This window comes from Chelonus insularis, unplaced genomic scaffold (genome assembly GCF_013357705.1).
Source record: "Chelonus insularis isolate UGA/USDA-ARS -01 unplaced genomic scaffold, ASM1335770v1 contig_75_pilon, whole genome shotgun sequence".
NCBI classification, from domain to species: Eukaryota; Metazoa; Arthropoda; class Insecta; order Hymenoptera; family Braconidae; genus Chelonus; species Chelonus insularis.
In genome coordinates this window covers 811,340-1,095,897 of record NW_023276737.1, presented here as the reverse complement: position 1 = coordinate 1,095,897, position 284,558 = coordinate 811,340, and the positions used below count along the sequence as shown (strand labels likewise).

General features: G+C 31.6%; 30 protein-coding genes and 2 long non-coding RNA genes across 67 annotated transcripts in view; 18 read left to right on the top strand and 14 right to left on the bottom strand.

Moving 5' to 3' along the window:
- The window catches only part of LOC118071130 (uncharacterized), a 5,444-nt gene extending 3,097 nt beyond the window's left edge, over positions 1-2,347 (bottom strand). Inside the window, exon 1 of the long non-coding RNA XR_004690854.1 lies at positions 2,208-2,347. This is a non-coding gene — a long non-coding RNA (uncharacterized lncRNA). The remainder of the gene's footprint in view (positions 1-2,207) is intronic.
- Positions 1,097-5,498, top strand: LOC118071129 (uncharacterized). Its single transcript, XM_035090105.1, has 2 exons — positions 1,097-2,127; positions 2,230-5,498. The coding sequence occupies exon 2, from the start codon at positions 2,236-2,238 to the stop codon at positions 3,916-3,918; it is 1,683 nt and encodes a 560-aa protein (XP_034945996.1). The 5' UTR covers positions 1,097-2,127; positions 2,230-2,235; the 3' UTR covers positions 3,919-5,498.
- Positions 5,499-10,569: 5,071 nt separating this feature from the next.
- LOC118071195 (uncharacterized) lies at positions 10,570-15,460 on the top strand. Its single transcript, XM_035090212.1, has 5 exons — positions 10,570-10,866; positions 12,008-13,865; positions 13,956-14,342; positions 14,427-14,806; positions 14,892-15,460. Exons 1-5 carry the CDS (start codon positions 10,570-10,572, stop codon positions 15,240-15,242), a joined length of 3,273 nt encoding a protein of 1,090 aa, XP_034946103.1. The 3' UTR covers positions 15,243-15,460.
- A 101-nt stretch (positions 15,461-15,561) lies between these two features.
- LOC118071196 (protein HGH1 homolog) lies at positions 15,562-17,620 on the bottom strand. The gene is made up of 6 exons (XM_035090214.1): positions 17,048-17,620; positions 16,719-16,959; positions 16,389-16,625; positions 16,036-16,320; positions 15,808-15,969; positions 15,562-15,721 (listed from the first exon to the last, which is right to left on the bottom strand). Exons 1-6 carry the CDS (start codon positions 17,130-17,132, stop codon positions 15,619-15,621), a joined length of 1,113 nt encoding a protein of 370 aa, XP_034946105.1. The 5' UTR covers positions 17,133-17,620; the 3' UTR covers positions 15,562-15,618.
- Positions 17,621-17,681: 61 nt separating this feature from the next.
- On the top strand, positions 17,682-33,624 carry Sin3A (SIN3 transcription regulator family member A). Of its 5 annotated transcripts, none has more exons than XM_035090209.1 (16): positions 17,682-17,861; positions 22,157-22,194; positions 22,262-22,572; positions 22,850-23,005; positions 23,100-23,669; positions 23,745-24,002; positions 24,143-24,996; positions 25,076-25,550; positions 25,632-25,878; positions 25,955-26,320; positions 26,459-26,628; positions 26,815-27,009; positions 27,194-27,469; positions 31,852-31,994; positions 32,082-32,301; positions 32,374-33,624. In XM_035090209.1, the coding sequence occupies exons 3-16, from the start codon at positions 22,282-22,284 to the stop codon at positions 32,623-32,625; spliced, it is 4,473 nt and encodes a 1,490-aa protein (XP_034946100.1). In that variant the 5' UTR covers positions 17,682-17,861; positions 22,157-22,194; positions 22,262-22,281; the 3' UTR covers positions 32,626-33,624. The 5 variants fall into 5 exon arrangements, with proteins under 5 accessions (XP_034946100.1, XP_034946102.1, XP_034946101.1 ...); XM_035090211.1 differs by having other exon boundaries at positions 27,194-27,400; positions 32,374-33,623; XM_035090210.1 differs by having other exon boundaries at positions 24,128-24,996; positions 27,194-27,400; positions 32,374-33,623.
- Positions 33,625-34,959: 1,335 nt separating this feature from the next.
- On the top strand, positions 34,960-38,356 carry Tpr2 (Tetratricopeptide repeat protein 2). Its single transcript, XM_035090149.1, has 10 exons — positions 34,960-35,065; positions 35,146-35,268; positions 35,590-35,678; positions 35,755-35,879; positions 36,015-36,206; positions 36,269-36,387; positions 36,464-36,617; positions 36,698-37,175; positions 37,250-37,402; positions 37,483-38,356. Exons 2-10 carry the CDS (start codon positions 35,150-35,152, stop codon positions 37,575-37,577), a joined length of 1,524 nt encoding a protein of 507 aa, XP_034946040.1. The 5' UTR covers positions 34,960-35,065; positions 35,146-35,149; the 3' UTR covers positions 37,578-38,356.
- Positions 38,357-38,991: 635 nt separating this feature from the next.
- LOC118071207 (uncharacterized) lies at positions 38,992-49,321 on the bottom strand. 4 transcript variants are annotated; one of them, XM_035090236.1, is made up of 6 exons: positions 49,215-49,321; positions 45,608-48,620; positions 42,001-42,642; positions 41,781-41,916; positions 41,562-41,702; positions 38,994-41,478 (listed from the first exon to the last, which is right to left on the bottom strand). In XM_035090236.1, the coding sequence occupies exons 2-6, from the start codon at positions 48,581-48,583 to the stop codon at positions 40,886-40,888; spliced, it is 4,488 nt and encodes a 1,495-aa protein (XP_034946127.1). In that variant the 5' UTR covers positions 48,584-48,620; positions 49,215-49,321; the 3' UTR covers positions 38,994-40,885. The 4 variants fall into 4 exon arrangements, with proteins under 4 accessions (XP_034946126.1, XP_034946125.1, XP_034946124.1 ...); XM_035090235.1 differs by having other exon boundaries at positions 38,992-41,478; positions 41,562-41,916; positions 49,178-49,321; XM_035090234.1 differs by lacking the exon at positions 49,215-49,321 and adding an exon at positions 48,687-49,167 and having other exon boundaries at positions 38,992-41,478; positions 41,562-41,916.
- Positions 49,322-49,554: 233 nt separating this feature from the next.
- Positions 49,555-52,400, top strand: Exo84 (exocyst 84). The gene is made up of 5 exons (XM_035090237.1): positions 49,555-49,943; positions 50,023-50,390; positions 50,456-50,758; positions 50,828-52,030; positions 52,110-52,400. Exons 1-5 carry the CDS (start codon positions 49,889-49,891, stop codon positions 52,314-52,316), a joined length of 2,136 nt encoding a protein of 711 aa, XP_034946128.1. The 5' UTR covers positions 49,555-49,888; the 3' UTR covers positions 52,317-52,400.
- On the bottom strand, positions 52,064-53,661 carry LOC118071209 (sperm-associated antigen 7 homolog). Of its 2 annotated transcripts, none has more exons than XR_004690860.1 (6): positions 53,457-53,661; positions 53,274-53,341; positions 53,118-53,206; positions 52,701-53,038; positions 52,437-52,630; positions 52,064-52,356 (listed from the first exon to the last, which is right to left on the bottom strand). XR_004690860.1 is itself a non-coding variant. In XM_035090238.1 (6 exons), the coding sequence occupies exons 1-5, from the start codon at positions 53,533-53,535 to the stop codon at positions 52,494-52,496; spliced, it is 711 nt and encodes a 236-aa protein (XP_034946129.1). In that variant the 5' UTR covers positions 53,536-53,661; the 3' UTR covers positions 52,064-52,356; positions 52,457-52,493. The 2 variants fall into 2 exon arrangements, 1 of the variants encoding a protein (XP_034946129.1); XM_035090238.1 differs by having other exon boundaries at positions 52,457-52,630.
- A 259-nt stretch (positions 53,662-53,920) lies between these two features.
- On the top strand, positions 53,921-61,908 carry Elys (AT hook containing transcription factor 1 homolog). 2 transcript variants are annotated; one of them, XM_035090097.1, is made up of 4 exons: positions 53,921-54,281; positions 54,456-61,413; positions 61,510-61,576; positions 61,644-61,908. In XM_035090097.1, the coding sequence occupies exons 1-4, from the start codon at positions 54,252-54,254 to the stop codon at positions 61,801-61,803; spliced, it is 7,215 nt and encodes a 2,404-aa protein (XP_034945988.1). In that variant the 5' UTR covers positions 53,921-54,251; the 3' UTR covers positions 61,804-61,908. The 2 variants fall into 2 exon arrangements, with proteins under 2 accessions (XP_034945988.1, XP_034945990.1); XM_035090099.1 differs by having other exon boundaries at positions 61,510-61,572; positions 61,644-61,717.
- A 1,291-nt stretch (positions 61,909-63,199) lies between these two features.
- On the bottom strand, positions 63,200-66,153 carry LOC118071146 (coiled-coil domain-containing protein 50). The gene is made up of 5 exons (XM_035090132.1): positions 65,510-66,153; positions 65,320-65,382; positions 64,996-65,113; positions 64,617-64,788; positions 63,200-64,293 (listed from the first exon to the last, which is right to left on the bottom strand). The coding sequence occupies exons 1-5, from the start codon at positions 65,565-65,567 to the stop codon at positions 63,637-63,639; spliced, it is 1,068 nt and encodes a 355-aa protein (XP_034946023.1). The 5' UTR covers positions 65,568-66,153; the 3' UTR covers positions 63,200-63,636.
- A 491-nt stretch (positions 66,154-66,644) lies between these two features.
- Positions 66,645-67,331, bottom strand: LOC118071149 (tubulin polymerization-promoting protein homolog). Its single transcript, XM_035090135.1, has 3 exons — positions 67,066-67,331; positions 66,873-67,002; positions 66,645-66,781 (listed from the first exon to the last, which is right to left on the bottom strand). Exons 1-3 carry the CDS (start codon positions 67,227-67,229, stop codon positions 66,671-66,673), a joined length of 405 nt encoding a protein of 134 aa, XP_034946026.1. The 5' UTR covers positions 67,230-67,331; the 3' UTR covers positions 66,645-66,670.
- Positions 67,332-67,407: 76 nt separating this feature from the next.
- On the bottom strand, positions 67,408-69,076 carry LOC118071147 (cyclin N-terminal domain-containing protein 1-like). Of its 2 annotated transcripts, none has more exons than XM_035090133.1 (5): positions 68,916-69,076; positions 68,731-68,829; positions 68,369-68,646; positions 67,885-68,112; positions 67,408-67,808 (listed from the first exon to the last, which is right to left on the bottom strand). In XM_035090133.1, exons 1-5 carry the CDS (start codon positions 68,929-68,931, stop codon positions 67,545-67,547), a joined length of 885 nt encoding a protein of 294 aa, XP_034946024.1. In that variant the 5' UTR covers positions 68,932-69,076; the 3' UTR covers positions 67,408-67,544. The 2 variants fall into 2 exon arrangements, with proteins under 2 accessions (XP_034946024.1, XP_034946025.1); XM_035090134.1 differs by having other exon boundaries at positions 68,905-69,004.
- Positions 69,077-69,225: 149 nt separating this feature from the next.
- Positions 69,226-70,978, top strand: LOC118071145 (N(4)-(Beta-N-acetylglucosaminyl)-L-asparaginase-like). Its single transcript, XM_035090131.1, has 5 exons — positions 69,226-69,639; positions 69,729-69,885; positions 69,968-70,193; positions 70,258-70,553; positions 70,640-70,978. Exons 1-5 carry the CDS (start codon positions 69,504-69,506, stop codon positions 70,893-70,895), a joined length of 1,071 nt encoding a protein of 356 aa, XP_034946022.1. The 5' UTR covers positions 69,226-69,503; the 3' UTR covers positions 70,896-70,978.
- A 206-nt stretch (positions 70,979-71,184) lies between these two features.
- aux (cyclin-G-associated kinase) lies at positions 71,185-76,072 on the top strand. Its single transcript, XM_035090139.1, has 6 exons — positions 71,185-71,403; positions 71,867-71,928; positions 72,041-72,626; positions 72,687-73,486; positions 73,567-75,384; positions 75,568-76,072. Exons 1-6 carry the CDS (start codon positions 71,280-71,282, stop codon positions 75,673-75,675), a joined length of 3,498 nt encoding a protein of 1,165 aa, XP_034946030.1. The 5' UTR covers positions 71,185-71,279; the 3' UTR covers positions 75,676-76,072.
- A 563-nt stretch (positions 76,073-76,635) lies between these two features.
- On the top strand, positions 76,636-87,574 carry LOC118071184 (uncharacterized). Of its 5 annotated transcripts, none has more exons than XM_035090183.1 (8): positions 76,636-76,871; positions 77,325-77,853; positions 77,937-78,973; positions 79,395-80,262; positions 80,504-80,853; positions 81,423-81,798; positions 81,868-81,935; positions 82,631-87,574. In XM_035090183.1, the coding sequence occupies exons 2-8, from the start codon at positions 77,395-77,397 to the stop codon at positions 83,556-83,558; spliced, it is 4,086 nt and encodes a 1,361-aa protein (XP_034946074.1). In that variant the 5' UTR covers positions 76,636-76,871; positions 77,325-77,394; the 3' UTR covers positions 83,559-87,574. The 5 variants fall into 5 exon arrangements, with proteins under 5 accessions (XP_034946074.1, XP_034946073.1, XP_034946072.1 ...); XM_035090182.1 differs by having other exon boundaries at positions 81,865-81,935; XM_035090181.1 differs by having other exon boundaries at positions 81,865-81,935; positions 82,622-87,574.
- A 692-nt stretch (positions 87,575-88,266) lies between these two features.
- Keap1 (kelch like ECH associated protein 1) lies at positions 88,267-92,734 on the top strand. 3 transcript variants are annotated; one of them, XM_035090185.1, is made up of 7 exons: positions 88,267-89,267; positions 90,331-90,670; positions 90,753-90,917; positions 91,000-91,667; positions 91,765-92,013; positions 92,093-92,391; positions 92,466-92,734. In XM_035090185.1, exons 2-7 carry the CDS (start codon positions 90,365-90,367, stop codon positions 92,654-92,656), a joined length of 1,878 nt encoding a protein of 625 aa, XP_034946076.1. In that variant the 5' UTR covers positions 88,267-89,267; positions 90,331-90,364; the 3' UTR covers positions 92,657-92,734. The 3 variants fall into 3 exon arrangements, with proteins under 3 accessions (XP_034946076.1, XP_034946078.1, XP_034946077.1); XM_035090187.1 differs by lacking the exon at positions 88,267-89,267 and adding an exon at positions 89,345-89,592; XM_035090186.1 differs by lacking the exon at positions 88,267-89,267 and adding an exon at positions 89,345-89,596.
- A 96-nt stretch (positions 92,735-92,830) lies between these two features.
- LOC118071187 (serine hydrolase-like protein) lies at positions 92,831-94,999 on the top strand. Its single transcript, XM_035090188.1, has 2 exons — positions 92,831-93,771; positions 93,879-94,999. Exon 2 carries the CDS (start codon positions 93,913-93,915, stop codon positions 94,816-94,818), a length of 906 nt encoding a protein of 301 aa, XP_034946079.1. The 5' UTR covers positions 92,831-93,771; positions 93,879-93,912; the 3' UTR covers positions 94,819-94,999.
- Positions 95,000-95,002: 3 nt separating this feature from the next.
- On the top strand, positions 95,003-98,578 carry Atg7 (Autophagy-related 7). The gene is made up of 9 exons (XM_035090184.1): positions 95,003-95,167; positions 95,377-95,598; positions 95,726-96,203; positions 96,285-96,601; positions 96,665-96,965; positions 97,075-97,422; positions 97,519-97,634; positions 97,712-98,009; positions 98,180-98,578. The coding sequence occupies exons 2-9, from the start codon at positions 95,399-95,401 to the stop codon at positions 98,240-98,242; spliced, it is 2,121 nt and encodes a 706-aa protein (XP_034946075.1). The 5' UTR covers positions 95,003-95,167; positions 95,377-95,398; the 3' UTR covers positions 98,243-98,578.
- A 324-nt stretch (positions 98,579-98,902) lies between these two features.
- Tgi (Tondu-domain-containing Growth Inhibitor) lies at positions 98,903-106,453 on the top strand. 3 transcript variants are annotated; one of them, XM_035090190.1, is made up of 5 exons: positions 98,903-99,041; positions 100,575-100,737; positions 105,042-105,200; positions 105,363-105,572; positions 105,719-106,448. In XM_035090190.1, the coding sequence occupies exons 2-5, from the start codon at positions 100,680-100,682 to the stop codon at positions 105,802-105,804; spliced, it is 513 nt and encodes a 170-aa protein (XP_034946081.1). In that variant the 5' UTR covers positions 98,903-99,041; positions 100,575-100,679; the 3' UTR covers positions 105,805-106,448. The 3 variants fall into 3 exon arrangements, with proteins under 3 accessions (XP_034946081.1, XP_034946082.1, XP_034946080.1); XM_035090191.1 differs by lacking the exon at positions 98,903-99,041 and adding an exon at positions 99,882-100,399 and having other exon boundaries at positions 105,719-106,449; XM_035090189.1 differs by lacking the exons at positions 98,903-99,041; positions 100,575-100,737 and adding an exon at positions 103,018-103,931 and having other exon boundaries at positions 105,719-106,453.
- Positions 106,454-110,112: 3,659 nt separating this feature from the next.
- LOC118071159 (sorting nexin-13-like) lies at positions 110,113-115,809 on the bottom strand. The gene is made up of 9 exons (XM_035090148.1): positions 115,663-115,809; positions 114,949-115,061; positions 114,768-114,867; positions 114,596-114,682; positions 114,264-114,388; positions 112,058-114,179; positions 111,563-111,751; positions 111,267-111,481; positions 110,113-111,110 (listed from the first exon to the last, which is right to left on the bottom strand). The coding sequence occupies exons 2-9, from the start codon at positions 115,059-115,061 to the stop codon at positions 110,786-110,788; spliced, it is 3,276 nt and encodes a 1,091-aa protein (XP_034946039.1). The 5' UTR covers positions 115,663-115,809; the 3' UTR covers positions 110,113-110,785.
- A 147-nt stretch (positions 115,810-115,956) lies between these two features.
- Positions 115,957-118,557, top strand: Ns1 (Nucleostemin 1). The gene is made up of 7 exons (XM_035090150.1): positions 115,957-115,993; positions 116,117-116,258; positions 116,439-116,543; positions 116,624-117,740; positions 117,825-118,044; positions 118,118-118,298; positions 118,384-118,557. Exons 2-7 carry the CDS (start codon positions 116,240-116,242, stop codon positions 118,491-118,493), a joined length of 1,752 nt encoding a protein of 583 aa, XP_034946041.1. The 5' UTR covers positions 115,957-115,993; positions 116,117-116,239; the 3' UTR covers positions 118,494-118,557.
- A 269-nt stretch (positions 118,558-118,826) lies between these two features.
- LOC118071176 (uncharacterized) lies at positions 118,827-120,646 on the top strand. 2 transcript variants are annotated; one of them, XM_035090169.1, is made up of 5 exons: positions 118,827-118,919; positions 119,057-119,321; positions 119,790-119,968; positions 120,041-120,207; positions 120,279-120,646. In XM_035090169.1, the coding sequence occupies exons 2-5, from the start codon at positions 119,144-119,146 to the stop codon at positions 120,478-120,480; spliced, it is 726 nt and encodes a 241-aa protein (XP_034946060.1). In that variant the 5' UTR covers positions 118,827-118,919; positions 119,057-119,143; the 3' UTR covers positions 120,481-120,646. The 2 variants fall into 2 exon arrangements, with proteins under 2 accessions (XP_034946060.1, XP_034946059.1); XM_035090168.1 differs by having other exon boundaries at positions 118,829-118,919; positions 119,140-119,321; positions 120,279-120,645.
- A 1,218-nt stretch (positions 120,647-121,864) lies between these two features.
- Positions 121,865-139,011, top strand: RhoGAP100F (Rho GTPase activating protein at 100F). Of its 3 annotated transcripts, none has more exons than XM_035090107.1 (16): positions 121,865-122,148; positions 122,879-122,973; positions 123,795-124,017; positions 129,097-129,210; positions 129,336-129,518; positions 129,598-129,756; positions 130,253-130,482; positions 130,555-130,816; positions 132,545-132,791; positions 133,197-133,622; positions 133,967-134,130; positions 134,227-134,578; positions 135,235-136,259; positions 136,336-136,525; positions 136,598-136,884; positions 138,341-139,011. In XM_035090107.1, the coding sequence occupies exons 3-16, from the start codon at positions 123,820-123,822 to the stop codon at positions 138,650-138,652; spliced, it is 4,149 nt and encodes a 1,382-aa protein (XP_034945998.1). In that variant the 5' UTR covers positions 121,865-122,148; positions 122,879-122,973; positions 123,795-123,819; the 3' UTR covers positions 138,653-139,011. The 3 variants fall into 3 exon arrangements, with proteins under 3 accessions (XP_034945998.1, XP_034945997.1, XP_034945999.1); XM_035090106.1 differs by having other exon boundaries at positions 129,324-129,518; XM_035090108.1 differs by lacking the exons at positions 121,865-122,148; positions 122,879-122,973; positions 123,795-124,017 and having other exon boundaries at positions 129,101-129,210; positions 129,321-129,518.
- A 7,523-nt stretch (positions 139,012-146,534) lies between these two features.
- On the bottom strand, positions 146,535-147,341 carry LOC118071205 (uncharacterized). The gene is made up of 3 exons (XM_035090229.1): positions 147,209-147,341; positions 146,935-147,137; positions 146,535-146,859 (listed from the first exon to the last, which is right to left on the bottom strand). Exons 1-3 carry the CDS (start codon positions 147,339-147,341, stop codon positions 146,659-146,661), a joined length of 537 nt encoding a protein of 178 aa, XP_034946120.1. The 3' UTR covers positions 146,535-146,658.
- Positions 147,342-147,396: 55 nt separating this feature from the next.
- LOC118071172 (uncharacterized) lies at positions 147,397-147,778 on the bottom strand. Its single transcript, XR_004690857.1, has 3 exons — positions 147,718-147,778; positions 147,567-147,630; positions 147,397-147,480 (listed from the first exon to the last, which is right to left on the bottom strand). It is a non-coding gene; the product is annotated as an uncharacterized lncRNA (long non-coding RNA).
- An 841-nt stretch (positions 147,779-148,619) lies between these two features.
- On the top strand, positions 148,620-151,689 carry LOC118071170 (pancreatic triacylglycerol lipase-like). 4 transcript variants are annotated; one of them, XM_035090162.1, is made up of 9 exons: positions 148,620-148,631; positions 149,365-149,551; positions 149,598-149,684; positions 149,750-150,024; positions 150,101-150,575; positions 150,663-150,914; positions 151,003-151,117; positions 151,234-151,440; positions 151,535-151,689. In XM_035090162.1, the coding sequence occupies exons 2-9, from the start codon at positions 149,482-149,484 to the stop codon at positions 151,611-151,613; spliced, it is 1,560 nt and encodes a 519-aa protein (XP_034946053.1). In that variant the 5' UTR covers positions 148,620-148,631; positions 149,365-149,481; the 3' UTR covers positions 151,614-151,689. The 4 variants fall into 4 exon arrangements, with proteins under 4 accessions (XP_034946053.1, XP_034946054.1, XP_034946052.1 ...); XM_035090163.1 differs by lacking the exon at positions 148,620-148,631 and adding an exon at positions 148,999-149,214 and having other exon boundaries at positions 149,611-149,684; XM_035090161.1 differs by lacking the exon at positions 148,620-148,631 and adding an exon at positions 148,999-149,214.
- A 425-nt stretch (positions 151,690-152,114) lies between these two features.
- cdi (center divider) lies at positions 152,115-168,386 on the top strand. The gene is made up of 5 exons (XM_035090111.1): positions 152,115-154,137; positions 161,525-161,646; positions 164,887-165,433; positions 165,568-166,104; positions 166,722-168,386. The coding sequence occupies exons 1-5, from the start codon at positions 152,953-152,955 to the stop codon at positions 167,232-167,234; spliced, it is 2,904 nt and encodes a 967-aa protein (XP_034946002.1). The 5' UTR covers positions 152,115-152,952; the 3' UTR covers positions 167,235-168,386.
- Positions 168,387-170,312: 1,926 nt separating this feature from the next.
- Positions 170,313-182,492, bottom strand: LOC118071211 (uncharacterized). Of its 2 annotated transcripts, none has more exons than XM_035090240.1 (7): positions 182,357-182,492; positions 175,899-176,145; positions 175,055-175,254; positions 174,762-174,965; positions 173,754-173,981; positions 172,784-173,241; positions 170,313-172,657 (listed from the first exon to the last, which is right to left on the bottom strand). In XM_035090240.1, the coding sequence occupies exons 2-7, from the start codon at positions 176,048-176,050 to the stop codon at positions 170,849-170,851; spliced, it is 3,051 nt and encodes a 1,016-aa protein (XP_034946131.1). In that variant the 5' UTR covers positions 176,051-176,145; positions 182,357-182,492; the 3' UTR covers positions 170,313-170,848. The 2 variants fall into 2 exon arrangements, with proteins under 2 accessions (XP_034946131.1, XP_034946130.1); XM_035090239.1 differs by lacking the exon at positions 182,357-182,492 and adding an exon at positions 180,197-182,113.
- Positions 182,243-183,320, bottom strand: mRpL55 (mitochondrial ribosomal protein L55). The gene is made up of 2 exons (XM_035090254.1): positions 183,278-183,320; positions 182,243-182,702 (listed from the first exon to the last, which is right to left on the bottom strand). The coding sequence occupies exon 2, from the start codon at positions 182,699-182,701 to the stop codon at positions 182,357-182,359; it is 345 nt and encodes a 114-aa protein (XP_034946145.1). The 5' UTR covers position 182,702; positions 183,278-183,320; the 3' UTR covers positions 182,243-182,356.
- Positions 183,321-183,345: 25 nt separating this feature from the next.
- Ctns (Cystinosin) lies at positions 183,346-197,927 on the bottom strand. Of its 11 annotated transcripts, XM_035090243.1 has the most exons (10): positions 190,162-190,512; positions 190,007-190,083; positions 187,656-187,713; positions 187,471-187,561; positions 187,201-187,386; positions 186,103-186,343; positions 185,788-185,907; positions 185,423-185,711; positions 185,214-185,316; positions 183,904-184,075 (listed from the first exon to the last, which is right to left on the bottom strand). In XM_035090243.1, the coding sequence occupies exons 3-10, from the start codon at positions 187,711-187,713 to the stop codon at positions 183,973-183,975; spliced, it is 1,191 nt and encodes a 396-aa protein (XP_034946134.1). In that variant the 5' UTR covers positions 190,007-190,083; positions 190,162-190,512; the 3' UTR covers positions 183,904-183,972. The 11 variants fall into 11 exon arrangements, with proteins under 11 accessions (XP_034946143.1, XP_034946134.1, XP_034946136.1 ...); XM_035090252.1 differs by lacking the exon at positions 183,904-184,075 and adding an exon at positions 183,346-183,548 and having other exon boundaries at positions 190,007-190,519; XM_035090245.1 differs by lacking the exons at positions 190,007-190,083; positions 190,162-190,512 and adding an exon at positions 197,909-197,927.
- A 3,711-nt stretch (positions 197,928-201,638) lies between these two features.
- On the bottom strand, positions 201,639-284,019 carry LOC118071177 (uncharacterized). The gene is made up of 11 exons (XM_035090170.1): positions 283,175-284,019; positions 241,692-241,851; positions 222,020-222,158; positions 221,017-221,081; positions 219,268-219,519; positions 217,211-217,528; positions 216,416-216,710; positions 215,664-215,809; positions 203,952-204,695; positions 203,071-203,316; positions 201,639-202,984 (listed from the first exon to the last, which is right to left on the bottom strand). Exons 2-11 carry the CDS (start codon positions 241,777-241,779, stop codon positions 202,887-202,889), a joined length of 2,391 nt encoding a protein of 796 aa, XP_034946061.1. The 5' UTR covers positions 241,780-241,851; positions 283,175-284,019; the 3' UTR covers positions 201,639-202,886.
- Positions 284,020-284,558: the final 539 nt, after the last annotated feature.

The following is a 284,558-nucleotide window of genomic DNA, read 5'->3' as shown; positions in this document are numbered from 1 at the left end:
GCATAAGATAAATCTTTGTAGGTATGGTTCCACTTCATTACATTAGTGCTGACCTGTAAGCTTTGATTTTTTGTTAATTTAATTTGCATCGAGTTACATAAATGCATATGTAAAAAATCACCTAGATGGAATTTAAGCCTATGCAATAAGAGAATGGCTGTTTTGAGTATCAAGTATCAACATTCTCCTTAGTCTAGGTTGTAATTGTACTTTAGCCTTTACCCACCATTAGTATGATTTTAAAATGTACCCTTAAACGGGTTATCATATTTTCCATCAAGTTTGCTCCATATTCATTTGTTATTTTCTACAATTCTTCAGCGTCTTTCCCAAGTTTTTCATCTTTGAATTCTTTTTCCCCTCAAGTAACCTCTGACTCATTAAATGTCTGGTACCTTTGTGTCTCACAAAGAGGATATCCGACCGCGGATTCATTGTGTGTGTTTGTTATGAAGCCTACGTATTATTATTAAACAAATCACGTAGATGGTTGGGAGGCTTTTCAAGGTCCTTTTCTATTCAATTTTATGAGACTGATACAAATTAAGTAGTAGGCAGGAGGTAGATAATACAAATGTTTTGGTAAAAAATTTAATTTCTGTTTGTACCACATATAATACGCCTTTCTTTACTTTTCACCAGTTAATTTTTTGCTTTTAAAATAATGGGGCCTTTCATTCCAAAATTTCATCATCTCACTGATTTTTTACTTGATCCATTTTTTCTAATGAAGTGGCCTTCGTCATGCTTGAATTATTCAAACTAAAACGTTTCATTTCTATTGTGTTCAGCTACAGGTTTTTGACTAGGGCAATATAAAATCCTAGGAAAAATATATTCTACCTGTGACTGTGAACTGGTCATCGGTCGAAGAGACTTCTTGGGGAATGTTGGCAAGTCGCATATAGTCGTAGAGCATACGTCGTATAGTACGCGGGCACAGGTATACATAGAATCTATAAGTCCGTGGGTGGGAATGAGAGGTAAGAGTAGATTGTACTAAGTAAGTTAGAAAGAGATAAAGAAAAAAAGAAGAGAGAAGGGGAGACACCGAAGCATGTTAGCCGGTTCCACCTATACTGTAGCTGAGCTGTTTTCCTCATCGGTTCCCGTCAAGTTCTCCAAAGTCTCCGCAGTCTGGCACCAACCGTCAACATAGCAAGACCTTGTGCGTGTGTTACTTGATTTTTATCGTGTGTGCAAATTTAAAGGTGCCAAAGTTTGTTATTGAAGCGTTGGCATTTAAATAACTCACATAAAGAAATCCGTGTTCTGGGGTTTTTAAATTATTTTTACGTAATTTAAAAATTGTTTGACGGCTCGTGGGAACAACCAAGAATTACCGGGTAGATTAAGAGTGCACGAGACTTGACTCTACGGGCAACCTTTCAAAACTGAATGGTCGCATTTTAATTGATGAGTTTAGTGAAGGGAATAGATAGAGATCATAGGAAAATTATTATGGAAAAGCATGTGTGAATTGTCGAGACCTAAGAAGAGGAAGAATATATAAGAAAATAATATCAGGAGCCGCACCTTTAGATTCCTTGGTCGACTTGGAGCCAAGTGAGAGGTGTGCTTTCGTGAGCTGTAACAAGGAAGAGAGTAGAAAAGAAAAGAAAGGAGATACCTCCTGAGAGAGTAGGAGGAGAAGGAGGACGAATTCCAAGGGGGCACGTATGTACAGCTCCGACGCCACTGGTTAGCCGCATACCAAGCGAGCGAGAGGTCTTGTGGGAAAAGGGGAGAAAAAGGAATGAGGAGAGAAGGACGTGTAGTGTGGGGAGTCACGCTGTAAGCTACACAGAATAAGTGGAGGGATCACCGCCGCGAGTGGGACAGTAACTCGTCACGAGGAAGTGAGTGAGACAGAAACTCTCTCAGGTAAGAGAGGCTTGGTGGCGAAGAAGGCAGCCATAATGGCCTAACGCGATCTCCGTGAGGCAGCTACAGCTGCTGCAAAATCGTGATCGGTACGAGAATATCCTGTAGAGTGATTTTGCAACAAGATTGAGTCACATCTAGTGCTATTAATCTGCCAGAAGGTCCTTTCTTACGCAGCTGTGCAGGTTTTCGACATCTGAAGTATTTTTTTCTTCTGTCAGACCATTTAAATCTTAAGCTCAGGTGCGTGTGACAACATGATTTTATGTAAAACTATAGTCAAGTATTATTAATAACTGTGTCAAATTTGAATTTATTCTTACCTATAATCCTTTTATAATCCAGGAAACAATGAGGGGTTCAAATCAAGACACTGCGACTCCTTATTGTCGTTGTCGAGTCCTTTATCTTGGCAGTTCAGTTCCTCATGCAAGCAAAGAAGGGCTTCTTGGAGTGCAAGAGCCCTTACGTGAGCTATATCCGGAACAAGGTGCACTTGGAGCACGTGGTATTGATTCCTGGTTAAGTGTGTGGAGCAATGGTTTACTTTTGGAGAATGTTGATGAACATCGGAAGAAAGTTACAAGGTTTTTTCCTATCGAATCATTACATTATTGTGCAGCAGTGCGACATGTGAAGGGAGGTAGTGGTGATTCTTCAACTACTAGATTTTTACCGCTTGATTCGCCGTTTGCTAGGAATCCTAGCGCTAATCATCCACCTCTCTTTGCGGCTGTATTACGTCGTACAACCGGGATTAAAGTTCTGGAGTGCCACGCCTTCATCTGTAAGCGTGACATGGCAGCCAACGCCCTGGTAAGATGCTGCTTTCATGCGTATGCAGATAGTAGTTATGCCAAAGGTCTTGACCCCTCAATGGCAACCATCACAAACAGTGAACCACCAGCAAGTTCACATCACGCCAATGGAACGAACGGTAATGGCAGTCTATATCACACACTTGGTGGTTCAAGTACTACCTTAGACAATAATAGTCCTCTGGGAACTAGATTGGACACTGCATCTAATGATGATATCAGTCTTTATAATGGTGATGAAAATCATAAAGTATGGGCAAAGGGCAGAGATGAAGTTGATGCCGTATATCAAGAGCAAGGAACTATGAGAAGCACTCGAGGATCACGACCGAGACAATTAATAGCTCCTCCACCTCCGCCTCCACCTCCACCACCGCCATCTCAACCTCTTCTTACAGAAGAATCCACATCTTCAACTAGAAGAAAAGCAAATAAAAAATTAAAAAAATTAAAAAATCGTACCGCACATGAAGAACCTATGCAGATTACTCATCATCCTCATCAAATACATCCTCAAGCTATTTATACAAATGGTCATGGCCATCATACTCTTGGACATCCAATCAGACAACAGCATTATCACTCGCATCAAATGCCACCAACTAGTAGGTCTGTCGCAGGTACTCTTGCTAGACCAGCTCCAGTGCTTTTAGTACCAGCAGCAACTCTTCCGCGGAAAGCTCATCATCATCCCAGAGGTATACGACCGATACCAGCAGCAGCACCAATAGTTCCGGTTTATGCTCCTTTACCAGTAGTGCCACCGCCACCAGCTGCACTTTATCAGCCTACTTATGGCACTTCAGGTAATCGAGGAAGACGACATCAGGAGGTTGATTCTTCTACTTTGGGTGTAAACAGAAGACTTGCAGCTTCACATGCAGATTTAACAGCATCTCCTGAAAATACGAATACTGACAATCAAGATAATGATTCACGTTACGGAACTGGAATATATAGACGCAAAGGTCATTTAAATGAACGAGCTTTTTCCTACAGTATCAGAGCAGAGCACCGTAGTAGAAGTCATGGAAGTCTTGCATCACTAGGGTTCACGTCTCAGAACGGATCAGCTCTGCCTAAAGAAGAAAAGAAAGACCGGGAGATTGCACAAATGGTTGCTGGCTTGAATCTTGATGATGGCCATGATAAAACATCCTATAATCGAGCTAATCATCATCCACCTCAGCCCCTACCGAGACCACGACCTCGTTAAACTGTTGCGGTTCATTGAGTTATTGGAAACGGGAAGATGTGGTAAAATCAATCAATACATACGTACAGTGACAATGATTGATTTATTACAGATGGAAATTGATATTCAAGGTTTTTAATCATCATCGATATTATCTGGATATTAAATAGATATTGATTATCTATTGCCACTGATCGACGAAATTGATACAGGGCATAAAAAATCAATGAGATACATTGCTCATTGCTCATTAGTCGTACATTGACTTCTTCATTTTATGACGATAGATACTCATTTCAACAAGAAAATTAAAGAATAATCTTCTGTATGTTGTTTTCAAGCTAATTGAGCGGATGGGAACAATATAATTGTAGTCACGCTGTCATGTTATACACCTAATGCTCGAGGATGTTGACTTTACGAAGCGCAACAGAGTTGCACAGAAAATTAAACAAAATGTATAGGATCTTATAAAAATTTTTAATATAAATCTTACTTCGAACTATTACGTTTTATATATAACATGTGAAACTATTGAATAAATTATATCGGGCCAAATGGCCTGAGTGTACATACACGTGATTACAAGTGGTGTAAAGATGTATGGTATGCAAAAGGTAAGAGTCAGTTACAATTATACTGTTTAACGCTAATCAGTTATCCAGTCTATTTATAGAAATGAGCTCTGAGTAAATAAAATTATTTTTTAACCACACTGATAATACGTATGGCTGGTGGTTGGAGCCAATCTTTTGTGCAGGAGTCAATAAAGCATGACGTAATAATGAAGGCTTTGGTGAACATCAGCAAGAAGAAAATTTAATATCAAGTTTTTATGTCACATATCATAAAATAAAACGAAAAGGATGCGATTACATCATCTTCACAGATAATAGAAATGATGACAACCAGATGCAATTTTGTTATTCATGGTTATATTGTCGATGAGTTTCGAGGTCAATGTGTAGCTTCTTCACTCTCTGAATCCTTATCATTATCATGCAAAATAATAAAACGTTTCCCAGTGCCCGCATAAACTAAATTTTATAACGGGAAAAATTTTTGTACGCTGAGAATTTTCATTGCTCGCATATTGAGCTCGTCGACTGAAAAATAATCTACAATTTTCATAATAAACAACTGTTAAATCTATACTTATACTATAGATTACATACTTGAATTTTTTTCAATATATTTACCAAATGAATGAGTCAGTGCAAAAAAGATTATATTGTTACTATAAATAAAATGGCGCCATTTATTTTTAATTTCTCTTGGAATCATGATAATTGATATTACTTAATTATTAACTCTTTAATAATGTATTTATAAATTTTTATCTTTCAAATTATCTATTTTAATTGGATACACGTAATTAACTTGACATTCAGGGACAATGTTTGAAATCGTGTTTACATAAAAATATTAAAAGTGATAAAAAATATTTAGTGTACAATGTCATAGTTTGTCGCTTAGTCAATGGAAATCTAATATGAATACTCATCAGTGTTAGAAAATTAAAAACATTTTTTAAGTATTTAAAAAAAATTGTCCCAGAATTCTTATCAGCAACCATAGGATTTTAGTGAGTTAACAGTAAGTCAAGAGCATAATCAATAATATTGAAAGTGACTGGTAACACTTTGGCTTGATTCTGATGTTGGATGGATGACACTTGATGTCTTACTTTCTAAGTCTTTAATATAATATGCGTATATTACGTAATAATACTCGACCATATGTATATGTATTTAATCAGAAGTGTAGTTTATCAAATTGCATATCAATGTAACATAATAATCATTAAATTAAAATTAGTTAACTCACCTAGGATCCTCCAATATGCATAATGCACAGTCATGAGCATAAACAAAAATAATAGCAGACGGAAAGTGCCGTATGTTAAATATAATCTGTAACATTTAAAAAGAACTATTTTAGCATAATTATACGTACATAAGTATTATTGTAAAATGTCCAATATGGTTACGAAAAGTAAACTCATTAAAAAAGAGTGTGCGCACCAATATGAATGTGCCATCGAAGTTATGTGAAGTAAGTTCGCGTAAATATGTGCGTTGGACCGTCACATGTGTGTGAATGATCTAATAAATACATGTAGTTTCTTAATTAAATCATTGATCTGTAAAATATGCAAGAATTGAGAGGGAAAAATGAGGTCAATGACCAATGACATTTATATTCATTCGCAACTTGTGCTACGTTTCTGTACGCCATCATCTTATATTTATATAAAAAAATAAATTTATAATATAAAATAATTGACGTGTGTAAGATTTTTCTTGTACACGATAATAATTGCAAATAATAAATAAATGAAACTAATTAATATAACTTATAGTGTTCCATTTATTTTTTTTATTATCATTATATTTTTTTATTATTCTGAATTTAAATATGAATAAAACCATTTTTTTTTCTACCACAAACTAAACACTAAAAGCTTGAATTACAGTTACAGGCTAACGTCATAAAAATTTTTTTCATATACAGTTATCAGTTAGGCTACTAACAATTAGGTCAGCCGGTTGAAACACTTTTAATGAAAAGCTCCTTTACTTCTACTTACCATCTTGACTGCTTTGAATGATCAATTATCACGATGAAATTAAACGTTGGTGAAAATTAAAATTGCTAACGGTGCTTTAATGCCTCAACGCTAAAAAAATGGTAAAGTTGTTGCTAATATAATCACATAAAACTGGTAATTTTGCAATAATATTTATCTTATATAAATAATAGTCATAAACCGTATTATAGTAATCTTCAAGAAAATGATCTAGTGATGAAATACATGACGCAAATGTTGTGTAGTATTAATTATAGAGATCTGAAGAGGTGTTAATCGAATCTATCTTATTTCCTGCACATAATTTGTCCACATATTTTTTCCATTAGCAATCTAATTACACTTGCGTTTTATCGTACTTAGATGTTTTTATTTTTAAATCATTCTGGATTGACGCGCTGCTGACTTTCACAATTGTTCCAGCTATTTTTGTGCCATCTTCTTTACTATCTCAAGTGACAATCGCACTTGATAGTAAGTTCCTTTTCGAACGAAGCAGACTGTGTAATTATACAGTACTAATCTTCCAATAGATAAATCCTGGAGTCTTGAAAAAAAATTATAAAAAATATAATAACTACACAAATTATTAAGGTTTTTTGGATCATTACAGAAGCTGTAATAGTCATAATAATAATCTTTATTCATCGAAACTTACAAGTTTTTTTGGGCATCGAAACTTACAAGTTCCATACAGCCGTGTACAGAAGTAATTTAATAAAAACTACAAACATAAATGAGTAAGTTACAAATTAAATGTTAATATTTGAATCTTTTAGATGTCATAATTATATCACTCACAATACAGTCGGATAAATCGAAAGGTACTAAATTAGAAAAAAGTAAATTTATTTATCATTCGTTGTTAATTTCAGATGAAAATAAAAAACTGACTCATTATCTTTTTGGACCAGTTTTTATAAGTTGATAATTACAATTGTGTATGATTTATGTGACTTATTAATTACTATTTAATTAAAAAAGTAGTTGGTGTTTAGAATATATTATTATCTTGGAAATTAATCATCAATCAAAATTAATCATTAATGATAAAAGATAAAAGTTATCTAGAGAATACATTAAGATATGTTTCAAGCGATCAAGAACCCTTTTAACATTTGAATAAAAATGTTAAGGACATCAATTGAATCATTTACAATTATTTTCCGTGACGGCACGGATTACGACCGTAACGGACTTTCGTAATTTACGAGGCATCGATATTACGTTTCGCATATTTCATGGTCGTTTAAACATACGTGCTATTATGCGTTGATAACTGAATTTTGCACCTTCTTTCATTTCTACCATCTACCAGTTTTATTCTTCTCAATAATCCTTTGACCAACTACGTAAAGTCATTTAGATAAACAAATATTAGCCAAAAAAATTTTGTTTTGTCTAAATTCAACAGAGAACCGTTGAAGATCTTCTGAATAGAAAAGAACAGTTCCTTCAAAGGTGACGCATAACAGATGCTATATGACTATGGACTATCCAGAGTCCAATGCACTACACTTTACCAGAGGACTCATAGGTGGAATTAAAATTTTTCTTCTTTTCAACGGTCCAAAGCTATTGAACTGTGTAGTTTGTACTGATACCGTTGGATTCATGATACTCTACAAGTGCTTATTACAAACACTTAAAAACTTTTATTACATCTCATTGAGAAAAAATTTTAATGGATATAGCAGATGATGATGTGAATAATTTGAAATAAATCAAAGATTATAAAGGAATTCGCAAGAATTTTCATAAAATTTGAATAAATATTCAATGCTCTAATTACCTTTCTTTGTAGTGATTTAATAAAAAGGTAGCATCCTTGAGTATATCTTTTTTTCACTCTTATTAGCTTAATCAGCCTTTGTGACTAATATTTACTTATATTTACTTATTTATTTATGTCGAGGTATGGAGTTTGCAATATTTAAATAAACTGAGGTAATTGAATGAATTTTATTGGTTGATTTTTATCAATGCAAATATTATAAACTGTGACTGAAAAACACTATCGCCTATTGGAAATAAAGTTAAAGAGCAAAATGAAATCATAATGCTGACATAAATAAATAATTTATCAAAATGACGAGAACAAAAAATAACTTCTTTCGATAATTCAAGCGTTACGTCTGCTCAACCATTTCTTCCGCATTCTCCGGAATTTCACCCTTTCTGTTTTTCAACATGTTAAAAAAAAACAATTCTAAAAACACTCAAAATGATTATTGGTCTGTCATGAACCAAATATAAAAGGAGAAAACGAAGAAAACATCAGATATAAGTCGTGAACATCACGCATGGTTAGAATAACAGGACTCTCATGTAGGCACGAGTGTGGCTCGGTGAGTCTTGAAGACGATCTGGGTGTACCGTTACAGAAGTTGAGCTCTCTTGAACACCAACAGAAGTAGTTGCATCTCCTCCATGAACCCACAACGTTCTACCTCGACGTTTCCCGTCATCTTAAGCTAGGGGAGTCGCCTCTTTACGTTTAATACTTCGATGTTGTTTCACTGTTCTGTTACAATCTAGTGTACGCAATGACGTCTTTGCGATTCAAACATACTTGCGGGCAACTGTAGTAGTGTTGACAATATATTATTTGTGATACTTTCGATCTAATTTTTATATTTATATCACTAAATCATTGATTGACTCTTTTTTTACCATATTAAGTGCTAATTTTAGTTCTTGTGACTTTTAGTCGCTCCAATTCCGATTGCGAGCAAAATGCGTACCAGTTGGTCTGATTAAGGTGAATTTAATACTGAAATAATCTTCTTTATGACTATTAAAATATCTGTAAAATATAAAAACATATATTGATGAGAATGGCAAGTGATTCTGTACCGATCAACGAATGGAGTAAGGATTAACATGATCCAAAAATTTAATGAATACTTTGGTGAGTTAAGATAAAATAAATGTTGATATTATCGTTACTAAAGATAACTAAATGAAATAATTACAATATGATCTTTATGTATTCGACACAAGTGACCTTCGTAAATATCTTTAGTCAAAAAGTTCTCTGAAAGTAGGACGACAACTTTCTTTATATTTGGTTTTTAATCTACATATTCGATTCCAAAACTACTGATGCGTTTGAGAAGTCTGCAAAACTCATAAGATTGCATTAATTTTGGAAAACGACCTTCAAAACATGTTTTTAAAAGAACGAATCAAAATTATAGACGACCTCATTTTTTTCATTTTTGCTTTTTCTAAAGCAACGCAATCGTTTAACGAAATAATTATCTGATTAAATACATGCTCGAGATTTAACAATTGTTATACATGTAAAAAGTAATCATTGAAATACTTGAATCAATTTTTTCTGTCAATTAAATTTCAATCTTCTTGACTTCAATTAACGATGTACTTGATGAGTTTTTAAAATGATTTTTTTCAAATAGAAACTTTAAAATCTGCTTCACTTGCGTTATACAATATTCATGTCTTTCTATAAAATCGAGAAAGCTTAACTATTTTTATGATGATAAATTGAGAAAAAAAACATTAACGCATGTACGTTTGCCAACAAGTGAAATAGAGAAATTTGTACCAATTTTTATGCTTCGTCTTCCAACAGCGATTCCAAGATACATACGATGATTTATAAAAATGATAAGACATTCTTACATCTAAAGTTATTTTATCATATATAAGCTAATACAAGATACAGACTACGGAATTTTCTATTTATTTACAAAACGAAATTGATCAAAAAATATCTTGACAAACGTTTCCACTTACAGTAGTTGTAAATGAATTTCTCTGATGCATATGATAAACATAACAGCAATAGAGAATGTGATATAAAGAATAGAAGCATTCACGCATAATTTTTACATGCAACATTACCAAGTTATTGAAAAACACAAAATTAACAATAATTATATTTCATGTTTCTTTCAGAATCCAGGCTAATCATAAGCTCGACAATGTCTCAGGGCGAATCGAAATATTTTCAAGGCTTGTTTTATAATTTTCTACACTATCTAATTTAGCAAAGCTACAATTGACACCAGGAAGCAACTAACACTGGCAATTGATATACTAAGAATTATCAGGTAATGGTAGCAAAAATGTCCTGTTACGAAGGAGGTTTTCGTCTAAATGACGCAGCATCTGAGTGTTCAATGAAGAGTAAAGCAAGGATTGACTCATTATTTGAGGATACCAAATCAGTCTGCAGCTCTACTTATGGAGATTATTATAGTACTGTATGTAGGCAATCAACTACGGGTGATGTTACTTTAGATGAACAAAACAGAGCTAATAATGCAGTTCAAGCAAGAATCGAAGCTATGTTTGCATCTGTGGAAGCAGAAGCTGGTAGTAAGGGTGAATGCGCAGCTGCTATATTACCTGTAAGTTCCTTAATTAATGCTTGTATCAAGTGTTTTTATCACATAAATAATTATATAAAGTTTACCCTTAACTAGAGAATAATTGATCGTTTTAGGCTTATTAACTTTCTAATTGTATAGTTTAAAAATGGCATTATTTTATGGGAAGTAAGTTTTTTGATTAGAGGATTATATAAATGAAGATTCTAATTCTAATTATGATACCAAAAAAACTTGATTAATTATTATTAGATAGAAACAGTAGTCTTAATTTAGCTTTCGTTATGCTAAAACATTATTTTTTAATGCAAATTTTTTAATCAATTGATTAAACGCATTCGAGTACTGATAAGAATATTATAAATGCTCCATTAAAATCACTTAAGCTTTTATTTCCTTCTTTCTCTTAAAGTTGATGAGAACAATTCTTTTCATTATAATTTCACTCACTGTACATCGATTTTCACTTATGGTAATAGCTATCAGACCTTTCCCCTTTGTACGAAATTTAGACCCAGTGACAATGCTATTTTTATGATAAATATTTTCTAAAATAAAAGTAATTCTTCGAATCATTGTCGATCATTTTTTTTATTACTTGGATGAATAACTTCATGTAATATAAGCTTTTCTCTTCAAGTATATTCATTAGAATATGATAATTATTGTGAATCATTTCAGATTTTCTTTACGCTTTTACAATTATCTTTAATATTGAAACAGTGAAACGATCTAAAAACAATTTCTCGAAAAATTATTTGCAAAAAACACATTTTATTTTGCAAGACAAATAAAGAAAGTGAATACTTTCTTTAAATTTACTTCTACATTGTTCACTCCTTTTAAATATTCTTTTTCAATCCCGTCGCATCACTTTCATTCGTTACCTACGAGCTGCGAAGTATAACAATCATCAGATAATTCGTGATACCTAATAAGAAAAATCAACATGGAAATGAGTAAACTTGAATCTCATGAATATTTTTTTTTACAAATATCAAACTATTTTCATAAATATTTAGTTTATCCATAATTTACGATTATTAAAATTCGTTAAATATTCACCCAATACTTGAAAATCATTTTTCACTGGACTTCTAAAATAATTATTATCTCAGAATAATTTATTTACAATTAAATATACATAAATATTTTTTTTTAGGTGAAATACATGGGAGCTGCACCAGTTGGTGGTCGGATAGCAAGTGTACGTGGTCTTCAAGAACCTCTACGTCAATTACTTGAATGTATGAACAGTCCTGTGTCAGCTGAGTTAGAGATTTCTCGTCGTGGTTTGACGTTTCGAACATCAGAATTAATAGAGAAAACCAATCCTTTTCGACGAATAGCAGTATGGAGTGCATTAAAATTACGTTGTAGAGTTTCAACGTCAGAAAATGCTTCTGATGAATTTCACCATGCTTTCATACCTTTAATTGGTGAAGAGCAGACGCCTAGGAGTGATGAAAAACATGCGGACTTGTATAGGACAATGCGAGGTCTTTCTACAGATGTTAGTTGTTATCCACCAGTTTTTGCAGTGGTTATGAGACGGCCTGGAGCAGCGAGAGTTCTTGAGTGTCATGCGTTTGCGTGTAAAACTGAAGAGGATGCTATAGCAGCTGCAGCTACACTCTATCGAGCTCTATTAGCTGATTTAGAATCCAACCGCAGACGTCCAAGGCAAAGTAATGGTTTGGGATGTGTCAGTCTTGCTTCTGTTGCTTCGAGTGTTGTTGATTATACTTCCGTCATCAGTAAGAATACTTACAACAATCTTCCACCAAAGTCAGTTTTACCTCATCCAATTAGACCACCTCGAGTTAAGAAAAACTCTACGTCTGGCTCTACAACTGATGGTGGATCGTCTAGATCAGTAAATGTTAAAGTACCGAGGAAAAAAAGAATATCTGAAATCATGCCTGAAGACGTCGTTGAAGCGAGGAAAAGGCAAAATCAATTAAAAGAATCAAAAACAATTCTAAAGGAAATTACCGATAATTCAACAATTCCAGTTACTCAAGAAAGAAATAAAGAAAGTAAAGAAAAAAATTCTATTAACAAAAATGAAGATATCAATAATTATCGAAACAAACTACATTCTGTTAATGAAACAAAAGATGGAGAAAAGATTAATGATGAAAATAAATTATCAAAAAAAAATAACTTGTATGAATTAGAAAAAAATTATTCTTTTATTGAAAAGAATGGAATTATTATTGGTGAAGTAGTTAATGCTCCGGAGGTTCAGTTATATGAAGAGAATCAAGACTTTCATAGTATTAATGAAAATTGTCGAAGAAATGGAAATTATGCCAGTCAACTTGGAGCACTTTATAGATCAAATCAAGATATATCTTTACTTCATAAAGTTGAAGATAATTCAAAGTATTGTAAAATTCCTGCTCGTGATAGGAGGCCTAGAAATAATCGAAATAAAAATAAATCATATGAAGATCATTTTAGAGATGCAAATAAAATTTATAGTCTTGATCAAGATGATACTGAAAATTATGAAAAAACAAGAAATTTTCTAGCTGATAATGTATCGTCAAATCGTGGTAATAGTTCCTGTACAGCTAATAGAAGAAATAGTATAAATAGAAATATGAGACATCGTGAAAATTGTTGTGCATCCCAAAGAGTTTCTAGAATAGATGAATTTTCAAGAAGACAACAAAATTCTTCTGGTATTAATATTACAGCAGATCATGGTTGTCAAAAGATTAGAAAAAGGGATCGTGCTGGAAGTGAACCTCCATTGAGTAGAACGGAAAACGCAACAAGAACGAGTCAGGATATTAAACTGAAACGTTCTTTAAGTGATCTAGAAGTAGAACGCGGTGATTTGATGACAAGAGTGGAGTTACCTAGACGAGGAAGCTTTCTCAAACCAGGCAGTACTAGATTGCCTAATAATATTCATGGTGGAACACCGTTAGGATTTACAGAGTTATTTGATGAATTTAGAAACCAAGAAGGCCTAACTAGTGTTGACGATATTCTTGATGTTATTATCGGTAGGTCAAGAGATTACTGGAAAAATGTTTTTCTTTGAAAGTTAAAAAAAAAAAAGTAAAAACGGATTCTAGATTATTTTTTTCTTTTAGATCCCGAAGGCATGTCATTCAATGAATTAAAACCTCTATATAAGGAATTTTTACTGAAACTTGCTTCAACATTAACACAAGATGAATTGTATCAACGTTCAGCAAATATTATGAAAAGAAGGAGATGTCCTCAGCGAATGAGATCAACGAGAAAAGCTAATCTACTTGGACGGGCTATTAAAAGATCAGTGTCAAAATTAAAATCTGGACCAACTGAATTTACGTCGGTAATTTTTCCAGCTAAAAAATTTAATGAAAGCTTAGATAGCAGTTCATCGTGTGATATGCGAAATAGTCGCAACAGAGTTTTAGCTAGCAGGTTAAGCAGAAGAAAATCATCTTGGAAAAGACCTAAAGGATTAGCTACATCTGAAGATAGCGATACATGTAAATTTTTATTATATTACCAACTGATTTGAAACAATGATTCCAATAATAAATATATAATTTTGTATTTTCATTTTCTTTAAGGCAAACGGTTAACTAGAAATGCTGGAGCAAACAGAAGTAGTAGTGGTTACGTGAGTTGCAGTGAATGTAGTTATGATTCTGAATCTTGTACTTGTACTTCTGCCGATAAATGTTACTGTTCTTTACCACGGAAAACATTGGAACAGCTGACTAGTAACAATATTATTGTATGTAACTGCGATACAGATAGTTGTTCTGAAAGCAATAAATGCTATTGTTCACGACGTCCCACGTCCCAACCAACAATTTTAGAGCAATTGCGTCAAAGAGGAATTATTCCATCTGAAGGCAGTCTTAGTACAGAAGGTAGTCCTGATAGAATACGAGGATCAAGAAATAGCAAAAGTCATTCATCTTCACAGAGCTTAGAATTTTATAAGGTAATGCTACTAAATTAATGAAATTTGCTCTTAATTATACTAATATTTAATTTGTATATCCATTCTTTTTTTGTTACAATTATAGATGCGCCCATCTCCAGCAAGAAGTAGTTCAGATAATTTAGCATTGGATTATGATTTATTTAATCCAGGAAAAAAATCACAACATTCGAAAAATGAAAAAATATTAGTAGTAAGTGCAAGAGATCCTCATGGTCGTTTAGTTTACGTTGGTGGAGCCGAAAGGAATAAAAAATCTAATTATATTGGAGCAGCTAGACCTACAGCTCATCATGAAGCTCTCTCAATTAAGAAAAGTGCTGAAATTGCAGCTGTATTTGGATCAGAGTCAGCAAGAAGCTGCAAAAGGACCAGTAGTATTTCAAGCATGAGAAGTTCAGTCAGTTTAGAAGCTGGCTTAGGATATTTACCATAGAGAATAACTTGCTTTATTAGATTAGAAATAATCAGTTATATAATGTTCATAATATTTAAGACTGTTATAGAATCTTTTACATGGTTAAAGTGTTGCCATGTCAATCATGCCTTTTTTCAGCATTATACGATAGGCTGTTAGTACTTTAGGTAAGAATTAACTTTAGAGAACGTAAACTACTTTTCAGTATATCTACTTTCTTTCAATCAAATTTTTCATACGGGTCAGTGCAATTACTTACAGATATTCTGAGAAATTGTACCAAATGTTCTTTTTTTTGTATTTGAGTAATAACATTTTTATTGTACAATTCATTGCATTTTTTTAAATTTATAAAAAATATTGTATAATATCACAGTTTTATGGAATATTTTTTTCAACTTTTAAAATATTCTTCATCTATTTCATTGAACTTTTCAGAATAATCCGTAGGAACCTCCAAGAGTTTTAAATTATCTACACCTATTTCTTCCTCAGTTCTAAAAATAATTAAATCAATTTATTAATAGTCTAAATGCTCAATTACCCAAAAGAGGTTAACCAAACTAGATACATAATCAAATACCTAATTAAAATGTTTATAACATTTTCAAGTGCTAAAAGCGCAGCTTTATCTTCTTCCCGTTTATGATATTCTCGAAGTATCACGTAAGCATTTTTATTTCTCAAAATGTTACGTGCCTCCTTCGTAGCACATAATTGACAGAGAGCTTCTAAAAGCATAATTCTGGAAAATTCATTATTTTAATTCAAAATTTCATAAATATTTAATACTACTAATGCATTTTCATACCGAATATCTGGGTCAGGTTCTCGTTGTTTAGTTTCTGGTAAATATTGCAAATCAAGAGGCAATTTTTCATTATCTTCATCATCAAATTCTTCTGGACCAGCCAGTGGTAGTAATAAATACGGTAGTATGTCAACTTCAGAGCTCAAAAGCCAATTATGATTATCAATATCAAAGCAGCAATTTTTGAGAGTTCCTATAACACCACCCCTCCTGACAAGACTTTCTTTGTACTCTACGAAAGGAAGGAGCTTGTGAATAATAGGTTGATTTCGATCTGTTAGACGTCTAAAAAAATTTCATTCTACTTTATAAGATATTATCAAAATGCATGTCATATATTGTACTCCACTCACTTTCGTACAATTGCTGATTGACTAAGATTGCTTAACACGGGACCAAGATAATCAAGCTTTGCACCTTTAGTATTGTATTTATCTGCATAAGCAAAAGCATAAACAATTTGATCCCATTTACAATTGACTTTTTCTGTTAGAGCTACTATTCTGTCCACCAAAATAGATGGTCGAGTCATGTTTGATAGAACCATACAACATGGATCTGCGAGTGAGCAGTCTTTATCCAAAATGAAGCTAAAAATACGAAGTAAATATATAAATATATGTAAGCAACATTTATAGAATAAAAAAAGATCATCTTTCTACAAATTAGTAGCAATTACTCACCGAAAACAAACATAAATAAGATTGTCAGTAGGTTGATCGGTACCGACTACTTTAGAAGTTTCTGATATAAGTAATAAAGCGTTCGCACCAGCTTCATCACTAGAGATATTTATTAAAGCCAATACAGCATCTTTAGCAACTGCTAATCTCTTGGAATCAACTTGGCAAAGTAAAATAAGTTGTTTTAAAATTTCTGGACAGCTCAATAGCAATTCCCTACTTTTCTCATCATCAGTAAGACCTAAGCATGAATATATTTATAACATAATTTTAACGAAAACTGTAAGGAACTGTATTTTTTGGAGTCACCATTAACCAAGTCACATTACCAAGAATACTTTGAACAGCAATAGATTGGAGATCCAATCGGCTGTCGAAGTTCAAATATTTATTTATTTCTTCCAGTGACTCCATGATAAAAAATTAATTAATGGTAAATGATAGAAATTATTATTAATTTCTCTGTAACACTTGGAACCACATAACAAGCATGTGCTTGTTAGAAATCCAGGTGCCTTGAAACGCTTTATTACTGATGATTCCGCGTGTAACGACTTTCCACCAATCACAGCGAGTTTTTCCCGTTATAACATCCGGAATATGACGCTAGCGATAGGTTAGGTTAAGAATCAGGAACGTGACTATACACAAAGGCCCCCAACGGTCGAGTCCATTTTTCCCAATAGGGACGGCACGCACTCTCACTTTGATTTATCCATAAAGACTATAATTTCTCAATAATTCTAAATTATTTTGTTGAATTAATAATTTTATGTTGAACAAAGTGACACACAAGACTTGTAAACTAATTTATGATGAAAATAAAACAATTTGAAGAAAGATGTTTTGTGTATAAATTGTGAGTGACGTTGATTGTAGTGAACTGGACGACCACATGATGATGCTTACCTCCCCAAAACTGAATTTGGCCTCGCCCCCGTTCGCGGTCGACCCAACAGTTCACAATCGGTCACCTGCATGAACGGGTCTAACTTTTCGTGTGTAAGATGTGTCAAGATTTATTGTTGAACAAAAGCTATAAATTTATTATTGTGAGTATATTTGAACTGTGTACGTTAGATTCTTGTGAATTTCCAGTTTGTCAAGACGAAATTAAAGTGAGGTTCAAAAGGTTATCATCAGGTAAGTGTCTCAAAAAGTATGTTGTAAGTGTAAAGAAAGCACATTTTTCGTTTTACTTCATTACAAATCCGATATTTTCCTTTTCTTCATTAAAATATTTTAGTTAAATATGTTTTTTCGTTGTGGATCGCGATAATTTTTGTTTGTGGAGAAAATAAGAACAAATAGTGAACCTGGTGAAATAATACAAGCAAGAGAAAAAGTTGTTTTCATGAGACAAGCGTAGACCGAACGTTTACTAAAATCGCGTCGTGAAACCGATGCAATACTTGTATTCACTCGGGCAACCAAAAATAGTTAACAGACTGTCAAAAGGGATCGTGGTATGCTCGAAAAACCGGTCGAGAGGCTTCCCCGCGTCGTTTGGCTCTCCTTGGCGACGACGCTTCTCGCCTCCTTACGCGTGACGCATTTCATTTTATTCGTAACTTCTTCCTTTTCATTATTTCCTTTTGTGCATTCATTATTATCAGGTGTTACTGAGGGAGCTGGGCTTCAGCTGATTTTTTTTAATAACAATCTGTAAAATTATTAGTGCCAGTAAACAGTTCATGTAGTGAAGATTTATTTTATTATTATACATTCAGTTTTGACATAGATCCTTCATTGTCTTGATGATTCATCTCTTCAGTTAGGATCAACACAATTTCGAGTATTCGATTTTCTATCACTTTAAATAGAAATAAAAATTTTTAAATATTTTAATTTAAAGTACTACATAACGAAAAACTTGACAGATAAGAGTTAATTTTTTAGACAATGCTAGTGATAACGTATTCATAATTTTATTACTCTAAATTTATAGCTATGATTATATTAAAGATTTTATAAATATCTTATTTTGAATTATGCATATTTAGTTAAAAATAATAATAAAATTATTTCAACTGCAGTCATATGATTAAAGTCATCAAAAATATTTTCTAGTTGTGTTTAATTTAAATTTAACATAATAAAAATTTGAAGAAATTAAGTAAGTAACACAGAACACATATTTTTTATATCATTTTATAAATATCTTTTTAAATATTAAAATACAAAATTTCTAAAATTCATTTATCACAAACCAGATTAATACTCAAATAAAGTTTCTTTTAATTTACTTAAAGTTTCATTCCACTTTGTAGTCAATTTTGTCATTAAAAGTCACATTAACTCATAAAATAGATGGGAAAATATATGAATAAGCACGTAAGCATACTGGACATAACAATTTACTGAAAAGTGACGAAAACTGAGTTTACAAATATTAAAGTTCCTTTCACCTGCTAAATAGTCACAGGTGATTGTAGTTAGAGGCGATCAAATAAGTATATTTCTTGAGGATAGTTTGAACTTGCAAAATATACAAGTCTATCAACATCAGTTCCGCTTTCACCCGCACTTAGAAGCGCAAACGATAAGCGGATAAAGCCTCATCGATGAGTCCCACCCAATCGAGCCACTTGTATTCCACCTCTGTATAACATTTCATACACAGAACTATTCACTTCCCATCGTTCCTCATGCAGCTCGATCGACCGATTCCGTTCCCTTTGAACCTTTCCCAGGAACCACACTGTTCCAAGTGTTTCTTCTCCCCTTCCGTTTATAAACACCAAACAATACATTTCAATAATGACGAATTTCAGTCGAAAGAGAACGACAATGGAAAAAGATGTACAGAGAAAGTCTTTTTTAGGTAGAAGACATGGTTGATTGAATGTAACAAAAATATTCTAGTGAAAAAGATTTTACTGAAATCTTGAACTTTTTTTGTCATTACTGAACGATCCTTTCCCCTGATAGACACTTAGTCGATTGGACTATTTTAAAAAAGAAATGTACACGACATTATACTGATATACACGACAGTGATAAGCAACACACTTGAACGTACAGTATAGTTAGTTCTTACGGATTTTAATGAAAAATAAAGAGGGGCGAAACCTCTTGTATACACAATATTATATGTTTCGTCGTCCGTCGTCGTCGTTGTCGTTTCGGTGAAGTTCGCGCAGAAGAGAAGGAGAAAATGAAGAGAAGGGAAATGAAGGTAGATGCAGTAACAGCGCGGTATCCACGAAAGAACCTGAGCTGAGCCAATCAGCGTACTCTTCTCTTACTATTCATTGACGAATGTAATAATCACTAATAATTGCCACGTTCAATCAGTTATTTAACATTCACGAATTTTTCGCTCACGATTGTGTCTCACATTAACCAGTTTTTCGCGATTTTCACACGTCTGTGTTACGAAAATGCGGTTTTGCGCAGTTTCCATGACCCAGATTGCCAATGGGGAGTTTGCTCGGCGCACGGAACAGCTGTTAGCCGCGCGAACATGTCGGCTGCAAGGAAACGGCTTGGATATTTCGTTGGTTGCGCGCGACTCTTGGCGGCTTCGTCGCCACAATTTTCAGGAATGTATCTATCTGAGGATGTTGAAGGACCATCATCACTGGGCCACCAATAGATGAACGAGCTTGTTTTTTTTCTTGAAAAGGTTCATAATACCGCGCTAAATTTTAGCTTGATCAATTATCGAGTTTCTAACTTTACCATGATAAGTAGTGCACACTTCATAACCTGAAAAAAATTATGATAATAAACATAATTATGTATTGATAGAAAAAATCTACGTACCTTGATTTTATTTAGGAATCTCTTCAAAGATTTTAAGTTTACTGACCTCTGGCAGGTGTTTTTTGAAAATATAAAATGAATGACTTAGAAATATTGCCACAGCAGTTTCAGTTAATCCTATTGAGATATAAAATCACTTGGTAGGATATATATGATGAAATGATCATGAGAATTTTTAAGAAAATAAAGATTCCATTACATCATAAAAATGACAAAGAATTTAAAAGTTACACCAATTCTAGTGCTGGGAGTCCACGACATGAGCGTCTCTTGATACACTCCTGTGTTCTCCCCTCCATGAAAACCATCTTGCTATACGACCAGTCAGTTCCTTGTTTGCCATACAAAATCCAATAGTTTGCCTTTGGTACTCCGAACGTGTCAGTATGCTTCGCAATAGAAATTAACATCCGTAATTTGTCCACTGTAAAATAATTCTAATATTATCAAAATATTATAAAAATAAGTGTACAAAAATGGAGAAAACATTGTTAGAGTATTGGTATTTATGTGGAGTTAAGGTTTATGTGTATGCTACACGAGAAAAGTGCAAGGGAGCATAGTTGTTTCCTGTTGTGAGGCTGGACCGGCCTGTCGTATGATTACGTTAATTTTTTTGCAAAGACACGAATAACTCGTCGGAAACGTAGAGGCACGAGGACGAGTAAAGAGGCATCATCAGCAGTTGCGCGCTACTTTTTCCCAATAACATTGTCTCGAAAAACATAAAAAAGGAAGGATAGAAATTGTGGGCCAGTGGTGAAGACGAAGAGAGAATTGGAGGAACAGCGTGTAGTGTGTGAGGGTGGAAAATGTGGTAGTGTGAAGAGTAAGGTGAACGACTAAAAGGCTTATCCTTAAGAGTGAGGAGTTTCTGGTCGTTAAGAGGTCCACACCTCAGCTTCGCTTACTAGGCAAGTGTCCTCCTCTGTGTTTCCCTGGAGCACAAGAATACAATCGTTGCACGTTAAATGTGTTATGTATTTACGAAGAATACATTGCGTAACGTCGACGGCCGGAAAACATTCGACGTGTGTGGCATCGCAGTTGAAGAGTATAATTTGTGAGGAAATTTTGTCGCAAAAGTCTTAATTTCTTTGCATCTTACTTCATCTCGTGTTTGTGCGTGGACGAAATTTTTCACGCGTCCCTCAGCGCGCAGAAAGCTACCACTACATCATCAGTACACTACTACTAACCAGGGCGGCCCCCCTCGATCGTGTGTCTGCCTTGCCTTGCCCCTCAACTTTGTATTGTGTGTGTATCTTGTACATGTAGTTGTCTCCTCGTGTGGGACCGCTGGTTTTGCCGGCAAATTCACTCCTACGTTAAAAGTACGCGTTTATTCTTATACGCCATCAATAGTATTAACTTTATGACAATTGTCTGAGTTTTCTGGTAGTCGTAGTGTCATCTTTCAGATGTTTAAGACATAGTAAACCAATAATATAATACGTTAAAGAAAGAATAAGATCATTTCATCATCAGTTGTGGTTTCTTCAACCGAGTTTCAATCAAAAACCAGATGGAAATCGGTAAATTACTTTTTCTTTCATGCTAAAAAAACCAAATAGATGATTAGTTTTTTGTAATAATTGATCAAAAATTTATTAAGATCTATTACAACTTTTCTTTTTAACTAATGCAGTTTATATAATCTTTCGTTCTAGGGCTCATTGATTCACCTGATTCCACCTTTATCTGATAGGTAAGTTACAAATAATTTATTCTAAATTAATATATCTAATTTTGAACATTTGTTCTTTTAATTTCAGATTTTCCAATGTAATTTGAAATGAAACGAGTTCGTGGGGTGGACGAAGTAGCATCGCCAGCAGGAGCAACACTGAAGCATTCTTCAATAGGTGGAGGTCTTGGAGTTGGTGGATTAGGAAGTGGAGGCGGTAGTGCGAATTTAGAGTATCATTCTGCTAGTGGAATAGGAGGTGGAGTTACTTCTGGTCAAAGTGTTAGACCTTTATCATCCAAAGAGATGCCTGGTAGCATACAGTTTGGAACTACTCAAACACAACAGCAATATGCGGGGGCTATTGTTGTTCCAACAGCAGCCCCATCTCCAGTAAAGGTAAATTACAATGTTTATTATCTACTCAACCACTATTTGTCAATAAAAACGTTGCATATCTCTTCATTTACATTTTACACGTAACCTTCTGACACTATTTCAATTCATATATTTCAATTAGAGTATAATTCTTGATGGTAAAAATATTTTAATGAACTTAATAAAATTCTAGTCAATTATTTATATTTTTTAAAAGCAATATATGATGATAATACAATAATCAAGTATGTGAAAAATAACTGAATATATTGATTTTCAAATTAATTTTAACTTTTAGGTGCACTCTAGTAGTGCAGCCCCATTACCGCCTACACCACCAGGAGGTAGTGTTAGTACAGGTGGAGGATCTCAACAACAATTCCAAAGGTTGAAGGTCGAAGACGCCCTATCATATTTGGATCAAGTGAAATATAAATTCAGTGATCAACCACAGGTAATTTCATTTAACTATTCTATATAATTGCATCATTAAAAATAAAGTAGCTCATTCTTTATACAATGAATAAAAATTCTGTTATTTATTCTAGGTGTATAATGATTTCTTGGATATTATGAAAGAATTCAAGTCTCAAAGCATAGATACTCCTGGTGTAATAACAAGGGTTAGCAATTTATTTAAGGGCCATCCCGAATTGATAGTAGGATTTAATACATTTTTACCGCCTGGTTATAAGATTGAAGTACATTCAAATGATCAAGGCCAACTCTTCTCAGTATCTGTAAGCATGCCGAGTCCAACACCAACGCATATAACAACTATTTCTCAGCATCATTGTACGGCAAATGTTGGTTCACCACCGGTTGCGAGTCCTCCGAGTCAACCTGCAAAAGCTCCGTCTGTTTTACAAATAATGCAAGGATCCACTAACATACATCATACAATTGGAAATAATATTTCAAATAATAGTTTGACTGTTCACGCGCCGTCCCCTCCGCCAATACAATCGTACAACAATTCTCACATCAGTGCAGCGCAAGCGCAAGCCGTAAGTCAAGCCCTGAGCCAGGCGCAGGACGGTGTTCAGAATAGTGGACAGACGCAGCAGAGTCAACCGGTCGAATTTAATCATGCCATCAACTACGTCAATAAGATTAAAGTGAGTATCATTGCCATACACTCTGTTTTTGACGTCAAAGACATACAAATATATATCTGTCATATTTCTTTACAGAATCGATTCCAAGGTCAACCGGATAAATACAAACGTTTCCTGGAGATTCTTCACACATATCAAAAGGAACAGCGTAGCCTGAAAGAAGGAGGAGGCCTCATGGGTGCTGGTAGCGGTGGTGGTGTTGCTTCAGGAGGGAAGCATCTTACTGAAGCAGAAGTTTACAGTCAAGTAGCTAAATTATTTGAAAATCAAGAGGATCTTTTGGCGGAGTTTGGTCAATTTTTACCCGATGCATCGAATCAACAAGGAGCATTAGTAAGTATTTTATTAATGAAATTACTCAAGCTATCAAAGTTTGTGAAATCATTTTCCATAATTGGCTTGAGATCATTAACTTAGACTCTTGAGCCTTTAAAGATATTGAACCTAATTGGTACTAGGCTAAAATGTTTCAGGGCAACAAAGGCTCCGCAGTTAACGATCATACTACAATCGTTAAGAAGCCACTTGGACCAAAAGCACCTTACAATAATGCTGGTAACATACCACGAGATCACAGAGATCCTATTGGTACTGTAAATCTTGATCGTGACGGAAGAGATCATCGGGAACGAGATCGTGATCGAGACAGGACTGGAATTAGAGATTTGAATAATAGTCAAAAATTCGGTCATAATGTTAGTCAATTAAAGCGAAGCCCGTCCTTTTCAACATCTGTATCTACTGGTAACTCTCATCATGTGCCTCATGGACCTCCTCCACCTAAAAAACACAAAGTTACAGCGTCTTCACGTGATGTTACTATTGCTGAAGCTGGAAAGTATGGTACCTTAAACGATTACGCTTTCTTTGACAAAGTGCGGAAGGCTTTGAGATCTCCAGAAGTCTATGAAAATTTCCTAAGATGTTTAGTTTTATTCAATCAAGAAATAGTGTCAAAATCCGAGTTAGTGCAACTTATTACACCGTTCCTTGGTAGATTCCCAGAACTTTTACGTTGGTTTAAAGATTTTCTTGGGCATTTACCAGAATCAACAAATTTAACCTCGACCAATCCAGCGGGTAACATGAACATTGAAGCACTTCCTAATAATGTAGTGAGAAGTCATCAGGAACGGCCACAGGGTGATCTTGCTATGGAAATAGACTATACGACGTGTAAAAGACTTGGTGCTTCTTATTGTGCATTACCTAAGTCGTATATGCAACCTAAATGTACAGGAAGAACACAACTATGTAAAGAAGTTCTGAATGATACTTGGGTATCATTCCCTACGTGGTCAGAAGATAGCACATTTGTTACTTCTAGGTATTTCAAATATTTTTTTATCTTTTTTTTTTTTAATTTTTATCATTGATGTTTATTATTTTTTATATTGTTGTTATAGGAAAACACAATATGAGGAATTTATATACCGCTGTGAAGATGAAAGATTTGAGTTAGATGGTGTTATAGAGACAAACGCAGCTACGATAAGAGTGCTTGAAGGTGTTCACAAGAAGATGAGTAGAATGAGTCAAGAAGAATTGCAAAAATTCAAACTTGATGACTGCCTTGGTGGATGTTCGCCTACGATACACCAACGTGCACTCAAACGGATATATGGTGATAAAGCTGCCGATATAATCGATGGAGTAAAGAAGAATCCCGCGGTAGCAGTACCTTTGGTGCTCAAGAGATTGAAGAGTAAAGAAGAAGAATGGCGAGAAGCACAAAAGGGTTTTAATAAAATATGGAGAGAACAGAATGAAAAATACTACTTGAAGTCGTTAGATCATCAAGGCATCAACTTTAAACAGAATGACGTTAAAGCACTCAGATCTAAGAGCCTTTTCAATGAAATCGAAACTTTATATGATGAAGTGAGTATTTTTTTTTCTCTTAATGAGAGATTTTAATTATATTCTATAAATATTCATTACTAATTTTATTTTATTTAATAGCGTCACGAACAAGCTGACGATGCAGCAAGTACAGGACATAGTAATATTGGACCCCATTTAGTGTTGTCCTACAAAGACAAGTCTGTCTTTGACGATGCAGCTAACTTGTTAATACACCATGTCAAAAGACAAACTGCTATCCATAAGGAGGATAAACAACGAATAAAAATTCTCCTTAAACACTTTATACCCGATCTCTTTTTCCATCCACGGCAAGAATTAAGTGATGATGAGCGTGATGACGATGGTAAGCAAGATATCTTTTATTGTCTATCTATTTTCTCTACGATGCAATTTAAAATTATTTACTTATTTGATTACAGAAGAGAAAGAAGATACGGGTATTACACCATGTGGTAGTAATTCACAAACGTTAACAGCATCTACAGCTACTGTTAGTAATCTTCAAAATGCTAGAAACAAAACACCTCAATCACCACCGAATGCATCGATAAAAATAGAACAAGATATTAAAGTTCCTGTTCATGCAATGTCTGCAGATCCGGAAGAAGCGTATACACTATTTATGGGCAGCAATAGTTGGTATCTCTTTTTGAGGTTACACCAAATACTTTATGAAAGGTTGACGAAAATGTATGAAAGAGCACAAGCATTAGCAGAAGAAGAATCAAGATATAAACAGCAAAGAAAAGAAAGTACAGCTGTAGCATTAAGGTTAAAACCAAAAAGTAAGACATTTTTTCTATTATTATCTATTGATTTTTAAACATATATTGTGTAGAAGAAAAGTTATCAATAATTTATAAGACGTCTTTAAATGAGAACTTTCACAATAATTGGTTACATTTGATTTGTCTGTTTAATAGGTGAGCTTGAAATAGAAGACTATTATCCTGCCTTTCTCGACATGGTAAAGAATGTACTTGACGGCAATATGGAGAGTACAGTCTATGAGGATACCTTACGAGAGATGTTTGGCATTCACGCCTACATAGCTTTTACACTCGACAAGGTTGTAACATATGCAGTGCGACAGGTAATAATTGATGAAAAACTTTAAATGAAATGAAACTTATTACTTAGTGTCTATTATAATCGTTAACGTTACTCGAGAGCATAAAGTATTATCGTATGACGTACAATGACATCGGACGGTTAGATTAGAAATTCCATTTAACCGCATTATTGGATTCTCATTACATTATATCTTTTGTATGCGCAGTTGCAGCATTTGGTTGGTGATTCAATATGCCAGCAGTGCATGGAACTCTTTCAACGTGAACAACGTCAGCCAAAAGAAAATTGTGGAGCGGGTGGACTATGCGCAACTGCCCATTTACGAGCTGGTGCTGAAATGGCTTATCAAAGAAGAGCTGAAAAAACGATGGCTGAAGAAAACTGTTTTAAAATCTACATAGTAAGTATAATTAATTTATCGATTACCCATCATTTCCCATCAAACTTGAAGCAATAAACATGTCACTGCTTGAAGCGCGAGCAAATATCCATATTGATATTTGCTATTCCTTGATAACTTATATTGATAAGTTTATCATAATTATAAATAGACGGTTATGAAAAATAATTCATTGACTTTTCAGTACAAGAAAGCGTGTAAAATGACAATAGAACTGTTGGATACGGAAGGCGAGGAAACAGCAGAGGGTTGCAACGAGAGAGAAAGAGAGGTGAATGCTTCAGAAAAATGGTCGACATACGTCGAAAGGTTCTCGACACCGGTTGCTCAAACCAGTCCGAAGGAAACACCATCGACATCACCGAACAATGAGCCAACCACTAATCATCCTGTGAGTAGCGACCAGGCAGCAAGGGGGGGAAGGGGCAGAAAGCGCAAGAACACTGACATTAATAAGAAGGTATAGGATCCACGACCCCTTATCATCAAATCATTGCCGCCATTGTAACTTGCATTCGTTCGTTTATCCCATAATTGTGAATTGCAACCGAGAAATAATCACCAAGAGTTCATGCGTCATGCGAATGGACGCCATCATCACCATCTCCGACGATACTCATAATTTTTATCTATCTTATTCCTTCTATTTTTCATACCACGGCATTTATTATTCAAATCAACTCTAAAGCTGCTATACCTTCAGTGCTCTTTGTATCATGAATTTCTTTTTTTACTATCTACTTTTATTTTCATGTAAATCGTCGAATGAGAATTAATTGACTTGAAAAAAGTTGAAAAATTTACTCATTATCAGTTTCAAAGAGTTTCTATAATTATCAGATGCCTCAAGTAACCAACAATTGCAATTTACTAACTGTAATTGTTATTCTTTTAACTATTACCTATCATGATTATATACATGTCATTCCATCGCCCCTTCATTGACAATCCAGCCTGTGCTTTCTTGCCCCTCCTTTTTAAGAATTTATTTTTCTATATACAGTTATATATTTTTATTCTATAAGACTTTTTTTATTGTTTATTTATGACAAAATACCAATTACTATTGGTTATATTTCTTTTTGTTCTCTACTAATAAGCTGGTTTAATAGGTACCCAAAGCTGCTCAAATATTCTATTTCCCGCGAAATATGATAAATACATTTTAAATATATCATTTCTGTAAAAAGTATTATCTAAAATAATTTCATAATAGACAATTACAGTTATCTTTGCAACATTGGTTAATAAAAGTAAATATTAAATAGTAAAAGAGACAACATATCTGAACATTCTTATCAATAAAACTGTAGTCTCATTGTCTATATCAGCTTAAACAGTAGAAAAATATTTTTTTGTGTTGTCTTTAAACGAATTAATATTTTTTAAATGATAAAATTGTTGATTTTTAATGATTTTATAATCGCGAAAACGTGAAGTCTATGATGAAGAAAAAAATTCTACTAAAAAAACTCTTAACTGAGCATGTACTAAGATGCCCGTTTTTTGGTGATGGTAATAATAGGAGGAACACGGGGTATTTATTTCCATGCATGAGATCTGGAAGTCTATAATTCTGCACTAGTGTCAATTTAGAAGGATTCAACACTTGTGTGAATGTCTTTTAACACGTTTACTACCACAACGATGTCTTCCTTAGGGTGTCTTGCCTTTATTATATAAATTAGTACATCGTTTCAAGTGGATGGTGGTCAACGTGTTAAATAAATTTAGTGACGTGTCTTTCGCACGTGCAGAAAGCTACAATTGTAAGCCCCTGAGGCTTAAAAAGAAGAGGTCAATGCAACGAATCGGAAACAATTCACTATTGATAAGTAGTCATGCAAGCGACAATCGCGCATACGATTGACTGTGACTCTCGTACTATTATAAATACTTATTGATAAAAATTATATAAAATAGAAACGATGAAATCTTTGTATATATGATTGAGTTAAAGAAGAAATTACGTATGTAAATAGATTTTTTATACGTATCGCGCTAATTTCTCTAGATTTGAATTAATTTTTTAAGAAGCGGGTTATCAAAACAAAAAAAAAATAACAAGAAAAAGAATTCATCGGGTGTAATTTTCATTACAAATTGTTAAAATATCGTACTATTAATAACGTAGTGTACTAATACATCGTACTACATCGTTAAACTGTATGAAAATATTTTTTTTACGCGAATGTTTGACTAGGTGAAAAAAAATGAAAAATTCAGTTATGAAAAGATGACTTATATGGCAATATATAGGGATCTAAAAAAACTAACTCGAGCAATGTTTTTTTTAACTTTTCTACAGTGAATATAAATTTTAAAAAAATAATTAAAGAAGAGATAAAAAAGTTCAAAGTAAATTTATATAAGTTAAATTTTTTATGTAAGTAGAGAATAACTTGTACAAAGTTAAGACACGGAAAATATAATAATGTACGTGTCAAGTGATAATTGATTAATATCTTAAATTTTTTTTAATTCTGTTAAAATAGTCTCTGATTAACGTGGCATTAATAGCATAGAAATTTAAAAAAAATCATCTGATTATCATCAAATTAAACGTACAATTTAATTGATAAAAATAATTCTGCACAATTTGGTATATAATTAAAAATAATTGAAAGTGAATAAAATAAAAGATAGATTTATGCTTAACGAAATTCGTGTGACAGATGAAAATAAGATAAATAGTCATAATGAGAGTAGCACAACTGCCACCAATTTCTCAACATACATTTTCCATTGCAGTTTATTTTGTCAAGTCGAGCTATTTAAACTTGAAGTAATGTTATAGTGCACTGACGAACATTCCATCCGTCTGGGCATAATATAAATAATGGGCAAAATAGTGTAGAAATAAATTAGGAAAAAAAAAACACAAAACTGAATATAAGAGAATGATCTGCCTGTTTAAAAATGAATGAAATAAAATATATATGTATCTTGCATACCTGCCGCAGGTCGTGCGGGATAATTGGCAGGTGAGATCATTATCTTGATCTACCTGGTACTCGAGACAAAACAAATCTTATCAATAAGGCAATTTTTTCCCGTGTGTATAAAATAATCAAACTGAGTAAAAACAAAAAAAAACAGATTGAAAGCAACAAAAAATTTGTATAAATTGCCGCGTAGATTCGGTTTCGACTTTCTTTATCTTTGTTAATAAAATTTGTAACATATTTTCATCGAGACTAGTCCGTCGTCCGTACTATCGAGTTTAAATGTGAATGTTATGAAGACGCCATTGATCCCTTGCCCCTTTCACGATGTCTATTTAAACAAATTTTAACCTCTATAATATATATATAAGATTATATATATTATACATACATATATATATATATATATATATTTTGTAATTGTAACTGTATATGAGTAAATGATATAATGATATAAATGACAACAATATTGTATAGAAGAGAGATATTGAAATACATGAACGATGCTTTTAAAAAAAAATATCGTCTAACATCATTTTTATACCACTAAATTAATATGTTGCTTTTAATCGTTACAATTTATCAGTTTTGTTTATTGCAATAATTTTGTTTTAATCATTTTCCTTGTATTCATTTATCATTTTTGCCACTGATAAACCTTTTGCTATAATGCTTTTATATGTAGAAGTTATTCAAATGAAATCCTTGCTTTGAACAAATCTTCACACACCTATAACAAGAATTCATTATTATTATTATCAAGTTCATTTTCAAGTGATTGAATTTTTCTTTATCTCTACCATCAGTGTTTTTATATAATCATTTAATTATCGAAAATATATATCTCTTTTCTAACATTATGATTAAAAGATTATCTCGGCAGAATTACCCTTTTCGAATTTTTTTTCTTCTATAAAAAATAACTCAAGTGAAATCGATCGTTGAGGAAGCAATGGAATTGAGTGAACTTCAAAAATCATTTGTACAAAATGTACGTGTCTACATAGAAAAATATATAAATTATGAGGAAAAGTGCGCATGGGCTCGTAAAATAACAAGTAGGTGTATTTATAACACGCACCGATATAAAATTATTTGTTAGGTGCACTGCGATTTATTCATTTTTTATTTCATTTTGTTCATTTTATATTTCATTCACTTTTCGTGGTAGTTTTTTTATTAATGCATCAGCGTTTGATAGTCGCTCTTTGATTTTTCTATCGGCCGGGTCTATACACGAAGTCGTCGGCTTTCCTTCAAGAAGTCTCGATGAAAATATGCTTCTTTTATTTTTTCTTAAATTATTATTAAACAGGTATTACCAGATAAATTATTCAACATAGGATCTAAACTTTCATTGTTACTGTATATCTTCGTTTTAGACCCTTCCGATTGATGAAAGAAGCACGCTTTTTATCATTTTAATAATTGCTTTATATAGATTATTGTATAATATACAAAGATATTTTTATTATTTTTTTTTTCACTTGTATTTATTCGTCTGCTTTGCTTCGTATTGGATGGTTATTCTATTCAGATAGTTTGCTTCTTTGTCACAGTCATGTATTAGAATTTCATCTATTCATATTTCCAACTATCGAGCATGGATTTGGTATACTATCTTTACTTTGGCCTGTTTTACCCCACAATAATTTTTTTCTGTGGAAAACTGCCTGACAGTTGTCAATTTTTAAGTAATAATAAATTTCCTACAACTAGCCAATAGAGAACAATATTATTAATATTTATATTATAAATTATGCATCAATTTTTGGTTTTTAATATTTAAGTTGTTATTAGTTTTCAATAATTTATTTAGTAGTATATTATTATTTTATTATTAGATATGATGAGTCAAGTATAATTATAACATAATAAATTACCATAATTGTTGTAGATCGAAGGAAATGGTTGGAGTTCCTTAAGCAGAATTATGGCTGGACGAAAGCCTGTGTTTTTATATAGGAATGTGAGACAGTGGAGAAAACGAGCAGCTAGGACGATGAAGCCTTTGAGGAGTCAATCTGAAAAAAATACAGAGTATGAATTTTATTTAAAAAATTTTGTTTTTTTCTCCAATTTCAAGTGGAACTAAATATTCATTAACACGATTTTTACATTTCAAAGTTCTGCCGAAGTTGATAAAACTGAACAAGAAATGGACTCAGTTGGGCTGTTATTGAAGAGACCAGTTACCTTGAGAATGACAAACACCAATGACAGTGGAGATATTATCACATCAGATGATACTCTATGTACATTTAATCCCAATAGTTATCATATGCTCTATGTTGCAAGTAAAGAAGCTTTTCTTTATAAGCAGAATTCATTCACACGAGCAAAGGAGGTAAGTAGCTTTAGATATACATAAAATAGGCCACAGAAATTATCTTATCTTTACACATGATTGATTTTTCAGTGTCACGCAACTATTACAAAGAATTTGAATAGCAAGTTTCATCGATGGCTAACAAATTGGACGTCAAAGAACGTAGCAGATTTACAACATCGATTGTGTCAAGACTGGTTAATGGGACGCTCTGAAAATTTAATTCCGCATAGGACCCGAGTGATTACTGACAACAATCAGAATCGGACTCCGTATAGACCATACAATCGATATAAAGTTGAAAGATTAAACTCCGAATCTGGAATAGAACAGTCAACATAGCTGTTCTAATAATCATTTTCTTATAGTTAAACAGACAGATACTCTGAATGTGAATGACAGAGGTTTTCTTCGTTCAAGTGCGCGTGTGTGTACATAAACTTCAAGACATTGATCATTAATTATTCATCAATGAAGATATGTAAAGAAATGTACAGTTTATAGTTTGACTTTCAACGACTTTCGCTAATACTTGGGAGATAATTTTTTTCGAATATCATTGCCATGACCATTGTTTTTTATGATTATTGGTTACTTTTATGCCGAAATCTCACGCTCTGTTGATTCGAATATTTCACCAATTATTACATATATATTTATATATTATCTTATATATAATTGATTATTTTTATCATTTATTTGCATTCCATAACCAATTTTTTATAATGTGTATTACAATCTTTTTGAAAAAATTTATTTTATACAATATTTTGTATTCATTTGATAAGAAAATTAGGTTCATTCGACTCAATGAGTATGACGATTTCGAAGAGAATAATGATGTGGTTTGATAGTAAATTAACTCGGTGTAAATTGAATATTCATTGCTTCAATTTGAATTGATGGACCATCATTCAATGAGGACAATTACCTCTTTCGATATACAATCGTATAGTACAAGATGTCATGGCCTTATTAATCAAAATATGTACAAAATATGCAACTACATATTTATATGAATAATTCTTTTCATTTTCTAGTTAATAAAAAATTGATTTGTTATTAAGTATAACATAAAGAATATGAAGATTAAAAATGAAGCATTTTGATTCTGACTTCAAAACATAAATATAATAAATTATACTAATTATTATTTGATAATGTATAATATAGTAACTAATGAAATTATGAAAAAAATAGATGACTGAATTTTAGAGGATAAATGTTCATAAATTGTTGATATAGATTTTTTATAAAAAAAAATAAAGTTATTTCAGAGTGCTTCTATATTCACATAAATTCTTTTTAGTATTGTTTATTTTAATTTTTATTCCGAATGTTTATTGCGTTTTTTTGACTCCCTGTATTATTAATATATATTATTGAAAAAAAGATACATAAATGACAAAATTTTTCACTAACTTTTTTACCTAAATCTTAATAAAAAATATTTTCATTGAGGCTAAAATTTACTTCAATCGAATTGAAAAAATAATTTTCTATATTCTGTATAAAAAAGAAGCTGAATTGTATTGAAAGCTGACAAGCGTGAAAGTATGCACACGCGCACTACTTAAATGATATTCATACGGTTAATTATCATTAAAAATGCATAATTGATTGTAATGATTCCATGATATTGTACAAATAAGATAATTATAGTTACTAAATAAGTAAATGTAAAATACTTACAGTTATTGGTATTAAAAAATTGTTGGACTACTTTTCCAGAATCATCACTCAAATTGAAACAATGAATCTACATAGGATGATCTCTGTTGAGAAGTTACATGTGCTATTAACATAATTATCTATCATTATTATAATTATAATATTTAAAATGATTATAAACATATTTTATCCCAAGGTACAAGTACCATTTCGATAAATGATTTTTTAAAAATCACTTTTATCAATGTTATTGATATGATTGGCAATGCAAAGCCTCAAGAATAAAATGATTTATTCTTTAAAGTTCTGCGATATTTATAAATTCTTAAAAGAATTAGAAACTCATAGTCTTAAAGAAATGATTTATTTGGAAGCTATACAGATGTATAAATTTTGTTTTTATGTTATATAAGTTTATTAATTACTATTAATTATAGTAATAATAATTATAATTAATGTAAACATGTAAAAAAACGAATCGCAAAAGATCTCTTGTATTTTGTACAGATTTGGATGTATGGTTGATGAGATTTTAAATGAACATGGAAAGTCAATTCAGTTTCAAAAAAATATTTATATTTGAAACTGATATGGTCTTCCAAATGACCGATAATTTATAGTGATTGAGAATATATATTTTACTATAACAAATGAAAATTAATATCATATTTTAAATAATTATTAAAATGTCTAAAAAATGTGAATGCATTGTACAGTTAATTTTATTATACTTCTGAAAAATAATTTAATCTCAGTATATTTTGCACAATTATTATCAATAAAAAATTAATATAAATAATTTTACTACATTCTACAATTATTTCATCAATTTTTTTTGTTGAAAATCGATATTTTGAAATTGGTTTTTGGGGTAATTTTTAATTTTCAAGATATTTTTTAAACCAATAGATGATAATGAATGGTACACTTCTTTATCATTCAATGGTTATCGTTTCCGCTAAACACACGCCTCTCTTCCTTACATCATACTTTCAGCCATTGTGCTCAATAGAAATCAAACAGAAGGCTTGACTTCTTGTGGACAGTTTGCTTCTGATTCTGTAGAATTTCAGTTTCTTTTAGCATCTAAATGTTCCATTGAATTAATTTTGTATGTATTACGTAAAACTCTATTAGCCTTTATTTTCCTTTAAATAGTTTTACATTAGTAAAACCGTTGTATTTTACAAGATTCATGAATAAAGGAATTGATCGAGACAATATTTTGTTCGAAAAAACAATGGCCGATGTGATAGAAATGGAAGTAAATGACGACGATGTTTTATTGGATCATGTTGAACATACCGAAGAAACGTAAGTAACTTATTTCGATGTCATGCTTTTTGTTATCTTCATTGCTATAATTTATTCAAACACGAAAAAAATCTATAAATGAAACTTTTCCCTTTTATGACAACTCACCAATACTTCACCATTACAATTTTTGAAGTATTGTTATGGAAAGTAAAAAAATAAAGCATAACTATCGATATATTTTACACTCATAAAGTACACTATGATAATTGAACACTGTCCTCGAAATTTCATACTTTATTATCAATGACAACACGCCTTCAAGGCTGTGTATTGCAATTAGTTATTATAAAGAAATAACATTATCATTTTAAATCACAGATTGGCTGAAATGGAAATAGAAAATGCTAAAAAGTATTATGAAAACCAACATTATAAACATGCTTTAGAATCTTATACTAAAGCTATTCGTGAGTACTTTTTTAAATCCTACACAGCAGTTTACCTTGTTAAGCTGAACTTAAAAAAAGTTTTAAAATGTTTCAGAGCTTTGTCCTAATGTAGCAAAATACTATGGCAACCGTGCTGCATGTTATATGATGCTTGATCAGTATCGTGATGCTTTAGCAGACGCTAGAAAAAGTGTTGAAGTTGATCCCAACTTTACAAAGGTAGGCGGTCATGTACTATACATTGTAATCTATGTTATGTGATGTTGACATCAATTGTGTTTATTCTTGAATCGCCTTATAACGGTTTCACTTTTTTTCATTACTAACTATTCATAAAACTTAAAAAAATGTCAGGGATACACCAGAGCTGCTCGATGTTGCTTAAAAATTGGTGAAATAGTGGAAGCTGAAACTTTTTTAAATAAATTCACTCAAATGAATGCAGCCAATGCTAAAACTATCACAACAGAATGGCAAGAATTGAATCATGTCCAACGTTACATTAGAGAAGCAGAGGCAGCCCTGGAAATAAAAGACTATCGAAAGGTACAATAAAAGAAAAAAATAATAATTACGGTATTTTATAATTATTCCTACATTTACTTTAGGTCGTATATTGTATGGATCGTTGTTGTGATGTCAGTAAGTACTGTCCACGATTTAAATTAATGAAAGCTGAATGCCTTACTTATTTGGAACGATACCAAGAGGCACAAGAGATAGCACAGTAAGTAGTCGTAAAATCGCTCAATATAAATATGGAACATTGATTATTGAAAATTATAACGATCAATGTTTTACAGTGATATGCTTCATTTAGACCGATCGAATGTTGATGCCACTTATGTTCGAGGAGTTTGTCTCTATTACCAAGATAATATTGATAAAGCTTTCACGCACTTTCAAGAAGTGCTTCGGCTTGCACCTGATCATAAAAAATCATTAGAAATGTACAAAGTATGTAAAATTTTAAATAATTTAAATTGATTTTATTGACAAGTATTATTTAAATTCTGATTGTATTTTTTATAATATAGAAAACCAAATCGCTAAAACAAAAAAAAGAAGATGGAAATAATGCATTTAATTCAGGAAAATATGTAGAAGCTTATAATCTTTATACTGAAGCGTTGTCTGTTGATCCTCAAAATAAAATGACCAATACTAAACTTCATTACAATAGAGCTTTGAGTGCATCCAAGTTGGGACGATTAAACGAATCAATAGCTGAATGTACTGAAGCCCTTAAACTTGATAAAAATTATTTAAAAGCTATTCTTAAAAGAGGTACCTGTTACATGGAACTTCAAGAATATGAAGAAGCCGTGCGAGATTTTGATAAGGCATGTAAGATAAATAAATCTCGTGAAAATAGACGTTTACTTATGGAAGCTAAGGAAGCTCTAAAAAGATCAAAAAAAAAGGATTATTATAAAATTTTGGGCGTTGATAAATCTGCTTCTATTGAAGATATCAAAAAAGCTTATAGAAAAAGAGCATTAGTTCATCATCCAGGTTAGAAAAAATTTATTTAAAATTCTTTAATTTTAAAAGCTGACAATTTACATTTTTATGCATATTCATAACAGATCGGCACTCGAATGCCTCAGAATTGGAGAAGAAAGAACAAGAGAAAAAATTCAAAGAAATCGGTGAAGCGTATAGTGTTCTTTCCGATCCTAAAAAACGGTCAAGATATGATCGAGGAGGAGATTTAGATGGATTTGATTATGATTTCGATTGTAAGTATTTTCAATTAGTTTTTTATAATAAAAAATTATAATCATAAACAATTTTGATGAAAATTATGTTAATATTTTAGTTTCAGGTGATTGTAGTGATTCTACATTCGCAGCTTTCTTTGGACGACCTGGTTCAGGTTGTGAATTTCAATTTACCCGTAGTTTTCCGTGTTGATATACTAGCCAACAAATTTGAAAGCTCTGAATTGAAATACTCCTTAGTTGCCGGTGCAATAAAAACATACGGATTTTTGCTCCTCACAGTTGTGTGAAGTGTATTAGACCATTTGCCAATAATCATAAGACATTCAGCTAATGATTTAAGATTCTAAAAAGCATCGGTAAAATTACAATGTCTAATTTACAAAAATTTGTGTTCTTTTAGAATACATGTAGAATGTTATCAATTAACAAAAACGATGATAGAGTATTCTCAACATCTTGACTTGAATTCATGTACCTAAAATAATCATGATTAATCCAGAAAATAATATAATTCTTAATACAAGTATATCAATTTTGTAAGTCCCTACGTATAGTACATCAGTTGATTTAAAAGTTAAAACATTTTTATTATCTTATTTGATGTTGCAGTTACATCTTATCGTAAACAAGGGTAGTTTTTTATTACGAAAATATGTCTGAATAATAACAAATAATATAATAGGATCTTATTTATTAGAAAAAATTATTATGTATATTTAACGATTTCCGTATTAAGATTTTTTATACGGTAAATTGTTATTCTTTCAGTTCTATGAATTCTAAATTGAATACTAGTAATAAATTTTTCTTTATTTGTATTCATCAAATTGACTGAGAGTTGAAATTACAATAAAATTGCGTTCACCTGTTCATTCTCCTGTATATTTTAAATGAACATGACAATTAAGGAGATTCCTTAGTAAGCAGTAATTACTATTTACCTTGTATTTATAAGATCGTTAGGAAAATTGTCAAAATGTTTTTAAAGTATTCATAAATACATATATTTCAAAATATTTATGAAGAATCTATTCTCTTGTCATGTTCTTAAAATGAATTTAAAAAAAAGCTCTTTTCGCAACACAAAAAAAATTGGGTTTACTCCAAAAATTCAAATGAACATGAGTAACTATATTTAGTTCAGTTAAAATCATAATAATAATAATATTAAGCGGCTAACTTCATTCCAGCCCCCTAGCTCCTAGCGGCAGAAAAAGGTACTATTAACGTCTTAAATTCTGTAACCAGAATCTGATATCAGAGAAAAGAGATAATATATTATTTCTTTTCTCTGCTGGTATAGATATTTATTGTGGAAAACGTTGAGGAAATATGACATTAAGATGTCTCTACTTGTGTAGATTTTAAAAATTTTGGCTCCAAAAACGAGTTTTTTTACGAGGTTTTAATTTAATTGCCAGTATTGATTAATTAGTTATGTATTAAAATTATTATATCTTCTGTTCAGATAATAGAATAAAAAACAACTAATCCTATTTTAATGAACCAAATAATCCATTTAATTAATAACAATAAATATAATGTTTATTTCAAATACATAACTGTAAATTTTGGTATATAATAAAAATACTATATTACAACAGAGTGTAGATTTAACGTAATCATATAGACTTAAAACGTATACTATAAACTAGTATAAAGCAGAAGTTCCATACAAATATTTAATAAAGAATAAATTACGTACTTTACAAATTATGTGAAAAAAGTGCTTAAAAATCAGACAATAAAACTCTTTTTATACAAATTGGATCTTTTACAACTATTTATCTTGTAATGATAGATTTTTTCTTTTTGATTGCATATTTAAAATTGTTTGAAGCAGAAATTCAATTAATTTCTTATTATTTTTAATTTTCTTTTGAAAACTACTGGAAGCTAAATGGTGGTTTGTAAGAATTTTTGACCTAATAGTCGCAATAATTTTTAGTTATATTCACTTTTTAATCACACAACAATCTTAATTCTAAAACGTTGGTATGTTATATGACGTAATAATTTACCTATTAACACAACCATTTAGTAATAATGAAAGGAAAAAATGTTTAAAATATGGTTGATAGTTATTTGAATAATCAGAATAATGATGAATTCGCTACACACTCGACTATTAAACTCTTAGCAAATATGAACGATGAATGATATGATTGTGCAATTGAACAAAAAATTGAATTACTAAACTTGCAATAAATATCAATTATAATCGCATTTAGCTATTAAAATCATATAATTTTCTGATTATTATTAAATGTGAATCCTTTTTCCCTTCATTACAATTTTCGTTTCAATATAACCCATACTATGATTTATAAAAATAAATATAGTCTATGATCTATTAAACATTCATATAATGAAGTCTCTCTCTCGTTTTACATATTTCGAGATAAATATATCTTTGAAAGACCAACACCGTATTTTTTCATTCCTATCAATAGACTGTATATCATTTCATAATTTAACAATAAACATTAATCGAGTGCAGTTGTAGTTTTACATAAATTTACAATTTTGTTTGCATATTTAAAGATTAAAGCTGCCACTAAAAAGCAGCGAGAAAACATTTGTAATATTAAGAATTCTTAAGAACAATAATTCTTCTTTTCTCTAAAATATACAACAGCAAAAATTTATGAACATTATTAATCGATTCTATCCACAATGATACATTTAAACACTGTAATATTCTCTTATATTTTACCAACTTTGAATGAATTCCAAAAAAAATTTCAAAGCATATCTATATGCATCTAAAATGTTTTAACGTGCAAAAAAATATATTATTAAGTTAAATAAAATAATATAAAAAAATAATATAGATATAGTGAAATAGTAATGACATATAATGGACGTCTTACAAATGGAAATTACTTAACTTTTCACAGTCGATTTATAGGGAATGTAAGGGTTAGGCACACATAAATAATACGCCAACCATGATAAATATTTACGATGTGAATAACAATCCAAACTTAAAATAGTAAATTAGTCCTAGCATTTTGATGTTTGGCTATCATTGGCTATTATTAACTTGAATTTTTTTCTGCTGCCCGAAATTGACTGTATTAATAAATTTATTTTTAGGATATTTACATAAATACAATCACATAATAATTAAAATCCGTAATTTATTACTCCGAGCACATGCTTGCACCAGAAATATATTATTTAAGATAAAAAATTATTTTTCTGTTATTATTTGTGCACAGTATCAAGTTGTAGCAATGAAAAAGAGAAATACTTTTCGCAATCAGAATGGCATTGACTTTACAATCAAGTCTTATCATAACTTTTATTGATACTACTCAAGAAACAGTACGTACGCAATATAATAATATCTCCCTTCTTTTAATGGAATATCTCCAAAAAATATATATCACGCTAAATACTTTGAACATATTATACTTGTCGGAATGATTGAATAGCCAAAGATGGCGATACTTTCACGTTTAACAACGCATCTTTTCTAAAATAAATTATTTTTTATTTGAAAATCTGATTGTATTCGGATAAAAGACATTCGATAACTAAATTTTGTTGCATAAGATCTAAAGCCATGTTTGCACTCTCTTCTGCCGGCCACATTAACGTCGGTCCAAAGACGATCGCAAGATTTGGTATATGCATACGATTGTAATCTTGATATGACGTTACTTTCAGCAGATGTTTTAATAAAAATTGTAAAGTATCATAATTGGGAGGTGGTAAAGCTTTAACAATTTCACGAAAACATTGAACTTTAGCAGAGGTTTTTTTTAACATACTTGCATTTAACGCTTCTTTAAAAAAACTTGATGGTATTAAAGGTTCTTTTAATTCACGAAAGAATAATTTTAACGCACCAGTTAACACATGAACATCCTCTTCTTGATGTAACACATTCAACTTATATTGATCAACCTGGAGACGTATTTTTTGAATTTGACTCAAGTTGCCACTTGCTCGGTACAAACCGTCAGTCTTCATATTTTCTTCATTACTTTCCAATACTTCAATGCATATTTTTACGAATATAGGTACTCTTGGAGGTTCCGTAGGACATACATCTTTTAAATATGAACCGAATGCTGGTTCATCTGATAATAAAAAATTTTTTCCATATTATTATTTTTTAATTTCAGGAAAAATTTCATTCTAAATGATAGGAAAAAATGCATACCTTTATAAATACCATTTTTTACTAAAGATTCAACAGTAGGACGTCTTAAGAAAAATCGACGAAGTTTGGCTTTAATTTTGGTTTGTCGTTCCGCTGGTGTAACACTAAGATCTTCTAATGAATCATCTAGCTTTTTAACAGCTAAAAAATTTAATATAATATTTGTCAAGTTATTGTGATAATAAATCAATTTTACATGCTTAAATAAAGAATAATTACTTTTCATTGATCGAGATCTGATGACCTTAGATGATTTTTTGGAATCTTCTGATTGATTCGATTCTGAAGGTGACTTGCAATTACTGACCTTCCGAGTTTCAGACGGACCAGAAGCGATTTTAGTTAAGCTAAATGGCTACATGATAAAAATTTGATTAAATTGTATTTTCTTTTTTTAAAATTATTGCTCATAAATCGCTATAAATAATATATTTTTTACCAATTTCTGTATGACTCCATGAATTTCTTGAAACCATTCAGCAGCAACAGAAGTATTATCACTTTGTATGAGTACTTGAAGTCCAAGTACTGTACCAATCATATATACATTTTTCCTACTGCTTACTCGTTCTCCAGGCTCGATTGATGCACCATTCAAGTCAACAGATATATCAGGTTTTGCCATTGGAGATTGACCACTCTTCATCATTGTATTGAATGTTTTTGAGTCTTTGAAGAAGAGTAAAAATAATTCTGTTAAAACAGCATATGAAGTATTCCAATTTTTTCGAAGCTTCTTTCCATTTTCTGTAATTTTCGTACGACTTAGAGGACCTTCTTTCAATATTCTCATGTTACCATCAAATGAAAGTTGCGGCCAGTCATTCAGTAGACTCCCTGCTTTTTTAGTTATAAGATCTCGATTAATAATACTTTGATTTCCATGTTGAACACCACTAAGCACGTTTTCGCATTGGCTAAACTCGTTTGAAATGCTACTTTCTTCTAGTGATGGATATTCTTTCTGGGCAGTTCTAGTTTGCATTTTTTCTGCTGTTATTGTTGGAAGGACCCAAGAAGACTCATTGCTATTTTCTTCAAAGAAGTATATTTTTCCTTCATCGTCATTTGAAGAAAACCACTGAAACAAAAAAAAACAAGAAAGAGAATCAGTATTTATAATCTGACAAAGATAAGAATAAATTTTTTTTATAAATTTAATATAAATATCGATCTTAAATTTGATTCATTATTTTATTCATCTTTTGTACCTGATGCATATCATCTTCATCATCCATTGCGACATACAATAAATTCCGTTTCCACATTTTAATGTCACTTGTTACGGAGCCTTTCCGTTGGCGATACTCATTAATGCTATCATTACATCTATCATCTCCATTCTTATTTTCACAAGTTTCATCAATGATACCTCCAGTGACATCAAGTAGAGAATAAAATTCTAAAGATTTTGAATCAGGAGACAGAGACGAACTATCACTTTTCATATGTACGCTCCAATTTTCATAGATAGGTGGATAAAGAAGTTTGTCGCATGAAATATTTTCCTCTTCAGTGTCTTGAAGAGATTCTATAACATTTGAACTTTCAGATCCAATAGATTTATAATTAGAATCACCAACTTTGATAGCTGAACAATTGTCAATGTTAACATTACTGTCGATGTTATCGCAAGAACTGAACAATTCATTAGAAATGACCAATCCACAATTCTCATTTTCCTGTTCGTCCGTATCTAAGTTGTTATAAGTGTCTAGCCAACGAGAAGCTGTTTTCGAACGACTCGGAAATGTCACGTTCATTTCCCGCCGCGGATGAGTTAACGACAAGTTATTTTCGCTGTCTATAAAAATTGATCCACGAGCATTGACATCGATATTATCCACTGGAGAATTAGAATTAGTTGTATGACCTTCAAAAGCATTCATTGAATCTGAATTGGTTTCATTAGACCATGCTGATAAATCTTCTAATCTACTACTTGATATATCATCACAATGACTAATGGAATTACCATTTTTCATTTCTGATTCTTCCAAGAATTTTTGACATATCATCAATGCATTATTGTCATCATTATTACCAGTAACTAACGATAGGTTTGATAAAGTTTCGTACGAACTAGTTCGGCAAGAAGTAAAATAACCACTTTTATCTCTAATTAAATTAACACAACACACGACTCTATTGGGATACATAGTGATTTGAGAGAAGGTTGTACTATGACTGGTATTCTGAAACTGCTCGAGCATTGGTTCACTATTATGATTGGAAATATCAATGTATTCACTATCAGAGTCTAATACGTCATTCGTACATGAAGACTTAACTTCCTCTTCATTTTCCTGCAGTTTTCTATCACATATGATCTCGCAAGAATCAAAATTATGATTTCTACCCCTCACAGAGTTGGCAAATTCTAAATTTAAAAATTTCTTAACGTCTTCAATACAAGAAAAATTTTGGTCAGTGCAAGTTATATTTTGCAAGCTGTCAAACATAATTCCCGACTCACAGAAATCACAATTACTTCGTATCAACTTTAACCAATGAACCACAGGATATCCCTGTCTCGTTCGAAAGTCTTCACAACTCTGAGCAATTTTTTTTCTTAAATCAACGGGTAACCAGGTGTAGGCGGGAACCTCAGCCTTGGAAAAACTTGATAAACCGTCATTACGATTAATACAATTACGTCCAGTAACACGTGCACACGTGAGGAGACTCTTCTCCTCCATAAAGCACTGCTCGTCATTCATCTTGAAATATACAACTTGAATAAGCTCGAGCCTGCCTTTTTTTATCGAAAAAACTTGAAGACTCTCGATATAATTCACTATGTTAATACGGAAGAAAACCACATCCTCATTCTCAAAGTGATTGTGGTTAAAATATTGCTCATTAAATGTTCAAAATCATATTTCCTTTTTTATTTATGTTTATCATCATTGCATGAGTAATTTAGAAATTTACAAAAAACTCTTTTAATAAATAATTGTATAAATACGTTAGTGAAGTAATTATTTTTAGCATTTATTAGCAGATAATTATGCCAATAGATCTTGGAAATGAATTGAATTATTGAACTGAATATTTCAACAAAAAGAGACAATTAAAAATGAATGATTTATAAGTTATAATATTAATTCTGTTTGTTATTTTATAATCGCACCCGTGACTCTAAACTGCTTGGAAGTATTCGCGTCACTCGTACAGACTACATCGGACTGAAAGCTCAATGTCTTCACTAAAAATGACTACACATGTTATTCACAAGTCAAAGCTAAGGCAGTTAGTAGCCGTCGTATATATCATATAGTAGAATTGATGTATTTCAGTCTAGCATACACACACACCAATTGATGTGAGATTGGGTCGTCGTATCAAACTGAAAAGCGACCAGGCGGCCCGTACGTGAGATATTTCTTACATGATCGCGAAGGCGTGCGGGTGGGACTAGAGTACAGAGGGTTCTCTTGTGTGAGGGATACGGGAAGATATCAGGAATTCCGGAGTTCGTGGCGAGTCTTCGAAATCAGTCGATCTAACATTAAACACAAGTCAATAAACTATTTTGCTAGATTAATGCTTCTGAAAAATATAAAATGTATTTTTCATGAATGAATCTTGAAAAAATAATGCGTAAATTTTAAATAATCGGACGAAGAAATACTTAATCAAGTGGTCATGAACCATTCAACCAATCGTTCCCGTCAAGAATGACCAATTCAATTTGTTGAGGTCAAGCTTGATTCCACGACCCGAAGCTTCAAGTTCTTTTAACGCATCCTACTGTGCATATACATGTTGATTCATTTCATCCAATTATCCAACATGATGTCATCAGCCTGAGCTACTAATTGCACCCATGGAATTACTACAAAATAAATTGGCTACTGAATGACATTCAGCGCCCAAGAAAACGACATGTGTGGTGCTACTGTTTACTTTTCTGCTTGTCACAATTCTCTAATGTATTTTCGTTTTAACCTTCAACTGTCACAATAAACATTTTTAGCGATACTTATGAACATCTGATGACAAGTAATAAAATAAATAATTTCTATCAAAAAAATTATACCAACCTTATTTCCTTGTTCGTTAACGAAGCAAATTTGATCTGTATGTGGATCATACTTTTGCGTCCACCCAGGCGGTAAATTAATCGTACATTCATAACCATCTTGAGCGACTCGAGCATTGACAGGACTTGGTTGAGAAGAAGCGTCAAAAGCTGCTGTAACTTCGGATTCTGATTGACTTTGTAATGCTTCAGAACTTGCATTTGAGCTGAGTATATGATCGTCTGAAGGACTATCACGTGACAATTTTTCTTTATTTTTATTTAAATTCATATTTGAACTAGATTTGTCTTGAATTTGATTTTTTATATTATCATCATTGTCATCATTGTTTGAGAGCAATTCTTTCGATTGAAGACAATTATCAGAACCGCTATCAGATGTACACAAAAGTGTTTTGAAACCGACGGCAGTGCTTGATTCGATATTTATTTCATCAGTTACAGTCATTCCATGCGAATTAAATCTATCCCAAAGATTTTCAGTAGAATTATTCATTCTTTTGCTTATTTTTCTTGGAGCTGGAATTTTCACTTGTTCTGCATTATTAACTATCTTATCATTGACTTTTGAAGGAATTAAATCTTCAGGATTAAGTGGTACTTTTGTTCGTGGTAAGGGTATAGGTTTTGATTTAGGAGATTCTTGAGGATAATTTTTATATTCTATAATAATTTCCTCTTCCAAACATCGAAAATCACTTAGACTTCTACTCTTTCTCTTTAATGCATTAATTGAAGTAGATGCAAAATCATTTTTATTTCGAAAGCGTTGATAATTATCAGGTATCGTAGTAAAATGTAATGTGGAACTTTTTTTCAAGCTACACTTTTTGGCATTTGCCATCATCTCTTCTTCTTCATCAGAAAATTCTCGTTGATTAAAATACCTTCCTTCTCGTTTACTTTTAAAGCTGTTTGAGTATTTTAAATGCCTGCGACCATTCCATGAATCTTCAGACCTGTAAGTATCTTCATGAATCCCACTGTCATCGTACGCGTCACCATCACTCATACTTTCACTTAATATAGTAGTATTTTTTGTCTTATCTATACTGGTTCTTCTTGCAGGGAGAAACTGTATTTCACTTGCAAGTTTTTCTAATGATGGAGTTAATTTAAATTCGCTAGATGAATTATTCGATTTTATTTTTGAACGCATTTTAACTTTACTCGAATGTATTTTAATATTAGAGTAACCCGACTCATGATCATTGTCTGTAGTTGAGTAACTTGGTTCATTCGTTGTACACTTGCGATAACGTAGCCGTTTATCTAATGATAATGATCGATTATCACTGAATGAATCGTCAGGTGAACAATCATTTAATATATTTGCCTCATTGTACTCATCTAATATCTTTGGCGACTTCGGTGATCTCAGTGGTTTACTTTGTGGAATTATTTCAGTGCGAATTGTAAATTTTAATTGATTTTCTTGTTTAGGAAAACGAAAAGCTGTGGAACTATCTGATATATCAGATGTTTCAGAAATATTTAAATGTTCTGTGATATCTTCATATTCATCATCTTCTTTTAAAGATTTTTGAGCAGTAGAAGAATCAATTTCAATAAAAGGTTTATTTTCTGAATTAATAGAGATTTTACAAATATTACTTGGCGGTGCATCAACTAATTTAATATCATTTGATCGATGCTCTATTTGTGGAGTATTTGTTTCAGACCTTTGTAAATTTATTTCATGCAATTCTTTTGTTAATTCATCAACTGGATTAAAATTATCTTTAATTTCAGTGCTTTTCAATTGAAAATTTGGCTTTTTAGAGATATTTTTTCTTTCTTTGCACATTTGAGTAAGCTCTGACATAAGTTCTTCCACAGCCCAAGTTCTCCGTTTATCATTAAGAATTTTATAATCTCCACTATTATTTCCATTAGCCTCTTCATCAGTTGCTTGTCCAACAAGTGTCAGCTGGCGCCCGTATGGTAGTTTTGGACTTAAACTTCTCTCAGTTCGCATGCAAAATTGTTTTGATTCTAGATCTAAACTCCGACTATTTCTAGTTGATATACTAGGATTTTGATGATCACTACTGAGTTCATCATGTAAAGATACACTAAGTTTTGACTCTGGTTTGTCTAATCTTCTAGATTTCTTATTGTTGCGTAAGAGAAATTTATCATCAATATCACTATCTAATTGAGAATCATCGGAGTGCGAAGATTTTGTTCTAATTCGTGTTTTTCGAGGTACTTCCAGATCACGACTCTCTCGTGAAAACTTTTCGTAATTTGGATTATCGGATTTCTTACGTCTTCTATCTAAGCTGCTTTCTAGTTCTTGTCGGAAAGGATCTGGTAGAGTCATTTCCATTCTTGACTGTAAATCAAAGGATTTAGGGCTAGTTGAAAAAGACCTAGAAATTTTAACATTATTTTGGTCAGCATCTGATACATTCATTGCAGTTAATGTTTTTTTCTTCTCTTCCTTTAATACTTTTTTGTCTTTTGAACTTTCTTTATGATCAGATATCTCTTTCACATTATCTCTTTCTAGTGACTTGGTTTTAATAGCTGCTAGTCCAACTTTTAACTCGGCTCGCGTGGCGTAATCCATTGCATTATGTTTATGAGATTCATCTGTCACGTATATAGACTTTGAAGCCTCTTGCTTGCCATCTGCTGATCCAGCCAGCCATTTTTTGACATTTTTCATGGCACTAGATGTTTCCTTAGGCATATTTTTATATTTAGATGCATCCAATGGTATAAATGCTTTATCCTCTCGAGAGGTTTTTCTAGATGTTTTTGATGAAACTTCTCTAACATATGTAGCTGGTACATAGAAGGATCGTTGCTGTTTGTTTCTAATAACCTGCCACCAATCAGCATTGGTTTTTTGCAGTAAATATAATTTTTCATGCTTTTTTATAACTATATCTCGACCCTCTGCTGTTTTATATTGAAAGTCGTAGAGCACTTTCACGTAAGAGTGCTCTTCCAGGTCTAATCCACTCATGACAATGCCAGATTACATTTTTATTGGATTATTGGCACTGAAATATAAAAGAATAAAGTGTTAATTGTAAAATGGATTTAGATTTGATGAATAATTAAAGTACCTGATTTGAATAACAATTATATTTATAAAGCTATACTGTTAAATTGACACACTCCATCCGTGTACTAGTTTATTTAAAATTTAATTAACATTCATTTTTCTAAGATGAAGAAAAATTTTCTACATAATAAAATTGATTCAAATAAAATGTTAATAATTTATCTATATTATAATCATTCATTCTAATTAATAACATGGATTAATGAAGTAAAAAATTCACAAAATAGATCAACATTCGTTAAGGTTATGCGTTTGTATCTTAGACAGAATATCAAAGCACTTTTATTCGTACACTGTTAATTATAAACTTCGAAAGGTAAAAGGAACTTTAGAGTAAAATTGGGTATCACTACTACTATTTACAAACATCAATGGAACTCCAATAATGATAGGTTATAGAGAATCAGAGAATTGTCATTGTTACAATGACGTAATTCACTTAGAGAAAGTTTTTTTTCTTTGAAAGAAATAATCTACGTGCTCAAATAATACCTTTGATTAAGTTAATTATTATGAAAAAAATAATTACATTGTCCTTGAAGCGTCCACAAACTCATCCCAAAAATTCTTGCTATCGTCCATACGCTAATAAGACTGACAGCACCATCATGTCAATAATACAGGTGTAGTGCTTTAAACAGGATGCACATATGTATGTATGCAAGAGGATAGAAGTCTATAGTCTTGAACAAGACAAAACTTCGAGAGTATGTCGAAACGAGCGCTTAATCATTATTCAACGCGCGTAATTTCAAATGTATAAAATATTAGTATTTATTGCCAGTCTAAATGGAAAATTCAATTTTTCCATCTTTAAGAAAAAATATCTCATAGAATTTTTAAATTTCCTTAAGCAAAAAATATCTATACTATTTTCAATGGGTTTTATAATTATTTAGTCATGATATTTTTGAATGAATTCAATAATTCTGTTTAATAAACGAGGTCATTGTTTAAAGTGCCATTAAATACATGCATACAGACAGACCATGACGTTCATCCTTGCCATATTTGGAGGATGTAGATAGAAATGGGCGTATTTTGTTTCTATTTATTTATAAAATGAGTAATTATATTGTATTGAAGTATAGTATCAATTTAGAAAATTCTATACAAATATAAATAAAATATCAAGAGAAAATTAATATAAAAAATTACGTAGTTTATTTCACATAACCTTAATCATATTAAATATTCACAAAAATGACTGAAGCTTTGACTAAAAATTTTGCCGCTGAGGATTTTAATCCTGACAAATGTAAGTCCAATTAAATTTATTATTACTAAAATAAATATTTTTTTGATACCTCTTTAATCACAATAAAATAACTTTACAGTTGTTAAAGAATTGAGTTCTCAATGTATTGGAGCAGATGAACTCCATAAACAACGAGCAAAGATTCAAGAATTAGCTGATAATACATCTGCACAGCTTAAACGCAATGTATACCAAAATTACATGCAATTTATTGAAACAGCTAAAGAAATATCTCATTTAGAAAGTGAAATGTATCAATTATCACAATTGCTCAGTGAACAAAGATCACTTCTCAGTACGTTAGGCTCAAGTAGAACAACTGGAGCAATATTTGATGATCCATCTAAAGCTCAACAAGAAGAAGAAGAAGATTCAAATGTTATGACAAAAGAAGAAGAGCAAAAGCAAAAATTAATTCAATTGTTAGAAAATGTCGAAGGAGCGATGGTATATATTTTAAGTGGTAAAACCAAAACTGACAACATATTAATTGATTTATTATTGTTTTGTAGAATTTAGTGGAAACACCAGGTCGGATTTGTTTACATGAAGGATCATTGTTAGAATTAGATCCTTTAGAAGGTACTCCATTAAAGAGAGTGCATGCTTATCTTTTCAACGATATCCTTATGATTGCCTCCTGGCTTCATACTGGTGGACGAAGAGGCCCGCCACGTTATAAAATGCAAGCAGTATATAATTTACAGAGTTTAGCAATAGTAAACGTGAGAGATTTAGGAACAGTTAAACTTGCCTTTAAATTATTAGCTTTCCCAGATACCAGGGTCTTCCAGTGTGCTTCTGCTACAAGCAAGGTAAAACTTCTATTGCTTTTTTTTTCTTTTAATTTTAACTTAACTTTAATTATTATTTATTTAATGTAGAAAGAGTGGCTAGATAAATGTGAACAAGCTAAAAGAGCACGTCTTATCCAAGATAATCAATTAGAGCCGGATTATCAAGAGATTTCGAAAGAGAATGCACTTGCACCTTCTCGTTCAATATCTCTAGATTCGAATCTATTAGGAGCGGAAGATGGTGATGAGTCCGAAGGAGGAGTCCAATTTCCAGAGTGGTTATTAGAAGTAACAGAAGATCTGGACTCATGTATGGCACAGAGACACTTTGAAGAAGCCCATAATTTATTAGAGAGAGCAAAAAATTATTTAAAAGAAGCACATACCACTCCACAGTTGAATGAAATTAAAGTTAAAGTTGAAGAAAGAGGTAAAACTCTTGTTGATGTGTTAACTCGTGAATTAGAATTGAGTGCAGAAGCTAAATCTTTACAAGGAGGAGGGTTACGAAGTGCTCGAAGAGCTGTAAGACTTTTAATACAATTAAATAGAAGTGCACAAGCTTGTCAATTATATCTTCAGCTATGTAGTGCTGCTCTGAAAGCACGGTTAAAACGTGTCAAGCGAGAAGGAACAACCATTCCGTATGTTAAACAAGTCAGCGCAATTGCTTTCAGTAATACTTCCGATATGGCCAAAGAGTTTTTGAAACTTTTTCCGCCATCAACTAATTGTACGTCGAGTCTGGTTGTTTGGTGCAGTCAAGAAATTAAACATCTTACATCGCATTTAATTAAGCAGTTGTTTATTCCCCAAGTCACTTTAGGAACACTAGTAGAATGCATCTCTACAGTTCGCAGTCATTGTGATCAACTTACTCAATTAGGTATTGATTTGCGTTATCAATTAGATGGTCAATTAAGATCACCATTAGCAAAAGCACTTCAAGAAGCTGGGGAGAAATATGTTGACGCAGTGAAAGTTCGTGCTGCTGAAGACAACTGGCATCCATCGAATATGCAAACAAGTCAAAATTTGCAAAAATTACTAGCAGAGTTGGATGACCTCGGTATTCCTGTACCAACTGCCTTCGTAACTAGTGATTGCTGGATCTCATTGACTAGTAACACACTGGCCTTTTCTCGACTTTATGTAGGACTTCTTGAAGACTGTCTCAGTGTATCTACGCCTGAACTCATACGCACTATTGACAATGTACTCATTTCTGTAATGCGTACTCAAGTTGAACATCTCATAGCATCCATAGAAAATCCTAAATTTAAACAACAGGTATGGGAAATTTTATTAAATTTACAATTTTCGTTTTTAATACATCAAATTAATTTATTTTATAAATTTTCTTTTTTAGAGAAAATTAGTGCAAGATAATGCAACATATGTTCGTGACATAATTATTGAACGTGGTTTAGAACTCTACAAAAGTACAATAGGGCAAGAGTTTACGAAGCTGGTTGGATTGAAAAGACAAATAATTATTCAACCAACAGCTATCAATAAACCAAAGCCCGCGCCTAGAACTTCAGTTCCTAAATACTCGAACAGTGAATATATATGAGTTGCTATTGCATCTTTGCTTTTTTGTATGTTAACAACATCTGTAACATAATGTAAATAGACAAAAAATTACTTTTCAATGTAACGTTTAGAGCTTAATTTTTTTAGCTCAGTAGTGTACCTCAATTGTTAGATATTTACAAATAATCTAATGATAATAATACTGATGAATTATTTATTAAGTTGTTGATTGATCGGAAAGCTCATTTTTTTGAAGACTTGCTTGTTCGTGAATTGCTTTCAACTTCTTCCTTGCTCTTATATCTGCTAGAGTTTGTTCTATACTTCTTTGGTCTTTTTTATTTTCGCTAGGTACTGAAAAATGTAATTTGATTATTAAAATCACTCTTAATCAAAGTGAATTTCTTTAAATCCAAGAACTTACCGAATCCGTAAATACTACTAGCTTCAGTCTTTCTGGCAGCTTCCAGAGCTGATTCTTTTCCAATTAAATGTTCGTATTTTTCTTTGTAATCAAAATTTGGAACAAATTCTTTCTTACGTTTTCGAGATTTGAGATCTTCTTCCAGTTCTTTAGCTTGTTGTTCCCTTTCTTCTTTTATCCTCTTAGCAACTTCATCATTCCATTCTTCTCCCCGACGTAAAACGCTTATTTGATCTTCTGAAGGGGGGTGCTCTTTCTTGAAAATCATTATGTGCCTATCCACCCCTTCTTCTCCGAATGAGTGAGCAAGAACACTCGCTACTTCTGCTACATCATGTCTACAAAATAAGGAAATTATTTTATAATTTTATCATTTTTTAAGAATAAATTATTCTCATAAATATCATTGTAATTTACACAATACTTCTGTGAACTTGATCCATAGGAGGAAATTTATATTCTTTAGCCAAATCATTCTTCAAAAATTTATTTACTCTTTCTTCCACCTAGAAAAAGAGTTACATGATTACAATGAGTTAAAATATTTAATAAAACAATTTTTCAAAACTTTACTTGTTCTCTGAACTTTTTCAGTCTTTCAGCTTCTGCCTTTTGTTGTTTTTGATGTTCTTCACGTTGCTCTAAACAAGAAAGTATTTAAATTATAAATATAACCCTGCATGCAGTTAGGATATACACACACTAAAATAAATAATTTCTATGCAAATACACAGACAAGAAAAGTTATAGACTAACTTTTTAATAATGCTTTTTGCTTATCGCTTATTGTAGGAGGTTTATCCATAGAGTTTAATATGGATCCTAACAAATCCATTTTTTATTGTAAGAATTATAAGAGTACACTTTATTTAAATAAAGAAGAAATTAATATTAATCAAATATTGTGAGAGCAAAAAAAATTCTTTACTGTCAAACAATGATATCCCGAACACATCTATAGTCAAACCGAACGGACAGAGAGGTCCGATGAAACTTGAACGTATCCCCGAATTGCAATTTCAGAGCTGTAGTGAGTTTTAATGTTTTGTTGGCAATCTTGTTTTTAAATGACGCTGTTTTTTTTTACAAAAATTTATCATTCATCTTTTTATTAATTTATAAATTATCAAAAGACATAAAAAAATAAATCATGACTTATTCTCTAATGTGATAAATTAATTAAGTATATAAAAGACTAGAAATAGATATCAATATCAAAGAGAAAACAGTCGAAACCAAATGCGAATATAATGTTCTTTGGTTGGTAATGATTTAACGTATACCTCATGCTTCGCGGTTTTAAAACGGTTACTCAAGTGATGGATTGAATAAAAATTAGATTTTTTGAAGTATTCCTTGTCAAAATAGAATTGACGAGTTGATAACAGAGAAAATAATATAATAGATGCACACTATTTGATTAGAAATAAAAATAAATTTATATCTCAATAATAAAATTATTGTGAGGATTATACACATAACCTCTAAAATTATATTATTGAATCAATGAATTATTCTTATTCAATGCAGATTAAATTTTTTATTTGAAATATGAAGGAGTTGAAAGATACTCATTGCGAGGTAATTTATAATCGATAACTATAAAATAATAAACACGAAGTTCAAATTAGGGAAAATAAAATTTATTACATGGCTAGGGTTAAATTTTCATACCGCCAAAAATCATTGAATTAGTAATTAAATGTACTTATAGATTGTATGAATTTATTTGATTAATTAATTTTTTTTTAATAGGTAAAGAAAATTGTAGATCTGCAATATCCTAATTGGAATTTTTCAAAAGCCCTCGATGATGAAAGCTCTGAAGCAGGATCTCCACGATCAAATGGATATTCAAATGTATTAGGTGGTTTTTTAGAAGATGCAAATTATGCTTGGTTAAGTTCAGGTCCTAAATTAATAGTTTTCAATACAAAAACTGGCACGAATATAAGTTCATGGACCTTTAAGGAACAAATATCATGCATATCTCTATTTCCTAACCAACCAGGACAACTTCCATTGCTTCTGGTTGGAACTAATAATAATGCATCGAGACTCAAGGATTCTTTTGGGATGGTATGCATATTTAATTGTACTACATCTCAAGTTGTTCGAGCCATTAAAGTGCCAACTGGTGTTGAACAATTGTGTGTGATAAATGGAGGTGCAGAGTGGGAAGAATTAAATGAGAAACGAGTGAATAATCCTTTACTTGAAAATAGCAGTGGGTTAGCATGCGTTACTTTAAAAAATCTTGATCATTTGATGATTGATTTAAGACGTAATTCATGGGACAATCCTTTGAGATTTCCCTGTATTGATGAATCCAATCCAGCTGAAATAGATTATTTGGATTCTGGAAATACTTCGAGACATAGAACGAATCGAGAAAAACATTCAGCATGCAATCTTATGAATGAACTGATTGAAAGGCACATTGGATTTAAACGTGATGAATTTGAATCGTCTATTTTATATCAAGAATCACTTACAACCGTACTAACATGCTCACGAAAAATTGGTTGCCTTATTTCTGGCTGTTTAGGCAGAGTAATAATTTGGCAAGGTGATGGAGTGGTCAGATGGATAAGTCCAGCTGTAGAAGATAATTTAATGATAAGTCATTTAGCTTTATTAGAACCAACTGATGATCCAAGACCTTTCTGTTATTTATGGATTGCGTATCAAGACGAATCAACGCTGTATTGTCCGATTTTGAAAATGTATGCAATGCTATTTGAAACAAAATGTTCTGACAAAGGAATTAATTTTTATTTTAATCTTGAAGGAGAACCAAGTCTTAAATTTGAGCTTGAATTAGAAGAAAAAAGTAAAGTCATCAGTTTAGATCCTATTGTTAGAGAAAGTAATCCAGAGCAGACTGAATCTGGTAATAAACGTGGAGAAGACAGTCTTTTATTAATAAATATTGAAGGAAAATCAATTCTATTCGATTTAAATCAATGGTACAAAGAACAAATGCCACGTTTTTTAGGTGAATGCCCAAATATTCAGGCAATTTTATCAAGCTACTCCACTAAATCTGAAATTCCTTCGTCAGAGAATACGATAGTAAATTGCTCTTATATTTTACCTACATTAAAAGAATTTTCTTGTTCAAATTCTACTCCACCAGAAGAATTTTTCTTTCCAAATTCATTAAGTTTTGAATGGATACAGTTAGGTACAAAACAATTAATTAGATGGATGACGAGAGGGGTTCAAGCTCAATTATTACGAGAACTTGTTATAGCAGGTCCAATTATTATAATTCAACCCACAGAATCTTATCATCGTTGTATTACCACAGGTTTAATATCGTTTAATTCAGACTTGCCTTATAATAATGACTTAGACAGTCAAAGAGATGCAATTTTAACTTTATGTTTGGAACAACGCTGGACTACATTTCTATTAAAATGTGCTAAAGAATGGTCCGATGGTAGTGCAGCTTATTTATATCCAGCATTTCTTCGTTGGAGTATTCAACGAGCATCAACAATAAAGCTCAGTACTCACGAGCTATGTATTCCATTGTTTGATCAATCAGGAAACAGTATTGGAGAAGCTGAAGTAAAAACATTAAGGTTTTTTTCTCAACAAATGGAATGCTTGTGTAATGTCATAAATAATCTCCCAATTGAAACTGAAGACGTGGAACAACAAAGACGCGCACTACGTCGTATTTCCATGTATCTCGAGATTCTATTGTGGTTCTACGACGTTGGTTTGCTACCTGAAACTCAAGATATGGACGAGGAGATGTTACCTATCTCTCTTATATTGAGAATTCCTTATCCAGTAGATAAATTAGTTTCAATATACAAAGAAAAACGTGAACAATTCGCCAAGAATGTGAGAGTTAAACACGAGAATGAAGAAGATTTATTTATAGATGAGTTGATAACAAGAGAATGTCCTGCATTGAGAAGGCAATGGGAACAAGAAAGTAATGAAGTTCATTGTGGAGGTCACTATCCTCCACCATCTCTTCAATCACTTCTGAGGAGCTGCTTAATCGATTGTTATAATCCAGACTCTAATGAAATAGAAAATAAGCATCAAATTATCATTTATCTTCTTATGGATCTTGTGATGCTGCTTCAAGGCTCGTGTCCAAATGTTGATCAATTAATTAAATATCCTTCAGCTTTTAAATTCAGTCCAGGTCTTATTAAACTTACCCAAGCACTCTTTCTTCTCGATCATGAAGATTACCAAGGCTTCCTTGATATAATGACTGGCCAATTAGTTTTTGATTCAGACATCAAAGACTGGCATCATAGGTTGGTGATGAGAACACTTTTAAGAAGTAATCAAAGTAAATTGGCACTTATATACCTCAGAGTAAGAAAACCTCCACTGTCTTCCATTGATGATCAAAGTATTGCAGTGATTCTTTCAGTTGAGCGTGGTTTAGTTCAGTCAGCTTTTCATCGACGACCTCCTACACACTATACAGAATTATTGATGAGATTCTTTCGAGCTTGTAAAGTATATGGAAAGCTGAATGATATTTTGCATTTAGCTTTAAATAATGAAGAAGAAGAAACTTTTATTCATTTTCTTGAACAAGAAAAATGTGATGAAACACGATTGCTGTATTATCTTCAACGTTGTAGATATACTGATGCTAACACTATTGTTCTAACAGATTCAAATATAAAAAATTTAGCCAAGACTCAGAAACCAGCTTCTATATCAATATTTCATGCTTACAATGCCACATTACCTGAAATTTCTCGTCGTTTAACTTCGAACTTCATTCAAAATAATATAGAAATGGATTCAAGTTCTAAGTGCCCACGTCCTATGTCTCATCAAAAAAGTCGAGTAAAAACTCGTGAAATTTATGAAACTGCCATCAGAAAGGCTAAAGAAACATACCTCCGTCGACCTGTGTCAGATAAGTCAAGGGTACCATTTTTAAGTGCTCCTTGTTTACTATCACAGCCGACACTAGAAAATACTGATTTAAATTGTGTGATGTTTGTCGAGCGGGCTCGAACATTCCATGGAAAACGATCATTCGATGATATGAGAGGTGAAGATATACATCGAGAAGAGCGCTTAAATATGAGAAAGCGTCAAAAAATTTCAGATTTATCTGAAAAAGTAAATGAAAGTGTAGCAGAACTTGGAACAATGTGTCAAACACCTTTGATAAAGAGAAAAAGTCAAGTTCCACTTATGAAAGAAATTTCAAATGAGACACCACAATCTATTTTAAAGATTCGTCAATTAATTTGTGATTCAACATCACCTTCAGGAAAAGTATCATCAAGTGAAGATGAAAGAGCTCCAGACAAGGAAAAGAAATTAAGACAAATTCGGTTTAGTATTAATCAACCAAAAACACATGATTCTACAATTGAAGATATGGAAATTTGCGATGGAGAAGTGACTCAAAAGACTAAAGATGAAAGTACAAAACAACGAGTAGCTTCTGAAGATCAACAAAAAGCTGAAAGGAGTCCGAGTTCACAACGTACAAATCTTAGTCCCAAGAATGTAAATCAACCATGTGATGTATCAATTGAAAGTGATGATTATTTCAGCCCTAATGCAAGTACTAAGTCTTTTCATGAAAGTGCTGTTTTAACTGATTCATCCACTTATTATTCCAAAAGTATTTCTGGTCCAAGATGTAGACCTAGGCTAAGAAGAAGTCAACTTTATAATTCTCAAAATGATATAACGAAAAAATCTTCAGGTCATAATACATCATCAGAGTCTATTACAGATTCAATTGAATCTACTGTTGATGCTTTTTTAAAATCCGATATTGTTTCAAGTACTTTCATAGATGGTTTTATACCTAAAACACCAAGATCTCGAGCACGTTTATCTGCTTTTTCACAATGTGCTTCCGCAGTTTTGACGCCTGATACCAGTGTTGAAATTCCATGTCCTCAACCAAATCGAGCTTTAAAATCACTTTCATTTTCTCCTAGTACAGCTAAAAAGGATGATACATATTCTACTGATTATTCAGATAAAGAGAAAAGTATTGTAAACAGTCAACAATATTCTAGTACAAAAATGACTGTAATGAAGAAGAAAAGTTTTGAAGAGGTTGATGATCAATCAGATGAAAGTGAAAGTGTCGAAATTGTTGATGAAATTCAAAAACAAACTGAAGTTAAATCTGAAGTAAAAAGAGAAACAAAATCCCTAGAAGTTCGGAAAATAATTAGAGAAAAACACAATGTAATTATCTCTTCTGATAATTCCACAGGCACACAATTTTCAAGCGAAGAGAAAAAAGATGTAGTTACCAATGACCAAAATGATGAAATAATATCAGAATCTCATGAAGATGAAGTTGTTATTATTGAAAATAGAACTATGGTTGCGGAAGATGATAAAGAAAGTTTCAAAGCAGTAGATGATTATGAAGATGAACTAGTAGCTTTGAAATATGAAGATGAAGAAGAGAATGATGTATACGAAAGTTTACATAATTCAATGGAAATAGAATATCAAGATGAATATCTCGCTAATAATGCCTCTCAAGCGCAAGTATCACCTAAAAAAACTCCTATCGGTAAGTTTTATGAAGAATTCAATATTACGGATGATGAATCTTCGAGAAGTGTTCACAGTGATATGATGGAAGGAATGGTTCTGACGAAAAGTGAATTAGTACAAAACTTATCTCAGGCCACAACTACTGTACTTTCAGATAGTGTCAATATTACAGATGATGAAACAACCAATAGCATTGATTCATCACATTTCAAGAAATCAGATAGTGATAAAAAAACAAATGATAATCTAAGGACTGAAACAGATACTTCTGTACTTGATTTGAAAGTTAAAGATCAAAAGTCTTGTGATAACATGAAAGAACTATCTCAGCCTCAAACAGTTGAAAGTCTTAAAGAAATAACATCATCAGAGAATGTTGAAGAAATAGTTATTCCTGAAGATACAACACCTATTAGAATGACGAGGTCAAGAAGAGCTTCATCAGTAGCACCAAGTCTTCAAGAATCTGTTTCTGAAACACCAGAAACTCGATCAATACGTACTCGACGTGCTAATTCTCTTGCTAAAGATGTTTTTTCACCATCTAAATTAACTCCAACAGTATCTTCTGGTTCAGATAGTCCAGTTGAATCACCTGTAAGAAGAGGAAGAGGTCGACGATCGGTATCGCTGATAAAAGAAGTGTTAACAACATCGATACTTCCTGAACGGATTTTAGGAGAAATTAATGAAACAACTCCAACTCGACAACGCTTGAGACGAGCAGTATCTTTACAAAAAGAAATTATGGAACCTACGAAAAAAATAAAGTCAGCAGAAGATGCTCCGTCAGCTGATGAAAAATCTGAGCAAGAGCCCGACATACCTAAGAAAACGAGAGGTAGAAGAGCAGCTTCTGTTAATAAAGATATTGATAAAAGTACTGTAGTACCTAGGAAAACAAGGGGAGCATCAGTTGCAAAGGAAGATGACGATGTAGAGAAGAATAATAAATCAAAACGAGTAAGAGCTGCATCAACATCAAGTGAAATTGCCCAAGAAACTATAGTGGAACATTCTCACCCTGCAAAGAGAACAAGGACTACTTCAGTTTCAAAAGAACCTGCAAATGGATCCGTAGTAAAAGAGACTAAATCTAAACGAATACGAGCTGCATCAGTAGCACAAGAAAATTCAAAAGAAACTACTGAAGTTGTTGAAGAAAATTTAAATGAAGTTTCTATTCCTCGCAGAACTAGAGCTGCTTCTGTGTCAAAAGATAGCGTTGAAGAAACATCAAAAAAAAACAGAGGAGGTTCAGTATCAAAGGATAGCATAGGAGATATTGTTAGAAAAACTCGTGGGGGATCAGTTGTTAGAGAAGATATTGGAGAAACATCAAGAAAAACTAGAGGAGGTTCAGTATCAAAAGATAATGTTGAAGAATCATTAAGGAAAACTCGTGGGGAGTCAGTTGCTAGAGAAGATGTTAAAGAAACAGCACCTCGTAAAAAGAGGGCTGCTTCAGTTTCAAAAGAATCCGCAGAAGAAAGTTCGATGACATCGCAAAAAATAAGAACTACTTCAATGATAAAAGATAGTACTGAAGATGTAGAATCTACTGGCAAACGAGTTACTCGGCGTAAAGGATCTACGAAAGATAAATTTGAAGAAAAAATAAAAACGAAAAAAAGTCATATTCTTAATGATGTTATTATTGAAGAAGATGATGATGATGATGATGATGATGATGAAAAGGAAACTATTTTTGATAAAAAAATCACCCGAAGGGGGTCTAAAAATATTGAAGAAAATGTAGATATTGCATCAACAACTAGAAAAATTCGTACTACTTCAATAACTGCAATTCCTGAAGAAAATGAGGAAGATCAAGAAACACAAAAGAAAGAAAAGACCTCAGGCAGAGGAAGATTGAGGAGAGCTGCAAGTGTTGATCTACCGACAACAGAAACCAAACGTCGTACTCGTGGTCTTGCTAGAAGTGCAATATCCGAGGAACATAATGAGGAGGAAGAGTCTCATCAAATGCAGACTGATACTGAAATGAAGAGTAAAAAAATTCCTACTAGGAGAAAACGAGCAGTGTCCGAAACGAAAGATGTAAACAATACCGTGATATCTGTTAAGCCGAAACGAAGTACGAAAGGATCACAAAAAAAAAGTGGGACTGATTCCCAACAATCTCCACCACAAGAAATAGATAATTCGTCTGAAACTGGTAAGAATAATAGATAGTTATAAATTGAAAAATTGTTTCTTCTGTTGAATGTATTCATTAGCAGTAGACCTGAACTAATTTATTTGCATTTTGTAGAAATGAATAATGATGTCTTTTCACCACCAACTGTTAGTTTAAACACCAGATCTACTCAACCTCGTAGGTAACATTTTATATACAATTATTATTTAAAGTTTTAATGATTTTAAACTATGTAATGGTTTTTTCAGGCCGATAACCACTTTTATTACTCCATTAACTAAAGAAGAAGAAGAGAAAGCAGAAATTGAAATAAATAAATCTACAAAACCAAGACAAACCCGTCGAACTTTGAGTTTACTTGGTATTCGCACAAAGTTCGTGATCCGGTCGCAAAATAATTGTGAATAAAAAAATAAATAAATGATGTTGATTAATAAGTATAAAAATTCACAAGTTTTAAATGATTAATATCATGGTTTACGAACGCATAAAATATAACAATTAGCTTTATTTTTCAATAATTGCTAACTTAAAAAAAATCAAAAATTTTTGCAACGACTATTTAATTTCACTTTCATATAATAAAATCAGAAGCATGAAAAATGAATATAAAATTTTATTAGAAAAAATGAAATACTAAATTTTTTTTCTAATTAACACTGTACAGTAACAAATCTTTTCAAATTTTGTATTGTATTGAAATGTAAGAAGATTTTAAAGTTTAATAATACTAAATTGCCGTTTAATTCGTTGTTGATCAAAAGCATAATCATTTTAATATTTTAAACTCCATCCAATGGTAATATTCTGTATTTAATATAATAAAGCGATAAATTATTTTTTCATCACTGTTTCAGTACTTTCATAAAAAAATGTATTGATAAGATTTAGGTTAATTGATAATTCATTACTCATATATATTTGTTTTTTGATTGAGGGAAAAGTTTCTCTTCTAAGTAGATGGTTGATATTAAAATTACATTGTAAAACACAAAAGCTTTCTTTTTTTCTTAATTTATGTTATTTTTGTTTGTTGAAAAAAAAATGTATCATACGGTTGTAAATAATTTATTGGATATGCTCATGTATAACTGTAATAATGCAATAAATGTATAAGAAAATTATACTTAAAAAAATCTCCAATCACCATCTTAACACTTATTATTTATTATTCATCATTTATAATTATTAATAAAAAATTAATGTTATTGATGATGATGATCATAATGATTCATATGTAAAATAAACTCTTTTTAAAAAAGTCTAATCAAGTCTACAAATTTAAATTATTTTTTGTATATAATAGTTTTTGTCTAATTTTTTGATTATTGAATAGATTTTTGATATATATTAAATATACTTCATTAAAAAATTATTTAGTGTTGTATATATATATGTATATATAATTTCATGATTTTGCAGACTTTGATTAAAAACTTTCTACATTCCATACTGTTGTATACAAAATATGTGTAAATAAAAACACACAAGTTTAAACTTAATAGCAAAGAATTAAATATTTAAATAATTCTAATACAAAGCCAAAATTAAAGTGTCACGTCTTTGGCAATGTTATAAAAAGTCATTACTTCTTAAGTAATAAAAGTAAATGTGATACTGATGTTGGAATACAAAATAAAATACTTATTTCATCATACATTATTATATAAACTAATTGATTTCTGATATTCATTACTTTTATTCTAATTAATATTTTAATTTTTGTAATAATTTGAAATAAATTTTCAATAAAAAATATTTCTCCAAGTCAATTAAAAAATTCATTCAATATAATCGGGTTGGAATGAAAGATCGAATGGTAACTCTAAGTATAAATAAAGCATTTAAATCTCCAATAGCTAATTAATTCAATTTGTTTGTAAAAAAAATAAAAAAATCATGTTCAAATTGTATGAACAATTATTTGAGCACTCGTACTGAGAACTTGCCTCATCCAAAGGCACAATGCTATCGTCGTTTCACTATCTAGCAAAATTCCATTAACAATATCTCTATGGCATCTATCTCTTTTTCATGTAAACATAAAAACTTGAACATACAAATTCAAGTTTTCTACTTATTATTTCTTTTCTAAGGCAGTTGTGAAGTTGAAAATGTTTTGTAAGATACGGTCACATCTCATCAAAGGGTCATTAAATATTTATGATCATTTAAGTGCGTTTTTTTATATTTTCTTGTGCTATTTGAACTCCATTTACTAACTATGGAGATCAGCCTGTCCTATTGGGTTTTACATCCATCCTTAACTCGACGCTTGTGCTTTTCTTCATGGGATAATGATGGTGACTGCATTTGCGTACGACGTTGGCCTTGTATAGGCATATAACAAGGCACATCATCACCCATAAGTTCTTGAGGAGGGGTGGGTAATACATAGGCAGGACTTACAGTGTTACTGGAGCTACTTGAACTGCTTCGTGGACCACTTCCAGTGTACGTTGGATCAATAATCGCCGCGACATTTGAGACTTCATGCGTTTCATTGTTTTCTTCTTCGTAATCGTCTAAAACTTGAATTTCTTCAGGATCTGGGTAATGTGGAGATTGATGAGAATGATTAACCGAGTGTGAATGATGGCGAGGTTTTTTATCATAAGCTACTTTCAAATCCAACTTGTCTGGTCGTTGTGGCCTGTCGACTTCATTTGGTTGACTTTCGAGCTGTTGTTGCATCTGCTGACGTTCCAATTTCCTTTGTCTAGCTCGCTCACGTGCTCGACGAGCTTTTGCTCTCTCCTTTTCTTGAAGCATTCGCGCCAATTCTGCATCTTGAGCCTCAATAGCCAACTTTTGGTCTCTTAAAAATTGCTCGTCAACTGGGCCATCATTAACATCGACTGCTCTCTCTTCTTCTTCTTGTAACTTTCTCGCTAATTCCTGCATTTATTAAAGTCCCAAAATTTTTATACAAGAATAAATATATCTAAAGAAAGTAAGTAGCCTATTAATTGAATATTTGAATCTTAATTTGTGAATTCATTAATTTTAATTGATTCACTGTTTACTAAACAAGATTGATACAACTTTTAAAAAGAATTAATAATAAATATCTCAATGAATTTTAAAAACCAATAATGAAATGTTTACAAAACGGAATCACGATTTTTTTTACATTAATTATCAAAAGATATTAATCAAATTTCGACAAAATTCTGGAATCAAACAAATTTATTCTTTATTTTTATAATAATATAATTTACCTGATCTTTTTCTTCTTGTAAACGTCTTTGCATTTCCATTTCTGCTTCTATTCGTGCTGCTTCATCATCAAGTCTGAGTTGGTGCCTCATTCTCTCTTGAAGTTCTCGTTCTCTCTCTTCTCGTTCCAAATTCAATGCTACTTGACGTGCAACAAGTGCATCTCTTTCCTCTCTAGTATAAAACAATAAAATTAGTTTCATTTTCTAAGAATAAAAATATAAAAGTCTATTTATTCTAAGGAAATTACAGAATTGACACAAAAGAAGCCATAAAAATATTTTCAAGCAATCAATTTTTTTAATAAATATTTTATGACTGGCTTTTACATAATACAATTTAATAAAATTATTAAAGTAGTTGCTAATAAAGAGAGCTTACTGCTGACGAATTAATGATTGATATCTCAATTCCTCAAGCTCCTGTTCTACTCGTGCACGAGGTAAATCTTCTCTTACTTGAGCGTTTCGTACTTTATTTCCAGTATAATGTTCTTTAACTAAAGAACAAATAATAATCCAATGAATTCATGGATAAATTAGATAACAAAAGTAATTGTACATGAAAATAAGTAAAATAAAATATTGGATAACATGTATCGAGTATACATATTTATATCACTTCACGAGAATCATGATTCATAAAACAATTATTATCGCAAATTGTAAGAGTCACGAAGAAATAACATAAGTTCTGAATACATACTCTCTTCATCCTGTAAGCGATAAGCTAATGCTCCATCCTCGTGAACAAGCCATTCTCTACAAACTATTAAAATATAAAATTATTAATTATTTCATTTAAAATAATCTACAATTGAAAATTGATAACAAAGAGAGATTTTAATGCGCGTGAGAAAGAACAAAAACATTGATAAGTAGCTGCATAAACTTACCTTCATTGACTCGACCAGCTTTGGGTAGAGTATCTGAACTTAGCACTGATTTAGCCATGACTTTAATATTTCTTCAACGTATATTAAATCAATAACTGATGACGTTAAAATAGAAAACACTGATTTGTTTACTAAAACCTTATGGAATGTCTCGTCTGTTCCACTCCATCTTGAACGGTGATCATTTCCTGACGACGCGTTGGTAAGACTGACAGGGAGAACGCGTAGCGCATGCCAAAGCCAGAGAAGTGAGTGTGTGTGGTTGTCAATGACAGGTACCTACGATCCCTATGGTTCACTAACAATGGGTGTTTGTAACAGTTGGGACTGGAGTGCACTACTTGAATAGGCTTCCATAGGTTTACTGAGAGGCTTCTTGAAGCTTCTCTACTTTGTTTGTGCGTGTGCGTAGGTGTTTTAGAGTATTTTGATGCGCAAAGCACCAGAGACTTTTCATGAAACAATGTATAAAAACTCGCGATAATAAATAAATGTGTAGCGAGAGAGCTATTATGTATAAGTACAATACACCGTTGAAAAGAGACACGGAAGCGAAAGAACTCATGCGGCAAGGTTGTGTAAGTCCGCGGTAAGCCAGAAAGTAAACCGGGAATGTAATGCAAGTCAAGTCATAGGGTATAAAGTAGATATATGTAATATACAATCTATACTAGTAGTGTTGGAGATGCGGTTTTTTTTCTTCTCATGTAGTTGTATATATGAAGTATATACAGAGTTTAGATAGTAGTAGAGTGGTTAGTAGGAATATTGATAATGTTGGTGAAACGGGTAGTATGTTCCACTTTCATAGTAGCACATTTTTTTCGCTTGAATGAGCATCAAGTGCGTGAGTATCAGGAGGGGAAAGTATCTTAATTTAAAGGACATTCTAGGGTCAATGCTATTATGCTGGGATGCTGACGAACAACATAAGAATGCTAGAACAAAAAAAATTCAGCTTTAAATTTTGTCTATGACTCAAACTAACTTCAATAAAGAGGCTTGATGTATTATTTATTATGATTTAAAATTATGTTAACCATAAATTGGTTCTTTTAAGAATTTCAATTTACAAAAATATTCCAAGAAAATGATAAATAGTTTCTAGATGAAATTAAAATTATTTCATTCAACCCTTTTTTAGACAATTAGAGAATACATTTAATTATCTTTATTAGCTCTTCTTATTGGAAGACAATATCTCTCTTTATGACAACCGGTGGCATTAGAAGGATCAGTTAATCTTCTAATTGTTTCATTTTCGATTGGCTGCTAGAAATCAAATTTTTTTAACAATGACAGTATAAAATATACAATATTTTTATTTTATACATAATTTAATTATGATAATTATAATAATTACTGTAGCATTTGATAAATTAGGTGTGCCACATGAAATTAATTTGTGAATAATAAATTGTGGATCAACGTCCTTACGCTTAGCCAAATTGTCAATAAAAATCTGATATTCTTTAAGATTTAAACTTTTTTTTCTACAATGTTATAATCATTTTTATGTTTTACATCGAAAACAAAGTTTATTATACCCCAGTTACTTGAATTTGTTGAAGCAAACAGCTGTATCTGCAGTTGTAATTTTCGAATTAATTATTCCAGCTTGTTTCATCCATTTATCACTTTGTGATAAAGTTATAGATATTCCTCCAGAACGTGTGTCACCTAATCTTGAAAATATGAAAAATTGTTCTTCAAAACTCATTTTATTAAATATGTATCCTTTAGCTTATATTAAACTTTAAATTTTATAGTGAAATTTTGATCATTTCAATATATTTTGCAAAAATATTAAATTATATTAATTAATCTTCTTTTGTTAACAGTACATATTAATATAATATACATCTATTCGAGAATAACGTTTCTATGCTAAATAACAATAATTTAATTAGTTAAGATCGGGCTATAATTTATTTTTAAGTTAATTAGAATACTGTATGTAATGATGACCGGATAATTAACATTATTGAATTAACAGAAATCAATGACACTGATGGAATACATATTTTAAAATCAATTAATTTGGTCTCGCAAGTTCAAAAATAGTAGTTGCCATCAAATAAATATCTTTATGTTTGATATCTATTAGCTCAGCTAATTTTTCAGTGATACTTATCTGTCTTTCTTTCTTTACATTAAAAAAAAATAAAGTGCACACAATTATTGATGCACTTAAAAATAACATGTCTATTTCCATAGTCATAAAAGTAATTTTTTCAATCTTAGTCCTGGCAATAGAACCTATAATCATGAGTTGTAATTGGCCATATAAATTTTGGTGCTAAAAAAATAATGTACCAAAGAATTAAAACAATAAATTAAATTATAAAAAACTATTTTTTGGTTCATTTACTTACCTGTAAAAATGTTAAATCCAGAATGCTAATTGTAGACTCATAAAATTTAGGTAAGTCTCGAAGACCTAATGCTACTAATAGGACTTCAAGACAGTCCAATGGAGTAATTGATGGTATTCGATAATTTAATGTTTTAAATACTTTTATTTCTGATTTGAATATTGTATTTGGTGAATATTCAACTTTTTCATTATTTTCAGGGCTCATTAATTGAAGACCTGCGATAATCTAAAATAATTTTAATTTAAAATAATAATCATATGAATAATAACAATGAACAATAATTTTAATTTAATATTTTTTGAGTAAAAGATGAAATATTACTATCAAAAAGTAAAATTAATTCAAAGCCTATATTTAGATCTCGATAATGTTTACTTTATCAAAACTTGTTCAAACATAATTATGGAAATGAAAAAAATGAAAACAATAACTTTTAGGAGTAAAAAAAATTTTTTTTTATTAATTATGAATTATTTGTTACCTGTGCTATACCAAGATGCTTGTAGTGAGAGTCTACTTTGCTTGCAAGTTGAATACAAGACATCAGTCTTAATTTAATTTCATTGGAAAATTTATCAGTAACCTGATTCCAATTATGAGTATTATTTTCAGCATCATTTTCATATTTTTTATAAATTTCCCAAAATTTATTACACATGTACTTATCGAATAAGTACAGTGAAAGATATTTTGTTCTTGGATGCAAATTAAAATATTCAGCAAGTGTGAATACTGTCTTAACTACCGTTATTGAAGTAGCTGAAAAAAAAATTAATAAGTGCATTTATTACTTTAAAAAATTTTTACGTGAATGAAATTGTAAATATTGAATTCATTGAATACCTATAAATGGCATGTAAAATTCCGTGCCATTTTTTAAAGAGAGTTCTTGTTCATGTTGAATTTCTGTAATGTATTGAATCCAATCTCGAATCATCATATCTGAATAATATTAAATAAAAATTATTACAGGTAATTCAATAAAACTTTACAAAATCATATAAATAAAATTTATACAATAAATAAACCTGAATAATTCTCCATGTTTAATTCGGAACTATTCAATTTATTATTTCCACAGAGATATTAATAAAATAAATAGTCGATTGCAATAGAGATATAACACTTAAATATTTGATGTTTACGATTAAAGATTAATTGATAAATAATCAAAACAATGTTTTCAGTATCATAATCAGTTCTGGATTGGACAATAGTGAATGAAGCTTTCCCCTCTGTTTACTGGGTATAAAGTATCTGTGGAATTTTTTGTGTTATCAGACAGAAATACTTTATTACCAAGTCAATATAATCTCATGAGGTTGTAATAATCATACTATTTAAAACAGTACAAGGTACACAGTAGTCTAAAAGCATATTGTATTTCAAGTGATTAGGCAAATGTTGATTGACTTTAAATTTAATGAAATCAGATAAATTATTATTCCCAATTTCTAAGTAAAAATAATTATTAAAATTTAAATTATCCATTTAATTACTCTATAGGAAAATATTTTTATTATTATTTATAACTCATAATAAAACTCGGACGACTTCATTGTTGTTTTTGTATTAGTGGTCAACTTCAGAGCTCAGAAGATTTAATAACAACAAACATGAAACGAATATTATTGATAGTATTTTTAAATGTTCTTTTAAATAATCATTTATTCACAAACGCTGCAGATAATACTCCAGCTAAGTTTCCACTTGTAGTAATTACGTGGGACTATTTATCCGCTACTCAAACTGGTAAGAGCAAATTTATTAAGTCCTCATTATGTTATGATTTGATTCATTTTAATTTAATGATCTTCATCAATTCATGATGATGTCGGCAGCCTGGAAAATATTAAATGAACAGAAGTTGAGTTCAATTGATGCGATTGAAGGTGCTTGTGCATTGTGTGAAGAGCAGCAATGTCGAACAACTGTAGGGTATGGTGGAAGTCCTGATGAAGCTGGCGAAACTACTCTCGATGCTATGATTATGGATGGGTAAAATTTATTTTTAAAATATTCAACACTATTTGCTTTACTTGAAGTTATTAGATTAAAAGATTCTTTCTTACAATTTTAGAGTTACAATGGATGTAGGAGCAGTAGGTGGACTAAGGAATATTAAAAGTGCAATATCAGTTGCTAGAAAAGTATTAGAAAATACCAAACACACATTATTAACTGGAAGTCTTGCTACAAAGTTTGCTATAGATATGGGGTTCAAATCTGAATCTTTGACAACCAATGTTTCATTGAATATGTGGCAATCTTGGAAGCAACAAAATTGTCAGCCTAATTTCTGGAAGGTAAGAGGTCAAATAATTATTACAAAATCTTTAAAAAATATCAATATTAACTTTTTGATTACAGAATGTATCTCCTGATCCATCAAGATCATGTGGACCCTATACTCCAAATAAAGTACTAACAACAGAACAAAATGAACAATCTTATTCAAATGAAGAAAATCATGACACAATTGGAGTAATAGCAATTGATAGTCAAGGAAAAATTGCAGCAGGAACATCGACAAATGGAGCTAAATTCAAAATTCCAGGACGTGTTGGTGATTCTCCTGTACCTGGAGCTGGATCATATGCTGATCAAGAAGTTGGAGCAGCTGCAGGAACCGGAGATGGAGATATTATGATGCGATTTTTACCCAGGTATTAGTTTAACTATTTCATCTGATAAATTGATATTCTAAAAGTTTTTATGTGCTAAGAAAATAATAATCACAAATTGTTTAAAGTTTTTTGGCAGTAGAAGAAATGCGAAGAGGTGCATCGCCAGCAGATGCAGCAGCTACGGCAATTAGAAGAATAGCAAAACATCATTCACAGTTTATTGCTGGTGTTATAGCGTTAAACAAAAATGGCGAGTATGGAGCAGCTTGTCATGGTATATATAGATTCCCATTTTATGTAAGCAATCCAGAGTTTGGGAGCCCTCAATTTTTACTTGCTGATTGCATTAAATCAGCATCACCTGAAGTGAAAAATATCTAAAAATATTTTTTATCAACATAAAAACCTTTTGAAGCTAAGTATTTTTTTTTAATTTATGATATTTATCAATAAAACTGTATCGATACTACATGAATTAAAAAAATATTTTGAAAATAAAAAGTTTTTAAACATATTGTTATAGAAGTATTTATTTTTTTAAAAAAAACGCGTTCATTTGTTGGTAAAGTAGGTTTTTTGATTATTAATTGAGTGAATTAAGTATGAGCTTCGTGAAATATTCACTAAGCGCTACTTTCAAGTCATTGTCACGTGACCTTGACACAAACGCCATAATTTCCAATATGGCCGATAAGCATCGGCTTTGTAATTTTCTATTTTAAAAAAGTCTATTATATTTAAATAATTTTAATTTAGCAAACAATTATGTCGGATTACTTAAGATCAGCGCTTGGGTATTTAAATGGTAATTCTAGCAGTAATGAATTCGTAGGGCAAGTGCTGGAAATTAATAATGTGAAATTACGAGTGAATAGATTGATTGCTGAGGGTGAGTAATGCTTTCCAATCCACCCACTTTTTGTATTATTATATTTTTAATTTTAATTAATACACGTGTTAAATTTAACAAAAATATATAGTATCATATTGATAATGTACAACTTACATATCTTGATCATTTTCCATATGTTATTATTGTTTGATTTTTTCTCCAATTATTTGTTTATATCTGTCAATTAAATAGTTTACAAATTTTAATAATTGATTATATTTGGATCATTTATACTAAAAATATTCCCGTATTTATTTTTCATCTTAAAGCTGTTGAAGTACATGCTTTCCATGAATTAATCTCTTTATTCAGAACTAATTTAATGCTCTAAATATCGCAGCAAAGTGAAAGGTACAATTATCGTGTATAATTTGTAAAAGTGAATGTTTTGTTTAAAATATTATTAGTATTATATGAAATAAACATTTTCTTTATAATTAATTTTATTCTATTTGAACAGGTGGATGGGCTTTAGTATTTGCTGTAGAAGATATTGCAACTGGTAAAGAGTATGCATTAAAGGTAGGCCTTTATTAAATTTATCAAAAGTTGTAAATAAAATTGCTATAATAGTAGAAAACAATTTTCTAGTATATAGAATGTTTCATAGATAATTAAAATATCGTTTTTGCAGAGACTGATAGCAGTAGATGAAAAAGCTAACAAAAGTATTATTCAAGAGATAGAAACATTAAAGAAATTATCAGGGCATCCTAATGTAATTCAATATTTATGTGCGCAACGAATAGAAAAAGAAGATAAAAGAGGATGTGAATATTTAGTAGTAACAGAATTATGTCCTGGCGGTAATTTGGCTGATGTACTTCGTGGAACAACTTCAAATTCATTATCTCTAGCTCAAATATGCCGAGTAGCTTATCAAGCAACAAAGGCAATCCATCATATGCACAGTCAACAACCTCAACCAATAGTACATTTTGACATAAAATTAGAAAATTTTTTATTTGGAGCTGACGGACTTATAAAACTGTGTGATTTTGGTAGTGCTTCCACGCAGCAAATCTTGCCAGATCCGTCATGGAACGCTCAAAAACGTTCTATGTTAGAAGATCAATTGGCGCAATTTACAACCCCGATGTATCGATCTCCAGAGATGTTAGATACTTGGAATAATGAGCCTATTGGCCCACCAGTTGATTGTTGGGCTTTAGGTTGTATATTATACTCTTTAGTTACTCTTCGGCACCCTTTTCCAGAAGGTAAATATTTATACAATTGATTTTCTTAACACTTTTCAAATGAAAATTTCACTTTTTTAGGAAATAAATTAGCAATTCTTAACGCAAAATACTCACCTCCAAATCCAAATCCACATCTTTCATGTGTTCATGAATTGATAAAAGGTTGTCTAGAGCCGTCACCAATTAATCGTATGACAACGTCAACTCTATTAGAAAGATTAGCTGCTATTGCTGAGTCAAATAATTTTGATCCACGAGAACCAGCTAAAATAGAGGTTAAGGCTGCGCCACCACCAAGACCTGCCCCACCGCCACCATCAAGTCCTGTACCGCCGCCAAGACCGAATCCTCCATCAGGACAACCATCATCTAATGCTCCACCACCTAGACCTACACCTATGTATCAACCTGCACCTCAAAAAGCATCAGGAAGCCACAGTTCTGGTTTATTTAGTTCTTTAAAAGGCGGAGCAGGGAGTATATTTCGTAATTTGAAAGATACTTCAACGAAAGTTATGCATACTGTGCAACAGAGTATGGCAAGGACTGAGTTAGATGCAAGTTATTTAACATCAAGGATTTTAATTATGCCATATCCAGCTGATGGTATAGAATCTGCTTATCGATCAAATCATGTGGAAGATGTGCGAGCATATCTTCAAACTAGGCACCCTCCTCCAGCGAAAATTCAACTCTACAATCTCTCTCGTGGACGACCTAATGTTATTAGATTACCTGGTAAACATATTGACTGCACTTTTGCCTATGCTTCGCCAGACTCTGCAGCTCCCCTTCTTTCTGCTCTCTATCAAATTTGTCAGGATATTTATAGATACCTTGATGCCGATTTTAATCACATTGTAGTACTTTATTGTACAGTAAGTTCATTTCGTTGTTTTTCTTTAAGCAATAAGAATATAAAAGTTCAACATTCATGTAATTTTTATTGTAATTTTAGGATGGATGTCGAGCCAGTGCCACTATAGCATGTGCTTTGCTACTTTATGCTGGAGTTTTATCAACTCCGGAAGAAACAATTACGCTTTTTACAACACGAAGATGTCAACCTCCTCAATTACAGCCTTCAGAACTTAGATCAATTAATTATATGAGTTTATTACATTTTGGAACACTTCCCCACACAAAACCTGTAGCTCTGAGATCTCTGCTTTTACAACCAGTTCCTTTATTTACCCGAGCAAAGGATGGTTGTAGGCCTTACGTTGATATTTACAGTAATGGGGCGTTAGTTTTTTCTACTAAAAAAGCAGAATATGAAGATATGAAATTATTCGACATGATGGAGGGAAAGGCATGTTTAATTTTAGGTGATGCCACTGTTCGTGGAGATGTTACAATAGTTGTTTTTCATGCAAGACAACAACTCGGTCGTGTAATAGGAATAAAAATAGCATCGTTTCATTTTCATACGGGTTATATTTCTCCTTCAGAAAATACTTTGACTTTTGAGAAACAAGATTTAGATGATACTCCAGATGTAGGAGGCAAATTTAAGATTATGCTGAATGTTATTATTGGTGAAGAAAATTCGAAGCCTTCAAGAATTCCAGCACCGTGGGAAGTAGAAGCTTCAAATGATCAAGATTTAAGACCAGATCCACTATTTGGATCTACTTTAGAGATGGAAGAAACTCTAGAAAACTTTAGAACCTCAAACAAAGGAGAAGTATCACCACCACGCCGGCCGTCTTTGCCAATGGAAAGAGAACCTCTCGTGGAAAAGACCTCCGAACCAGAATTGAAATTAGAAGAACCAGTAATCGAAGAATCTAAAGAGGAGAAATTTGAAGAGGCAGTTCTTTTAGACTTTGGCTTACCGTCATCTCAAGAATCTTCTGTTCCGAAGCCATCGTCTTCAGTACCTACTCCAAGTATGGATATATTTTCTAACTCATCACAGAATGAAAATGACCTATTTGGCGGATTTACTTCGTTTAATCCAGCTACATCAAACGAAAGTACTCAGCCGGAAACAAGTAAATCCTCAAATGATCTATTCTTTGGAAATATGCAAAACTCGATGAGCAATGAAAATACTAATGACTTATTGAAAGAAAATCAATCAAAGAAAACAAACAGTGACTTTTTATTTGATCCTCTGGGAGGAAATAGTTCAAATGATCTCTTAAACAATTGGACAAATAATACGAAAAGTATGGGTGGCTTAAAGACTCCTGGCGAAGAATTTCCCCGCAATGCCAGTGTACCAAACTTTGGAGCACAAAACAAAGATCCATTTGCAAATTTAGCTGGTTCAATGGGAGCTGGTCTCAACGTCAGCTGGAATGGTACACCACGTGAATCTAATACTCCTCAATCGACTAGTCCAGCAGCTGGAACACCAGTCCATTCTAGTCCACGCATGCATAATAAAATTAATCCATCAGCTGATATTAATTTTGATTCAGTGAATTCTAATAATAAACAAACTAAATCTGGTGATGCTTTTGAAGATCTTCTTGGTAGTCAAGGTTATAATTTCTTTAGTTCAAGAAAAACAGATAAAGATAGTCCGAAAACTATCAATCAAATGCGTAAATTGGAAGCAGCTAAAACAATGGATCCCGATAGATTAAAAGTTTCAGAATGGACAGAGGGTAAAAAGGGTAATTTGCGAGCACTTTTATGCTCATTACATACAGTTTTATGGCCTGAGGCAGACAGATGGCAAAGATATGAGATGCATCAACTTGTCACTGCTGCAGATGTTAAAAAAGCTTATCGAAAAGCTTGTCTTGCAGTTCATCCTGATAAGGTATTAACTTATTTTAACCGTGATTATTTTATTACTAGATTGATATCAAATTTCGTACATTCTACTCAAATAATTATTTAATTAGTATTTTATGTATTCATTTCAATAAGTATTTAAAGAATACTTGCATTAGTCGAGCGAATTAGTTACGTAAAATAATTCATCATTTTTATTTGATTTCAGCAAACTGGAACTGCAAATGAAAATATGGCAAAACTCATCTTCATGGAATTAAATAATGCTTGGAGTGCATTCGAAAATGATGCATCACAACAGAATTTATTTAGCTAATTTTATGATATTGAAAATAATTGTTAAAATGAATTCTACAGATATTTAAATATTTTTATCAAGTTATTTTATAACTTTTTTTTTCAAGTTAAAAAGACTTATTTAGCCAACTGTGCGCATTAGTAATATTTTGTTTAAACTGTAAGATAAATCTTATGACATTCCAACAATATTACTATTTATCGTAGTCGTGTTGTCTCTTATCAAACTGTTAGTCTTATAAATTACCTAATGGATATATCAATCAATGTCCATTTACGAAAAGTTATTGTAATTTAATTTTATTGCAAAGATAAATTACTGTGTTCGTTTTATCTTTAAATCTTCAAAATCATGTTTAGGAAAAATAATTATATGTATATAATGCAATGTAAATTTACCAGATCCCGAATATACAAAAATATTTTCTGGGTGATCATAAAGTGCATTAAATTCCTTCATTAATATTCAATCTACTTAAGAGTTTTTTTTATCACAGCTCTGGACTCAATGTCTGAATACCTAATTTTTTCATTTAAGTAACTAAAAAAGAAATGATGTTTTTCACGATTTTATTGATTAATTTACCGCGATAGAAGAATTATCGAGGTCAAAGCAAGGACAAAAGGACACAAGTGATGTTGTATTTGCGCTACCCCTCCCGTAAACTAATCTGATTGCGTTTTTTACGAGTAAAAAAAATACTAAAAAAATCTGAAGATTAAATTACGTAATATCAAGAAGAAAAAAAGATTATTACTGGAAAAGATACAATTTAGGGTGGTTGCTAAAGATCAAGAGTTTGGAGAAGAGTGAATTGTTATTTGCTTTCAGTATAAAACGAGATTCCCTGCTAGCCAAGTGGCATCTCTATGACGTTCGAAGTTTCACCTACAATCACGCACGCGTACATTCTTATCTAAGGGTTGGCCGGTTCATGTATCTGTGCTGTTTGATACGGGCAGGGGTTGAAGACTCCAAGGGAGGGGCTGGAGCAGCCAAAAATGGCTGTCACGCACGGGACAGAACGTCCGAAGGAGGGCGAGTGATGCTTTCAAACTCCTCGTCTTCCACCACACTGACCAATTGACATTGTTTTGCAACAATCGAACGGCATTTAGTCAATCGATAGTTATTATGTTGGAATTGAAGAGTTATTTACGTGGAGTTCTTAAACCACCCCCGGCTATCGCAGCTTTGTTCAACTATGTTAAGAGGTAATCTTTAAATTTTACAATTATATTAGTTGTGTTGAAATACAATTATTTCAATGTCAGTTGTAATTCAGTATGCTTAGTTTATTTTTAAATGACATTTGTTTATTGCAAAAATCTATTTTTTTTGAGGTCAACAATTTTTTTTTCTTTGCAACATAGTTGTCTACGTCACAAGAGTGAATTGGAAGGAGTTTCAAAACAGTCGTAAACTGCTGAATTATAAATTGAATTGCCGCGTTCCGGGGTTGTTTATTTTATCAGTGTATATTTGTGAAGCAACTCATAACTTTATTAAAATTTTTTCATCACCACAGGAAATGATTTTCAAAGATTCAAAACTGTTTAAATGACATGTTATGTAAATTAGTGTTTGATTAAAAAGTTTGCGATTAATTCTTTATTATTTGGTTATGTAAATTTACATTTTTTCAATTAAAAAAATTATTTTTTTAGATTAAAGCTCTACCAAAATGATGTAGTACAAGCGGATTAAAACTTGTGAGAAGTTTAGGAGACTGAGAAGATGCGTGGTATTTCGCTAAGGCTGGTCTTGCTTTTGTTGTGGATAATTAATAACAATTTATCACACTATTGTGCAGCAAATACAAATAAAACTGAGAGAGCAGCAAAGAATAGATTGCGACCGTCACAGTCTCCATGGCGCCTGGTGATATGTCTATCGCACTCTCAGTCTCCATCCAGAACGGATGTCCAGCAAGCATGGGAACAAGCAAGGCTGGAGTCTTCCCAAAACGAGTTGGAAGTGTCTTATATAGAAGGAAGGATGGTTCCGATGACAGACTCGCGGTCATATCCTCTAGCTCTTGTCAACAAATATTGCGGGGAAATTGAGCGTGGAAAAACTATATTAAGTTTAGTGATTGGTGGTGGTTCAGCAGCACGATTCTTAATGACAGCGTCTGCATCGTTCAACCTTCCATCTCTTTGGCTACCAATGACTCATCGAGATTTCCTCCGGCAGGTGAATAATAAATAAAAATAATTTAATTTTGAAGTTTTATTGATTTGTGTGATAATAACTTAACACAAAAACAATATTTACAGGGGAGACCGGGACGTTTTGAAACTCGCTTAGGTTCTGGGTCTGAACAAGCTGGTGCAGCAGCAGTTGCTTTGATGGATAAAGCTAACTGGCATGCGTTTACTCTTTTTATTGACATAACGTTACTTCCATTGCATCACTTGTTACCGAAAGATCATCACAAGTTACTGCCACGAGCAATAATATATCTACCAGCCAATGATAGAAGTCTTAAGTTAAGACTGAGAAGAATTTCAGAAGAGGGAGGGTCCGGAAGTGTTGTTGTGATGGCTTGTGACTTAAATAATGCTAGAAAAATACTTTTAGTAGCTAGCAAGTATCAGATGCTCAATGGCCGTTTTTTGTGGTTGTGGTTAGACCTCAGAGCTGAATTAAGACCCAATGAGCCAAGCTTAATAAGCTCTCATATTATATATAATGCTTTAACATCATCAGTAAGAGTTGAAAACAATCCACCAGTGATTGAGAGAACTGTGAGAAGTGCTGCCACTTTTATTCATAATGATGATATTACGTCCAGTCATAACATTCATTCTCATACAGTATCCAATTTAGCCAACGATATCCATCACCTTCAAGAGTACCGTTGGCATCAAGAAAAACCCATAAAAAAAAGAGAAGATAAAGCTTTTACTTTTGATGACGATGAAGAAACACGCATCACTGATAAAACCCTAAACTCTAAGACTTTTATGCCCGCTGGAATGCTTGCTCTTAGACCATCGAGCCTCAAGATATCCGGTGGCGATGCCATTCTCTCACGAATGTTGAGAGAAGCCTCGCAAGCGCTGGATAACACTTTCCTAGAATACAAATCATCATTAAATCGCTTGAGGGATAGTCAGATAAAAGACTATTTCATTCCCACATGTTTTTTCTCATCAGATAATTCCTCAATAGCTGAGATAAGGGAGAACGTTTCCCGAAGCTTAACTAAAAAATTGAGAGAATCAATGCGTCAGATATCTCACGATAAAGCGGAATTCCAATTGTTGAATTTACAGGCTGTGCAATTTCCTGGAAATAAAACTCAGTTAAGGTAACTTTTACTTTTCTATCAAACCATACAGCTTTTTCATTTGCATTCGAATTTTTTCGTATTTTGTATTTTTTCATTCGATTTTAATTTTATCGTTTTATTCGAATTCTATAAAAAGTTTTGCTATGAATATTTGATTCTTGTATTAAATATACTTTTTATTCGTTATTTTCATAACATTTTTATCGTCATCTGATAATTATTTTTAGTCTTAAGCTCATACTAAAACTTACTTTTTATTGTCAATGTAATTCTCGTTTTTTTCATATTGAAAAACTATAAAATAAAAAACCAATAAAAAAGGTAACATGTTTATTATTGGAAACAGAACATTGAATGAAGATAATTAATAAGCGAATGTTTGCCACAATAATGATTGATAATAATATTCATTTTTATAGTTATTTTTTGTCTTCATTAGATGGACTAAAGTGGGGACAGTTCGAGGAGGAAAGGACGTACGTTTAGATACTATAACATGGCCAGGTGGTGGAATAGTACCGGCTTATATGGCTCATGGAGGAGAAAAAATAGGAATGCCAGAATATCGAATAGTAACAGCACTTGCACCACCATTTATCATGGTTACGAGTCTTCAAGAGGGCTTGTGTCTGAGAGGTGCATCTTGTAGACAAGGGGAAACTATCAAGTGTTGCTATGGATTAACAATTGACCTCTTAATATTGGTTGCAAGGGAATTAAATTTTCGATATGACTTGTACGTAGCTCATGATGGTTTATTTGGTAGAAGAAATGGGCTAAACGGAACATGGAATGGAGTTGTTGGAGAATTACTTGCTGGTAATGCTCAATTAGCTTTTGCTCCGTTGAGTGTATCTGCTAGACGAGCTGAAGTAATTGACTTCACAACACCATACTTCTTCAGTGGCGTCAGTTTTTTAGCCGCTCCCAAAGTAAATTCTGATATTTCTCTATTAGCATTTCTTTTGCCATTTAGTCCAGGACTTTGGATAGCAATATTTACATCATTAAATATAACAGCAATGGCAGTAGCTGCTTATGAATGGTTTAGCCCATTTGGATTGAATCCATGGGGTCGACAAAGAAGTAAAAACTTTTCGATTGCTTCTGCACTTTGGGTGATGTGGGGATTACTTTGTGGACATCTTGTAGCTTTTAAAGCGCCAAAATCTTGGCCTAATAAAGTCTTAATAAATGTTTGGGGTGGCTTTTCCGTCATCTTTGTAGCATCGTATACCGCAAACATCGCTGCTCTCATTGCTGATCTTTTCTTTCATTCTGCAGTTAATAATTATCACGATCGAAGTGTAAGTATTTTGTTCGTTTATATCGCTCATCATTTCCAGTAGATTTACCTCGATCATAAATATTTTTTTACTACATTTCACTACCAAAATGACTTCCAATTTAACGATAAAAAATGTGTTTATTGATGATCATTTATGTAGTTTAGTGATAGTAAGAAAACATTTGAATACTTAAGTTAATAAAGTTTAGATAGTACATTATTCTATTAATGATGCGATAATGAAAAAATTTTTGTAACAGTTATTATCTCAAAAAGTGGGAGCACCTCGAGCATCAGCAGCAGAGTATTACGTCCAGCGTGCTAATCATCACTTATCGTCCCATATAGCTCGATTTTCCATCTCTAATGTTGCTGAGGGTGTTGAGAGACTGCGAAATGGTAGCCTGGACATTTTGATAGCCGACACCCCAATATTGGATTATTATCGAGCAACCGATGATGGCTGCAGATTAGAGAAGATTGGTGATACCATCAACGAAGATACTTACGCAGTTGCTCTGACCAAAGGTCACCCTCTTAAAGAAAGTATTTCAAGGGTCATTGCAAATTATACAAGTAACGGAATGCTGGATATTCTTCAAGAAAAATGGTGAGAAAAATATATTTCATATTGATAAATTATAGTATTGAAAGATGATATTAATCAAAAGTAGTTTTATAATATTTTATTTTTATCTAAAATTAATCTAAATTGATATTTTTCATAAGTTTTTTTCCACCAAGTTATTGATCGTCAAAAAAAGTTTCATATTCACTTTGAAGCTTAAGTCTTAATAGCAAGGGAACAATTATTAGTGAAAAAAACTTTTATGGTAACTTATATGATCGTCAGAGGAATAATTCTCGAGAAATTCTGTTTTTCTCATTTCTCTTTGATTCAATTTACATCACATTCTATTGAGTTCAATAAAAAAACTTATAATCATTATTTTCTCTTTTATATGTTACATTATTCAACTTAACAAGAAATTGATAGGAGTTTAAATAATTTTAAATGTCACGGATGTCATGTTTGTAAAATATTTACAAAGTTTCGAGATGATTTATCGATTTATTGTAACTATTTGCGTATAAGATTTTCTTGACAATTTTAATAATGTCCGTAGTACAAATGACTATCATTTCCTAATAAAATTTTTAATTTGTATCTTTTTGTAGGTATGGAGGCTTGCATCCTTGTATAAAAGGTAGAGAAGGAAGAAATACTGATTTTGGTTCAGACACTAGAGGACAACCAAGACCTCTTGGAGTTGCATCCGTTGCTGGTGTCTTTTGTCTTCTAGGCCTGGGCGTTGTTCTAGGTACAATCATTCTCGCTGGAGAGCATTTGTTTTACAAATACACATTACCTAGACTGCGACACAGGCCAAAGACTTCTATTTGGAGGAGTAGAAATGTCATGTTCTTTTCGCAAAAGCTTTATAGATTTATTAATTGTGTGGAGCTGGTCTCACCGCATCATGCTGCTAGGGAATTGGTACATACTGTTAAACAAGGACACATTACCTCATTATTTCAAAAAAGCGTTAAAAGGGTTTGTATGCTGTGTTTTTAGAACTATTCACAATATTGATTGAATTACAAGGATCCTTTGTTTCAGAAGGAACATGAACAACGTCGTCGGCGTAAAAGTAAAGCACAATTCTTTGAAATGATACAAGAAATTCGTAGGTGAGTAATTAACTTCATTTTTAAGAACGTGTTAGTAGCATTTTGAAAAGTTTAAATGGGTCATTTTTTAAAGTGATTTTTTATTCGTTAAAGTCGTCGAGAAAAACGATTGTTGACAGTATAATGGATTTGTAAATCTCTCTTTAAATTCTAACTGAAACTTTCATTATCTTCATTTTTCATAAAGTTATAGAGAACAGAATAAGAGTCATTCTCTAACATGCGAAGTTTTTTCAACTTTTTTCTGGAATTTTTTAAGTAAAGAAAAACCTAAGATGAGTGTTGTCGAAAGAATTTTCAAGAGCAATTTATTCCACGATTAATCTAATTTTGAAATTGTTCGAATTTTCGGTTACTTTACTTTAATTAGTTGCTGTCAATATAGTTATCGGTTTTTTTCTACAAAACACTAATTAAATGCTAACAGTTTCTTATTTTGTTTAGTTCTTAATTAATTCTTACTTCATTTGTTTTATAAATTGGCATTGTTAGAATTTTTAAATTTATAAACAGTATTTAAACTGATCATTTTGAATATGCTAATGAGTTAATTAATTTTACCTCGATATTTCTCTAGAAAATTGTTGATATTAAAAAAATCATTTTTTTTTCCTCAAAGAAATGACTCATTCAGAAGTGTATTTTTATTCAAATAGTTAGATTATCAGACAGTAATAACCATTAAGTACCCCTAGAGTACAACAAGAAGTGAAAGAGGATGCAAATGCGAAAGAACTTGAAGCAGCGAGGAAGGAAGAAAAAGCTAAAAAAGAAAGAGAGAAAAGTAGAAGCAAGAGTCCACTAATGTTACAGAGTCCGAAAAAAGCGGAAAAAAGTAAAAGTTCTAGTAATTTATCAAGTTCTCGTCTTGGATTGTCACCACTTAGTTTGGACACGCCAATGAAACCTAGAGAATTTACATTAAGTAGCACGAATCTTAGAGCTAGAAGCCCGCTCGAGACTGTGGGACGAAGATTGAGTCATGGAGATAGTGGTTCACCACCACCTCGTCTCAGTACTGCAAACTTTGGAGGAAGTGCAACTCTTAGACCATCAATGCCAATAAAATCAGATTCAGTGAGTGGCGGTGTACCGACTCCAAAGCATTCGCGTAGTCCTGCTAAACGAGGTCAGTCTTTTCCTGTGTTTGCAACACTCAGGCGTCCACCGCCTCCACCAACGACAGCTTATCCATCTGCTGCTATATCGAAAAGTCCGCTTTTATCACCAAATGAACTCACTGCTGCAATTGGTCGTAAATTGTCAAGAGAATGGGGATCGGGGACGATCGATTTAAGTCGTTCTTCAGAAGCAATTGGATCTTTTTCTACATACAGTCCCCGTCAAGAGAGCACATTTACATTTACAGTTGAACAACCAGCTCATAAAAAAAGCCAAGAGGATATTTTAGCTCCTGCAAAGAAGCCAGTGAGACGTGCAAGAAGCCATGAAAATCGTGATATTAGTGGTAAATCAATCGGAGAATCTCCATCACCTCGTTTGATGGCTCAACCATCAGTTGGCGGTAAATCAGTGAGCGAACGTACGAAAAAACAACTTGAGTCTGAACTCAAAGCAATTTTAACTGCTAGAGCACATCATCGAGATCTACATCCTCCTTGATAGATCACTAACAATTAGCAGTGGCTTTATTTTAAAGTGTTGACATCTTTATATCGCTGCCTCTGAGGGGCTTTCATTGATTTAAGCAATATGAGATTTATAGGTCAATTTGTAGACGATCTGGCAGTTTAATAAACAAATATACACTTGCATATGTATAATGTCATACACAACACATGTACACATCGATCTTACACCAATCTAGTGCAGATAACACATGGAGCGATCATTTATAATGATATAGACAGCCTTGATTGATGATAAAAAAATAAAGAAAGCTAATGATGTGTCGTGAGACCTTCTGATCCGTTAATATATTGTTATATAATTAATAATATAGAATATACATATATATATACATGAATGATAATTAAAACATAAGTGCTATATACTTTTTAGTAGAATGTGTCTTAAAAGCATGGCATAGAACGTATGTGAATATTTCAAATATTTTCTTGTTGGCATTTTAATTCTACGAAGACCTGAAATCCAAACAAGTCTCTTCATAGATTAATTTATCCAGTAATTAACGGAATTAATTGATTCTATTGTCAAACACTTTATTATATTGAACATGGTATATGTGCCAAATTTATTCACTTTTGGAATAATAAACCATTATCATCGCTGGTATTTAAATGAAAAACAAAGGTCTGTAGTAAAGTGATATAAAAATTATCTTTCTAATCAATGCACTATTGTATGTATTTTTTTTATTCTCACGATACAAAAAAAAACGAAACGATTTTATGAAAGTTTGACTCACGGAAGATATGAATAAGGGCCGCACACTGCCATCAAGTAATTGTAATTTTTTGGACATATATCTCAAAGAAGAGACTTGAATAGTTGGCTTTCAGCATAGAAAGACCACTCATAAACCAAAAAAAAAATACGTGTATTCTAATTAAATTCTGGCGCCTATTGCGGATAATATAATATTTATCATTATAGATATGACACTTTATCAAAGTCACATTTTCACAAATCGATATATTAATGAAGAAAACATAAAGAATGAAATAATTAGGGTACATTGAAAACTGGTTCATTATAAAATTAATAGGAAAAATTGACAACTATTGAAAGAGAAAAAATTAAATATGAATTGTTAATTATTGATGGGTGTATAAAGAGTTTAAAAGCTAGTTAGCTGAGACTGATGGAAGATTAGAAAGTTAATTTCTGCCAAATAAATCAGACTGATTAATTGGGCTTTGTTGGAAAGAGGAATTGTGGTTATGATTGATTGGAATTGAATGATGAATAGCTTTAATCCATGAATGTTGATTAATACCTTCTCTATCTGAACTCATTAAGAGATGTGGTTGTAGTGATTGATCTAATTTGATCCTATAATACCTATTTATCTTTACTATTAGATCATTAGAGAATGAATATCTGGGACTAATAAAATATTATCTAAAATATTCATTTTTAATAATTCATAAGCGAGGCCTTAGTAGTAGTCGTATCCGCCCAATTTTCATTAGAAAAATTACTGTTATTCAATATTTTAAGAGTGTAGACATTATATAGATCGTTATGAATTTTATTTCATAGTTTATTGTTAGAAATGATACTTAATATTAATATTAAATTCTTGAAAGTCATAGAGGGAAGATTTTCGTGTGCATGCTAGAACCTTTTAACTATTCATGTATTCTATTTGATTATTATTCTTTAGAAATAAATACTTACAAATATTATTATATTTTTTACACTATAAAGAGAAGTTTTTAATTAATTTTTCGTCAAATGTTGAATATGCATTTGATTAAATCATTTCGTTTTGTAAAATAATATCTACATTCAATCATTCGTAATGCAAAACTTATAAATATTCATGGAAATACACTGTTATCTGTGAATTTTCATAAATTGAAGAAAAACAAAAAACTAAAAAATGTAGAAGATTACAGTCAGAAAAATTATGAATCTATCTATAGCCAATGCCAAATTCATGTGGCAAATGATTTTAAATGAAAAAAACATAATTTTAAATTGATAAGAAATTTCATGAAAATGATTTTAACAGTCCATAACGTATTTAACGTCTAAAATGTATGGTAAATTACCACTTTTAGTAGATGAAGTAAATAAAAAAACTTGAAAAAAAAAGAAAAAGGTAAAATTATCTAACAAAGTTCATTACAAATGATCAAAACAAAAATTATAGGGGGCCATTTCAGAGTCACCCAAGCCTAAAGAATCAAATATAGACTAATGTAAGAGAAAAAAATACATTTTAAATTCTGTTCTTTAGATGGGGAAGATCAATCTGTGATTTGAACAGGTGGCTATTTCGCACTTTTCTTCGTGTGACAAATATTTATCATTATAAGGATTTATCCTTCTTAAAAGATTTAATTTTCCATTTAAATAGTATTTTTCTTCAACTTTCGTAGAACATCCTTCACTACTTGTATATAAATATAGCATTATTGTAAAAAAAAAACATGCACGCATATTCGTCAATTGTCACAGTTAAATCAAAGATGGATCAGGCCCAAAAATCTCTTTTGTGCGCCAACAAGATTTTGTATAGTTGGGTCATGACATAGAGAGATGAGAAAATTATATTTAAAGATTATAAATAAAAATGTGAAAGAATGTTCCGTTTCGATCCTCGTTCTGTCAGATACAGTTTTCCTAAGGAAAAGATAATTTGATTGTGACATAAATCAGTAAGATAAGAGATGAAAATGAATGAAATATAAATTTAAGAAAGTCACAAAAAAGCGTCATATATAAATTTAAATATTGTAATTGTAAGACGGCCTACTGACTTGATTTTCAATTTAAATTAAATGCAAGCATATGCTGACGTTTGTTGTATTTTCGTCAAGTAGAACAATATTCGGTTATTCAATAAGTTCATGAGAAAGTATTCTCATTATTTGTTTCATAACGTAATCTAGTATTCAGGAATCACGAATGTAATGTTCGATTGTATAGTAACTGAAAAAGTACTTGAGATATTCTAAATTTTAATGATGGACTGGTTTTCTCATAAAAATTGATTTTAATAATTTGTAAAATTCATTATTCATTATTATTTGTTAAATTTTATACTTTGTTACTATTTGTTAATTTATTATTTACTGCAACTTAAATATTTTGATAAATTAATTGAGCTCAGTTCGCTATTGAATATAGCAAATTTTATTTCATGAAATTGTATATCGAAGTCAAGGAATGCAAAAAAGTGTGAGTGTTTAAAAAATTAGTTCATCAATGGCAATAAAATATTAATTCTATTCTCTACAAAACACTGCCATAAATTGATCTGGTTATACATATTGCATTGGATGACCTGCCAAGTTAGTTAATCACAAATAATATTGTTGATCGAAAAATTTGAACTAAAAATATAGAACGAAAAACATATGAATTTTAAAAAAATATTTCCATTAAGATAAGTAGATTATCGATATGAGATAACTGTTATAATTTTATTTTGCATGTATATAAAATATTTTTAGTGTTGTAAAATACAATATAATTGTACTTAGAAACATTCTTAACTAACTTTAATGTCAACAAAAAAGTATTAAAAAAAAAATTTTATTGTTATTTAAATAGCTCAAACTACTTCACTATTATTTTGATATGTATGTTAATTAATTATTACCATTGATTGCTGGTTAATTATTCTTTATAAAAGTTCAATCCAAGTTTCATTGAAAGCTATATAGGAAGATATTGAGGGATTGGAACTTGAACGATGGATCAAATTAACTAAAGCAATGCGTACATTATGTATAAAAAAATATGTAAGAAATAAATATTATATTATTAATTATAATAATATTATTGATAATGATATGATGATAACAATGAAATGAAGATACAATGGAAATCCTGCTGCCATAGTAAACTTGTTGGCGTACAATATTAGGATAGGTTCCTTGCAACCTACCTCGTCTCTCTTGTTACGCCTACTATACTATACTTACACTGTTATTGTTGATCAAAACTCCATAATAATAAGAAATAAATATATTGTCTGAAAATTCTTCTTTCTAATTGATTTATTAATTAAATCTCACAATATTTTTTATATCGCTATAAAAAAAGATAGATTTATTTTTTCATTATTATTTTACGATTATGTGTTACGATCTTTATTTTTATGACGCAATTGAATAGAACAACTTGACAGAATATTGTCAAATAAAAGAAAATTGGATTTTTTGCAAGTAATTGTTCTATAGAATTGATAACAAGATTCTTATGAATTGTGATATGTTCTATCAATAAAACAATAAAACATTCATTATGAAGAATTTTTTTCAGGATGACTTAATAAGAAATACGCATTGAATTTTCTTGATCATAAAATGTTTTTATCAAAAAACTAACAAAGTAAAGTTACAATAATGTCAATTCGTGAATTAGCTTCATAAAAATCTTATGATTTAAAGAAAATGATAAAAATGAAATAATGAGATAATCAGCATGAGTAATCAAAACCGTAGTTAAGGTTTTTTTGCCCATAAATTAATGAATTAACAACTATTGAATATTATTGTATCGGAAATAATGATTTATTCATTTTTAATGAGATAAATTTCTGAGTATCTTGTTCTATTGTGACAATTGTAAGTTTGTTATCAAAAAAAGATCAATTTTCATATTATCACGTGCTACCTTGATTTTTCATCATCACATAGGTGAATCTTTAAATGCTGTGTCATTGTTTGCAAAAAACACAAATGCATCGTCAATTGAGTAAGATTAAAGAAAAAGTTTTACAAAGAAGTAATAGTAAATGAAAAAATATTTTTATAAATTTATACCAATCACATTTGCTAATACAACAGCGTCATCATGACAATATCATTGGTCGTATCATTCTGCATTAATGATAAGTATAGAGAAATTTAGTGTGATTTAAACTAGCTAGTAATTGAACGTGCTTAACTTATAAATGTTCAATTTTTTCTTTCAAAAAACTGTAAATCCAGTATTAAATATTAAATATTTTAATAGACATGTAAAAGATAATAAAAAGTGCTGTATCAGCATGACTTGTATAATATGTTGAACATGCTTAGTAGATTAAAATCAATTAATAATCAGTCAAAGAATATCTCTAGTTATTTCAGTGAAGGAATTTTTGAAAAATAAAGAAGAAAAACACACAAATGTTAAAAAAAAAACAATAAAATACGTTGTGTACATTTGGATGTCACGTCAAGAGGAACGTTTGAATTGGAGCGTAATTTGTAGTTGCGCAATAAGTCAATCGTATTGTTAACGTGGTTACATTACTTTTACCGGGTGTATGATACAAGATACTTGTTTTGATGTTGACTTCAATATTTATAACATGAGCGTTTAATATTTTATTGACACAAGTAATAAAAACAATTATTATAATTCAATGGAAAATATATTTGAACATGTGGAAAATAAATAGTAAGAGCACTTATCACGTTTTCCACGATTGTGACATGACAAAGTGAATCAGTCAGCTGGTCAACGTCATTACGATTTGCCCCACCTTTTTTACTCTTGTTTTATTGTTTTAATCATATCAATCACTGTTGGAATAATTTTCTACTATTTTGTGAGGCATGAAGTCTAATTGTTATAAAAAATTGACAATATTTACTGCGCATTATTTATTTCATAACTTTTATAACCTAGTGATCATACTGAACGAATCTTACAGTTTTTAATCAACATCTTCACACAATTTAGGTAATTCAATTCTAGTTTCCTATCGTTAACTAAATAGATGAATACAATCATAACGTGTTGTGATGAATAATATTTAGTGACATTCTTTATTAAAAAAACTAACAAAATTTAAACTTTTAAGTTCTTAACCTGATATTGGAGTTAATGAGAAGCATATTTATATTACTAGAGTTGCAATAATTTAATTATTGCCAAGATCAAAACAGTTAATTATATTCTGGAATATATTTACTATCATTGTGATAATTTTATAGAATGTAGTGAGAATGACAATGAAAAAATGCTAAATATGGTGACAAATATAAGTGTTAGCAAAGTTATAATAGTAGGTAATAAAGATTATATATATTGAGTATTACTAAGTGATAATTTTTTTTAATGCGCATAAATAAGTTTGTTCGTAAGTTGCGAATCATCACATAAAATACTTAACTAACATATTTTGTATTGTATATACTGAAAAAAAAGTTCATATTCATTCTCCTTATGACTACAATTTGTTTATTGTTGATAGTCTAAATAGATAATGCAATTAGTAATTATTAAAATATACAATTAATTCTAATTATTTAAATTAATATAATTATTGCAATTATTCAAAAACATACACATTCAGTACTTGATACTTTATTAATTTATTTTTTAAAGTTATTTATTGTTTTCGTTCAATGCTACTTTCATTGATAAATAATGAAAGATTGGTTTTGTTTTTTCAATTAACAATGTAGTATATGAGACGAGTATTAAATTATGTTCAATTGTAGTTTAATAATTTTAAATAAATAAATTTTGTACAAGTCGTATAATCAGTATTTATGCCAATAAATGTTCAATTTAAATTTTAATTATTGACACTGAAAGAATATTTATTCTGATTAGCATTAATTTCAGAAGTTGATGTTTATGTATTTCAATTTTGAGGGAAAATCAACAAATTACAAATAAATGTTTTACAATAGAAGAAGACATAAATATAATGTTTTTCTCATATTTTTAATACGTACTATAAAATATTTATAATTACAATAAATTAATATTAATAATTACAAATTAATTTTTTCAGATTTAAATAATTTATTCATTACTGAATAATTTTAATGGATGAAGCAGAAGATAATGCATCATCAAAAAATCTTGGTTCAGGCTCAGGAAATCCAATTCTTAATCAAGTTTCATGTTTTGACATGGATGATGAAGGGGATTGGGAAAATATCCTCAAGAATGAAAAATATGGCATTTATGGAGACATGACATTTTGTATGGCTGATCATATTAAAGACACAATGCAAATGATGTTTATGATGAGAAGCCATCATATGCTCACTGATGTGTGTTTAGAAGTTGGCACTGAGTTATTTTATGCTCATAAAATTATTTTAGCTGCTGCTAGCCCATATTTTAAGGTATTTAAATTATTCTACTATTTTTGTTGCTAATATTCATTTTTATAAGTTCTCATTAATAAATTAATAATCACTTTTTTAGGCAATGTTTACTGGAGGTTTGAAAGAGTCTGAAATGACAAGAATAAAATTACAAGGAGTTTGTCCAACAGCCATGGCACGACTAATTTTTTTTATGTATACTGGACGAATCCGAGTAACAGAACTGACAGTTTGTACTTTACTTCCAGCAGCCACAATGTTTCAAGTTTGTTCATCTTGTTAGAAATACGTTTGATATGCACATAAAGAATCTTCATATATTTAAATTCGTCCCTCGTGGATTTTAGGTGAATAATGTAATAGAAGCTTGCTGTATCTTTTTGGAACGACAGTTAGATCCAACAAATGCTATTGGTATTGCTAATTTTGCTGAACAACATGGATGTAAAAATTTGTATCAAAAAGCAAATCAATTTATTGTACAGCATTTTAGCCAAATATGTCAAGAAGAGGAATTCTTACAACTATCAGCTATGCAATTGATTGCTCTTGTCAAAAAAGATGAACTAAACGTACAGGAAGAACAAGAAGTTTACAATGCTGTTCTGAAATGGGTGATGTACAATGAAGAAGCAAGAGGTCCTAAGATGGCACATATTTTGCAAGCTGTTCGTTGTCAATATTTAACTCCAAGTTTTTTACGTGATCAAATGAAAAATTGTGAAATACTGAAAAAAGCGCCTGCTTGCAGAGAATATCTTGCAGAAATTTTTAAAGAACTTACATTGCATAAAAAACCAGTAGTGAAACAAAGAACTCCAAATACAAAAAGAGTCATTTACATAGCTGGTGGCTTTTTAAGACATTCATTAGATATTCTTGAAGGATTTAATGTAGATGATAAAATTTGGACTCAACATGCAAAATTACTTGTACCTCGGTCAGGATTAGGAGGAGCATTTTTAAAAGGAATGTTTTATGTGATTGGTGGAAGAAATAATTCTCCTGGCAGTAGGTATGTTCTATTTTTGAAAATATCAATAGCTAATCATCGAACGAAAAGTTTCGTTAACATGAAAACTATGACCGTATTAATAGAGAATTACTTCTAGGTATGATAGCGATTGGGTTGACAGATATAATCCAATTACTAATCAATGGAGACCCTGCAATCCTATGACTGTGCCTCGAAATCGAGTAGGAGTAGCAGTAATGGATGGTTTATTATATGCTGTAGGTGGGAGTGCTGGTGCAGAATTCCATAATAGTGTTGAATGTTATGATCCTGATCAAGATATCTGGAAACGAATAAAATCAATGCATGTAAAACGACTTGGAGTAGGAGTTGCTGTAGTCAATAGGTAAAATTGAATTAACAAAGAAATTCTGTTATTTATTACTTATTTTTCGAAGAATTAAGTATAAATTTTATTTAAACAGATTATTGTATGCAGCTGGTGGATATGATGGAACAGATCGTTTAAACAGTGTTGAATGTTATCATCCAGAAAATAATGAATGGACAATGGTATCTCCTATGAAACACAGTCGTTCTGGTGCTGGGATAGCAAGTTTAGGACAATATATTTATGTAGTCGGTGGATATGACGGAACTGATCAATTAAATTCTGTGGAACGTTATGATACTGAACGTGATTTATGGGAAGATGTTAGTAGTATGACAATAGCTCGAAGTGCTTTAAGTGTTACGGTACTCGACGGAAAGCTATATGCCATTGGTAATTAACTTTATTTTGGTTCTTAATTATTTTTTCTATTGATGAGTATGCCGATATATGAATGTAATTTGCAGGGGGTTATGATGGCTCGACATTTCTTAGTACCATAGAAATTTATGATCCAGCATTAGATAAATGGGAAACAGGTACTCCAATGACTTCAGCAAGATCTGGGCATGCGAGTGCCGTTTCTTACTATCAATGTCCTCTTCATTCGTCACGGTCAGATGGCCATACCTCAGAAACTGATCATGAGCCTACGTGACACACAGAAAAAACTTATTTTTTTCTAAAAAAATGTAGAAAACGACAACATGAATAAGAACCGGTTGTTTTTAATTAATTATTTAATACATCGAAAAAATTAATTTATTTTTTAAAAAGTACTATAAATATTTTTTTCGATGTATACATTTGGTTTTAATATTAATTACAGAAAACAACTCATAGTTATAATTTACTTTTTTATATTATTTTACAAGTTACTTACTTCTGTCATGTAACAAATTGTTGCGTCCATTAGAAACAAAGTGACATTTATATATTTATCTCTTTTATAATATAAAATTTAATTTAATTCTTGTATAAATTAAGAAAATGTAAATATTGTATTGTTTATTTAAATTTTCCATAATGAGAAAAAATATCTTCGCGCGCAAATATTTCAATGTAATGCGCTTCATTGAAAAGCTTACAGAGGTCACTTATGTACCTTAGAAATATGCGCGCGTTCATGTAAACAACATGCCAACATTAAAAAAGTAATAATTAATTTTTACGACAAATTAATTAACATATTAATTAATGATTTTTATGTGTTATCTTCAGGAGGATATAATATCTAATAATTATGATAAAATATTATTCATTGATTACTGAAATTCATAATTTTGTAATTCTCATTTCACCAAAAATTTTTTTTTATTTATTACCAACTTGTCTTGTAAAATGGCAAGGTTACTAAATAATATAGCTAAATCAAAACAAGGACACGTACTTTGGACATGTTTTTAAAACTATTTATTTACAAAAATATCTTAAATTTTATTAATAAATATAAATAATAATTATATATGCGTCATCACAAATTTTAACTTATTAATGTGAAAATTAAGATACAATCATTATTGATCAGAGAAAATAGAAAGGAAAATAGAAGAATATAATTTGGGTAAATCTTTACTATGGACAACGACAGCATTAATATACACATGGGATACATGGAAGATTTTTTGCTCTCTAGCTGTCATGAAATGACTTGCTAAAACTTGGACGATGACGCAAAATACTTTTGTAAGAGTAACTCAACTGCAACAATATTCGTATTTGTTCTCTTTATTTCTTAATAGGAAGTTGAAAGTTGATTATAAATTTTTTAAGGTATTTATTGTATACAAAATTATAGTCTTTATTAATAATATTAACAAATTATATTATATTAATCAAGATAAATTTTTGATTAATTATACTTACTTTTTCATCTTAAGTTGTTATAGATTGTTATCTGAGAAATCAGAACAAATGGATAGAGATTCAAGAGAGTTAAAATTTACTGTGCCTTGGGGTCATGTAGCAGCAAAAGCTTGGGGTTCTCCTGAGAAAAAACGTGTATTAGCTGTTCATGGTACCCTTGATAATGCTGGTTCCTTTACAAACCTTTGTAAATTATTACCCGATAAATATTTTATAGTGGCGATAGATTTACCAGGTCATGGATTTTCTACTCATTTTCCTCGTGGAATGAATTTGGACTTTTTCAACTATGTCTATGCTATAAAGTATGTTTTAGATGAATTAGAATGGAATAAATGTCTCTACATTGGTCATAGCTTTGGTGGGCAACTTGGAACAGTATTTAGTATTATCTATCCAGAAAGGTTAGAGAAAATGATCAGTTTAGATGCCATACTACCAAGAAGTATTTCGAATGATGAACTATTGATACGAATAAAAGAAGTATCAGAAATAACCTTTTCACATAATAATAGTAAAGAAGAAAAAGCATATTCAAAAGAAGCCATTTTAAATGCTTTGAAGACTCGAAGATACTTCAGTTTAAATGATTCTGCTATTGAAGCATTGTTTGAGAGAGCTGTAACAAAAGTAGGTGACGATTTATATAAGTACAATCGTGACATTAGAATGAGGATTTTTTTGGTTCCAAATTTAAATCGTGATCAATATGCAGAATTAATGAAATATGCTCAAACACCAACTTTGATAATATTAGCTACGAACTCTTGGTTTAATATGACAGAAAAACTAGAAAGTGATTTGAAATTTTGTAAAAAAATTATGCCACACCATTATGTGATTAGTGTTGTAAATGGCAATCATGATGTACATAATAATAATCCAGAAAGAATCGTATCTATGATCGTTGATTTTTTCGAAAATGATAGTACAAATATTAAGAGTAAATTATGATATAAATACATGACTATTTTTGTTAAATAATTCCACTTATAGTTGCATTCCAAAGGTTGACTTAAAAATTTTAAAAGCACTGAAAACTATACTGTACTATGTTGTTATTGTCTTTAAGGTATTACTCACAGATATTTTATTTATAATACTAATGATTATAATAAAATTATAGTAAAAATAATTTCAAATTCCAAATAAATTTTTCATACTTTCGATTTTCACATATATTCGATCTCTCGATATCACGTGATTTCGATTTCGAGATATCGTAAGTGATTGCTCCAAAATTGCTGTCATTGTTTTCGATGATAAATAATAAAATAAGAAGTATATTTTTTGTATAAATCAGGTAAAGTATTCATTAAGTACTATTACCATTACAATAAAAGTGAGATATTATTAACATATTATTAATTTCCTACCTAATTTAAAATTTAAATGACAATTAATTCATACGTTACTATAAAATAAAAGTCATTTAATACACCTGTATTGTTTTTTTCTATTATTTAAATTAATTCAATAACATACCTGTTTTTCTTTTTTAATTCTTATCAGAATTAAAAGGTTAGAAACAACTATGGCTTCAGAAATGGTGAAATTTACTCGACTACGCACAGCAATTGAACCCAGCTTTTGGGCTAAATTGTCTGAACTCAAACTAGATAAATATAAATTAGAAGATAAAACCAAAATATCTATTTGGGGTAGTTATAGCTTGGATAAAATTTATGAAAAAAGGACAAGTCCATTAATTCTTGACTGCACTTCATTTAACGAGTAAGGTTGTCACAGTTCTTTATTTTTCTTCTTAATTTTTAATTTTTTGATATGCTTAGTTTGATACAGAAATATTAGATTAGCTTTTGCTAGATACAAACTGTAATTATGTTTGACTCTTCTTTAGGAATATTGAAACAACATCTCATAATGGAGCAGTTGCTTGTTCAGGAATTTTAATAAACACTAATACGTTTGAAGCCTTTCGACAAATACAACCTGAAAAATTTATCAACGTACTTGGAAAATCTCTTGTGGATGCTATGACTGATGGAACTGCATTAAAACAACCTTGGAAACTTACATTATTTCTCTTATTATCGTATGCAGATTTAAAAAAGCATAAATTCCATTACTGGGCTGCTCACCCAACACCTTTTAATTTACCAGAAACTTTCTATGATTCGCCCTCACAACGTATTGTTGAAATTTTTTCTAAAGAGTATTTAGACCAGCTTCAAAAAGATTTCAAGAGTTTAGATTCGAGATTAAAATGTTTCTTTACGATATTTTTATCAGCCAATGGTAGTTTACAACTTGTTAGTTTATTGGAAGGAGTAAAATACGTGAATTCTTTAACTGGAAATAGTGAACATGAAAAATCCGTAAGTATTATTGATTCATTTAAAAAATTTGTTAAACATTTTATATGAAATATTTTCTGATTATTAACATCGTTACTGTAGGTTCCAAAAACAATTTATTTTGCATTTTATGATCCCTGCGATAGTTCAGAACCTGGATGGCCATCAAGAAATCTTCTATGCTTGTTATTTTGGTCTTGTCCTCAATTTGCTTTTACAAAAACAATGAAATTTATGTCCATTCGTGGTGCGGATTTACAGTCATCAATTATTTTTTCAATCAAAGCCAAACAAGTTTTAAATATACAAATGAAAAGAAAAGAAATTATTGAAGGACAGTTGATAGGATGGGAAACTAAAGTAAATGGTAAATTGGGACCTAATATCGCTGATTTATCAGAATCAATGGATCCAAATCGGTAAGTAAATGAGACAATTATTTTTCGAGTTTAAAAACTTTTAAAATAATTTTTTTTTTTTAGACTAGCTGATCGTGCAGTAAACTTGAATCTAAAGCTAATGAAGTGGAGACTGGTACCTGATTTAGATTTAGAAAAAATATCTAAACTTCGTTGCTTACTGTTAGGGGCAGGAACTCTAGGATGCTCAGTCGCAAGAGTATTAATCGGGTGGGGAATAAAAAATATTACTTTTGTCGATAGTTCAACTGTATCGCATAGCAATACAGTTCGACAAAGTCTTTATACTCATGAAGATGCAGTAAAAAGACGATTAAAAGCTGAAGCAGCGAAAGATGCTCTTTTACGAATATCACCAATATTTGTAAGTCTTCGTCCATTTTTAATAAATTCCAAGAACATCAGTTAAAATAAATAAGGTCAAATAATTCAATGTCCATTCATTATATATTTTTATTTCTTTGCATATTTAGAACGTAGGAGCTGAAGTTCTGCATATTCCGATGCCAGGTCACATTGTAGGACCAAGTCTAATTACCTCAACTCAAGAGGCTGCGAAGAAACTTGAAGAATTAGTTAAAAATCACGATGTAGTATTTTTATTGCTCGATTCGCGTGAAGCACGATGGTTACCTACACTTCTATGTGCAGTGTATGATAAGATAGCAGTCAATGCAGCACTTGGTTTCGATTCATACACGGTTCAACGTCATGGAACTCGCAATACAACAAATCCTTCATCGCCTGATTTAACTGAACATTATCCATCTGGAGAGGATCTTGGATGTTATTTTTGTAACGATGTAACACAGCCAGGAAATGTTAGTTTAATTAAATATATTTTTTAGTATACATTAAAAAATGCAAAATATAATTTTCTAAATTAATTCGTTCATTAACTGATTAATTTTTTACAGTCACAAGTCGATAGAACTCTAGATCAACAATGTACAGTTAGTAGACCTGGATTATCATCAATTGCTGCCGGTCTCGCGGTTGAATTAATGGTTGCCATTACTCAACATTCTAAAGGGTAAAAATCATGACCGTGATTAATTGTTATTAATCTTGTGGTTTTTATTATTTTAATTTAATCATTTATTATCGTAGGATTGGAGCGAATGCTTTCATGGATGATGGCAGAAGCCAATATCGAACAAGTGAACGAGAATTATGTGAAGGATTACTTGGTGCTGTTCCTCATACAATTCGTGGTTCTCTTTGGAATCACGAGATGCGTTTAACAATTACTCATAGATTTCCATCATGTACTGCTTGTTCTGTACCACTTATTAATGAATTTCGAAAACGAGGCTTTGACTTTATTTTAGATGCTTGCAATCAACCAAATTATCTTGAACGACTTGCTGGTTTAGAGGATTTGCTTAAAAGGCCTGATCTGGATCAAGTATGTTTTCACGTATATCTAAGTTAATTAAGTGAAATGAGTAATGAATCACTCACTTTTTTTTATTTAATATCTTAATTAAAATTGAAATATTATAATTTATTATGGATAGATAAAATTAATTGCTTGAATATTTTTAACGAAATAATAACGAAAACTTTTTTTTACAGTTGTGCTATTCTATTGAAAGCTCCGATGAAGAAAGTGATGAAGTTTGCTTGAAAAAGCTTTAATATATCAGATTATTAAAAATGTCATACACTCCTCGCTTTACATGTGAATTATTTTATATTTGGGAAGTTATAGTATGTATCAAATTAATTTCCAACACATTTATTAATTATTAGCAGTACAAAATATAATGATTATTTTTTACTAATTATAAAAAATACTCAGTTAATGTGAGTAACTTTAAAAAGAAAGTTGGAAAACTAAGGGAAGCAAAGTACAAATTATGATGAGTATTAGAGTTTTTACTGCACTTATCGATAGATTTCTAATATTCTTATGTGGAACTTTTTATATACTTTTCCATTGAGAAATAAATGATTAGTGATTTTATTACCAGATTTATTTAGTTTACTGCTATTTACAAATATATGGTGACTTTTCTTTTTATTATTATCTAAATCATTTTAAAATGCTGAATGAAAATGAATTAGTCTAAGTTAGCATAGATATTTTATTTTGGAGTTTTTTCCTTCACACTTTAAATAAACTCCCGGGCAATCCATCATATGAAAAATGACCAATCAGCATCAACCAAAGCTTGGGAGTTTTGTCAGAAGGTGGAGTTGACAAAGGAAAATACCAAACATTCCACTGTAACGTATAAGTGGCAAACTGGTGGGGAAACTGTGGATACCTCTCGTGTCAGACAGCTCGTGTTCTGTGTGTTCGCCCGCATACCATTAGATTTTCATCATTTTCAATGGGAATAATCGGAGTGCAACGTCTAATTTTAACTAGAAAATAAAACATTCAGTGGACATCATAAGCATTTATAAGTGTCATCATTTTATGTATAACAAGGTGAGTTTTGATATTTCTTCAGCGACATTATTTCGTTTTACTAATGGAATGCAAGGCCTTACCTTTTTAACGCTACACCGCATTCCTCTATTGATTTGTACCGACAAGAGACGTGCTTTCTCAGGATATCACTTTAACTTATCATTTATTTTATATTTGTTCAGCTACATTCTTCGTCTCTTCCTTTATTGTAACATCGATGATAAAGAAAGTAAATTTTACTTAACACTCAAGGCAATTATTACTTCAACCTTTCTGTTGAATTATTGAGTTTATATTTTTACCAAATTACTAAAAGTTGAAATTAGTACAGTAGAATTTTTGATATTGTTGTTGATGCATCCAGTTATTTTACAATATACGAGCAAGTCTACACGTGATCACATGTGCGCACTTCTGCAATCGTGCATGTCATCGTCCTACGTTCTGAGGAATTTTAGTTGACGCGTAGTTTATTCAAAAGAATAAGCTTGTTAAACTTATTGTAATCCTATTTAATTTTTATTTTTCATCTCAGAATATTTATTTACAATAAATTAGATTAAATAATTGTAGAATTTTTTTTGTTCAACTTGAATGACTGCTGCATAATCTATTCAATGAAGGAAAAAAAATATTCAAACAATTTTCTCTTTGAAAAAAATAAATCAGAAATCAAAAGAGGAATTCAAAATGAATAATTTTTTATAAAAACTTGTTGAATCATTTTTTTTTAAAGAAATAATTGGAATTATTCTGACAGTTTAATTTATTTTAAAATTTTTTCTGACATCAATGGAATTCAGATCTTCAATCAAGAAAATATAAAAAATTAGAAATTATCTTCAACTCTACTCTCAGCAATAATTATAAAACAGATTTAAGCAAAAGTATGATCTCAAATATAAATAATGTAATATAACCGATCTGCTGTTTACGTTTCTTATCTCATTAAAGTGTGTTTTGAACAACAATTATACTTAGATAAGTATAGATAATAACAATGGTAGAGTACAAAATGTAAAGAAAATGTAAAACTGGACCGCAACAAATGAAATGCGGAAGGATCATTTGAATATTGATATAAAGGAAGTAAAACTTGGGTTGTTTATATTATTGCGAATGAAATTGTGAAGTTTAAAAGCGTGTAACATCAGTAGTAGAAGGGATTCACTCACATGATGATGATGACGATGATGGTGGTGTTTGTGAATATGATGTTAAAGAGGGGCAACACGAGAGGCGAGGCAAGAACGCGTTGTCGGAGGAGGAAGAGGGACTCTTGGTGAGGGGTCCGCATTCCACAGACAATGTCACGTTTTTTAATCCCCATTTTACTTTATTTGTACTCTGTCGTTTACGGCATCAGATCCCGCACGGTATATAATATCTTTAACTACTTTATTGTCTATTAATTGTTATTAAACAGTTTTATTTACTCTTTTTATTTTGATTAACAGAAAATCATTTATTTTTTAATTCTTACACGTACTTTATACTGCTCTAAATTATTGAAAAGAAAGTGAGACATAATTTATTGTGAAATGTCAACAGGAACAATCGTATACAAGGACAATAAAATAGCTGATTCGAAGGTTGATTTTGAAGCAACTGAGCTGAATTTTTTATCATAAAGAAACGAAAAAATCTCATGAAACAATGTCTGCTGTTGAAAGTGCATTGGACGTCCTTTCCAGGGCTGCCACGATGATGCAAGGTCAGTATTTTGACACCACTGTTTTCTCTTGATATTTTGCTTGGTTTTTACTTCTTCTCTTTTTGGAGCTCTAAATTATACAGACGGTCGTCGACTTTCTATAGAACTATAGGCAGATGAGGTCAGTTGTACATACTATGAATCATTTTTAACTAGACTGCGTTCACATTCTTTAAATAATTTTGGAAATAATCTATAAGCGTTGTTGTTATTTTGTAATTTTGTAAATTAGTCATGTCTTTTTTTTTTAATTATATAAATGGAGTTTAAAGCCATTAAATATTTCGTTTCGAAATTAAAGATGATTATTTACTTCTTGTTTTGGAGTAAAAATACTTTTTCGGTGAGAGAAGTAATTCTTTTTCAGCAAATGATTATTTTTACCAACATGAATTTCAATGGAATGCTTGGTATTTGAGCACAAGAAAAATGTGTAATTACAAATTCCATGTTTATCTTTGAAATAGTTGCCTAAATATTTTCGAAATATTTGTTTTATATGATATTATTAATGATCTATCATGAAAATATTTGATTTCAAAATTGTTGATTAGTTATATTATACAACCTATATTTCAATTCGATTATGATAAACGTTTATGTTCATATTTTATTCATTTAAATTAATTATAGCGATGTATAGGAATATTTTATTTACATTGTAATTAATTCTTTTAAATTACAAATATAATTGTAAATTTGATTAAATTAATATCAATTGCTATTTTGAAATATTTTATAATAAATACTCATGTAAATGATCAGTTCGGTTATACAATCAATAGCTAATAGAGACTAAGAAGTAGAAAAAACATAAATAACACTCCAAATTACAGAGAAATTTTTCTAACAATTTAATGGTCTAAAATTGCACATTTTTTCCATTAAATACTTTGAGACACAACTTTCATAAATTTATATTGGAAAATTGAACAATTAATTCAAAAGAATTAGTAGGTATGTAATTGAAAAATTCCACAATAAATTGATTCACATTACAATCCATAGTGGGATTCTTAAGATAATTTCAAACCGCTTTCATTTCTCCCAATTATACAATCATATAATTATCATTTGTGTAGATTGTTAAGTACACGGAATGCTGTACTCTCACCTGATTTCAACTGCACTTTTTTCTTCAAACAATAGATACTACACAATTCAATAACCAGAAGTAGATTTCCTTCTTTGGTATTTACTAATAATATCTTGACTTCATTCTATTCTATTGTATTTTAGTTTCATTTATTTCCTCGATGTTGAACAATTAAATAAATAATTAATCATAAATTGATGAAGTAGAATTAACTATAAAAACGTTTATAAAAGTAGGTCATGAAGCTATTAGAGCGAATAGTCTTACAATTAATTTTACAAGAATTTATTAATAGCACTTTTTAATTATTAGAAATTGAAACAATTGAACTTATATGTTTATTAATACTTTATATTATTCATGGAAATAAATGAATGATAAGAAGTTCTAATAATGGAAATGTATACTTCTTCAATTTACTATTGAAATAAACGGCTCAACGTATTTCTGAGTATATCATTGACTACTTATTATGTACTTATATTAAAGTCAAAGATTCCAAGTATGCATGAAATAGCTGTTACTAACTACTCATTTGCATTTACATTTATATTTGTTCAAGTAGGGTCGATATCTTACCGAATAAATGTTCACGACATCTTTCGATGTCTTATCATTAATTGCTAAATAACTTTATTGACTTTCTCGTGTTCTCGAGTACCATTTTTTAATAATGGATATTATTGATAATAGAGTTATATCAAGTATGATACTGTATTTAAAGAGTATCATTTTTCAGATTGAAAAATAATCGTATTTAAATTGACCTTAATTAATGTAAATTACTAATGATAATTATTTTTGGTTTTATTGTCTTTTGAATATTTTATATTCTTTATTTATAATAGAGGAGTTAATTGAATAAAGTAATCCAGTATAATTAAGAATTTCATTTATTTGATTAGAAAATTGATGGAATTGTAACAATTAGTCGTAATAAAAACATGATAATGTGATTCAGTTATTTTTTTTTCATTTGCAGTTAATAATGCAAAAATTAATTGGAATATAAGATCTTTATTGAATCATCTTTAATTGCATAGAAAAAATTTTCCATGAGAAACCAATAAAAATGGAAATTGTTATGACGTTGATCATTTTTTTTAACAATATTTTTTCGTATTAGACAATTATTTAATATTTGCAAGTTTGTTAGAAATTATATTTAATAATTGAACATTAGATTTTAGATTTGTTATTAATCTGATTTTTAATATTGGTAATCTATTTAGCGATAAATAAATATGCAAATAATAATACATTCAATATTAGTCTAACAACTGATGAATTGTTCCTTCAAAGAAGTTTCTTTGATAGCTGTTTCATACTAGACCAAATAAAAACTGGTGTTAAAAAGGAAATGTGACACAATGGTGCATGTACGTGTACGTATGTATAAATAGTTAGTAAAAGTATCATCATCTTCACCTACCTGAGTATACCGTGGCACAGCAAGGACGCATAAAAGGGCCGCGTTCGAGTCAAGAAGAGGAAGGGGTGATCCGCGGGGTGGGGCAGTCGCTGAGGCAGATGAGACCGTGCTGGAGATGAATGAATGAACGTTTAAGACAGTCGTAAGAAGGCATTCACGAAACAACGCCACTATTTTCAAACTTTCGTCTTGACTTTTTTTTTCTACCCTTATATATTTTTTGTGATACAATTGTTCTCAACCCTTTACATCATTAACGGCCTCAAATTATTGCACCTGGGTGGACAAAAGGGCTGTTGTATAGCATATAATGCTTGCGGTTTTTTTATTCTATTAAATCTAAACCACTCACGATCTCACAAAGTGTAAAATAGCTTTTGATTCATGTTTTTTGTCTCAAAATTATTTCAATCGATTTTCTATTGTGTTTTAATCAATATTTGAATTATACTTTATTAGTGATTAAGTTGTTGTTGTTGTGGGATTGTTAACTTTTGTGATCAAACAAAAAATTGATAAAATCATTCAGAAATCTTAAGAGAGAAATGCAGTCTCTTGAGACATCACGACATGTACGCATGGGGATGACGTCTAGACGAACGTGCTTGTGGCAACCTTGGCTTGATGTTGATATAAAAAATTTCCGATTTCCATATAAAACTGTAGGTATGTAAATTGAGCTCCATTCCCACATTTTTGTCACAAGGGGGGGAGACATTTTTTTTTAATTTGATACAAAATCAACGTCTCTCTTAATCATCATTAATGGATTAGAAAATTAGGTAAAATAGTTGAATAATAAGTTTTTGAAGTAGAAGAAGCAAGATATGAGATAGTTACTCTACATACATTCCCGTAATCTTATAAATTTGAGAGAGTCAAAAAGTTAATTGAGACTCGAAGAACAACAAGCCCACCTTCTTCTGTTCCATTCATCTTTTCAGCTTCCATCGTCCTTTTCCAAACCTGTTTCCCGCCCCACTGCGCATCCTCTCACGGCTATTAGGCACTTCCTGTCTTATCCTGGGAACCGAACGCTGCTTCAAAGTTTTAACCCTCTCCTTCCTTTCCTCACCCTTGCTATATCACTTTCATTTTTTTGCTAATTTCAGTTTTTTCGTTTTCTTTCACGCAAAGCAAAATATTCAGAGATTTTAACCATCAATCTTCTACCATCCTCTTCTTAATCTTCTTAGAAGATTATTTCTATTTTTGCCTTTTTAGTGATTAAGATCCTTTAATCTTTAATTAATCAATAATATAATGAGCCAGAGTCTCTTTAAGAGACCGAAATATTTTTAACAAACTAAATGATAAAAATGTAGCCTATATTTTTTTTCTTTGATGTTATTTTTTTTAATATGTTTATAATTCCGATCAATGAAATTGTATGTAAATATGATGCGATCAATGTTAAAAAAAAGTATACAAAAACTATTTATTGTAAATTTTAATTTGAGATATCTATTAAAAAATATTTTTAATGAGATGATGAATTCACTTGAGATGAATGAGTTGAAAAAAATTTAATCAAATATTTTTATTATCAACTCTAAGAAAAAAAACTTATTTCTGAAAGAGGAGGAATTCATAATTCTTATTTTCAATTTAAATAAAATTGTCTCAAATAAAAAATTGTAATGCTTAAATTCAAATGACTTGAGATCTGAATAATAAAACAGAGCGAAGAATAATTTAATCAAAATAACACAGCAAGTGTGAATAAAAATTAGAGTCGTAGAAGAAATAATGAATTAGGCACGTCATTTTTTGCAGAAGAAAGACCAAAGGCTACAAATCTGCATAGAAAACCAAGCAGTGCATGGCGAAGGGAGCGTAGGAGGGACCCGATTCAAAGTGAGGCCCTCGACATGTCTGCTGCTAGGGTACATCACAACCGTCCCAGCGTTATCGTTCCGGCTGCTCCTCAACATGGTACATCATCTAAAATTTAAAAATTAATAATTGAGGCATGAGAAATATATCATCATCGCAGGAAATGATAAAAAAAATTCGATAAAAGTCCAGGAAATTTTCATTATCATAATTAAACCTGATTATAGCAAATATTTTATTTGAATTTCTTTTTTTAATTAGGAACTACTATTGAAGATACTGCTGTGACACCCACGCCAACAGCAACGCCTTCAGCAGCGATAGGCGGCCAACGAACTGGAATCAAAAGTTCTGGTATCGTGAGTGATCCAGCGATAGATGAACACTTTAAAAGATCTTTAGGATTAGAAGAATATGCGGCAGTATTTAATGGATCCTCTTCTACTGTAGATAAAGAACCTGGTCTAAGTGGTATGTTTACTATTATTTTTCCTCATTTATTTACTAAATATTCAAAAAAAAAAACTAAAAATAGAATCATTATATCCAAACGGATGTTTTTTTTAAAAATATTATTTATTATAAGATTTTTTTTCAACGCATTTTAATATTTTCAGTGGACGATCACTTTGCAAAGGCTCTCGGTGAAACATGGACAAAATTACAGGCAACGAATAGAAGTAAAGAATCAACGTCAACATAACATCAACAAATCTTGTTTAAAAAAGTCAATGAAATCAGTTCTATACTTCTTTACAAGTGTTGCAGTTTTATTAGTCGCTCATTAATTATAATAATTAATTATAAAACATTTTTGGTGATACTTACCAAGTGGCTGGGAAATTTTCTTGGTGCTTCCAAGTAAAAAGTCATTTTTCACTATCGTTATTTCACACGAAAACATCATTTAGATTTATTAAACAAATTACGTCATCATTAAATTAATTTCAACAACGAGCGGGAAGTGTATCTTATTAGTAAAGTATTGAAAAAAAAAATCTTTTCAAGTGAGATCAATGGAAAAAAGTGATAAAAAAGATGTAATATGTTAGATTTTAATGTATATATGGTGATCACTCAAGAAGAGTTGACACAACGCCACAGTCATTGCCGTAGATTATGTCGTATTTTAAAATTATAATGCAGTTATTTATTATTAAATTTTTACTTCCTCAAATTTGCAATTTTTACACATTACGTGTATTAATTGTGAGTATAAGTAAGTTTATAATAATATTAGTATGATAATAATTTTTTGTTATGCTGAAATAACAAAATACATTTTGTGAATATATTTGGATTGTATTCTATAATAATAGAATACTTATGTAAGAAGTTTTCGATTTAATCGATTAAATAATGCTAAGATTCTACATATTTATATGAATAAATTATAATTTTTAAATCTAATATATGTAACTTCAAATTAATCTTATAACTTTGTTTTATTTAATTCTCTGGAGGCTGCTAAGAGGAGCAGTACTGATTTCAAATGGTGCTAGGTCGTTTAATGATTAGCCCAGCACACATAGAAGTCAGTACCTCTACCTTTTTAAGCAGTTTTATTACTTAAAAAAAAAATTAAAAATTTCCTTTGCCCCTTTTTACAGCTTTAAAAGTACACTGAATACTATTCTCACTTCACTTTTGGTCTTCTAGCATCGACAATACACAGGCAAGCACATTTTCTCCATGTATTTCGTGAAGGTTTAAGGGAATAATATCTTTGTGGTCTGGCAGAAGGAGAACAGAAGTAATGACTGAACTATAGGCTGTTTATAAATGCACTAGAAGTCTAAAGAGACAAGACCACGACAAGAACAACATAGGTGGGCCCAGACGAGTGGACGAGACTGTTCCAGGAGCGCTCGGATGGCTTCCTATATGCTGGCAGCCTGTTCACTTGCCGTAAAGCAAAGTGGTAACTTAATATTAGACTTGAATATAAGTACGGTAATCCCACACCTCAGTTCAAAGTAAGTCTACACCTACCCTGTCGCCATACTCTCCTACCAGTTCCATCTTATTCTTTCTATCTTTTTCACCCGCACTGCAACTAGTTTTGCATTTCTTCCTTAGGAAGACTCTTCAAGACGTAATTACAACACTCAACATCGGATCTTCCAGAGAATCTAGCAGACAATTGTAAGCTTAATCTCATGCTTCCTTTTATGTTTTTATTGTAAGCTTTCATGGGCTTGCTCTTAAACAAAAGACACCACCAATGAGCAACTTACACCATTTAGTAACCGGATGTTGATATTATTTATTAATTTTTTGCTTTAAATTATCTCTTCTGTTAATGCAACTGATGTTGAAGTTTGTAGAAATACGTATGATCTTGAGTAATTGATTTTTATTGTCTACTTGTTGAAAAGCAACATAATATTATTTGTATGTTTTATTTATATCCCAGGCGTATCTTGTTTCGGTACCAGAGCTAGTTGACCACAGGCCGCGGCATCGTTTTCTCGTTTTATTTTTCCTCCTTGTTACAATGTTCACTCAAAAGGTTGTGAATGTAAATTAATATTTAAATAAAAACAAAAAACACTAAAAAAATATGTATAAAAGTAAATAATAAAAACAAATAATTCTGTGTAAATTTTAAATATAATCATTGCTTTTATTACTTTCCGTCTCAACGCCGTTTGCTCTTGCATCGAAATCTCTGACTCTTATTCACCCTCCTATACTATGACCAATGTTCGCACACACACTTATTGCCATCCCCCAATGTTTAGTTCATCTGCCGCCTACTCCTTTGCATTTTGCTTTCACAATCCACTTAAAAACTTGATAAAATTGTTTATGAATTTCAATCATGAATCAATCAATATTGGAAGTTAAAAATGAGACGAGAAAAATTATTTTTTGATTATTTTGATGATGACTTATTACTTATCGAATATTTTTTCTCGACTTGTCACGGAAAAACAAATATATTAATATGCTAGTCACGTCATCAAGGTCGTATAGAAATATTAGTAACTATGTACTTATATTTTTTATGTATGTATATCATTCAGAGCTAAGAGCTTTGAAAGTTTACGTTTAATCATTGACGTAAAAAAATTAAGAAACAATGACAAATTTCTTAATAAAAGAAAACATATTGATGAATAAAATGAATATTTTAACAACATAACTTCCAGTTCTGATAACCCACTTTCGTGTTTGGCGTCTTTTTGGAGCACTGAAAAGGCGCGTGCGTCGGTGCGATTTGAATTGAATGTGCAACCCGGAAATGAATAAACAAATGATGTATAAGAAAGGTAAAAAGTACTTAGGTAAAAGAATAAAACTAATTGGCGATTGATAGACGAATCAATAGCCGATTAGAAGATTAATCACAATGACGTCGAATGTATTGCGCTGAGGTTTACGACTGCATGGTACCCGGGACACGACTGATCGAGTGACCGAGGGGGTAACATCGCGGGAACATACCCCTCCTGCTGCTGTATAGAATTACGCGTGTGCTGCTGCTCTCTGAGGTCCCCCTTGGTCAGGAGCATATACAGAATGGAATGGTTTGAGCACGGAAGGCATCGCACCATGAAGGGGAGAAGTAGCGTGGTCCGCTTCCCCTCCCGTACCCCCTTCTTCCGCTCCCCATTGGACTCATGCTCGCGTGAATCATGCATATCGATTTTCTTTCGTTAGTACACGGCCCAGAACAGAGAATTCAACTCTATAGGACTTGTGTGAAGGTGTAGTGTGGTAGTGGTGGCTCGTATATTCCCCCTTGAACGTCAGAAAAGCCATGAGCCCCCGGGTTGCAAACCCCCTTCTTCAAAACTCCCATCCTGCCCAATTCTTTTTGCACAATGCTTCGCATCCCCCTTCTTCTCCTTTTCTATATCACCACGTCACTCTCTTATGTCCTCCAACATGCTCCAAGCAGAATGTCCTTTCGTACGCGTGCGAGAGGACAAGCTTATTGCTTATAGTCTCGCGCATACATCCTGCTGCACACGAGAGAACAAGAGCAAGAGGTCTACTACGAGCACCACTGCTAGTAGAGCCTTTTCTTTCTCTTTCATTTGCCCCTGTCTATATATAAGAGCTTCAATCTTGCCGTGGAGAAGCCACTCCGCTAATAAGCTCTTTTGTCTTCACCACTCCTTCGAACCGATCTGTTGGCTCTGATGCTTTACGTTTTTTTTAAAGGGTATGTTCTACAGTCTGTACAACTTAAATGAAAATAAAAAACACATATCTTTACAAGAAATGAATGGGAATATGATTATATACTTGAAAAAACTGTTAGACAATAACAAAAAACTTTTCAAATCGAAAGATTGGAAAATTTATTGGTTTATTTTGCTTGAGCATAAAATAGCTGAAATATCTACATATTATGTTTTATGAATAAACATGATAATAAATTTCAACTATTTAACATAACAGAAATAACATTTCATAAATATGACATTATTAATATATTACAATAGTTTATATATTACTTATAAGTAATTAATAACATAATTTTACATGTATTTAAACATCAAATTTGTTTTTTTTATTAATAATTAAAAATGATAACCAATGATTTGAATTTTGGATCAAAAAGTCTCGAAATAAACTTTACGTATTTTACAATGTAGCATGTTTTTTGTGATCCGTTGAAAAAACTTCCAAATTGATGTAAAAATGTTAATTTATCTATTATAAAAAATTAACATAATTATATCAGTATTAAATAATTGAATGTAACAGATTCAAATAGAAAACTAAAATAATAATTAAAAATAATTATTTATTAATATTATTATAAAGATAAAAACATAAGGAATAAAAAAATATTTTACATCAATTTAATCTGCTATTCACAATAGTGTATTTAATAATTCTTTTTTTGCACATTATGTACAGACAATTGCAAATTCTCAAATAGCTTGCCGAATAATAATTTAAAAAGTTTCTATTAATGATAAAATTTTACTTTGTAGTGGAATGACTTTAGAGTACTTCAGCTTAAAAAAATCGTATATAATATAATCACAAATATATTATTAGTAATTTATTCATAATGATTATAATAATACCATCATAATTAGCAGCCTGCAGAAGGCAATATCAAACGTATTTATTTATTCATTGCGTGAATTTTGGCCACTTGTTCATCATTTCAATTTTGATGATTATTTTAATTACTAAACATGTTATATGAGAACTTACTTCTTCGGTTCTCATTTATAAATATTCTATTTCGAATTATTAGTTTTTAAATTAATTATTAAATTATTGAATTGTAAAATTATTTGAGATTCACTTTGTGTAACAATTTTTTAAAATCACAATTGGTTTTCAAAGTAAAGTGTAAAACTCTTAATAAAATATAGATGCCTACTATTAGTGTTCCGAGTTTAAATTTTCATTACATAAAGTCAATAATAAATAAACAGATCTGTTAATAAATTGTGTAAAAGATGAAAAAAAATTTAACATTATATTTACATTGTAATCTAATGATTAAAAAATGAATAATTGACAATAATAGAATAAAAATTCTAGATTAACTTTAACAGCCGAAAGAGGACATTAAATTTATCAGAGTATTTATATATTTATAGAAATTATTAATTCATACTGATGTAAGTAACTATAAAATAATATTTTATATCAATTAATTATTTTAAGCATTAATATCACTTCAGGTGACTGGATTTTTACTTACATCAGGCATTTTTTTTGCTTTTAACTCGCGGCGATACTGAATACAATTTTCTAATGATCATTACTAAATCATTTTGAGGGAATAAGTTTTCAATTATACCTTCGAACAGTACATAAAGCAGTCTTCTATTGAGTACAGGTCGTTGAAAGAGTTCAAAGACTCGTAATAATCCCCGTCTTGTCGTTTCGCTACCAATGATATGTTTGAGTTCATCTGAGAGACAGGAAAGGAGAGCAACTTTTGCAGCTACGCGTGTTCTGTTCTTTGTTTCATTATCACGAGGTGGCTTTGCTTCAGCTCTAACTCCATTTGGCCAATGGCTTTGTCTTTAAAATTTAAAACGATCAATAGTATGGACAATTTATATTCATGAATATTCAAAGTAATAATTAGGAACTTTTTCACTTTAAAGTTATTGTTATAATTAAGATAAAAAAATTCACATAAAAAATTTAATAAAATAGAAAAAATTAATTACTTACTTAAAAAGTCGTAAATAGGTTGCAACATTTTTTGGACTCGTTAACAAAGAGACATATTCTACAATTCTGCGGTTAACAATATCACCAAACATCGTACGGATTATTTGTCGTAAGAGCGTGACAATTCGACGCCTCAACCATTGATTTCTCACTTTCAAATCGAATACTTCGTCCATCAATAATAGTATTATCCTTAAAGGGATGTTATCATCAGTCTGAAATAAAAAAATTGAAAAATATAAATCAATCGTTTGTTTCAATACTATCATAAAGTTTAATATGACCAAGTTATTAACCTCAGTATCTATACTTGCTCCAACTTTTACGCTTTCATAAAACATGCTATTTTTTCTTGGATTTCCAAAAAACTTGCTGATATTATCCATTACACCATCAACTGTGTTTAACATGTTATCAGGCATCGTTTTTACAACTTGTGTAACTGTTTTCATAGATGTTTTCAATGGGTTTACTAGTGTATCAATCTATAAATAATTATTAAAATAATTTAGTCTTTTCATTCATGAAAAATAATTTGGAAAAAAACAATTTTTAAGAAACAATGAAAAATTCCAGTTAGATAAGAGAAATTGATACTAAAAAAACTAATGAATTGAATCATTCAATTTTTAATCAAATCTTCTTTTCATTCCTATTCGAAATGGCAGAACTGAGTGATCAATAAAGTTCAATAAATGGGTTTTTGTTTTATTCTTTACTGAATCAACAGTTCAATACTTTTTTGAACGTAATCAACCAGAAAGATTGAAAATTAATTATCAATTTCCTACCGTCTTTGAAATGTGTCCACCAGTAACACCCTTGTCGTAATCTCCCTGTTCTAAAAAGGCGAGTAATAAATTTTGCAATCCCATATGGCCATCCATAGTACTCGGCTTCGTAAGTCTGTACAACCATGCATTGAGCATAGCCATTCTGCGTTCAAGAACTGCACGTTCCATATTATGAAAAGCTTTTTTTGCAGGGAATGGTAATTTAGCTAAGTCATAATATTTTTCTTTTATCTTTTGGTGCAGATCATGGAAGTCTGAATATCTTCTGTATATGTGCCACTTTTCTTTATACCCTGAATCGTAAATTTTATTAACGGCCACTGCATAAATTCCATAAGTCTTTCCCCTGTCATTAACGACACCAGTTTCAATTATTTCAGCAGTAAGTTCAAAACGTCCTTGCTGCAATTTACGTATCACATTCTGGTTGTAAGTATTTTCATCAAGTTTAATAACTTGATCTGTATTAGATTCGAGATAGAATGTAGCATTTTTTGCATCTGTTATTCGAGGATCTGAATCAATACACGACGCACTTCTTATTCTTTTTGGGTTTTTATTAGTACCTATATCAGCATCAAGTTCATCATAACTTCCTTCCTTTCCCGACATGCTCGTTAAACTTGCAGAAGAGTTTGAATTGGATTGAATATTCTCTTTTAATGATTTCATTTTATTCTGATCGTTTCCACGATTTTCTTCCTCCGATTGTTCTAATTCGTTATTCATACTTGAAACACTGATCCCATCCAAAGATTTTATATCATCTTCAGAAGTCGGATCTTTTAATAAATCTAATTCCGCTAAAAGTTTTACATAAGACATAGATCTTTTAAATGAAGGTAGGAACCGATCTTCATTTTGTAATTTTTCATAACAACAAGCTTGTAGCTCATCAAACCACGTTTCTTTAACCACTTCTGTTTTAAATTTTACCAATAAACTTTTGACAAGACTATCATCTAATTGTAATTTTACAGATGCTTTATCGCTTAAATATTGTTGATAAATTTTAATTGCTGCTTCTTTTAAATTTTCTAAATTAATATTTTTTTTTTTAGAACTACCTGAATGGGCTGATGATTGATTATTTTGTAATTTTTGTAGCTCGATGTCAGATATTTGTTGCTCGGCTGAAACTTTCCATCCATAAATATTTAAATAAAAATACAAGTAAGCTTCGTCGTTGATACTTGTCATGTAATCAATAAAATAACTTAAAGCAATGTTGTTTTTAAGTAGTTCATCGAGTGGCAGATTAACTAATTTATGTCCTGGCACTAGCAAACGATTCCAATCAGGATGTGTACCGATTCCATCAACTTCTGAATCTAAACCTTCTTGCATGCTAATTATTCGTGTGTCTAATATTTTTTGTACGTACAATAAACTATTCAATTGTTGTTTAACAATTAAATCATCATCACCACCAGAGTCTTTCGATCGTAAATGGGATATTTCATTACACACAATATTTTTTGTTGCTATCAGTTCTTCTAAACTGTCTGTAATACGAATCACTGTTAAAAACACATCGCTAGGGAGACTTGCATCCTTAGTGCACAGCCATATGCATGCTTGATTTATGTAATCAGGATCTGAGAATAAATTTAAAAGGGGTTTTATTATCATGTTAACTAAAAGTTCTCGTAATATAAATCTCACTGTTAAACAATCAAAATCGGCTTTTGGCAACAATAAGTATAACAAAATTTCAGATATTTCACCAAGAAATGCTAATTCTTGTTCCTCATTTGTACACACTAGATCTCGACATATTAAATTATTTTCCATTTGAACTTCAAGATCAAAAAATATTTTTTCAAGCTTTTCTTCATCATTTTCTGCTGCATTTGAGTCTATTGGTTCTGTTAATGATGTTAGATTCGGGATGTAGAATTTAGATTGCGAATACCACGATATATCAGTCTCACTTTTGTTTCTTCGATGGGTGGGCGATTTCTTTGGTGTACCACTCGAAGTGCTTGAACTACTACTTCCCTTGCTACTTTTTATTTGCTTCATTTTTGCACGTGCTTGCCGATAAAGTCTCATATGAGATGCTGCATCGTCCACAAGACGTGTCGTCAAGTAGGGAATCCAATCGACATCTTTCACTCTAAAATTTTCATAAAAGATCATGTTTTTTTTTACCAAGTTTCACTACAGTGGGTAGACAAAATCTATTGAAAATTATGTTTACCTATTTGCAATATTTATGGCTATTTTCTGAGCAGTATCTCGAACTGATTTAGTAAACTCTTCATCATCGGTTAATACGCCGTACCATGGTTCCACATAGTCTCTCATAATAAAATCTAGAATTTCCTAAAAGATAAATAATCATGAAAAATATTTATTTTTGTTAAAATATACATAATTTGTAAAATAATAATCATATGAAATGTCAAAGATAAAAGGAATTAATCAATAGATCAGATAATGGAATATGCCAACAATTTAGGAATGTTATTTTTCAATTATACATTCCATTATTGTATCAAGATAACAGTACAAAATTCTATTAATACTTACTTGTAACGATTCATCAATTATGTGACTACCTGTGACTCTTTTATCTAGAGTAAATGTCACCGTAGATTTTGAAAACTCTCTGAGATTCTGATAAAAAAAATAATGAAAATAAATAAATATATAATTGACATCGAGTAATAATTCATGATTAAATACACTAGTTGATTCTTACCCTCTGTATTTTTTCAGTCTTTTTGTACAAATTCTCTCTAATAAATTTGACTTCATTTTCAAGATTTGGTACATATTTTTTGTATATACAAGTTAATATTCTAAAAAAATTATTGTATAATGATTAATATTAATTTGAAATTCGAAAATTTAAGATAAATAAAATATAACAAATCTGATACCCTAAAATCAATGCAAGTAAACAGATAAACAGTTTAAAAACTGCTACTAGGCCAAATACTGCTATGAATAAAATAGCGCAGGTTCCAATACCTCCGAGAAATAGAAGATTCATCTGTAAAAAAAATTAAATTGTAAGATAATTGAAAATTTAATAAATAAGTAAAATAATTGATAAGCATAAGGAACATGATTATTTAGCGCGTAATGGTTGACTGCGAATTATCATCTGAAGCAATTTTATTTTTTATTTTAATTAAAATGTTACTTTTTATAATATAGAATAAAACATTATTGGAGTATTTAACTTTGAGGCACGACTACGGTTTCCGTGGCGCCACGAAATGATAATGAATTTCGATAGAACAGTCCAAAATAAGACGAAAATGAAGAATAAAATTTTTTCATATCTCACTTAGTTTTCGAGATATTGATACTTTAAATTTTGGGTTTATATGGGCTTATACATGGGCATAATTTTGGACTACAGAATTAGAGGGTTCTCTCCGGTGGCGGCCTTCGGCCGCACCGTTTAATGAAAAAAAATCACCCTGCAAGTACATTGTACCAAGTTACAACAATTTTGCGAGGCAAAAAAAAATCGCGGCGCCACGGAAACCGTAGTCTCCCCAACTTTGAAAAAAGTGACATATGTGTAACAAAAAAACCCGTAAGTAATTGAAAAGATTTATTATGTATAATAACATCGAACTTACCTTTGGATTCTCTTGTAATCAGAAATCTTTGTAAGCACACACATTATGCAATTAAAGAGCTGACATTCACAAGAATTAGTCAGCTAATCAACAGTTTATTTACTTTTTCTCGTAGTATCATTATCAAACTACACATGTTCGACGACATTTCTTATGACTCCAAATACAAACACAAGGAGCGCTTGAGTTCTCAAAAAAATCCCAAATCGGTGGAATCAGGATTTTTCTTCGGAATTGAACCACCAATAAAACAGAAGTTATTTGCCACCATACGGAATGTAGTTTACATTCTCACTGCTAGAGGCGCAAATAACTGAGTGTCTAGCGTGATGTACATTTGAAAAAAAGTTTTTTCTTTAAAATAAATAAATATATATGTTTTAATCACATTATTGATTTACATAGTAAACTTTAATATATTTTTATTAATTGGAAATTTATTTTCACATTGCAGTGTTGCATACCACGTGTATACAGAATTCATAGGTTTCATAACCTAAAACTTGTGAAACGTGTTGACACACGTGAACTTCTACTCCATTTCATCAGCGAATTTATTTAAAATAAATAAATAAATATGGCTAAATTTTGTCTAAGTAAGTGTTCTTATATATTTTATTAATTTCAAATGTTCAAAGTTATTATTTAAATTTATGAATTTCAATATTTCGGTAAAAGAATGTAATTGTTAAACATAGATTAGCATTTAGTAATTTTTTAATAAAATGTCTCATTTAAACATATAATTAATTTTAATCAACTTTCTGATATCATAGAAAAACCGAGTAAGCGGATCCAAGCTCGTAAAAGATATAAGATTGAAAAAAAGGTCCGTGATCATAATAGAAAACTTCGTAAAGAGGCGAAGAAAAATCCAAAAAGTAAGTTAACAGTCGCATATATTAATTTTAAAGCGCCATACAGTTTTCTAATATTATTAAAACTTATCATTTTTTATCAGAAAAACCTAAATTGATACAAGTTCCGAATCAATGTCCCTTCAAAGAAGACATCTTGAAAGAAGTAGAAGCATTAAAAAAGCAAAAAGAAGAAGAAAAACAGAAACGACGTGAAGAAGCAAAAGCAAGAAAGTTAGCAGAACGTGAAAAAATAGCGTCTGGCGATCTTCAATCATTAGTATCATCAACAGAAAATAAACAACAGAAATTTGAGTCCCGAACGATAGAGAGTATAATGAGCAATAATCCAGAACTTGTCAAAGAGGAAAATTCATTAAAAGCTTATTTCAAAGAATTTAAAAATGTAGTTGATGCTGCAGATGTAATTTTAGAAGTTGTAGATGCTAGAGATCCTTTGGGAACGCGATGTAAACAAGTGGAAGAAATAGTGAGATCAGCGAAGGGAAATAAAAAATTAGTTCTAGTATTAAATAAAGCAGATCTTGTTCCTAAAGATAATCTTGAACAATGGCTTAAGTATTTGAAAATGAGTTTACCGACTATTGCATTTAAAGCATCTACTCAAAATCAATCAAAAAAATTGGGTCAGAAACAATTAAATTTAAAAAAAGAAAATATAACACACAATAGTACGTGTTATGGAGCAGAATTATTACTTTATCTATTGGGAAATTATTGTAGAAACATAGGAGGGCTAAAAAAAAGTATAAGAGTAGGTGTTGTAGGTTTGCCGAATGTTGGAAAATCTAGTATCATAAATTCTTTAAAGCGGAGTAAAGCTTGCAATGTTGGGAGTACTCCAGGAATCACAAAAACCATGCAAGTAGTTCATTTAGATTCAAAAATAAAATTACTTGATTCACCGGGTATCGTGTTTGCGGACTCTCATCCAGATAATGCTAATGACTCATCAGTTGCGCTTAAAAATGCTGTGAAAATTCAATCACTGAAGGATCCATTTACTCCTGCTACTGCAGTTTTAAAGAGGATTCCTAAACAACAAATAATGGAACTGTATGACATGCACAATTTTTCTACGCCTGATGAATTTTTTGCAAAAAAAGCTTTGAGAATGGGAATGTTTAAGAAAGGAGGAGTGCCAGATCCCGTAGCAGCAGCCAGAAGTATTTTGAATGACTGGAATTCTGGAAAAATCAGGTAATAATTTGTTATTAAATAGAACACTAAATTTTCATAATGCGAAAAATATTGTAATTAAATAATATTTTCTTCTTATTGAAGGTATTATACAGTACCACCAGAATTGCCATCTAGTGAAGTGTCTGCGCAAATTGTCAGTCAAATAGGAGAGGAATTTGACATCGAAAAATTTATGGCAGAGGAAAAAATGGTACTTGATTCGATAGAGCAAGCATCATCGAAAACCAATCTAACTGTCGTTGATCCATTACAAATTGATAGTACTGGACCCGTAGATGCGGCTATTGAATTAGAAAAAAAGGTACATTATAAAACTCTATTGTTTACAAGCTATATAATCCAATTATAATAGTTGATAAACAATTTTTTTTCAGGAATATAAGTTGCAACAATTAAATGAAAAGCAAAAGAAAAAAAATGAAGTCGAGAAAAGAGTAAAAGTAACAAAGAAAACCCAGAAAATTGATCCAGTTTTCGAAATCGAGGGAAATCAAAAGTTGAATAAACACAATAAGTTACTTTTCAAAAAACAGAAAAAAGAAAAAATTAAACGAGGTAATTTTTGTTCGTGATTAACTTGGATGTAATAAATAATAGACATGTCGTTATCACTAATGATATATCATTAACTCATTTTCAGAAAAAGAAGCAACGAAGCTAGCCAACCAATTAGATGAATTCAGTATGGAAGATAAAGAAGATGAATATGATTTCGATACTGACTTTAATATGAGGCAGTCAAAAGAATGATTTAATTGAAAATTATTAAAATTCATAATGACTTTGTTATAAATAAATTATCTAAAAAAATTAATACTGTATTGTGTTAATTTTATTAATGGACTATTTTAAAATATCAGCACGTATCAGAATTTTTATATCATCATTCTATGATAAAAAAAGAAAAATAAGACGGGAGTGTTTTAATTTTAATGTACCTTACACAATCAAAGTAAATAAAAAATTTTAAAAAACATAATAGATTAATTATAAACGATTGGACTAAAAGCTACTTGATGTTAATTTCTGTTGTTGATAAGATATCATATGTTCAAAATTTGAAACAGTATGATTGGTTATTCTAACTAATATAGAAGGGATAATCGTCAGGGAAAAATCAGTTATGTGGTTGTCACCCTCAAATCAACTTGTCACAACTCGTAGTGGTTACCAATCGTAAGTTTCTTTAACACATTTTTCTTGGCAACAATTTTAATCAGTACTAATAATTTCGATTATTATTTTCAATTAAATTCAATGAATTACTGTAATTTTGATAAGTCCCCTCTCACAGTTTCTTCATAACTCTGTAGATTGCTACTTGCAGCATAGCATTCGTCAGCACAATAACCGAGTTACGTAGCTATTATTAGTCTCTGATAAGTTAGTATTGCAGAAAGATGGTTTGGTCACGTCCTAATGGTCCTCCCAAAGTGTGGAATACTGTGGAAATAGTTAAATCTGATGGAGAAACAATTCAATTCACTATTGAAGAAATTCCTGTAGATAGATACGATGAAGTTGTCGAACACATGTGTTCCATTTTCATTCAAGATGAAGCTATGTGTTCGAGTATGAGTAAGTTTGAAAGTTTTAACATAAAATTAACCATCTTTATATACTTCAGGTCAAATATAAGGGCTTACTTATTATCTCTGTCGAATGGAGCTTGAAATGGTCGATTATAGACCGGTGATATAAGTGTCATTCAAATGAAATTATCAACAAACAATTATCGGGAGTTCTTCCCACCTTGTCTTCAATCGACCTCTTAGAGCTCCTCTCTATAGCTATAATAATTAAGTCCTTATATTTGACCTGTAATATATAAACAATCGTATATACCTCGAAGCTTAAGTGAGATATTATTGCCTTGGACCGATGACGTCAGCATAAGACGTGCAGCAGCACAAGCCGAATAGAAGATGAGTTCGCACCGCATGTCTTGATTGATGCTGTCAGTCCGAGGCAATAATACTTCACTTAAATTCCTAAGTGCATAATATACTGTTAATAAAATAATATACTGTGAAACTCGTTTTAAAGATGTTATAGACGATCCAACGTCACTTGAGCTACTTCGTGCTTTTTGGAAAAAAATTGTAGCTGAAGGTATTACAATTGCTGCATTTGTTAAATCAGAAAATGAAAAACCTATTATTGCTGGCATTAATGTGCTATCAGTTAGCGATAAGGATAGTGATAAGGAAATAAAACCAATTCTCGTAAGTACAGTGAATTAATTACAATTATTACGTGATGTTTTTCTCAATGATTGAAGTATTTTTTTTTCATAGAGTTCAATGTCCAAGGCTGAAAAAATAATAACTTTTGCCATTAATAGCAGTACAGAAGCTAATCCTTGTGAAAGATATGGAGTTGATGCATATTTGGGTGCTGTTGGATTGAGTGTAGATCCTCGTTACCGCCGCTTAGGCTTAGGGCAACGACTGTTAGAAGCAAGGTACTCAAGTATTGATAATTTTCGCACAATCAAATTGTGAAATTAATTTAACAATAAATATTATATTGCAGACATAAAATAGGTGAGGCTTATGGTATTGCTGTTACTTCAACTTTATTTACTTCATCAGCGTCACAGGCAACCGCAGCTAAGGCTGGATATAAAGTTCATATGGAAAGACTTTACGATGAAATTATAGATGAAAAAGGTGATGTTGTTTTTCCTAATCTCAAAGGCAAAATATACAAAATGATGGAAAAGAAACTATTTTAATATATCTAGAAGAATTTCATATATAAAAATTGTCATTGAATAATGTGCTTCAAATTTCCGTCATAAAAATTAATGTTGATATTTTATTCTAGTTATAATTTCAATGAATATTAAATGTATGTAGAACATTCTAATAAAGTAAGAGTGAAACTCATTTTTTTCTCTTTAAAAACAAATCACAAAGTATCATGAATTTGGTTCATTTAAATTACATACAAAATTGATTATTCAATAAATTAAGCAAAAACTAATTATACAATCAAGAACGAAGAGGATTAAAAAACCAAACACGTGGTAAAATTTTCATTAGAATAGAAATTGAAACAAAAATTAAATTTATTTTAAATTTTAATTCTTGTAATATCTTAATAGGATATAAGAAATATAAATGAATAATAATAAATGAAAAAATTGCACCAGTGGCTACAACGTTCCTTTGCGTGTTTCCTATTCTTCAAGAGTATCAATTCACGTAGTAAAACGTAATTTTTTGTAGTGCACATCAATGAAGGTCGTAATCGCTGTCGCGCATTTAACTCAAAGACGTCATATTCGTATACTCAATACGTATATGATAGAATGTTTGTGTATGTGCATTAGAGTACGGTACAGGCGCAATTGGTAGTGGCTGCGTATACTATGTCTCTCAGGACTGGTTGGTATGGTTTACGGATGGGTGGTTGGGTGGTTTTGGCTTCATGCCTAGTTTTACTTTAAAAAAATGTGAATGCTCTACTGTATTCATTCAAATATTGTTCAATCTTTATGAATATTTAAGTTATCGTAGTATCCAAGTATTACAATAAGAGATCATTACTGTCACAATTGCTCTCTATTCTCTCTCCTAATGCTTTACAGTTTCAAGAGCTGATTGTTTCATTCGATGTAATGTGGGTCATTCTGGCGTCAATTATCCCTTACCATCACGTGTCATTCTAAGAATGGAATCGAGTTGAAAAATCTGTGTTATGAATTTAAAATAAATTTGGGATTAGTACTGGAGGTTTAAAGGTTTTAATGTGGACGATATTTTATTAATATCCTGATATATATTTTTTATCAGCATTTTTATTATGACATTACGCATTTTTCGCCTGCGGTGTAGGTGAAGTAAGCCACAAGTATGAGCACTCAAGTATCAGGGGAAGAAACGAGAACGCTTGCGGGTTATATGTCTGAGGACGTAACGAAAAGTTGGAGCACGCGCACGCATACTCGCGGGGCGAAAGCCACGGTGGTACGCACGAGCAGCCAGGAGAACTTTAGAGGATGGTTGAGCCTGCGCCTTTTGCGCAACAAACATGTCCGCCCTCGATGCTTGGAGTTAAGGGATGCGGCGCGCCATCACCGCGTTTCCCTGAAATACAGTTCTAGTGGACGGTGCGCGTTCGTGGGCGGCAGCAAGTAATTAATTCAGGTGATCAGTTTAACTCGCTACCTTCGGCGAACGCGAATCGTTGACAAGCTAAGAAGAAGAATTGTTTTGACTTCTTCCAACTGGCCAAAGTGAGTGCAGGTGCACACTCAGGGACGTAACCCGGAAGCTTTTGTGCAGTTTACTTGGCTTCCTGTGTTTTCTAGAAGTCTATTGATTATCATCGTGGTTATTAACACCTTGGTGCTTTATTTGTGGATGAAATATCGTCCACTAACTTGACATCGACACAGGTATGTACATGACAGTTCAACGTAAAGCTTTTTTACCCACACTCCAACCCTCTGTAAACCATTCACCTCAATCTCTTCTTTTTTTTCTTTTTTCTTAATATGAGCTCATAAACATGAATTTTTAGTTGAAAATTTTTATCTTACTCTTCTCTTCGCGGCTGTTCTCATTCTCTTTGGTGACTCTTGAAAAAAAGGGTATATCGATCCACGACTGGTCCGGGACATCGGCTGGCATGCCACCACGATATCGTGAAAGCTCCTTTGGAGCCTCGGGCGCGCGCGGTGTCCCTCTCTTCCCCGATCTCGTTTCTTTACAACTCATATATATTTCCTCTATTTTCTATCCTAGTATTTTTTCCTATCGGCATTTCATCTGTCTCTGGTCTGTTGTCAATTATTTTTTTTTGTATCGCAAACCTTCTTTCCTACGGTTCCGTACTCTAAAACTCTAGACTTACGTGGGGGAGAACTGTTCACATCTCACTCACACTCATTCTCTTTCTCGTTCTATATATAAGGATAACGGGCACGACCCTTCGAACGCCGGCGGTCGACCTTAATCTACGTCGTTTATCGATTTTGTGTACTACGCTCCTGTACACTAAAATTTCAATATACAAAACGTTATGACCACTTGCCGGTTAAATGTTGTATCATATAAAATTTTATAATGTTTAGCTACGATCACCGATTTCGTTAATCACCATTCTAATAGATGATATTTTTTCAGATAAATTCTTGAAAGTGGCTAACATGAGAGAAATCAGTGACGATTGGTCGATCAGGGACTGATTGGCCCGTCTCAAAAGAGATGATTTTTAGAAGGTAATCTCATCAATAATAACAGTTCATTGAACAAAGTTAATTGTTGAAAAAAATTTTCTACTGAATTAAATAGAAAATTGTTATTTGAGGTCACTATTTATAAAATTTATTAATTTAACTTGATCTCTATATTGATATCACTTTAATTAACAAAAAAGCTTTTATTATTTTTCCATTACATTTGATGTCACGTTCGATAGGATGGAGTTATTGAAAAATGAAATTACCATTTTGAAATTGTCATCATTCTTCAGGAGTGTAAATGAAAAAACGACATCTTTAAATTTCTAAAATAAATTCTTTCAATCAATAAAGTAATTTTAAAACCTTCAATACAAATACTAGTGTATGATTTTAAAAAAAATCGTGACCCAAAAAGGGGAAAATATTGATTGGTCCAGTTTTATTTAGTTCTCAGGATTTTAATTAAACAAAAAAAAATTCATTACCATTTTTATCAATGTACATGAAAATGTATTAAGAATTTGTATTATTCAAGTGATAAAAATATAATGGAAATACAATTTGATGTAATTAGAAAAAACTTTTCAACAATGTAACACATTTTATATTAAAACTATCCTAGAATTCTACTATATACTAGGATAATAACAGTTGATTATACCACTTAAATCACAAATTCATAGAATGTCAAATTGAAAAGACACAATCACAGGGCACAACGAATTATAGGATTTATAGAAAGTAAAATAAGTGCACGTGTCTCTACACGTATAAACAGATTATAAGAGGAATTGTTGAATGTGTCACATGGTTCTAAGAAAAGCTTATATACCAGCTAATTTTTATGATTATTATAGGTAGTGGGTATGACGGGCCGAACTAATGCAGTGGCGAAAACACGTGCGCATCAAGTACGGTGGTCGAGTTGGTGTCGGTCAAGGACAACGAGAGGAAGGCCAGCTGCAGGTGCGCGTGGTGCAGTCGCAGGGAGAAAGGGGTGCTCGGCTGAGCTACGTCTGTCATCAGCCTCAACGTCGCAATTCCAGCCCGACAATAATGCTTTGTTGTGGCCGCAGAAAAGTGAGTGATGTTGATTATATAACTTTAAATCAGATATTATTCTATGAGACAATTCAGTATTTAATAGAACACTCGGCTGGTGAATGAAGACAATTGGTTGTTATAGAATGGTCTGTAGAGCAGGCAATGAAAGTAATACAAATGAAAAAACCAAAGACAAATGAATAAAAAATATGAGCAGAGAGAAAAAGAGATACCACCTGTGAAAAGAATCTACTCTTGTCAGTCTGCACGTTCTCTTCCGATTATCTAGCAGAGTCATGACATATACGCCAACTTTTTTCCTAGCTAGCTTTTCTGGGTCGCTGAGCGTTGAATCGTAAAAACTTGCCACCGAATAGCAATCATCCTTGCCAATTTTCTTCCACTGAGTTACTCGGCAATGATTACTAGTATTGCTTTGGAAATATATATATATATTTTTTTAACTTCTCGTTATCATTTCTTTCTCTATGACGAATAGGAGATTCTAAAGATTAGAAGAATACAATTCACTCACGGAAGCATTTCAGACTTGTTTCCATTAGGATTATTCTGGCTATTAGGCGCATTAAAAGTACTTCCCGTGTGCAAAGCAAAATCGGATAAGCCTATTGAGAGCTCAAACTGTCGCGTTATACAGGAGAATAGGCGGATGCATGATCGCTCACAATCGCATTAATTTCAGTCAGAGTCATAAATGAAAATTGTCTGTTGATTAAGGTTAAGATAAAGGTACAGTAGGAAAAAAAGTTATATGACTTGTTTATCAAGTAACCATCTAGGGTAACAGCAGCTGACAGTAGTATTCAATATTCCATTTAGCTCAAAATGTCTCTTTTTTCAACAACTTTCGTTGATAAGGTTTTAATTGATAATTAAAATTAAATTTGAAAATAATTTAATTATTTTTTGGATCATTGGATAAAGTGTTTTGTTAGTCAATAAGGTAATAGTTATTCAATTAAGTAATAAACAAATAACCAAAGATAAATAAAGATTATTGGGATACTTAAAAGTTATTAGTTGAACATTGATTTTTACAATTGATGGATTAAATTAAATTCTCATTATAAGTACTATTGGTAAATGCGTTATCTCTCATTGAGATTGGTGGTAAAACGTTGAAGATACTGCATAAAATTTATAATGAACCTTATGAGTTAAATGAAAATTTTATCACGTATTTATGCATGCTTCAATCTCTTTAAATTATTATTCATTCAGTTTAAAGTATTGTTTTTTTGTTAAAACAGTCATGATGTACTAATTTATTTTAATTTCTTTAACGATGTAGTTAAAATAACAAACGACATCGTTTATCAGGAAAATGCAGTGTAATACGAGAATTCTTGTTTGGAAACTACATTGACTTTTTCCGTAGTGTATAGGTATAATCATAAAGCATAAGAATGAAAAAAATTTTTTCACTGTTGTTTGTCTAACTGGAGTAATGGCTAAAAATAATGAACTGTTGACTTTTTGCTTGCATACTTTATATATATGTAGCACTTTTTTAGAACTCGATATTATATATACGTTCCTGGTATTCTGCAGTAGAATTTTCTACTGCAACTTCTTCGAAGTAGAACATGGAGTTTCGAAGCACGCGAAGCGGATGTTTTACGGTCTGAACGTATATATGCATGGTATAAATTGGAAGGTGAAGTTTTACTCCACCCTGCTAATTTCAGTCTCTATATATTTGTTCAATGAGTTAAAAAGAAGCTTCTTTAAATATGTCTTCCTCGAAAGAATATCAAAGTTGTCTTCATCGAAACTCGTAATTTTTTTTACTATTTCAATGAGTATTATTTTTAACTAGAACTTGACTGATTTATCATGACATCGCTTGTACCTGTACATAATTAATGACATAAAAGTTTGTCATGCAGTTGATGGAATCGAAGATTGGAGACAGATTGAATTTGATAACGCTTTCATTTCACTTAGATAAAATAAAACCTTTATTTAGCTCAGCTCTTTAATGCAGAATCAATATCAAATTATCTTCCATCACTGAGATACCGTTGGTGCTTTTCCACCTTTTTATCACATAAATATCTCTCTCTTTTGGCTATAGCATTTATCCTCAAGAAGAATTTCTAATACTCATTATCAGTAATTAAGTTCAATAAGATTCAATATAAGTACGTTTCTAAATGTACTAATGACTATATTATTGTAGTTAACAATCGTTAAGATAGAATATTAAAGTCACAGTTAATTATCTTATGCTATTAAATATTTACTTATCTATTAAATTGTGGGCCAAGTATCCGTAACTCTACATGCTAGAATTTCTTGATCTAATCAAAAGATTTAATGACGAAATTTCTACTTGCTAAACTTTATGATTGGCTTATGAAAATATTATTCTGCTATTTATATGCAATTGAATATTTTGAGGTTGGTTAACGCTTTGCTTATTATTTTAATAAATAAACTGTTTGTTGCATATGTTTTTTGGAACTGCATAAAATAGCAATAATTCAATTCACCACTACTTGTTCCAAAGTTAGACCATGATGCAAATCTCCATCATACTGAATCAATGTACTCTGTCCCTTTTGCAGTTTATGGAAATTATTATTCTTGCATATTCACAGGTCTAGATGATTAACATCTCTACTTCATAGCCTGAAAAATTCTCAAAATTTGTGATATTTTTAAAATTTCCTTGAAGAGATTCTTCATTAAATTTTTCAAAGCTAAAATTCCCGTCTTTAAATTCTAGCAAATTGCTTTTACATAAATACTATTATACTCATCTACGTTTAATCTTGTCTGGAATAAAACAAAATTGTTTCTGCATCTCTAAGTCTTCTTGTAATTTTCACTTTCAGAAATATTTATTCAATAACAATAATAATAATAATAATAATAATAATAATAATAATAATAATCATGAAACCTTGGATCTTATCAACCAGTAGATATTGTAATCCATCATAATTATATAAGCTATTATTAGGGATCAGTGTAATGTTTCTATGGGGTGAGGGAATAAAAAATTTCTAAAGAAAATGTCATTACTTGCATAGATTTTATGAACCATCCAACGATTAAGGCTGATCATTAAATATATAGTATAGATGAAGACAAAGAAATTTGAACAAAGACTTAAGAAGCCGGTGAATTGATGAAGATTGATCAAACTGAACATTTAAAAATGATTTAGTTCTATAACACAACAAAGATTAGACCCCGCCCTTTTGTAGATGACCGAAACTCTCGTCCATCCTGAAGATTATTAATTTCCCGGATCCCTGAGGTATATAATAGGATAGGTAAGGGTGTCCGCAATAATTCTGACGATGTTTGGTATCTGGTTGGTGAATTTACATCTGAGTAATTCGACTTGATTTTCATGTCCTCCTTCTCCACTTCTTGATACAAGCATGTCGGCTTGCTAAGAATTTATCAAGTGTAAACGAACAGGAAATAAAAGTAGAGAGAAGATGAAAGAAAGATAAAAGAATGCATTGACATCATAAAAATGCGTACATGTCCGTGAAATCTGTGGCATGCGAATTGGAATAGTGTAGTGGAGGTGCTGACGATGGAGGTCGAATAAATGTCAAACCACAAACGCGTTCAGACGTGAGAATGTGCATTTGTGTGTATTCCCCAAACGTTATCTCGCAAAGTAATATACGAGAAAGTTTCTACTTATTTACGGAGACTGTGAAACGCAAGCGCATTTGATAAAATGAGACTGAAAAAGGACTAGCCTGCCTCTGGTATTAGCTTGACACTCTTGTATACTCCAAACTCCGACCGTCAATGCCTGCCGGTTTGCGTACGCCTGCGTGTACGCCATTACGATCTCTTACACTACTAGAAACTGTCTGCCATAACAAGTACCATTACTACGTCCGGTACTACGACCGCTCACAGCCTTCGCTTTCCACCGCTCCTTTCATTTGCTCATCTCTTCCTTCAACATTTTTCTCTTTAGAATTACCAGCTTAATGAACATGTTGCAGAAATCATGATGAGAACAAAGTTATCGTTGTAATCAATGGTCAAAGTTTAAAGTGTAAAAAACGACCAAGGGATATTTTAGAGAAGAAAAAAATACGAATGAACTGGTGGGAGGAAGTGGATTTAAAGATAGATATTATGACGATAGAGGAAAAGAAAGATTTAACGTAGCGGTTGTAGGATATCGTACTCGCGGCATCGATGAGTTGAAAGCGAGAAAGCATGATAAATGACGTCACGACCGGTCGATAGTTATCCCCCACACCTTTTACTCGAAACGAGTAGTTTGAGTCTTGAGTATGCGCAGACCACAACTCGGATTTTCTTTAAGTCCGGAGGCTTCCCGCCATATTAGCCGACATGGGGAAGCATGATGTGTGACAGGGGTGCCACGGGGTGTTTTTTTTCTCGTAAGGTAATTTGCTCTATTTTATGCATTTATGCATTTCGCTTTTGTATTGTAAAAAATAGTATTTTTCAATACCCCGCTTATTTTATTGTTGACAGTAATATATACAACTCAAAGTTAATATCTGTAGATAGGTTATAATACCGAGTAAATAAATATACCGAATATTGTATATTTAGCTTTGAATACAATACAAAAAATTGTAGAACATAAAAGAGAAATTTCTTTCTCTTTTTTTCATAGGACTATTTATTTAATTAATTAAACTTACTTCAGAGAAATGTATTTTCGCTAGTGGGATTATTTTTAATTAAAATAAAGATAGTTAATTATCAAAATTTATGAGATAACAAGTTTAAAATATTTTATAAATAATCTGATAAAAAATAGAAAAGTTAAAAAAGGATATTTATATTTCAATGTTTATTCAATACATTTATTTCATGGGCTAATTTTTTAAAAATTATCTGCGTTTCTTTAAGCATCAATAAATTTTCATTTTATTCAAGAGAAATGTTATTTGTGTTGATGTTTAATTACAGAAAAATATGGAAAAATACCTATGGCTAAAATTTTATGAATGATTGAAGCAGAATTAACGTAACAGTGATAAATATTTAATATAAAAAATGAAATAAAAGCTCTCGGAAATTATTTTATGTATTATTTATCTCATGAATTAAATTTTTTTAATGAAATTACAGGAGGGTCGAGGGGAAGTTACGGACATAAGTGCAAGTCCTGGTCGACAGGCGCCTGCCAACCAGTTGCGTCCAAAAGAGCCACCTCCTATGGTCATTCAGGGAGACTTCAGGAAGGTACTAATTACATTTGAATAAATACATTTCTATCATCTCTAACTTGGCTTAGTCCACATTTTCGACTGCTATTTAATCCATATATAAGCAACATTTCTATACACCTATAGTAGAGAATTTCACAGGTGAGCGGAATCAGCACGGAAATCTTCAAACAAATCGAGACAGTTGAGAACGACCATGATGCTTCGACTGCGGCAGCTCTTGAGGCGGTGGAACGACGCGGGGAAATGGTGGTGCGAGTCATCGAACCTCGACAGATGGGACGACAAGCTGCAGAGACAGCTAAAAAATTTGTTGCTTCCCAAGTAAGGCTTCGCTAGACATTATACGATATCTTTCTGTCAGAATCCAATGTATGTGTATAACATTCGATTAATATCTTAGGATCCTAAGTACCCCATTTATTTTGTGGAGATAATAAAGCGACCAGGCCAAACATTGGGTTTATATATTCGTGAAGGTAATGGCGTTGATCGTAATGATGGTGTCTTCATATCCAGAATAGCTGTGGAATCAGCAGTTTACAATAGTGGATGTTTAAAGGTCATTTTTAATTTTTATTTTCATTTACACTGAAAGTTTTACAAACTGATTGGAATCATTTGAAAAATTATTCATTTTTTATTTCTTTATTGATCACAAAGTTTTATTCAACTACAAAAGATAAAAATTTTAATTATGTATTTAAGTTAGAAATCAATATTTGATTTTAATCATTTGGATTCTTCATTTTTGTCGAAAACTTTGCGTATGCTCAATTAAGGACGATTAATGTCATTTAAGTTTTATTAGGAAAAGTATTATTTAAAGTTCAAATCAATTGAAAAAATGTTAGACTCTAGACTGGGCTAAAAATCACTAATCCTGAAGAAACTTTTTTTATATTTATAAAAAGAAAGGCTTTCCTTTTGACCTACATATGGATGATTAATGATAATAATCTATTGATTTCCAATCTTGTTTGTACTCTTCGTGTAAGATGAATGATAAAAAGATTATCGAAAGAATTAACTGGAAATGTGATAATAAAAAAGTGTAGGTGGGCGATGAGATTCTAGCAGTTAATCTTGTGGATGTGACGCACATGAGTTTGGATGACGTAGTGATAATTATGTCCATTCCAAGGCGGTTAGTTTTAGCTACACGGCATGGTCCGCATCAACCAGCATCTCAAATTCGCCAAAACGAGCACAAAGCACCGCCAGTGGTGGTGATCAAACGAGAGTTGAATGAAGACGAAAGTGACCATACAACAAGTAATCATATAAGGTATACTAAAAATTAAATAAATAATATCAATGTGAATACCTTATTATACTGAATTATAATTTTGGTTATCAGAGATAACAATAGACGAAGAGTTGATGGCAGGGAAATGCTTTCATCTCGATCACGGCTTGGTTTAACTGGCTTAGAGTCATCTACACAGGATCTTGGTGCTAGTAATGGTGATCTCTATTACAATTCCAGACCTGAAAGCCACTGGTCTTATCAACCACCGCCACCTCCAGTTATTACACATCAACCCAAACCCGCAGCTACTCAACATTTCCAACCGTACGAGAGAGCATATCCAAAGACTTTGGAAAGCCTTGCAGAAAAAGTAAGTCAAGTGTCTATCATTTTCTACGAAGACCATTTGCATAATACTTTAATAATCGTGACATCAAAGGAATTGCTTAATATTTCCTATCATCTAGAACGATGTGAATCTTTGTTGAAACACAAAAACAAAGACTTTTATGTCATGATGATCATAGAGCTTGGCTTTAAATTATAGATGTTCTAGATGATGTGAACTAACAACGCACTTTTTTTTACAACTGTCTGCACCATTTGACATTTTTTTTGCCCTCTCTTAATTACGGGAACGTCCATCCGATTGTCACACAACCATCGAAATTGATTGCTTGTTTTACATCGCACATTATATGCAGTCGGTGTACACAACAGCTATTGCCTCCGAGTCGTTTGGATGAAAAAATTTACCATTGATTCATTTTTTCTGTTAAATGTATTTTTCATACCTCACAGAAAGAAATATTTTTCTTTCAATAAAAAATTCTTTTTAATCAAAGTCAACATTTATTATATTTACATAATATAATGTAGCGGACAAATAATGAATGTTTATTATATATTTTATTGTGTGAGTTTTTCTATCAGGAAAAAGTTTAAAAGTATTATTGAAAAATTAAAAAAATACATGTTTGATGAATTTAATAATATATATAGAAATGAATTACTTGAGGGCTTAAAGAGAATGTGGTGGTTCATATATTGGAGTAAACACCATTTAAATAATGTTACCATGCCTATAAATATTAACGTTACAAAATTATTATTTAAAATTGCAGAAAAATTTCATTGAAGTAATATTTTAGCCATTTACTTTATCGGGTGCCTGATAATTGAATTATTTTTAATTCATTAAAACACGTAATATAATAATACACATTCATTCATATAGATCTGTGGCATATTGAAATCACTATCAAATCAATAATAATTTTTATTTTTCCTCATAGTCGTTAAGTTTATTTTGATAATGTTAAAAATATTTATTAATAGTTCCATTAATTCAATACGATAAAACAATTATTCCATAAATAAATGTTTCAAACAGCAGCAAATGATAAATTCTGCTTTTATGTATAAAATTATTCAATATTTTTTGCGAGTGTCTGGATGAATATTTTGTTTTGAAATGAAATATAATAATTATTATTGAACCATAAGTATTCCCAACGACCCGGAAAAATATCAAATATAACTGTGTCCCCCATGACGTATTCGACGAGATTTAATAACTAATCGGTTCTCAATAAATGCTTCGTTGATATTATCCAGGATTTTATGAAGGTAAAAATAACAATAACTTTGCTTGATAAGTATAGCCTTCGTAACCGTATATTAATGTTTACATCCGTATTCATGTGTATATATATATATAATAATAATAATAATGACAATGATAATAATAATTTTATGTGGCGTGTTACCCTCATTTATGTAAACTACTGCCAGAGCTTTATCGATATTTTTTTCTATCATTTTTCAAATTGTCTGCAATCTTCAATGCACTATCTATATTTCCTTAGCTATTTTTCTCTTTCATTTTACATTCCTTTTTATCTATGTCGATACGTCATTGACTTTAGCTCCAAAAAATATTTTTTTTCTAAAATGCAAAAAGCTTTTTTCGTCTGAGTTAAGACAATGGACGCTTAAGAGGCACTTGGAGCTGAGTTTATGATGCTACAGGCTTTTAGATTAATATTAAAAACAAATATAGTACGTCAGTATCATTAAATAATGGTATTTCACTTAGGTGCATTCATTTTATACAAGTCCAATGATGCCTAATAATGGCAATCGCCGAATGTCATCCGGTGGAATGCAATCTTCAGTAGGAACTCGATTATCAGGTCAACCTCAAGGATATGGGTATTCTCAACATACACCAAGTGGAAGGATAATGCCAAGGAGTGGCTCAGATCAACATCTACCACGAGTAGACTACACCAGCATCACAACGCCTGCGCGACATACACTTTTGAGGTCAAGTCTAAAATCAGGTATGTCATTTTATTCAACTATAGAATTCCAATTGTCTCATCTTTATTATTGTCATACCAGAAATTATTTGATTGCTCTTTTTATATTTTCCAATAAATGAGAAAATATTATTTTTAGTTAAATTTTTATAAATATCTAAGTAAATTTAACTTTGTCAAATTCTCAGAAAATATTTGAATATTGGTAAAAGATTTGAAATAAAATACTTATAAACTCCGAATTAAATAGTTGATGATTCGTGAATGTTTAATCTCACTCAATCTTTCATGAGAGAAAATCCTGGATCAAAGCTTTAAAAGTAAAATTAGAGTAAAAAAGTTAATACTATCTCGTAGAGTAAACTATAAATCAATAACAATTGTAGAATGAATTTAAATATTCAATGAATTATTCAATTCATCCAGGATCAGCAGCGTTACGATACAATACGAGATATGCAACACAAACTGATAGTACATCGGCATCTAACAGAAATCCTAGTCAATTTGGAACGCTTACGAGGAGACATCGGCCTTCTTTGGATTATGCATCAGACACAGAAGCGACTTGTTCTTCATCACCTAGATCAGCTTATTATTATTATAGACATAATATGAGGGAGCAAACACCAAGCAGTGCTGTTTCTCATCTAGCTACACTTTCGAGAACTCAAATAGGACAAAGCACAGGTGGTTTAAGGTCTAATTCACTTCCAAGAAGTAATAGAACGTTGCCACAACAACCACCTTTAAGACCCGGACTTAGTACAGTCGCTTCGGGACTCATTGATCAAGAGGACAGTGATGGAGCACTTTCAGCACCTGAACTACCCGCGATTAGGAGAGACAGAGGTATAAGACAATAGTAATGACAAATGTCATGTTAATTGTTACTCTTATTTTCAAATTTAATGATGAATTGATGCAAATATTTCATTTATCTAACATTTTATTCAATCTTTTTGATAATTAAATGTTTAAAATAATTAATTATTCATGCGAAGAAAATTTCCATTAATTAATATTAAACAAAAAACTACTTTTTTTGTTCTTCAAATGATAATATAATAAATTTTAAATGTAATTATACTAAATTTGAAATGAAATATAATATATTTAAAGGCTACTATTTTGCAACAATTTTTCCATTTCAGTTAAAAGTAATGTGTAGAGTGATTTATTGATTGATTGTGTAGGGAGAATACCCTCGTCACCGAGTGTATTTACTTCTGATGAATATCGAGCGTGGTTGAGCCGAACACCAAGCACAAGCGCGTTATATGAACAGATAAGAGCCACGACCACTAGACCACCACGATATACTTACAGTGCTGAAAATATTCATGCGGCTGTTAATCAGGTTAACGTCTTTTTTAATTATTAATAAATCATAAATGCTAATGTCAATTATGCTAATGAATACTTAATGTTTGTTTATATTTTGGGGGCTCATCAGAAAGGGGATTATGGAAGTTATGGGTCATATAGGCCACTTCCTAGTACGCTTGATAGACTGTCTACAAGATCAGCATCTGCGCAACAAGTCAACTTGGCAAATTTGAGAGCTTCCACGGCAATTAGTTCAACATCTCATCGACCAGGACCAGGTCAAAGACCAGCTTCAGTAGCTTCCAGTGCAAGATCAGTTTTAAGCGGTCAAAAGCCTTCTTTAAATACGACTGCTAGTCAACGAGCTAGCTCTGTAAGACGAATAAGAAATTTTTTGGAGCTTGAACAAACGAGAAATATTCCTACGCCTACACCAACAAGAACTCAGGATCAAAGACTGTTAGATATTAATCCTGCGGGTAAGTTTTAATTGTGTTTAGTTAACAACCATAAAAACTTTATTACCTAAATTTTCCCTTATTAGTTTGATGAGAAATTTTAGCTTTAAGGTACAGACATTAATAAATGACATATTAAGGAAGAGTTAACCACTACTTGCTGTTAAAAGACATATGCTTCAAGTGTTAGCTATCAAATAAATTTCATCATTTTTTATTATTCAAAATAATTTCACATTTAATTAAGCTAAAGATAATATTATCTAGTAGCGTGGAGAATATTCATATAAGGCATTTTTTTTTAATAAAAACTTATTTCATTTCCATAAGTATTACCTCGGGATATTATAAGGAATAAATCTCATGGCATCATAAACTTTCAGATGAACATCTTTTTACGTAAATATTATTTGATTTCTTTGAAAATAGAGAGCAACTTTATTATGCTAAAAACATTGTCTGGACATAAGAAATTATATATATTTTGAAATATTGTAAAAAGCTTAAGAGATTTTTGAGAATTTTTTCAAAGTTAAAGAGCATACAGAAGTGGTTACAAAAGAATTGCAAGGGATTTTTAATAATAGTATATTCTCATTAAAATGAATTGAGTTGTTAAGAGGATGATATACATCATAGAACATGCATATATATATAAATGCATTTTTTTTTTACAGAGTTTCTAAAATATAAAATAGAAAAGCCTCCAACAGTTGGTACGCCCAGTTCAACAAGTTCTCTATTGAGTTCTCTTGGGGAGACTGCCGGTAGTGATTTTGCAAGCGGTGTCAGTGGGCTTTTATGGGTTCATCTTTTAGCAGGCCGTGGTCTTCGATCGACAACTTCTTCCTCAGCAGCAACAACACCTTCAACTCCATCGGGGCAACCTAATTTGAATACATGTGGCTTAAGAGATCTCTACTGCGTACTTGAGTGTGATAGGGTACATAAAGCACGTACTGTCGTACGCACGGGTGATCTTATGTTCGATTGGGATGAGACTTTTGAACTTGATTTAGTTGGAAACAGACAACTTGATCTATTAGTGTACTCTTGGGATCCACAACACAGGCATAAATTGTGTTATAAAGGATCAGTGCACCTTGCAACATTACTCAAAGAATCTCCAATTCATCAATTAGCTTTGAAAGTCGAACCAAGAGGAACTATTTACTTGAGACTCCGGTATACGGATGCTTATCAAACGTTCAAAAGACGGGGACTTCCTGTCATATCTTTAGCCACTAGACTCGCACCGCTTTTCGGTGTTGATTTAGAAACTGTGGTAAGTCGAGAGAGCAAGACTGGCGGAGTACCTGGCGGAGTTTCGACAGCTTTAGCAATGAGTACTACTGCTAATATTCCAATAATTGTATGGCGTTGTGTTGAAGAAGTTGAACGACGGGGTCTTGATATTATTGGATTATATAGACTCTGCGGGTCCGCAACAAAGAAGAGGATACTCAGAGAAGCCTTTGAGCGTAACGCTAGATCAGTTGATTTGACTCCTGATAATGTACCGGATATTAATGTTATTACCGGAGTGCTCAAAGATTATCTGAGGGAGTTACCAGAACCACTTTTCACCAAGTGCCTCTACCAGATGATGGTTGATGCATTGGCAGTATGTCTACCGGATGATCCACAAGGCAATGCAAAATTAATGTTTAGTATTCTTGACTGTTTGCCTGCCGTAAATAAGGTTAGCATTCCTTAACAGACAAATCCTTTTTTCTCCTTTGAACACTAATAATTAAATGATGAATCATTATTTCCAGTGTACATTAATTTATTTATTGGATCATTTGGCATTAGTATTACAACAATGTAACAAAATGTCACCAGCAAGTTTGGCAATATGTTTTGGACCTGTACTGATGCTTCATTCCGATACCGACTCGAATTTGGATTTCCAACAACCTATTGCAGTATTAAAATATCTCTTGGAAATCTGGCCAGTCAAGTCAGGTAATGTTTTCATTAAACATTACGCGATAACTCGGTACGAACCGAGTAATCAGCGGGTCCTTTCACAGACAGTTCGGAAGATTTCTTCAGTCGGTTCAACACTTCCTCGAGTTACGCCACCAGTAGGGCTCACCAACAGTACCAGCAGCAGCAACATCATCAGCAATCATCAGCCATTACAGCATCAACAGCATCAATTGCCACAGCAGCAACATTATCAGCAGCTACATCAGGGAACATTAGCGCGAACCGGGCTGCCTTGGCAGCTTCCACCCTCACTTCATCATCCGCCACTCATTACAACACCAGGGGCGTACGCCCCATCCACTCGTCCTCCATTACCGGTCAAACCGCGTCAGGTATTCGATTATTTCATACAATTTCGACCCTGAATAAATAATAGATTAAGGAACATTCAAAAGAAGATCAAGTTTTAGAACAGAAATAAACTTGATGCATGACATTTTCATTCCCCATTTCATTCATCATTTAGCTAATGCTCGTACGGAGATTTTCATTAATTATTTTGGTTACTATTGTATTGATTCAAACGTTTTATTTGATACTGCTTTAAAATTTTTCATAATTTCACTTTTATTGCTTTGATTTAATTCAAAGAAATTTTTCTTATTCAAAGAAAGAAAAAAAATCGTACTGCAGACTGCTTTATCTATTTTTAATTATTCGTTTCTTTTTTTTTCACACTTATTCAGAGCAAACGCAAATTACCGGCTCTACCGAATCGCTGACAGCACAGAGACGTCGCTTCTTGCACAGGTACTCAATCCTTATCGTTTTTTCCCTTCAGATTTTCTCGGATTTACTTCTCTCCTTGGCTCAGCTGATAGTCTTATAAGTTATAAGACTTATAAGTCTTATAAATCTTTTTTCATCGAGAAACAATGAATAAGTGAAACAAAAATTTTCCTCACTAAATTGTGAACAGATGAAGAAAAAATACGATTGTCTTGCGCCTGTGAGAAATACTACTGACTCTATATTTTCCTTATATTATTTTCCTTTGTTCTCTATGCCTCATTATTCACGTCAACTCTATTCTATATATTTTTATTCCTTTTATTATCTCTCCGTACGATACATAACTTGAATTGTGACGTTAATTCATCATTCATATAACCATCCTAACGATATTGTTATAGCATATCTTTCATTGTTAGACCAAATTGCTATAATTGTTTATTCTGATTATCTCTCGATCACCAAATGATATAGAAAGAACAATCAAAATTGATTTTAGAACTTGGAAATTGAAGAGCTTGAATTTTTCAGAAAATATTTAATATTGATTTCAAACACTTGGTGATTTCGTACATAAAGTAAAAATTTATAAAAAATCATCCAGTGTTCAAGAGTACGAAAATAATAGACACAAACTTTCAATACACACTTCAATAATAGCAGATTCATCAGAATTTAAGTTGAAAAATGTATGTATGAAACTTAAATAAATTGAGTCTATATTGCTGTTACGTACTATATTGTAATATCGATTTGAAAAAAATCAAAACAGTAAAAATATTTGAATTGAAGTATATAATTTTTAAAAAATTTTTCTCTACTAACAATTGTAATAAAAATAAAATTTGGTAATCAGAAAATATCATACAATATTCAATTGATAGATGTGAATTAAAAATGAAAAAAAGTAGAAATTCAGAGTACGATGATAGTGATATTAAATGAATTTTTTCAGATGTAGGGAAATAACTAATTAGTGAACAATCAATGATTGAATAGGTTCATTGATGACTAATTATCTGAATCTCATTCTAAAAAAGCAATAATTATATACAGGTGATAGTATCGTCTCCCGGTTCACCTAGCAGCGAGGAGTCAGCTTCTCCAGAGCCAATTAATAAAGACAATCGTAATGGACTTGGATTGACGAATGGTGCAGTGAAGCTGATAACTACAACGTCATCAATAGTCACTACATCGTCAACAACATTATTGAATTCAAATCCAACTGAACAAGTTACTCCAACAAGTAGTGTTGATACGGAAGAAGGAAATCCTCCGCATCTGGAAGAACGTGAACGAGGTGTAGAAGCTGATGTTGAAGCAAGTGATGACGATCTCATTTCTAAACGCAATAATAAATCATAAAAAGCATTGATTCAAGTACAGGTGAGGATCCGAACGACAAAAATTAGGATGTAAGATGAAAAACTACGGAAACAATAAATAATCAGCGAGGTTGCATTATAAATCAGTTGATATAAGCTCGTTTAGTCTTGATCAGAAGCATTAATGAGCCAAATTTCCGATAAAACCGTATTTCACAACGGATATTTAAGTATCATATTACCAGTAATTACATTTCATATTGTAACGATATTAATAATTCATAAACATAAAGTGGATTGAACCATATTACATTTTCCATTTCTCGTCTACGTAATTTTTATTGAGAAAAAAAACGTATTAAAAAAATACCTCCTATTAAAAACATTAGATGCTTTGCAATTATATCCATTCTTACCAATTTATAACAAAGAAATATTGATCGTTTATAATAACGATATGTTATTTATAAAAAAATTACCTGTTATTTCACACGTTTTTTAAAATCTTTACATCTACTTCGAAGTGATTTTCTTCTTTGTAAAAATGACTTTTTTCGTAGAGTCTTTTTAACATATAATTAAACAAACAAAAAAAAACACACCCACACTCAGTACTATGTTGTTTTTTGCAACTAATCGCCAAATAAACATTTTTACATCTTCAAAATAACAAAAAACAAAACTATTAAATTTTACTCAAAACAACTGACAGTTGGTTAATTAATCATGTAGTTTGTTTATATGACAAACCAGTAGTTGTAACATTTTTCTGAGTGGATTCATTATTAATTATAATCCTAATAATGTTAATGATAATATTGATTCAATGAAACGAAACACAAACGATTTTAGGAGATCCAACGAACCAACTTTGAGAATAATTTCAATGACAAAAAACACCTAAAGAGAACGTGGAAGGTGACGTAAATAATTTATATGACAAAAAATTGTATACATATTATATATATATATATATATAAAGAAAAAAAATAATAATAATACATATATATATATATATATACCTATATATATGTATACATATATATGTGCTTTTGATAATGATTATTAATAAAAATAGCAGTCCGGTTCATAAATAATTACAAAAATTATAGCATTAATGATTGATAGTTGATATACATAATTAAATAGAGCGGGAAAAAATAAACTATATAAGATGCATATAAATGTATACTTGAATGTATATAAATAAATAGAGCAGCAAAAAAAGAGAAACACTAATAAATAAATCTTGATGATCGTTATATGTCTTGATAAGAACAAAAATCGTGTGAAGTTCATCAAATAAAATAATATGATTAACAATAATAATTATGTTGTACAACAAAAAACTATTAGTTAATTAATAGCCAGTATTATTATTGCATTTACACGAAAGCAGTTGTTGGCCGTTGCAATTATTACATTCACACGAACATATAATCGATCATTTAAACGACTGTAATTGAATAATTGTATTATAAATAAATTTATAAAATTAAATTCGCACAGTTAGGTTTATTGCAAAACAAAAAAACGTTATTGTAGAGTATAATATTGTTGTATAGTCAGTGTATAATAACAACTTGTGTAGCTAACATTTTAGCATAGGTAATTTTTCCTGTTGTGATTGATTTTTTCTGATGTCAATGCGAGATTGAAAGTTAAGTAGAAAATATTCATATTTATATATAAATGATTTGGAAGTTTTTTTCTTTATAGACGCTTTTTAGGATAAATTTTTTTTTATTCTCTTAGCCATCAAGAAATTTTATTTATGTACATTAGATAGGCGGATAGATCGCGTTATGTACGTACGAACTAAAAAAGTAAAATCACTAAAATCATAACTTTAAAAAGAGTGTGAAACAAACAAATAAATAAAATTATTATTAATAACAATACGAGAAAGCACACTGCCGCAATTTTATAAATTGATTGTTACTAATCATACAGGATAAATTATATATTATAAAAATCATATTAAATATTGTATCTCGCTGCAAAAACAATGTCTCGTTATAATAGATTTAACGAAATGCTGTCACAGTTCCATATGAATTTTCGGCTTTCAAATAAATTGATGGTTTTGACAGCTGATAAATAAAAATTTGAATAACTTAATCATAAAACATAGCGGTATTTGCGCGGTACCTGGAATTTATAATCGGTGCCGACGATTTCCAGATAGTTTTTAAGTTATTAGAATTTATTGAGCGCACATTTTCGATATTCAATCGAACTGAATTTATTTATACAAGCCAAATCATGCGTGACTTTTTTTGAATAAAAATATATATATATATATAGAAAATTAAGAATAAGAGTAAATATGATGATATTGATAACAATGTTACAAAAAAATGACGAAATATTGAAAGCAAATAAAAAAGTAATGGTTTAAAACTGATAAAAAATTGGCAATACTCATTGAACTGTATTCAGATGGAAATTGTAGAATATAATAATGAAAAAATACAGAGTAACATGGTATACTTAAGATTAATAAAGAATGATGATTACTGCAATCGTGAATAATTGATTAACATATTGAAAAGTAATAAAAATGATGATTAAAAGAAATCATGAGCTACCAGAGAAAAATCAGAAAATGGAGATACTGATTCAAACAAATAAAAATATAAATGTAATTTTTTTATTATATTAAAAGCCATTGGCGTTATCTGTTTGTCGCGTACAAATCTCATTGTCAACTCATAACTTACTTTTAGAGTGAAAAGTTGAAGAGAGACTTTACCAATAATCGAGTGAGCAATGGCTCAAAATCAAATGTATTTTGGATTTATTTCTATAGTTATGAAATAAATATATATATAAATATAACATTATTATAACAATAAACAAAAAAAAAAGATATTTTTGAGTCATTATTTTTTAAAGTAAAGATAAACTGGACGAAATAATTTTGACATATATATTTTTTTCTGCTATCCAATTGCTTTGATTTTTAGTCAAGTTGCTTACTCGTACAATTAGAAAAGAAATAGTATTAATGCTAATATTTAGATGAATAGGTGTACAAACGAATGTTTTCTATTTGAATGATTTTCTACATATTTGGTTAACAGAAAAATGATTTGACAAAATTAACATATCAAGTAGTTGAATTTTGATATTATATGATAATTTTTCAATCGAAAATTTATAAAAATTTTTTGTACAGCTATTTAAATAATATGAGTAGACTCGATTGATACTATTTTTTTTCTCCATTCGTTTTGAAAAACTTATAGCCCTTAAAAATATACACTATGGACCATGTATGTCATATTAAGCCGTTTTTAAAAACAATTTAAATCATATTTCAAAAGAGCGATGAGGAGAATGAGTAACAAGCGAATGAAATTTTGCCAGAAAATATGATTAAAAATATTTCAAAAATATTGCATTCAAGTATTTGCTTGCACTAGATACTTCATTACTACATCTCTGACTTTCACATTCGCCAACATTATCTTACATGATTAAAAATAATTAAATATATCTATATATATGATTAGAATATCGATTGGTACAGTGCAAGTGTGTCACAGCTTCTCATCTGTGCCTCTTCCCAAATGCTCCGAATACATATCTCCCCTAATATTCTATCCAGCATATTTTATGGAAAAAGTAGTCGTCAAATCTCATGATGGAGAAATAAAATTTTATTTATCATTAAAAAATACAAAAATACAATTTACAATATACGTATTAAATTATGTTTAAAAAAAATTGAAAAATTAATGAAGAAAAGGTAGACGATTGACGAGATACCGATCTGGTAACATATCGATCTTCATACTCAAAAAGCAGAAATTACTATTCATTGAAGAGAATGGATTTAAAGTTGCTATAGAGTTTATACAGTTCCAAATTGTTTTGGAATATAAACAGTAGCGATAGTTCTACCTTATTAAAAGTAGATTATGTCCTACATATCATAGACGACGGGGAGAAAAGCAAAAAAATGATAAAAGCGATAACGCGGGCCTACTGCGCATGTTTATTACAAAAATCAATGCCGATTTTACTGTACTCAAGAACGAAATGTTAAAACGAATGAAAAATGATTTTAAAAACTATCTAAATTAATTGTAAAGAATATTGAAAAAATTAAAAGATAGAACAGCTGGCCTTTTATTGATAGCATTTTTAATTATTGAATTACTTTGCATTTATATTATAATTAACTTTTGTCAATTTTTCTATTTATACATATCTGTTTTTAATTGATAATTTTTTTAAGTGACTGAATGTGTCGTAAATATGACTTGACTGTGTGTAAATCAAGCATTTATGAAGGACAATAATTAACTCCTCTGCTGTGTGTCGCGTGAAATTAAAAATTATTTTAGTTTGCATACCATCATATTTTTTATTCATACGAATCATTGTTGCATGAACATTTCAAGATAATAATCAAAGAACAAATGAAAAAATTCAATTGGTTAAAATACAAGTTTACGAGGGCCTAAATAGTTCAAAGAACGATAATAGCAAAATTTTGACAGATAAAATGACTGGTAAAAAAATGTTAATTCCATTAATATGTAAACAATAATGGCATCGATTTTTCGACGCCTATTAAACAAAATAAAATAGGCAGTCATACATTTTATCATCTTATTTTTGAAAATAAGAGAAACATTGATATCATTAACTACATCATTAATTAAAATATTATCATTGTCATTTGTCATCATCACCGTGCGAGTGGAGAAGCGTGTATTATATGTACCGATAATATAAAACTTAATTAAAGGTGATTGATAGACACTTATAACATTTAATACGTGAAAACGATGAGAAAACATACATAAGAATGGAGGAAGATTAATGTTAAGCAAGTGCATCGTACTGCCTCTTCCTCGCGCCACGTATTTATGTGTAATGTATCAAGATAAATAGGTTTTTCCTATGCATAACTGTGAAGAATGAATCATGAGATGACGAGTACGAAACAAAATAAGTCATATTAATCTAGACAGAAACAATCAATAATGATAAATAATAATATTGTAGACAATTGTACTATGCTTCGAGGACAGAAAATTTTTAAATTAACTCAATAATTAAATCGCATGTAAATCGATGTAATCGATGGAGAGTAGTTTTGGCAATGTGAATTGATAATGAATCATTTAAAATGATTGATTGTACATTAACTGTGGTATATGGCAGCTTGGCTTCATAATGCGCCTGAATGAGCTCGAGAATTGATAAAATCAATAATGAAACAAATTACACAAATAATGTAGACATGAATTTAAATATATATATATATATATATATATATATATATATATATACATATCTAATTTGAATTATTTATATATGTATACATATATTTGAATAAAAAAAAAAAAATAATTTTAAAAATAATGGTGCCAGTGATGGCTGAGATGACAACTATATCTATCAGTATTTATACGATTGTATGGATTCTCTTATTTATAAATTTTCAGTATATAATATAAGATATAAAATTCTAAGTGACGATTAATGTGTTGAGTTGTGAGAGATGTGGAAATGACATAACAATTAATAATATCGATTATTTATGTCGTTTACGCAATTCCGAAAGTAGAAATTTTAGTAGTTGGTATCAATAATATATATTTAATTGTACAAGCAAAATAAAATATTTAAACAAAAACAAATTAACAGTCAAAATGTAACCGATTTTCGATCGCTCTGTTTCAACGTAAATTCATTTATACGAAAAATTGGATACATTGTGGAAATGTATTCCTTTTAAAAAAAAGTCAAAAGCAAAAATAAACAAAATGGACTAGAAATGTGGAAATAATAGATATGGGGGTAGAAAAAAGATTTTAAAGCAAAAATATATGACAGTGCTCTTATAATAAGTCGATTATGAGTCAGTGTAGAAATAGTGCCGCATATAAAAAAAATGATTAAGGGTAGTTATATCGTTGTTTTGTTGATTGTTTTTTATATAGACTTTATTGAAAACCGTCTCCACGTCTCGTACGATACGATTAGTTCAGGAGATCGATGCGCGATTTAAATAAATCAGAGAATATTATTTTATTCTTTGGAAATAAACTCGATGTTCAAGCTAGTGGAATTTCTTATAACGAGAACAAAAACAACTTTTATCAATAAACGCGCTTTATAGGAATTTCGGAAACGGTGCTAATTATAATTATAAATATATCTTAATCTTAATATATAATAAAAGCAAAAGCATTTAATAAATAATAGATGATTTTAAAAACTGAATATACAAAATAAAATAAAAAAATTTTTAATATAATTATTATATACGATCATTTGAAACGGATCGATATGTTTATCAAATAGAAGGAATCATTCGATTGGCAGTTTTTAAAAAAGATTGTATCGAATTTTTTCTAGAAAAAAATATCATTAGGAAATTCATAGTCAATAAATAAATGAAAAAAAATAGTCAAAGAATTTTGCTTCAATTCAACCGCAATCGTTAGTAAATTTTAATTGTGGTAATCAATAAAAAGTAAAGTATAAATTTCGTCCCAACCCGAGTCGAAATTCTAGTCGCATTTTAACTCACTACATACGCTATTGAAAGTTTGACGAGTTGTATTACATTCAAAGATTTAAAGATAGGGAATTATTTGATAGTTTAATCTTTAAATAATCCGCGATTTGGTAACTTTTGCCACAAAAGACAAGTTGCGGAGGAAAAAAAGACTAATTGATGTCAGTATAACACGCTAGACCCTCTCAATCAGACTTTCGATAGATAATCTAGCGGATCTTCAATGGGGTAAACGAAAAAAACAGAGACAAATGAAAGATCAAAGAATAGCAGGTTTAGCAGCTGAAAATGCTACCAAAATTTCGACTCGGGAAGATTTAGATAAAATATGTTAATAGTGAATTAAAAATTATTTTAAAGAAATTTTAAAATAAATAAAATAGAAATAACTAGTCCCGAAAAACTTTATTACAGCTCTTTTAGAGCATAATTATTAGTGTAAATTACGTATTTAAATGCGTAATAAAATCCCAGTGCAATTAATTTAAGCCCCGTAGCCCGGAAACGCTCGCGATCAGTTAAAAACTCGTCACGAGACGCGGTCACGGGTGCCATGAGTATTTTTCTAAGTTGCAAAGTATAATAAATTAAAAAGTCGTTGCATTATCGTTATTAGAGAGTATATTAAAATATATGTATATGTAAAAAATATATATATTGATATTTTAACTAGAAAAGTAAATGAGATAATGTTATGGAGATTATAAATGCTATCGCGTAAATATAAAGAATCAGAGCGATCGGTGATGATCGGTTGTAATTAATTGATTATGTTTAAAATAATATTCAGAAACTTAATATCAATGTAAAAAAAAAATGCGCGATGAAAGAGGCGTATGACGAAAAATAAAATTAAATAGTAAATTATTTATTATTGTGATCAACGTAGCCTATTGTATATGCAACGTTCGATCAAATCCGAATGGTATGTATAACGAGCGCTTACGGTGATAAGTCCTGGAGCAATTTTTAGTGCGATAAATAATTATAGATGTGAATGAGAAATAACGAACATATAGAATATTAAATTATGTATAACTTGGTTCCGAAAAAATGCTATGAACATACGTCGTTCTATCATTCACCTCACCTATAATATACGATGTCATAATACTATGCTGCCATACATATAAATTTATGTCTACAATAAGGAGTATATGACTAAAATATTTCAAATAAATATGTTATAAGTATACATTTATTTATCTATTCCATCCAACCATCTTTCAATAATCTATTTATTCATTCTGTTATCTTATTAAGTACTAGTTGTCAAAATTTAATTACATTCTTTAGACACTGAATTAAGAGATTATAAACAACAAGCAAACTCGATATTAATGAATGGCTATTTCTTCTAATGAAATTTTTAATTGAGTACTAAATTTCAAAAGCAGAGAATAAATTAATGAATGAATTAGAAAACTTTATAATCAGATAAAGAGAAAAAATAGAAACTTACAATTATCTCTGGTGTTAAATTCGGACACTAGTTGGGAAAACTATAGTTTCAAGATTTTACGAATTTTCCTGTGTATCTCGTATAATCGATCGACAATATTGATATAATACAGTATTTTTTTGCTGTTAACAAAATCTTTCGTTTTTGAATTTACAAGGAAAAAATAATTAGCTATTCCAACTTGAAAATACATTTTTGGATTTATTAAATGAGGACAAAGTATAGGAGTTCCCAGGTATTGCTGTAAGTTCAAAAATAATATTTTAATGCTTTGTTACCAAATTTTATAATGAAAGAATTTGATAAATACACTGACCTCATCTGTATTATGAAAAATCTGTATGTCATGATCTTGGTTTGAAATAAACTTGTATAAAGATGTTTTATTTTTAATCTTAAGAAATTGTGGGTTTTCGAATGCAGATTTTGAAATAAGAGTAGTTTTATCGAACTTTGCTTGATAATTGAAGGCATCTTTATTAAATGATCCGTAATAAAAAATAGCTTCATCTATATCTTCTGCACAATTAAGATATCGAATAAAATAGATAAAAATAGTGCAACAAAAAATATTTTCCTTTCATACTTACGTGAATTTCCCGGTTTAACATGTACACATTGAGAAGTTATGAGATAGTCAATTTTCTCTACGATTGGAACTAATTGAATAGAATCTTTCAAAATAAACGGAGTCTTTAAAATTACAATAGCTATGGAATCCATATAATTTTTGATGTTATTATCATCATCTTCAAAGATAATTTTGGAAACTTGCTTTCGGATACAGGAATTTGATGATAGACTTATTTTTTTCGTAATTTTTCTGCAGTTTGCTTCAATAAACACGTCATTTGAATTTGCACTAAAAAAATAAAATTTTCAATTATAATTATTAAATAATAAATGCTGTAATTTTTTGTATTATTTAAAACTTTATTGCAGTATTACTCAAAAAGATAATGTGGTGTTGTAATAACTATATGTTCACGAAGGAGAGTGCCAAACATCAAATCTGTAAAAAAAAATCTATCAATTATTATTTTTTATAGTCAAAAAGATTATTAGACAAGAAAAAGTTATTTTAAAGTAATATATTTACAATCATCTTCATCGGATATTCTTCTGATTGTAACAGTTGTTGCATCCACTCGAGGAGTAGCTCTACAACATTGAGATAATTGGATACAAACTAAAGTCAATATCAGTAATAAAAATATAAAAAAATTCATGATCAATTCTAAAACTATATTGAAACTTCAAGATTTCTAATTAACTTTATTTCAATATTTGAATATTTTAACTTCAAGATTTTTAACAGTTATTTCATCTAATTGCAGGTAATTAAGTAAAAGAAGAGCGTCTTAGAGAGTTTCAACTTTATCAGGAATTATATAATCAAAATTATAACAAAACTTAATTCATTTTTAGTTAACACTTAATTATAGAAAGTTCATAAACTTATCGGTAATTTAATATGTTGATTATATATAAGTACAGCAGGTAAAATAAATCTTAATTGTCGTTCAAATTTGTTTAATATATCGTCCAATGACCTTATTGTATCACGTGCATCAAGTCGAAATTAATTCTCCTTTCAACAGATTTTTTATTAAGTTAATTATGACACATTTAATATTTTTAATACTTTTATTCAACTCAAAAAAAAAAAATTTTTATGAAAATTAACATTCAAGTCGCATTTTACGTTCAAGATATTATGAAATTAACGATAATTTTAAATATTAGCATAAATGGAAAATTATTACTTTTAAAAACTAGAGATTATTAAAAACAACTTTTTAGAAATGCTGTTCAACGGTTGACTATTTCCAACATTTGAAACCCTTCTAAAAAAACCTCAACTATTTAAAGATCATCGTTCTTTCATACTCGTTCAGGTAACTTGATCTTGAAACTGGCATGGCTAGTTTTATTAAACTTATTGAGTACGGTACTCAATGCCAGATAATCCGAGCTTCTTTAAACGCTAACTTGTTCAACAAATATTTTGTGGTATGTCTCTCAATTTGTTCATAGTATCAGTTGATATATATAATTTGTACTCAATTAAAAATACTATCAGACAAAAACGAACAAAGTTATATAACTAATTGATGTGCTTTATAATTTTTCGCTTTGAATTTAGATGTAATTGAACCTACTTTTCCAGTTTGAATAATCCAGAAAGCTTTTTTATAAAATTGTTTATAATGCTAAGTAAAGGATGCAGTTATGTACAGTGTATATGGATAAATAGTGAAAGGTTGAACATCATATCGAGTGATTGTCACTCTCTACCCCTCGTCTAGTTGAGTTCAAGCAAAAATTGCATCACATGAGCGCACAAATGACTGTCAGCGAAAGTATTCATTTACTGAATACCGGAAAACGTAGCTTAGAAGTCTCATTACCTAGTTTACCCGTGACTAAGTATAAATGATGATAAAAATCTGAATCTGAATTGTCAGAGATGATAAATCGTTTCTTTAAATCATTTTCAAGTTAAATAAAAAACTTTCAATACTATACACCAGACATTTGTGTGCTCTCAATCACTATGTATGTTGTTCGCAAAAACATTTCGTAAGATATATGGGTACGTTTTGTAACGGCAACTCTATAAAGACCACATAATAGCTTCTTGCATCGACAGCAAAGGATTGAATAATAAAAATCACTTTTTTTAAAGAGTTCGTTGTCTCATGTATACTAGGCATTCTAGTAATTCTGATCTTACTTACCACAGGTTATGGGGTCAATTTTCTTCTGAATATCAAAAGTGTCAGAGTATTCTAACATAAGGTGCGGCAACGAGAAATTCCACGGAACACACGAACATGATAAATTGTCATTTCTTAACGCAATGAAAATTGTTTGGTTTTACTTTTTAATTTTTTTCATTTTCTATACATCCTACGGCATTCAGAACAATGGTAAGATATTATATTCTGATTTTTACTACAAATCAATGATTAATAGGTCACCTTGCTAGATTATTTGAATATCAAAATCGGATGAATCAAAGACGATCTAAAGGGACAAGTCTCCAGCCCAAGATATGTTTTGGTAAGTTATTTAATTTTTTTTGAAAGTATTGGCATTCACATAAATTTTTTAATTGGAAATTTCAGAATTTGTAGGATGTTTTGCTGATTCACCACAACGTTTATCATTCAAAAGATTACCAGAGCATCCAAAAACAATTCAGACGAAATTTGTTCTTTACACCAGAGCAAATCGGGCTAAAAATAAGGAACCAGAAATGTTATACTATGATGATAATTCAAGTTCCATGATTAACTCGCTTTTTAACTCTTCTAAGGCTCTTAAGGTCATAATTCATGGTTTCAAAGGTAGTGGAAAAGATATTGGCGTTGTTACTGCAGCCAACTTGTTGCTTGACCTGGTAATAATAAAATCAAGACAATAAAAATTCACTTATTATCAATAGAATATTTTGAAAAATACAGATTTTATTTTAGGAAGATATAAATGTTATCATATTGGATTGGACCAGAGGTGCTGGGACAACTTATCAAATAGCTGTAGCAAATACTGAACTCGTTGGTCGTCAGTTAGCTGTAGTTTTGCTGGGGGCTATTAATTTAGGAACAAAAGTAAAAGACATTCATGTCATTGGATTCAGTCTTGGAGCACACGTGGCAGGATGTGCATCTGAAGTACTCAAGACTAAAAAGCTCTTGATTGGTCGCATAACGGGACTGGATCCAGCTTCTCCATTCTTTCGTCGACATGTATTACGAGAAAGATCACAAAAGTTGGATTCCTCTGATGCCAATCTTGTTGATGTCATTCACACTGATGGAGCTGAAGATTTTACTGAAGGTTTTGGACTTCTTAAGCCTATTGGACATATTGATTTTTTCCCAAATGGGGGAGTTCAACAGCCTGGATGCAATGATATAAAAAATTCGATTGTGTACAGTCATTTTCACGGTGAAGTATAATTTATCTTCAGTCTGTTCTTCATTCTATAAAAAAAATTATTTTGTGATTAATCAAAAAATAATTAAAACTTTGCAGAAGATATTTTGGATAGAAGTATTGCATGTAGCCATGCTCGGGCTTGGGATCTTTTTGTAGAAAGTTTACAAAGTCAATTTGGAGAATGCAAGTTTATTGCTTGGCCGTGTACTCAAAGAGATACTTCATTTGAACAAGGCACTTGTTTTCCACCAGAAAATTTAAAATTTTCCCAAGAAATGGGCTATGCTGCAGATGGTGGTCCTTTGGGAATTTTTTATCTTCCAACGAGAGCTGAATATCCTTTTTGTGGTAAACTTACTAAAATCAATGATCTTGCCGTATTAAATATACTGGAAATTAAAAAATATATTACTAATTAATTATTCATCTTTGTTAGGCGATCCTTTAAGAGCATCAGTAGTTGTTGCTAAAAGTGTTCTGAAAACATTAGGCTGGCTATTTATAAAAATTCAACATAAGAATGAATCAATTGTATTTAACATATTATGCAAGTGAGTAAGATAAAATCTACATAAATTATTGATCATAAAAAATACGTCATTGCTTTCATTAAAAGACTTTTAATGATTTGATTGAAATTTTCATTGATTTAAATTATTTTTATTAGCCTAAAAAATCGTTTCAATAAGCCATCGATGTTTTATAATATTGCTGCAGCTAAATTTAATTCAATAACAGCGGAAACAACGTCAATTGAAGCTTTGGTGTGGTATCAACCAACAACTAGAGAGCAGGAAGAAGCCTCTACTCAACGTTCTCGACAAGAAGTATTAGTAATTGACAAACTTTCAATTGAAGATCGTAAAGAGAACAGGTATTTTAATGCAAACATAATGCATGTTTTATTCATGTACATTATTTTCATCGTTTCTATGCGTTTATAATAATGATATTCTATGCGTTTTTAGATGGGAATTTTGCAGCAACAATTTCTCAATTAATCTTGATGGAAAGTCAGTAAAATTTGAAAAATATGTCGATGGATAAAATATAATTTTTTTATTTAAATCATTGTATAGTTAGTTGGTAATCAAAACATTTAATAAAAATTAAACAAATTGATTAAAGCTGATAATTTAACTGTATTGATTTTTCAGAATCTCGAAAACCAACAAAAAATACTTCCTCTCACCTTTAGTTTAAATAATTAACTTTCAAACCAGGATTTAATTTTATGACCAATATAACCAGTTTCTGTTTTCAATAAAATTAAGAAAAAAACCACAATTATTTTAATTATTTAAAAAATTTATTCAAATTGACTTATAATTATTATCGCTGATTGATAATAATTTTTTAATATTTTAGGATTTTCCCATTATTTACAATTATTCTTTAACCTCAAAAACTATAGTATACTCCAAAAAGCGACAATATAATAAGATGGAACTATAGTAAACTACAACTAGAAGGAGAGTGATCAGGTGGGATGGAATCAAGATGACTGGTACTGCCACCAGGTGTCGCAAAGTCGAGAGAGCTGTGTGAGTATCGCATTTCTGTAATGGCCACCGTCTAGCGTTGTCGTTGAACTCGTTTTGAGTGCAAGAATGCAGAGTTAATTTTTATGCACGCGAATCAATTGTGATTAGTGAATTAAAAGTACATTCCTGATAGTTGCCAACGTGTGAAAAAAGTGTCGATAATAAATATAACCTAGAAAATAATTATTTTATAAATAAATTCGACACATTCTTCCACTGTTTACGCATTGCAACAGTTTTTTTAGTGAATACAATTACTCTTATCTTTCATTATCTAGTGAAAAAACAATTATGGTGATAAGGAATGGAAATTACTTTTAATTTTAGGATAGATCTAAGTAGTATTTTTACTTTAACAGTACTCCAAATACTCTCTCAAATCTGCTGAGTAAACAAAAGTGACAGCACGCTGTGTCGATTACGTTTGGAATCTTGAAAAAAGAGCTCCGAGTGAACTTCCCAACTTCGGGGTCATTGATTCTCCTCGAATTCTATTTATTCCCTTGTGTAATATTGAACCAATGATAACAAACTGTTGGCAGAATGTGACAATTGTATTGCAACACCTTGGAACAAATATGTTTTACGGTGCATCATTAATGTAATAATGATTATACTGCACTTTTCAATAAAATTATAACATCAAAAATAAAATTGAAAAGATACAATAGTGGAAAAATATGAAATTGTATTTTGTAAAATACTTCTGACAACAAAAAAAACACCAGGAAATTTTTGTTTTATTGAACATTTTTGATAAAGAAAAAAAAATGACAATGAAAAGTCTCAGAAGTTCTATTTGCTCTTGGCAGTCCAACAGTCTTCCGCAATAACGTTAAAAAATGCTAGGCAACGTGTCTGCATCGAATGCCCCTGGGCCTCCTGTTAGTGTATTAAATTCAAAGCCAGGAACTCGGACTTCCGGCACGTGTTTGTCGTGCTTTTCAACTGATGAAAATACTGTTGTGAACAGTGAAGAGAAACTCAAATCTTGGAGAGCTAAGGATATGGTGTCTGTAGTATCAGAAGCACCTACCAATATACAGGTGCCAAATACTTCATGTGGAGGAACTCCAGAATTACAGTGGCCTTGTAGGACAGAAAACACAAGTCAAAAAAATTCTTCCAACGTTTCCAAATTTTCCAGTGACTCAATCATGAGCCCAGTTAATAAAATTCCTTCGAGACCAAAGTCTCCACCAATTATTATTTCAACAATACATAAATGCTCGTCAAATCCCAATTGTCCCGAGCTATCTGCTAAATCGAGAGGAGATTTTTCCCACAACAGTGCTTCCAAAACAATAAAAAAATCCTCTTCTTCAAGTGTTAATTGTTTGCATGAACTTAATAGCAGAAAAGAAAAAAAGTTATCTGTTGTCCATCAAGATTCTGTTGCTAAGGAGCAACGGACTTGTAAATCGTTAAAAGATCAATTCACGAATAACGTGCCAAATTCAAAATCAATCTTAACTTTAAGATCTCATGAAATGTCAAATAATATTGATGAATTAACAGTCGGGAATTGTGAATTTTCAGGACCTATGACTTCTAATAAAGAATCATCGTCTTTGAAATCACATCTGATTTCATCAAAAGAATCTTCCAATAATATTAATAGTAACAGTATTGTTTATCGATCAAGTGCAGCTGAAAAAAAATCTTCCATACCCTCGACAGAATTTTTAACATCAACATTTTCCAGAGAAGAGCGAAGACTTGATGAGGAAATTCAACAAAATTGTATAAACTTCTTACCACAGGATTTACCTACAGAATTACAGTCTTCCCCTAAGAGCTACAAGGATAGGGAAAAGTGTCGTGATCCTTGGAGGCCCACTGAGCTTGATGCTAGTCTATCTTCCTCTATTGATAGATCAGCAGGAGATAACCTTCAGGAGACAAACACAAAGAGAAGAACTGGTGCTTCTTGTCAAGCATTAAGGCATGCTGTCGCATCGCTTAATAGACTAGATGACTTTTATCTTGAGAAGATTGGCGCTGGTTTTTTCTCGGAGGTTTTCAAGGTGATATTTTAATCATTATTATTCCAAGTACCATTAAATTAACACAATCATTTTTGCAAATTGATTTTGTTGATCAACAGCTATTAATTATTTATTCTGACAGTTAGATGTCAATAAATGGTTTCAAAGAGATCTTCCTATAACAGTCATGAAAAAATCTTTGTCATTTAGATATGACTTCTGATAATTTTTAAATAAACACGCAAATATGATCAGCATAAAATTAATATTTGATAAAAAATTTTCGTCTAGATGAAAACAATCTCTATTTAATTTACTGTTATCTTTTGTGATAAAGTTACTTAAGATTCCTTGTAATTTCATTCTATCTTTTAATCTAATCAAGATTGTATTTTTTTCTTGTGTTATATAAGTTTTAAATGCTCAACTATAAACGAAGGGCTTCTAAAAGGATTTTAAATTATTTTATTACTCAATTTAAACCTTGAAGAGATTATTATTCGTAGAACATTTTTAACTTTATCATTTTGTAGTTATAAATTTCTCGTTACTATCACGTTAACAAACCTGTCTCTTATCTTTTGAATTAATCTTCTTGTAGATTAGATACCCCTGATTCTAGTTGTACGTACAGACACTTGCGATATTAATTACGAATATATTCACGTGCTTAGATATTGTCAGAAGGACATTTGATGATTTTAGAAACTCGTGTAAATAATAATATAAGAATCGATTCAATAGTAGAGTCATCATTTCATATTAGGAACAAAATATTATTTATGTTGTAATCTTATCATTTTGCTTTCTCTAGATAATACTCGATTTTTGCATGTAGTTCTTTTTTTGTTACTCTTTTTTTTTCTTGGCTCGATAAATTTGTGAAAAATAAATCGCAACTTCTGGCTTTCATATTTTTGGCAACTAGCCTTGTTTTCTTCTGTTTAAAGAGCTCAGAGCTTATAACATTTTTTTATCTCGAATCATTTGCAATAAGATATAAAAAAAAGTTACTTACCTTTTCCAATAAATTTAACACGAATATAAAATATTTTTAGTGCTTTTTTATTTATATATTTACTTGTTTTGATGGAAAAAATATTTATTAGATTTTTTTTTAGATTATTGAAATGCATTTTTTCACCTTCTAAAAAGATGTATTTTTTATGGGATTTTTATTTTTCAAATGAAATAAATAAAAAACTCATTAGTTATCTATTTTTTTGAGTTATTTATACATTAATTTTTCAAGTTATAATTTTTGATAAAAATTTAAAGAAAGAAATATTTGAATTTTTTAAAATGAATTAATAAATTTATATTATCTGTAATTTGGCATCCAATCCATTACCTGTCTAGTGAGGTGCCAGAATTTAATTAAATATTTAACTCAGCAATGGACACGTGTTTATAGCAAGAAAAAATATTTAAAAACAAAAGTAAAAAACTCCGAGAAAATAATTCTGGTTGACATTTTAGTACGTACGACTAATGTCTTTATATTTACCATCTAAAAATAATTGAAGCCTTGAAGTGTACAAAGTATATTTGTTGGGGAGTTAATTCAGATTCAAGATAATGAAGCGTAAACTCGAAGTCAATTGATCTTGAATCCTGAAGAATGCGCGCAGTTGAAGTGATCGAATAATTCATCTAGTCACGATCGACTGTTCAAGATGATGATCGTTGATCTGTAACGCCTATATAATTTGTCTCGCACGACCGATGCTTCATGAGTGGAAGCAAAAGAAGAAGAAGAAGTTAAAAGATAATTTGCAATGTACTGCATCTGCGTAAATGAGGGAAGAGGATACCCAAGTCGACAAGAGATGCGTTACCCACGCAATCTATTTTCAAATCGCCGACCCACCTCTTTGCTATTTACTGTCGACTTTTCCTTTACCCCGAGAGCTTTCGTCCGGCTAAAATCTCATATTTTAATGTGCCGATCATCATCATTTAGACTTGGCACTTGTCTTCAAATTTCACATGTCATAAAAGATATTGAAAAATCAGTTGGTTTAAATAAATCAACTTATTTTTCATCATTAGCATTATATTCTTCATCTTCTTATTTTATTCAACTCTACATTGTATAACATTTAAATTTTAACGCTATAATAGAGCCCCGACCTCTTTAAACATCTAGATTTTGGCGGAATGTTGGAGATTATGCAACTACTGGTTGTCTTGCACAATGTAGTATTTAGCAAAAGATTTAGTTACACTTTCTTCAGGAAATAATACCTGAATTTTTTTCATTTTTTTTGTGATACTCACACGACTCGTGTGGCATCTCAAAGTCTAAGGGGTCATCAAAAACTGCTATATCAACATGCATACTCATTAAAGGAATTTATCGGTGATGTGGAAGTGAATTTTTAACTTCCTGAATAAATAATTGCCGCATCCTCGCACACGAGAACCTCCGATGGATTATCGCAACAGTCACGAGCGTGACGAGTATCGGTTCGTTGAGCGAGAACCAATTGATCCAAATATCGGCTCTTGTCTCATGATTTTTTTCAACTTATATATTCTTCAGGCGGTGTACTGATGTTAAAAACTCTTGGGAAACTTTAACGTATTATTATTTCTGTTTCATCTAATCATAAAAATATACGTGAAATATAGTTTATCTTTTGGAATGTGATCTATAAATAGTATTGAAAGTTTTTATTGAATTAACAAAATATTTGGATAGATAAAACAAATGATAAAAGTGTTTTATTTATAAATAATATTTTATTTTTAATCGATGTTTATCTGAGAAAATAAAAGGATAGATTTTGGTGTGATAATGCAAGATGTTTAAATGGTAGAAATTTTTTCAAACTAAAAAAAATTTCTACAATGCATCGAATAAAATGGTCTTCGTGTTGAAAGTAATTGCGATCAAAACAATGGAATTATTTTAAGTTTAATTGAACTTTCTATGAAGATAAACATAAATTTTATGAAATAATTTAATTATTAAACCCCAAAAAAATTCTCAGTTGCTATTATTATCACTAATAAAAATGAAACTTGAAGAATTTTGCAATAATTAATTGCTGAACTTCTTTAAAAGTCTACAAATAATTTCTTCAAAAATAAAAGAAAAAGTTTTTTTTTTTCATCATAAAAATAAAAAAAATCAATTTTTCGTAATTTATTAATTAAAATGTATCGCTGACATAATAGAATGCGGCAAAATTAGCATCGACCTCATCTATCATTTTAAAATTAAATATGTAGTTGATTAAAGATCATTACAAGCACGTGATCGGAGTCTCGATCGAATGAACACGATCAATTCTTACGGATAATGATCACTAAGATGTAGCAGACGTAATTCGACCCCGCGGCTGTTAGAAACGACCTTGTCGGTGATTCAAGAGGAGAAGCTGTCGCGAGAGAGGAATATGCAAGTGGGGATGACGCGTTTTCGCGGTATTTCTTCCTGGCAATAAGAATGTTGAGAATAGACGTGAAAGCCGGTCACGCCTGGTGGTCATGGAGTACGCGAACACTCTCTAATGAGCCTCTTACGCTCGTTCGCTCATTTTCGTTCCCAACCGGCAGCTAAGTTTTGCCACACGTGGAACAACTGTAGGATGCTCTCTCGAGCACGAGGTGTTGTTAAAAAAAAAAATTTTTTTCAAGAGTTTGTATACTTTTGCTGCACTTATTAGATAGTTAGGAAAAAATCTATACGCTCAAGTGGACTCTCATCTCGTCAAATTAGTCATGAAATGCATCACTTTTAACTCGAGCTTTTGACATTGCCTGTTATAAAAACCAAGTTCTTTTTCATAGAAACAAAAACTTGCTTGTTATTCAGAAAAATCACGAGTGGTAATATTACGACGATTTCAATTATTTTTATTTTAGTTATATAACTTGAAAATCATTCAAGATGTTTTATTTTTATTAAAATAATTTTTATAAAGGTTAATAGATTATTTTCAAAATATGAAAATTTTTTTTAATAAAATTATTATCAATTAAATTTTGTTGAGAACAAAAAAATTATTCTCTCGTGTGATTGCATTAAAAAGAAAAAAATTAAAATTTTTCTTTGCGAAATAAAAAAGAATGATTGAATTATTTAAACATGGACTTTTAACCCGTTAAATTAGATGCGGATGCATTGCTTTCGAGTCAGTAGTTTTTGTCATTGTTGATATATAAATGCACGGGAATGCCTTTTTTCATTGTTGAAAAGAAATATTGTTAAGACGACCTTCAGAAAGAACTGAAGTATAATAAGAAGGAAATAAAAATTCTAGACACGCGTGTATGAGTAATCGTACATATTTACTTGCATTTATATAAAGTACTCTTGAGAGATTTCGCAGTACATGCGTGTTTCCGGCCTGAAGAATACTCCAAGCCAGCGCTCGGAAGTCTGTTTAGAAATCGCAGGAAAGTTGCTAATTCATTCGTGTATTCCCTATCTTAGATACAGATGATTGTACATCTGTGCAAACACGCATTCCATCGCCATTGTGTTCCACTAAAGTACAAGTTAAAGACTTGCAATATGCTTTTATAGCACACCAGAAGAGCACCAAAATGATTCGCAATACCCTGGTGAAAGTCTGAATGTGTCACGTCCCACAGGATATCAATCAAAAATTTTATGATCTCGATTGGTGAAATTGTTTATTTTAGGGTAAGCTGAAAGTCGATCAATTTCTCACGACATTCCTTTGCTACCACGTGATACTTAGGGTTTCCGAGAGGAATTAAATATTGGAATTTTATGCACGCGTTGTTGATAAAGCTGCTTTTTAATTTCCGCATTTTTTTTTACCAGATTGAAGAGGAAATAGATGATGTAATCATTTGAATATTGGAAAAAAATGAACTTATTTATAAGGTTTTTCTTAAACAGATGCAAAACAATTTTTTAAATTTATTTTCAGCTGAAGGAAAATACTTACATTAAAGAATGAATAATTTGTTTCTAAATTAACTATAATTTCGAATAAATATTTTGATATTTGATTTTTAAAATTTCAAATTACATAAAATCTTCTATCTATTCTAATAAACATTCATTTATATAATTTTTGTAGCAACTTTAGAACAAAATGATGTAAAAATTGTTTTTTTTTTAAATATTTATCTATAATCTTACAAATTTATTCACTGTATAAAATACTTGTTTCTTAAAGGTAATAACTTATATGTTAAAATAAACATTAAAAAAAAGTAATTGTAAAGTTGAAGATATAGAAAACTAAAAATTTTTTTAAAGTCTTGAGTAATAATCAGCAACATAAGATGCGCAATATCTGAACTTTTAATTTTTAAAGATACATTTCAGTGTGAAAACTAGTAATTAAACTGTTTTTCCATTGTTAATTATAATAGAAACTTGCATATTAGATAATATCCAATGCTTCTAATTAAGAAAATATGTATAAAAGAGTAAACATTTGTAGATAACATTTTAAAATGTTTTATTATGCAAGTAAAAATTGATGTTTGATGTGAAAGTTGATTGATCCATCATATATTACTACATCAAAAATTGGAAAATTATTTAACAACGATACTGAGAGTATCAGTTAATAAAAAAAACATGATATTTTTTTAAGGAAACATACTATCAATTGAGTTGCTTTTCCTACTACTTATAATCATCATTACTTGATCTTATACGTTACATAAGAATTGTTTTTTTGACTTTAAAATATAAGTGCATACAATTAACGTAATTTATTATTCTATTTAATCATTCTGATGACATTTTGATTTATCTTAGTATTGAATCACGAACAAAAAGGAATAAAATAAGTTTTATTTATTATAAAGATACGTTGAGAAATAAAGAAGAAATTTTTATAAAACTTTTATATAATTAAATAATATAAAAGGCAAATTTATGTAAACCAGGATGATATAATTAAGTTTAAAAAAATGGTTCTTTTTAGACTTCAATAGTCGTTATCAAGTCAAATTACTGTACAAAGTCTACAGAAATTAGCTATTAGGTCATGTAGCAAATATTGACAGAGTACATATTGATGATGTGTATTGCTAAATGGTATCATATGAGTTGATATAAGAATTAATTGATAGAAAATTTTTGCTGGGAACTTCTAGTGTTTATATGAAATTGATGATGTACAGTTTGAGTATTCGTCATGATTTGGCTGGCAGCCAAGTAAGTCAGCTTTGCCAAAGAATTTTGGCCGGATAGTCTTTCGAATTCAGGATTCTTACATGCTACATGTCCACGCATTTTCCTAGACAGACTTTAAACTATAGATTAGTCTTTTCTCGCGTAATACCAGGAGGTCATCGTGCCAACATCCTACATACATATAAATGTCACAGTTGAGTCATAAAGCACGTTGCTTTCAATTAAAGGATGTGATGACAAGCTTTTTGCATTTAAATAGATTATTAATAGTCGTTGATATTTGACGTAAATTACAAATGTGGAAAATTTTTTCAACCTTGGATTTACAATTATAAAAGCGTGTTCTGAATACAGGGTTATGTTTATTAGTCGTTACTATTTATATACTGGTCAAAAATACTAAACTCATCGCTTATAGTTCCATTGAAAATTATATTCTATTCACTTGAATGGAAAGTAAATTGAATAAGTTAATTAAAGTTTTGTCAATGGAATGAAAAATATATCTACTACAAATTTGTGTGTGTGTTTTTGCTATTAAAGTATTGCATTCCCAAACAATAGATCAAATATTTGTTCTCTCATAGTTTCATTAATAACAAGTTTCTCTCATGTGAATCACTTTTAATTCTCACATTTTAAGTAAGGCATACATGACTGAAGTGAAGGCGACATACCTTTCGCTTCAAATGGAATCTAGGAGATCCTTTGTTGCCCAGGGGAACTTGATTATTTGGGAAAATTGTTTAGAATACGAATCCCATAGATAATCCAATGTGTGAGAAAGCATTAAACTTTCTCCAAGAATTCTTGAGCGTGTTGTAGCATGTGATAATACGTAAAATGTAATCCAGATAGGAAGGTACCTTGGTTCCTCGATTTCTTCGGCATTGGAAAGTACTTTAATGGTTTGTTTACGACATCTAATATATTGGAAATCGATGATGTTAATTTTTTAACAAATTATATTAATCAACATCACCAATATAACATTAATAAATTTTATTATATTGCAAAGCTTTCGTTATTTTTTCTGTTCGAATCGCTTCGTTGATGAATATTCTTTTAGCTAGACATTAGATTGCCGTAAGAGGAACAGAAAGTACTTGTTCCATCTCGCGTAACAATCTTTTTAAGATAATTACTTGAATGCGAAGAGAAAATCGTATTTTATATACACATCTGCTGTATGAGCATGCAATTAAGTCTTAGGATGCCTTATGGTACTTGACGTAGCGTATTATTCTGCAGTTTCGAATGTTTAATTTTAGATTAATATTATCTTTGCAGGTTACTCACAAGGTAACGGGACAGGTGATGGTTCTCAAGATGAATCAACTACCTGCAAATAAACCAAACATGCTTAAAGAAGTCCAGTTAATGAATAAACTCAGTCATCCTAATATACTTAGGTAAGTTTAGAGCCACTCTAATCATCATCCCTTAATTTAATTATGTGTGCCACACAATATTGATCCAAACAGTTATACTTGTTTTTCATTGGTCTCCTAATTTTTTTTTTATCTAATTTTGTTCTTCGTTCTGAAAAAAAATCTTATCTATAAAATATTAAATGAAATTTTTTAAAATTAAACTCTAGAAAATACGTTGTTTAAATATATCATAAGATGATTTATTCTCATCTTAGGATGCATGGAAAATATTTATTTAAATATTTAATAAATATTTTTATTTGAATATATTATTTTGTAATATACGATTCAAAGGAATTTCAAATTGACGTTTATTTCTTTAATTCAACTTTCTATAAGATTATTTAATTTTTATTGTTGAATATCAAGACTCTACATAAATAAACAGAATAATTATGTGAAAAGTGAAAAATATAAATGCTGTTTATCTCAATTAAATACTCCACAAAATCAGGCCAACAACCTTTATCAGTAAAATTATTTTTAATATGTCATAATTTCTAGAGGTCATTCAATGTCTGCTGGACGTCTAACCTAATTTGATACTTGTTCAATTTATTGCCAAATGATCGAATGATGTTTATTTTTATTTTATTTATTACTATCATATTAATTTAACCGTCTCATTTTAATGTTTTATGTCTTCAAATTTGCGAAATGCTCTAAAGAGGTTTAATGCACCTTAATCCCATAACAGATTGCTTTCAAAACATTCCATTGGCTTCATAGTAGTTAAAGTCGTTCGATGACTATCGCGTTTTTGCAAAATCTATGCCACTAATACCTCCGTAATTACTTGTGTCCCATTTCTCGTTGAATGGTAATTGTAGTATTATATATTTATATGTACTCACATTTTTTTTTAAAGCTTCTTGTTAAAAAAAATGTTCGAAAAGGCTTTGTAACCATTCGATCTATTGTGTAGATGGTCTTGAAAAAATATTTTTATTTCTACGATATACATGAAAAATGATCAACTTGTCCTAGTTTATCATGATGTACTTGTGTCTCCCTCATTGCTTCATTGCTGTTAATTTTCACAACATGCACATAATGATAAACTCTCTTTACATATGCGACGAAAGAAGTTTCACTACTCGATCGACGGAAGTATATAATTTCCTATAAACATTCAGAAAATATTTCAACGATGAAATCGTCAATTTATAGTTATAGTTATCGATATTTTTACACTGAATACAGCTTTTTACCACTAGAAATCAGGACGATGCCTTCTATCTAATTTTTTAATTCACTATTATTAGTTTTTTTTAATTAGTGTTTTTAATTGTTAATCAATCAATCATGTAGACATAATTAACAGATTTAATCACTCAACAATTTTCTTGTTATCTCTCATGCGTGTTTTATTATTCCATAAATTAGCTAAATTGTATACCGTAGTTTTTTTTCGTCTTAAATAGAGCATGTATTTAGGAATGATCAAGGTATAAAATGGATTCTTACACTTAAGACGCAGTATTCGTTGATATTGAATCCAAATGACTGATTACGCAATGACCAATACAGTTTGTATAGCAATCAAAGATCTACACCCGTGGCCAAGTGGGTCACAAGCCTTCAATTCTTGACCATACTCGACTACCAAGGTCACAAGGTTTTATACGGAAGAATAACGAGGAGAAGTCGTACAATTTATCAACAGAATGAAAGATCATGTTGAATATATACATTTCAAGTCATTAAAAAATTTTGGATTCTTAACACATTTTCTATTTATGGAGAGAATACAAAAAAGAAACTTGTGAATTATGTGTAAACATCCTTTTTTGCAAGGTGTTTCCTTGCGTAGAATCAAAGGTTCCGAATGATAATATTAATTAATTTATTCTTACTTCATATGCTAATTTTTTTTTCCTGCCAGATAATAATCACTCAGTTATTTTTCATGCTGTCTATCATGTGATCTTTTTGTGAGAAACAATTATAATTACAACTGAATTGAATTCATGTATAGAAAACAATTATTAAATTCTTCAAGGTATAGATTTTTTTCTGTTAAATGTAAATGAAAATAATGTGTAAGAAATTTACCTTGATTTTTTCCAAGACAAAAATATCACCCACTTCATACGAGGACGTTTTGGGCCATTACTCTAGAAATGGAAGTACTAAATCCAAATATACGTATAAAAATTTCTAGATATAAGTTTCCTTAAAACATTTAACTCATGTCTAAATCTCTTAAGTTAAATTTTTTTAAAGTTTATGAGCTATTAAATTTTATACTACAATTTTTTTTTAAATATTGATGATAATAAGGTAAAAATTATCAGGCTATTACTATATCACTGACTTTATACTTATTACCTATTGTTACTGAAAGTACAACCATATTTAATTTTTTGTATTTTTAAATTCTTTGAATATATCAATGTATCGTTAGATCTATCTTTTACCGTCTACTAATCAAACGTCACCGTAAATGCACTCATTATCCACTGGTCGTTGGTTAATTATTATTCATTATAAAAGCTAAGGCTCTGTTTATATGAATACAGGTCACTTATGAAATTCTTGGTTCATTCTTTAAATTAAATGTACTGAAATATCACTAAACTCATTCTTTCACTAACCATTACTCGAAATTCATTGTATTTATGCTCATTACCCACCTCTAGTCAACTTATTATTATTCATTCCTGCTTATTATAAACATAGTGCCAACTCCAAAATATTTCCAATCTAATGATTTTTGTCACGCTTCCGTTAACATTAAACTCTATTTTACTAACGATAAGGGTCTTAATATTAGCTTTCGTTGTTATATACTTTTATTATAGAAAGTAAAAAATAAACATTCAAGGAAAGTGAAGCACTATCATTAATTAATGAAAATTTTTAAGCTGGTTATTTGTACAAAACTTTTACATGCACTCAATTAAGTAATTTATTCACAGATATAATTTAAAATCAACTAATTAGGAGAAAATTAAAACAAAGTATACTGTTATTGGTTTTATTTATGGCAAAAAAATAGGTAAAGTAAGTTGAAAGCAGTTAAAATTTAATTTTTTTAAATGTGTCAGTTAAATTGTTTTCTAATAATACTGCAATATAAATTACAAGTTTTGTTGTTTGATGCATAAATCTTGTAGTAAATGTTGTTTTCAACCAACCTTTTCTACAGCGAGGCATCAAGCTTTAAGACTTTCACTGTAGAGAAATAAAATAATTAAATTATTAATTTCTCGACAGGTTCATGGGCGTTTGTGTGCACGAGGGTCAGCTACATGCGTTGACGGAATACATAAATGGCGGCAGCTTAGAGCAGCTTATAATGGCAAGGCATACACCGCTGAGTCATCTGACGAGGATGAACCTTGCCAGAGACATAGCTAGAGGGATGGCATATCTTCACAGTCGAGGAGTCTTTCATCGAGATTTGACCTCGAAGAATGTCTTAATCAAGCGAGACGAGGCAACTGGTGATCTCATGGCTGTCGTTGGAGATTTTGGATTAGCTGCTAAGATTCCTGATCCCAGTTCGGGCTACAGACTCAGTACAGTTGGTAGTCCTTATTGGATGTCACCAGAATGTTTGAAAGGTCAATGGTATGATCACAGGTCAGATGTCTTTTCTTTTGGAATTGTCGTTTGTGAACTCATTGGGCGAGTTCCTGCCGATCCTGATGTGCTTCCACGTTCTGACAACTTTGGCCTCGATTATCTTGCAGTAGCAGAAATTTGTGCTTCAGCAGATCCACCACCAGCCTTTCTTCAACTTGCTTTCAATTGTTGCACGGTGAGTAATTTTTAGTGGTCATGTTTGAACGACCTTCGAGTCACTGCCAACATTTACAAGTCATGTTTATTTGATATTCAGTCTTATCTTTCTTCTTGTTACTAGTTCGATGACATTTGTTTATTCATTTACAGTATGAACCGAAATCCCGACCAACTTTTCCGGAGATTGTCTTAACGTTGGACAACTTAATATCAAATCATGACGATCAGCTGAAGGTTTCCATTGAAAAACGACAATCTGCTGATCCTGCTTTGATAACAAGTTTACATGAGATTGTTAGAGAAGGCAGAAATTTCAGACGACGTCCAGCAAGACAGAGAAGTCATTCTGCAGATGCGAGAGGTTGCGATAATGCTACTCCTTCAGACAAAGCTCGATGCCATTCAGCAAGACGAGTGGCTGAACTTGCAAGCCGTCGAGATCCTCATTATCGACCAATGACAGCTAATCCATTTCATGCACTTGGTGGAGTTAAAAAGATCTTGGGTGATCTTTTTTCTAGTTGTCTTGAGCTACCTTCACTCGAAGATGTCAGACCTAGTGTTACTGATGGCGTTAATACTAAATTTAAACCAGCACAAAACGATAGCATCGCCAAAATTCTTGATAGAAAGAAACCTAACTCTGAGCCAAGCAGTCCAACTGCCAGAAAAAAGTGGGAAAAGAAGGTGAGATGACAATGTTTATCTTACCGTTTAACACAACATAATTTTCTCGGTTATGGAATGCACAATTCTTATATTATTATTCAACACAAAAATAATCATCACAGTTTTACACGATTATTATTGTTTGTATATAACCTTTTTATTTTATTTTACAAATGTATAAATGATTCGGACAATGGTAATTGTAAGTAAAGTGTCTCACCAAAGTTTATTAAAATAATTATAACGATAATAAATAGCTTGGTAGTTGTACTCGTGTAGTAGAATTATAGACGTGATAATTGTTAAGGTAAATTTGTGTCATAATCTCCACGTGACATAAAGTTGTTTATTTTTTCTTACAAATGATGAAACCATAGAAATATGATTGAGCGGATTACCATGATAAATCCTTGTATAACACATTAATAGATTAAATTGAATTTCAAAAATTCTACTTTGTGTGTTGTATGAATTATTTTTGCTTATAGTCAATCCAAGTAAAGTAATTAAAATTATTAGATACATAATTTAAAAATATCTTAATAATAACCATTTGTCGATTGAAACTCTTGTAGCATTATGAAAAAAAATATAGACGTTTTTTGTTCATCTAACAATTTTTTTCATTCTTTTAGGTGGCGACGAAGGTCGGAGCTGCAAGTCTGTTTGCTCACCCACTTTTTAGAGAAGGTTGGGAACCTCGAAGGCGCGGAAGTTGTGAATCAGGATTTTGGAGTTGTGTTGGTGAAGATTTAAGTCCGGAACCTCCTAATCGTCGTCATGCATCTACATTAAGTAGCTCTGCTGCCAGTAGTTTATTTCTCTTGGATGATCATAGAACGAGTTCCATCTATACGGATTCTTCAGAGGATATTGCAAGTCTTGGAGGTGGAGATACTTCTTATTGGGAAGAGAAATTAGGAGGTATTGGATCGTCGAGTAAAACTATTTCAAAAATTGTTGAGTATTTTGAGAGAAAACAAGCTACTGCTGGAAGACACACCCATGAAACAGCTCCCAACAGAATTGCTTTATTAAAAGCAAGTCTTGAAGGTACTGTGCCTCTATGTAGTATTTCTGCTGCTCAACGTTTAGTAGTTTGCGAAGGCGCTGTGCGGAGTAAACTTCCGCTTTTTGATAAGAAATGACTTGGATACTTTCATCGGGTAAATGAGTATTAGCTAAATTATAATGATATTTCTAATTCAAAATTTTTCTACTTGTACAAGTCATATAAAAAATTTATTTAGAGCTGTGTTAATTGCAGTTTTTACATAATCAAATTCATTGAAACACTGACGTGATTCATTTGTGTTATTCGATATTATTTTTGATGATTAATTATTCAGTGTAAATCATGTTTTATTTTTCTCGCTTTTTTTTTCTCGAAAATCAATTGATTCCATTGTAAAGTTCTCTGTGAGAATGCAAAAAATAATGAAAAGAAAGCAATTGGTATATATACAACGCAACTGTGATTTTTGATAATCTACAATGTATCCATAGTTAATATAAAATTGTCCAAGTCGATAATACTTATAAAAATAATTAGATCATGAGGTAATTTAAAAGCTAAGCTTTTACATTATAATGTTTCCCATTTAATCACTACCCAATTCCGTCCTATACATTTTAACTATTTACTAATTTTCGAGAAATAATACGCGAGTTAATTGTTATTCAATGTAATTCTTTTTTTCATTATTAAATTGTTGCAAAAATCTTGACAAATTAATTGCAGTAAATAGATAAAAATCTTTTAATTATTAATGTAATAAATACTGAAAGTAATAATTCTATTAATTAATTTGAATTTTGATAATCATAATTGTACAGTATGATTTTTCAAATTTTTGTAACAGTTAAATAATCAATTGGTAAAACCTCAGTTATTATTAATATTTAATTAAGGATGTAATTTTCGGTCGAAAAATATAAAATACTTTTCAAAAATTGCAGAAGCCATATATCAGATTACTCTCATGTGTTCCATTCAATGACGTTGTTGCTACGAATATAACTAATCAACAATATTTCATCTTTACAATAATGAATTGCACGTACAAAATGGATGCATGCGATATTTAAAGTGCAGAAAAAGTGAAAAAGCAGTATATTTTATTGATGGAAAGTAATCTAAAATATTTCGTTTGGCAAAAATGGGTATAGGTAGCCTTAGAATTAATAGGATATCGCTATATTTAAAAGCGTCTATGAGAAACTGGTCTAGTCAGTATATTATTGTGGCGGCCTTATATTTTATATATCACATTAGAATTAAATAAAATATTAATAACAAATTAAAAAAAAAAATACTTAGCAATTTGCGAAATACTGCAAAACAAGTATTGAATGTATTAATTAATTTTTAGTATAAATGAAGAAAAATGAATTCAGAGTAATTAGAAAAAAATTTTAATTAGGAATGATATGTATTTTATATAAAAATAGGTAAAAAGTTTATGAAAATAATTTTTTGTATAATTTCATTATTTACATGAAATTAAATGATGAATAAAAATGTAGATGAATTGATTAAAAAAATGTATGCAAGTGCGAGATTTAATAATTGAACGAAAAAACACCAATGGGATTTAACAATGTACAGAAAATAATGTAAGTCCATGGGAATTAATAGCTATGTACCAAAATAAATTTTAAACAGCTACAATTTGACAGAATAAGTCGAACCAAATTTTCTGATAGATTAAATAAATAAAAGTAATTTTTTTTATAGTCGGGGTCCTACAATGAGGCTCTGTATCAAAAGACTGCGCATTTGTTATTATATAAGTAGGCAATTTTTTTTGGTTTATGCAGTCGTTTTATTAATCTTGCCCGACAAATAATTTTTTCACGTTGCCAACACGACGATCTTGCCCGTTTATAATTTATCATATATAAATTTAAGCGGGAATGTCACGGGTTTTGATCCGTACCTGAAAGAGTGAGAGCCTGAATGTTAATTTAGTATACTTGATGAAAATAAAAAATTATTGATAAAAATGATGAAAAGAACTGTGTAAAAGGTGCATGAAGTGAATGGACATATCACGAGTGAGCATATCGTGGCATTCGTTGACTGAAATGAGAGAGTATGAGACCGAAAATTTACTAGAGCAATAAAATACCGGTATCTCGTTACAACAGACGCATTTGTAAGAACAAATTAAATTAAAGTATGTATTGTAAGAGAAAAAATAACAGGTAATTGTAAGGATAAATTTAACATAAACATATAAGTTATTTCTTCCATACGCGTTTGACTATTGTTCATTATACAATACTACCATTGCAGTACTCACAATTCATTATTATTATTATTATTATTATTATTATTATTATTACATTGTATATATGTATAGTTGATATATACTATTAATAAATGAGATTCCGTAATTTGGCTGAGCCCGCTTTGTCTCATCATCATCATCATCATCATTATGTGATGTATATGTACAAGATAAAATTGAAATAAATAGTTGATACAAGGTACAATTTAAATTTTACATTGAGAGGAAAAATAATTAAAAAATTTGTTTTTGCCAATAATGAACACGAATAATTTATTTCAATCAGTCCTACGAATTTCATTGAAGGCCGTAAAATGAAATATTTAATAAATACCATTAAAACATAATTTTTATTGTCAAAATTTTGCATTCCATTTGAATGTAGATAAATATAGATAAAATGATGAAAGATAGCTCTTATGTTTATTGCTCTTTGTTGACAGATAAAAAATATTTCATTCGAGTAAAATAAATTATTTTACTTTCCAAAATATTATTTTGTTAATTTACATAATCGCTTTAGACATAAATATTATTTCATCTCCCAATGTCATACGAATAATAATTATAAATAAGATACGATTAATAACGAAAATATCTGTAAGTTTTACATGGAAAGAAACGTTATTGTCTAATTAAATTCTTCTAATGAAATATGATTAAATTACTAAAAAAACTTCATTATTAATAATTTTGGCTTCTCAGAAAATTTGGTTTATCATAGAAAAAAGTAATTATAATATTTCTTTCTTTGTAAGAACTTTTAATATTTATCATAACAGTAAGATACAATATTAAACATTCAACAATAGTCATACAAATTAATTAGTAAAGTATAAAAATTTTAGAAAACGCTATATTGTAAAAATTTCTATATACATTTTTTATTAGAATTCCTTTGAATTAAAATCAACAATATTTTCTGTCGTTTTTTTTAAACAATTGATATCTAATCCTATTTTTTTACATCGGAATCACTTTAGTATTTTTCTTATTAATAAACGAAATTAACTATCTCAGATTTTTCCTCGTGTTTTATCGTTATATTTAATTCGAACTATTCAATGATTCATAATTTTGTTATACAAGATTATTGAATATCACGCTGAGATAATTGTAGAGTTTGTCATGGATTTGAAAAGTTTTCTCAAATATTCAATTCTCTTAACCTTGGTGTACTTATTTTTGTTTACTATTTTTTAGCATTTCTTGTTTCCCCAAAATATTTATTCATATATTTGATATAAATAAATTTTTCTTAGTGTAGTCAACATATTTTTTATTTAATATTTATTACAAAAATATTGAAATCTTTAAAGTTCACCAATTTACATTGAAAGTCATTATTTAAATATTCCTCGATGTCACAGTATACTTATTAATACTCATAGACTTTATTAAAGTTATATCCCAAGAAAATACTTTTAACAGCATGAATAAAAAAAGATTTGAATTCCTGATATCTTTAGTTATTGATCATCTTTATAAAAAGTGGGAAATCTTCCCATCTCTTCTTCCGGAATAAGAGGTATGTATCTTGAACGTGGATCTTTATTCCGCTCATATGCATATGGAAAGATCGTCGACCTCGAAGAACTTTTGTTTTCTTCATTTCTTTTACTCTCTCTGTTGTTGGGTATTCTTTGTATATGAGATGAGTTGTCTCCAGGGGTTGTTTCAGTTGATGTAGTCTCTTTATTATCATTGGCTACTAAAGGAGCGGTAAACGTTTCATGAGCTTCACTATTATCAGAGTGAGGAATAATCCTCTTATCAACTTCCCTATTAGTTACAGCTAATTTAGAAGCCTCTATTGTTTCTGTCGTAGTAAATACCTCTTTGGTACTTGAATCAACATCAAAACTATTTATCTTTGTCTGTTCTATTATTGGCACCCAATCATTTTCACTGTTAATTCTAGATAGAGTATCAAAATTTCTTGGTCTATCGATATTGTCTTCTTGGTTCATCCATGTGTTTTCATCATTTCTGGTTGGTTTAAATGTATTATAGCTTTCTAGATCTGATGCTGATGTGCTAGATTGCTTATTATCAATTGGAATCCACTCACTTTGTGATTTTATCGTTAAGTTTTCAGATTCCGTGCTGTTCCCTAGGCTTTCTATTAATTCCAATCGAGCAAATCCTGGAGAACTATTTGAAAAAGAATTAAAATGAATTTGCTTTTCAGATCTGGATGAATTTTTTACTTCTTCCACGTCTAAGACTTCTTGTTGATTGTTTTTATTAGTGGTAGAAGCTAAGGAGAAATTATCATCTATAGTACTGCTTCCTTCTGTGGCAATATCGGTCAGTGGAGGAAAGTATTTGAGTCTCTCCTGTCGACCGCCAACGAAACTTGGTGTATACTGTGAAATAAGTGGAAGAAATGTTTCTTTAGCATATTTCTCAGCTTGTGCCAAAAATCCTACAAGACGTTCTGGCAAAAATTGAACTGTGAATCCCTTATCCTCTTCTTTGGTTGATGGCCTTTCTGTTAGTTCCTGATTTATTGCTTTACCCTGAACTTCTTTTTCATTTTGTCTTGTTGTGCGTGGTCGTAAAATTGGTTCTGTTATCTCTGGCAAACGCATCGATCTACCCGTCTCATACTTCGTGACTTGTAGTACTGGTTCTTGAATTTCACTTGTAAATTCAATTGTTGTTGTTGAATCCACTGACGTTGCGGAACTTGTAGATGTCGAAATAATATACTCGGCACCTGAGAATCCTCTTCCACTTTCTATTTCTGAAGTTTCCACTGAGTTTGAACCGGTATCATTCAAGTCGTCAATAAACCAAGGATAAATTATTACTTTCTTATTATCTTTTTCAAAAGAATATGAATTTCTATTGTCATTTGGATTCAATTGTAAATTTTGTGATTTTATAAAAGGGCCAAAATTTCTTCTTGGATTATTACTTTCAGTGGAAATAAATTCTGCAGTATATCTTTCGTTTCGTTCAAAATTATGTTCTTTTGTGAACGGACCAATATTACTGGAAGTGGTCTCAGCATTCGAAGCTTTCTCCAGTGACTCTGTTTTCGTCGTTGCCAAGGGCAAGCTGGTATTTACTGAAGTGGAGTTTTCTGATTCAACCGGAATGTTACATTCTCCAGGATAGAGTGGTAAATAGACTGGACGTCCTGATTCCAGAATAAGTTCTCTTCGGCAAACAGAATGACTGTTACCAAAGCTGTCTAAAATAGATACTTTGTCGATACTCCAGGAAACAAGTCCTGACGATATCCAGCCACTGTATGCTGTATATTTCACCTGTAATATTAGTTAGAAATGAATTTGATGAATTCTTAATGATTAACTGAAGCTATTTATTCATATAATATATTATCTTTCTTAATTTATATAGTAAGTAACACGTCATAAGAGGGGAAATTTTACCTCAATTGCTTCTAAATTGACGATCACTGGATGAGGTACAACAATTTTATGAAGAACAGATCCGACTAAGAGTTCTTCATCATCCTTCCGGGTCATAGTGAAAGTCTCATTAAAGGAATCCGAACCAACTAGTGTAACTTGAAGCTTTCCATAACTTCTAGCTGGTCGTTCTCCACGGCTGTTGAATACTTTTATTTGATATTGATAGGAACAAAACGGTTCCTCTTCTCGCGTAATTAAGTACAATTGTCCTCGAGCATCTGATGTATCACTATAATAGCCCATATCACCGCAAGGTCTTTCTGAGCTGCAGGGGAAACATTCGCCTTGAAGAAGACCATCATAACCTTTTTCACATGGAAATGCTGGAAACCGGCATTTTGGACTCACTGAATCCGTAAAAAATTTATAAGCCCTCCGATGATTACAAAGCGATCTTCCTTCAACGGTTGATCCAGCTGTAAAAAATGGTTCATTATTAATTATTTTGTTTATTGGTCATGTCAAACATTAATTGCAACTCTTGATTTACGTAGAGGCATTATGACCTACTTTCTGATTGAATTTCCATCGTGTAGGAGGTAAAACAATCTGTCGCATAGGGAAAAGGTAAAAAAGCCGGTTGCTTTCTAATCAGTAATCGATTATAATTAAATATTCATTCTCATCTGACGTTTTTTTCTATTTATTATTTTATTAAATATTCAAAATGTTTTAAATATTGTTTATGGCTCATATAAATGAATAAAAAAAACTAAAATTTTTAATAAAGATTGTATAAGATAAAAAAGAAAGCCTGAGTGGGTATCTTTTACTACCATTAAAGAATCTGTGAAGTATAATTTAAAAAAATTTTTTCATTTATTGGAATAATAATTCATTTAACAGTAAATTAAATTTAATGGATTTGATATATTTACTAAGGAAATAAAAATAAATTAAATATTCAATATTGAGTGCGTAAACTTACACCAAATGAAATCAGAAACCGCACCAACAAATAGATTGGAACAGCCAGTCTGCATTCGTCCACCATTTGGATAAAAATCGACATCTCCCATTGGTTGCCAAGATCCAAGACCTCCTAATAAAAGTTGTTCACCATTGCTGTGTATGACGTCAACAAAGTTTGCATCAGTGGCATCTAGCCTTGCCCGTGGATCTTGAGATTCAAACAGGGGTCCCGCGGGATCAAGACCTATAAACAAGTTCACATTTAGAAATTTCTCTTGGTTCTCAGACACATAACTTTTCCTTTTCACCCACAGTGAGCTTTCGCAATGCCATCTAAGCTCATTCTTTCATTCATTACCAAGCCTTCAAGGTGAAAACTATGAATTAATCGAATGAAAATGACTACTATATTATATGAAAGCATTTGATAGTACTGGAAAGTGCACTGAAGCATTGCAGGTTGTAAGTAAGAGGTTTAGACTATACAATGTCACGCATATAAACTTGTTGCAATGACCGGTATGTCCTAGTCTATCAGATCAAATGGCCTTGTTGGTACTATACACTGCAAAAACTTGCCCCTTTGGACTTTCATACAACTTTACATTCTATACATATCATTTATTCTCAATATTAAACGATAAAGAAGTTGCATTATTTAAAAAAAAATACTTCGTAGATTTTTTATTTTTGTTTGCCGTTATAAAACATGAATTAGAGGTGTACAAATGAGGTGCCATTAATTTTATTCATTTTATGAGTTTTCATAAATAAATATATAATGGATGTAATTAGTTCTACATGATAATTTTTTTAATTATAAAATTAAAAATTAACTGAATAACAGTAATTATTATAACTTTATACGGAGAGTAATTTTTTGTTATTAATTCTTCAGCTATCCCTTCAGTTCAAGATTCAAAATAAAATACAATTGTTTTTTATACGTCAAAGTTGATGGAAAATTCATTGTTGTTTGTATTAATTATTAAAGGACTAACTTATCAGAGAAATATCATGTTACCTGTAATTCTTGACACATTTGCTAGTTCGGCACCAGCAAATCCAGCCACATGTGCACCCAAACTAAATCCTATCATATGAACTGTATCAAGTGATACATTTAAGCTTTTTATAAGCTTGGCAAGCTGTCTTCCTACTAATCTAGTGTTCGCTGCAGCTCTCACATAATTTGGTATTGCACTTCCAGGACTCCAGTCAACGCAAACTGAAAAATTATTTATTTGATAATTAATGAAATAGTATAATTAAGAATAATCATACTAATTATTTTAGATTAGTAGATTAAATACCAACCAATATTGCAGTCATGTACAGACATGAGTGCAGACCGCATTTCATACACCCAAATATGTTCACAATCGGATCCAAATCCATGAACAATTACTTTTGTCGGAAGTTCAGGATCAATAGCATTACTTACTCTTTCATTAATGTCATCAGCCGGTACTTCTGTAGATATTGATCTTGGTTTACGACTTTGGTATACGAAGAATCTAATTGACAAGTTTCAACTGATTATAAATTTTTATTTATTAACTTTTAGATATAAATTTTTGTAAACAGGTTTTTAATTAATTTTTTATTGGTTAATAGAGTATATTAAAAGATATGGTTTCCAGAAGAAAGATGGAATATTTAATTAATTTTTTTTTTTTTTTAATTACAAGAAATTTTTCTTCATTTTCAGAATTACAAAGTTTTGTAAGAAAAAATTTCGCCATCCATAATTGCGCAAATAATAAATAAATAACAGCATGAAAAATAGTTGAACTAACTAGGTATAAAAAATATCTTTTTTTATCGCTCAATTATTATGGTTACAATATTCATCAATTATATATTGCGTTGAGTTACTGTGTGGGTCATCACTCATTGGCAATTTATTACGCTAGACTTTCCACGAGACTAAGCAATGTTGACTGAGCAATAAGAGTAATAATTTAGTTCTCAAGTATGATAGACAAAATAAATATGCATTTTCGTTCATTTAAAGTATTAATAATAAACAAATTACAGTCCAATAAAACAAATAAAATAAAAACGGAACCAAATCATATCATTTCTTCAACTGAAGACCTCTATTAACAGCAATAAAAATTATTCAACTAGAAATTTGTACTGAATAATCTTTTTTTACCTTGTACCAACATCTTTCGGTGGAGATGGAAGCATCTCCAAGTAGCTGAAGGGTCCAGCATCTTCAAAACACCCCACATCTTCATAGCATACTCTTGATGCTTCTCTTTTGCTCCTAAATGAATGTTTCTTGTGTAACTCCCATTGATGCATTGACTCCACTACAGCTCGGAAGATTTCAGCATCATGACGTTCATCTAGTGATTCGTCGATCGCAGGTGACCATTTTTCCGCCGCAACTGGATTACCTTTAAATGAATAATAATTTGCATTGATGTTTGTTTTCACCCGATCGAATCAGCTCTTGCAATTAAGGTTCACGAATAAGAATCAATATCAACTGGAAACTATTTCCGGCGAATGATTCATCTCTATTAGTCTCAATAATCATGCAAAAGATATCGGATTCGTGAGAAGAATGAACAAAGAAAGTAAATTAGGTGAAAGACTTAACGGTGAAGAGGACAATGAGGTATGAGGGAGTGAGATGCTCAGTGCAACGGTATATCGTCTTTTCCATCACTTTTTTTTCATTTAAATTATATATTCTCGTGTCACAGCCATAAAAATAATTTATAATGACAAAAAAAAATAAGTATTCGAAATTAAAAGCCAGACTAGTATTTAAAAGGATGTTCATTGGTGATGCCGATCAACTCGTTGATTGCTTTTAACCTTGAAGTCGACGCAACGATGCTGCAATAGTTCTTCCATCATCGTAACGGCTTCTACTTAAGTGTTGCGTTAGGCTAATTGATCTTCCAAGTACATAAAGCACTCAAAAACAACAAGAGTTGGTTTCTGGTCAGGAAACCAACTGTCCATAGGGAGTTACCTCGAAATCGCCTGATGATGACATACATTCTACTGACCCATAGCGCGTTTAGGTCACCGAACTCCAAAGAAAGACTGCATGTGCTACTAGAATGATGCATCTAGAGGCCATTGTCCGCCATTGTCATCAATTTGCGCGGAAGTCATTGCAATACCTGTCTGCACAGACAGGACGGTGATATTTTTTAGCACTCTGTGGTAAAGAAGTCCGTGAGAATAAGGCTTTTACAATTGGTTGGACTCTTTTCACTCTAGTGGTCTACTCTGTATTCTATAGAATTTGTCTTGAACGTTGGTCTAATTTGCTTTATGGTAGAAATCAAATGCAATGAGAAAAAATGTGGTGGGAGAAGATCCCGTGAGACTTGAAGAAAATATTACAGACATTTAATGCATCACCGAATAAAACGGTACTTTCCGTTAGAATTTTAAAAGTATTTTCAGAGATGGATATGTTAATTTTTCTATGAATTGATAGATCGAAATGTATCAATCTGATTAAAATACTCTAAAATTTTTTTTCTAAATACTAAATTAAATATTTATATTTCTTTAGAGGTATTTCTTTGATAAAAAATCATTTTTAGATGTCAAATAATTATTAGCAAGTTTGGATGTGGTTGAAAACAAATCAATGAAAGCTTGTAAAAATAGAAAAAAGTCTTGAGAATTTTATTCTGATATTTATCTATTCAAATTTTCGCATAAATTTAATACACATTTTTATATGGCATTTTTTCGTCTTAATTAAATCTCATGAATTATCTCTATCCCACAAGAATTTATAACAACTTCCTTCAACTAAAACGGCTATTCTCTCATACAATTTTATAAAGAACAAATAAGTAATAATATAAATTTGTGAGAATTAATAATGGAAAAAGTCCTTTTAACATAAAGAACAAATGATAAAATTATTAAATATAATTGGATATCCTTTATACTATTAACCATTCATAACCATACAAATTAATTTTGCAATTAACTGGATCAAAAATAAGCAAAGGACGAGTTCATTTATTATTTGAGTAAATGTTCTTCTTTAACTGACATACTTTAATAACTTGATTAATTACATAAAATTATATAAGTAATGATAGCATTTATGATTTCAATAATTCAATTTATGAAATTTATTGATAGTGTTTTTTCTCAGCAATGTTTAAATTAATCTAACATCGCTTCAAAACTTTCGCTCGGCAATTGGAAACATCCAAAGTGATCAGAATCAACAGTCTCTTATTGAAAGTCTGCAATATTTTTCATGAGTTAAATGATCTGCTATCAATATAAGGTAGCATTTCTCCCTGTTAACGTTTTTAATGATTTTTTTTCAATTATAATGAATTTACGCAGATATAAAGTAAATGAACAAAAAAAAAAAATCATGTTACCGGACAAGTCGGAGAAAGTCTTAAATCCATAGAAATTTACAAGGGACAAGTCGTCAGCCTGTCACCAATTGAAAATTCGTCATCGTTAAAAATACAAAAAAACAGAACAAACAAAATAAAAAAATTGATTGAAGAAGTGCTTAAAAAATATTCTTTATACAGAAGACGTAACGAAGCTTTCATAAAATACCTAAGATATTAACAGAAAAAAATCTTGTTCTGATTTACCCGAAATAATGAGTTAATTTTCTACAATATGAGCTGGTAAAATTAAAGTGTCAGAAATCTTCTTCCTTATGAAATGACAGATGCTTCCAAATGTCAGTTTATGGCATCCGGTGAAAATTATGCAACATATTCTGAAACAATGCATATTGTTTACAGTATTATTCTTTTGAGTTTTTTTAGAAACTTTGTTTACTAATTAGAAAAGTTTCAATCCAAAAGATATCTAAATTAAAATGTTATAATGAGAAAAGCTTAACTTGTCATATGTCACACAGAGTTTTTAACATTGAAAAGTTAATGAGGTCACGGTTAGAATTCTTCATTGATTGAAAAAGTATATAGTAATATAATCTAAGAAAAAATCTAATTAGCTAATGAATAGAATGAGAAATGAGATATTTAGATAACTCGGGGTATCGTCGAATTTTAGTGTTCTTATTTGATCGAGTTTAAAACTGGATTTGAGACTCTAAACTATCTGACCTCATTGTACTGGTTGGATAGAAAGGCTGGAATGGATTTTACGGAACATGGACCGGATGCTAAAATGATTCATGAATATTAATGAATATATTTAAATTAAAATAATAAGAAGCATAATAATTGATCAAGTAGTAATATGATTTAATTGTTTATATAGTTAACTTATTTCTCACTGATAATTATACACGTGCAAAAGATTAAAATTTAGAAAATAGTTACAGCATTGCTAAGGTCAAAACGAAGATGAAGAGAGATGGTAATACGTTCCGTTAGGTTTCTGGTTATTAAACTGAACAGCGCAAAAATTAATTTTACAGAGAAAGCGCTAAAATTATTAACAATTATAATAACAAATTTTTTTTACAAACTTCCTAGTAATTTATCTCATTAATCTACAACCTGAAATTATTTTAAAAAAATAATAGTAACATATAATAACATAATGACATATAATATCATATAACAATTCACTAACTTAACAAACAAAATCTCTACAGTCATATATTACATAACTATATTGTGATGATTTAATTATTTCTCACTTCAACTAAAGGACATTCTAGAATGTCTTTCGTGAGCAAATTCCAATTACATTTTCCAATTGTTTGACAAGTTATGATATTTGAAATACAAGCTTTATTAAGTAGATATATTTTTAAATGTATAATATAAACAAAAAACCGATCACAAATGCAAGTGGATATAAATGATCGGAGGACGTGTGTATAATATGGAATTAAGCATAGCTTTCACTATTCAAGCGTAGTATATCCTTGGAGTGACAGGCGATGACCATTCTAGGGTAGGTAATAACCAAGCAAGTCGTTTTTATTGTAATTCTTCTTCTTTCAAATTTTTGCTTTAATTTATTGGCTGATTAGGTGGAGAAAATAAATAGCTAAAATGACCAGATAAATCAAGGCCAATATTCTAACAATCAAGTCTTTCAACTTGTAAATAATCTAGTTCTGCATATTATGTAGCCGGAAATATTCATTTCTTCAGTTAAATGACATTAACTTAACGGTACGATGTGTAGATATAGAAGTAGTAAGTATTCTTTCTACATAGAAAAAATTTTCCAACGTTATTTTTACACTTTTCATTAATAAATGCTAACATTTCATTAACTTCAATTATTATGTTTAGAACAGTAATAGTGAGAGCTTAAACAAACAATACCTGTTCTAGTAAACACTTAGAAAATCTCAGGAGAATTGCATGAAATATTTTTTATTTACTCGATTCAATCAAACAAGTGTTATTTTTTTATTATAATTTTTTTGAATGACTTTTAAGAAGTAAATTTTAAAATTAGAACTGTTTTGTCATATGTGAATACTGATTTTAAGATACCTACCAAGTAAATAGAGGCAAGAAAATGACCAGAGCAAGCAGAAAAGTTTAATTATCATCGCACAGCTGAATGCGAGTCGATTTATCGGTGATATAATGAATAGTCATTTGCTAATGTCACCTGAACCACACAATTGAATTTGAGAAACATGTGTCTAACTAAATGTCACTAATTAAGTATATTCGAAGATTCTTTAATGAACTTCTTTTTCACTTAATGTTCTATCTACTCAAGTTTTTATCCTGACAAAAACTTTATGTTATATTTCATAAATAAGTTCACACTTTTATAGAGTTTATTTGGTTTGTAAATTTTTCCTCTCTCTTTATTGACTAGCACATATATATTTTTGAACGTAAATTTTCATTTAAGCGTGATTCATATTATATATTCTAACTCAATTAATTGCTGCAACATAGCAATAGGTTGACATAAGTATAATTTTATGCATTTTTTTCTATAAACATTCACAGGTAACCACTGGTATTAGAAACATTTTCAATAACTCTACACAGATTTATGTGTTGTGTATAAATTAACTCTGATTTTGCACGCGGTTAGAGTTCATCAAAGTTTCACACTTGTAGCTCAACTGAACAACTTCAAAGAAGCCTTAATCCAACGAAGAGAGAGTTGCGAGCATGAAACCAGGAACGTAACTGCTGCTTTGTGGCCTACTATAACAGAACTGACTGCCACTAACTCGATACCGAGACTTTACCTGTCTCTTATGAGCACCTATACGTATGTTTATGTATGGAGTAGTGGACAAACATTCACCACTGACAGGATGTACCATAAAATACATCTTCGATCGAATTTCTATTGATATAATTCGCTTATTTAAAAAATGGTCTTCTGTTAAAAATAAAAAAATGGCATTTCCAATTAATTTGATATTTCATAAAATACATTTGAAAGGATTAGAAATTTTTATAGTTCATCAGTCATGCAACAAAGTATCAGTGCAACTGAAAAAATGGAGAAAAGTCAAGTCTGACACTTTGATTACTTCCGGGGGTTTTCATAAATTAACACCAGAACGATTTCCCTGAGATTTCGACATATTGAAACATTTTTTATTATCGTTTTTCTATGAGAAATTTCTTAAAACATAAAATATCTTTTATGATTAGATTGATATTTCTTGTCATTTTTCTTTGAATAAATTACATTTATATTTATTATTGACAACTTCAACGTGCTTTAATAAACATGCACCTAATAAGATTCTTCAATTCTTCCTATGTGCTTTCGCAACTAAATTTCACTGCGATCGAAAGTGACGATATTATATATCTATTCTAAAGTTATTTGAATATAAGTAATAAAATTCTCAGTATAATCGAAAGGTGAATTGATAATTAAATTTTTTTTTATCTATCAATTTTCTCCTGTTGTGATGAAACATTATATTTATTCAATTATGTGTTTATTTTGTTTAATTCATTTATAATTGCGGAATTACTGTACTCGATCAGTGAATTCAATGCTGTTTAACATAAAACAAACTCAAGTTCAAATTTTTAGAACTAACTGTAATCATTATTGTTGAACCAATTTCGAATGTATCACATTAAATGAAGTTTTGTTGAGAATTGATTCTAATTTCTATATTTGTGAAATCAATTATATAAATCAAATTTGTTAATTTATATAATTTTACTTTTCAGATTATTTAACAGTATATAATGTATATACATATTTATTGCACTAATTTTCAAATTTATTGATTTCCAACGGAATAATTTTTCTGAGAAAAAAGTTTTTTGTGGCATAAATTATTATATTTATTAATTATAGTTTTCTCGGAAATTGCATTTTATAAAAAAATATATTAGAAAAATAAGCATGCTGTTGATTATCAAATGTTATGAAAGAGGAAGTTTGACAATTGCTGATTGGATTACCAGTGGAATCATAGACATATTTCGATGAGAAAAAAAAAATATTGCTATTTTTCTACTCTTTGTGAACATTTTTTTGTTTGAACTAGAATTAATTTCCTGTGGAGATAATTAGATGTCAACCGTATCAATACCATCATCATAAAGTATCAAATGATTTAATCACAAACTTACATAAGATCATCATAATTATTTCCTCAAATAATAATAATAATACAATAGTTATAAACTAACAATAAAAAAAATATAAAAATACCTATTTCTTTTTCACTAAATTCAGGTATTTAGATACATTGAAACCATCATCTTCAAGATCTTCCTCAATTTTAACTTTTTGCTTAGGTTTTCGTCTCTCCAGTACCAATTTCTTTTCTTCATCTGATAGTAATTTGAAATTGAGAGGTAAGGTAATTATTTTTCTTGGTATATGGTATTCAATGTTGATACTACTTCCATCAGGAAATACGAGAATTGTAGGATACATTCTTTCATAAACTTTACGATGTGTTTTTGTGATAGCAGCTGTCCAACAGTTAAATTTTCTACTGGGAATGAAATTAGGTTGGATTGCTTCCAACAGCATAAATAACTTTATCTTCATCCTGTAAACAAGTAAATAATTTAGCTGTGTTGCATATTGATTTTTTAACCACTTACAAAAAATAAATTATATTTTTGAAAAAATTTGTATAAACTATTAATAACTGGTAGTGCTGTTATGATAAGAATAAAATTGATTGTATATTGTTATAAAAAATTGTTTTCAAATTTATAAATACAAGTAGCTATCGATTTATTTTATAAATTTTTTTAACGAACTAGTAAATATTGTATTTCTTTAATTTATTTATAAAAACAGCAGTTGGAAATTATAGAAATCACATGATTTAAATTTATTTACATATAAAATATATTTAAGAAATTTTTCTAGAAGTGACTTAAATGTAGATTTAATCACAAATAAGTTATTATCTAATACCGTTTAATAAATAAAAAAATAAGATATTATCAATCAATTACAATATTATCAATTTCATAATTTATTTAAAAATATATTCAGGATACAATTGAAGGTTAGTTTGATCTTAATGTTGAGTCTAGCCTTAATTTAATATGTATTATAAAATGATAACATAAATAAATAAATTTTAATAAAAATTCATAAAATTGTATTTACAAAAAATTTATTTTTCGTAGCAAACGACATTTACTTGATATAAAAATTGATTTTTTACCTGAAAAATTTTACAAACTCTACAAATTGTTCTATAGCTCGTGTGTACTAATTTTCTATCGATAACATTAATGGAACATACCATGAGTCGGTATATTTAGCAGTGAGAAATGTTCTGAGTCGTTAATTTAAAAAAATACTTCCCGCGTTTTTGGATCACCGTCGTCACACCTGGTGTTTGTATTAAAGCGTCGGTGTAATCTTCTCGTATGCTCTAGCCAATCAGAAAGAGTTGTTTTAAACATTCGTAGAAGCAATAGTTTTAAGGATACTTATTGTTTAATGTGCAATAGCTTAGCGTTGTGGTGTTTAGACGATTAAAAAACAATAATTTAATGTAATTTTATTGTAATTTTTCGAAGTTAATGACATGGTATATGTGTGTGAAATAATAAAGTGTAAATAAAGTGACGAACAAACACAAATAACATTCAAAATTATATTGGAGTAGAAACGCTTATAATACCAGCCGGTAAGAAGCATTCTTATTTTTTAAATTTAATTAAAAAATGCATAAATTTTTTTATGAGAATTAGCTTAGATATATCAAAATAATATTTTCATGAATATAAAAATATAAATAAGAATAATTATTTTCAAAATCAATTGATAAATAAATTAGCGAGTCTTTAGGAATATTAAGTAAAAATTTTCGACGTAGAGCTTGTAGCTTCTGATAAGTCTGCAGGTTGGCATTCTTCATGACAGGTTCCAGGTAGTTCAGTATACTTTAGAGAATCCCTGTAGAAAATTTTCTATTCAATATATTCGCATTTATAATTAATAATAGTAATGATTAACAACAAAATGCATGGGAAAAAATCTAAGCTCCTGTACTCATATATTTCAGTGCTTAGCAATAGTTTGAAAATAATTGAAAATAATTCATTTTGTAATTTAAAGCTTTATTAACAAACAAAATGAAATATGAAATATCTCAATTAATTATATTTCGTTCATGCATTTATATATTATACAAATTTATTGCTGTCTGTATATATCATGCATCATGCCTATATTGAATCTTATTGTAAATAAATATATAAAATTCTAAACAAGTAAAAATATTGTACAATGCTTTGACTAGATTTTTACATTCATTTTTAATTAAAATATTTTATGTTTGATTAAAAAACATTTCTTACTACCAGAATGAATTGATTGGTGAGGAAATGTAACACTCAGTACAAACATGATTCGTTACAATGATTCTTCTACAAATTCTACAAAAATGCGTATTTTCATTGAATAACTGGAATTCAGTTTATATTCGCCCTTTAAGATCAATCATATTTCCACTTTGAAGCCTGAAAAATTAAAAAGCCAGCTTGTCTAGCTCCCTACTTGATCATTCGTATTTATTGAATTAATTTTCATGTTAACACCTCAACGAATGTATTAGATTTTAGTAAATCAGATTCATGCCTGGAATGATCGATATTTGTCAATTTTTATATACCAATACCACAAATTTTACGTAACACAAGCAAAAACTAAGCTTCATTGATAAAACAGTTAGTAAAATTTTAATGGGTTAATTAGAATTTTTAAAAAAACATGGTGCTTTTCGATAAAAATTTCATGCATGCATGGTTTAAATAAGCTATAGAAATCAACTGTCAACTTTAATCATGCAAATAATAATTATTAGGAAAATTACTTAGATTAGAAGGCTCATTATCAATTACTCGAATGAAGCTATTATCGAGGTTGTTATGTTTATCAATTTATACATATTGTTACACAAGTATTTTGTTAATGTTAAAATAATCAACTTTGTCTTTGAAATATTGCAGTTAAAAATTTAAGTAAAATCGTTTCTAATCTAAATAATTTATTTGCTTTTAACAAGTCTAATTTATTAACTTCATAAACCAACCTGTATAGCACATAGTGCTGGAAAATGAAGAACACATCAAAAGCTACTGAAAAAAATCCCAATCCGAATTTCGTCGGATCTCCAAAAATACTTTCCCAATCATCTAAAAAAATGGTTTTAATTATAATTCAATTTTTTATTCAATGTTATCAAGTATGATTATTAAAATTTTTTGTTATTTTCATGATGAACATTTTTCAATATCTTACCGTAATTATATGCATTGAGAATCATTTGAAGCATAGATAAAATTCCACCAGTGAAATCTAAAAATATGTTCCCGATACTCCATCCAACTGTCGATTGTCTTTTATAGTTGTAATAAGCTTGTGGAATATATTTGATTAGCGTAATAGCAAGTTTAATATAACTACAAAAATATAGGAAATCTAGCCATGCAATAACATGGAATATTCCTAGGAAGATCGATACTATGATGAAAATAAGGAAAAATGAGTGGATAAAGCGTGCTGTTGTTGAGACTCTTTGCGTACCAGTCTAGATAATAAACATAAAATTATAGATTAGTATGAATAAATTAAGTTAATGAAATAATATTCATTAAGTTATTTACCTCATAAACAAAACATTGCCCAATAGTGAAGGCAGTTGCACATAAAGCATGTATTGCAAAAAAAATATCATTAACTTGAACTGGGTTCAATCCTTTTGGATATCTTTTATAATACTCAAGCTGTAAATAAATTGAATAGCTTAATTAATTTTTTCTAATCAGGTCATAAAAGTAAGCTCATCTAACTTTCATCGGATTTTTAATTTAAAAAATTTAGTCGTCAAATATTATTGATCACGATGATATTAAAAATATAAAATCTATGCTAAAAATTAAATTGTCTAGAATTATTGAAAAATTGTTTAAAAAATTTACTTCAACTTCTGGAATCCAATAGAGTCCACAATTAAATAGGGAGTACATAAGAAACCCTACAATATTTAACGACAAAAAATCAAAGTTTAATCCCACAACACTTTTTCTTTTCCAATTAATGTAAATTTGTGGATAAAAACTTATACTCCAAGCTAGGAAGTAAATCCAACCCACAACTTCACTTAATAGGTATAAAACAGGAGATCTCTCCACTGTCACTCTCACAAAGGCTTCAGAAAAACTGCAATATTAATAAAATTAATTAATTTTTAATTTCTGAATAAATTAACAGTTATGGATTATTTTATGACAAGTTGTGTTAAGCAACATTTTGTAAGAATTTAATAATTCAAATAAAACTGCTGGTTTATTCTGTTTTTACACTTGAAAAGTATTTTGATAATTCACTAAAAATATATTTGTTGATTAACACGTTTACTGATGAGATACCCGTCACTAAATTCGTACTTTAGATGTGAAAAATTTCTCAGTTCATCTTGAGGAATAATAATTATTTTAAAATATCCCATTTTTCAATAATAATTATACTGCAACTGATTTTTAGAAATACTTAATTTAGTTCTATTTGACTATATATCATACTAAGTAGCTATTGACACTGCAATTTCATTACAAATGCAATCTTTGAAGCTGTACACTTTATTTTTAAGTAAACTATTCATTTATATAATAGTCTGAAAGGTCAACGATATGACATAAAGTGTTAGAGGGCATAGTCTGTCAAAATCATTGACCACATTGAACGTCTACATTGTTGATTACACATTTTTGAGTCAAAAGGCTATCGCTCCACGGTGAAATTACTTGTCAGTTTGTAAATATGTCAATATCAGATTGTAATCCTTAATAACAATTAAAACAAAGCTAAAAGATTATCTAAATCTTTTTTATAATTTTTTAATCAACTTTTCATCAGAAAATTTTCCATATTTCAATTAACTTTTTGCTTTCTATCATTGAACCCAAAGCTTTCAGTGAAAATTTAATTAAATTTTTCTTTCAAATACTGATTTTGATTCTTTTGACAAAAAACGTAATGTTGAAATAGTTTTCAATATTTTTCACTGTTGAACTTACTCAGTCACATTTTTAGGTGTTACATTGGCACTGACTGTTGAATATCCAGGAGACACAGCAAGGACAGTAATACTCCATTTTAATCTGGAATCATTCGCTGTGATATTGAATGTTGGAGGGTTTATTTTTACTAAACCTGCATGTTGAGCATCAAAAGTCACATTGACTGTAGTAGGTAATCTATTTCTGTAAAAAAGTTTATCAATCGTTCATTCGCCTATTCTTAATTTTCTTTATTGATAATTTTTATTCATTAAAAAAAATACTCACTCTAAAATAACATCAAATGATTTATTTTCATGGATAAGGATCCTTAAATCTTGCACACTAACTCTTAAATTAGCATTAGCAAATTGGACTGCTGTAAATAGACAAAATATATTTTTCATAAAAAAACCCAATGACTGCATGCATTCAACAAGAATAAAGATTGTTAAGAATAGATGTCAACTCACCCAAAAGCATAAACAGTGGTATAAATAGAAACTTCTTCATGGTTATAAAATATATCATCTGCAAAATAATAATAATTTTGATTAGTAATTGACTATCATAATTTTTAATCCAGGGTACCTACAATTGTTCTGTCATAACCTTAACATTTCATGATTTTTGGCGTCTAGACTTTTTTAACGAATATGAAATATGATAACTTTCCATTTTCTCACAAGGCTCAATATCCTTGACATTTTTTATACTCAACGTACTCAATTCTATCACAATTTGTTTACTCATAAACACCTAGCTCTAAAATCTTACATGTATGCAGTTTAGTTGTCATTTAGCAGTGGTACTCAACAACTTAATGTGTTATTCATTGATAGTGGCCTTGTAAAGTCATATAAGGCTATTGGAGTCACCAACACGTGCTTACGTGTTGATTGATAACTTTATTTAAACTATTTTATTTACATGATGTAAAAATAATATTTTTACAGTCCTACTAAATAACATAAAATATTTCAGGAAAATACACTGATTCATTACATTTTTTTAAACTGTAAAAATGTCATATACAAAACTGTATCGTGATAATTTAAGAATTTCTGAAAGAAAACATTCGAATTAACCTTGAAAGATCGTAGCATTGAAATCTGTAATTTACGGGTTGTAGAACCAAATTTTATTATAATTTTTATTGCTTCAATTAGTAGCAGTATCACGAAATCAGTGTGTTAAAAAGAAAAAAACCTTCGTTAGGTAACATCAAAGTTAGAATTTGTTATGTTTATTCGATGTAATTTTTAGAAATATTTTTTTTAAAAGAACATGAATACATTAAAAATTAATTTGATCTTCATAGTAATTTAGAGCTTGAAGGCAAAAGCAATTTTCTTAATTATATTTGTTATGTTAATTTTCAAAATAGTTATTTTGAATAAGTAATTTTTCAAAGCTGATAAAAACATCATAAATTGAATTAGATTAAGATTATTTTTAATTTACTGAAATAATTGAGTGAAATTTTTTTATTAATATTCTTTGGAGTATTTGGCTGATAAAGAATTTAAATAAATGTATTTATTAAATTACATTCTTAACTATTAAAAATAACAATAGAATTGACAAACATTAATGAATGTGATGCAATAATTAAATTATTTTCATCATGATTTGTAATCAATTTAATTACAATATGATAATAGCTGAAAATTATTTCATAAGGCTATATTGTATATCGTACGCTTGTTTAAAATATTGCTGAGAGAAAAATTCATGCAAATCTTGATCTGACAAGCAAGAGAAATGTCTGTGAAAGAGATAATTGTGTATAATCTAAACATTATCAGTCACCTATCAAACTCAGTTATCAAGAGCGATCATCGACATTTATTTAAATTCAATTTCAGACTAAATATTTTTATATTTTTATCCCCGACATTTGTAAGAATTCTTGAGCAGCACGTATACATGTCAATCGATATGAATTAGCACGTGATATTTGATATTTAATACAATCGAAAAAAATATATTTTGTTTAAAAAAAATCGTAGAAATGTTGATTACAAAAATCGATTATCAAACCAGGAATGACCAATCCTTAGATTATTTTTTCAATGAGTCGATGTGTGATTAGGATAAGCTACTGAAAACTTACGCCATTTTCTGAAATTATTTTAACATTTTTTGCACTAATATTTGACAGGTGCATTTTTATAACGAGACTTACATATTAATTATCTTATAACCGGTTTTATTTCCATTTTAAACTTATTCAATATTGGAAATTATAATATATTCCATGAACTAAAAATTTCCTCGTGCTTAATAATTAAAAGTACGTCAATTTTTTCAGATCCAGAATAAATTGGTAAATAGGTTTCGTTCCTTTATGGTAATATATAAATCATTTTTAAGATAAGAAAATGACACCTGACAGGATATTTTATTTATTGTTTCAAATTTATAGATAGTTGACTCAATAAAAACCAAACTAAATTAACTCTGATTGCTTAAAATAATGAAATACTCAATTTTAATTTTGACAATTATGCAAGTCTAGCTAATTTTAATTATTATCTTGATGGATTGAAATAAGTCTAAGTGTATTTAACTATTCTCTTTATCATAACCAATTGAGTAATTCCATTTTTTCTTTAATCGTGTATAACTATTGACTACATTGTTTGTCGTTAATGTGGTTAAATACTTTTTATCTTTAACGCTTAAAAAAGAAGTTCCGTTACTTGTATATTGATTTCAGTCAAACACTTGATCGTTATTCAATACTTGTGCGATTTTTTAACTACTCTTTTTTTCTCAATGAACACGCATTTATCTTTTCTTTTTATCATTAAAATCGTACCTCAAATATATCTCTCTGCTTATTTTCACGTTGTAAGAATTAAATATCTTCAAACTATGTCACTTGAAAAATTATTCCTGTTTGTGAAATAATTTAAAAAATACTTTTCAAATCACGTTAATGATAAAAACACTAAATTAAAAATTATCACAGACCATTTCTTCATGACGAGTAATTTTCAACACAATTTATTTTCTGATCAGTTGATACAATTACATTCTTTTAACTTAATTTTAGAGCTTTATGCGTTTCACTTGCAAAGGCAATAGCAGTTATGACTTGAATACTTCAAACACGAGGTATATAAATTGGTCACCAACCAGACTTCAACTACCGTACGGTGTCTTTCCCACTCTCTTTTCAATCTTGTACAGTAAATTGTTCTTATACTGAATCCCTACTCTCTCAGTGTTCAGAAATTTTGCACGCAAGTTAACTTGTGTGTTTAGATTAATCATCTGGACGTACACAATCGTCATTTCCTCCAGGACATATATGATAATGCATTGCTAAAATCCTTCTTTTTTATCACACATATAAAACACATCAGGAAATCAATGACTTTGTTCTTTTTCGTTTTCATTTCTCTTTCCGAATAGTAGACTTATTTATCCTTATTTTAGACGTCAGCAGCTTTTTGTTATTTTTCTTCCTGAATTATGGAAAAATACATGCAATCATTCATCAGTCTTAAACCAAGATTACGCAATGTTCAATTAGAGGAAGGAAGAATGCTTGTTCATTATGATCAACATTACTGATGATTGTGGAATTTCTTATCCCAGAATCATGACGTTAGTTCTATTTTTGCAATGGTTTCTTATTATTAATAAGCCAAATGATCTAGCATTAATTCACTTTAAGACAGGTTCATCTATTTTACCAACCTATCATGACTCAGCAATATAAACTAGTGTTCCTTGTGTTCAATAAAATAATATAGAAATCATCAAGGACATATCATGATGAATTAAAATAAATTTCAATGAGTATATGAAAGTGTAATGAGTGAAATTCAGCACTTCAATAATATTTTATGTGATAAAGAAAAATCAGTGATTTTTGGTTTATACAAATACGTAATTAAGCTTTGACACAAAGACGAGATTCAATACACCAGTGATAATTATTATCTGTATGCGATCAACTCTTTGTAATGATTATCATTATTGCCAGTCGTACGCAATGTACATATCACGTTAGTATACGGAATCTCTGATAGTTGATATGTATTTATTTATATATATGTATATATATATATATACTATATGATAATGATCTATTGATGACGATCAAATTTTTTAATTATATATCAACATTCCGACTTTATGTATATTATGATTATCTTAATTATTGCTGATAATATTTCATTTTAATTGATGTCTTACACGTGATATGGTGATGATTAAAGATGTCAATGATGAAGATATCAAGAGAGGATGTTGAACTACGAGAGATGAACAAGTATTGCCAGATGTTAATGCATTTGCTACTGATGCGTCAATTTTGTGGTTCACAACCGATTGATTTGCTGAGCATTCATCTGCAAAATAATTGTCCTACTTCCTCGTTGCAGAGTTCCAATGTAATATAATCTGCTGATTATCGATACATTCCGTTCTAAGCATAGCCATTGCACCTGTCAATATCAAACTAATCATGTCTGATTTTGATGTGCTATTAATTCGTGTAAATTATTCTAATAAAAATAAACTTGATGATTCGAATTTTTTTAGTCAAATTTTCAATTAAATTCATTAGAGTCGGTTTTTTTTTAATTTTGATCAGAAATAACATGAAAAAATTAAGTTTTTACTAAATAGGAATTTTTTTACTGACTCATTTACGATAAACAAATTTTTCTATTTAGAGTAAATTAGATTTTTCCCGGGGTTCCACGATCTCTATAAACGAGTGAGTGGAACATAGGTTGAGCACCTACCGGGCGCGTCTCCAGGTGGCGGATAGGAGCATTGTCCGGGTAGTACCGAGTGGAGGCCTCGGGGGCCGCGAGGCGTACCGAGTGCAAACACGAGGGAAGCCGCTGGCAAGTGCAGCTTGGGTGTGTACACACTTTAAGAGGCACCGTGGACCAACTCCCCAAGTCAAGGTGTAAGCCATCGTGCTGAAGACTGAATGGCACTGGGACACTGTGTCGCAAACGATGCCCTTGGGGTACCAGGCGACCCCCCATTGTAGCTAGCCTTACCTGTGCAAGAGGCTCTGCACAGGTGGACCTTTATTTCCTCATCACTCGTGGGACTCGAATGGATGATCTTGACAACATTCGGAGTAGTGGGGGTCCTATCTCTTCTGACGAAGAAATAGGACTTGGAAAAGCCGAGGCGGGACGAACCAGCGAGGACGGCGAGGTGCAAACCGAGCTGCCTTGTAAGGAACGACCTGCTACCGGCAAGGAGGATCAGGGGAAGAAATTCGATAAACCTGATCCACCATCACGCCCCAATAAGAAAAAGCTTTGCGGGGCAGCGAGGAAGAGGTTGAGGAAGGCTAAGCTGCTGGAACTGGAGAAATCCGGGGCTAGCACAGCCGGAGCGAAGGCTGAGCCAAATCAGAGGAAACCGGGGGCCCCTGTGGTAACCGGCGGAATCTCTGGAGGCAAAGCAACTTCCTGTGGTACCAGGACTGACCCTAAGGTCGAGACCGGGGCCACTAGCTCCACCAAGTCGGGGTCTTCCACCGAAGCCGTGGGTAACACCAAAAGGCAGAGGTCGGAGGATTGCACCCCCCCCGACGCAAAATGTCGAGCGAAGAAGGCTCGCGTAGCACCTGGGCCTAGCAGCTTTGCTGAAGCGGCTGCGGGAGGCAAGAGGGTGGCCATCGCGCCGGACCTCTATCCTTCTGCGACCCTCAGCAAGCAGCAAGGGGAACTAGTGCTGGCAGGACTTCTTCGGGCCCTGGACGATGCCATCAAAAGTGGCACTGTTCTGGGATTTGAGGGCCACAAACTCGACAGAGGGCTTCTGTGGATCAACTGTCCTGATGAACGGGCAGCCACATGGCTCAAGGAGACAGTCCCCTCCATAAAGGTCTTGGAAGGAGTAAACCTCGAGGTTCTCGAGAGGGAGAAAGTTCCAAGACTCTCCAGGGTCACCGCGACGTTTCCCGGGCCACCGGTGGATCCAGCGGTGATCTTGAAAAGACTCGAAGGCCAAAATGCCGGACTGCATACCAACCTCTGGCGGGTTTGGAGCACGAAGGCAACGCCAACACTGACTAGCTTAGTCATTGGCGTGGACGACGAGTCATTAAAGCTCTTGAAAGGGTTAGGAATGAGTCCTTACTGCGGCCTAGGCAGAGCTCGATTTTTCGAGGCGCCAAAGGCTGTGGAGGGGAGGCAGGCCGAACCCGGAAAGAGGAAATTACCGGTGGCAGGGACCTCCAAGGTGGTACCCCCTCCGAGAGGAAAGAGGAGGCGGGCGGAAACGCACGCAGCCTCTACCTCGAAGGAGAAGGGAGCACCAGGAGGGCCCACCAACCCTCCACCTCCGAGGGAGCCATCACAGGGGCTTGAGAAAGCGAACTGTGAAGAAGGCAAACCTCGGACCAGTGGACGGGCTACGCCAACTCCTGGGGCACGGGGGAGACCCACGAAGAACCAGGAGTTGGCAAGGGTGGGGAGGGTCCTGTCTCAGATCAGGCTGACCGACATGGTAAAGCCTGGAGCAGAACCTACGGGTAACCCTCCTACGGGAGAGGGCGCAAGAAGGGACGGCGACATGGCTGGCCCTTCTACGCAGGATTAACCTTCCTCCTACGCTCCCGCATCCCAATCCTATTCCCAACACGCGAAATCAAACGGCGCCGGAATCCCTGTGATATCGGGGCTGTTAAAGATTTCGCAGATTAACTTGCATCACTGCTACACGGCCGCGGCACTACATTGTCGAGACCTAGCGGTGAAGCACACAGATGTTTCCCTGATCCAAGAACCTTATTGTAGGGAGGGAGAGGTCTTGAAGGGAGACGCCAAAGGCGGATCCTTCATAAGCGGTAAAGGTGATAGGGACCCTAGGGCATGCGTTTTCGTGAGACGAGAACTAAACCCTGTGGGGCTCAGCCAATACTGCACAAGGGATCTGGCGGCAGTACAGGTGAAAATAGAGCTGGGAGGGGAGCCGATCAAAGTCGTTATCGGCTCGGCATACCTTCCTTATGACTCTGATGAACCACCACCCACTGAGGAGGTCAAACGACTCGTGGAGTACTGCCGAAGGACGAACTGCGAGCTCATATTAGGATGTGATGCTAACGCTCATCACACCTTTTGGGGCAGCAGCGACACTAACGAGAGAGGGGCTAGCCTGCTGGAATACCTCACTCGGCACGGCCTAGAAGTCCTGAACAGAGGGCACAAACCTACGTTTGTTACCTCGGTCAGGCAGGAGGTCATCGACATAACTGTCGCCACGGCGAAAATCTATGATTTCGTCAGGAAGTGGGAGGTGGACGAGGAGGAAACTCTGTCGGACCACCGGCGCATTAACCTCACCCTGACAGGGGAAGTGGGCAACGTGGTACCGCAACTCCGTAGGGACCCAAGAAGCGCTGACTGGGGCCTGTTCAAGCAGGAACTAGAAAGACTCATGGGGGAACCCGGAACGGAAGGGCGTGTAGGGTCTCCGGCCGGCCTCGATGAGGCAGTGCTGGACCTACAAGACGCTATTGCAGGGGCCTATAGTTGCTCATGCCCAGCCAGGGTGATGCAGGAGTGCAGGAGGGTCTCATGGTGGAACAGGGAGCTTGAAAAGGCTCGTAGGGAAACCAGGAGACTCTTCAACAGGGCAAAAAAGCTCAAGACGGATCAGATGTGGACTGAATTTAAAACCTCACGGAGAAGATTCAGGTCTATGATCAAGTCAGTAAGGAGGCAAGCCTGGAGAAGCTTTTGCGAGAGACTGGAGGCCCTACCTGAGGTAGCCAGAATCCGCAAGCTGATCACCCCCGGCAGGAACGTGGCGCTCCGAGGCCTAGAATCTCCGGAGGGAGAGATGGTCGACGACCATCAAGGCATACTGGAGCTCCTCATTAAAACGCATTTTCCGGGATCGACCCCGGTGCAAGAAACCACAAGCGAGGCTGATAGACCAGGCGGGCTCGTAAGGGCCGACTGGGAAACCGCCAGGCGGGTGGTGACCTATGATCGGGTAAAATGGGCAGTCGGTACCTTTGATCGCTACAAGAGTCCAGGCACGGACGGAATCTATCCGGTTCTGCTGCAAATGGGCGGGGAGCGACTATGGCGCAGACTGGTACATATTTACCGATCTTGCCTTGCCATGGGTTACATACCTAAGGCTTGGCGGACGGTCAGGGTGGTATTCATACCCAAAATGGGGAAGGACCGCTATGACCAAGCAAAGGCCTACAGGCCCATAAGTCTAACCTCCTTCGTCCTAAAAACGCTGGAGCGGCTTGTGGACTGTTACCTTAAAGAGAGCGCATTGTGCACCAGGCCCTTGTGCTCAGCACAACACGCCTACCAAAGTGGCAAGTCTGTAGAGACTGCCCTCCATGACCTCGTAGGAGGCCTGGAGAGAGCCCTGGAGACAGGCAGGTCGGCAATTGGGGTCTTTTTAGACATCGAAGGGGCGTTTGATAACACACCCTTCAAAACTATGGGTGAGGCAGTTCAGAACTTCGGAGCAGACGTCACGCTTGCACGATGGATCATGAACTTGCTCGCCAGTAGAACGGCCATCGCCTATTTAGGAGGTACAGAGGTTCGAGCTGCAGTGGCCAGGGGCTGCCCGCAGGGAGGTGTCCTATCTCCCCTGCTGTGGACCCTGGTGGTGGACGAACTTCTTACGAACCTGAAAAAGGCGGGCTTCAGCGTTCAAGGCTACGCTGATGACGTGGCCATCACGGTCACAGGCGACGATTTGGGTAGTCTGTCGCTCAGAATGCAGACGGCCCTCAACGTCGTTGAGAGATGGTGCCAGGTTCGAGGGCTCAGGGTTAACCCGAGCAAAACTGAACTGGTTCTGTTCACAAGAGGAAGGAGGACTGAGTTCAGGCCTCCCTCCATCTTTGGCAAACAGCTGAAATGTTCGGAAACAGTGTGCTACCTTGGAGTAACCTTAGATAGGAAGCTCCACTGGAGGGCACATGTGGACAAACAGGTCAAGAAGGCCACGGCTACCTTCTGGACCTGCAGAAGAATGTTCAGCGCTACATGGGGACTGAAGCCGAAAACAATAAAATGGCTGTACACAGCTGTTGTCATTCCCCAACTAACCTACGCCTCCATAGTATGGTGGACCTCCGTCAGGAGGAACGCCTGCAGGAAGCAACTAAATAAAGTCTATAGAGCGGCACTGCTAGGTATAACGGGAGCCCTGAGGACGACCCCAACCCTAGCTATGGGCTGCCTACTGAGCATCCCTCCGCCGGAACTGATGGTGGAGGTGCTAGCGAAGAGGGCGGCCATCCGCTTGAGGAGCCATAGACAGTGGACGAGCTTTCGAGCTGGGCATGCGGCGATTCTGGGCCCGGAGGACCCTACGGGACTCAGTGGCAAAAAGGTCGATCGCTGCCCCAGGAAGCTAGAATTCTCACCCGGATACGAAGTCATCTTCATGGACAGACGGACCTGGCTGGAGGAAGGCGAGGAATCGCTTACTCCCAAGGGGCCTGTCTGGTACGTGGATGGGGCGAAGTGTAAGGGGGGAGAGGCCGGAGCCGGAATCTGGTGCGGGGGACCACGGGTGGAGAAATCCTACACCCTGGGCCAGGACGCTTCCGTGTTCCAGGCAGAGGTGTACGCAATCCTGTTATGCGCTATGCATATAACCAAAAGAGATTGCACTGGGCAGCATATCTATATCTGCAGTGACAGCTATGCTGCCTTAACGGCTCTTTCGCAAGTGGCTACCTGTTCAAAACTCGTGGACCACTGCAGAAGGGTACTAAAACAAGCGGCATGCCGCAACAAACTGAAGCTGCTAAAGGTACCAAGTCACTGCGGTATACGCGGCAACACCGAAGCTGACAGGCTGGCCCGTATTGGCGCCAGCGGCGGAGGTGACAGGGGCCCAGTGGAGATAAACGCTCCCGGGGAACTTGTAAAGGCGCTGGGGGACAAGTGGCTGCACAAAAGATTCACCAGCTACTGGGCGGAGACCTCGGGGATGAGGCACACCAGAGCGTTCATCAGGAAACCCACAACTCAAGTGAGTAGGGACCTGATCGGACTGGATAAAAGCAGGCTAAGAGTGGCCGTGGGCACCGTCACAGGGCACTGGCTAACTCGACGCCATATGAAGATGCTGGGACGCGGAGAGGAATCCGCGTGCCGGTGGTGTGGTGAGGAGGAAGAGACGCCTCTCCACATGATAAGGGAATGCTCGGGGCTAAGGGAACCCAGGCAGCGCCTGTTAGGGAACCTTGAGACCGACGCACCCATCCTTGAGACGGTCGGGACGGACAGGCTTCTGCAATTTTGCTACGAGGCCGGGCTGTACCAACCCACCTAAGACCGCCTTTACCACAAGCTTGGACCCAGTACAATGGCCCCGTGGCTAAGTGCAGGGGAGGCGGGGCAGATTAATGGGGAAAATTAGATTTTTTGAATGCAATTATCAAAGTTTTGTAATTATTACGATTTATCGGCGATAAAAAAATGTTTTTTTTTTCCATTTTCATCATTTGTTCATGAACATTTTAGAATTCTTTTATAAAAGAAAAAAATGTGAATGCGTTAAGTAAATCAATGCATGAGTCAGACAGTTTTTAGAGCTATGCTAAATGTTTTTCTATTTATGCAATATTTTTTTATCAGTATTAAATGTTATTGCTTATATATATTTAAATAACATAGCTTATTTTGTTGAAACAAATAGTTGTGTAGTATTTATTGAGAAAAAAAATTGAACAACATACCTAGATGAGTGGAGTACTACTGATTGTTGAGAAATATTTTTATTAACTCATCCAGCTGAAAGAATAAAATCTGATTATTTCCTTTAATTTCAACAATCCAATGCTATTTTTAATGTCAATAGTACTTCATGTTTTTTTCATGATCGATTGCAAAAAAACTAATAAATATAGTTATACGTTAGATAGGTCGATTAAAATTTTAATTGAAGAAGTTGTAACAATTTTCAACTAAAAATTGTTACAACAATTCATAAGATAATTTTTTTAATTAGTAATCGTATATGACCTTATAAGGTCTTGTTGACAATTTGTTGAATTTTTTGTGTTTCGAAATAATAAATTAAATATATGAAGGATTACAAATTTACAAACTAAAATTAATTAATATCTTTATCTGTTTTACATTAGATGACAGTTAGTATAGTTAATAAAATAAACAATTATATTAGACAGGTAAAAACAATAAAAGCATGAAATGAGCTATGTCTCGACTATAGTCTATCGACGTAAAATGTTATAATGAAACTGATAAATAATTTAGCAGTGTATTTTTCGGATTGTGTAATGTTTATCTCTAGAAATTAAATGAGAATCTAAAAATAATGATAAAAAAATATTGCTTTGTCATTATACCAGAAATAAAGTATTTTAAATTAACTGCATACATGCGATATATCGACACGCGAGTCATTTAGAAACTCAATGATTGCATGATAGAATAATAACTAACATCTTCTGAGTTATCATTTCTTTTGTCTCAAGCGCAATGATAAGAATATTTTTCATTCATCTCACGTGCTTGTCCCACTTTAACACATCGATCAATATATTATATTAGTAATCTTTAAATGAAAAGACTATAGAAATCTGTTCTTTTGACTTACTGTGTTCGTACTTTTCAATTAATTGAACTATTCGAGGTTACTTATTGTAGCCAATCAGTTTAATGTACCAGTTATTTAAATGCCTCGGCAGTAAATTTATGTGACATTTGTACACTGTGATAAAAGTGAAAGAAAATCGGTTTTAAATATTTACATTAATTACTTTTTAAATTGAAAAAAAATTTATTTTTTATTTAAATGAGACTTCTTTATAAACATATATAAATCTGTTAACTCCAATTAGAATTGAGTAAATAAAATATTGTAATAACTGAACTGAAAAATATGTCTTTTTTTATCACCACCGGATTTTTTCTGAAATATGTGAATAAAATAAATATTTTTTTTTGTTTTGATTATGATAAAAACATTTGAATAATATTATATAAATATATTTTTATTTTATAAATTATTGACTTCAAGAAGAGAATAGTAAAATTTATTGAACTTGTACGTGCAAAAAAATTTTTAAATTCATTATTTTTTAATAAAATAAAATGAAAATATTGTTATTATTACACCTTAAGTGTTAACTCAAAAGGAATTAATATGAAAATAAAACTAAAATGAAAAAAAAGTAGAGGTGTAATATATAAAAGCTTGAATATACAAGTTTCGTTTATATATTATATATATATATATATATAATATTTTATATATACATTCATAGTTTGTTACAAGGCACAGATAGCTTACACACGTATTTTTTCTCACTTATTAAAACCATTCTCACATCTCACTCGTGCAATATTGCTTTTGATCATTCATTCGAGAGACTACAAGATTTTCCACTTCACGTATTTTCTTCCAATCTGCTTTTAATATTTTTTTCCTTATTAATATTATTATCCACGGAAAAATGGTGATGCTTACGATGAGTAGATGACTACGGAGGTTGACATTTTCAATAGCTGATAGTTGATAAATTTTTATAAACACTGTTGAATTTACAACCAATAATTTTGAATGCTGATCAGTACAATAGGAATTCAATCAATTGATTTAGAATGCATGGGTTTGAATTGTTACGACAGAATTATCTAATTCGAAACGCCTATAGACGGATGCCAACGTCATACGTGTTATGATTATCAACAAATACTTTCTCATGTGTATAATAATGATTCGATTGATAAAATCAATCATTTAAATATTCAGTAATTAAAAGTTCTTTCGACTTTTTGTTGATTAGAAACGAAAATTATTAAATTATTGCCATTCTTATTTTATTCACTACTAAATTTTTTTGATAATAAAAATTAATTTTCTTGTTGATTGAAACATTTCAATAAATTTGAAAATTAATTGATATTAATGACATATATTTTTCTTTTATTGATAAATTTATTATTCTTGACGAATATCAATGCTTTGAATTGTTTTAAAAATTTTATGCTGTCATTTTTATATATTTCTGTGATATTTTATATATTTCTGCGAAGAATAAATTTTAATAAAGGGAATTCGAAAGCTTTCGAAACGTGCCAATGCTCGACTTGTTTCAATCGAATTTTTTCCACACCATTACGTGACAATGGAAATATTTTTTTTATGCTTTGAATAATTTTTTTTCTGCGAACATTCTGTTTTTGTTGTATTATTCCTTATCAATTGAAGTTAAATGAATTGTCGTTAGCATGAAAAAAAAAATTTTTTGAATTGAAAAACAGTTGACGGACTGTTCATAGAAAAGATGACTATTAGTTATCTAATTTATTGAACACTTCAATGAGCTATTCAGTTTGGCAGAGTAATTAGGAAGCTTTACTTCTTCATGGATGAAGTATTGTTAAAATTTGTATTACCTTTGTTTTTTAAACATATTATTTATTCATTACATAATTAATCAATATTTAGTTATTCACAAACTGAATTGTTCGAACTTTAATAGATTTGCTATACTGCAGGGCATTAAATGAAGTATCTGTATGGTAATTTAAAACCACGGTGAAACCAAACTAATAGTCAAAACCACGAATTCGATTTATCGCAATTAATTAGCAAGGTCGCATGTTATTCAGTGATTGCATCAATCTCATTAAATGACACATCATACTGGTAGAAACAGAGTTGAAACGTATATGTAACGGATTTGTGTAATGATATTTGATGACGTTCAGACAATTATCGAAATGTTCAATATGTTAACATAAAGTAAATTTCGAATTAAAAGCATTCAAGTATATTATATCTGATAATGAAATATTTTGTGAAATTTATATTAAATGTTGTTGGATTTCTTATTGATTAAATTTTGTTTTCATGATAATTCCAAATATCCGTGGTTATTAATTACTCATATTCATCATTTTTAGTTCATTCGTTTTTGTTTGAAAATTTTTAATACTATAATGAGCTTAACATCCTAAGCTTCGTAACATTTCATGTTAATCTTTATTCTTCATGTAACTCTAAAGTATTAATAATTATATGTATATATATATATATATATATATGTATATATCAAATCTACATTTTAGTGATCAACTCATAAAGTTATTCAAGCTATTACCTACTTTTGTGCGTATACAAAACACTGAGCAAAGAAAATTATAAATTTCTTTTATTAGTTTTTCGTCGATATTCTTCAACACAGAGGTAGTTTGAGTATCTTCGATTTGTAGAAATAATAATTATCAATGATCACATTGAAAGAATAATTTAACGATAATAAATAATTTATTCTTAAAAAGCTATCATGACTTCTCCGTGATTTAATTATTTAGTTAATTAATTAACTAATAATATCAATTACTTATATAATTTTCCACAGTAATTTAAAATTCGAATTCTACATGAGAAACATATTTTTATTTAATAATATAATTTAATTAATAATTATATAAACTCTGCATAAATTACAATAATATTATTTTTTTGTCTTGCCCCCGCTCATCTTCTCATCATTATTTAATTTTTTCAAATACCATTTTTTCACAATAATCATCAAACAATTTGCTTAACAATAAAGATTCTCTAAATGAGTATTGTATATATCTCTGTCATTTAATTCGTCATGGCATATGTTATAACAGTACTGGTATTTATAGACAACTTTCTCGTGAATTATTGCTTGTTTTTTGAAATTAATGCCTGTTAATAAAATTATTATCATTTATATGATCACGTATTTTTCACAGTCAAGGAAAAAAACAAACAGTTTAGTCAGGTTGATAAAGCTAATAAATGAGAAAGAGAAATATAGGTAGAGTAGGAGAGTAAATAGATAAGTCTATTTGTTTACAAATGCATGAAATTAAAAATACTTGTAAAATATTTTTAAAAATGAAAGGAGAAAAATGTTAACTTTTTACTCTCCATTTTTCTGCGCAAGATAATTGATCACAGTTACAGCAATTTACATTTTACACATTCATTTTCTCTTCTTTGTTTTATAATAATCACCTAATTCAACCCTATGTATTTATATTTACTTATCTTAATACTTGATTTTTATTACAATTTTTCATGTGTACTCTTTTAATATTTCCATTTAGTATCAGTTAAATATTATTTTACAGTGTAAATGGTATTGCGTTGGATCACTTTCTTAAATATACTAATGCGCGTTAACTATACACATTATTCTTTTACCAATATTTATTTTTTACTTTTACTCTTATCTCATATTCTGTATCTACATTATCTATATTAAAACATTAACAGCCGTACGCACGGCAGTACAATCCTTATTATAATTTAATATTTTTCTCCGTCACATTAAAGTTAAAAATCGGACCTATTGCCATGCGTCTTGATATGAACTAATTTCATGTTATTTAATTACGATTTATCAATCGAAATCTATGACTCTACGGGTAAAAAACCTACTGAATTTTTAACAGGATAAATTAACGCGCTTATCTTTCATTCATACACTTTTTTTTATCATGAATAAAATTCTCTTTTGTTTCAATGAATGTTTTAAGAATTAATTAATGAAAAAGAAAAGACTAGCGCGTAATCTTGCTTCAATTAGAGGTCATCGTGTACAACATCCAATTCAATAAATTAATTTGTGAGCATCTCCAGCGTAGTTTTCTTCTTCTCCTTCTGATACTTGTATTTTTTAGTTGTCCAAATGACGCTCAAAATCACCTGAGAATTTCGAGGTATACAATAACGATTGTCGTAATGAATATCAGGTACGACGCTCGCTGATTTATGCTGTGATTGGTCTCCATACATTGGCCTAGAATAATTGATTATTTCATTTGTAATGTTACTCTCGAGACATGATATATCTCATAGTAGTATTGATTATCTCCAATAACTTACCAATGCTTGTAGCATTGAAAGCCAACATTGGTGGTGGTGGTGGAATACTTCTCTGACACGCAACGGGACTGGCAGTTAGACTTACGACACCACCACTTTCGCGATACATGAAACATAGTCTTCGACTGTTTCTGAAAGCTTGGGGTCCATTGTTACCATTAGACCATCCAGTTCTCCGCACCAGTGGAGTGGCAATCACGAATTGCGTCCCTTCCGCATCAAACCACCTTCCGTGGCATGAATAGGCTGTAGGAAACAACAAAGCCACTATTAACTCTGTTTATACTATTAACAAAAGAATAATATGGTTTATTTATGAAATAAGGACTGTATGGTGTTCCAGGAAAGAATTGATTGAAAAAATTTCTTTCCTTCAACTGAGGATAGAAATAACATATAAATTATTAGTGATATAAAAAAAAGTTGAATAAATCGAATGTCAATTTCTTTAGATGAAAAATTAAATTTTCCGTTTTTTTACTGTATTCCATAAATGTCACATTATTCACTTAATGTCTTTAGGCAGTCTCTCGTAAAAACTATTTCCACCTCCGACGTTTGATATTGCACATTTATAGAAGCAATCAAGAATAAATCAGTAAAATTATTTGAGAAAATAAAACTTTTACATTTTTATTATATAAATATGCCAGTTTTTTTGAAATAAATGATAAACTGTTTTTTTATTGATTACTTAATTATTGGAGCATTAAATAATTTTTTAGCTTCAATTAATATCACTGAAATTTTGAAACCCGTTTCAAACGATGCATCTGTTTCAAATCGTATCAAATGCATCATCAAATGTATTGCAGGATTAAATAATGGATTGAAATAAATCAAGATTATTTTTTGTTAGAGAGCCAAAGGATTAAACTCACCTGTTACAGCTTCAGTGTCGTCTTCACAATCACTCTGAAATTCCATCCGATCAGCAGTAGAACAGCCTACTGTAAGAGTTGTAACTGCAGGGCTACACTGCGGCTCATCTTCTTCCCTTTTTTGTCTTTTCTCAGAGTTTTCATCCGATTCCTCTGCTTCTTCTACTTCGAGATTCCTCTTTATTCTCAGAAGATCACGATAAGAGAGATATACAGCTTTAGAATTAAACGATCGCTTGTGCGGTTTTTCATCGACTTCATAGTCTCCAAAATAGTCTTCATGAGCCAGAAGGACTCTTGAAGCAGCTGGATCTTGAAGTTCTGGCTCCCAGAATTGACGTGGTGCTGCAAGTACATCAGTATCAACCTGAAAGTCTTCTAATCTTGGACTTCGTTGAACTCGATACGAAGCTTCTTCAGCAACTTCAACTCTTGACTTTCTTCGAGTTCTTCTTGAACCTTTGGATTCTGTATGATACCGACTTGATCGATCGGATCTAGCTTTTCTTCCTAGTCTTTCATGGATCAAATACTCATTGTTGGCACGTCTTTTCTCTCCTTCAAAGTCTAATTTCCGTGCCCACCGATCTTCTGAGTGTCTGACTCGTTCAGTGTCTCGTATTTCTTCATTAACTGACTCTGGTAAATTTCTTCGGTTCTCTCGAATGTTCCTTTGATTACGATTAACACCAGTCACTGTGAATTTTCCGAGATAAGGACATTGCTTGGGCTCCGGCGAACTCGCTATAAAAAAAAATTCATTACTGATTTAATGATAGTTTTTTTAATTATTATTGTTATGTAATAAAGTTGTAAATTATTAATCATTAAGATTAAACGAATATTCCAATGATGATACAATTTATTTCAAAAGTAAATACACAGTATCGACACTTTCATCTTTACTGAGTTGATACTAAAAACCGAACGATATTGTTAAATAATAAAATCCTTGTTTTCCGAATAATTTATCAAAGGAATTATTAAAAAATTATTATTAAAAATTCTGAGATACTCAATTTTAAAATATATGTATCTATGTATCTATATAACCAGCTTCGAGCTTTCTTTTAAAAGCACGTAACGTTTATTATCGACATTTTTATCTTCAAAGAATTATTAATGGCTAGTAGCTTGAATTTTTTATGTAATAATAAAACCATAGTCTAAATAACTCATTATTATTTATTAAAACCTACGAGTTAATTTGCTTTTTAATAGTTATATTTTTGTGTAAAACATGATACAATTAAAAAAAATTCAATTATAAACTTATGTTATATCCAAAATATCCAACTGCGGTACTACTATTTACGATACTATATTATATAACTGATGTATTTTCGTTTTTCCACACGTAGTAGGTTACTCATAAAATGCCTCAAATATCTTTTACTGTTTTTTTATGAATAAGAATATTTTCCCTTCAGTTTTTTCTTATAAAAATCATCATAAATAACGAAATTTCAGCATATTAATACACTGAGAACACTTTTATTCATTATTAATCCACAAAGATTTAAAAATAAAAAATAAACACAAATGTTTTTGTTCAAGCAAGAAACGTAATTATAATTAAAATAATACAGTTGGTTATTTCACATCTGATTATAAGCTCAAGGCGGAGGTTCATTAAATAGCAAGACCTATGTTTAATGAAGTTGAAAAAATTTATTAGTACGGCTGATCAACTTATATTATGCCTCGGAATTGTGAATGAAGTCAGTGAGAAGAGAAACACGTGCGTAGAATTCAATGAAGCCAAAGTTAAATATATTGTGGTCGCAATAGAGGCTCGTTAGATTGGGGAAAAAGAAGCAAAAATATAGAATGGGAAAGCCGATAATGAGAAGCACCCAGATCGTCCCTATAGTATAGGAACACAATGCTAACTCTAACGAGACAAATCTGACGACGCACCCTCGACTACTTGGACTCAAACTCCCTTTTCCCACTCTCTTCGAGCTTTCAACTTGCAATTCTACATCTCGCTTTTTACTTTCTGTCTACTAACTTTGTCTTTTATATTTTTTTCTTATGCTGCTGCTGTTTGAGCTTTTGGTACTTGTTTTTTTTGTCATGTTGATTTTACATGACATTGTGAAAATCTCATTATTTTTATGGCTAATTAACTAGCTGATATACTGACTGACGTATAAAGGTGATTGACAAGATACTTTTGTAATGGGGGCTTGATGTTTCCAAATGATTAGGTGATCCCTATAACATGACATCATAGTTCAACGATGTGGAAAGACCCTCAGATAATAAAAATATATATCGAATTAGTCGTGTACTCTAACGATAGATACATGCTTAAAATATGATTATGAGAGTAAGTTTATTGAATAATACATTTTTTTGAGAATGAAGTTTAGAAAAAAATGAAAATAGTGAAAAGTTAATTTAATTTAACTTACTTTTTGCTATTTTTTATTTAGATAATTCAATTACAAGTTATTTTAATTCTATAAATCATATTTAAAGTGAATTATTTGATATTGTATTTTTTCATCAATAGTTTATTTTTTAGATGAGAATTTTTTTAATCTAATAATGATGATTGATATTAAATGACATTGGATGTCCATCAATATTCATCTTTCCAAGTAGAAAAGTCAGTATTTGTTCTGACATCCTGAAATGATAATTTTTTCACTCAAATAAATTTTTCTTCTCATTATTATGATTATTCTCTCCAATTCTATTTCCAAGTCTTTACTCGAAATTTGATTAGTTAGAAATAACGATCGATTGTAGTTGAGTTATATTAAAGGAAGCTCTGAAACGGAAATGATTTTTCGACATTGCCTGCGGAATTTTGCACCCCCCGTTATATATATATATATATATATATATATATATATCCTATAACTACGGGAAACGTGCCGATCGAAAAGTTATTCACATTATACTTAGCAAAAATTCTCCCACCTTTGAAATCTTCCTCAACACTGACAATGACATTTGAATTCCATGTCTTTACTAAAAGCCAACGTTTTCTTTCCAGTATTATGTACTCAAAGCTTTCTCTGTTGCACAAGAGGGTGGCATAGAGATAAAGAGAAAGACGACAAAAAAGTTTAAGAATTTCTCCCACTTTTCAATGAATGGTCTTTCGATAGACGTAAGCCTTAAAGCAGAGAACTCCCAAAGGCGTTGCGGTCGTCTCGGGCACTTGAGACTCGAGTTCGAGACTCCTAAGCTTCCACGGAACGACTACCGTCTACATGAGTAGTCTGTTGGGCGTCAGGTGACCCGTATCAAGTTCAAAGGCTACATCCAACGAATTCAAAGCTTTCCGCGCTCCACATGTCTCCTTTCTCGATAACATTGAAAGCCTGAGATCTTCGGTGCGTTTTCTTACTGAGACACACGATACCGAATATGATGTTACTTTTTTGCCTCTCCTTTTCTTATCATAATGCAACACTGTATGCATATGAAGGGCTTAATTAATCTTTTACATTTATTCAAACAACTCTATTTGATAATGATAACAAAAATATTTTGCTTTGAACCTTCTCTCCATTTTCACATTTATAAATATATCTTTTCTATATGCTTTAAGGCTTCTGTTATTTATTTTACTTTACAAAATTTTCTGCTGAAATTTTACTCAACAATAATAAATAATAATTGTGGACAAAATTAGAAAAAATATCAATATTTTACTAATAAAAATAATACGAATTCTTTTTCTCTTCTTTAAGCTGATAATTTATTCCTTTAATCTTTGAACATGACGGGGAGAAAAGAGTGTATAAGATACGGTATAAAGAAAGCTTTTTTTGGAATATTTAAAATAGCGGTATTTCAGTAGATGATGTACAGTCAATTTTAGGCTTGATGAAAAAATAAATTTTTTTTTAATTGAAATAATAAAATTATCACGAAGATACATCTATAAAAACTAGAGCTTTCACATCAACGTTTGTTATGCTAATATTTTGGTTAAACTTAAAAGAAACGATACCGTATTAAGAACTCAATTATAATATGAAAATATCAAATATTTAACTCACTGAAAAAAATATTTACAATGATTCAAGATAAAATGTCAAAATTTTTTTATACTAGGGCAGATAAAATGGGTATAACTCCACCCAAACATTTAACTTGAGTACTAAACTTTAATGAAAATTATTTTCAAGACCCAGTTCCTTAGTTCTTCAGTGAGTGTAGCCTCACCCTTTAATTCAAAAGGAGGGTATCTGAAAAAGAATTCGACAGAACAATCGTGACGGCACTGGCTCGCCCTGATTGATTAGCTTTCCCATTTTTTTTGACTTTTATTTTCTCGGTTTACAGCTCCGTCACGTTCTTACTCAGAGATATTTTTTTCGATTACTCACTCGTAACTAATTCCGTCGACTCTTTATAAAGTTTGAAAACGTACTCGTCACGTTGGTAATTAAAAAAAAAAGTAATTACTTTTTTTGCTCGCGCAAGTTTATATTTATTTCTATTGAAGATTTCAGCTTGACTGATTATACTTCGAGTCTCATCCCTTAATACACTAATTGACCAGCCAAGAGTTCTTAATTGTTTTCATGCCGTTAATGATGAGTATATTACATTCGTGCAACATGTGCGAAGGTTTGGCCAGTTAGCAGAAGCTATCAAACATAAATCCCATTAAACGAGCATTTTCTCTCTTTCTCTCTCTCTCGACCTCTCTCATTCCCGCTGTTTCGCGTGCTTCGATCGCTAGCCGAGTATGGTTCTAAATCACTTTACTGCTCGACTGGTATAGTAAATATATCTCCAAAGCTTGTTCTTTTTCTTTTTTTGGGTTATGTAAAGTAATATACGACACGAAGATGGGACGTATTCTTTTCCACAAACTCGATTTGCATATCGAGTTTAAAATCATTTAAATCTACTTGATATGAATGGTAAGGAATAATTTTATATGAAAAAGTGTAAACTTGAGTAAAAATTAAGCGATATTATGAAGTTCTGAAAACTCGTAGGGTTTTTTGAAGATCTATATCTGTGAAATGCATACTCTCGTGACGAGACATGAAGGGTGGGTTGACTAGAAGTTAAGGTAGCGGCGGCGCAATATTTAAAAAGAGGGAGGTATAAGAGGATGGAGGTACTCACGTGGATGTTTTTAGCAAAGCTAGTATATTTGGTCGCTTATATAATCAATATACGAGAGTGAGAAACTATGAGGAAGAGAAAGAGCTGAAGATAAATTGTTCGGAGAGGGATGCAGCTTTGGGCCAAGTGAAAAATAGTTAAGGTAGTTCGATCGAAATTAATGTTTTCTTAGGATTTTTTTTTACTGCATTAGAATTAAAGATTATTAGAAAATAATAAGTTTATTTTAATAAAAAAAATCGATTCACCGTTTAGAACTCGAGTTATTTGAAATCAAAGTTCACTCTTCTCTCCATTTAAACCAATGATAATTGACTACAAGATTAGGTTTTTTAACTTTCATTCAAAAACGGTTCTTTCAATTTTCGTAAAAAAATTATATAATGTAAATACATTTGTAACAAATATTCTGTCAAAAAAAAATTAAGTTTTATCGTATCGTTCTTAAAAGAATAAGTTATTATTAATAATTTTAATCTAAACACTCATATAAAATAGGCATTAACCTTCTTTTTTGAATCTTTTTTTGTTTTTTGGAATAATAGAAGACAAATTAATGAAGATGCAGAACGCTAGTGTGTATACTTCATAAAAAAAATTAATTTTATTTCAAAGGGCCCTGGGTCTTTTTTTTGATACGGCCCGGAGCCTATGAACTACCTTAAGAAGAGCTGAAGAAGAAGAAAGTTAAAAAATGTCAACAATCGGTGTAATGTAGGCAATACTTGAATAAAAACAACTCGGAAAAAATGATAATATAAAAGAAACAAATACTCCAACTGATAAATGATCATCGTACGGATATTTATTTGTTTCAGAGAATCAAATAAATAAAAATACCAACACTGAGTATGTTTGTAAATTTTTAGTAGCATGTGGGTCAACAAAAATACATTTATATGACCACAGCAGAGATGACAAGCGGTATTTGTGGTCGACAATGAGTAGGCAAGTGCTCTCGAGATGACAGGTGAATTAAAGCTCCACTTCTAGCGTGTAATTTCTCACTCTCTTCATCGTCACGAATAATAATTTTTACCCCCAGGAAATTTATTTGGTACATTGAGCGATTCTTCATCGTACCCATTACATTTATACTGGTCTGAAATCGAGCCATAAAACGTAAACGTAATTCTCAATGCTGGCACATCAGTATAACGAAATGACTGAAGAGATAGCATCACGTCGGGATAGGTTTTATTGAGGGGTTGTTATTGCACCCGTGTTTTTCTATTCGTAAAAGGCGAATGTATTTTCTTCTGACCGTTCTTTAGTGGCCGATGACGGCTTTAAGAATTGCCAAGAGCTCGAATACTATCGAGCTTTTAGCTTCATGTCTATTGTTTTCTTTCGATTTACCACGGTGGTCACGTATATCGACTCCATCCCATTTTTCCAAACTTTCTCGGCTATTTATACACCCGATGCAGACGGAAACTGATTATTGAATGTATGAAATAGAGGATGGGTAATGAATTATAGGAACGCTGATCAAGTAATTGCGAATGGAAAGATGAGTTAACTCTGATGGAAGATGAGCAACTGAAATTCTAGCTAAGGTCTCGTTCAAATGAAGGGTTATAATGGTATATAGAATAGAAACCAGACAGTTTGAATCGGTTAAGTGACAAGTTGAGAGATTGCCATGACTCTATTGTTCAACTGTCGACATCTCCAGGGATTTCTATTGATTCCTTGCGCTGTTGACAGGTTTGGAATCAACGAATGTATAGCTACGAATGCTCTAGTTTGAATCTAGATCTCTACATATTTATGTATATTACTATACCTAGAGAGAGAGGAAAATTGTTTAATTACTCAGACATGTTGGTTTTTGCCATAGATTGAGTTACAAATTTGGATATACATGACTCTTAATGGAATACCTACTTTTATAATCTAAAATACAAATGTAAACTTGATGTTTCTCATTTCCCCAGTGATGTTTTAGCAACGGTTAGTTGATACGCATATAACCAAACTAGTCATGACAATCAGAAAATTTGGATTTTTTTCATCCAAATTAGTTTGGAATGAATAATTATTTTTTATAAATCAGAATTAGATTTTTTGGCCTATAAATATTGCGATAAAGAGAGAAAATGCTAGAAAGCCTGTAAAATTGACGGATTCTTTTACGAACTAGAAGAAGAATCGTCTATATAACGATAATCCCACAGCTCTTATCCGGATTTTCTTGATTAGTTCATCCGTTTTTTGTTTTTTTTTCTCTCGAAAGATTTATTGAAGCAATTAAGATTGAAATTAGACGAGGGAATATCATGAAACGGAACATAAAAATAGATGAGTCAAATATTAGTATAGATATAGAAAAAAAAAGAGGGATAGAGGGGATAGAAAAAAGGGAGAAAAATTTTTATAAAAATAATCAATTAAATGTGAGAAAAGCTTAAAACTTTTCCTTGAATTCTCGGGACTGTAATTCGATTTCTCCTTCAAAGTAAAATGATAGAAAGAGAAAAAGACAAAAAAAAACTATTCGAATTTCGCGCCATATGTTCGCAAGCGACAGCCGCGGTTATTCTCTCACCGACCAGAAATTTAAATTTACGTTCTCTCAGTCTGTCGGTCTCGGTGTTTTTCGAACTTATGAAAAATGAGTCTAGCCCCATTCGCGCGGCGTACAACCTCGTCGAAACTTTTCTCCTCTTCAGTAGTCCCGTCAGCCTTTCGTAATTTCCAAATTTATACTTTTCAGTTTTTTTTATTTCTCCATCGGTAAATTCTTTTTTTTTTATCAAAGTGACACAATCCTATGTAACCTTGACAAACTAAGGGGAAATAAATAGAGAGTTGGTATAAATTTTTTTTAGAAAAAAACATTAAAATTAATTTAGAGATGAATTATTTTAACATATTTGAGAGCCGTTAAATATCTGATACAATTAAAATATTTTCTCAAATTTATAAAGTTTTCAGCAAGCGATGATTTAAGAATTTCTAACAAATAAATAAGTGAGGACATTAATGTGTCAATTAGAAGCATTTTTATTGCTAAAAAAATTTTTCTTTGTCCGAACTAATACGATTGATGTTTGATATCTACAAATACTATCATTCTTGTTCAGATATCAATTAATCTCTGATTTCTAGTTCACAAAATATATACTTGTCAGCGGAAGTGATAGATTCTCTATTGTATTAGAATAGAACTGATTCAACATTTCATAATATTTAATCCTGAAAGTTCACTTCTGGTTGAAGTGTTTTGAAAATAGGACAATATCCTTCACAACAGAATGACACGAATTTTGTTTTATGAAATGATATTGTCTTAAAATTTTCAAGTTATAAATAAGTCCAGCGTCATCTCTATGAGCAAACAAAATTGAATAACAATGTAATTAAACTTTTAATCTTTAATCAAAACGTATTTAGCTGAAGTTTAAGGGGAATAAATGAAGTTACATAATTGATGAAAATTCTATGAGAAATAAAATATCACATGCAGCCATTTTTAATCACCATCTCTTGTTGTAAATTTCTTACAAACAGGAGTATAAATTTATGAGGCTTGTTATTAAATAACCCGTTGCGTCGCCGGCAAGTGTAAGCGTCTTACGTAATACATGTAATATGACTTCATTATAACATAAAAGTTCAACAGAGGTAAATGCGTCAGTTGATATACAGGTGAAACACTTATGATGTTTGAACTATTTAATGGAATATTTTCAACATCATAAAACTCATTAAGATCTTGTTAGCAATCTTTTAGTGTAGACTGAACGAAATTTGATTGTTGAAAAGCATTTAATAACTGTATATATTTTATCAATATGCTTGCACAATGCTCGTACAATTGTTCGTTTCTCGACGTTTACGGATGTTTCACTCCCACATATTCGAGGATCGCATACATCGAGATGACTGGCCACCATCAACGTATATCCGTCATCTATATAACTACCTACAGGTACACAGAAATGTGTACCATGCACACCGAACGCCCTTCGACCACTTGTGTTGCCCCCATTCCTATATATACAATACCAGTCTATTCTGTATAAATAGTCGTGGTATGTATGTGATAACCGGCCTCTATTCGATACATACCTTCACCTATATTCGCTATTTTATGTCGTATTAAGAGTATACGTGATTTCAAAATATTATATATGTATTTTCACTTCTCTATTGCACAGTTTAACCATCCAACCGTACCGAACTCTCGTTATATTTTTTACTTTTCCTTGTACATGTATACATTATTGTTCAATATTTTTTTATCATTATTTAGTTTCGTTATTTTTTGCCCACCCCAGAGTGGGAGAAAGAGTTTGCAACTAGTTTCAGGTCAACGAGTAAAGCTTGGAGATGAAGTATTAATATGGAGGGGAAAATAATTAATAGAGTACTAAATGAAGTGATAACAAACTTTATATTAATATTGAAGAATAATGTACGTAGAGGTATATATGTATGTTGTGAAAAATTTTGTGCTCAAAGAGAAATTAGTTGATGTCGAAAATTTTTTATTTGGAAATTTTGTTTGTTGGTTTTCGAGATTAATATTTTTAGTTTTAATGAATTATGAGATAAATATTTCATTTTAAACAATATTTAATAAGCGAATAAAGTTTAAAAAAAAACTTTAAATTAGTGCAACTTTTTAATACTCGATGAAAAATTTTGATTCTTTTTTTTCTTGAAAATTTGACAGTTATTATTATATTTTTCAGCATCCATAATAATTATAGTAATTAATAGATCTAAATTTAATGCAAAACTTTTTATGGTCTAATTAATCATCAGATTCATTGACCATCTTTAAAGTATTTCTTGGTATAAACATAAAAAGAATAATTGATTGATTAATGATATTTTATTCATTGAATAATAATTTTCAATTATGATTCAATCTATAAATATTTAATGTTCATTATTTGTCAATGAATGTCGTTTTGTACCAACATCAAATAATGTTTATTCTGTCAACAATAAACACTGAAAAATTCCTACAATCAAGCGCAATTTTACTGTCGATGTGTTAAATTATATCAATGCAAAAAATTTCACAATGGTAATTGATTTAAAGTAGTTCCATCACGTAGATTCGTTTTTTTCAATGTTTAATCAAAACATCCAATTTTTACAGGTTTTTTTTTGCTCTATTTTATAAATTCTGTACAATAGAAAGCTTTGATTCAATCAATATTTCCAGTTAGTTAATTAACCTATTTGTTTAAATTCACTGTTTAAAAAATTATTCAACTCAATCAATACGAATGTGTCATATTACATCAATTGTTTTACCAACAATGAATTGTTGATGAGAATCTTAAAAATTAAAAATGACCAAACATTTTAGCCAATTATGAAATTCATATTTTAAATATGATTAAATTTAGGCATGTGAAGTAAAAAAACATTTTCTGTATCTTATGAAATCTAAATTAAATTTATCAAGTGGAGCAGTAAAAAAATCAAGAACACTACATTAACCAAATTATTAGGGGCGTTTCTTGCTTAATCAAATAACGACTTAAATGTCGAATATTTATAGAATCCAATTGATCAAAGCATTTCATTTATTGATAGCCAAACTAATCCTGAAAATTCTTTGACAATCCAATTGATTGAACAGCAAGTGCTTATCCTTGATTATTTTAAAGAATCATCAAACGATAGTACAAGGGAGTGGTTTCGTGGAAACGAGCGACTAATCTCCAATGAAATCTCCAGCGGGGCGTTAAGGGTTTTCAGGCGTACAAGCCTCGAGGGTGCAATTAATCTGCACAGCTCACATCTCGATGTACATACGAGGACTGCACTATAGAGAAAAGAGAGTTCTCTGGGAGAGCTTCGAAATGTAGGATAGCAAAGTTGATTACAACTTGATAGTAGAAGTGATAAATATTTTTTATTTCTTCGAAAAGATAGATCACAATGAAAATACTATTCTTCTTCCAAGATCAATTTCGCTCTTTACAAGGCAAAAGGAAACGAAGCTTGACGAATACTTTGCTTCAATGATATCGAGTAGTGGATCAAATTGAATCCAATAACCTTAGCTAGATTACAACTCTGATTGCTTGATACAGGATACTGTACTAAAGGAAAAGAATAAAGAAAGAATTATATAAGAACAAGTATCTTTTCCAATAACTATCATATATAGGTTGATGTATTGATCAATTCTATAGATATAAATACTGCTATTTATCATTTTTTAAGTTATTAAAATAATTACATCTTCCATTATCACTAACTATATTCTTTAATTTCAATATTTCCAAAGCTTCTTTCGTTTCACTGGCAAAAACTTTCTTTGATTCTTTCGAAACAACTTGGCAGTGCCTTCCGGACTTACTTTCTTTTACTCGCCCCTTTGCAATGAGACCCACGAGGTTCGCGAACAAATCGACTGGAACGATATCTTGAGCAATTTCCTTGGTACGTTTCTAGTCGTTTCTTGAAATATCAATTTTTTTTTATATTTGTCACTTGATTTTATTATCATTGTGATGCACTTCTGGTTGTTACACTTGACATCCTTCACAAGTGATAATTGAATCAAGTTTATGACTCTAGGTGTTTATCAGGAAAATTATTAACATGATCCATTTATAAATTACTTACTGACTAACGTAAGGTAGGGGATGTTGTGAGACTGGTAGTGTGATAGACTGCATGCTTCTTCTGGTCTTGATATTGTTTTGCCTGCTTGCATCTCCATTACATGGCCGTCTCGTTTGTAGAATGTCATACATATATAACCACTTCGGCTAGAAAGTAAACAAGAGAAATAAACTCATAGTTTGAAGAAATATATTTTTATTAAACTGTATTTAAATATTTTTCCATGTTATGATGTTTAGGAATAAATTAGATAATAAAATCCAATTCATAAAATTAGATTTGAAATCATTTTGAAATACTAAAGGTGTTATTTATTCTATTTGAAAGTTTTTAATGGTGAAACATGATTCAAAGTCATATTTGAAAATATATTTTATTGATAAATTAATTTCTCTTTTAGATAATAGTATTATTTGCTAATGTTATATCTTATTGAAAGAATAAAAAATTTATTTAAATATTTCAGTAAAAATTTAATCATTCTGAGTTTTATTTACTAGAAATCAGGATTAAAAAATCTATAAGAAACCCGTATTCTGTAGCTTTTTATTTCAAAACAATAGTGTAATTTTTTATAAACACTTGAGCATTACATAAAAAATTCACAATGTACTACTACATTAAAATTCTTTTTATTAATAAAAAGAATAGCTGAGGGGAAATTTTTTCAGTAAGAATAAAAAATTTTAAGAGATTTAATAAGAAACATGGAAAAAGGTTTTTAAGTAGACTTGCTTCATTTCTTTACTCACCACCCAACTGTAAAGTGAGCAACAAGCATTGTTACAGTTTGTGTAGGATTAGACTGTTTTATAGTATTGCATAATATCAAAACATCCTGATCCTCTTCATCACCAACAATATCTTGAAAGCCAGAGGATCCACTGTCAAACCAAGTACTAGACGAGTTTGACCTGCTTACATGAAGTGTAGCATTTCGATGATGGAACGTGAAAGAACGAGCTAGGTCGAGGGTGTGCCATGTAAGGCCATTATTCGGATATCCAGAGAGCCAACTCGGAAACTGGCACTTACCCGGCGACGATACTAGAACAAAAAGTAAAAATGACTTGACTTTCTTTGCTATTTCTTTTTGTTTATCCCCCGATTAATCTTCAAGACAGATTGAAAGTTTATGGACGATCTTTTGTTTTGTCAAGCGCGCCTGAATGGTTATCTCATCAGTGTGTCTTGCCACTTGATATCGCGCGTACATGGCTTACAAAAGCTCTTTTCTTGTAACCTTCTATTCCCTCATGCCGCGGGTGATAAAGTCACGTTGCACATCTCAAGAGAATTCTACGACAACCGATAAAATCTCAAGAAAACCACGCGAAGAATTTGTTCCTCAAGAAAATCACACTTTCTATCGTTCTATTAAACTTTTTAACCAAGACTTTTTGTATTTCCCAACACCGTATTATTTTTATAGGATCGTAAAAGCTATTATTCTTTTGTAAAAAAATATGTAAGAATAAGTCTGGATAATCTGTTGAGACATTACTTGTACTTAAAATCAATCCATATATTTCTTCATCAAAACCTACCTTTTGTCAAGGTCATCGTTCGTGAACCCTCCATGGGACTGAAGAGACCATTACAGGTGGCGTCACCACTTTGTGCCACTCGATAAACCTCCGGGGAACCCTCGGGAATGGGTCCACCAGCTGGAAATGTGACCTCGTGGTCGATAGTCCCCATTCCTAAAACTGCTCGACCCAAACCACCTACACTTTGGCCTGCTCTCTCGTATACAAAACATCGATAACGCTCTTCATTGCTTGATGCGTGGCCGTGGTGTAAACGACCCACGAGATATCGACTGCTTCCCTCTTTCCACAATGCTAGACACTCTAGTTCCTCCACTGCAACAGAAACAATTGTTTGTAATTTGCTGAAAGATTCTAACGATAAAGGTTATAAAGGTTGTCGTTTCTGATTTTACACACCCAACTAAATTATATGGATACTAAGAGTGAAATACCCCGAGATTCGATATCGAAAATCGCTCGATACTTGGTGTCTTTTAGAATCTTTACAATTATCGTGTCGAAACTTCAGAGTTTCAAGAATCGACGTTATCTTTTTACCAGCCAACTCGTTCTCACCCTTTAACTTGTGAAGTCCAGCTAAGCTTGACGTCGACCAAAGATCCCGACGTGCTCTTATCTAAATCACATCTCGTACCGAATAGCAGAGCTCGTTTTCTTTCTGTCCTACTTTTTCTTAGTTTAGGACAGTAATTCGCGAAAGGAAAAAACGAATACCTGCTTCTTTTATCTTCTATCATTTTTCAAACCTGTATGACGGATTTACTGTCTTTCTACATCTTCATTTGTTCTACTTTTCCAGTTCTTGACTGTGTAATTATCCATTCATCAAAATAATTTGTATTATTTTCAATTTTTCTACATAATACCCAATAAAAATATTAATTTAAAAAATTTTTTACCTAATCAATTTTCATTTTTGTTATTTTAGTTTTTTACAATATATCTTGACTTCTATTTTAATATTTGTTTAATTAATTTTACGTGTTCATGATTGAAGAGTCAAGATAACAATACTCGATTGTTATTTTTAGTATCAATTATTCTTTTTTTAAAAAAAAAACTTTTTTCAAAAAATTGATTGAAAATTCAAGAGTATTCGAGTGCAATTCTATGATTTTTCTTCTCTTGAAGAGAATCATTACTAATTTATAATTAATTCGATAACTAATGTACATAACAATTTGATGATTAATATTTCAAGAATATTTAATATTAAACATAGCAAAAGTTTTTCACAATTATTTTGTCAATAAAATGATAAGCATAATAGTAGTTTTTATGCCTTTTCCAACAACCTAAACATAGTTAAATTTTTTTCATTGTTCAAACCCATATAACTATTGCATTAACATAAAAGTTTTTGAATATATTTAAAACGTTGATCTGACGAAAAAAGTTTTGCAAAATATTATATTAGCTATTAACCATAAATGTAATTTTACTATTAAAATATATTTAAATGCAAAAGGTCAATCTATCCAAATGGTGAGTACTAAAAAAATTTTAAAAATAATCAAAATCAACCAATGTGTTGTAAATACTTGTCAAAGATTTACAAACAACATTTGTCGAATGTTTCATTTACTTTTGACCCGTATGCTAAGAAGTTTGACAGAGTTTCAAAGCGTAATGTCATCACATACACCACACAGTGTCCTCCCTATTCTGAATAACATCGATTCTACATTTTCAACTACTTAGAAAGCCCACTGAATATTCCAGTCTCTAAGTTTCTTCCTAGTTGTAACATGTCACTAACGTTAAATTTCTTAGTAGCTCAAAACTTTCGTCAGCAGTATTACAAATAAATATTTCATTTAATCTTCCAATTTCGTGTTGGTGGTAAATTCAGATAAACCTGCACACTAACATACACCCATTCGTCGTATTACACTCTCACCAACTACTCGATATATAGGTTATCGTGACGTTAAAATATCGTTTCGATGTTTCTCATATATACAGCGACATTCTTGACAGTGGTCGATTACTGTCTCAGGAGGACGATGACACTGTATAACTATGTTAAAAGGGTTTTTAGGATCTCTTACCTGCACTCTCTGAAGCCGGAACATCAGGACATGCTTGATACCTGAAGAGCAGTCTACTATCGTCTGTACAAGTGTCAACATTGCTGAGTGGACTAGAACATGTTCCATGGCCTCGGTTATACGTGAAGGTCATTGGGCCACGAAAAGGACAAGGCACAGCCGACGCTTCTTCACGAAACATTGAATAAAGTAGAGCGTCACCAGTTATATAGGAACACAGAGATGCCAGAGAATTTCTGCTATGACAATATGCTGTAACACAAGTAACAAACATAAATTCTAGCATTCAAATTTCGAATGAATATCGCCAATATAAATTTCAAGTTGACTTCTATATTGATAGAAAAAAATAAGGAAATACCAGAAAATGTATATATATTTTGGATGTATAGAAAAATGAATAGATGTATTTTTTTATTAGTGGTTGGTAATATTTCTTCGCCTCCAGCAGTTCACTATTGAAGCTTGTGGAGATTAAATTCCAATAAAAAAAAAGAAGGGACATGTCGTTCACTGACTTTGACAAATTGTTGAAAAATGCGCGGTCGGCAGTAGAAGTTGCAGGAAATGATGGCAGCATAGCTCTTGAGTTTCTCAAGTGTCCGTTTAGTTGATGGTCACCGTGATGTTCACTCTACCTGCACTACCCATATCCATATACGACATTTTCACGATACTCAACTGATTTTCCGTCTTTCCAACGTCCACTTGACAAACCTATTTTTCATTTTTGCCCGAGATATTTATCCACTTTTGTAATCTAGAAAAGGTTTCTTTTTTTATGTGAGACTGAACTAGTAAAAATTGAACATTACTTTTTCTACTTAGATGTTATTATGGCTTCTAGAAGTAATCAGAACTTAATAAAGAAACAACATTTTCAGAAAGTTAACAAATAAAATCTACAATAGCAATTGAGACGTATATTCTTAATTTCACTAAAATTCATTTGAAACATAATTGAAATTTTTTGTTGAATATCTTTTTAACTGATAAAATTTTAATAAATTAACAAATGATTGATGAATAAAAATTGAAAATAATTTTAATTAACTTTAGTCAATACAACTCTACAATCCAGATCCTACACTATTTATTTAGATGTTGTTGAAGACAAACTAACCCTACTAGGTATAAACCAATCCTAATTCTAAGTTTTCCAATTAAAATAGCATTCACAATGGCAAACCAATTTCCTATTAGTACAATTTCTTGTTTTTTCCATCATATGTTAATACAGAAATAGAATCAGTTTCTTGGTTGCAGACATAGCATGTTTTGCATGAATATTGAATTTGAAATTTTCTGTCAATTAAATCTACTGACACGAGATGCTTGGGATTTGCTTAGAAATCAAGACACCTTTTCCAAAGACAATGAGCGTAATTGTCTTTGCTGCATTGCGACACAGCAAGAGGAGAACAAACCTACGCGTTGTTTTACTTCCTCAACATTAGACTGTTTTCCATCTTTGCATCCTTGTTGTCGTATTCGTCGTCGTTTTAGTGTCAACGTTGACGTAGCGCAACGACGCTTAGTCGAAAATGTATAGGTACGTCGTTAAGTTCAACCAGAATAATTCCCAAGCGTGACGTGCTATCTTTCTAGCTTCCTTTATGTGCGTTTATTATTATCGTCATTATTATTATTTCGGTGTTTCTTTTAAATGTAAAGTCATCCTATATTGATGTAATTGTTAAAAATACCACTAGGTAGATATTAAAATTTTTATTATGTTAACAAACTTACTCTCTTTATACTGCAAGACGTTAGTGTGTTTCTCATGAATAACGACACAGCGGTAACAGGATTTTCTGTAAAAAAAAAGAGACAAAAAGTAGAAAAAAAGCATTTGTAGAATGTCATGTAAAAATTTATGCGCTAAAAAATTGTAGTTGGAAAATGTTTGAGAATGTAGATGAGGTTCATTGCTCCCTGGACACTCTTTGCTTCCTACTGCTATTCCGAATGAGCATTCTGTGACGAAAATAAAGAGAACGAGGCTTTAATTTTTGCGGTGAATGAGAAAACTGTGAATAAGAGAGTAGTATGATGAGGTAGGAATAGGTCGAGGCGAGACACTGTGTGGGCCGATGCTTGATTCTTCTTTTTAATCAGTCTGTCAGGCAGATTGCTGTAGGCCCCTTACGACTATAGATTGTAGTCTTTATTTTGCTTTAGAGTCTAACTATAAAATCAATTTTTTCTAGATGTATATTGATAAAAAAAATTGTTTGGCCAAGTAATATTTATAAGTAACTGGAAATATCATTTTTCTACTTATCAACCTTTGACTATTTTTTTATTTAATTAATTTCTTACTATTCAAATCAAATAAAGTTGCAATTTTTTTAAAACTCTTATTTGATTTAGTTTAATTTGAAAAATTTATTGGAAAAAATAAAAAATGGAAATTAACGGAAATATTTAATAATTCAGTTTCATAATGAAAACTCATAGAAATTTAATTATATAAACATGAAAAAATTATAGCAACTAATGAATTGCAAGCAATCAATCAAAGGCAAAAAATAACTGAATAATTAAGAAATATCTCTGAATAATTTTCTTTCAATTTTATTTTCATTTAAATTTAATTATCTAATTAACTTTTCTTTCATGTAAATTGAATTCATTTTAAATAACTATTGCATTTAGAAGCTAATTAAAATTTGAATAATCCATGGTACACTCAGGTTTCTCATTACATTTGTAATATTACGTTAATAATTTAAAAAACGTCAATGCTTACTCATCCACAACGAGAAACTTGTCTCCCTCATTACGCAGACATCTACCCTTGCTTGAGAGGATGTTCTTGGATATGAGGATGGGTTGTCGCACGCCACTCTGGAACCAGGTACCTTCCCATTGCGATGGAAATGCACACTCTGTGAATGGAAAATAGACAAAAATAAATATGATGAATAATAATAATGATGATGATGATGATTATTATTATAACGATGAAATGTAAAGCATTAAAATAATGAGAGTAAGTACAGCTGAAAGAAATCTCAAGTATCAGAATCCAGGTATGATACTACTATATGGAGGTCAGCATAAAAAAATAAGTGGAGCATAAAATGAAATGTAAATGCAATTATATGAATAATCCTTTCAGATTCTTCAGGCTGTAGCCCAAGAAAAAAAAATATAAATCAAGTGGTGGTTACGATAAAGATAGGCCATGAATTTACAGAGTTGTAGGTATGTGTTATTTAGGGATCCTGTCAGCTATAAATTCACTAGACGTCGATATCGATACTGCAAAGGCACACATTTATATCCCCCTTGGACGTTTTTTCGGGTGTACGGTTTTGCAAGGTACAAACGAATCTTTAATCGAAGAGCTTAGCGGCTCTTGGAAAGTCACTGACCCTGGTTTAATCCGCCAGTAAAGGGATAGAAGAGTGCACTCGGAGTGAAATCCTGATAGTGAGAAAAGAGGGAAAGAGAATCTAAAAAGGGAATTGAAGAAGACCCACTTTCTTTTTTTCCAGTTTTTTTTCCTTCCTTCTTCTTCTTCTTCGTCGTCTTCTTTTATATTTATCTATGTATATGAAGAGATACATTATACTTATATATATATTTGTCATTTTGAAGTTCTTTTTGATTCGATACTTTTTTTTATTTATCAAGTTAAACTTAAAAGTTATTTTAACTTTTCAATCAATCGTGGTCCCTGCAATCGAAGCGAAACAATTTGCGACGTTACACACAAAAATGTTGATGCAGAGTGAAAAATGTCGGAAAAAATTGGAGGCATTCAGCGTTAAACGAAGGTACGAGTGGCAGCAATTACTCGGTACCAGGGGCGAAATCAATACGAACGTGGTTCCGGCAATGTGGACTGAGGAACGCGTATACATTGGATATATATAGTTAAAAGGGGTGTATACCGGCATAGCTCTATACGGCCCTGATGAAAACGCACAGCAGGTTACCCCCTCCGGGTTGTACTCTGTCGATCCTCGACAGCAGCATTTATTTATTTCCATGCGGTTCGTATGCTGCACATCGCGCGTAGTTCGATTTCCAAATGGAGGGTGAATCTCGATTCACGGAGACTTTGGTGGTGCGGTGCCTCGTAAACCCACGAGATTCGCAATTCGTAATCACAGTTCGCACCCTCTGGGTTTCACTCTAAATACTTTTTCTCTCCATATATATATATATATATATATTATGATGTAGATATAGATATATGTATTTTGTTGTGAGCAATAGTGTGAAAGGAGTGGGACAAAGATTTAATCGTGTAACTGCAGTCTTTGCATAGTCACGATCGATTACATTCGATCACGCAAAAATTCGTCTAGACTCGCGTGAGCGACATACAGTCATGATTAGTCGTCATGCACGAAAAAAATCGATCTATTCGTTAGTCAAGTAAGTTGGCAACTTATTGTGATAAGCACAACATAGGAAATCATAAATAATTTAGTAACAAGTTAAAGCCAGATGATGGTGATGCAATGGATGAGGTTTATATGCTTTTCCATAAAACCTCCCCCTTGTTCGGTTGGCTCAAGTCAGGGTTCTTTCTCACAAATTCGTTTAGTACGACGTCTGCAATTAGGGGCTCATTACTTTTGCGGGTTCTTTGCACCAGTAACGACCTCTGCGAAACCGTAATTTACCTCTTCAACTATTCTGCGCTATGTTTATGCACCGCAAACTATTTCTCAATGGTACGTGGCATTTAATTTACGTCGTTCTCTTGCATCTGTTCGTATATATAAGTCGAGCGATTCGAGCATCAACCATTTCTCAATTTTCTCCCGAAATATATGTTACATAACCGGCTAACGAGATATCTAATAAACCCTGCAAGTATTATTTCTCAAGCGCTCATTTTTTCACTCACGAAATCACATTTTAAAAAATAAAATACTTCCTTTCTTGGTATAGCTGCGATATTATACAGAAGATAATCAGCAGAGAAAAAAGGATGAAAGGGAGAGAGAAAGAGAGCGTGGGCGGTCTCACGCTCTTTCGCTAAAGTATTACTTTGCTGGTGGTTGGTGTTCACGCGGCCGTACCGGTAACGAGGCCCCCCCGTGAGCCCGTAATTCACCCTTGAAATGGCGCGCGACTAAAGCCAACCCCCTCGATGGCGTTTGCGTCACGTGACGCCAAAATTTCTTGATTAAGGTTGCACGCGATGCCTCCCGGGATCTAGCCAACACCAAAATGCGCTTCTTTTCCTTCATGTACTCTGCTTAATTTTCCAGCCCGTTACAATCTACTCCCCAAGTCCCTTCTTATAATACTTATACGACCCTCTGTGCAGCTTCAGAAAAACATCGATTCCTTAACTTACCCTTTTTATCATCCTTATTATTCTCGGTAATTTATTAGTTAACCGTACATTAATATAAGAAATACTTGACTTGATTTACCGTTTTGTTTTCAACACTAGGGTGTAACATCTCGAGGGTATATATTTGCTCTACTTTCCACGAGTATTCACGTCAGTTGAATGTCAAGTTGAATCGACTACTCGGAAATTGGTTGATCGGTATAGCCAAAGCGTTATCATCGAAACTGGAATGTGTAGAAGTAGCGTGATGACCAGGATGTATTTACACATATACCAATTTTGTATTATGTAGTACGTTTTTATGTACATATGTTAGTATGTGTGTGGAACATCGTTACCAGTACATTCGGGACACCCGCATTCTGCCATTCATTTTCCCAAAAGGGTTCGCGAATTCGCCAATCAATGCTATCGATGTCCGTTGATGTCCGAGAGGTTCACAAGCCCTCTTCTCTCTATCTCTCATCGTATTTTTCAGTCAGCCATGACCGATTGATTACGTCACAAATATACACTTGTGTAGACCTTTTGTTTGTGCTGTCTACTCGGCCAAACTGATGCTGGGAACCCATATCGATTTATATTTAATCAAAAAGAGAAATCAGAAATGATTTTCCGAGTCTTTGGACTTCACGGCCAAATATACAAAGAATAAAATATATCTGTCAGACAGAAATATCTGACATTCTGACAGTAAATGTGTAGGGAAAAAGAGTCCCAGTAGTCCGCGCTACTGACAGCTGTCAGCCGTCTGAATCCGGAAAGTTTAGTATACTATAGAAGCAGGGGAACCAAAAGTTGATATTGCTGCGTTTGCTACTAGAATTTCTCCGTCTCTTTCTCTATTCCTGATTTAACAGTAGCATCGTCAGTATAAAACACTCAGGGGTTTGTTATTAAATAAGTTCTACTTTATTCCAAATGTTGAATAGAAATAATAAAGCTAAAAACTTGCTGTTCAGCCAATGTTTTTACTTGGCTTTATCTTGGTTGGAGATTAGCAAACTTGCTCGTTTTATTCATTTAAAATTAACTTTATGGAAGTTAGAATAATTAGCTACTGCTATATACGCGCTAAAAAATACTCACGAAATTTTAATAAAACGTTTTTGTGTCAAGAATCAACGCTCTTATATTTATTTTTAGAGTCAATAAACTACTATGATATCTATTTTAAAGAAAATTAAAATTCATAGAATGTTTTGGGTTTTATCGTAAGGAAAATTACAATAAAATGTAAAGATATTTGTATAAAATATCCAATTAATACAAGTAATACTGAATTATGAATAAACTTAAACTGAATTTTTTGACACAGTCAACGATAAGAAGATTTCAGGCAAATTCTAAATTTTCAATTACGTGAGACAGCAGATATTACCATATTTAATTCATATTCATTTCCCTAGAGTTATAAAGGAAATTTTTTACAAGACTATTATAATTTTTGCATACTTTCAGCAGTAAAAATAATATATCAAATTTATATATCATAGTAAGTTTTACAATAAATTGTATATAATTTATGTGCAAAAATTTACATTAATCTAATATGACTAGTGTGTGGATGTTGTATGATTTTTTCGCTATAGTATTTTTGAAAGCAATATAAAACGTGATTTGGAATTCTTTTGTATTTCCATTAACAGGTTGAATCAATTTATATTAAACAAGCTCGAGAAGTGTGTTGCTTGTAAAAAAGCTAATTTTTTATTTAGAAAGACAAGAATTGTTATTTGTTTCACACCAAAGAATTTATAACATAATTTTTATTGTTATAAAACATATTTCAGACCCGATTTATGAAAATTATTATTTGTGAATAATCGAAAGAGAAAAAAAATATATGAAAAACTCGCGATATAAAATAATAATTTTCTTTGAGGAATAAAAATGTCAGAATAGCTATCGAATTGATTCACGAGAGATTTTCTATTTTATGAAATAAATTTGTTTATTGCTGTCTATAATTTATAGTCTAAGGAGTTTGAAAAGCTATCGTGAAAGCTTAAAAAATTTTCTCAGTCACTTCAGTGTAGGTATAGCTGGTGCAGTTGGAGGTTCACCAAAGTCCTGATGACGATGTCACAGATTGAAATGGCATCTAAAACGACCACAGCCCTCGAGGGACAACTTTCTATAGCCCCTCTTGACTCTCAGAGAGCAGATTCCAGCCCTTGAGATTCTCGTCGAAATTTTCGCGCGACCGCCTATCCACTTTTAGTAACTCGGCAGTTAGTGAATAATTTAGCAACGCTTCAAACTATACTTTCATTTCAAGTTGAAGTTTATCAAATATATCTGTCGCCAACTTTGTCATTTCCATAATAATCTTCGTCAAATCAATAACGTACTTACTTGATTTAAGCAAAGAACAAATGACAAAGTTTTGTATAATAAAAAGAATAAGCATGAGAAACATTTTATTTCAGTCTGCAGTTTCACTTGACGAACAAGTTACTTATGAAAAAAAGTTTTTCGTAGGTTGGAGAGTGGCTCCTGTTCATTTCCACGTGCATCTTTTCGTTATTATTATTCTTCTCATTTTCTTTCTTTCCCCCTTCCATTTTCCGCTTTCTTCGTCTTTTGCACTCTTTATTTTCTTCTTTAGTCACTTTGACGGCGTCGCATCTTTAAAGTACTTTCCCATCTAACTTCGATTCTCAGCTTCTTATTTCCGCAATGCAGTTTCAATTTCTCTTCTGAATTCGTCTTTTATGGAGTGCTGGGAAAGGGCAGTTGCCATTTAGATTTTTTGACAAATCCTTGAAATTCACACGCTGGTATAAAATTCTCTCAAAAAGTTACTTACATTTAAGTTAGTAAGATTGTGAATAAATAAATATAAATGATCAAGAAATGTACACATAGAAAATACGATTTAGGAGGGATGAAAAAAGAAAAAATGTCGAGAGAAAATAAAGATCGTCACTTGACAAGTTGGAAACCTCTTTCAATTTATACGCTGTTCCTTTAGGCATCTTTCTTTTCTTTTGTCGTTTCCCCAATCCCTAGAGTCACATCCCAATGCTTAACATTCGTCTTTCGTTACCTGGGGCAATATTTGCCTCATTGAAAAAAAGGACTGCGATTTCAATTTGTAATTACAGCTTTTCTTTATCCAAAAATTCGTTTTTTTATTATTTCTACAGAGATTATCTCTGTAACACATCAAGCCTTCTTTAAAATTACGTCATTCCTTTTAATTTTTCTTTCAAGATTTACGTAATTAGCTGGGACGCGCTCAGACCAATTACCTCGTAGACTAGCAGCAGATATAGTCCACCAAGGTAATGAGGCATTTGCAAGAAAGTAACGGACTTTGATTAATCAAGTTCTAACAGCGACAGACCAAAGAAAAGAAAGAAATAATCGTTTTCCTTCATCATTTTGCTTGACAGTTCCGATAATTTGATTACTTGGTGAGATACTGGATCAACTATACTTGATGTAACAGTGGAAATTTACATTACTGAATTTTGTTTTTAAAATATTCTTGAGAAATTTCAATCAATTTTCTCATTGTTATGCCAATAGAAATTATTTTTCAAAATTTACATTTGTGCTATTTTTGTTCACGTAGAAATTAAGATATTAAATATTTCATGTATAAATTTCCACAAATTTTAACAGGCATGAAAAAATATTTTTCCTAAATTTAACGAAAATTTATTTGTTTTAATTTTTTTTATTATTTTCCTGACATTTTCTTATTTACATAAAAACCATTAAATTATTCTTAGAAAAAAAAATGATTATTACAGAAGCGACGAAGAGACAGGTTTCAACATGAAACTTTAACAAAATGAATACAAATTCCATATCTCCCTCGTTTTTTGCTAATCTTCTAGCTAAAATATGAAGAAAATGTCCCCCTGCTTTATCTCTCCATTCGATCATAAAATTCCAACATTCTGGCAGTTCCAGTCTGCGGCATAATCTTATTTCGAACTCTAGTCTCGATCCGCTTTTGCAAAGTCCGCTTTTCTTCTGTCCCTCATACTTCTTCTAACTGCCTTATTCGGACGCCCATCTCATAACTTAAAATTTTGACGGCAGAGTGAGCTTCTTCGTGGCGCCCTCCGAATGATATTTACCCTCGATTCCCCAGAGAAAAGATCGAGGAATAAAGACGAGAAATATAAGAGAGCAAGTTGGAGATAGAAAAGGTGCACGAGTTCTACTGCAGTAGTGCTTCAAGGATTCCCATGAAACTCGACTAGCGTCACTTCGTGGAGTTAGCCCCGACGGGGTTCACCAAATCCCCGCGGCTTCTCTCCATACTTTCGATCTTCTTTTTCAAGAGTCTCGTGGAATCGAATTTCCCTCGTTGAATCCCTCCAAAGTCGCACGTGATGTGATACCGAGAGCTAGAGAGAATGAGAATTTCACTCTCATGATTTAAAGCGAAAAAAAAAAGAAAAAGAGATGTGTATGATTGTCACGTATTATGACGTTAAACAAGCGAGTATTGTTGCGTTGTTAATATTAATAAAAATAAAGAAGATGAAGTCAGAAAGGTAACATCGGTGTGACCGTGGTAAAAGTAAGAGATCCTCATCAAGTTGGTGTAATAGCAGAGGTCGGGTGGCTCATTACGGAAAATGCTACAGACTTCCTTTTACGCAGGTGTGACCCATCGTATCCGTTTTCTCTACTCTTGTCTTCTTTAATGAGCACCCAGATAAAACAGCAAAATGCTCGTAGGATTAATTAAATAATTAAATTCACTAATGAGTCATAGAGAACACAGTGTGTTATTCACTAAATCCTACCATATTATGTTCAGAAATTTTTTTATTTGATTCGTAGCGTATAGACTAAAAGTCTCCAATATAAAATAACCATTATTAGATAGAGTTCTTCATTCAAATCTTTTTTAACAAAACCTTTTCAATTATTTGTTCATAAAATGGCATTGTCTAAAAGAATTCTCTCATTTTTACTCCCAAAATTCCATCATTTTATTGTGAAAATAATTCTCTTAACAGTTTTTTTAACTTCCTATTAGGAAGTTATTGTAATGAGGCTGATTTCTAAAATTTGAAATTTTGTTATATCGCATTCTAAGACACTTTGAAGTGTATTGAATATTTTATACAAAATTGACCTAATCTGGTCAAGGCATTTTTTATAACATAAAAACTATGAAAAAAAATTATATTCTCAATAATTTAAAAAAAAGATTACTATAAAATAATCAATATTGTTAAAAAATTCTGTCGATATCAACAAAGATGTAGTTATAAATGATTACACATAACATTGAATGATTACATATTGTTTTTAACAATTGCTATTTGTCATCAACTATCAAAAATAATTTTTATTTATAAAGTGATAAATATTGTCAATAGATGAGATCTTTACCAACATAATACTGTTGTATGTGTCTCCACACGACATCAAACAATTATAATTTATTTTAAACTATCAAAAAATGTAATTTGATTGTGAGTGATTATTACCTTTGATACATTTGATTAATATTGACTAAGTATCATTGTCAATAATTATCCATGTTTTATCGACAATTGAATATGGCTACAGTAAAAATAATTAAAATGATCTATTAAGCTATATTTTGATAATCAAATATTTTTCAAGTGGGCACAAAATGCGCCTAGAACCATTTTTTAAAATCATTTTATTTGAAAATATTCCAATTAAGATTAATTTTAAACAAAAAAAATGGATTGATTTTTTAAAAATTTTATTGAAGAAAGATTCTTTGTTAAAATGAGTTGTTTTTTGATTAACACAAAGACAATATTAGTTTTCCATTAGACTTTCTGAGACGCCAATTTTCAGAATTAAGTGTTTGAATCATAGCTTTCCCCTTCTATCGTCTAGCCATTTTGAATAAAATATTAGCCTGCAACATATGAAATATCGGTAGTGGCAATATATAGGTCTAGTTTAATCTATTGAATTCGCGTGCTCAAAACGAAATATTACTATACAGAAGCAGAGCGCTGAGAATTCAGAGAGCCACGCGGTCATAATCTTGATTTACGGAAGAGCCTATAACACGCGCGAGTATCTACAAATTAGCAGAGTATATCCCCCCAACGCACTGGCATCCCGCCATCTGCTTACAGTTTATTGCTCTATTGGTTATTTTTACTTCTTCCTTATAACATATTTCTTTTAACCACATCAAACATACATAAATAATTTTCACATTTTCAATATTTCCCGGCTGGCGTGGCATAAGCAAGAGATCCATGTAACACATTTTCCCCCTTTTTCACTTGGATTGAAATTCCCCAGAGGGATTGAAGGATCGACTTGAATTGCGGATCGGTCAGCCACTGCTGCGGTGAGACGGGTCATGTTGAAGCGCGTGGACGGAATTGATATATCGAAAGATGTTTTTTGTGTTCTCTGCTCGACGTAGTTTTTAACTCTCAAGGGAATCATCTTGGTACTCGTCATACATTCATCTGAACGACTACTTCAATCACAAGTTCAACATCAGCTTGAGACTGATGGTTGAAAGGAAAATCATATTGAGTAAAGAACTTTGTCTTTAGAGTATGGGGGTAATATCACAAAACTATATGGAGGTCTTTACTGTTGCTAAGTGATAGATCAGCCATCAACCGATAGAATTCTCGGGCTTTCGATTACTGTCTCGGTATGCCGTTGTTCACCATCGACATGCTCATGCGCTTTCAACCAAATGGAAAGTCTATATCTCTTGGGACGAGGGCCTCCGTCTTGGTCATTTGCTATTCTTGTAGCAAAGATCTTACTTCATCCAAATTAGCCTTTCTCGGTGGGTGAGATAAGCGCCAAGTCAGCGCGAAAGCCACAAACAACTTAACTTGTTTGGCCAAGAAACTGTTTCAGTCGTGCTTCCCTTGAGGTTGTGTTATTACTTGTCGCATCTCTCCATATAACTATCGTCTTTCTATTTCTCGTTGGCTATATTTGATCAAACAGTGGCAAAGGTAAACCAGACAGTAGCTTTCATAGTCAAATTCCATTAACCTCATGCGCTCCCCACGTCAATATTTCTATGCGGTTTTCTATCACGGTATGAATATTGGACTTTATTTTCCTTCTCACAATAACCAATCAATCTAACGCCAAAATAACCTATTAATCTTTCAATTACTTTATACACTATTTTTTGTTCACGTGAATAAGGGCCAAAGTTTCGTTATCAAGTCGAGATAAATAGGATAAAAAGTTTGATATGGGGAGACGGAAATATATTGATGGTAATAGAAAGTAGATGTATTTGGTGTGGAAAAAAATAGAGAAAAAGGAATAAGGGAGTGTGCCTGTCGCACGCAGGCTTTTAAGTAACGGATGGAGTTGGTGAGTTAGTTGGCGCGTATACTTCTCGCGTCGTTCCTCTTGCGTGATTCAAGCTCGTTTGCTGCCACCCTAACACGTGGAGATTCGACCCTTGACGTTAGTTTTCTTCAAATTAGCGTTAGACCTTTGAATTCCTGTTTTAGATAATATGTCCGGGTGAAGAATTAATCGATGTAGTGGTAACTAAATTTATTCTGACCTAAATTTTATTTGAAATTCATTATCAAGAAGAAATCGAAAATGACATTACGATCAATGTCATTAAATTTTATTTTAATACAATCGGCGAAAGAAGGGTAGAGTAGATCGCGGCGGCAAAGTAAAATGCTCGAGAAAATTTACTAATTTATTCAAATAAATTAAAAAACATTCAGTGCACTTTTTCGTAATCAATTTTCTGTTTTATTATCGTATTAAAAAATAATTAAAATTTCCCAATATATAAATAAATTAGTTGATCTACGCTCTTTCTTTGCGTTCCACTTTACCCCACTTTTTTCTACATGTGACTATTAGTTAACTGAAATCATTTTTAATCGACGTAGCATGTTTTAACCATTAAATTCTATCATCATTTATGCTGTTTGATTCAATCAATTTTATTTTTAATAACTCTTTTTCAGTATCAATAAAATATAAAAAAATGTTTTATATACCATTATTTCAATTTTATTTGAACGAAACTTTATTTTTTTAAGCTTTATTTCGAAAAACGTCATGCTCTCAATATTTTGATTGAATAAAATAAATTTCTTTATTGTGTGAGTGTTGAAGAGTTATTTTTATCATTTTTACTTAATTATCAAAAGTAATTGAAAATTTATGCTAATAATTAAATAAGTTTTTCATTAGATCCAACGTCATTTTAAATTTATCTCAAAATGTCTAAAAAATCAATCAACGCCATCAATCATCATTAAGGAAAAATAAATTAAAATTTATGCTGTATTTCGATCAATATATCGCACGTTATTTTAACGATATAAAACATTAAAGGTAATTTAAAATTAACTTAAGTTTGAACATTATTGAAAATATTTGATCTCAATACCCAAACTTTGGACCCTTTTATACATCAAATATGATTGTTTTAAAAGCCATTTGCAAATTGTTTCTCTACAGTAGAATAATCATTTGCAACAATAGATTTGAATAAAAGACTTGGCAAAAAAAAATTCAATGTTTTGATTGTCTAGATATCACAATGTAACAACTTACCCCTTCGATTTCCCGAGTATCGATTGTAATTCTCTGGTGAATTGATAATAAACAAAAATAGTTGATGATAGTTTGTTGGCGAGAGCCGATTAAAGGATCTAATATAAATGGTTTCCCGAAAAACCGAGTGAATTCTATAAAACAATGCGGGTATCGCGAATATTGGAACCGCGACGTAATTGGAGCGGAAGTTGAGCGATTTTCGAATATCAATGTAGAGGAAATCCGTGGCTTTGCTACACGTGTGTAACAAAAGCATCAATTGTATCATGAACGAATGATCATCGAGGCAAATAATATGGAATTGATAGACACATAAAGTGTGAAATATATGAAAAAGTCTTAAATGATTGAAATGTCAAGATGGAAATTCGGGGTCTGAGTTAAATCCATCTTTATACATTAAACTGGTAAAATTGAGTAAATGATGATAAATATGAAATATTCGAGGACAGAATACGTACATTAGCGCTTGAAATTAGATGTACAAGTTCAAAGAGAGAGAGAGAGAAAGAGAAATGGTGAAAAGGTAAAAGGAGATAGGGGAGACGTAGGTCTGTTAACAAAGTTTTGAAATATCTCAAAAGGCTTTTAGATCCTTTCAAAGAGTTATTCATCCCTTCTTAATACTTAACAATTCCCAAGAGAAGTCGACTCGTTACCGATACTCCATTTCAATGTCTGAATGATCAGAAAAATAAATGGCAGTGAAGAAGAAAAAAATTAAATGATTTTCATACGCAAAGTTGAACGGATGTTGGATAAATTTTCGAGCCTATCGTCGTAAAGTAAAGTAGAGGGGACGCGACTAGTACTCGGCGTGTGCAAAGCAGTGAAATATTTTTCATTAATCCGATTATTTATCGGCCGTCGAGCTTGTATAACCTCGGCTCTGGTATACGCCGCCGCCCTCTTACACGTAGTAATCCGTGTAGACGCTCGTTGTAGCGTGGTCTGGACGCGGTCGGGAGCACAGACAAGAGGAGTTAAAGGGGGAGAAGAGAAGCCAAACTGGTTGGTTGTAATAAATTTCTCGAAAGGAGATGCGAATAGTGAAATACAGTAGCGGAATACGTAAATCACTACACGATAATGCCGGATGTCGACTCTGAGCACGTTTACGAGCGCGAGAACCGACTGCCGATCAGTACGCGTATGTGTGCTAGTTAAGTGCAATAAAAGTCTTCTTCCATCAGACTACCATGTATACCTATAGCTATGCATGTTGATACTTTTGCAATACACTCTTTACCACCAATATATCTTCAACAAACCGTACTAAACAACAAGTTTACCGCGAATAAATTCATTTTAAATCACAACTATTGATGCGGGAACAACCAAATGTACCCAATTGTTTGACCACACAGGTGTATCGATCTGTTATATGGGCGTCTGTCGAGACTACCGTTACGCGTCGTAACTATTGCGCTTGTTTTCACGGCTGACCCAACATCGAATATTACCACTTCCCAACAGGATCAAGTACAACTCATGCTCGAAATATTTAAAAACATTCCATCAAATGTTTATTCGATTTTTATCCAAATACCACAAGTTTTTATTAAATTAATCCAGCTGGCATTTTGATTGATTAAGTGAATAACGTATATATTGAGGTAGTTATTTAATATTTAGACTAATAGCTATATATCTATGTGCAAGAAACATACTGAATTTTATACCATAAAATATTAAAAAATTTTCATAGAACTCGCAGGATGTTGGTTAGATATGTGAATTGTTTATTGGCCTTTTTATCGGGTGATTAAAATAAAAATGAAAAAAATTGGTTCGATTAAAAAGTGTTTATAAGCCACCTTTCAATCTCTATGCAAGGGCTATGCACCTTTTATTTCCGTTTTCGCACCGAGTCTGATCGAATCTCTATTACTCTACCCTTTTCTCTTATAAATGTACATTTTTATTATTATTCCATTTTTCTGCTGCGTTATTTTTTTCTCCTTTTTCTTCATTCTGACACCCACTCTTCCTCTAAATCATTATTTTTGTACGAGTCAACTTCGCATCTGCCCTAAAAAAAATTAATCTTTCTTTCAATGCTCCTTTTCGTTTTCTCCTCCCTCACATTTTTTTCATCGTCACTCAGCACGTGCACTTGGTTATTTTATCTGTCACTGGAAATGTTAGGTATATAGCAACGAGCGTGATGAGGAAGTACAGGGTGAAGCTACAGAGCTCGCGACCACCTCTATATCATGTGGAGGATGACTCTTTCTTCAGCGCATATGGTCTATTAGTACTAATAATAGATGATGGCCACACACAAGACCTGTGGGACAAGCAAAAAAAATTCCTACGAGAGAGGATGTGAGCTAAAGAGATGAGTAGAGCATGTGTGACAACGCGTTTACTTGAACGCTCTTTAGTGATACGAGCCGCTAACAATTATCTACGTTTCGTCGCGCTTACACAAATCTAACACCATAATAATTTAATTATGCGCGTACTCGGAATTATGAAGAAACTTTACTAACCAAGAAAAAAGTTTTTACATCGTGCATGCTATTGCTTAGTGTTTTTGTTTGGTTGCTTTTTAGCAATGAATATTTTATGGAGTGAGATTTATTAGATTATATTTTTTTTTATTTGCGAAAAAAACTTATTAAGAATTCAAAGAATGCATTTTTACTTATCACATTAATCTTAGAAGATTTAAGAAAGAAAATATAATTAAAGAATAAGTTTTTATGAATATAGGATTTGAAAAAATAAACTAAACCAAAGGACACTTTGTTTTAAAAAATTTTAAAGTTCAAAAAATGTTTCTTGAATCATCTGACAATCAATAAAGGTACAAATAGATGTAAAAGTAGCTATTTATTGATCGTAATGTTATAAAATACTAATATTAATATGACATTTTTGAAAACGAAAAATATATTTAAAGATAAATTTTTGAGATCAGAATATCTAGAAAACTTTTTCTCTGCTTTTAAATGTACATGGTAAATGTATAAAAAATAATATGATAAAGAAATATAACATGTCCTAATGAAAGAGCTATGAATTCTCAAAATACTTTTACGCTTGTATGATGATTTTTCAAAAATTGTAACATAATCTTTAGTCTCTATAAAACCCGCAATATGTTAACAAAAAAGAATCTGCCTTCACAAACTGTAATAATAAATTAACATATATTCTTTGTAATTGTTTTAAACGCATTAAAGTGAAAAGAAATTAATTAATGATATTAATTATTATTTTAGAATGTATGCTTATTAGACTTTGTTAACGTTAACATATGTAGTGTATATCCAAGTTAATGTATATCCAAGAGGAAACTTTTTCGAACGCCATTTGGGAATACCTTGTAAAACGATTGAGGGAAAAAGAAGTTTTGTCAAGGGTAGTAAGGCTATTCGCGAAATTGTGTAGTGGTTACCGTGGCCTTAGGGAACTTTTGGTGCTAATGACTTTTACGATTACATGCGTAAAGCAGTCATTAGTACGACTACTTCAGTTAATGGCCACAATATTTTTCGTAATGATTTTTACCTTAAGTACAGTAAGTTATAAAAAAGTTAAGTAAGGAATTTGCTATACTTTTATTGGAATAATTTACAGGTTTATCGATCATCTAAGCGATAATGATTCTTGACATTCATTGCCATTTTAATGCCAAATTTTTTTCTAGGATAAATATATCTCAGTCTGGCAATAATATGTGTTAAGCTACTCTACTACTAGACTCATCTTTCAAAGACTGAATCCACTTCTATTTCAAAATTTTCTCTACTAATAAATTCATTGATTTATTTATTAGAGAAATTTTTGTTCTTTAATAACTTGATGTTTAGTAAATGAATTATAGAAGCAAACAATGAAAAGAAAACTGGGAATTTTTCAGTGACTAATTACTATATTTTATCCGGTGATTATTCACTTCAATCATTTGTAGGCCATAAAACAATGAGAAATAGCGGCCAGTGCTTTATTATTCTTTTATCAAAATAATCTTGAATTATGAGTGATTAATGAACTGGTAAAGAGTCATGACAATTATTAATATTTGAATGTCACGTTGATATTTTTATGCAAATATTACGCGGATGACATAAAAATTTGATGAAAATCTGTTTGAAACGAGTTATCTTGGTTTTGCTGAGAGTGCCCTTTTTTCAAAACGTACTGCGATCGAGAATAGACGAAATGACAGTTTGTCACGCGACAGTGGAATAGTTCTTGCGTGCCGAAAATACGACGCGTCGCAGGAAAGACAAGCGAGACGCCAGTGTCCAACAGCACAAAGAGTAAGATGTCCCAAGGCGACTTTATGTCGCCAGAGTTGCTTTTTTTCAAAAGAAAAATCGCCACGAAAATAACATCGAACAATGTCACTTGGGCACTTTTACGTTGTGTTTCTATTGAAATTCGAGTGTTTAGTTGAAAAGTGCCGTTATGCTGAATCTCTCAACAAGTTTCATAAGAGTCTTTCATAAAATTCGTATCTAAAGGTGTACTCAAGACTCAAGAACCATCTAATTTAATTTGCTGTATCGCAGAGACAGAATGGTGCTTTCATATCATACTAAATTATGATAACTTATAGGAATTTTTTAGATTATATCGATAAATGAATCAAACAGCCATATTTTTTTACTATTTTCTCATTATCCAATCATTATTGCATCATAATCCATATGTATTGTATTTAAATTCAATTTTATTAATTGCATTGAACTTTCTAAATTTCATATGCTATATTCTCAACACTATTAATTAATATTTATGCATCATTCAATTTATAAAAGTAAATAGCGAAAATTGTTGAAATACTAGATTGTAATAAACTACACGTCTAGTAGTAATATAATTTAACGAAGCAATGATCACGGTTGATTGAATATTTATTATTTCCATTGTCATTGATTTCATCAATATTATAATTATTGGTAATTTATTCATTTTACATGAGTTCTAGGATGATTTATGTAATTATATAAAATTAAATTATTTAGATACTATAACTATACGAATTTAATTCGGAGGAAAATATAAAATGAGAAAATATAATGGATAAAACATAGGGTAATTTTATCATGTAAAAGTCTGTCATTAAACCTAGATGGAAGCAGAGATTTTACTTATGCTAACTTTACAGAGTGGCATTCACTTCGCCTGAAAATCTAGACATAAAAGCAAAAGTTTCCGTCACTTCTATTCTACTTAATTATATTTATCAGCTTCTTTACAGAATAGTAATTATTTTAGATTAATGATGAAGATAAGTGATGATAAATTAAATTTTTTATTTAAATGTATACGACTGACGTTCAAAAGAAAAATTTTTTTTTCAGTTTGTTGATCGAATTGTTGGATAGGTCAGTAATGATAATAAGCACAACATAAAAAACTTTATAAAAAAAAATATATCTGTTGCATGTAAAATGCCTTGAAACTCGATGCTGAATTAACTTGCGAAGTCTAAAGTGTCAGAGAGCTGAGTAATGTGTTCGGAATGAGTATTTTAAACGTGGAAACTACGTAGGATTAATACACATTTTTGACCATGTATTTACAGCAGTCTGTCAAAGAAAGCTCAAGTGTCGGGAAAATTTGGAATGGAAGGAAAGTTCAAGAGGGTGTTCAGTGGATTTTCAGGAATGCAAACTCTAGGGAAAAGGGTCGGCCCGTGCGTTATAGTATGGTAGTTTGTCTCAGTCAAATGCTCACTAAGTATGCGAGACCATTTGTCTCACTACTTCTATTCTAGCTCGACGTCATTTTGCGTTCTACAAACAAAATTTAGTATGGGTATAGTCCATTCCTAGATACTTCTTTTATCTTTTATTCCCTCTTGTGTTCATTCTCTCTTCCACCTCTCGCACTGTCCCGTACTCCCTTGTTTTACTTTATGTCTCTCTATAATAATTTCTCTCCCGCTTTATATTCATAGCGGCTTTTTCACGTTAAATTTCAGTCCTGAAGGCAGGAACACGACAACATGTTATGCGTGGTAGCAATCAAGTAGTACCCGGGTGTTTGTGCTGTCACGCGTCAAGTCCAACCGTCCATTTACCAGGACACACTTCTGTGAATATGCTGGTATGTGTATTTTCCCTGTTTTTTGTTTCATTATATATTAGGAACGTGATCTAGTTAACGCTGTTACTACATGTAATAGTGGGTTTTACTAAATTAAAAGAATGGAAAGTAAAATCGCGTATTGTGATGAATATCATCTGTTATCGCAACAAAAAAATTACAAGAAAATTTTTTCTTTGTTCTGATGAATTAAGTGCCTGTCAACATTTCATTTCGATGAATTATTTTGGTAATAATTAATTTCAAAAGAACTAGGTAATTAATCAAAAATTTTTATCTCCCTCATCTACTTTTCATTTTTATTCCATAAATAAGTCTATTTAGCTTATTTTCATACTATCTTTTGTTTATAAAATAAATATTTGCTAGGATTATATAATTTTTTGATTACAGGTTTTAGAATCACGTCAATAAATTGAATCCAAATATAATTTTTCCATTCCGATTAGCAGCTTTTAATCTACTAAAAAGTTTTTTCTATTGTAAATATTTATTTTTTCAAATTCTCTAATTGCTAACAAATTCTTTTTTATCTAAAACAAACTTTTCTACCGTAAATTTCTATTGGAAATTTTTTTTATGACAAAAATGATCAATTATCGTATTCGTCTAGACATTTATATCGTTGTTGTTATTGTAAAAAAGGTGATATTTCTTTAGCAAATTTTTTTTCACGCATTCACAGCTAGAACTTTCTCTCAATGCAAAAGGGTGAAAAGATATATCTGATGTGAGTATTTCCGCAATTATATCAGCCATGCTTTCTATTTAAAAGAGATCGAGAATATATAGTCCTTTGCCAGCACATAATAATTCATCGAAATGAAAACTAGAGACTCTTGATAACGTTTGTAGAGAAGGCTATAAAGCCATGAGGGGTGAGTGTCCGTGGTTGGAGGCGGAAAGAAAGCATGAGTCATCGACTCCCTGCGGCTTTTTGTGTGCAATAAAGACCTGTGCTAAAGTCCTTGATCCTTGTAGCTGAGATAACTAGGACACTATGTGTTTATATATTGTAACTCCACCTCGTTCAAGATGAGAACTCCTGTCACGTTAGTTTAGTTGTGCATCAACACTAACGAGGTAAAGCAGAAAATACTACTGATTCACTCAACTTAGTATTAAAGCCTGTCCAATATCGTAAATATGATATAGATTAATCATGACTTTTTTGAAAGTTAATCCAGCAGAATAATGTTTATAAATTTAATGGAATATATAGAGAACCGTAAAAATGATGAAAGATAGAAAAAATAAATTAATGGCAGAATATAAAATTTAAAAAGCTACTTTTGAATTAAAAATTGTTTTTAGCGATGTAAAAGCTTTTTATTCTACCGCGGATTCAGTTATAATTCTGTTACATTTAACAATTTCGGTTTTTCACATCGATCTTGTGTAATGAATAAAAAAATAAAACGTACTATAAGAACATAGAATATAAATAAAATAAAATGAAATATAAATTGGTAAATCTAAATGTGTTGAAAGTACCAAGTTTACATTAAAACTTTTTTACTCAAAAATAGTTCTATAAATAGTAAATTAAGTATTCATTTTTTTTATAAATAGAAAACATTTTTAAAGATTCAAAAAAAATAATGAGTTGTGACTGAACCCTAAATTATTCATTTTTAAAGATGACTTAAAATTAAAATTTTTCTATCATCACTTTCCGTTTTGTTTTATTATAGCTTACACTTGTATTGCTCTTTTTTTCTAGTTTACTGAACAAATTAACCTCAAGACAAGCAAAAGCTTATCAGAAAAACATTCGAAAGAAGGATCATTATCACTATTTTTATAAAAATGTTTCACAATATACTACTTTTCTCATGTTAATCTTCTCTCAAAGTACACAATGTTCTGAACCGCTAATTATTGCCGGTTTTCTCTATATAACTTTTATAAGTCTCAAAGTACTAGTAAGATTACAAACTTTCTACTTTTTTGGTCGGACATTTAGCACGCAACTTAGCGATTACAATATATCAGATTTAATATTGACATAAAAAAATAATCAACTTAAGGACATCGACTGTAGTTGTGGGTAGAGACTTGTGAAAATTTTCTGGATGAATTTTCGACAGTTGGGAGACATTTGCAATGGAAATAGTAATAATAGAGAAAGGAACGAAATAAGCCGAGTGTGTAATTCAATTTTAGGTAAATCGTTTCAAAGATTGGAGAGAGAACTGACTGGACCCGAGGTATCAAGTGAGACAAGGAAGAGGGAAGGAAAATTTTCCAAAGTGGCAATTTTAAAGCTAGTAGTCCACTCGTGCATTTCGTGGTTGGTCATACATTATTCATAGAAGACTCAACTTGCACACAGTGATGCGTTAATATTCGTACTATTCGTGTGGGTCGTTCAAAGGTTCCGGTACTCTAACAGTTCATACGTCATCTCTAGGGACACGAAAAGCCAAAATTATGCGATAGACAAGGATATATGGAAAGAACATTATCATTCTCTCACCTGGTTGCCGTGAATTGTAAGCCAGGCTGCCTGCTGTAAGCACTAAAAGCAGCAATGGGCTCAGTAGGACCCTGGAGAATGGCGGCATCTTTCCGGGACTCGGATCAGGCGCCTGCGCGACGATTTTTTTATCCGACACCCCTCATCACTTCCTCGCGATCTGAAAAATTTTTTAATTGTCTCAATTACTTTTCTTCTTTCAAAACATCTTTATCAATTAGCAAAGCTCAGTCAAAATGGATCAAATACATATGTACTAGAAGAGTAATTTTTTTTTGTGAAAACAATTATTTAACAAAAGAGAATTTTGTAAAGCCTTCTTGGTTATTGTCAAGTTTAAATGCTGATAATATCCATGAAAGCGTTGGAATTGTCATGTAAATTATCTATTCGCCTCGAGAAATATTGAATAGACATCTGGGGATATTTGTTTTGTACTCAAGCATAATTTGAGTTTCAAAATACCCGAGTTACAACCAAAAAATCACGTCGAAAAAAATATCCTGAATGAGATAATCTCTAGTTTCAATTCCAACTAATTACTAATTCAAGAAGCAAATGATTGTCGTGACAGAGACAAGCATGCACGGATAAAAGTTTTTTTTCCTAAACACACTTTTATTCTTATTCTTTATCTCACCCTCCCGCGGCTGTCTCGAGAAAATACTTTTGTGCTGCATGGAGCATTGTCGGTGGTATCCCCAGCGGGTGTCTACTTTCCAACCACGCTTCACTCTTTCTAGCTTATTTATTTTTATCCCCTGAATGTGGTCGCGTTAACGTCGCGCAGAGATCCGGGCAGATGGGAGTAGTGGCATCGCCATCGTCTTTCTCTACTTCCACCCGAGCGCTTTGAGCGAATGCGCGGGTGGCCTTGGGGCCCGGGCGCGTTGGGTTCCCATTATGCTAAACCGCAAATGGAGTCCTACGATCGAGTGTCTTCTCTCCGGAGGTATACAATGCCATAGTATGCTCGCTTCGGCGCTCATGCTCCCAAGGTGTAACGTTACCCTAGAAATTTCATTTGCTTCGTTCGCTGCGCTGCCTGACGTCGCACAAATGAGCTCGCCGCGGCGTATCACCAGGCTACCACCACAATAACCAAGCAAATCTCGACTTATCATTTTCATCGCCACCGCGCGAAAAGAGATCCCGTCAGTTGTAATTCTATTTAATGTTGCATCTACCTAACTCTGCTTCGTAATAAAGCCTCTGACGTTCACTCGATTTTCTGCACCCACTCCTGTCATGTTTATCTATGGACTCTGATGGCTCAAATTATCTTTATGACTTTGAACGGTGTTAACTTATGAATAAATTGTTGGTGAATGTTTTATGACATCTTTTTTTCGATATTATTTTGTTATTGACCTACTGTGCTGTTAAAGGTGAGTTATGTATTGGTAGCAAGCTACGTATTTCTACAGGAAAGTTTGTTTGCCAAGGTTTAGAGTTTAGACGCTTTGCCATACAATCGATTTAAGATTGATAACTGCTAAAGATAAAGTTTTTTTGTTTCAATAATACTCCTTCCTTTTAAATTTAAAAATTCGCATTTATTTGATTGCATATAAGTTTGATAAAAAATAACTTGGAGTGAAATGATTATTTGAATTTAATAAAAAATTGATGTTGACATGAAAATAAAAGTAAGAGAAAAAAAAGATTTAAGTTTGTAGAAAAAAATGGTACTCAATAAATTCTTCCGGATTTTTTTAAAGAATGTTCAATGAAATTATAGCTATGTTTATTTCCTACAGCTTACAAGATGCGTCGCTAAGGAATAATAATTGCTTGATAAAAAATCTTTCATTAAAGCATCAAAAATAGATGAAACAAGAGAAATTGCAAATAAGCTCTGCATAGAATTGAATCAAGCATCTCTGAGGTTGTTTACAAGTAATATTACTAATAATTAGCAAAGAAGCGATCTAACAAGTAATCGATAATTGGCGGATAAGAGAAAATTGTAAATCCATGTAATTTACTGAACTTCTCGAGCAATATTACATGAAAGATATATATAATCCTGATAATGTGTAATCAGGTGTATCAAGCAAGTATATAAATTCAATAAATTAATCAATTTTCAACTAATTTATTCAGAAACTTCTTGAATAATATCAAAGAAAATACAAAGAGATATCTAGTAGAGAGGTGTGGCAGCTTTTCGTTACAGCAGATTCTTATGATAGTAATTTAGTCGCACGGAAGAGTGAACGACATCAAAGGAGTAGATGCGAAACCCAGACTAACTCCAAGGCTTCAAGGCAACGATTCGAAGCAGCAGGCGGCCAATTAAATCGCAAGAAACACTAACTCGATTCGAGAAGGAGTTATATCGGTCTTTCGCGACAGCAAAGAGACTGTCCAACTGTATCGGTGTGTGTTCAATGTGCTCGAGGGTGCACCACCAAGTTTATTCAAGTTATAACAGTCCTGCGTCTTCGTATAACGAATAACAACGTAGAGACAGTTCACGACCCACCTCGGACACCCAAGACTACCTTTTGGATGCATAATGTTGAGGCAACACCGAGAATATCTGCATTGAGATTATTGTGAACTTGAGTACTGTTATAAGATATAACGTATACATATCTATAGAAACGGTTTCAACTGAAATGGGGAGGGAAGAGGGAGTGTTAAGGGAAGTCGTCGAATCGTGCTAAGCAACTTGAATTAGTTGAATCGACTAGTAGTCTCCCATTTTTACTTCTTGGTACTTTTCTCTTTGCCGAACTTGGCATTCTGCCCGACTAAATTGTCGAGAGAATTGTCCGCCGTTTTCCATTCTCTCTGGCCCTCTGCTTCGATTTGCTCGCGCGTATATATGCATTGAACTCTTGATTTCAATGTTTTTTTTTTTCAATTTTTTGCTCTCTCGTGGACATCAGGCTTGGAATTCACTAGGACTTTACAAGATTTTCCAAAGTTTGACTCTTTGAAATTAAGAGACTTCCTGTGGGAGATGAAATTGATCGAAAAACTTTGTCTCACCCACCGCGTGCTTCTTCTTTCTGCCTTCACCTCTCCTTCTACTTAAATCGTCTATTTATTTTTCTTAGCGATCAATTTGCAATTTGCAAGCTGCTCAGTAAAATTAGCTTCAAGTCAAGTATACAGTTTACCTTCAATTAATTTCCGTAGGTTAATGCAAATAACTTTAAAGACTTACAGGGTTTCTGCATTGAAATTTAATAAGTTCTATTCTTAACTTTAGCACGGTATAATCCGCAAAAATTGACACTTGATGTTTTTAAATGTCAATTATATTTAACATGAGGCTGACAGTGATTAGTGTAAGACAGACGTTTGTTAGTAGACGGATGGATGGTTGTGGCAGGGGTCATGCTTTATCGAGACTAGTGAAATCCTTATCTAAAGGACAGTTAATCCCGTCTAAAACATTATCCATCTCTCTCCAAGGTCCATGTCGTCTCTGTTAAAAGATCAGAATAGTTGCATCGTGGTGCAGAATGGAGCAGTCTTGGCGCCAGCGCTTCAGTCGGCAACTTCTCGACTTTTCGATAAATCTTGTCGACAATCCCTTACCCCTTTATTCCTTCTCTCCACCCATTCGTTCTGCTTTCCTTTCCTTTGTGACTCTGTATGCCACGAATGTATTGTAAAAGCGCACGTTCGTGTACCGCGAACGTGTTACGGTTGCACGCTCACATTTTAGTGTTACACACATATACACATATCAACGTCTCGTACACACTCACATACTTATCCACATTTCTCTCCAGTATAAAGACGATATAGTCGTTGGGTCGGACCTGCACTCTGATTCTTTTTATTTTCTTTTTCTAACCTCGCCCATTGCTGTCTTTCGATCCTTCTTGTTTTACTCTTTGGTACCGCACCAGCCACTGGTCTCGTCTACTTTCTGCCAACCTACTTTCTTCTCTCTACTACCAGCAAGACTTTTCCACTTTTTTACTTTCGCGTTACTGAGATCGAGAAGAGAAGGAGGAGAGCAAGAAGAAGCCAAGGTGCCATTGTGGTTTTATAAGACACGAGGGAGAGAAAAGAGTAGACAAGAAAGTCAGACCTGGCAGCCTTCACGAAGACTACTTGGCCTTTATGTCCGGTTACCTATTGGTGTAAGCTGATTTCAGGCTTTAGACTTTACTCCAAAGGAAATGACCTCGTGGCTTACCGAGTTCACAACCCCCATCGTTTTCTTACTGTAAATGATCGTCCCCCAAAATTACCCGAGCTTTTTAAAAAACTTTTTTGGTGTTCCTTCTTTTGAGAAATAAAATAAAAAAGTGAATTTATTTGATAAAAATAAGGCTCAAGATGGAAATAATAATGGTGCAGATGTTCAAGGCTATTTTCAGCATATGGAGAAGGAAGTAAAGGTTGAAATAATAAAGTACGTGAAAGTAGCTCTTATGCTATTTGCTTGATCTCATGTAATCTGAAGGAAATAGTGTGGCTATTTTATTCCATACTTGAGATCGTCGATCGTCCACTCACTTTCGATTCTAAAAGGACTTCTGTTGATATGATGCAACATAAGCCGACTCCCTAGCAACGGTGCAAATGTCTAACGTCTCCTCGGGGATAATCTCAAGCCAAGATTTTTCCACAACTGCATTCTTGTATGATATCTAACCAATATCTATAAATTTTTTTATAGTCTATTACTATGATGCTTATGCATCTTTTCAAAGCTTCATGTAATCAATTTTTTATTTTTTAACAAGAATGAACGACCTTATTTTTAAAGCTCTGACCTATTTGAGAGATTAGAAACATTTTTTTTTTACACTGAATATCATTTTTTTTTCTTTTTTACTTTTATAATCACGTTTATGTTGTTCGCAGATGTAGAAAAAATCAATTCATATAATGCATACATGAAAATCCAGGGTCTTTACTGTAGATTGAATACTATTTTTATAAAAGAGAAAAAGTGATGAAAAAAAACCAAGGAAGATGACAAAAAATTCAACGAAGAGATTTATCCTCAGTGCATGCCAAAGTGCCGACGCTTGCAAGCTTCTGCTTCACTACGTTACTTCACAACTCTCCCTTCATACAATTGCGTAAAAATTCGCGTGGATTTGCTTTCTCTTTCTTAGATTATTCTTACAAATTGTCAGTGTTGAATCAGCGAATTTTTATTTCTTTATATGAAATAATATCTTTTATTTTTATCAAAAGCTGTATTGGATGAGAAAAATATTTTCAAATCAGATTTGTGTTCATTAATAGATTTATCAGAGTATTGAAATTGACAATCCATTGACTACATTTTTTATCTATTTTCAATACTTTTAACTGATTCAAATCTCCACTGAACCATTTTAGTATATTAACTACATAATTTTTTATCTGTATTTACGTTGAATAAAAATCTCAATGATTTTGTGAATTTTAGCACGTGTCTAACAGCATTTTTTGCTGGGCTGTTAGGATGTCTCGTCGACTTGGAAGTAGGGTTCGATGCCTAACAAGGGATAACCTCGTTAGTACAACTGTCGACCCGTTTGTGTGTTTTACAAGTTAGAAATTAGGTTGATTAGCAGTATAGGTTTAAGGTATAAGTGACAATTACGAGATTTTTTTGTTGTAACTATTTTTAATGTACTCTCAGTCCTGAGGTGAATTTATTAAAAATCAAACATTAATAAACGTCGAAGTTTTTTAAATGAATTGAAAGAAAAACTTTAAATATTTTCTACTTTATTTGTTCTTACTAGCCTTTTAATGCTATATTACATTTTGTACAATTTATGAAGTGACAATAAATACCTCTTTGAGAATTTAAATTGTGCTAAATCATTTTCTTTTATTACTCTTCATGCAATGCTGGTGATTGACCTATTGAAATTTTACTCTCCAAGAGTTTTTAAATTTAAAATACAATTTTGTTTAATATTTAATTGTTGAAGACTTGATAGTTTAATTGGAAAATACCTATCATCATATGTTTAAATTAGTAAATTACTGTCAAAAAAAGGTCATTATTATCATTCAAAAAAATTGCAATGCTTAATTTGATATTAAAAAGTCTGGATTAAAAAAAGGCTGGCATAAGTAGAATAAGGTTAAAAAGATCAATTTTATATCAATCTGTCAAATTAATGATTAAAATTAGTTTTAAATGTTCTGAATGTTCTTTTTCTAATTTATTTTCTTGCAGACATGAGATGAAAACTCTATATATTTACAAAAATAATTTAAATAGAAATAAACGAGTTGTAAATTTTTGAGATGATTATTTTAAGCTTGAAAATTTTCATTATTACTTTATAGAAATTATACACCATAATAGAGTATATTGAAAAGTTTTTAATTGAATTCATATTCCAGAATTCATATTCCAGAAAGAAGGAAAGGATCCAAAATATGTAGTGTCTAAACGAGCTAAATGAATATTAATATTAACATTAATTTTATCATAATGAATAAAATATTATTTTAATTTTTAAATAAATTAACTAAAAAAAAGCATTAAGAAGGATACTACTATGTAATTTATTCAATAAATAATTCTCACGGTAAAGTTGTAATTAAAATGATAAAGAGCATCTAGTGAACAATTGCTTAATGAAACTTTATGATTATATTAACTGTACATTCTCCATGTATATATTCTCTATCTTTCTATCATTTTTAAGACTTACACGAGAATGAAAATAGTGAAGACTAACTTCTTGTGATAAGGACTCGATTTATGCATACGAGTCTGTGGTGAATAAAGCACGACTGCGGAAACGGCCAAGTCTACCGAGTCACACTTCTGTCGAAAGTAAATTCAACCTTGTGGTTGCAAGCAAAGAGGACAGCGTGTGAATCCACTTTGCCGATAGGAAATTACACATCCTTCTATGTCTACTGCGTGATTTCAAGTTGTCAGTTCAATAAGTCCAAAAAAAAAAGATGAAGAAAAACACCGAAACTATTTTTTATTGAATTTTATTTTACCTGATAATAATAATAATTGGAAAGTAAAATAGTAAAAATTTTACGCGCAATTGAAGATCTTTAGTAGATCAAGAGGCAAATAGAAGCGAGAAAGCGGGAATAACGCGCGACTAGGATGCCGCAGGATTCTCACAACCGCATCTAAACGACATGGTTGGAGTTACTCACAGTCCAAGCCTAACCAGAGTCAACCAATTCTCGATTCCGAAACTACGAGAGTCGAAGCTAAGCTTAATTAAGCAGTCCTAGTTGAATGGACTATTGCTAATTGCAAGACTGGCTGTTAAAGTTCGAAGAAGTACTAAGTTCGACAAGCACAGTACCTGCAGGCTTTGAATAGATTCTGTTCAAGCTTAAAAAGAAATAACTACCAGCGATTTAATTTTAATCTTTATAATAGTCGGAAATGAATCCTTCATTTATGGATTTACATTTGGTCAAAGCCAATGGTTATAGATGGCCGCAGTCCGGAAATGAAAATACTAGTATCCGGCATTGCAGTCGAATTCAAAGGGGCGAATTGGCGCATCGCCCATATATATGAGAAGATCAATGCCAGCGATGGAAAAATATTTTCCCCACATATTTGTGAATGTGTCTATGATGTTTCTTTTTATTTTTCCAATCATTAAAATTCTCCCGATAATTTCAAATATTTTCAAGTACTTTTTTATTCACTCACTACCACTCTTACAGATAGCTTAATGTACTTTTATAAATCGCCACTCAAACTTCTTTATCGTTTTATCAAGTTTTTATCGTTGAGGTAATCTACTATTTCTCTTTAGCGTGCTCTAATTAATATTTCAATACCAAGTTTAGTTCACGAGTACTTTAATAAAGTACAAGTCTTGCAAGCGGAAAGTGGTTAGGACTTATAGAGTCGGGAATTCTCATCAAGGTTCTCATGGGTTTCAAGTGATCGTGATGGTAGTAAACGATAATGAATTTCGCGGAAAATACGATACCAATTGCACTACAGCTTTCATCTTACTTACGCCTGTTCTACTACCAGTGATCATGTATAGCTCTTACTTTCTTTCCCTTTTTTCTAAGGACTCTGATCATCTCAATCATCTTCAAACTTAATATTTGAGTCTGGAGAATGATCAATTTTCGAGTACATAAAGTATATTAGACTTTATAAAACTAACTTTATACGATTTGCTAATGAGATGTACAGTATATTATCAAGATATCTGCTCAACTTATCTCTTTATCTTTGATGAGTCTTATTTAATGAACATCATCTTGTACCTTATACTCATTTCCTACATCTTCAGTTTAACTTTACTGGTTCTTTTTTTTCCTCGAAAAATTTTCCACTCCACTGAGTGCAATTATAGACGCAGCTGTATATATCGGATTTAAAGTTTTCGATATCAAGGGAGACATTTTTAAAAAGTTTTCATAAGATTCCAATTACTTGTAGTTATATCAAGGACTGATGATTATGAATCCAATGGTAATTTATAGACGTAAATAGCAACAGCAACAGAAGAAGTTAATTTTCTTTTCGTAATAAATTATTACAAACATTTCGTGCTTTTAATCATAAAAATGGACTAAGGGTTTGATTTCATACGCAATTCCCTGCTCCATCTATAACGGATCATGTTGCCAAGTGGCAGAGTTCGAGCAACGTTCCATAAATGGTTCATCGCGATAAGGGAAAAAGAAAGTTCCGGCATGAGTCGATTCAGAGGAAGTTCTTTCCGCCCTCGAATGTCGTTCGTCTTATAGTTCCCAGTGTGCCAAAGACCGTTATATTCGTTCAGCAATCGAATTCATCTTTCATAAAATGATTTATGTAAAGGTATGATAAATTACCTTGGTGTAAAATATAAATAAAAACTAAAATATTAAATGGCAACGTCGATTATCTCTGTTGAGATTTTTATCATGTTACACATTGTCACTTCCGCCTCATGGGATTAAATTACTGCAGACTCATGTTTGTCAATTGTTTTTCATGAATAAAAGGACGCTTTTGAGATAAAACTTGTTGTGAGTCGTTTGACCCTCAGGGCTTGCCAACTTTCGAATATTTTTTTTTTTTTTTGAAAACTCTAAATGTAGTGAATTTTTTCTATAATTCGTGTTTAATTATTTCATAAATATTTTTAAGTATCGAGATCGTTTATAATAAATATATCTTTTTTATTTATAAACCATATCATTCACAGTTTTATGATAATTCCTTCATTGTATAGCTTAAAAAAAAAGTTTAAATGTAAAAAAATCCTGCTTCCAATGTGAAAATTAATTAAGTCTTCGATTAAATTCGACGTAAATTTGGCGATCTGTTTATAAGTATCATTGGCAAGAATTAAAATAAAAAGTCGAAATTGATTTTTTGCCACTTTTTAAATAGGTTTCTCCTAGTTTAAAGTATCATTTGTCATAATTACAGTTCTTTGATGATACATAATCACTCAAAAATATTCCTTCAAAAAAAAAGTCCTCGAATTGAGGACAAAAATCGATTTTACTTCCTAAACATCAGAAAACTATCATCAATATTCAAGTAGTTTTCCTATCTTTGATATCATTCGTTCTCATCATTTCCAACCGAAATCGGAGAAAATCCTAAAAGGTTTATTTTCGATCTCGAAAATCTTAAACTCAGTAGTGAGTACAAAGTGCGATAAATCAGTTGCGTTTTTCATTGAGTAAAATCCAACGATAAGATACTCTAGTATGTCTGAGTATCCCAGTTATCCATGTGAGAAATCACGCGAATCCTGAACTTTCCCTGTCTCTTAACACGCTGCTGGGGCCAGAGACCAAAGAGCAAGAGAGCTCGACGCTAGTCAGATGTGGTGGGCCGATTAAGACGTCGATAAATAATATTAATTGCTAGTGCGACCCTTCCGAAAGCTCTGGGCTGCGGACTGGCGGCCCAGAGGTCTCTCTGGCAAGTGGTGTTGGGGTTTAATCAATACCGCCGCGTGTAATCGGCCAACGTGCCTGGGACGTAAAGACGAGGGTTGTGGTAGGTGCGATTGTGTAAGTATTATATAAGCCTGGTAAAGCTCTCTTAGTATGATTTTAATTAATAATTTCTCGTGCCAAGATTTCGATCTTACGGAGAATTCAACTACCTATAGGGGACAGACATGTAAACTAAGAATATGTCTCTATTTTGCTTGAATAATAACTACATCTTTCTTTATTTTGGAACCTCAATTAATTTAACTGTTTTATCGGGAAATTATGTAAAAAAAACAATAATTGAGTGTAATCAAAATTTTCAAGTACTCTTTAAATGAAAAATGCAAATGTTTGCTCAATTGGTAACGTCGACATTGTTGGCTCGTTACATTCAGAATGAAAGTAAAGAGTAAGCTTAGTGAGGCAACAAGAGTTTCAATCTGAAAAACTGAAACTACACAGGTATATATACACGGCTAGAAGTTCGTGAGAGAATTCGGAGGACGTTGAATTTCAATTCAATTCTTCACAACCAATGCAGTCAAGATTTATTTAAGCTTCAAAAACATCATGGCAGTATTTTAAATTTATTATTATTGTTTTGACATTTCAACTCTGTGTCTTCATTTAAATTTTAATTCTTATTCCCTCTTTTATGAATTAAGGAAATTATCTATTTGTATTTATTTCAGGTTCCATCTTGAAAGTAAAATTGAGGATAATTTTTCAGAAGAAACTTAAACAATAGTGTAATTTATTCCATCAACAGGTTTAGGTATTTACATTAATATTAACAGTTGTTTAAATTATTCAAATAATCTTGTCAGAATCATCATGATGCTAAAGGGAAGTTTGTAAATTGTATGAGCTAGTGAATAGTCGCTATTCATTGATAACAAATGGGTAAACGTAGAAGGCATAAAGGATGCCAGTGGTGCGATGTACTTCCGCCGTAATTCTGTACTCGACCGACTGACTCATATGTCACGAGCTCAAACGAAGCGGCGAGGTATTAATTAGAGTTTCACTCCAGGAACTAGGATCACTTATCACCGAAACTCGTGAATATCCTTCGGACTTAAGCCAAGCTTTGGACCTTGCACTCCAACAAGAAACTTCCGGAATACCAGCTATGTTTGTTATACAAAGTATTCATTAAATGATATCGTCAGTGGTCCTTGTTATATATATTTGTTATATATATTTTGGATATTTGTTGGAGAATAGTTAGATATAGATTTCTTATGACAACTTATTTTTCTCTATCGATCAGAGGAAATCGAAGAAAACCTCAGATTCGCAGAATTAAATAACTTTCATGGAACTCCGTTCGATCAGTTCGAAACGGTAACCGAGTGTCTGGGCAAAAGTTGAAGATATATCCGTTTATATCTGCGATGGGCAATTTATCGCTCGGTCACTCTCGTGTCAGCTTCAGATAGTTTCAGGAAAACACTAACCCATCTTCCATCCAGTCTTTTTAAGTATAAGATCTTTTAAAGGAGATACTTTTAACAAAATTATGCTGTTACATTTTTGTTTTTACTTTTTTTTTAATTATTGTTACATAATGTTAATAAACGTTTCCATTTTTATTGAATAATTTTCACATCACTACATTTATTTAATTTAAATATTTTTAATGAGGGTAATAGAAAAAATTTTAATTATATGTTAACGAAGAGAAAATTAATATTTAACTTTGAAACTACTCAATAGAAAATTATTCAAAACACAATCTAATTTTAATAATTTTTCTGTAACGTTATTTTTAATTACCATTGAAAGAATTATATGATTCACTTTTAAAATTCAAAGATGACTTTTATCGATGTAGAATTTTTTAAGGCTTTTACTGTTTAAAATAGAGTCTTCATTCGATGTTACAATTTACCTAGAAGTAAAATACTCAAAATACTGAACAAGACAATATGACATATATCTATATAAACATTCACAAGAATTCAATGTGATAGAAAAAAAATTTTACATCACAAAAAAAATATTACTCAAAAGTAATTTAAAAAAAAAAAAAAATTAATTGAACTTTTATTTTTAAAAACTTGTCCAGAAATATTTTACAAAATAGTTTCACTATAAATTTTTTTAAGCTTCAATATTTTTCAAGAATTCAAGAATCGTTTAAAGCTTTATTTCATCTACCCATCTCTTTTTTCATGATAAAAAAATCTATCCGAACAACTTTTTAGAAAAAAATATCAGGATTCTACACAAGGATGCATTATTTAATAACATAAAAACTCTTTCAATACAAATTAATAATTGATCCATTATTTTACTATAACACTGTAGAACTGAAATATTTAGTAAGATTATTCGAAACTCTAAATATGTACCGAAAGCTTTTAATGGATATGAATTTTTCATAATGATTGACTGTATTAACAGAATTTCTCAAAAAAAAAAACTTATTCATTAAATTCAAGAACCAAAGTTCAGTTTCATTACACATTAATCATTGTAGTAAGAGAAAATGGAAACGATCGATTTTATGTAGACATGAATAAATCATGTCATCGTCTGTCAAATCCGCCATCAAGCGGGACCTTCGTCAGTAATCACTCTCTCGTTGCAAACAAATCGATGAAACATTCATACGCATTTTCACCAATAAGAGTTGGTATGAAAGAGCGCTGGGTCGAAAATTGGAATGCATTTACTACGGCAATAATGATCGTTTGCATATAAACGATTGCATTCGCATGTGGGTAGTTGATAGTTTGATAAAATAGAATATCAACATAATATAAAATCACTCAAATTTCAAATAATGAATGTCATTGCGTCTCTCTAGTTACCATCAAACCCCTCATATAGCAGATCTTACCATTAATCGATTTTAGGGAATTGTCTATGTAACAAAGGAAAGAGAAATCTTGTCTGCTTGAATCTTTCTCTGTTCTGTCCTTTATATCCATCTTGTCTCACTTGGCGCTTCAACAGACGACGAATGACTCTTTTGCCAAACACACCAACACAGTTGATGTACATTCGTATTCCGGAATTTTCCTCAATGCTGAGTTTATATTTGTAGACGAGGTAGAGAGAAATGTCAGGGACGCAAGGGACGTGTGTACATGGAACAGCACTTACACCCGCGATACGCAGTTCTCGAGCTCTGATTCTCAACCCTCTTGTCGACCTCTCGCACGGTCGGACTGTACAACTTCCAACCCTACTACTCTATTCGCATCCCTATCCCAACATGAGCCTCACGTTTTCATTCCCTTTCACTTAAATATAGTGCAATGACGCACGAAAAAATTTTTCTTTTGTACTTCTGGCGCCTGACATGTGAGAGAATGCCTCAGAGTTTTTTTTTTCTGAGTGGACTGAGTTTCTAACTCGTCAGCTCGATGCATCCGAGCGAACAATAGTTGAGACATCAAGTTTGTAGGGTTGAAATTATTTCGCTGGAATTTCTACTTTAGTTAGTCGTTTTTTTTTCTCTACACAATTTCTGACTTTATTTTTTTTATTAGTTTTTTATCTGAGTTGCTAATTAGACTCGATAGGCTTTTATGTTACAAGAACGAATGATCGTTTGCATGTTGAGACTAAAGTGCCAGGAAAGTCTCTACCAGTTGAACGAGTTCTACTTTGTTGTATCGTACAATCGATTATCGATTGGAAAATGAATAGGGGAAGTTCGTGGTTCACCATGTAACAAAGTCAATTATTCTCCATATAGGTCCAAGTAGAACTGTCACTCGTTTCTCGCTGTAGAAATTATCCTATTTGTCTAACGTTTTTATCCGTGATTGAGAATAAGAGGTAAAAAATTTTTTATCGTATATTCAATCAAAAGGATACAAAGTAGGAGAGATCCACGTATATATAGTGTGTTAGTGTGCATGTGAATAAAGTGAGGTGTAAAAGCTGAAGAAGAGTCTTCATAAAATGTTTTTTTTTCCTCTTTTTGTCGAGTGTCCGCAATAGATTTTCTCCAAGTAGAGTGAAGAGGCGGTCGAATCAATTAAAAGCTTGCGAAACGATTTAAATTTATGCAGGAAAAATTAACAAGTCAGATCTCCTTGCTTCTGTGTTACTGGCTTGGCCTTCGGCTTCTTGCCAACTCTCAGCTCCACTTCCTCATTTTTTTTCGTCATCTTACGACGTACCGCACTTGGTTGTCTTCTGCTGCTCCCAAAAGAATTAAGAACGTCAAGATGATGCTCAATATTACATTTAGATGTTTAATTATGAAGTGCCTCGAAAATAGAAGCCATTAATTAACTTTGTGTGCTTGACAATACATACAAATTGAAGGAAAAACCAAAGCTATCGAGATAAAGCTATGAATCACGTAGAAAACAAAAGAGACAAATGTGGATCCATTTGATCTTACGACTAGTTGGTGAACATAAGGGGGGAATATTGTACAAGAGGATAATGGGAGGAGAGGAGAAACGCTTGCGGCGTTGACTATGGTATGCGTTCCGAATAAGCGGGAAGAACGCGGAGATAGGCGTCGTGTGCCGGATTGGTACGAAGCACGAGCCAAGGGGTTTGAGAAAGACTGATATCGGTGAAGGGGTAGACCAGAGGTACTACGCGCCTCCACGTCTCGACACCCCAACTTGGCGAGCCATTGAAATTGCAAATGCGCATTATGGATATTTCCCTATAGGGACTAGAAATGCATGTATCTGTGTGTATAACCACAATGTATTTGATGCAAAAGGGCGCACGCGCAATTCTCTCAAACATATACGATGCACGTACATGTATACATAACCCACCCGCATGTTCAGACCTTCAATGCAAAGTCGATGTTGGATGCTAGTAACTAAAGAAAAAGAAGGATTCATCGCTGCCATAACGCCGCCAGGTCGAGTCTCTTTGATGATCTTTAACCTTTTACCTTTTAGAACATCTCATATATATGTTTTTTTGTTTATTTCATTCATTTTTTTATTTGTTTTTTAGTTGCGATTTTTTATGATTCATATATGCACTCGAATGCGCTGTTGAAAAAGGTGCAAGTGTAATTACCGAGAATCGCACCACTCTGAATAGTTTCGTTGGATAAAATTTTTTTTGTCGGTTGCAAACATATCCGCTTGATGGTTTTCAAAATAATAAAATAAAAAATAAAAAAAGAGCTTAACTTGAGTAGTGAGGAATACATAACAGAGATGACAATATGTGATACTATGCATCGACCCTGTGAGTATTTTTACAATGAAAGCGTCAGTTAACTCCATCAGCTCAGTGAATATTTATTTATTTTGTATATATAACTGTCCATTCTGAGTGACAGTAAGCTATAAAAGCATGACCACTCTATACATATATGTGTATGTCATGGTGGGAGTAATTTTTTGTTTCAATATTACATAGACAGAGATACAGGTTGTCTTCATAAATTATTACCATCATCATCATTATCATCATTATGATTTAATGCTAAAATACTACTTATAGAGAAGTAGTTGAATTTATGAATCTCTTTACGGATTTTGGAGTTAAAAAATGGCTAAAAATTAATGCACTATCAAGCAGTAAATTGATTGCAGCCTTACTTAATTACAACTCGCGCGCTTGTGCTACTGCTTCAATTGATTTTACGTACTCTTTCTTTTCCTTTATTATCCGCTTATCACCTTTTTACTTCGTCCCTTTCTCTTTTTTAATAACCAGCTTGTACTGTCCCATACGTGTCTGAAAAATACACAATTGAGATGAGACTTTGGTAATTGTTCAATGAACTCTCTCCTACTGCTGACAAAACTTCCGAACAGAATGCATTAACGTTTTCGCTCATTCCCTAAGCACAATTTTTTCAACGCCAACGAGTGGTTATTTTTACACTCAATTCACAGGTGAACGAAAGCACCTTTCAACTTCAGGTAAATAATTGAAAAATGAACGCTCATCGCATCGGATAGTACGGTTTACTGCTCAAACGTTGTTATTGGATATTTTATCCCCTACTAACGACTCACTGACACCTCTTAGTTTTTTGCATTTTTTAACTATTCACTGAATATGCTTTTTTTAAGCTTTTGAAATTAAACATTTTTTGATGGCCCATTTACATATTAAATAAATGAAAGGGGAATTTTTTGATGCTTTATTTAACTTAATTTCAAAGAACAGTCAGCGATTTATGAATCTATTTGAATAAAAATCTACTTTAGAGACCTTTTTTTTATTTTTGATTAAGTTTTTTTCATTTTTTATGGTGAAAATATTTATGAAAATATTTTTTATATATATTGAAATTTTTAAAAAACCAGGATTAATGATGATTAATAGATTTTGTTTTATTTTTCAAAAATTCCAACTATTAAAAAAAAATTTTTTGTTCGATGAAATAGTAGATAAAAATTGCAATACTTATTAATTTTAGTTGTAATTGAAACAGTTTATTCAATAAAATATAAATCCATCATGATTATTATAAATTCTTTCGATACTTAAAAAAAATACGCTGTTTGATCCCACCCTCATTCATAATGGATTATTAATAAATCACTGGAATGTTTCTTCCACTCACCGATTTCAATAATTGTATCCAATTTTATTTCAATTATATTTCATCATTGTAAAATTATTTAATTGATTAATATTTTTTACATGAATATTTTTTCTACCACTAAATTTTTTTCGTAACATAGAAATTCAAATACTAAATTTCAATTGAATATTATTTATGTTGATGATAAATGGAAAGATAAAAATTCCAATTCATTTCATTTGAATAATATACAATCATATATTATAATTAATATATAATTATAACAACGCAATAATTCATTGAACCATTCTATATTTCTGTCGTTATGCACCCTCCCTTCTTTCATTTGAAATCATTTTACTACACATGTGCAGAATAAAATTTCAATTTAGGATAATTACAACAACTTTAGCCGTTGATCGCAAAGTATTAATTGATAAATGGCGACTGGGGTAATTGAAAGCTTGATAAATTTAGTTTTTATCCCCAGTAAATTTAGAGCTCGATTGCAAAGGATTTATATTTTTTTTCATTACTCATTTGTATACCCAATAACTTGTTATTATTTTCAACTTAATGACCTTCGAAAATATTCAGGAAAATAATTCAAATATTTTTCAGCAGCTGAGTTAATTCATCAAAGTCCAGTCAAAAACAAAAATAGAATGATTTAATTCAATTGAAAGTTTGGAAGATTTATGTATAAAGAGCAGTTAATTTGTTTGATCCAGTAGATCAAGTCAATAAGCCTGATTTTAACGATGGCTATATAATGAATACAACTTTGATATCACCAGCAAAAAATTAACTGGAACAAGATCTAATAAAGTATAATAATCAGCATTTACATAAGACTAGACTAAATGATCAATGAACTTGAATAGAAAGATATGACAGTAGTTAGTCATTTGAGTCAATAATCAGTCTCTTTGCTTTTCAACTCTCAGTCCATGATAATTGATACTTATGCGCTTGTGCATAATGACCACAATGTGGATTATTCCAATGTACTATCACCGTATTTTCCGCTCCAATTAATCATCCTCTCAATTAGAGTTGTGAAACTAAACTATCTTCAACAAGGTATCTCCTATCTATAGATCAAGTAGGTCTAGCGATCCAGGATGGCTTCTAAAAGTATCAGCTCACGAAAGTACTTCAGCTTTGAATTTCAATAAAAATCAAGTGTAATATAGTCATACACTCACACTAACACCAGCACATACTTTAGCGATTATGTTAGTGTAGATTCCTCTTTTCTTCCCTATACCTCAGAGTTGTCTGGTTTTTCTCTTTCCAAAGTTTCCGTCTATTTTGAATCGCTGGCTCGTTTCTCTGTTGAGTACGTAGTGCAGCATATATAGAGAATTACGCGCATTAAATACACTCCAAATGGAGGCAGTAGTACATAATAGTTTCCGTAGCGGGCTGAATTTCTCCATTAGGCAATCCCACAACGCATCAAGAACCAAGGGAACATGTACGATTGAGCTTGGTGGTTATATTCCTCCATTGATTTTCTAATCTTAATATCTTTTAACATCAATAGCTGGCCCAATCTTTTACTTCTTGATTCATGCAATACCAAATGCAATTTATTAAATGTTTCGAAATTAGTGAATTAAACCTTTTGTCTCTTGTCAGACGTGGAAATGAACTCTCGTATAAAATTACGATAAAATTTTTGAACCGGAGTTTGCGTGACCAGACAGGATGAAATAGTGAAGATACGGAGAGAGTATAAACGCACGTAGATGTGTATGTGTGTGGAAAAGAGAAGGGGAGAGAGAAAGACAGAGAGAGAAGGTAAAAGCGCCGGGAAAAGCAGAGGGGTTGTGCGCGCCGGGACTACGTAGAACGGTGAGAGCCCGTGGATCGATTCAGCCGGTCGAGTCGAGTGGAGACTATGCCATGCTACTACGATTCCATCTCCATGCTTTTCTCCGTATGTCCCACGCGATGCTGCGTTTATGTAAGTATATACACATGTACACCACGTCCTCCCTTGAGAGGACATTCTGTCGTTTGCTAAATTTTTTTGCTTATCCAAGAAGTGTCGTAAGTTCAAGTACTTGAAATGTATGATTTACATAGAAATCTACATTGGAAAATGAATATCCTCTTTATCTCGTCATTTTTGTTATTATTTATACAATGGACATGAAGAATTGTTCTTTGTATGAGCTTGATTCATACAAAGTTTTATTATTATCATCATCTATTTAGGTGAATTAGAAAAAAAAAGTGCGAATCTGCCTCATTTTTCCTACATCTATTCTTGTTCTTTTTGCCAACTGTTAAATATTGAAATTGGAATTATTCATAAAACCTTTGTGTTCAATTCACTTTTGTTGAAAATTTTTTATCAAAATGATCATTAAAGTGTGAAAAGAATGCATTCTTAATTTTTCTAAAAAAGAGCTAATTTTCATATAAAATTGATATTCGTCAATTGATTTGAAATTTCGAGAAGGGTAAAAATATTTGGTTTTTATGAATCTTAAAAACATACAACATTGGAAATTTTAAAATTAATATTGAATCAATTTTATTTACATGATTAAAAGTTCCTTTTTTTTTTTTATTATTAAATTATTTAAATTTATATTTTATATAAGTATTACCACAAACGTAAAATTAATCTAAAATATTTTAATGAGAAAGCAATAAAATTGAAAGAAAGAGGAGGTTTCAATTAATGGGTTTTAAATAATATAAAGAAAAATAATTTTTAAATTTTTACGAGTAAAAGCATTCAAACTTTTCCAACTTTTTCCGAGTTTCATCAGTTATGTTTTTTTATTCATAAAAGGTTATTATAAAAATCGAGATTTTTATTTGAAAACCTATTAATGTTTAAAGCCTTGAAGAGAAGTGACTGAGCCAAAGATAATAAAAAGGTTTAAAACATTTTTTGTTAATTAAATACAACAGTAAATAGGTCTTTGAATCCATTATCTTAGCGTATTTGTTTCTTCCAAGCATGATAAGTTGATAAGCTCGATAAAGAGGGCAGAATACTGAGGGTAACAAGCTCCAACTGGGACATGTCTCTTGGAAATCTAACATCATAAAACAACCTTGAAACTATACTGATAGCAAGTTTGTTAGTCAGTGTGAAGAGTAGCGTTATACACTAGGTAGTTCAGTAACATAGTACTATATCTGAGTAGTTTGTTCCAACTACAAATATAATATAATACACACTGGAAATGTCGTCCAAAGGTGACCCAAGCAGTAGCACTAGCAGTCCAGAGATCTCTTGAGTTAAGACAACTTGTGAATAAATGCAGAGCTTTAATCTAGTTGCCGTCGCTGGTACAAATCCGCTGGAGCTTTTACCTAGCACGGGGTATCTCATGAAAAAAGCCTGATTCGTTTGCATACGCGACCTCTGGAGAGCTGGATCCACTCTCTGGTTTTGTTCACGATGCACGTGTGAGATAAAGCACCGCTGCGCTTATGTTACATCAATTCGAATGAAATGCATTAAATTATAGGTATAATAGCGCATAGCTACGTACACAATCTAAATCAATTTTTGCATGATAAGTCGGATTAAAAATGAAGATGGCATTCATGTGGGAAAATATGTATTCTCAAGTGATTTGCACTGCACTGATGATGGGTGTTAATCAGCTGTGATTTATCAGTTGTGTCATTTGGCACGAAGCCGATCTGGGATTTCCCTGGAGTGCCGTTAAACAACGATACCTTGGAGTAAGCATTATTGCAGTCAACACCACAGTGAAGGTAGAGATACAGACGTATATATACACATATAAGGGACTCATTGAAATCCAGTATCGGACGACGCAGCTACAATCTCACACGCGTTGACGACGACGCATCCCTCTAGAACAATTTCCATTGTCCTGAGGGAACACTGATGCCTCTTCCGCCTCCCGGATAAGGCTGTAGAATGCGTCTAATCGTACGTAGGAACAATGGACTGCCTTGTCATCAACGGCTATTGCAAAAGTAATTGCTACATCCTTTCTGCATGTACATTCTACAAATGTAAGCTATTCAAAAGTCTATATGATGACTCTTGGAGGATACCGCTAACTTGCTAATTAGGTACCCAGTAAAAAACTTACGCGGTCAAGAGTTCACTATTCGCCATTTAGCTTGCCATATTTTATCAACTCTTCTCCGATATTATTTTTCCTTACTTGAAGAAATTAAAACTTCAATTACATTAAATAATTACATTCTTCTTTCATAAATTTTTTAATACTATATTTTAATACTTTTGCATGCTTGTAGAAATGTTTTATTTTATTTGTCCATTTTAAAAAAATTTCAGTTGACCATATTTTTAGGTAATATAATATTTTTGAAACTGCAAATATTCCTTCATTTTAACTTTAATAAATTAATTCTTCAAATATTTACATAGGTTGCTTTGAATTTTAAAATTATTGATAAACTTTGTTCTAATATTTTTAGTAACGAGTTATTCATTTTTTATTTATTCAAAAATTGACGATATGATATAATGATTAGAAACGTAAATATTTTCACTCTTTAATTTAAAAAAATTACTTAATGAAAAAATTTCCTAGAAAAATTGGGAAAAATTTATTTCTAGATTCTATATACTTCTGAAAAATTTTTCCTCGAGGGAAGAGGGAAAAAAATTTTCATTCGTTACAATATCTATCACAATTCGTATATTTTTATCACCTTCCCTGCAACATTTACTCCCACGAGATTTAAAAAACGTTTTAAATCAATAATTAATAAAAATTTATAATTTCATAGAAAAACTAATATTAAATTAACCTGGTGATGCTCAAATTTATTGCATTCATAATTGTTTTTTATTATAAAGACTCATAAAATATCATTTAATTTTCGTTGCACTTAAATAGAGCTAATAAATAATTATTTTATAAAATATTTTATTGCTTTTATTCAAATAATATCCACATTAGAATCCTTTCTTTAACTGACTGATATTTTGAAAAGCTAAATGTTTTTATGAATGTGGGTAGTTCACTTGAATGGCAAATTTTTTTACGCAGGTATACAATTAGTAATTAACCTTTTGTGAGATTTTTATCGACTTTTTTTATAAATATTTGTATTTTTCTACCATAAAAACGCAGATGAATTTTAATTAAATTTTTCTAAAGCATTCCCATATTTTTTTTGTAAAAAAATTTTTATTTATGTTCTACATATTTCTAAAAACAAGCTTGTACATAAATAGAAATTGTAGTTCATGGAATTTATCTTCAATTATCATAAAAAAAAACGTCAAAGAAAATAAAACACGGCAAGTCGATAATCATCCCGTAGGTTATGTAGAAATAAATTGTTTTCTCATACACATCATCAAAAGAAAAAAATCATTCCTATCATTCATTTACATATAAAAGCTAGAAATTTAATGGTCTACCAACTGTGATGACTTTTGAAGTACACCAGCAACCTGCTAATTAGGTACCAAGCGAAAAACTGACTCTGGAGCAGAGTGCAAGCCCTTGAGAAATAATACAACAACATAGACAAGAAGGTCGACACGTACAATTTTCCTAAAAGCACGTACACTTTTCTGAATTTGGCTAATATATATATATATTTTCTGCCTCTAGTTACGGTATGGAATAAAGTATAATAGAGTAGAGGAAAAAAGATAGATTGACGGTGGTACTCGTCATGAAGGGGAACGACAAGTTGTGGTTATAGAAACACAGCAGCTCGAGAAGTCACCATGGGTGGGATAGCTTTGAAGTTCCCGATGCGTCTCTTCTCGTTTTGCTGTGGTGCACCCCTGTGAAGGTAATAATAATAATTATCTCGGGGTGTGGGACAAAGGGAGAGCTGCTGCTATTTGATAGCACTAAATTCTCTACATCAACTCCAGAGTCCGAAACAATTCCATGACGCAGTGTGACATGGCTTATAATAATCCTCAGCAATATATTATACATCCATAGTCCATGTGTAAACCGTCTCGTTTTAGTTACCCTATTCCCCCATCACCGCTTTAGCCCTATTCGCCCTCGTCTGTTTTACTCTCATCGCCAAACATAGATTATCGTTCATTCTATCTAGGTTACTGCATTCATTTCATAACGGTAGTAGTGGAAGCGCTTGAGTCTTGATCGGCTTCATATTTTTCCTTCTTTTTGCTTCCCTTGATCTTCTCAGCTCTTTGTCGTTGCTGCAGACAGCTAGGCCCAGGTCCAGAGTGATGGCTATTTAATTTTAGTTCCGGTCTCTGCGTACCGACACAACCGTCATTCTGATTTTCACGCTTCCCTGCTCGACTTTAGAGCTACCACATAGCTGTCACTCTACTACGATTGGATGTGAGCCTCAAAAAGACCTTTATAATAATTCCCAACTTTATTTAGTATTTATTTTAAGAGGGATTATTAGCAAATCGATGACATGACCATTACAAATTAATGGACTGGAGGGATAAACGTTGAACTTATTGATAAATAAATATTAGGAATGTAACTTTTATTGATATTCGACGAGGGGGAAAGTAGTGAGGTGTTGAAAATTTTTATTACTGTCATTCTTGACCTTTCTTGTTTTCCTAAAAAATAGAGATTTATTATTTGTTAAACATTAATGGATTGTAACACATACAGCTTTGAATTGAAATTATATATATTAATAGGAATAGATCCTACTGGGTAAATGGTTACATCAGTATGAAGAAAACTATAAACTTCTTAAAATAAAAGTAAACACATTTGAGATAATAATTTGACTTATTCAATTAACGTGATAAAATATTGAAAATATCAAAGACCGAAACTTAAAAAAAAGTATAATATTGTATTTATCGTCGCGAGTTGGTTGTTTAAATAGTGAATACTCAAGTAGCAAGATAAGCTAGTTTATTCGCTTATTTATCGGAGAAACGATAGAGTTACAGTTTACTTCCCAAGTTAGTTCGTAATTTCGTCCAGTAAGATGTTTATATAGTACTACGGGAGTAAGGTGAATAAATTTCAACACGACAAGATCGATTTCTGGCACGGTCGAGGCAACAAATCCGAGATCCACCTCGAAGGCGGTACACTGGCAGTCTATATATATCCGAGTATATCGGGGAAGAAAGATGCCGTGGGTCCGGAAAACCTCTAGCGTATTCCTCGTCGAATGTTTATGTAGTGTGCGGTATCGAGGAGGCGTCGGTGGTCGAAAGTGTTAGCTGGGGCTAGGGTTCAGCTTAGGGTTGTTCCATTCTGCAGGTGTTACAGTCTTCCGATGTTGCTTACACATTTGCCACCGACTTTCATGGACACGACGCAAGTGTTGGTGGTCCATTTCGAATCCCGCGGGATAAAACCGGCGTCTGGTTGCTGCGAAACATCCCCTCCCCTTCTCGGACACAGTCGCGGCCAGACACTACCAAATACACCATGAACAAACACTGGAGACTTGAGTGGCTTGAATATTTTATTTATTCACTAGACTTTCCCACCAGCACGCTCACTCATTGCCATTCTGCTAGACGGACTACTGCACCCTTTTCAACCCATCTCTTTTATATCTCTTTAATCGTCGGAATTTATCTTGAGTACCCAAGAGCGTCGTCTTTGCACGCTTAGTCTGATCGTCCAACACACTAACGATCCTTTGGAGAACACTTTTTTATTATTCATCAAGTTTTACTCATGTCTACTACTCTCTAGCTTGATCTCCATTTTAGCTTTTACTTATTCGTCTCTCCTTTTTTTTCGTGCTTTTTTTTCATCATCATGTAGAAGATGTATTATCTAAATACATCTGAGCTCGACGAGATTAATTGAAACGAAAATTCAATGAGTTGTTAACGATAATATTGACGCTACGATTAGGGTGTAACTTGTGGCGATGGCATAAATTTGCGTTGGAAAATAAATGTAATCGCCTTAACTCGTGGGAAAGGCCAGTATGGAATAAAAGAAGGATGATAGACTCTTGGTAAATCTCAGCAAGGAAAATATTCAGTTTTAATACAATTGGTGTTGGAAAAAAATACATGAAAGTGTGTTTTATCTCAACCAAGAAATTCACCACTTAACGAGGTGGCTGTGCGGTCGCTCTCTCGTATAATAACTGGCTCAAGGTATTATACGGGCACGACAGGTGGGACTCTGAACTGTCGCTCACTCTTTGTGGCTTTTCTCTCCTATCTTGTCTAGACTCTTTTCTCTTTTTCTCTCTATTTTTTACTGTCTTTGTTTTATCCCACTGGTATTTGTGGGCAAAGTAATAAAATCTGTATATGTGTATCGATTTTCAAGCGAATATTTGTGCCAAAGAAAAAGTCAAATAAGAAAAATCGAAATTGAAACTTTCTGACTTCTTTATATAAATTGAAGAGTCTGAAAAACATATTAAAAACTGCCACACATTATTATATACTTTATGAAAAGTTATTTTCAAATAATAATATACTAACTTTATTTTTAAATAGGTCAAAGATATATATTTCTTATCCACATATTTTACAAAGTCATATTCTTCATGAGATTAACATGAATTTTTTCTTATCATATTCGACTTAAATTTACAATTTTCTATAATCATTTTCTTTGATTCATTGTTGATTCTCTCGTAGCCATTTTGCCTTTTATATACGTCGTCCATTATATTCTTATTCTTTAATTCCTCATTCGCTACATCTTCATTGCAAGCACTGGGAGACCTTTCATCCGAATCCATTACCCATTTAGTTTATTTATTTACCCTCTCTGTCCCATGAATTCAGACGCATTGTGAACTTACTCGAAAGTACTTCGCTCAATTTCATTGGATGACGCCGAGGGTAGGGAGTGAGAAAGAACCCCTCGATCTTCGAACTCAAATTTAAAAGCGTCGCGCGCGCACCTTTCCCGACTTAAAAGCATCATATTTTACTTGGCTTTCTCTTATCACCCTCACTTCTCTCCTTGCCACTCTGTCTACTGCAACTTCTCATACTTTTCGGCCGTCGCAAAGTCATCGTCACTCTTATATTTTAACCTTCAGCCTCAGCCGGGCCATTTTAACGTTGAAATTTTCTTGTCCAATAATAAGGGCATTAAAATAAAGGAGGAGTCGTATCAGAGGATACTTTATTATTATTTTTTCTCATTTTAAATACTTATTAAAGCTGAAGAATTTTTTGGTCAAGTGAGTGTTTTAACTAGAAAAACAGAGCTGTAGAATAAAATAGAGATGATTCGATGACTGCAGTTTGATTGCTTGATGTATTATTTTATTTATTGTTTTGTAATCAAAATGCTATTATTTAATTGCCAAAAATATGCATTTTTCGTTTATTATATTTGGTGATAATATCTTTTTATTCAATGAAAAAAAAATTTTAATATTGTAATGTTTTATTATAAATTCTTCTTACTGTCTATATTCATTATTTTTATTCAATAATAGCACATAATTTTAACCATATTGTTTATATTCAACGAATGAAAGATATACTCTTCACTATAAATTTAATCCACAAATATTGGTTATGTAAATTTCACCTTTAAAAATAGCTTCTCATTAACTTTTTTTTCCTTAGTTCCCAAAATATTGGCTTAATATTTAAAGAATTAATTTTCTGCCATCAACATAATCTTGCGAGCAAATTTTTTTAAACATACCATTATTTCCAACGTAATACAAAACCATAGAAAATATTTATATCCACTTGTAATAAAAAAAAAATTCGATAGCAAAACGAAAATTTCATTTTCTATCGTAAAATATTACATTGGACTTTTAATTTATTATCAACAGCTCAAAAAATACATAAATTTATATTTTTTATATAAGCTTAACATGCGTGACGTACATGAAATATATTTCTTCACATATTCCCAAACATATTGTCGTTTCATGGGGTGTTTTTATTGTTATACGAAAAAAATGCATTTGCGGATTTATTGCGGTTATAGAGGGTAAGAAGCCTTAGAAAACGTGCGATTCCACAAAAGAATCGTATATATAATGAAATTAAAGGGCTCTCTATATCTTTTTAGAGCTTAGGAAAAAAATTCAAATTAAAGGACATGGGTACAAAAAATTTTTTAGTAATTGATTTCATTTAATAATTAATCATACATTTGTTTTAAATAAAAGAACAAAGCTTTTAAACGAATATATTTATTTAAGATAGAAAACTTTTGCTGGCAGAATAATCTCATAAATTAAAAAACTATTTTTTGATTCAATTAATAAATAAAAAAATTTCAAACATAATCACTCATAAGAATTGAATATTGAAATATATTTTCATATAATTTTAATTATTTCCTAATAGTTTATTTGAATTAGTTATTTGTTAATAAATCGTTAAAAAAACATAAGAAATCAACGCAAAAGCTGTGCTTTTCAATAGATTTCGTGCTTTCTAGAGGTTTCACCTAATTTTTGTTTTAACCAAGTACTTTTTCTTTTGGTTTTTTTTTCGTTAACAGAAACTATATCCTTAATAACCCAACCGCTTATTAATTTTTTTAATTGGTAAAAAAATGTTTGACCATGGAATCTCTATAATTACGAGAGAAGTCTTAACTTGAAGACCTCAAAGAATGCAGTTTAGTCCTCGAGAACGCGAACGATCGTTAAAGCTCTTGGAATTTCCTCGAGTTCTCGTCTGAAACAAAGGCCTACTACACAGCTACGAACGTTCCTATGGTCCCTTTAATTTGTGCCGCTTTGCCCTTTCTCGTGTTATTCTGACGATCTTGACTTTCTATATCTCAAAGAGCTGAGTGACTTGTTCATTCACACTCGTCATCGATTTTCCTTTTTTTATTCTCAAAATGTAGTCGTATTTAAGAACAAATTACTAGATTCTTAGAGTTGATTAATCAAATATCACACTTGTGATTTTTCATATCTCCATTTTTCCTTAAGTCTACAACTTTCTTTTCTTTGAGTTTGGAATAGGTAAAAGCTATTTTTCTCACTGTTTCAGACACTCAGTTAACGAGGACTACTAGTGGTTGAAATGAATAAAATGAAAAAAAGAGAAGGCGGAAAGTAAAAAGAAAAGTACTCGTAGTATCACTTAACTCGAACGTTTTTTTATGACTAAAATAAAGAGAATAAATAATTTTTTTCTATGAATTTCATACTGCAAATTAAAATGAAATAATTGGTAAAAACCAGAAATAATTTATCTCGTTGATTCGAAAAAAGATTTTTATAAAAATATTTAATTTAAATTTAATCTAATTGGATACATTATTTTTCATCAGAGCTGGAATGTTTTTATTAAATTGTTGTATATCGCCTCATACGAAGAATTTAATATATACCAGATTATAATGAAAGTATTTTTAAAATATCTGAAAAAAATCAACCAAATTTTTGAACTCAAGTTGGATGTTGTTTTATTTCAAAACTTGTTTCAAGTAATAATAATTTTCTGGAACAAATTTTTCTTCGTGAATCAAAAACGAATATAAAGCTGTAGCATCTTTACTCCATAATCGTTCGTGTTTCACGAGCATTTCATGTCATAGAAACGTATTTTATCCACGTGGTTCTCACCTCACCCAATGCCAGCTCCTTTTGCCGCTTTATCTCTGTCCCTCTACAATAACCCCATCGCTCTCGAATATATATTTTATACGGTTACACGTGCGAGAGACATCCGGGACGTACGCGAAAATAATTTCTCTCTCCGTTTCACTCGGTATCTACTTCTTCACATCTGCAGTTCATCTCTTCCGTACTATGCGACGCCAGGTATATGTACATGCAACACCCTCGGGTGATGCATGTAAATATATTTCGTATACGAAATATGTATATTCAAGGTCTTACGCTTCTCGCAACTTCCCTTACGTCTTTGGCATGCCTCAGGCAATATACAAGCAGAAAATTCACCCTCTCACCCTTTTGGCATAACCATTCGCACTGTGGACCCATCTGTTGTTCGCACTGAAATTATCGTTTGTCTCTTGACTCTCATCCTCATCCAGATGAATGATGTTGATGGTCATCCATTACAACCACTGCTTACATAGGATAGTTTTCGGAAAAATCAATTAATAATTATCCCTTATTTTCTTGTATCAAAGAATACACTGACGTTAGATGTCACGTGCATCCCATACAAAGTGGTAACCAACGTCTAACTTGTGGGGTGAATGGTCCGGTCGATCATAATACTACGCGTGGCGGTGGGGAAATGAACAGCCGGCCGTCGCAAATACGTCAGGACTTGAAATTACAGAGTTAGCAGATTGTCGAGGGTGTTTCTCAAAATCCGTCAGCTATTTTCGCATTGCTCACAAAGCCAGGATTTAATCTTAAGTATATATATATTCGTGGAGTTTCGAAGCCTGAAGGGTAGTAAATGATATTACGCTTCACTAAAATTCTTAAGAAAATTTCAAGGATCAATATTTAATTGTCTATTTTTGGTACATAATCATGAAATGCTCTAGGGAGTTTTCTTTTTGTCCATTAATTGAGTTTATTATTTATTCCTTTGCTTTTTCCAAACAAAATCATAATCACATGATATTTATTTAACAATTATTTATTCAATAGTAAATTTTACCGATTCGAGATGATTTTTCAACAATTAAATCTACAAAAAATAACTCAATTAAAAATATTATTCATGAATTAATATAAAAAAACGTAAAATGAAGAGAATATTAAAAAATATTGTGATGTATTTTTGAAGTAGTAAGAATTTACGATCAATTGGATTGGTTATATCAAAAAATAGAATATTCTTGATAAATTTTTCAATTTTTTATTAGATTATTACGATATGAATACTCCGGCTAATTTGGTGGTGTAACGTATTCATCTCTTTCATAAATGGATTACCAATTGCCATTACTTCTTCGACACAAATAAATGAATATATCAACTATTTAATGGATTATATACTAGAATAAGTTTTAGAAACTACTCGGTATTAATATTTTAAAAGCATATTCCATCATCGTATTATTTGATAAAACACAACAGTTAAATAAATCTAGATGGTTTTCAATCATCGTATTCAATCATGAAGTTGTCGAAGTTTTTGAACAAATACATTACATAAGAAAATCAATTGTATTTATTACCGTCTAACAATTCAATGAATTTTATAAAAAACAATATATTTTACTTACAAATTCATCTAATAATTCTCATATATCACAGTTAAAGAAGGCTCTAGGTGCATTTTATTCAAAAGTATATTTTTTTCATTAAACTAAATATTCCCTTAAATTAATTTGATTAAAAGATATTTACTACAAAGTTTGAGTTTAATTAAGAAGTTTAGGTTTGAAATAAGTGAGATGAATTCTATGTTAAATAATTTCATTTTCAAATAGTTTATCAATAAATAGATAATTAAAATTGACTATTAAATTAAATAAAAAATAACTCCCTCAAACTTACAACCCTCTGGCCTTTTTAACCCTTCAACAATTCGATAAAACTCTCATTGACCTAGAAAGCAACACATTCGTAATCATTTTTTTGTCTTCACATGAATCAGAACCGAAAGAGCAATTAATAGTTTATTTCCAATAATATAGAGAATTAAATTACAGCAGATCAGGAGTTTGTATAATCGATTCGGAGATATTAAGTGTTCCGTTTAATAACCAGACGATTTCATTGGAAAATCCAAGATTGATTTGGCAGTAGATTGAAGTGTGTTTGGAAGAAGAAGCCTTGCTGACTAGCGCGTGCGCTATATTCTATTAGAAGGTAACAGTTGTCGAAGTTTATGCTCCGAGTAACGTGAGTTTAAATCGTCCAGCGAGGAGCTGAGAGTACAGGAGAAAAGGGACGATGGTACAGGAAAGAGAAAGATAGTGTGCTAACAGGACGCATTCGAGCGTGGGAGGATGAAGGGTGATTTCTCTCGTAATACCTACTAGCTATGGAATATAGAGAGAGGGTGCTCGTAATGCCTGGGATTAATACACTCTTGCCGACAGTGGGCCGGATATCAGTTTATAGAAACCTGTTCTGAATTTTCATTTGCCCGCAGCCAACATTCAATCCATTTTTTCCCGCTCATGTAACATACCGATTCATCCGGACAATTTTATTGTCTTGTTGTCACTAGAGAAGACCACCAGATGAATAGGATGAAATAAAATCCTCGTGGGCTAAAGTTCCATGCTATTGCTGACCTCTTTTTTATTCATCAACCCTTTCCACAGTGTATATTGCACACATTTATACCTATAGATCTGTTGACAAGTCGAATTTTCAAAGGATTCCATTTCAAAGAGAAATAAAGATATAATATCATTCAAACTGCGCACAAATAAGCTACTGAGGATATACACTATTTGTATATACTGTGTGGCAAGTGTGTTTTTGGCTGTTATATTTGTATGTATATATCGGTTTATATTCATATATATATATATATATAAACGGATGTAGAGAATCGAGATGCACGCGCAGTCGCGACGCGTCTGCGGTTGACAGGCGGTATATAACAACCTATGTGGGAATATGCTCTCTGCACAATTTCGACGAGCTGCGTGCAACTTTCTAGTGCAGATAAAAGAAGATGGAGAAAAATGAAACGAGAGCTAGAGCAGTACAGAGTATACGTCGAAACCATAATCTCACTGGGAGAATCAGGGATCTCGCATCGCTGATCCAAATCGTTCGTGCATACTTTGTGCCACCAGTCGGGGACTTTACCCAAGCGAGACTAATTTCAGATACGAGGGTACAAGACCTCGAGAACGTTCTCGGCTCGATAGACCTGTCTCCAGCGATTAACTCACAATTTTGTATAAAATAAAATTGTAATCAAATCAAAGAAAAAACGTGCACGTTCAATGCTGGTATTAGAAACAAAATTCAATCAGATATCGCTAAAGCACGTAATAAAACTAGTAAAAGAAACGCCGAGCTGTGAGTATGCTTTTAAAATCCTTCTTTCTTTATTGGAGTCTTGGCGAAAACAAGCTTTATCCGAGTTACGAAGGTAACGATCTACTACTATAGCCCAGTAAGTCAAAGTAATTTGCCGTTGTTGTTTCATACTCTTGACTAGAACATATGTTTATACAGTATCTACCAAAAGTTTCAGATGTGAAAGATTTTACACAAATTCTCTTTTTGCTCCAAAATTTTCCACCATAATCAATTTCAATAATTATTGCATCATGCTAAATCTATTTCAATTTGTTGTGATTGAAAAGTGACTTCAAGTACTCGTTGTTGTAAAAGTTATAAGCTCATGAGATATAAGAATGGTCGAAAATTTGATGACCTTTGATGCTGCACAATTCGTTAAAAATATTTTTTTTAGGTTGATCCAATTATGAGATTGTGAAGTACCAGTCTTTCTTTTCTTTTTTATTAACTTAATGATTATTATTATTTTGCTTGTATTTGTTTTTTTTGAAAGATTTAGTGATTTAATCAGTATTAACGATTGACAAGTCTTTCGAAAAAACTCATTTCATAGACAAGCAATTTTTTTTTTATTGACTGAAAAAAATCAATTTTAGACAAACAACGTCTCTTTGATAAAAAACTTTTTTTTAAAAGAATCTCATTATGAATTTTATTTCCAGATTTAAATTCTAATTTAACCCTTTTTGAATTTCAACTTACTCTGAAAGAATCTCTGTGAAAATTAATTTAGTTCATTTAACTTAAAAATATTAATTCAAGCTTGAAAATAACATTTAACTGCTCCGAAAATCGAGTTTTCATGCAAATAATCTCTTTCCTCTTATTTTATTAAAAGACATTAAAAACAAATGTCTTTCTTACAATTAATTTTTTCAAATAAACATTTATTCTACATTTAATGTTTACTTGATTTGTGTTGTTGTTTTACAAAAAAATAAAATCACATTCATTTAGGCAACTTTGAAACACAACTTTATTGTTTCATTCCTATCATAACTCCAAAATAAGAATTTCCTATGTAGAAAAAAAAATTGTTCAATATTTTTTTACTTAAAAAAATTTCTCGTCAACTTTTGGATTCAACTGTATCTCCTAGTTATTTCGAGTTTGGAGAAATCGATTGCCACTCAGCTGAAATGTATTCAGAATAAGCTGTATTTACGCGTTGGTAAGATTCAGACAATTCTAGTTATTTATACTACAGCGATAATGAGTCGCTGCTTTTGTGTTTTAACAACACTCTAGTCGGTAAAATTGGCAAATCGTTCCTAGCGGAAACTAGCAGTATTGCTTTCGGTGGGCGCGATGTAACGAGCATAGTTGCAGCGACGATGCATGCAACGGGAAACGCAGGGTGCAGCGTAATTACAAGGGTTGACGTGCTGACTTAACACATCTGTGTGTATACTAAAAGCATATACAACTAGCTAGACACATAACACCGAGAGTTACCCTTTTCCATCCACCTCTTGCTCTCTATCTCGCTCTCACGGTGACTCTTTTTCGCTAGTTGAGTGACCGGAACCAACATACGCTGACCAAGTTGCCGAGTAGACTTGCACCCGGGACGTTGACGCGTCGGACATTGCATGCACCACGAGATTGTATAATGACATAATATTTCTAGCGCGCTCATGTTAGCAAGTGTGCGGGTAATAAGTATACGGTCGCGAGATTATAAGTTATATTTTGCTACTGATGTGCACTGACCAATCAAGAGGTTTTTGACATTTTTATGTGGGCAAAATAAACTTTGGATCGAGTTACGGCCACTAAAAAAATTTAAGAGCGTTGTAACTGGTTTAAACATCAATTAAAAATGACCCTTACTGCCTTTTTATATCAAATATTATTTTTTCCTTTTTTCACTGCTGATTCAGATATAAAAAAATACTTATGAAATATGAACTATCACCATTTATTCAGTAACAACGAAAAAAATTATTTCATTTCATTCAGAAAAGATTGTTTCGTAAAATTAGATTATGTTTAGATTAATGATGAAAATTTTTAGGAAAAAGATTAAACTCTTTAAAAATTACTTAGAGCTTACATCTGAATAAGATACAAAAATATCTTTCGTAGAGAATTAGAAAGAGTGTAAGCACTTTTTTGCATTAACTGAAATGAGTAAATACAAAAATGTGTCCATCTCATATTTATAATCACATTTTTTTCTTTTTTTTTATTCTCTCCAGTGACTGTAATTTCGGACAGACGTCAGTTTACCAGGAACATATACTCTCATGTACACCTATAAACACTAGCTCAAAGCACACAGAAAAACCACAGCAGATTTTTAATTGAGACAGTTTCAAAAGTGTAATTAATTTTATGACGTCGCTTAATTACTGCTTGCTTCATCGAATATATACAGGATAGAGAAGTTGACTTGCAAGGATTTATCTTGACTTTGAATCAAACACGAGAAAATATTCAACATTTTACAGTCCTTTTTAATTATCATTTTCGTTAATAAAAAAAAGCCTAAAATAAAAGCCACAAAAAGTAATGTATCAGAATTAAACGGACATTTGGTCCCCCAAGATCTCACAGTTTGGAGTTTCAGAAGCAAAACACTGGTGTGGTTTCGCTCGACAGGTTTCTGCAGGACAATATTTAGTATTCCCCTGGCGCCTGCTGTCGTGGCTTATATATATTTCGTGTCATATTAATATTCCACAGGGATAGTGAAGAGAACGGTAAAGCCAAGCTGCAGGTACAGAGAACGAGGTCTTAGTATATTTTTGCATCTTCCTCACTCCACTCTTGCACGAAAGTAGAGCTTTTCCTGAGCTTGAGCTAACTAACGACTCAAGTTGCCTTGAGTGTATCCCATTCATTATGAAACGCATCACCTGGTCTTTGCAATACTTTTCTGACGATGACTAACCATCTGGAACATCAAAACTCCATCTTTTTAGGCGACCAGACGACGAATAGGCAGCACAGCCGGAGATGAAAAATTCAATCCCAAAAGGGTAGGGATTGTAAACGCCTATCATGCCTCGTCGTTGACAGAAAAAATGTAGACGGAAAGAAATAGGATGATGTGACCTATTTTTATTCCGCTTGAATGCTTCCGCGTCATTGTATTCTATTCTATTTATTTATCTATCGATCACTGTACATGATGAAACATAATGGCATCTTTTTAGGGTGTGTTTGAGTAGGGTAAAGTCTCGGTACTTACTTGAAGTCGATATCTCTGCAGCTAGTTCTATGATTTCCATGCTATTTGTGCATAGAGTCCACGTTTGCACCGTGATTCAAAGTCAGAGATAGGATATGAGGATACGTGTATTTGTATTCAGAGTAAGATTTGAAGAGTGATTGATTATGATCATAAAAAAATTAATTATCGGCAATATTTAGCATGTAGGGAGATATTTCACAAAAGTTTTCATCTTTCAAGTAACAATGTTGCTGAAAATTTGGAAAAAAACTCTATTGAAAGAGTTCTAAAAACGATAAACAACTGATACTAAACAATACAGTTTTCCAATACTTTTTTTTTTACTTTAAAAAAAATATTCTATAAATGAAAAAAATGTTGTCAATGAAAAGAGTTTAATAATAAATATTGAAAACAAAGAAATATTTTCTTCAAATATTTACTTTTTACTCTGAAAAAATACATATTTTATGATCAGATACATTTTGATGAAACAAATTGATAAATTCAATTTTTCAATAACAATTATGGCATATTAAAAATAGATATCCACAAAGTAGTTTGATCAATTAGTCAAATTTAATATATCAAGCTAAACAAATCGTGCACTATAAATAATTAATGATGATTTCCAATAATTCCCACTATGAACGTTCTTCAAACCCAATTAAACCGAACATTTTATTTTCTGGAAACCTTAATTTATCAATGCTAGGGCAACTATTCAAGCGTATGTTTTCTAAACTCTCTCTTTTCATCTATGGACCGGGAATCAAAGCGAGACGAGAAGCTACCTACTGGCTGGTTGTTACGGTGAGAAAATAAGGGAACGGATGATGATGATGATGAGATAGGTAGTAGAGAGATCTCATGTGTGTATAAGGGTGCAGCAATAGCTGTAGAAGGGAGTCTGAAGGGTTCATAGTACCAAGAATAGCCGTTGCTATTTACCAGCGTAAAAGCAGTTCCTATTGTTTAAGAGAATAATGCGAAGCTAATCTGAACGGAATGATGCGTCGTCGACCGACATCGAATGAACGTTGAAAATACAGTAGAGCAGCGTCCGCAATTTAACAAAGATACGTCAATCAGTCACATGAATTGCATGCAGAGTAAGAGAAATTGTATATCACGTATATCTATTCTCGCCTTCTATTAAAGGATTGCTAATCAGTCATTTAGTGAAGAATGAAAAGCAGCTTTTAAACCTTTGACTGCATTTCCTCGTGATTTATCTTCCATTATCTCTACTTGCTTCATTAAAAATTCTTTCCTATCTCTAACGGTTCTGTATGTTTATATTCGTCTGATATAATCTTTCAGCATCAAGTTTATTAATGAACCACATAATAAAATAGATAAAAACATTTAATTATTCTTTAGATTATTGTTATTATTTGGAATTTAAATAAATACTTTTAAAAAAATGTTGAAAACATCTTCTAAATCGATAAATAGAATTATAGACTTGGTCTTTTCGCTTCCGCACCCAAAGAGTATAGCTAGAGTTTCATGAGACGAACAAGGCAGGTGCGACTGTTGATACCTGCTCTGATCCCGTACACTCATCTGCAAAAGTCTTTTCTTTACTTTATAATACACTTTGGTTATTCTACCTAGTAGATGATATTCTTTTATGAAAACATGATCTTAGCTCGTTTTACAAATCTTTGATACTTTGGGTGAGCTGTAACAATGCACCCATATCGAAACCAAGATACCTAATCTTATTTTTTTTAATTTCTCAACGATGGAAGTGGGAGGATTGATCTTGTGATGGGTCGAGATGTGGAGAGTGTTTTTTATGAAATTTCTATATTCTTTGGAAATTAAGAGTCATGTTGGATGATTCGTAAAAAAAAATTCTGGGTCATGACGATGGATAAAACATCAATTTATGAAAGATTTTTTAAAACTCCAACTCCTTTTATAAAACTAAAAATTAACGATAGTTAATTTTTTGTTTAGTTGATGAAAAAAAGGTTTAAATATTATTATTAATTGTCATTAATTTTTTCTTAAAAATATAACATGATTATTATTTATAACAATAATGATATCTACGTATTAAAAATTATTTTTAATTCTTACTAAATTTTTAATACAAAATCTTTAAAATATTTTTTTTATAATCACCAAAGTATCTAAGAGCCCTGAAATAAATTTCATTCCGAATACTAAAATAGTCGTTGACATTAGTTTTATAGTTTTAAATATATTATCAGAGTTCATCGTCATGACAAAAATGAGCGCGCAGTCGATTTCTATTAATATCGACAGACTATTGTTTTTAATTATCTGCATCCAAATGGTTCACGCATACAAAATATTTCAAACTTTTCAAGTTTGAACAGAAGGAAAAAAAGTTGATCCAAGATTATGTTGAAGAAGTTTGGATATAAGGTGATCATTCTCACCCTTTGGAATTGAAAAAAATAAGAGTAGAACAGATGCTGAGCAGGTAGTAGTCTAGGAGTTGGGAGACGTGGGTGCGCATTTCCCACTGGTATTTTATATTCACCTCGAAGCCTGCATATTTAATCGTACAAACGGTGCAGCATCCACTTTCTCAAGAGTTCATCTCTTTTCTCATCTTTCAGTGTACATTGCGAAATCTACGGAAAAGCATCAAGACTATGTACCTATATAACCATAGAGCATGGAAATAAAAAAATATATATATTCTTTTATTTAATCTTATTTGCTGAGTTGTTCCATTAAGTGTAGATAGGATTGAGTAGACAATCACAATGGGAAAATTGTTATCAAAGAGTGAAAAAGATAAATTGAGAAAGAACATTAAAATGGGCAACGAGAAGAAAGAAAATTTTGCACGTTCTTAGACGTTATCGGGCACTCGGGACGTCGACGACTCCCGCACGACTTTTCGGCTGAAACGACAACGGATAAGAAAGTTTAGCTTGGTTTATGAAAGATGCAGAGCTCGAGTTATCACCTCGGTGAATTTTTCATCGACGCGCAACGCCTTTCGCGTACATTTGTGCGGCACACCAACAGTGCAAGGATGCTCTATTCTCACCCACTGTGTACCTACATACATATCCTTTATCCTTTTTCACTATAGTCGTTCCTCACTACGTCGAAGTTGCAGTAAGTCTAAGCTCTGCTTGGTGCTTTAGTGTGAGTTGCGGTAAGAAAAGTTTATGGATAAGTTTGTCGAGTCGATGGATACCACTGTGAAAGTCAAACGGACATGTGGGATGTTTGTAAAATCAATGGACAATCTAGTTGAGTATGTGTGGATTCGGACCAATGAAATTCAGACTTTTTGAGATTAACTGAAGCAGACTTTATTGTTAATGGAGAAATACACACATTCAGGGATGTAGCAACCTTTTGATGGTTTTCTGAGGAAAGAAAGCTCTTTATGTTAGTCAAAAAAATTTAACATGACTTTTTGTTAATTTTTTTTCTCAGAATTGTAGCATGAAAAATGAAGAAAAGCGATGAAAGAGAATCTCGTGATCTTTCATTTATTTAAATAGCGTTTGTTAATTCAAGAGAAAGAACGATTCAATCGGAATATGATTTTTCGTATTCTTTTATTATTGTTATTATTATTTTTTTAATCTGTTCTTTGTGAACTTTTTTATCAGGAGATCAGCTGCTACTATTCGTGGCAATAATATAATGGAGTTGTCATCTGTATTGGTTTTTAGAAATTGATGGGTGATTATTAATAATTACTTAACTTGCTTCAATGAATATTTGAATTATGTTGAAAATAGCTTAGCTTGGATTTTACATACTGCACAAAATCGTGGTCAGATAAGTAACTCCATTAACGGCTCAAGTTGATTTCGACCTACTTCAAGTGTAATTGCACCATAATTAGAGGAACTTTTGATAAATCTATTTTGGTAGATTCGACATTGTAAATTATGTATGTTCTTATATTAGTTATCTTCTAAATTTATAATACTTGTTATATAAATTTTGTAGTATTATTAATTAACCTGAACATTAATGACTTCATCCCAATTTTCTTCCGACCGGCACCGCACAAGAACGTATTGTTATCAAATACTCTTGATCTTTAAATTTTTATTTAGAATGAATGAATTTAAATATTCAATATTCGAAAAAATTCTGGAGAGGAAAAATATGATTTCATTAACAAATTTACTCACGAACACTTTGTTTTATCTGAAAGTTAATCAATCAATCAACATTAAATAAAAGTAAACTTCTGTAAAAAAAGCTTTAGTTAAACATAGATGGGGTTCTGAGTTCATAATTTTCAATAAAAGTGTTTAACAATAAATGAAATTAGTCATTTATTGGAATGAAAATGGACTAATCACTTTAATTGAACAACTATCTGTTGGAGGATCAAAAAAATTGGCCTGAGAATAATAATAAATCGTTGTAAGCAATCGAATTCGGAAGCGATGTTAGATGGGTACATGTCCGGTTAGTAAACGAAAAAGTACATCCGGTTTGTTGTGATATCAGCTAAGAGACGACGACGACGATCTATTGAGTATTGGGCAGAGCTAGTCGACGTAAAGATATATGTATATATACCACACCAAGTCAAGAGAGAAACAAGAAATTCCAAGGGGCGTAGACAGGATGAGTTATCCTCGTGTCTGGACTCGCCCACCCACGTTACTTGGTATCTTGCAGGACACTTTGGGCAATGAGGACGTCCTGGCTTGGACACGAGCGGAATTCTCAACGAGTACGCATCTGTCCTTGTCCTTGCCAAGCTTTCGTCTTTCGGGAAAAATAAACGGAAAAACAAAGGGAATAAGACTATCAGCAGCAACAAAATACGCAGAATCGACTACTTCTTTTTACGGATTTTTCTTCCAAGTGTAACAAGAGAGGAAGACATGTGAACATTGCTAACATACATTCACTTTTCTTTATTTGTATTGAATTCCCACAGGTCCACTGCTGACAATTTTCCTGTACTGCGCTGTATTCTCGCGCCTTTTCTCTTTGTTGTGCTCTCACGTTTCCGTTACATTTCCAGCGACGAACAACGAGTTAAATGACCCTCTATAAGAATAATCAAGACAGCATTTTAATGGGCTTTATTTTTGAAAACGAAACAAGTTATTGGATACAGTTATTATATAATCCGGCATTCAGGGTGCATCAAAGTAGTTGGAAAAACGAAGAGGTGGAGCGAGACTAAAGAATAAGCAAAGGGTTGACTATACTCTCCGAAAAGGGTGAAATAAAAAAACATGTCCATTGTTACTGTAGTTTGGTAGCTCGTTTCGCAGTAGGCGGCATTTGGTTGCCTGGACGACTGCACGCGCCGTAAATTTTTTTTCAAACTTGCAACCTATTCTCTTCAATTTGATTCTTCACATTGATTCATGCGTCTAGTTACCCTTAAGCCATTGTCTAAATAAATAACCCTCTGACAATTTTTAGCTTGTTATGTCAGCCATTTGATACTTAATTTGATGGTATACTAAGACGTACTTTTATAATAGTCTTTTAAATTTAGGCATGGAGCAAGGATTCGTCAAAAATAACCAATCACTTTTATGTGTTTCATCATGAAATGGCATTGAATCGTTACTTTCCTCAATGGTTCTTTGATATTATCTCAAAGAATACTTTCTACTTTAATTTGATTTTCTAATCTTTGATGTTTACGAATCTTTATTATTGAGTTTTCCATTTATTGCAAAGGAGGAATTTACTGCTCACTTTGAATGTTACCAATTGGTAAACAAATTATTGTCAGCCTTCTTTTACTTAAGAACAATATTTTATTCTACTTTAATAAGTTTTTTTCGTGCAAATATCGTTTTAGACTTGTGCAAATTGTAAACGAGTCATTTTATTATTTGAGAATATTGAAATTAAACATAAAATTATTGAGACGAAAATTAGATAATTAATAGAAAAAGAAAACTTTGTTTCTTGCAACGTATTATTATGAGCTATGAGTAATATTACAATAAATTTGGATATTTTAGCTCGAATACTATTTTTTACCGATATATTCTAGCTGATTATATAAATTGAATGTTTTTAAAAATATAAAGATCATTTTTATTGCAAGGGAGAAAAATTTAAATACCTTTTTTCATTTGATTTATGCATTCCGTAAGCTGGTAGAGTAATTTATTTAATCATACTTTAATCTACAGAAAAAATATTCTTCACTACTTATTTACAATAGATCAATTTTATGTGTAATTTTTAAAGCTTAATAACAATAAATAAAATATACTGATAGCAATTAAAATTAAATTTTTAAGAAATGAAAAATTTTGCTTCATAAAAATAACACTTAAAATTTTAATTTATAATTCTGAATTTTTTTTCCATAGAACTTAAAATGAATAATGTTTTACGGAGTCATTTATTTAGGAGTATTTTACGATTAAAAAAAACACAAAATTTCGATATTATAAGCATGTAATGTTTATTATTAATTACTCAGATTCTCGAAGTATTATTATAAATAATTTGATATTTATTATTATAATTAATATTCTTGTAAATTCACCGAGTATACTAAAAAATTTGTTAAACAGAATGCAAGATTCAGTTTCAGCGTACAATCACTCTAAATTACTGAGCAAAATAACGATAAATCATAAATGAGTTATATAAATAAGCCAATTAATAATTTTTGAGATAAAAATGATCAATAAATTGTTTTCGTTATTATTTACTATTATTTATTATTACTTAATAAATGTTGTTAAATCTTTCAAATCGCCCGTGGCGATTGTTGACATGCTAAATTAATAACATTTCGTTTCATAGACAAAGTTGTAGAAACGATTTAGCATGGGAACTATGTCGTGGGACAAACTTTATATCTATGTGTGCTTGCGGTTGGCTGAAGTTGACAGCGACTGCGTGCAGGTATAGTCTAATACTACTGTTTCAATGCCGAGCGTGTACTTTCAACTTTAATAGGAGTTATAGATATACTATTTTTCCTGCCACTTTAATGTAATTGTCTTTCAGCAGTCAGAAAATCAAACAAACTTTAGTTGTTTATTTTATTATCAACAATTATTTATTGAGATAAATATTTGACTACTCAAACTTTTTTGACTCTTTAATGAAACTTACCTCTTTTTTTTGATTGACAATTTGAAATTAAATGACACTTAGCGGTGATTTAATTCTGACGTTCAGATCAATCGATGATAAAGAAGTTGTAATCAACAATTATGGGTGCTTGAATTAATTATCACTTACACTACACGTGCTATACGATGTTTATGCAAATATGTTAAATGTCAAATACACCTCACTAAAGAAGTATTTGAAAAGAACAACAATCATTAATTCTACAAAAATATTTTGTAAGTTGATGATTATATTTCAAATATACGCGAAATAACTAAAGTGGCACAGTTTTCGTCCACGGTGGCATATTTTTTATCACTAAAATCAAATGGGCAAGATAAGTCAAGACTGGACCTCAGTCTCTATCACCCCCACATATCGGTCATTCAGCTAAATTCGATCGTTTTGATCACATCAAGCTAAATTGAAGGCAAGATGTTATCAAACGTTGGAAAATTGAGAAGCAAAAATGTTGATCGGAATTCAGAAGCGAGAAGTCAATTCGTGAAAGAAAAACGAATCTCTTGAGATTTAGTCGCGTGGTATCGATTGGCCGTCGGACAGTAACTTTTTTTTTCTTCAACTAAAATTCAAGTTTTCTTGATCAATTTTACAACAATGACTTCCTCCATCAAAAAACAACATTAGCACAATTATTATCTCCAAAGTGTTCAAAGGTGTAGCACTGAATGTATAATTGTCGTTCAATATAATAAATAAAAATAATAAATAAAATGACCAGACAGCTGACAGTTCAGCACGAGTTTACAGACGAAGTAAATAGACTTCAACAAACGGAACGCACTAAAACGTACATCTCACTTGGACGTCCGGGTTGGACTGAGGCGCTCGTTGGCTCTGAAGTCGTTGTTCGGGACGCCGCACACGCTCGAAAGTGCCGAGGTACCAGCACCCCCCACCCGGAGGAGCCACGCTTCGGGGTTTCTCTCCCTTCGTCTCAACCCTACTGCTCCCATCCGATTGCTCTCCGTCTGTACGTGCAGTCAACGTCGGCGCGGCTAGCAAAGAGCATAGACTTTTTAGGATAGAAAAGCGACTCTTCTTTCTTTACTGAACTCTCTTTTCGTCTACATCTATGATTTTTTTTTCAACTTATTTCAAGCATTTTGATTAGATGCATTCGAAAAAATTTCTTATGACGATCTCTACTGATTAAAGCATCTGTCTTCATCGTACATGATATACTATTGTGTTTCAACTTTTTAATAGCGATAAGCGAGAAATTATACAAGAAATATAAACAGGATGTTAAGTTTTGTGCTCGTATATATATTTTCAAAAAAAAGTTGGCTTGAATCTTTTGTCAACAGCCAAAAGTTTTATCAACTGATAAGGTGGCTGATAGAATAGAGTACAGGAAAAC

Excerpts from the sequence above, each read along its gene's own strand:
- LOC118071129 (XM_035090105.1), top strand. The coding sequence starts at position 2,236 with ATGAGGGGTTCAAATCAAGACACTGCGACTCCTTATTGTCGTTGTCGA.
- LOC118071195 (XM_035090212.1), top strand. The coding sequence starts at position 10,570 with ATGGTAGCAAAAATGTCCTGTTACGAAGGAGGTTTTCGTCTAAATGAC. Across the intron at positions 13,866-13,955 it reads TATTCTTGATGTTATTATCG|ATCCCGAAGGCATGTCATTC; the intron begins GTAGGTCAAGAG and ends TTTTTCTTTTAG. Across the intron at positions 14,807-14,891 it reads AGAGCTTAGAATTTTATAAG|ATGCGCCCATCTCCAGCAAG; the intron begins GTAATGCTACTA and ends TTACAATTATAG.
- LOC118071196 (XM_035090214.1), bottom strand. The coding sequence starts at position 17,132 with ATGGAGTCACTGGAAGAAATAAATAAATATTTGAACTTCGACAGCCGA. Across the intron at positions 16,321-16,388 it reads CAATCAGCAATTGTACGAAA|ACGTCTAACAGATCGAAATC; the intron begins GTGAGTGGAGTA and ends AAATTTTTTTAG. Across the intron at positions 15,722-15,807 it reads GTTATAAACATTTTAATTAG|AACTGAGGAAGAAATAGGTG; the intron begins GTATTTGATTAT and ends AATTATTTTTAG.
- Sin3A (XM_035090207.1), top strand. The coding sequence starts at position 22,282 with ATGAAACGAGTTCGTGGGGTGGACGAAGTAGCATCGCCAGCAGGAGCA. Across the intron at positions 23,006-23,099 it reads AATTCAGTGATCAACCACAG|GTGTATAATGATTTCTTGGA; the intron begins GTAATTTCATTT and ends TATTTATTCTAG. Across the intron at positions 26,629-26,814 it reads TAACATATGCAGTGCGACAG|TTGCAGCATTTGGTTGGTGA; the intron begins GTAATAATTGAT and ends TTGTATGCGCAG.
- Tpr2 (XM_035090149.1), top strand. The coding sequence starts at position 35,150 with ATGAATAAAGGAATTGATCGAGACAATATTTTGTTCGAAAAAACAATG. Across the intron at positions 35,679-35,754 it reads ATCTTATACTAAAGCTATTC|AGCTTTGTCCTAATGTAGCA; the intron begins GTGAGTACTTTT and ends AAAATGTTTCAG. Across the intron at positions 36,618-36,697 it reads AATCATTAGAAATGTACAAA|AAAACCAAATCGCTAAAACA; the intron begins GTATGTAAAATT and ends TTTATAATATAG.
- LOC118071207 (XM_035090235.1), bottom strand. The coding sequence starts at position 48,583 with ATGAGTGGATTAGACCTGGAAGAGCACTCTTACGTGAAAGTGCTCTAC. Across the intron at positions 42,643-45,607 it reads TTAACGAACAAGGAAATAAG|TGGTTTTCTTCAAATGACGA; the intron begins GTTGGTATAATT and ends TTTTTGTTTCAG. Across the intron at positions 41,479-41,561 it reads AAAAAATGGTATTTATAAAG|ATGAACCAGCATTCGGTTCA; the intron begins GTATGCATTTTT and ends TTTTATTATCAG.
- Exo84 (XM_035090237.1), top strand. The coding sequence starts at position 49,889 with ATGACTGAAGCTTTGACTAAAAATTTTGCCGCTGAGGATTTTAATCCT. Across the intron at positions 49,944-50,022 it reads GGATTTTAATCCTGACAAAT|TTGTTAAAGAATTGAGTTCT; the intron begins GTAAGTCCAATT and ends ATAACTTTACAG. Across the intron at positions 50,391-50,455 it reads AAAATGTCGAAGGAGCGATG|AATTTAGTGGAAACACCAGG; the intron begins GTATATATTTTA and ends ATTGTTTTGTAG.
- LOC118071209 (XM_035090238.1), bottom strand. The coding sequence starts at position 53,535 with ATGGATTTGTTAGGATCCATATTAAACTCTATGGATAAACCTCCTACA. Across the intron at positions 53,342-53,456 it reads GCAAAAAGCATTATTAAAAA|AGCAACGTGAAGAACATCAA; the intron begins GTTAGTCTATAA and ends TTTCTTGTTTAG. Across the intron at positions 53,207-53,273 it reads TGAAAAAGTTCAGAGAACAA|GTGGAAGAAAGAGTAAATAA; the intron begins GTAAAGTTTTGA and ends CTCTTTTTCTAG.
- Elys (XM_035090097.1), top strand. The coding sequence starts at position 54,252 with ATGAAGGAGTTGAAAGATACTCATTGCGAG. Across the intron at positions 61,414-61,509 it reads AGATAATTCGTCTGAAACTG|AAATGAATAATGATGTCTTT; the intron begins GTAAGAATAATA and ends TGCATTTTGTAG. Across the intron at positions 61,577-61,643 it reads AGATCTACTCAACCTCGTAG|GCCGATAACCACTTTTATTA; the intron begins GTAACATTTTAT and ends TGGTTTTTTCAG.
- LOC118071146 (XM_035090132.1), bottom strand. The coding sequence starts at position 65,567 with ATGGCTAAATCAGTGCTAAGTTCAGATACTCTACCCAAAGCTGGTCGA. Across the intron at positions 64,789-64,995 it reads CAATCATTAATTCGTCAGCA|AGAGGAAAGAGATGCACTTG; the intron begins GTAAGCTCTCTT and ends GTTTTATACTAG. Across the intron at positions 64,294-64,616 it reads TACAAGAAGAAAAAGATCAG|GAATTAGCGAGAAAGTTACA; the intron begins GTAAATTATATT and ends TAATAAATGCAG.
- LOC118071149 (XM_035090135.1), bottom strand. The coding sequence starts at position 67,229 with ATGAGTTTTGAAGAACAATTTTTCATATTTTCAAGATTAGGTGACACA. Across the intron at positions 67,003-67,065 it reads GTTTGCTTCAACAAATTCAA|AAAAAAAAGTTTAAATCTTA; the intron begins GTAACTGGGGTA and ends ATAACATTGTAG. Across the intron at positions 66,782-66,872 it reads CTAATTTATCAAATGCTACA|CAGCCAATCGAAAATGAAAC; the intron begins GTAATTATTATA and ends TTTGATTTCTAG.
- LOC118071147 (XM_035090133.1), bottom strand. Across the intron at positions 68,647-68,730 it reads ATTTTACATGCCATTTATAG|CTACTTCAATAACGGTAGTT; the intron begins GTATTCAATGAA and ends TTTTTTTTTCAG. Across the intron at positions 67,809-67,884 it reads TGGATTTAACATTTTTACAG|CACCAAAATTTATATGGCCA; the intron begins GTAAGTAAATGA and ends TTATTTTTTTAG.
- LOC118071145 (XM_035090131.1), top strand. The coding sequence starts at position 69,504 with ATGAAACGAATATTATTGATAGTATTTTTAAATGTTCTTTTAAATAAT. Across the intron at positions 70,194-70,257 it reads GTCAGCCTAATTTCTGGAAG|AATGTATCTCCTGATCCATC; the intron begins GTAAGAGGTCAA and ends TTTTGATTACAG. Across the intron at positions 70,554-70,639 it reads ATGATGCGATTTTTACCCAG|TTTTTTGGCAGTAGAAGAAA; the intron begins GTATTAGTTTAA and ends AATTGTTTAAAG.
- aux (XM_035090139.1), top strand. The coding sequence starts at position 71,280 with ATGTCGGATTACTTAAGATCAGCGCTTGGGTATTTAAATGGTAATTCT. Across the intron at positions 71,404-71,866 it reads GAATAGATTGATTGCTGAGG|GTGGATGGGCTTTAGTATTT; the intron begins GTGAGTAATGCT and ends CTATTTGAACAG. Across the intron at positions 75,385-75,567 it reads TTGCAGTTCATCCTGATAAG|CAAACTGGAACTGCAAATGA; the intron begins GTATTAACTTAT and ends ATTTGATTTCAG.
- LOC118071184 (XM_035090178.1), top strand. The coding sequence starts at position 77,395 with ATGCGTGGTATTTCGCTAAGGCTGGTCTTGCTTTTGTTGTGGATAATT. Across the intron at positions 78,974-79,394 it reads GGAAATAAAACTCAGTTAAG|ATGGACTAAAGTGGGGACAG; the intron begins GTAACTTTTACT and ends TGTCTTCATTAG. Across the intron at positions 81,936-82,621 it reads ATGATACAAGAAATTCGTAG|TACCCCTAGAGTACAACAAG; the intron begins GTGAGTAATTAA and ends ATAACCATTAAG.
- Keap1 (XM_035090185.1), top strand. The coding sequence starts at position 90,365 with ATGGATGAAGCAGAAGATAATGCATCATCAAAAAATCTTGGTTCAGGC. Across the intron at positions 90,918-90,999 it reads CAGCAGCCACAATGTTTCAA|GTGAATAATGTAATAGAAGC; the intron begins GTTTGTTCATCT and ends CGTGGATTTTAG. Across the intron at positions 92,392-92,465 it reads CGGAAAGCTATATGCCATTG|GGGGTTATGATGGCTCGACA; the intron begins GTAATTAACTTT and ends TGTAATTTGCAG.
- LOC118071187 (XM_035090188.1), top strand. The coding sequence starts at position 93,913 with ATGGATAGAGATTCAAGAGAGTTAAAATTTACTGTGCCTTGGGGTCAT.
- Atg7 (XM_035090184.1), top strand. The coding sequence starts at position 95,399 with ATGGCTTCAGAAATGGTGAAATTTACTCGACTACGCACAGCAATTGAA. Across the intron at positions 97,423-97,518 it reads ATGTAACACAGCCAGGAAAT|TCACAAGTCGATAGAACTCT; the intron begins GTTAGTTTAATT and ends AATTTTTTACAG. Across the intron at positions 98,010-98,179 it reads AAAGGCCTGATCTGGATCAA|TTGTGCTATTCTATTGAAAG; the intron begins GTATGTTTTCAC and ends TTTTTTTTACAG.
- Tgi (XM_035090189.1), top strand. The coding sequence starts at position 103,811 with ATGCAGTCTCTTGAGACATCACGACATGTACGCATGGGGATGACGTCT. Across the intron at positions 103,932-105,041 it reads ATTTCCATATAAAACTGTAG|AAGAAAGACCAAAGGCTACA; the intron begins GTATGTAAATTG and ends CATTTTTTGCAG. Across the intron at positions 105,201-105,362 it reads TCCGGCTGCTCCTCAACATG|GAACTACTATTGAAGATACT; the intron begins GTACATCATCTA and ends TTTTTTAATTAG.
- LOC118071159 (XM_035090148.1), bottom strand. The coding sequence starts at position 115,061 with ATGAATCTTCTATTTCTCGGAGGTATTGGAACCTGCGCTATTTTATTC. Across the intron at positions 114,868-114,948 it reads TTACTTGCATTGATTTTAGG|AATATTAACTTGTATATACA; the intron begins GTATCAGATTTG and ends TAATTTTTTTAG. Across the intron at positions 111,111-111,266 it reads ACCTATTTACGACTTTTTAA|ACAAAGCCATTGGCCAAATG; the intron begins GTAAGTAATTAA and ends TAAATTTTAAAG.
- Ns1 (XM_035090150.1), top strand. Across the intron at positions 117,741-117,824 it reads TGGAATTCTGGAAAAATCAG|GTATTATACAGTACCACCAG; the intron begins GTAATAATTTGT and ends TTCTTATTGAAG. Across the intron at positions 118,045-118,117 it reads CTATTGAATTAGAAAAAAAG|GAATATAAGTTGCAACAATT; the intron begins GTACATTATAAA and ends ATTTTTTTTCAG.
- LOC118071176 (XM_035090168.1), top strand. The coding sequence starts at position 118,867 with ATGTGGTTGTCACCCTCAAATCAACTTGTCACAACTCGTAGTGGTTAC. Across the intron at positions 119,322-119,789 it reads AGCTATGTGTTCGAGTATGA|ATGTTATAGACGATCCAACG; the intron begins GTAAGTTTGAAA and ends CTCGTTTTAAAG. Across the intron at positions 119,969-120,040 it reads AGGAAATAAAACCAATTCTC|AGTTCAATGTCCAAGGCTGA; the intron begins GTAAGTACAGTG and ends TTTTTTTCATAG.
- RhoGAP100F (XM_035090106.1), top strand. The coding sequence starts at position 123,820 with ATGCAGTGGCGAAAACACGTGCGCATCAAGTACGGTGGTCGAGTTGGT. Across the intron at positions 129,211-129,323 it reads TTCAGGGAGACTTCAGGAAG|AGAATTTCACAGGTGAGCGG; the intron begins GTACTAATTACA and ends CACCTATAGTAG. Across the intron at positions 134,579-135,234 it reads GTTAGATATTAATCCTGCGG|AGTTTCTAAAATATAAAATA; the intron begins GTAAGTTTTAAT and ends TTTTTTTTACAG.
- LOC118071205 (XM_035090229.1), bottom strand. The coding sequence starts at position 147,341 with ATGGATTCCATAGCTATTGTAATTTTAAAGACTCCGTTTATTTTGAAA. Across the intron at positions 147,138-147,208 it reads TGTTAAACCGGGAAATTCAC|AAGATATAGATGAAGCTATT; the intron begins GTAAGTATGAAA and ends TTAATTGTGCAG. Across the intron at positions 146,860-146,934 it reads TTTTTCATAATACAGATGAG|CAATACCTGGGAACTCCTAT; the intron begins GTCAGTGTATTT and ends TTGAACTTACAG.
- LOC118071170 (XM_035090162.1), top strand. The coding sequence starts at position 149,482 with ATGAAAATTGTTTGGTTTTACTTTTTAATTTTTTTCATTTTCTATACA. Across the intron at positions 151,118-151,233 it reads GTATTTAACATATTATGCAA|CCTAAAAAATCGTTTCAATA; the intron begins GTGAGTAAGATA and ends TATTTTTATTAG. Across the intron at positions 151,441-151,534 it reads GAAGATCGTAAAGAGAACAG|ATGGGAATTTTGCAGCAACA; the intron begins GTATTTTAATGC and ends ATGCGTTTTTAG.
- cdi (XM_035090111.1), top strand. The coding sequence starts at position 152,953 with ATGCTAGGCAACGTGTCTGCATCGAATGCCCCTGGGCCTCCTGTTAGT. Across the intron at positions 161,647-164,886 it reads AGTCATCCTAATATACTTAG|GTTCATGGGCGTTTGTGTGC; the intron begins GTAAGTTTAGAG and ends ATTTCTCGACAG. Across the intron at positions 165,434-165,567 it reads TTGCTTTCAATTGTTGCACG|TATGAACCGAAATCCCGACC; the intron begins GTGAGTAATTTT and ends ATTCATTTACAG.
- LOC118071211 (XM_035090239.1), bottom strand. The coding sequence starts at position 180,251 with ATGATAATTAAACTTTTCTGCTTGCTCTGGTCATTTTCTTGCCTCTAT. Across the intron at positions 174,966-175,054 it reads TGTACATGACTGCAATATTG|TTTGCGTTGACTGGAGTCCT; the intron begins GTTGGTATTTAA and ends ATAATTTTTCAG. Across the intron at positions 173,982-174,761 it reads AAATGTGTCAAGAATTACAG|GTCTTGATCCCGCGGGACCC; the intron begins GTAACATGATAT and ends ACTTGTTTATAG.
- mRpL55 (XM_035090254.1), bottom strand. The coding sequence starts at position 182,701 with ATGAAGATAAAGTTATTTATGCTGTTGGAAGCAATCCAACCTAATTTC.
- Ctns (XM_035090245.1), bottom strand. The coding sequence starts at position 187,713 with ATGATATATTTTATAACCATGAAGAAGTTTCTATTTATACCACTGTTT. Across the intron at positions 187,562-187,655 it reads ACCACTGTTTATGCTTTTGG|CAGTCCAATTTGCTAATGCT; the intron begins GTGAGTTGACAT and ends GTCTATTTACAG. Across the intron at positions 187,387-187,470 it reads TCATTTGATGTTATTTTAGA|AAATAGATTACCTACTACAG; the intron begins GTGAGTATTTTT and ends ACTTTTTTACAG.
- LOC118071177 (XM_035090170.1), bottom strand. The coding sequence starts at position 241,779 with ATGCCGCCATTCTCCAGGGTCCTACTGAGCCCATTGCTGCTTTTAGTG. Across the intron at positions 222,159-241,691 it reads TTACAATTCACGGCAACCAG|AGTGTGCATTTCCATCGCAA; the intron begins GTGAGAGAATGA and ends TTCCATTCACAG. Across the intron at positions 202,985-203,070 it reads TTTCAATGCTACAAGCATTG|GCCAATGTATGGAGACCAAT; the intron begins GTAAGTTATTGG and ends CAATTATTCTAG.